General features: G+C 42.2%; 2 protein-coding genes and 3 pseudogenes across 4 annotated transcripts; 1 reads left to right on the top strand and 4 right to left on the bottom strand.

The window, feature by feature from the left end:
* The first annotated feature begins 26,300 nt into the window (after positions 1-26,300).
* On the top strand, positions 26,301-227,223 carry NHSL2 (NHS like 2). Of its 3 annotated transcripts, XM_075539689.1 has the most exons (7): positions 26,301-26,489; positions 217,702-217,829; positions 218,127-218,322; positions 220,133-220,264; positions 221,111-223,417; positions 224,883-225,015; positions 226,229-227,223. In XM_075539689.1, the coding sequence occupies exons 2-7, from the start codon at positions 217,827-217,829 to the stop codon at positions 226,548-226,550; spliced, it is 3,093 nt and encodes a 1,030-aa protein (XP_075395804.1). In that variant the 5' UTR covers positions 26,301-26,489; positions 217,702-217,826; the 3' UTR covers positions 226,551-227,223. The 3 variants fall into 3 exon arrangements, with proteins under 3 accessions (XP_075395804.1, XP_075395805.1, XP_075395806.1); XM_075539690.1 differs by lacking the exon at positions 220,133-220,264; XM_075539691.1 differs by lacking the exons at positions 217,702-217,829; positions 218,127-218,322; positions 220,133-220,264.
* Positions 152,368-152,890, bottom strand: LOC142434620 (transformer-2 protein homolog alpha pseudogene; annotated as a pseudogene).
* LOC142434785 (glyceraldehyde-3-phosphate dehydrogenase-like) lies at positions 157,654-158,614 on the bottom strand (annotated as a pseudogene).
* LOC142433448 (small ubiquitin-related modifier 1-like) lies at positions 168,023-168,397 on the bottom strand (annotated as a pseudogene).
* RTL5 (retrotransposon Gag like 5) lies at positions 210,162-216,290 on the bottom strand. The gene is given in 7 exon segments (XM_075538383.1): positions 210,162-210,240; positions 210,242-210,406; positions 210,408-210,512; positions 210,514-210,598; positions 210,601-210,684; positions 210,687-210,846; positions 216,213-216,290. Coding segments are annotated over 7 exon segments (756 nt in total).
* Positions 227,224-268,748: the final 41,525 nt, after the last annotated feature.

Here is a 268,748-nt window from a genome sequence, read left to right on the forward strand (position 1 = left end):
GAACTTGGTCCTTGGGTAAGTTCTACCTCCTCGATCACACATGGTGGATTATGTAAATTTCCGCATACCTCAATAGTGTTATTGTTCCCCTTATAGCCATGCCTATTGTTTGGCTGACAAACAGACCTGAATGTTGACTTAGGATCATATTCTTGGGGGTTCCACCAGTTTTTAGCCTATCAACATGCTTGACCTCTGAGTTAATTAGTTCATTGTGACAACCTGGCTGATAAACACATGTGGGATTAATTGAAGGGCGGAGGGATAAATGGCTAGGTGAGCCTAGCCTTTCCAGTTCTTTGGTCTCTTGCTTTGTGATGGTCACACCAGGTGCAACTGCCTTAGAAGTTCCCCATTTCAGCTTGCAAGGCTGACTTCCTGCAAGATATCCCTGAAGAGAAGCCACATGGACCTACTCTGATGCAGCCCTGGGTGCTGGAGCAGCCGTGTGGAGACCCTTGTCAGTGCTGAGATTCTTACACATTCACTGACTCGACTTTCCTCCTGCAGTTGTGAGGAGGAGGACTTTGTGGATTGGTGTTGGACATATGGGTTAATGGGTTAATGGTGGACTTGTAGACTTGGGCAGCACTGGTTTGGGATGTTTCCTTGATGCACACTTAACCTTTATGTTAAACTCTCTCCTATACATGAGTTTCTTTGGATTTGTTTTTCTTTTTTAATCATTTTATTAGGGGCTCATACACCTCTTATCACAATCCATGCATATACATACATCAATTGTGTAAAGCACATCTGTATGTTCTTTGCCCTAATCATTTTTTTTTACATTTTATTAGGGGCTCATACAACTCTTATCTCAATCCACACATATACATACATCAATTGTATAAAGCACATCCGTACATTCTTGGCCCTAATCACTCTCAAAGCATTTGCTCTCCACTTAAGCCCTCTGCATCAGGTCCTCTTTTTTTCCCCTCCCTCCCCGCTCCCCCCCTCATGAGCCCTTGATAATCCACAGATTGTTATTTTGTCATATCTTGCCCTATCCGGAGTCTCCCTTCCCCCACTTCTCTGCCATCCATCTCCCAGGGAGGAGGGCACATGTGGATCCTTTTAATCAGTTCCCCTTTCCAACCCACCCACCCTCCACTCTCTCAGCGGATTTGTTTTTCTAATGTACACATGTGCTTTACATAATTTATGTATGTATAGATTGTGATAAGAGTTGTATGAGCCCCCAATAAAATGATTTTAAAAATGACACTTGGGTTCTTTGATGCCTGATAACTGATCCCTTCGGAACCTCGTGATCACACAGGCTGGTGTGTTCTTCCATGTGGGCTTTGTTGCTTCTGAGCTAGATGGCCGCTTGTTTATCTTCAAGCCTTTAAGACCCCAGACACTATATCTTTTGATAGCCGGGCACCATCAGCTTTCTTCACTACATTTGCTTATGCACCCATTTTATCTTCAGCGATCGAGTTGGGAAGGTGAGCATCACAGAATGCTGGATTATTAGAACAAAGTGTTCTTGCATTGAGGAAGTACTTAAGTAGAAGCCCAATGTCTGTATGGTACCTTAATACTTGACATATAAATATTTGTTCATAGATCTATTTCCCTATCATTATATAGAAATATATTTATATATGTATATGTCGGTATGTAGACCTCTATAAATGTCCTTTGCCTCCTAGTTCTTTCCTCTATTTCCTTTCACTTTCCTCTTGTCCCACTATCATGTTTGGCCTTCATTCGGGTTTCAGTAATTCCTCTAGGCTATATTGTCCTTGATCAAGCACCACTAGGCATCCTATACCCTTCTCATCATTTATTTTAGATCACTTGTTGCTCCCTTGTCCCTAGGTTGGTGGGCATACTCCTTTCTTTCCCCCAACTTTCCCCTCTCCCATGTACCCCCCGCCCCAACTGTTGGTCCGTAGTTTTCTCCTCCGAATTGTTTATTCTATTTATCTTATATAGATAAGCATGCAGAGACAATAATAAGCACAAAAATAAGACAGAGCAAATAAAAACAACAAAAGAAACAACAAAAACAGCCACAACAAAAGAAAAGTCAATAAATAGTTCCAGGTATGCTTGTTGACCTTTAGGAGTATTTTCTGATGGGGTGTCACACCCTGGCCCCAAAGTCTATTTTTGGTATTCCTTGGTGACTTCATTGCTTTGCTCCCCTTGCTGCTCTGTTGCACACCCTTAGTGTTTCACCTAGTGTGTTGGTGTCAAATCGGGCACAGGTCCTGCACTGCGTCTCCCGTGCTATCCCCCATAGCACTATGGGTCAGTGAGGGACATTGTGACTCATGCTGTAGCCAGCCCTATGGTCCTCCCTGTGTATCGGCTGCTCTGAGCAGGAATATTATACTTGAGGCTTGGTGGGCCAGGAGGTGTTCCACTCTCTCTCCTTCCCTCTTCATTTGCCCCTATGTGCTCTGATCAGACATGTCCCTCTCCTTGAGTTGTAGCTTCAATGCTGTCCTCTGAAGTAAATTATTGGGAGGAGGGTGCAGGGGTGTCCATGTATTTGGGATTGGAGCTGGCCCCATAGACCTATCTATTAGTTTTCTGCTTCATGGCAGTATGTTGCATTCACGTCTTGGCACACTGGGTTGAAATCGGGTCCCTCTCACCCTCTCCTGTGGAGATAGATATAAACAATACCCTCCCCTTGGGTGGGTTAGTGCCCTGTTTTCCTGCTACCCATGTCTTTCCCCACCCCCATGTAATTATTTTGAAATTATGGCAAAAATATTCACAACAAAACATCCTTCAATTCCACCACTTGTACATGTATAAATCAGTGTCATTGATTATACTCTTCACATTATACAACCATTATTGATCTCCTTTTACAAATTATTCCACCACCATTAATATAAACTCCACGCCCCTTAAGCAAAAACTTCCTCCTTCACCCATGGCAATCATTGATCAAGATTGGTTTCTTTCTCTTTAAAAACATTTTTAGTAATTGTCTTGGTATAGTATTCACACTTCCATAGTTTACTTTTTAAAAAGTTGTATATATCATAACACTCAGTTCTCATACTCCTGTCCCCCTTCTACATTTATTATTTGCTCCCCAAATTCCCTTGATTTACCTCCCTGCCCCACGTCCTCATAAACTACTGCATCAGTTATTGTCTCTATGCATGCACTCCTTCTGTGCTTCACAAACTGTGAAACCCAACAGAACCTATTTTTAATGGCAAAAAGAAAATAATAAAATAAAGAAAAAAACATCATCTTTGGATCACACAAGTTGGTGTGCTTATTCCATCTGAATTTAGTTGATGTCTAACTTATATGGCTGCTTGTTTGACTACGAGCCTTTATGACCCCTGACACTATTCCAATTGATAGCCAGGTACCATCTGCTTTCTTCACCACACTTTGCTATAGCACCCTTATCTTCAGTGATCTCTTCATGAAGGTGAGTATCCAGCAGGATCATGTTATAAGAACTAACTATTCTTGCATTGTGGCTACAATCAAGTGGGAGCCCAGAATCCATCTGTTTGTCCATGGGTTATGAATGGCTCTGGTTTACTTTAGTGGTCATACTACAACAAAGACAAAAACCAACAAGAACAAAAAGAAACAATCAAACATAAGGCAGAAAAACAAACAAAAACAAAGAAACAATAAAGAAAAATATTGTTAATCATCCTCCTATGGTATAAGTCAATTGTATTGATAACATCAATAATTTTCCAGTGACATGGAATTTAAGATACTGTTGTTACAAGAGGTTTATGTGAATATAGTTCAACTATGAGCTGCAATCCATGAGTTGTTGCTTTGTACAAATTGATTTCTTAATTAATTGAGCTCTGTTTACACTGGGCTAGTACTAGGGGAATATATCCTGTATAGTTTCTTACAAGTGAAAATTCTTACCTATCAGATTAAAACCTGTCATATTAATGCAAGGAGAGCATTGAGGTATTAAATATATGGTGGATCTGGCTGAACTGAGTTTATTCTCCATTTAGGTTGTATACAATTATTGTTGGGCATTCCTTCCCAATGTGAGGCTGCTCCTCTCCATTTACCCACCAACAAAAATCTCAGTGCCTCCTCTGAAATGTGGTGCTCGTCTCTCCTAGTCTGAACTTGATTTCCAAGTAAGGTTCCCTTCCCATTCCTGTGGAGGGCCTGTTGATTTGTCATATACTTGTCTTGATGTTGTAAAGCAGCAAGTCTTTTCCCTTTCCCCCTTCTTGAAGGAGTGACCCCAGCCAAAGTGAGGTCTCCTCTTTCAAGATGATTCTTATGAAGTGCACATAAGGGATGGTGTATAGCCTTTCTATCCTTTTCTTTGGGAATTAGTCTCTAAGGTTTTTTAAATTGTTGTCTCTCTCTGTAGTAGTAGACTCATACAGTATTTGTCCTTTTGTGATTGATTACCTTCACTGAGTATAATGGGTTCCAGGTCCTTCCAGGTCATGTGGTCTTTCATTCCTGTCTTTTTAAGGGGTGTATAGTATGTCATTGTATGTACCAGAGGTTTTTTATCCATACTTATACTAATGGGCCTTTAGGTTGTTTCCATCTTCTTACTATTTTGAACAGTGTTGCAATGAATATATCTGCTTATGTTATGAATCATCTACTTTGGATATGTCATCAAGAGGGACAAATGCACTCAACTCCTGTTTGGTAAAGTAGAAGGTCAATGAAAAAGAGGAAGACTCTCCATGATAAGGATTGACACAGTGACTGCCCACACAGGGCTTCCTTCTATTGTACGGAGGGTCTGTACGAGTCAGAGCCACCTTGATGGCACCTAGCATGTCTTCCCAAGGAATTCTTCACTCTTCAATTTACACCACATCAAAATGGCAGTTTGCGCATACTTGAGGGACTTTTAAAATGTTCTTTGAGATTTAGAAGCATAAAGAATTTTGAAGAGGCAAAATAAGGGTAGGCGTGTGGATGAGGTAAGGTTCCCCAATGAAATTCTCATGGGAGAGACTTTGCTACTCTCTAACAATGAGCAGGTAGATTATTCTGGTAGAAAATCATTCCTTGGAAAACCTTTTCTCCGTTGTATTTTATTTTAATTGGTACAATAATACAATATACTTTTTGCAGTAGATGAAAAAGATAAGTAGGTTATTTCAGCACCAATGTAAGGTGGTTGAGGGGTGCCAGATACCAAATCAGTCTAATTTTAAGCAAGCAGGCTTTATTAGGGAGAAAACCCCAGCCCAGGCAAGGTCCCACAGTCCACAGCGTCCAGGCTGAGGGAGTCATGCTTGGGGGCAAAATGGCTGCGTTTATATGGCTTGGGGTTCCATAGGCAGGGGTTTCGTGTCCTTTTAAGGTCAGGTAATCAGGGATTGGAGGTTGCAGGCATGTCCAGTTCCTGACGAAAGCACTGGTGACTTCCTGGTTCTGGGTGTATGGGCACAGGGTGCTGAGCGGCTGTGAGCAAAGCAGGCGCAGGCGGTGTGGAAAGGACTTGCAAGGTCACTGAGGGGTTGCAGCAGCCAGATGTCTGAGCCGCGTGGCGGGAGGAGGGGCTAGGCCCATAGGCCTGTGCAGGCCGGCCTAACAGGTTAATTTTTTTTGGAACTATCTAGTGGGTTTTTTTTTTTAATTTTTTAAAATCTTTTATTAGGGACTAATACAAGTCTTATCACAATCCATACATGTACATACATCAATTGTATAAAGCACATCTGTACATTCTTTGCCCTAATCATTTTCAAAGCATTTGCTCTCCACTTAAGCCCTTTGAATCAGCTCCTCATTTTCCCCTCCCTCCCCGTTCCCCCCTCCCTCATGAGCCCTTGATAATTTATAGATTATTATTTTGTCATATCTTGCCCTATCCGGCATCTCCCTTCACCCCCGTCTCTGTTGTCCGTCCCCCAGGGAGGAGGTCACATGTAGATCCTTGTAATCGGTTCCCCCTTTCCAACCCACTCACCCTCTACTCTCCTAGTATCGCCCCTCACACCCCTGGTCCTGAAGGTATCATCCACCCTGGATTCCATGTGCCTCCAGCTCCTATATGCACCAGTGTACAACCTCTGCTCTATCCAGACTTGCAAGGTAGAATTCGGATCATGATGGGGGGGTGGGGGTGGGAGGAAGCATTTAGGAACTGGAGGAAATCTGTATTCATCGGTGCTACGTCCCGTCCTGACTGACTCATCTCCTCCTCTAGACCCCTCTGTGAGGGGATCTCCAGTGGCCGACAAATGGGCTTTGAGTCTCCACTCTGCACTTCCCCCTTCATTCACTATAGTAAGATTTTTTTTTTTTGACGATGATGCCTTATACCTGATCCCTTCGACACCTCGTGATCGCACAGGCTGGTGTGTTCTTCCATGTGGGCTTTGTTGCTTCTGAGCTAGATGGCTGTTTGTTCACTTTCAAGCCTTTAAGACCCCAGACACTATCTCTTTTGATAGCCGATATCAAAACAGGTTAATTTCTATGTACAGACTAGAATGTATCTTTAAAATCTGTTGATCAATAAACAAAACATATAGTTTGATACCATTTATATCAAATATATGAACTACAAACATATGAATGTAAATGTACTGAAAAAGACTAGAACCATGGACCTCTATCTGATAATAGCGATAATTTCTAAGGAACTGACTATGATATAATGATCTGACTATGATATAACTCATCTAATTAAAAATAAACAAAAAAAATTGTGTTCTGTATTCCCTTCCTGAGCGCAAGCGTTGAGCTGGGCCATGATGTAAGAACTAATTGTTCTTAATTTAGAACTAGAATTTAGTGAGTGTTCAAACCCCATTTCTGGATTTATGCCTTTTTTCTTTTAATTTGTTGTTACTTGGGAGTTAACACATATGTCATATAATTCTATTATTCATCCTGTCAAGATGAATTGTACAATTGTTTCCATAATCAGTGTTCAAACATACTTCTCCTACCTGAACTCCTTGACATCGCCTCCCTTTTATCTCTCCCGTCCCTCGTGTGCACCCCACCAAAAAAAAAACCCCTCATTCTATTTGCTGCCCCTATAGGCTCATAAATCCTGGTGTTCATTTACCAAAAATCAGCAAAACAACTAACACAGCTTCAAGAGGGTGACCCTCAATGACATAGCACCTCTGAGATACATCTTAATATGAACAAGCATAAGCAAAATAAACAGAATGTCCATTACAGTATTGCTGGAAAAATACATATTTTAATACAGCATATGGGGCATTGGTATCTTAATCTAGATTCAAATGTATCAATCATACCTTCCGGGCTTTTTTTCCTGTGTGCATATGTGTGTGTTGCTTCAAAGGACTTTCTCTTTTATGTCATATAGTCATAAACATATACATGTATACTTTTGTCAACATGATGACGGTTGTGTTAGTGCAGGTAGACATCCCAGCCCAGTCCGGTTCAAAGCTCTAAGTCTGATATTAACCCATATATCCGATACCAATCTGTAAATTCCTCTTCAGACTCACACAACACATGCAATGACACCGAATGCAGGAAGGTCACAGGCCAGTGGGTGGAAAGTATTGTGGATCCAATGGCAGAGGAAGCATCTTAGCACTGGCAAGGGTCTCCACATGGCTCCTCCAGTTCCAGGGCTCTAGTGTAGCTCCATGTGTCTTCTCAACAGGAATGCCTTGCAGGGAGTGAATGTATCTATGTCCTCCCTTCAGCAAATTACTTCTCTCCTTAGCGCCTCCAAATGAGGTCGTCAAGCTGAGACCTGACTGACTGGCTAAACTCCACACCTTCAATCTTAAGTCTCAAATTGACAAGAGATTATGTAACTACCACAATGGTTTATTTTAATTTTTTTTTACATTTAGTTGTTTGTACTATCTGGAATGCAGGCATGTACCTGTGAGAAAGAGAGAGAGAAAAAAAAAAGAAAAGAGAGAAGGAGAGTTTGTATATTTATAGTAGGGAGTAGAGATCTGATTTACTTTTTAGAAATGGGAAGTCAGTTTTTCCAATGTTATTATTAAATAGTTCATCCTTCACTACTGACTTGTGAATATCTTTATGATTTATTCAGCATGCTTTCCTGGACTGTTTAAAAATCTTTTTTTTATTTCATTTCTTTACTTGCCTAATTCAATGCTAATACTACACCCTGTTAATTATTGCAAATTTGACAACTTGTATAACAAGTCAACCCTTATTTTTCATTTGCCCCAAATTATTTTAGCTTTTCTTATAAGTATTTTCTTCTATCCACCACTGACCTGTCAGTTTGTCACCCTGTGGTTGCTTGCGTGTTGCTGTGATGCTGAAGGCTATGTCACTGATATTTCAAACATCATCATGGTCACCCAAAGTGAACAAGTTTTAGCAGACCTTCAAGACTAAGAACAGACTAGGAAAAAGAAATAGGCTGTCCACTTCTGAGGAATTAGCCACTGAAAGCCTCATAACTAGCAGCAGAACATTGTCAGACATAATTCCAGAATATTACTTAGGTTGGAAGGTACTCAAAATATGACTAAGGAAGAGCTGCTTTCTCAAAGTAGAGTCGGTCATAATGATGTGGATGGAGTAAACCCATTGGGACCTTTATTTGCTGATGGGGCACAACTCAAAAGGAGTTTTGAAGTAGCCATTAATAATTGTGACTATAAATAGATAAAGCATGAATCTAGGAGAATTGGAAATGGTCAAAAATTAAGTTGAACACATGAAGATCTATACCCTAAGCATTGATGAGCTGAAATGAACTGGTAATGGCCATTTTGCATCAGAAAATCATATGGTTTACTACGTCAGGAGGGAAAAATTCAAAAGAGAAGCCATTCATCCTCAAAAAGGACATTTCCTGTAATCAGGAAAGAATTGTAAAATGCACATAAAACTTCCCAGCTAGAGGCTGTCTATAGGAATGGCTAAGTGTAGTTACTAGTAGTACTATATGGAATTAGCAGTGTGTGTAGAAAAAAAAAGGGCATTTCAATATCTATCTTGAAGCACAATACTGTCTGTGATAGGATAATAAGTATATGCATACAAGAAAATGCAGTCGATACAATTATTATCCAAATTTATGCGTCCACCACTAAAGATAATGATGAAAAAATGGAAGAATTCTACCAATGTCTTCAGTCTGAAATTGATCAAACTTGCAGCCAAGATACATTGATAATTGTTGGCAATTGGCACGCAAAAGTTGGGGGTGGAGGAGAAAGGAACAGTAGTTGGAAAATGTAGCTTTGGTGATAGAACTGAAGCTGGAGATCAGAATTTTGCAAGACCAATTTTGCAAACATCCTTTTTTCAACAACACAAAAGGTGACTACACATATGGGCTTCTCCAGGTAAAATACACAGAAAGAAAATGGAGTACATTTGTGAGAAAAGGGAATGGAGAAGCTTAATATCAGCAGCTAAAACAAGGCTAGAGGCTGATTGTGGAACAAAAAACTAGTTGCTCATATGTAAATTCAAATTGAAGCTGAAGACAATTTTAAAAAATCCACAATAGCCAAAATACAATATTAAATGTATCCTACCTGAATTTAGAGAACATCTCAAAAACAGATCGAATGCATTGAACATTAATGACAGAACACCCCATGAGCTGTGGGGAGACATCAAATATGAAGAAAGCAAGAGGTCATTAAAAAACAGTAAAGAAAGAAAAGATCAAAGTGGATATCAGAAGAGATTTTGAAACTTGTTCTTAATGATACAGTAGCAAAGGCAAATGGAGGAAATGATGAAGTCAAAGAGCAAAGGAGTTTGGACAGTTAGAGACACACCTTCGACAGCCCATGACAGTGACTTGCAGGATACGCTTAGAAAGCACTTTTTCAGATGCAAGTGTGAAAGCTTGAGCTATGTAGCAATCTCATCAACACTCCATGCTTATTCTTTCCACTGCAAGCCGCCCTCTACTGTAATCATCATCCTTTGTTTCCTTGTCCCCATCTCTACTTCCAGTGCCCAAACCACCAGGAAGACTATGGCCTAGCAGAAAACTAAGACCACCAGGTCAGTTCTACCCTTGCATGGGGGGTCCTCGGGCTCAGACCCACCTAAGGACACCCAACAAGAAGCACCTGACCCCAAACTAAAGCAGCTGCTCCCCTAGCTGTGGAGCAGTTATTGGGGGGTCCTCTCAGAGCCGAGTGGGTGCATAGAGAGGGAGGGGGAAGCTGTGGTGAGTAACTCAGTTCTATGAGTTAGCATTAACTCCAACACAGTGGGTTTGTTTCCAGCTCTTTATACATTGATACATAATCTCAGGTTTGCATGTTGATCACCTCTGTCTGAAAGCACAGGTCATCAGGACAGTTGGCTGTAGTAAATAACATTATGCTCGGGAATTAATTGCAAAGCTTGGCAAATTCCACGTGTTGAACAGCATGAGTATTCCATAATCGAGTAGTCCCACCTGGATTAAATAAAAATTTCAAATGTTTCAGAAAAAGACATTTGGAAGACAGCTACTTGGCCAAATGACTGAAAGAGATCCATACCTATACCCATTCAAAAGAAAGGTGACCCAACAGAGCACTCAAATTTTAGAAAAAAGTCATTGATATCACATTGAAGTTTTTTTCTGAAGGTCATCCAACAACGATTGTAGCAGTACAAGGACAGGGAACTGCCAGAGGTTCAGACCAGATTCCGAAGAGGACATGGAACAAGAGATGTCATTGCTGATGTCAGATGGATCTTGGCTGAAAGCAGAGAACACCAGAACAATGTTTACTTGTGTTTCATTGACAATTCAAAGGCATTTCTCTGAGTGGATCACAACAAACGATGGATAGCCTTGAGAAGATGGGGAATTACAAAACACTGAATTGTGCTTCTGGGGACCCTGCACATGAATCAAGAGGTAGTGGTATAAACAGAACAAGTGAATAGTGCCTGGTTTAAAATCAGGAAAGGTGTGTGTCAGGCTTGTATCCTCTCATGATCTTTATTCAATCTGCGTGCTGAGCAAATGATCCGAGAAGTTGGCCTCTGTGAAGAAGAACGTGGGTCGGGATCAGAGAAAGGCTAATTAACACTTTTCAGTATGTAAATGACACAGCGTTGCTTGCTGAAAGCGAGGTGGGCTTGATGCACTTGCTTAGGAGGATCAAAGATTGCAGCCTTAAATATGGATTGTAATTCAGTGGAAAGAAAACGCAATTCTTTACAACATTAATGTAGAAAAGATTGATGCGGTCAAAGATTTCATCTTGCTTGGATCCACAATCAACACTGAAGCAGCAGTCAAGAGATCAAATGGCCCCTTGCATTGGGTCAATTTGCTGAACAAGATCTCTTTCAAGTGTTAAAAAACAAGAATGTTATGTTGAGGACTAAGGTGCACCTATGCCAAGCCATGGTATGTTAGTTGTTTCACATGCATGTGGCCGTTGGACATTGACTAAGGAAGCGTGATGGACAATCGATGTATTTTATTCATGATGTTGGTTAAGAGTATTGAAAGGGCCAACTCTATCTTGGAAGATGTACAGGCAGAATGCTCCTTCGAAGCAATGATGGCAAGACTTTGTAGCAAGTATTCTGGTCATGTTACCAAGAGAGACCAGTCCCTGGAAAAGGACCTCATGGTTGGTTGAGTAGAAGGGCAGCAAAAAAGAAGAATCCTCAAGGGGATGGATTGGAACAGTGGCTTCAACATTCCAATTGTGAGGCTGCAGCCCACCAGCAATGCTTTATTCTGTTGTGCACAGGGTCGCTATGAGTCAGAGATGACAGGCCAACATTTAACCACAACATTCTCTTCTACATAGACTTCAGAACCAGCTTATGAGGTTTTATGAAAATGTCCTATGAAGATTTTATTAGAATGGCAATGAATTCATAAATTTAGAGATCATTGATATTTGTTCTTTTTCCACCTTTACCAAGAACACCGTGGCACTTCTGAAAGATGCTTAAAAGCTAAAAATAACCCCCACATAATCCCTCTCCCCAACTCCAACCCCCACATCTACAGCTTTATTTCTGTGTATTTGTGAAGGCCTGTACTTCAGGATCCAAGGGTAAATATGTATTAGAAATATTGTGGGTACCAGGTCTGTTGTTCAGTGGTACTTTCAAAGTGGGATCAACTCTACTTTCTAATCAGAAAGAAACAAAACTAGAAATCTGGCTACATAATGTACTTTACTGGATTACAATGAAGGGAGAGGTGCGGTTGGGGGGGGTGGCTATATGGTAACATTAGGAGACAATGGGGCCATGCTTTTCTATCCTGAAGAGTCCCAGGATGACAAGACATATGAATGGTGGAAGATGGGAAGTACCAAGAATTAGTGCTGTTCCATGCTGGTGAAACAGAGGACAGAGTTAGGAAGGTAGATTAGAAGAGTGCCACTTGAAGAAGTCTAGCTCAGAAGAGTCTAAATTTAGTCGTGACATGAGAAAAAAGAGAGTATAGGCCCAGAAGACATTTGAGATGTGAAAAGAATTAAACAGACACACACACACACACACACACACACACACACACACACCACTAAGGGAGCAGGTACTGCAACACACATTTCTCTAGACACAGACACACACACACACACACACACTGCTGCCCTTCCTGTTCTTGTGCTGAGCAGCCTCTGGCGCATCTCCAAATGCAGGAGGCGGTGAGGCTGAGGAGGCAGCAGGTGCTGGCTGGTGCAGCTGGTGAGATGAGTCATCCATCTCTCAAGAACAGGAGGCAACTTGGAAGTTGCCTGGCTCCCACCTCCCCCATCCGCCCTAGCCCCACCCTGTTTTGAAAAGCAGTGAAGCCAGCCCCAAAGCCCAGCAGGGGGTGCTGCAGTACAGCTGCAGAACCTCGGCCTCCGCAGCAGAGGTGGGTGGGCCAGCCCATGCTGGGTCTCAAAGGGAAAAGTTCCCTGGGCCTAGAGGAGGGAGTGCAAGGCATGTGGTTTTGTTTTCAACTCAGTAATAACATGTATATCTCAGGATTGTCAGCCCCTCTACAAGAGGGAACGCTGTGGCCGTCACGGCTCCTACTGGAGCGTGCCACTTTTGCTTGCCCCAAGCTTTGCAACAGGTATGACTGAAATAGACTGCAGCTTCTCTATCCTTCCTAGAGAGACCCCCTCATGGAATGGGTCTCCCCTGTCTAAATATGATCTGATTAGGGGACCTAACCCTTGACCCTACCTTCTGACCTCTGTCACCTGAGAGAATGGAGGTTACCAAAAATGGGGCCAATGGCAACAGAAAGCAAGAGAGAGCCTTTTGGGATATCAAGTGAAGAGGATTTCAGTACTAGATCTATTTTGAGGTTGCTATTTGACATTCATCATTTTATTATTCATTCATTCGGAAAACATTCACAGACTCAGGTACTCACAATGAGGGAAAGTGGGGAGACCAAACATGTGAACAAACATTTATGTCAATATAAGACAGTTTGTGATTAAACAGTGCCCCATATATAGGCGATCTCTAGTTAGGTGCTAAAAGAATGCATTCTATGATTTAATGACTGCACATTGGGGTAGGGACTTTTATTCACTGATGTGTCCTAAGTGTCTAAAACAATGCCTAATACACAATAAAAACACCACACTTTGCCAAATGGACGGCAGAAAGATGCATTGGCAGCTTGGTGAGCACAGAGAATAGCACGTAACCCATAAACATGTGCTACCATTGAACCAAGTCTTAAAGGAGAAGTGGTTATTAGCTAAACAGACAAGTGCCACAGGGGAGCGTGCAAAGGTAGAGTCTGGAGTCTTCACCTCTCTGGGCTTCAAGCCCTTCCTGGGTAAATAGGATTGATTCTATCACCACTCAGATTTTTCTAGTTCTAAAATTCGTTGGGTTTTAGAAATGAATCCAGTTACCCAGGCTAAAGCCTAACCATTGATGTGCAAATTTGCAGTCCAAAGGATACCTGTTTTGATGGACCCAGCCCTCTTCAGAATAGAGACAGCAATCTTAGGCACCCTTTCTCTATCATCCTGCTCTCTTACCTTAGAAATCTCTCTCAAATCTCCATAGGAGAAGTTATTTTAAACACAAACCCCCAAACCAAACTCACTGCCAAGCACTCAATTCCAACTCATAGGCGCCTTCTAGAATAGGGCAGAACTACCTTATGGGTTTCCGAGACCATAAATCTTTATGGAAATAGAAAGCTTCATCCTTCTCCCGAGGTGAAGCTGGTGGCTTCAAACTGCTAATGTTGCACTTAGGAGACAAATGATAACCGCATCAGTGACCAAGCCAGACACACGAGACACTTACCTAGTGCTGGCAAAGCAAAAACCATTATTAAAAAAGGAACGTGTCCCCTTTCCCAAATTACCATCGTCCATTCTTATCTCTCTGTGCAAGAGTGCCATGGTTCAGACCAGATGTCAGTTGATGTTTTCCTATCACCTCTTCCTCTAGCTACCTAGCTACCACCTATTTGCTCCCAAAGTTTCTGCAGCTACTGGTCCTTGCTCACCTCTGCCACAGATTCCGGCCACTCTCCCTGGGTTAAGGTATCTGTTTTGCTACCACATTGCCCAGGCCTCTGCTGCATGGGGCACACTCATGTCTCTCTTGCCTGGCACAAACAAATGTCACAGCTCTTTTAGCTCTTCTGGCAAGTCACCTGCCCCGAAGCATCAGCCTCTGCCCTGCTGTAGGAGGGAGGACTCCTGCGCAAGATCTTCCAAGGCAACCCCTGCATGGGGCACGCTCAGTCCAAGGCAACCCCTGCGTGGAGCACGCTCAGGTGTCTACCTTCATGAGCAAATGTCACAGCTCCTTTAGTTCAACTGACGGGTGGCCTGCTTCCCCTCCATGAGCCAGCGAGCCCAATACCACTGTATCTCACCATTTTGTCCCATCTTCAGTGTTACAGATCATTCTTCTGGGTCTAGGCGTTTCTTAGCACAGGGATCCTGGGTAATTGATCTAAACAACCAAAATGCTCCACTCCATACACTTCTTTGTCTCCCCTTTTACAACATTTTATTACACCTTCTAAAGGTAGCAAAATAAATACATTTATTAACTTAAGTGAAAGATATAGCCTCGATTTATCAGTTTTTTATTTGTAATACTCCATTTTGTTCCACTGAACATGGGTCATAACTGGGTATTTCCCTCCGATAGTTCAAAGTACTCATCCATGCCCCTAAATGTTCTACCCCACTCCTCATATTCTATTTTCTTCTTTGCTCTCTTGTGGACCTCCATTCTCTCCACCAAAGTCAACATCTCTCAGTTTTCTGCTGCTTCATCTTCCTTTCCTTACTCCCACCCCCCAACCCCCAGAACCCTCCAAAGATTGTTCCCTTTGAGATATAAGTCTATGTCTTGGTCTTTATAGTAGTGGTCTCATACAGTGTTTATTCTTTTGTGATTGACTAATTTCACTCAGCATAATGTTCTCCAGATATATGCATGTCATTATTTGTTTTGTGCTTTGTTTTTCAATAATGCATAATGTTCCACTGCATGTATGTGGCAGTTTCTTTATCTATTCTTCTGGGTGTACTGATAGGTATTTGGGCTGTTGCCCACTTCTTGCTATTGTGAACAGTGCCACAGTGAACATAGGCGTGCATTTGTTTGTCTGTTTGTGCTATGACTCGTACTTTAGGCTACACATCCAGCAGAAGTATTACTGGATCATATGGAATTTATATTTGCAGTTGTTTGAGATAGCGCCATATCACTTCCCATAACGTTTATACAAATTTACAGACCCACCAGCAGTGGACGAGGGTTCCAATCTCTCCACAGTCTCTCCAGTATTTGCTGGTTTCTGTTGTTTGTTTGGTTTTTTTTAACGGGGCAGTCCTTGTTGGCGTAAGACTGTGTCATCATTGCTTTGATTTGCATCTCTAGGAGGACAACTGCTCATAAACATTTCTTCATATATTTGCTGCCCATTTGGATGTCTCCTTTAGTGACCTGTCTGTTCATGTCCTTTGCCCAATTCTTAATTGGGTTATTCATCTTTTTTCTTATTGCGGTGTTACCATTTCCTATAAATTTTAGAAATTATTCTCGTGTCCCTTGTGTCATTGTCAAAGGTGGGTTTTGGTTTTGTTTGTTTTTTTCCCCCACTCTGTGGATTCTTTTTACTCTTATGGTAAAGATTGTTTTGCTGCACATAGTGTCATTTTTAGTAGAGCCCAGTCTTCTATTTTATCATCTACTGTATGTGTTTCCTTCACTGTATTTGACAGTGCATCTGTGACTTTTAATAAGCCAAACCAAGCTCATGTCATTGAGTCAATACTGACTTATAACAACTCTTATAGGACAGTGTCGAGCTGCCTGTGTGGATTTCTGAGACCGTACCTGCTTACTGGAGTAGAAAGTCCTGTATTTCTCCCTTGAGCAGCTGGTGGTTTTGAACTGCTGACCTTGCAGATCTCTGTAACCACTACACCACCAGGGTTCCTACGACTTTCAATAGAGTCCTCAAATGTTTTCTCATTAATGACCCATTTAGTTCTGTGATTTACATTTAGATCTCTGAGCCATCTTCAGTTTGCTTTTGTACATAGAATGAGGTATAGGTCCAATTTCGCACTTTTTGCAAATGGAAATCCAATTCTGCCAGCACCCTTTATTGGAGACTATTGTCTGTCCCATTTAATTCTTTGTTGGTCCTTTGTTGGTCAGTTGTTTGTAGGTGGAGAAATATATGATCTTTGTGTCAATACCACATTATTTTACTTGCTGCAGCTGTGTAATAGGGTTTGAGGTTGAGAAGTGAGAGGCCTCCTACTTTGATTTTCTCCTTGAGAAGTTCTTTGCTTATCCTGGCTCTCTTCCTTCTCCATATGGAATTAGCAATTAGCTTTTCCATTTCTTTAAAAAATGAAGTTGGGATCTGGATTGGAATTGCATTTTATTTATAGATTACTTTGGATAGTATTTACATGTTCACACTATTAAGTCCTTCCTATCCATAGCATGAAATACTATTCCACTTATGTATTTTTTAGTTTCTTATAGTAGTGTTGTATAGTTTTCTTTGTGTAGGTCTTTTGATTCTCTGATTAGGTTAATTCCTAAGTATTTCATTTTTTGTATGGTTATCGTAAATGGTATTTTTTTCTTGATTCTCTTTTCAGTGTTCTCTTCATTAGTATACAGAAATACAATTTATTTTTGTATGTTAATCTTGTATCCTGCCATGTTGCCAACTCTTTCTATTGTTTCCAACAAGTTTTTGCCTAATCTTTGGGGTTTGCTATCTAAAAATCACGTCACCTTGGGCTTCAATTCAGATGGTCTGCAGTTCAAAACCACCAGGCACACCTCAAGAGAGACAGGGATTTCTACTCCTGTGAACAGTTACAGTCTCAGAAACTCAGAAAGGCAGTTCTACCCTGTCCTATAGACTCACTATGAGTCAGCATCAATGAGTTTGGTTTTGTTTGGCTGAGCCCTGGTGAGGATAGGGGACAAAGGTGGCATAGGGGGTGTACATTAATCTGCTAACCACAAGATCAGTGGTTTGAACCCACCAACCACTTATAGGAGAAAGATGAGACTGTTCACTCCTATTAAGATTTAAAATCTCAGAAACCCAAAGGGGCAGTTCTACTCTGTCCTAAAGGGTCAACTTGAGTCTGAGTTGGCTCTATGGCAGTGGGTTTGGTGGGCTAGCATGGTACATTACTAATTGGGCTGCTAACCTCAAGGTCAAAAGTTTGAAGCCACCGGCTCCAAGGGAGAAAAACGAAGTTTTCTATTCCTGTAAAGATTTACACTCTCGGAAACTCATAGGGGCAGTTCTACCCTGTTCTATAGCGTGGTTTTGAATCAGATTGGACTTAATGGCAGTGCATTTGGTGCCTCATCTCTACTGTCTTTCCGCTTTTATTTTCCAGCCTCAAATGCTCTGCCACTCTAACTCTACCTCTCAGAATCGTTCCCACGCTTCAGGAGTCAACGTGAATTCTGACTCCTCCAGAGTCCTCCCCTCCCTTGTGCCCTTATGACCTCAAGGTCTGAGTTCATCTGAGTTTGTCTCTTATCGGTGCTGCATACTAGGGGTGCCCTGAAGAGCTCTTGCCACATCTACAAGTGTAGCTAGTAAATGTGCTATAAAAAGCCTCCGCAGCTACAAGCCAGCACCCAAGAAAGTATTTCCAGCATCTTTTTTTTTTTTTCAACTCTGGACCTGCTTTTACTACCTTGGTATCCCAGGTTCCAGGAAACGATCTCTACTAGCCTCAGCTGTTGCCAGCCCTGTTAGTGTAACAGTAATTTGCTTCCAGCTTTAATTCTCGATCTAATCTCAGTTCTCCTCAACTCTAAGCCATGATCTTCCCCCACTTTGTATTCAGCTGCTTTCTGCATCCCAGCTGGGTCGTGACCCCCCAGAACCCTGCTTCTTCTGAGGGGCTCTTCAAGCCTGACTGCCTGGTTATTTGTCTATCCTTTGCAACACCAGTATTGTCATTCCTTCATTTCTCAAACCTGGTGCTCATCCTGTGCCTGTGAGTCGACCCTGGGGCAACGGAAGGGAAGTAGACATAGCATAGTATTAGTGAAAATGGCCTGGGGCTATCAATTGACCTCTCTAACTTTACAAAACCAAAACTAAATTCACTGCCATCTCGTCGATTCCAACTCACAGTGATCCTATAGGACAAGGTTGAACTGCCCCTGTGAGTTTCTGAGACTGTAACTCTTTATAGGAGTCAACAGCTTCCTCTTTCTCCCTAACTTCACAAGGAGAAGGACATCAATAGCAACAGTTCGAGGCTGATTCCTATGAGGCAGAAGTAAGACATTCCTCCAACCTCCAACCTTTTTATGAATTCTGACACCAGCAGTCTATCCTATGGCACTCTACTTCTCTGCTAAATTTGATCATTTATTTCAATGCCACATCAAATTCAACTGAAAATACTCATGACTGTGGTTAATTAGGGAAGTAACAAGTTAAAATTCAGGATCATAAATGACTCAGGATACAATTCTTCAGTCAGGACCGGTTCTTCTCAGCCATGTCAGTAGTCACCGCTCTTGCTAGCCCTTAACCTATTGGCCCCTTGACCCCTCAAACTTTGTCAGTGCTATATATAAAGCTCTTTAGCTCTGCCAGTAGGTACCTGGAGGCACCCTGCTCTGCCAGCAAGACTTGCTTTCTTGCTTCACTCCATGGACCAAGAACCCTACCTTGCCATCTCCTGCCAGTTCTGCTGTCTCTGCTGCTGCTCTTTTTTTTTGTCATTGCTCCTCATTGTCTCACTCTCTATCCTTTTATTAAGTATAATTTACATACAAGAAATGCTAGTGGTGCAACAGTTAAGAGCTCAGTTGCTAACCAAAAGATCAGTGGTTTGAACACCACCCGCAGCTTTGCGGGAGAACAATAGGCTATCTGCGCCCCGTAAAGATTTCGTTTTGGAAACCCTATGGAGCAGTTCTGCTTTGTCCTATAAGATCAGCATGAGTCAGAATTAACTAAATGGTAATGGGTTTGGTCTTTGTTATTGTTACTAATTACTAAAGCTATCACTCATCTGTCAATGTGTTGGACTATTGTGGCCTGCATGTTGCTGTGATACTGGAAGCTATGTCGCCAGTATTTCAAATACCAGCAGAGTCACTCAGGTTTGGCAGGTTTCAGTGGAGCTTCCAAGCTTGGACAGGCTAGGAAGAAAGACCTGGCAACCTACTTCCAAAAATCAGTCTATGAAAACTTTATAGATCACAATAGAGCATTCATTGTCTGAAATAGGGCTAGAGCTGAGTCCCCTAAGTTGGAAGACACTTAGACTACACATTGCTTGCAACAATGCATTTAGGCATACCAACGATCATGAAGATGATGCAGGACCAGGCAACATTTTGTTCTCTTGTTTGTGGAGTTGCTGTGAGTCAACAGCAACTCAACCATAATGACTAGACGAAACTAGCTGACATTAGACAAGTATGAGATCAGGCCAATTTCCTTGTATAGAACAATTATTTTATTTTATTAAGCACATTTTTATGTACAAATAATTTACTGTCAAATTCTTTTAAGCATAAATACTCTCTAGCGCAAGAAACTTGCAGCTTTAGTAAACTCCTTGGGTGATAATTCTGATGCACCACAAGGTTTGCATATCACAGCTCTGATGCATGTATACTAAAACTGAAAAATTTACTTTCCTGTGGGATAAACACTGGGTTGCTAACCACAAAGTTGGTAATTCAAAACCACCAGCCAGTCTCCTGGAGGAAAAAAAAAAAAGTCGTCTTCTCCCATAAAGATTTGCAGTCTCAGAAACACCTACAGGGTCATTAAGAGTAGGAATGGACTCGATGGAAGTGGGTTGACATTGTTACCAGTTATATACATGAGTTCATCACTAGCCAATGAAAACACTTTGGTAAGATCAGCATCATAATTATTTCAAACCTGCAGTAACCAGTAGTAGCATATCTCATCAGCTATGTGTGGTTTAAGTTGGGGCCCAGAGATTTGCACTGCTTGGTTGTTTCCATAAAACATTTGTGTTGTTCTTGTTGTTTTTCTCCTGTCTCCATCATTTTCCCGAATATCTTTCTTATTGTGCCTTGCCTTTTCCTTCACCCAAATTATAAGTGGTCTACCCTATAGCCCATGATGACCATTAATAATGCTTTAGGGTGAAAACCTATTCGTGACTTTTTATAATAGTGTTATCATACAATATTTGTTCTCACTGTCTCTTCTTGTCTTTGGTGTTACAGTTCTCTGCGTCTGTCTGTCTTTCTGTCTGTCTGTCTCCTGGGCCTAGGAGGTTTTCAACGCAGGAATCCTTAGTCCAGAGGAGGTGCTCCATTTCTGGCTTTTCATTCTCTGGAGTCACCAGGTTCTCTCTTGCTACCTCTGAAATGAATCATTTTAAACCTAGTGGAATGGTGAAACTAATCAATCCCCTCATGGAAGTTCTATATGCCTTATTTGCATGGTTCCATGCCCACAAGGGTGATATGCACCTTATTAGCAAGCTATTGAAGCCCCATTTGTGGGTCTCATCATTTGCATAGTTCCACTCAGTCATTTGGTGAGAGTTCCACAGACTGTGTCACTGCACAAGATCATGTAGAATCGTGTTTCCCAAAGTGGGTGCTACTTCCCCCTGGGGAGTACTAGAAAAATCCAGGAGGTCTGTAACAGCAGATACCTATACTTTATCTTGTATGCTGAGCTGTAATACAAAAGTTTTTAACTGCCAGAAGGATGCTGAGTAATTTTCCCCCCAAAAGGGGCAGCAGGCTAAATAAGTTTGGGTACTTCTGATCTAGAATATTAAAGGCAACCCAGAAGTCTAATAACATGAGATTGAAAAATTGATCCTGGGCTCAGGCCAGTGGAAGTATTTGTGGTTGGTGAGCAAGCAGGGTCACGCTGAGCCTCTAACAGATAAGAAGCAAATTGATGCTGAAGGATGCCAGAAGTCTACTTTGTCCGCCTTGAGAAGTGGGAGATGGAGATGGAGTATTGTCTAGTTTTTCCAAATGAGCACACAGACGGAGAGGCAGCAATTATAGACGGACAAAAACAGTATTTCCCGAAACAATAGGATTTGGGGTGTAACTCTTAAGAGGCAAGCGATCTAATGGGAATAGCACTAAAATAAACTTCCTGGCACTTCTCCTTGATCCTTGTTTTTGTCACAGTTCTACCTCTTGCTTACCCTCAGACCTTAGCTGACTCCCTTCACCTCACCAGGCCTCAGTATCTCCCTCTTTGATGTGACACAGGATTGGGCTTGGGGTGGTGCATGACCTCATGGTCTCTAAGCTTCTTCCTAGTCACCAGCACTCTTGACATGTGATAGGAAGCGAAGAATCGATTAGGAAGGTTCTACTTAAATTTGAGAACAGAGTCAGAGAAAGCAATGAGTCAAGCGAGGCAGCAGTAGCCGTGGGATGGTGGAAGAGGACCTGATCTAGGGCAGGCACTGAGAAGATGGGGGAGAGATGACCGAGAAGTGAAATATTTGGAGGAAATGGACTTAACAGAAACTTCCAGCTGACAAGATGATAAGATTGAACAGGAAGAAGGCAGGGTTAAAGAGGATGGAAATTTTGTTCCAACCCAGGAGGACTGAATGGCAGGAATCCTGGATCCTAGGCCCAGCATTGCCAAAAAACTGCCAAGTGGTCTCAGACAAGTCTTTGACTCCTTCTGGATTTTTGTTGCCATATCTACACAGTAAATGGATAGTTTTGATGATCTTTAACCCCTCTTTCTGACCTGTGACAAATGTAATAAGTTCTAAACCAAAAACCAAACTCACTGCCATTTAGTGGCTTCTGATTCATAGTGACCCTATAAGACAGGGTAGAAATGCTCCGGTGGGTTTCTGAGATTGTAACTCTTTCTGGGAGTAGAGATACTCATTTTACTTCTCAGAACAGCTGGTGGTTTCGAACTGCTGACCTTGAAGCCCAGTGTGTAATCACTACACCACCAGGGATCCTAATGTCATAAGTGAGGGTTTAAAAATTAGCCTTTAGTTTAAACTTTACTTAAAAGTTTGTACACTAATTCTAGGCTCTTAAATGGCCTGACAGAGTCTCTGACTGCGGCAGCTATTAAGCAGCTGGGGAGGGCAGTCAGTGGGAACACAGTTGGACCTACCAGGAGAGACCTTGGAAACTCTTCTGAGCTTGCTTTTTGACCTGGAGAGATCTGGCTTTTGCAGCTTAGAAGGAGATATTTTAAAGGCCCCTAGTCACAAAGGAATACAAATGACAAAACATCCTGCTTGGTTGCGGTGTCACTTTTGCATAGTAAGAGAACTAAATTGGAGGCAGAACTTTGTCCTGAGGTTTGGAAAAATGAACTCTGAACCCTGATCTAGAGAAGTCAATTTGTATACACCAATAAGAACTAACACTTAAAGAGTATCTTCTATGGCCCAACCCTTTATGTTTATGTCCTAGGCCTTAAGCGCTTTATTTGTACATTAACTCACAGCATTTCATCCTCAAAGCATCTCCCATTTTACAGATAAGAAAATGAGTACACAAAGTTTTTGTAGGTTGTCCCAGATCACACAAATAATGAGTGAAGACACCAGACAAATCTGTCTCTCGAGCCATAAACCACGAGGTGTGGTAGTTAGATAATCTGTTGTCATGTTTGAGAGGATTATGAGTGAAGGGGTGGAGTCTGGCTTGTCAATCATTGTTTAGCCAACAAGGGCTCTGTGTGGGTATGGCCTTCCCCTGAGGATTCTGGGAATTCCTGAATTTCTTCCTTGGTGGAGGGAGACACTCTCTCTCTGCTCACTCCCTGAGAGATGCTCTACTGACAAGACACATGGCGCTACGCTGACAGACCATGAGCCCTGGGAACTGGAAGAGCCACATGGAGACCCCTGCCAGCACTGAGATGCTTCTACTGCCACTGGATCCACAGGACTTTGCACCCACAGGCCTGTGATCTTCCTGCATTTGGTGTCATTGTATGTGGTTCATGAGTCTGAAGAGGACTTTATAGATTGGTATTGGACATATGGGCTAATATCAGATTCATGGACTTGATCTGGACTGGGCTGGGATGTTTTCTCAATATTGAATTGCTCTTGTATATAAAGCTTTTACTTATACACATATGAGTGTCTATGGATTTGTTTCTCTAGTCTACCCGGACTAACACACAAGGTCTGGTGGGACTGTCACCAATAGAACCATTGCTATTTTCATATTACATTACAGTTGTAGTTTCTCAAGAAATTATTTATGCTCATCACTACTTCAAACTCATAGCAGTCATCAGACCTACTGACTGTGTTCATCAAGAAGCCAATATCACTATGTTGTGAAATACATTTCAGAATACAGTAAGCTGTTTCTTTTGTAGTCCTAAGTAGCTTGCACAATGCATTGAAAATCCTTTTGTGTTGCTGTTCACAAAAAGGGTCCATAAGCAGCACCAACTTACCAAAGAGGTCTACAGCATGCCCAAGAAGGTCCTTCCGCTGGTGGATGGGGGCTAAGGACTTGTGGAAAATCAGTACTGAGCATCTCTCTGTGCCAGGCACTTCACCTATTATGCTCACTCTGCCCTCAAAGCCCCAGAAATGATTTATAATTATATCATGACCCACAGAGAGCCCAAGAGAGGAGGGGTACATTGTCCACAGTCACTACTGAGTGAATGGCAGAGTTGGAACGTGCATGCAGGTTTGTCAGAGCATAGTGTGAATTCTTGTAACTGCTATAGCTCTGTTATTCCTGGAAGAGGAGTGCAAGCCCTTAAAGGCAGTGCCCTCAAGTGACCTACTTAGGACAAGTAATACCCGAATGGACATTAGGTAACACCTAATGGGAAGTTTTAGGGAGAAAGGGGGAATTGGATCCTGCTGTAAGAGTCATGGGGGAGCTACCAGGGCTGGAACCTGGCTCAGACCTTGGTAGGCTGATAACCCAAGTGATTTTCCCCGAGGCGGAAACGAAAATATGGGGTGAGTGGGAGATATGTTTATAACGCATTATGGGCCTTCTAATGGCAGGTCTGGATGGGTTGTCAACACCTTGTAAGGAACAGAAGACTGTCTGAACCTCCTTTTCCCTTGGCACATGCACAAAATGGGCCCCCTATACCCACCCATATCCTGATCTCCTCCTTCATCCAATTCAATAAGTCTCACTTACGATCCATGTAAACACCTGGAAACTGGATCAGGGTTCAGGCACCAGTTCCCCAGGAGTGCTGCCCCTTATTGTAACGGAATACTGAAGCAACCTGTGAGCTTAGCAGGGCTTTGATTATTGTTCACTGGTCAAGAATGTAAACTGAGCTGAAGAAGAGGAAAGTGGCTTGCTCAGGTGACACAAGCAGTAGTTGTGGAGTCAGGCCACTGACACCCGTGTACTTGTTTCACGGGAACTAGAGAAAACAAGAGTGGGTTGGCTGGTCTGAAGTTCATGACCAAGCACAAGGGACTCGGGTTGTTGAGAATTTGTGATGGGGCCATCGTCTAAGGCAACCAGTGGGTACCCTGTGGAGGCTGAGTGAGGCAGCCCACATTGAGGTGATCAGAACTCAACCAGATGAAGCGATTTTTGAGCCTGTGAGTTGTTGACTTTATGGATGGCCTATCCTGATTTGACTCTGCTTATGGATGTGGATTTCACAAGGTTCCAACTGGAATGAAGATTCTTCATGTCAAAGAATATTATTGTTTCCTCAGAGCACTGGGCTAATGTAAGTGGGCAATATATAATTTGGATACTCAAAATGGGGGAATGAAGTGATTGACTTACAAACTTTCATAGGTAGGGGAATATATCTTCATAGGATTATAGGATTAAGGTGTAGGTGTTACTTAATTGCAATTGTTAGGCATAGGATATTTTTTGTTTTGTTCACTTATAGAATGTTATGTTTAAATGAGGGTGGCACCTATTGGATTGCATGCTTTTTAGTTTTATCCTGTTAGATACAGATGTAATTTTATGATTGTTTGAAAATTATATATGGCTAAAGAGTTGTGTGAAAGTGTCAAATTGACAAGGGGTGGTCTGTGGTAGTCACCTACTCTGGTGTCAATTTAAGGATTAAGAGTGTAGGGGTGGAGTCTAGACTATCAATCTGGAAGTAGCCAATGAGACTTCAGTGTGGGCATGGCCTTCTGAGAATTCTGAGAAATCTGGTACTTCCTCCTCGAAGGCAGAAGACACCCCTCTCTCTCTCTCCCTGCGACTCCCTGGGAGACATTGCAGAAGACAAGCCACATGGATGCAACCAGACCACTGAAGCCAGAGAAGCCACAGAGAGACCCCTGCCAGCGCTGAGATGCTTACAATGCCACTGGATCCAAAGACTTTCTACCCACTGCCTTGTGATAGGCCTGCACTTGGCTTCATTGCATGTGTTTCGTCAGTCTGAAGAAGACTTTGCAGACTGGTATCAGACATATGGGCTAATATCGGACTTATGGGCTTGATCTGGACTGGGCTGGGATGTTTTCTCCATGTTCAATCGCTCTTGTCTATAAGCCTCTTTCTTATACACACATGTGTGCCCATGGACTTGTTTCTCTAGTCCACCCAAACTGACACAGCCTTGCAGCTTTAACAGGAATTTCCTAACTTGAATCAGTGGCTCTGGGAGAATATCAAATAAACCTCTAACTCTGAATTGGAATCAAGAGGGGAGGTGTGGAACATGTTTTTGTTTTTGTGTTTGTGTTGCCTTCCATCCATCTTTTCCCGTAGGGCATATTTCGGCCAGGTGCGAGTCCCCCTCCCTTCCCCCTCAAAAAATGGAGACTATGTCTTTAAGAAAAGAGGAGTCAGAGCCCAAGGATCCATTTCAAGCGACACTCAAAAGGCAAATCTGGATTGAGTTTAGGAAGAAAAAAGAAGGGGTTGGCTTCGGTCCTGCCTCTTTTCTGTTCTTTCCCTTGCTCTTCCCTCCTCCAGCCTTAGTCTGGAATTTTGGTTAATTTGGCCAGGAGGTTAAGGAGCCCTGGGCTTTCCCCAGCAGCCTAGTTCTCTCACTTTGTCCCTCCTCCAGCACCCAAGCACACAATTTGAAGAACTGCTGGGCAAGTCTCTGGAACAATTAGGTATGTAATCTGAACATTTTAACCTTTCAGCCTGTCAGTGAGGTCTGGGGAGTGTCTGGAGGTGGGAGGGTGTTCCCAAGAGCTCTAAGAACCTTGAAAACAGAAGGAAACGATGCGTGGGCTTTGGCCACACGCCTCTCAGTGACTCTGCCAGAGACTGTGCTTAGAAATCCATAGGTTCAAAGAGTGACACAGGAGACTTCCTGGTCAACTTCCACCCTTGTGAAGCACCTACCCAAACCCCGATGTGAGTTTGGGAGTGTGAAGTGTTGCATTCTCTGCTAGTGCTTTGCTCTTGCTGTTGGAATGGAGGCCTAAGGGATACTAGGAACTCCACAAGAAGGACAGATGGGAATATGTCCAGCCCTCGTCATCCATCTGTTTGTCCATGACACTCTACTGGTTTGGATGGGATGAATGAGATGCAGTCTGCTCGAGCAGCATGTGTGGTGGGCTAGCAGCTACACAGCGTCTTCTCAGACTTGCTTCCAACTTTGCCAGATGATTGCAAGCAAGGCTCTTAGTTTTTAAGGATCTTGCTTTTTACTTCAGAAAAATAGACAAAATGCTACTTAGCTTGAAGGCCGGGAGAAATGCAAAGAAAGAGGCAGAGGAGGCAAACTGAGTTGGTGATATGGATTCAAGGAGCACTCATGATTTCTGTGACGTCAAGAATTGCTTTCCTTATATTTCAGGATTAATTTGTTACTTGCTTGTTTAAATAGACAGTTAAATGCCTATTGGTACCCATTGCTGAAGTCGGGGGATCAGCAACACAATATGGCAGCTGACCCCTTCACCCTGCTACCCTTCCCTTCCACTGCCCCCACCCCCACCCCCATCTGAGAGGGGAAAGGGCTCCAACGTCTCGTGTGCTGAGGTGACCTTATCAGAGCATAACTGACTTCAATGTTGGCATGAGGGGAGTACATCTCAACTGAAAGAGAATTGGGCCTAAGCCTCCAACAGGACCTTAATTCCTGGGAAGGACTGTGGAGGTTAGAAACCAGCAGGAACCCAGTCTAACCCTTTCTAGTTGGAAGGAACAGAATGGACCTTCCTTAGACTTTGGGGATAGATCTGAGACATTGATTAGGTCTTCACTGTCATATGGTCCAAGCATTGGTAGTATCTGCCAAAAAAATCTGAGGACTTTATTCTTTATGACATAAGCAAATTGTGATAACTTGGGCAGGAGGTATGTTGGGAACTCAGCTATCTAAGTTGTTCAGAAAGGGGTGAGGCTAGAAATATTAACTCTTGAGTGGTCTTTTTTTTTCTTTAAGGTATGGGGGTAAGTGCAGAGGATAACCCTGGAGGGGGTGCAAATTGTTTGGGTTTAAAGTCTAGGGTAGAAGTTTAGAGAGATATTCAGAGCAGAACCACCTTTAAACCCTGTATTGGGTATTCATAGCTTATACATAGCTCAAGAGACTTGTGTGTATGTATGTGTATGATGTAAGAAACTGGTCCAGGAATAAAGGCCTGGCAGAATCAAAATAGGGAATCTAACCCACCGACATATACTAGGTAGGAATTCAAAACTAGACTCTTATAACTGGGAGGTTGTGCATGGCCCAATAAATAGAGTGAATGAGCAGTGAGACCAGCGCCAGGGTTTGCTCACCCTGCTCAGAGCAGAAAGGGGAGCAGAATGAGCTTATGGGGGATCTTCATGACTGTGACCGATAGGACCTGAGTCAGAATGGCAGGAACTGCTACCACCTTGTTTCGGCATCAATTCTCATAATATATATCTACATCTATACATTGGACATTTGGACATGAGGTGCATTTATCTGAGAGATTATTTCTTGGCCTGGGAGGAGATAAGGAATGTCCTCACACTATAACAATGAACCATGTCTACCCTTCAAATCCCGCTGTGACTGTTCCTGTCTCCTCATGAACGAACGTTTCCTAGCTAGACCTTCCTGTTCCTGCTTATGGGCCCATCTGCCCTCTCAGATGCTCTGCCTGCTTCCTGGATTGCTGCCTTAGTCTGTCAACCCTCAGGGTTACTTGATTCAATAACAACATCACAAATTATTCCTACCACTCATTTTCAGAATACAGCATTTAACCCAAGCAAGTTGTTCAGCTGGATGACTCATGGGGAGGTGCAGGGAAAGTAGGACTATGTTTGGAAGATTGAATGCCTGGCAGCATGCTAGAGATAAAATGTGGAGGTTGGCCTTCCCATCTAGGATAACTTAATGGAAGAGGCTGTTTTGTTTTTTCAAACTTTTTATTGTGAATTAGATGAGGGTTTCCATTTCAGATCATTTTTGTCGTCAACAACTTTAACAACTTCTCAAACCTCCCAGTTGCCTTGCTCTGTTTCTACCCTCCTTGCCTCCGACTCCATATCGCTCCTGTAGGATATATTATCTTCCTTCACCCAAGTTAACAGCTGTCTACCCTCTAGCCTACTGCTTCCCCTCCTTTCCCTTTCCCTCCTACCCCTGTCAAACAGCAAAGTCACTTTCTTTTCGTTGAAAACCTTTTCTTTATTTTTTAAAATAACAATGGTCTCCTATAATATTTATTCTTTTCTATTTGTCTAACTTCATTCAGCATAATGTCCTCCAAATCCATCCATATCTTGAGGTGTTTCACAGCTTCATCATTAGTCACTCCTTCATGATGGGTAATGGTCTATTACGTGTGTATGCCAAAGTGTATCCATCCGTCAACTGATCAGCATTGATGCTGTTTTCATCTTCTTGCTGTTGTGAATTGTGCTTTGATGAACATGGGCGTGCATTTTTGAGAAGCCCTTTGTACCCCCCTCCATGTTTTCTGCAAGTCATATTGCTTGAGGAGAGCTAAATATTCTATGTACTGTGTTGAAACTGGAGAAAATCACCCCTTACATGTAAAACAGGAATTTCCATAAGAAGATCCAAGTGAACAAGGCTTCTTCCCAAGTATGGGAAAATATCCGCTCATCTCTCCACTTAATTAGAAAAATGAACTGCCGAGTGGTGAGTCATAGTACCTATCAACAAACAGTACCATCCCTAGTCACAGAGTAAAGAATAACACGGGTGAGAGATGACAGTAGTCATGAGGAAGAAAAGATGTGAAGAGATTCAGATTCATGATGCCAGTAGATGTTTGGGAGGGCATTTTTCCCTCCTGCAAAATAGATAATGTACCAGACTGGGTTACTTCCTTTGTAATGCTTATTAATATGCCTAGGGCTTGTCTGGGCATTCTGATAAATAGTGTTTCTTCAGGGGATCATTTGGAATCAATCCAGAGCTCTTTTATAATCTAGAGATTCTTTTTTATGGAGAAAAACATTCAAAGAAAGTAAAATACTCTAATTGTACATGTATAGCTCAATTAATTTCTACACGTGAATCTATGTATTTTACATCCGTGCGGAGTCCTGGTGGAGTAGTGGTTTAAGTGTTGGGCTGCTAATCACAAAGCCAGGAGTTCGAAACCACTGTATCTTCAGTAGAAAAATGAGGTAGTCTGCTCCCATAAAGATTTACCCAAACCCAAACCCCAAACTCACTGCCATCAACTCCATGCCCACTCATAGCAACCCAGCATAGGGTAGAACTGCTCCTGTGAGTTTCTGCGACTGGAACTGTTTATAGGAGTAGAACGCCCTGTCTTTCTCCCGCAGAATGGCTGGTGGTTTCGAACTGTGGACCTTGCAGATCACCGCCTCACTCGGAACTACTACACTGCCAGGGAATCCCTTAAAGATTTATAGCCTCAGAAATCTTATTGAGCAGTTCAATTCTGTCCCACAAGGTCACTATGAGTTCAAAGGAAAGTTACAGCAGTGGGTTTGGGGCATAATCTGTGTAACCACCACCCACATCAAAATACAGGCTATTTACAGTGCTCCAGAAGGCTCCCTTTGGTCCTCCTCTATCTGGGGATTCTTTATTTACAAAGTGCTGCAACCAAATGTTTGTAATCAGTGGCATGTTGGTAAATGTTTAACAACCAGTTTGGGGTATATGTAAGGGTTTTGGGGTGGGGGGCGGTGCCCTGTTTTGTGTCATTTTTTTTTTTTGGTGTGCATGCTTCCACCATGGCTAATTTCAAACTACAAACAGTTTAACAACTAGCTCAAAAAATGCTGTACTCTGGCTCCAGCACATCCCTGGTTGTGAGAAGAGACAAGAGAGCTATCTACCCATCAATGTTAGCCTTGCCTGGTAGGGTTTGGGTAGGGATCAGCTCTCAAATAAGTATCCTTCATAAAGAGAGAAATCTTTACAAGATTAAGCGTAATCTCCCACTTCCTTTATCCATACACTAGCCAAGGACTTTACACAATCTAACACTTGGAGGGAGAGGTAGACGTAAAGTGTTCTAGGAGTTGTTGTAGGAGACTGCAGGGAGCTTGTTGAGGGCACCAAAGAACACTCATATTTGAAGGAACTTGAATAATCAGAATATTTCTTACTCGATTTTATTCCTGGGATTGAGGAAATGAACACTTGATTCAGACATATCCTAGCTTGGACTCTACTTCTACCTCTTCCATGCTGTGTGACCTTGGAGAAGTCATGACTTCTCTGAGCCTCAGATCCCTCGTCCATAAAGTGAAGTTAATTGCAGTACCTACTTTATGCAATCATTATATTTTTACAAGAAATAATTCACAGGAAACACTTAACATACTACTTAATAGCTTCAATTAGGAATTCTTAATTACTAACTTGGACATCTTGAACCTCTCTAAGACTCATTTTCTTCATTTATGAAATGGGAGCACAATGCCAACTTTGTCAAAGTTACAACATCATGAATTGTCTGGCCGAAGGCAGGTTCCCAGCATCTCTGGCTGCCCTCCCTTTCCCAATATACCGCTTTTGGTCTCTCCTGAACAAAAGCCCAGGAAAGATACCTTTAGGAAAATAAATGTATCAAGTAAATACAATGACCTTTTTGAAACTTTTTATTTTAAAGTAATTATAGATTCACAAGCACTTGTAACACATAGCCAGGAGGTCCCATGACCCTTCATCCAGCTTCCCCCAATATTAACATAAGGCTGACAATTGTGCAATCGCCAAACCAGGAAACTGGCATTGGCATAAATGACAGAGGTTACTCAGTATGATCAACAGAGCTTATTAAGACTTTAACAGTTTTACAATACTCTGTGTACTTGTAGCTAGACAAGTTTTATCACATGTGTAGATTTGAGTCACTAGCACCACAATCAAAATTTAGCATGGTGTTATCTGTCTGTATTTTCCCCCAGTCCTCATTGCACTAACTTTGGCAACCCAGAACCTATTGTTCTATTGTATATACATTGATTTTAAATCTCAACAAAGCTATATTTAAGAATTCTTACTTTATATTCTATATGCTATATTTAAGAATTCTTACCTTTAAAGATGGGAGTTTTTTTCATTCAGTATAAATTCTCTTGAGACCCAGGCAAGTTACTGCATCTATCAAGAGTTTATTCCTTCTTATTGATGAGTAGTCCATAGTCCACCTTAGGAATCTATCAGTTTATTTAACCATTCACTTGTTGAGAGACTTCTCAGCTACTTCCAGCTTGGAACTATTGGGAAGAAGCCTTCTAGGAATACTTATGAACAGGTTTGTATGTGAAAATGTTTTCATTTCTCTGTGATAAATTCCCAAGAGGGTAATTGCTGAGTCATATGAAATTGTAAGACAGATTTTTAAAGAACCTTTCCAATTGTTTTCCACAGGGGATTTACTATTTTACATTCCTACCTATAAATATGAGGGATCTAGTTTCTCTACATTCTCCCCTGCTTTGGGTTGTGTGTGTTAGGCTGGGTTGGCTAGAGAAACAAATCCAGGGACTCTCATATATGTTTATGAAAGAGCTTTATATCAAGAAGTAGTTATATATCAGGAAAATGGCCCAGCCCAGTCCAGCTCAAGTCCATAAGACTTTACCAGTTACTGCCAATACTAGTCCTTAAGTTCCCCTTCAGACTCACGTAGCCACATGCAATGGTGCAGAACACAGGAAGATCACAAACTGGTGGGTGCAAAGTCGTGTGGATCCAATGGTGATGGAGGCATCACAGGGCTCTGACAGGTCTCAGAGTGGCTCACCAGCAAAAAGGTGAAGGCAGAGTGAGAGAGGGGAGGTTCCCAGCATCCTCCTTATGATAAGGCTACGCGACAAGGAGGTACCATCAGGCTGATTGACAGGCTAGACTCCATCCGCCCACTTCTATATAACAATTTGACATGAAATTTCGTAACTACCACAGTGGTGTTACTTTTTAAATTTTAGCTATTCTATTAGGTATGAAGTGATGTCTCATTTTGGTCCTAACTTACATTGTTTGAATGGCTAATGAGGAAATCTGATGTCCAGTAGTTAAGCACTTGACTGCTAGTGGAAAGTTGGCAGTTCAACCCCACCAGGCATTCCATGGGAGAACAGACCTGGTGATCTGCTTCCATAAAGATCACTGCCTAGGAAATCCTATGGGAAAGTTCTACTCTGTCCTACAGGCTTTGAACTGGAATGAACTCAACAACAAACAATAATAGTAAATAATATTCAACTTCTTTTCATATGTTTATTTATCCTCATACCCTTTTTAGTGCTATATCTGTTCCTTTTGTCCATTTTTTCTTTTCCTTCTTAGGTTTTATGGTAGTTTGTGTGTAAATTTACAGAGAAGATTCGTTTTCCATTCAACAATTCATACATATTTTGTTCTTGACATTGATTGCAATCCCCTCAATGTGACAGCACTCTACCCACTTCTTCTCTAAGTTCTTCCATTTCCATTCATCCTACTTTCTTGTCCCTTCCTGCCTTTTGAGTTTTGTTTTGGGGCAAAAGTTGCCCACAGTCTCATGTGGTTGATTGTCCTGAGAAATTATTATTCACTTTATAGACCTATATATTTTTTGGCTGAAAGTTGATCCCTGGGGATAGCTTCAAATCCAGGCTTGAAGGGTGTTTAAGGACTACATATTGAGAGTTCTACCGGTCTCTATTAGACCAGAAAGTTTGGTCTTTTTATGATTATGAATTTTCTTGTACATTTTTTCTCCCGCTCTGTCCAGGACCCTCTGTTGCAATCCTAATCAGAGTGGTTAGCACTGGTAGCTAGGTCTCATATAGTTCTCCTGGTCTCCGTGTTTATGATTATGGCTAAGACATTTTCAGAATTTTGCTCCCTATCCATTCTACAATATCCTTGGACATAATTCTAGTACATACAAATACATACGAAGAAATATCCTCTGCAAAACCTATATATGCTTGTGAATGGACTCCCATTTGCCTTCCCATGTGTGTTCAGCTTGCATGACAATATATGTATGTACTCATAGATGTTGTCTGTTACTGCTACCATTTTGAAATTCTCTATTTACCTTTGTTAACTTTAACTTGTGTGTACTTCCTTTGCCCTAGGTCATAATGTGTTGTATATTGTATATTGCCTTTCCCTTCACCCCAATAAAGGGAAGTGCAGGAACCATATGTCTCTTCTCTAGGTGGTGATTTACCCTTCCTCCTCTCCCACCCTGTAGAGTAGTGAGGACTTAGAATGGACTCCATGGCAGTGGGTTTGTATTTTGGGTTTGTTCCCCTCCCATTATTAGTAACCATCAAAGAGTTTTTCGTTCTGTGTGTAGACCTTGTTTTGACTTCTTATAATAGAAGCCTCATAAAAGATTTGTCCTTTTGGGTTTGGATTGTTTCACTCAAAATAAGGTACTCCAGTTTCATCCATGTTATGAGGTGTTTCATGAATTCTTCATTGTCCTTTAATGTTGCATAGGATTTCATTCGGTGTATGCACCACATTTTGTTTATCTACTCATCTAATGATGGGCACTTAGGCTGTTTCCATTTGTTTGCTCTTGTGAGTAATATTGTGATGAATTCTGAGTGTCCATATATCTGTATCAAGACCCTTATTTTTCTAGGACATATATCTAGTGATGGAGTTGCTAGATCATATGGCTTTTCTGTTTGCATTTTTTAAGGAAGCCCCATATTGTTTTCAACTTTATACAATTTTATAGTCCCACCAGTCATGGAAGAGAGTTCCAGTCTCTCCACACTCTCACTACCATTTGCTGTTTTCAGTTACTTTGGACTTTGCTGCTAATTCTGGTGACAGATAATATTGCATTGTTATTTCGATGGGGCATCTCTCTAATGGGTAATGATCATGAGTATTTCTTCCTGTGTTTGTTGGCTACCTGTAAAATGTCTATTCATGTCCCTTGCCTAATTTTGTATTGGGTTGTCTTTTTGTTGTTGAGATATTGACATTTTCTAGGCACTTTAGAGTTTAGTCTCTTGTCAGATATGTCATTGCCAATTTTTTCTAGTTTATAGGTCCTCTTTTGGAGAAGTCTTTTGATATGCATAAGTGTTTCATTGTTAGGGGATCCTAGTTATATTATCTTCTGGTGTTTATGAGTTTTTGTTATGTTTTATAATATTTTTCTACCATAATTTAGAGCCCCTACGTTTGTTCCAATGAGTTCTGGTGGTGCTGCGGAATAAGCACTGGGCTGCTACCACAAGGTCAATGGTCCAAAACCCAGCAACTGCTCTGCAGGAGGATGATGAGGCTGTCAGTAACAGCTTCTGTAAAGATTTACAATCTCAGAAACCATATGGAGCGATTTTGATTTGTCCTACAGGTTGCTCTGAGTTGGAATTGACTCAATGACAGTGTTTTTTAACTTTTCCCCTATTTTTATTTAATATTCTTATAATTTGCGGGTTTACATTTAGGTCTTTAATTCGTCTTGAGTTCATTTTGTATATGGTGTTAAGTATGGATCTGCTATATTTTTCTGCAAATAGACATATAGCTTTGTCAACATCATTGGATAAAGAGATATGCCTTTAATGATTTGGGCCCTTTTCTTTAAGATCAGCTACATTCTAGGTGGATTGATTTACTTTTTGAGTTCTCAGTTCTAGTCGCCATGCCTGTTGGTCTACAGTGGCATGTTGCTTTGACTACTCTGTGTCGGAGGTTTTGAGACTAGAAATGTGAGACCCCATGCTTCATTCTTCTTTGACAGTGCTTTCCTCATCTAGGGTGCTTTACTTTCCATAAAAAGTTGGTGATTAATTTTTCCATCTCTTTAAAGAGTAATAGAAGCTGACAGCACTCTTTTAGCACGGCTTAGAAATGCCCCAAAGGTCACTTCACTCAGCAGCCCAAAGGCACTCAGTTCTGGTTGTGTGGTCAGGGAACCTAGCTTCCTAATTAAATGTCTCCAGGCAAGCTGATCAATTTTGCAAGCAAGCTTCCTACCCAAAGGCTTTCCTCACTCCCAAGACCAGGAAGCCCGCCACTCATGCTCTGGCTCTTGTTTCTGTTGCTGCCGCTCTTCTGCCATCCCACTACCATTTCTCTCGTGCCACCGCTTTATGGTCTGGGTCAAGGAAATTTAATGCACAGGGATCTCTGGGTCCAGAGGGTATACTCTACTTTGGACTCTTTTTTCTTTTTCTTTTTGTCTCTTTTTTTTTCTTGATGGTAGTGAGATTCCCCCTTCTGCTGCTAAGATGGCTCAATTTATACCTAGCAGAATGGCAAAATTAACCCATCACATGTCGGAGTTCCAAGTGTTTACCATTACAATTCGCTCTATTAACAATCACTCACAACTGAATCATATCATCTTATCAGCATCATTCCCCACCTTTTTAACCCAGACTCATCAAGTAAAAGTCATTTGGTGGAAGTTATAAAGATAATGATTAAAATAGTTATATTGAATACTTAGTCGTGGTAAGGATTCATAAATTTTATTTTTTAAACAGCTTTTTAAAATAATTGTTTTTTTTAATTGCTCTCCTACTTCCAATTTTATTGACTGCTGCTCTTATTTTATTATTTCATTCTTCCAGCTTTGGCTCTATTTTGTTCTTTTAATTTATTGCATAAGAATTGGTAGTATAGATTTGAGGCCTTTCTTCTTTTCTAGAGTAATTGCTTGCATTAAACTGCATCCTACAAATTCTTGAAGTTGTATTTTAATTTAAATTCAGTTCAATGTAGTTTTTTTCCTTTGAGATTTCTTTTGACCCATGCATTATTTAAAAGTGTGCTGTTTGAAATCATACTGAATATATTCTCTTGCCGTAATGGAATTAAGCTAAAAATCAGTAGTAAAAAGACAACAGGTAATCATATTCAGTATGATTTCAAAGTTTTTTTCAATACCATTTTATTGGGAGTTAATAGTTACCTATCATACTATAGTTCAATCACACCAAGCCACGATCAGTTTCCACACATTCTTTTCCTTCCTGGACTCCTTGACATTGTCTCTCTTTTAGGCCCAATTCCTACCACCACTGTAACCCACCCTGAAACCCTAATTCTACTTACTATCCCTATAGCTTCATCAATCCTGGGCTTAATATATGGAAAACATATAAGAAAAATGCAAGAGTCGACTCCAAATGACATAACAATCTGAGTTAAAGCCCAATATGAACAAACAAAATATACAGAAAATGTTGGTAATCAGATCAGTCCTAACATGCATCACAGAGGGATCAAATGATCAACTGACAAGGTTTGAAAAGTGTGTTAAGGTTTGTATAATGACCTAAGGTACAGTGTACCTCAGTAAATGTTCCCTGGGTTCTTGGGGGTGGGGTGTATTGTACAATTGTTGATAGAGTAGTCTATGTATTTAAATTAGATACCGTGGGTATTGAAGTCTTCACATATAATTGTGGATTTGTTTATTTTTCTTTTCAGCTCTATCAGCTTTGCTTCATATATTTTGGGGCTCTGGTATTTGATGCATACACATTTAGGATTGTCTTTTGGTTAATTAATTCTTTTATCATAATGCATTGTCCTTCCTTTTCCTTAGTAAATATGTTTGCTCTTAAAACTATCTAGTAATTATATGATCTCTCCTTTTTAAATCATTTTTGCATGATATTTGTTCAATAGCTTTACCTTCAACTAACTCCTTTCTTATTTTTAAGTGAGTGACGTAGAACACATAGTTGGAACATGTTCATAAATCTACCCTGCCAGTCTCTATCTTTTCATTGACGTATATACAGCATTTGCATTCAATATAATTAGTGACATATTAGGGCTTCAGTATGCTATTTTATGTTTGTTTTCTGTCTGTTGTTCTTAGGCGTTATTAGTTGCGTAGGTTCAGACTCAGAGCGACCCTTTGTGCAACAGAACGGAACACCGCCCGGTCCGGCGCCATCCTCACAGCTGCTCTTCTGTTGGAGCCCAGGGCTGCAGCCACTGGGCCAGTCCATCTTGTCGAGGGGCTTGCTCTTTCGCACAAATTTATCAAGCATGATGTCCTTTTGCAGACTGGTCTCTCCTGATAGCATGTCAAAAATACACGCGCAAGCTCTCGCCATCTTGCTTCTAAGGGGTATTTTGGTCACACTTCTTCCGAGACAGGTCTGCTTGTCCTTTGGCAGTCCGGAGTACGTTCAATGTTCATCACCACGACCATAATCCAGAGGCATCGATTTTCCTTCAGTTGTCCTTATTCCTTATTTGCTTCGACTTTCACATGGATATGAGGCAATTGAGAATACCATGGCTTGGGCCAGGGACTCCTTAAACCACAAAATCGCATCCTTGCTTTTCAACACTTTAAAGAGGTCTTGTGCAGCAGATTTACCCAATGCAATACGCCGTTTGAGCTCTGGACTGTTGCTTCCATGAGCACTGAGTGTGGATCCAAGCAAGGCGACAGCCTTGGCAACTTCGAGCTTTTTTCCGTTTCTCACGGTTGGTCCAGCTGTGAGGATTTTTGTTTTCTTTACCTTAAGTTGTAATCTATACTGAAGGTTGCAATCCTTGATTTTCATCAGCAAGTGCGCCAAATCTTCCTCACAAGGTTGTGTCGTCTGCACATTGTAGGCATATTATACGCCTTTATGTTATAAGTCGGCATGTTAATTAGCCTTCCTCCAATTCTGGCGCCAAGTCCTCATACAGTCCGGCTTCGATGGGAAGAGGACACGATGCTGTTGCACACCTTTGCGGATTTGAAACCCTGCGGTGTTCTCGTTTTCCAATTGCACAACTTCCTCTCGATCCATGTAGACAGGGTCTGCATGAGTACACTGTAGTGTGCTGGGATTCCCATTCTTCTCAAGGCTTCTCAGAGTTTGTCATGGTCCACACAGTCAAATGCCTTGGCAGAGTCAATGAATCACAAGTAAGCATCTTTCTGGTGTGCTCTGCTTTCAGCCAAGCTCCATCTGACAGCAACAATGACCTCTCTTGTTCCACATCCTCTTCTGAATCCAGCTTGAACCTCTGGCAGCTCCCTCCATATACTGCTGCAACCAACTATTATTGAATGATCTTCAGCAAGTTTCACTTACATACGGTAGCACTGATATTGTTCTGTAATTTGAGCATTCTGTTGGGTCACCTTTCTTGGGAATGGGTACAAATATAGATCTCTTCCAGTCAGTTGACCAGGTAGCTACCCTCCAAATTTCTTGGCAAAAACGAGTGAGTGCTTCCAGGGCTAAATCAAGTTGTTGAAAATTTCTATTGGATCTCCATAAATTCCTGGAGCCTTGTTTTTTGGCTAATGCTTTCATTGCAGCTTGGATTTCTTCCTTCGGCACCATTGGCTCTTGATCATATGCTACCTCTTGAAAGGATTGAATGTCGTAGACTTGTTCTTTTTGATACAGTGACTGTGTATTCTTTCCATCTTCTTCTGTTACTTCCCACATCGTTCAATATTTTACCCATAGACGTTTTCAATATTCCAATTGGGGCTTGAATTTTGCATGATTCCTTTCAGTTTAAGATATGCTGAGCCTGTTCTTCCTTCTTGGTTTTCTAACCCTAGGTATTTGCATATTTCATTATAATGCTTTACTTTGTCTTCCCACACTGCCCTTTGAAATGTTCTGTTCAGCTTTTTTACCTCATCCTGTCTTCCATTTGCCTTAGCTACTGTACAATCAAGAACAAGTTTCAGAGTCTCTTCTGACAGCCATTTTATATTTTCTTTCCTGATTTTTAAGGACCTTTTGCTTTTTTCATGTTTGATGTTCTTGATGTCTTCCCACAGCTCATCAGGTCTTCTGTCATTAGTGTTCAATGCAGCTAATGTATTCTTGAGATGTACTCCACATTCAGGTAGGATATACTCAGGGTTGTATTTGGGGGTCTAGTGGATTTCTTTTCATTTTCTTCAGCTTCAATCTTAACTTACATAAGAGCAATTGTTGGTTGGTTCCACAGTCGGCCCTGGCCTGGTTTTAGCCCTGATTCTACATCATCTCTTCCCACAGATGTAGTCAATTTGATTTCTGTGTATTCCATCTGGAGAAGTCCATATGTATCTTTATGTTGTTGAGAAAGGGTATTTGCTACAAATAAATCATTGGTCTTGCAAAATTCTATCATACATTCTCCAGCTTCATTTCTATCACCAAGGCCAATTTTTCCAAATACTGTTCCTTCCTCTGTGTTTCCAACCTTTGCATTCCAATTGTCAATAATTATTCGTGCACTTTGGCTGCATGTTTGATCAATTTCAGACTGAAGACAATGTTAGAATTCTTCGATTTCTTCATCATTAGCTTTAGTGGTTGGTTCATAAATTTGAATAATAATTGTATTGGCTATATTTCCTTGTATCCATATAGACAGTATACTATCACAGACAGCATTTTACTGCACGATAGATCTTGAAATGTCCTTTTGGATGATAAATATGATGCTATTCCTCTTTAATTTGTCATTCCTTGCATAGTCAGCCAAGTGATTGTCTGATTTAAAATGGCCAATACCAGTCCATTTCACCTCACTAATGCCCTGGATATTGATCTTTATGTGCTTCATTTAATTTTTGACAATTCCTAGTTTTCCTAGATTGTTAGTTCGCCCAGTCCAAGTTCCAATCATTAACAGATGTTTGCATCGGTCTCTTCTCATTTTGAGCTGTGTCCCATCAGCCAAGGAAGGTCCCGAAGGCCCCATCATTATAGTCCACTCTGTATTTGGAGTGCCTTCAGTTCTGAGGGGCTACTCTTCTGGTACTCTAACAGTGCTCTGTGGCTACTCCTAAGGTTTTTTGTGGCTAAATCCTTAAAAGAGGACCACCCATTCCTTCTTCATAGTCGGTTTAGTCTGGAAGCTCGGCTGAAACCTGTGACCATGCTCATATTTGAAATACCAGTGACATAGCTTTCAGCATCGCAGCCACACACAAGCCACCACAGTATGACAAACTGACAGACAAGTGGTGGCTCGTGGTTTTCTCTGATTTTTACGTGTTTGTTTTTTATATTTTTAACCCATCTTCCCTTTGTGGTACTTGAACACTGTTTTTATTTATTTGGAATTCCATTTTGAATATCTCATAGGGTCTAAGTATATGTCTTTGTATACAAAATTAAGTCAAAACGTATACTATAAAAATCACAGAAACCTTTACACCTTTAAGAAACAAAGCTATCACAATGTGAAGGTATTATTTCCCGTCATATCTTCCTTCTAGCTCTATACGCTTCTAAAGGATGTATTTCCATCTGTATCGCCAACCTCTGAAGAATTCTGCCCTCTGTGATTTGCCCCACGTTGAAATGGCAGTTTAGGTATCCTTAAAGGAACTCAAATAGTGTTACTTTCACAAAAAAGAAAGAAATCTTAAGGGGCAAGATACGAATTGTAGGGTGCATAGGATAGGTTCCCCAATGAAATTCTCACAGAACAGACCCCGACGACTGAGCAGGTACATTGTCACAACAGGAGGGATTCCTTGGCATAAATTCCCTGCCCTTTTTCTCTCCATGCAGCTTTCAGTTTTCTTAAAACTTCTTCATAATAAGCCCTCAAGCTCATTGCATCACCTTCAAGAAAACCTGTCAAGATTATTCCCTTGGCGATCCCAAAAAGCATTCACAATAACAGGCAGTCCCTTTGATGGTCTTGATTGGACCCTGCTCTCTGGATCATGTTGGTAAATCCAAGACTCATGTCCAGTTACGAATCTTCCATAAAACCATCTTTGTTATCTCTAATCTTGCTTAAAGTTCTGGTGGAAAAATCTGCCCTTTGAGTTAGCTGAGCTTCACTCAATGCTTCTGATACCCATCAAGCTGCAAGATTGTTAGGGCCGCTATGGTTCATTAAAATTGAAAATCTGAATCATGTGCCATCTCCATTTCAGAAGCTATTTATCAAGCTCTACTTGGTAAATTATATGGACTAATTATACGGGTCTTTTACCACCGGGTGATGGACTTCAGTCACACTTCTTTCATTTGTTAAGCCTGGTAGTCTCAAGGTTAGGAGGTCTTACCAACCTCCCTTAAAATGTTCGATCCTACTCTATCCATCAACAACCCCTTTTATGTGGGGGTAGCAGTCCTGTAAACTTGTTGCGAAATGTCTGTGATTTCGGGAGATGTCCACTTGGTTTTGGGGGATATAATTTTATTTTAGTGCCAACCTCATAAATAATAAGCTATTTCACAAAAGATCTTGTTCTAAAGGCACTCTAACAAGATAAAGGCTAGTATATTACTGAGAGAACTTGGCTGATTCCATCTACTGATTGCAGAGAGACGTTTGAGCATGTTTGCTTTGAAATAAACTCATGAATGTATGAACTAGAACTGTTCTAGCAATATTTTTTTACCTACCCTCATGGCTGTTTTAGGAGCCCCAGTAGCATAAGGATTATGAATTGGGCTGCTAGCTTCAAGGTCAGCAGTTCGAAACCACCAGTCTTGGGAGACAGAGCTTTCTATTCCTGTAAAGAGTTACAGTCTCAGAAAATCACAGGGGCAGTATTAACATAGTGGTCACTATGAGTCCACATCAACTTGATGGCAGTGAGATAGACAATACATTACACCCGCATACATATAATGGTTGGTATTGTCATTTTACTGGTACAAGTGAAGTATAAAAACGTTGCCTCATTTTTGTTCCCTTGCTTATAATTGTCCTAGATAACTTCTCTGCATACATTAAAAGCAGGGGTAGGGAACATCCAGCCCTCGAGCCATATAAGGCCAGAGAAATTTCAATTAACAGCTAATGTCACATGCTTCACCAAAGAGAAGCAGTTCCAGCATTAGGGATGAGCTTATTAAATGTTTGACCAGTATGACCTGAGACTAATATGATTAATGTCCAAATAGTCCTTGGCAGTAAAAAGGACTCCCCAACCCCGAGTCAGTATTGTGATTTTACTTCCAGTGTCAAACATAATTTAGAAAACTGAAATGGAAGGGTTTTTGTTTTGTTTGTGCTACCTGTATTCTTCCATTCTGCTGTTCCAAGCTTTCTTCATTTGTGCTTTCTTTCTGTTGTGTAAAGAACGCCCTCTGTTCGTTTAGAGTCCGTGTGCTGCTGACAAAATCCGTCATCGGATAACGTCGCAGGTTCCCTTCCTTCCTGCAAGTTATTTTTACAGGATGTAGCAGTTGGGGTTGACATTTCCCTTCTTACAGCATTAGAAAAATGTTATGCCACTTTGTCCTGGCCTGGGTGATTGTTCGGAAATTCTTATTGTTCTTTGAATTGCTTTTCTTTGGTAGGTGATGGCTTGTTCCTCTTTAACTGCTTTCAAGACCTCTTTCTTTGCCTTTAGCTTTAAAATAGTTGTCAGTGGGTGATTTGGTGTGTATGTCTTTGTTTTTCTTCTGTTTGGGTTTTGTGGTGAAATACATATGACAATTTTTTTTGTCATTTTAGAAAGTAAGTATAAAATTTAGTGACACGATTCTATTCTGCATACCATGTAACCACCACCACCTTCAACATGACAGTTCATTCCTTAAGCTGGAACTTCCCATCCCTCAGCAGCCTTTGGTGAGCACTGCTGACATTTTGTCTCAGTGGCTTTCGACCTCACAGGCAGGGAAGAACTGCCCCTGTGCGTTTCTGAGACCATAAATCTTTACAGGACTGTAATTGTACTGCGGGCGGCTGGTGGTTTCAAACTGCTGATCTTTCGGGTTAGCAGCCTCCTGCCTAACAACTACCCTACCAGGGCTCTTCTCACCATGACTGGTTAAAATTCTTCCTGTACCTTTCACCTTTGTGCCTACCCTCTTCAGTACTTTGCACACCCTCAGTGTCCCTCCCTCTGCCACTCCGCATCTGTCAGTCTGCAGCCCTGTGTTCTCAAAGACAAAAGGACTGACTAATAGTTATTGAGCATCTACTGTATACCATGTTAAGTGCTTTGACATACCCCGTCTCATTGGTGGTCCCAACCATACACGCCCAAGGAGTTTTCATTTCCATTTTCAATGAGGAAACTACACGCTAAATGAGTGGAAACAACTCTCGTGCCTTGGACACGGTGATCCTTGCGCAATGGGGAAGAGTTCAGCTAGCCACTAGCAGCCTTTGATGGGAGAATGGGCTTGCTCTTCGTTTTGAGACTGTTGACTACTCTATAACGAGAGTCACTCCTTTTTGATTGATGTGCCCGACTCCTCCCTTGAGTGGGTAGCCTACATTTCCCCGGTTCATCCTGGAGTCTTGGATAAGAGCCAATGGGTGCTACCCCCAAGTCAGAAGAGGGAAATGGTACGGATCCTGACTCCAGACCTTTATTTCAATTCTTAATAAAAAATCTTAGTAAGAATGCTTCCAATTGTTCCCAAGAAATACTATTGGGAGTTCAGGAGCGCGGGAGGGGGGGGGGGAGGCACGGTTAATTATCATCCCAAACCTTACCAGAATCGTCCCTTTTTCTAGCTACCTATTTTCCAAGATTATAGTATACATTTGGGTCCCTTCATGAGGTTGCTGCTGGGAAACATGTTATCTTCTCTTTTTGATAAAAAGCAAACAAACCTCACCATCAGAATTTTAGATAAATTTGGTACATTCCTACAGTAGCTTACTACACAGTAGTAAAAATGAATAAACCAACATAGTTAAATCTCACAAACATAATAGGAAGCGAAGGAAGGAAGTTGTAGAAGGATGTTATATGATACACAAAGTTTAAAGATATGTTAAATGATCTCTACACATATTACGAACACATGTATTCATAGTCAAAGTATAAAGACCAAGTGTGGGATCGTGGGTACTTGTGAAGGGGAAACATGTGATTGAGAATATACAGAAGGTCTCATGTATCTTGTGATGTTTTATTTCTTTTGGTTACATGGTGGTCACACAAATCTTTTGTGCATGCCTGAAATATTTTATTTATTTTTAAAGAGATCTAAAAAATACAACAATATAGAAAAGACACGGACAAAGGACTAATGACTTAGGTTGCCACTGTTCTCTATGTGACCTCAAGCAATTTTGATTCATCAATCATCCTGGGAGCTCTGCAAGGCAGGGGTCTGGATCTGCTCTGCCTCTAGCCTCTCCCCGCACCCCCAAGTGTTCTAACCTGGGACAAAGCACACTAAGGATGTTGGAAAGAACTTAGTAATTTTGAGAATGACGAATGCAACGAATGTATAAGGGTGCTTTGCTCAATTGATGTATGTACGGATTGTGATAAGAGTTGTATGAGCCCCAATAAAAAGATTTGTTAATAAAAAAATTTTTTTAAGAACTTAGTTCCTGAGAAAATAAATGGATTGGCTGATTTGGCTTGGGTGGCCAGGCTGAGTTTGTCTCAATCCAGTGTCTTCTGTTGGTCTTTGTTATGATAGCTGCTTGAGGAGATATGCCCCAACAACATACTCAGCAATGAACTCCGAGAATTAGCGCTGACTGGGCACACAGGTTATATCTGTACTTTTGGATTCATTTAACAGACATGTTTACTGCCATGAACAAACATTCTCTCAAGGCCCAGATGCTTATTAACCATGTCACCTGACCTGAAGGCATTACCTTGTTTAATCCTCATTCCCACTCTAGAATTTGAACCTCAAACGACTTGCGAATGAAGGACTCAGAGCCAGAAAGTGCTGGAGGTAACACTGTAAAACATGGAATAGCCTCCAATCCTAAACTATCCTTGGTCAAGTGGCTCCGTTTTTGAAGTGACCCTCTCCTAAGTAGCTAGAGTATACCAGGCTCTGCACTAAGCACTCAGTCCTGTATGAGACTGACTTCACAGTTGGTTTAGGAAATTAGAACTGCTCCAGTGCCTTCCTAATTGCTCTTCTTTAAGCTAAAACACTCACTTCTACAGAGTTGCTATTGACTCCTAGCAACCCTACAGGACAAGCTAGAACTGCTCCCTAGGGGGTTCTCTTTATGGGAGTAGAAAGCCCCCTCTTTCAAAATTAATACAAGGGACGGAACCAATTAGATCTAAGAAGATTTAGAAGGAAAACATGTGAGGAAAATGTTCTACTTTTTACAATCATTTATATAAAATTGTAATAAGTGAAAATGAAGTCACAAGGACAAAGTATAGATCCGTGGTTGCTTGGGGATGAGAGGAGAGGAAAGAGGGAGACAGGACCAAGGGAAACAAGGAATCTTTGGAGTAGATGGATAGGTCTACTATTTTGAAATCGGTGATGGTTTTCTAAGGAGTTCCCCAGCTGCCACTGAGTTGTTCCTATCTGACAGGGTGCCCGTGGGCGTCAGAGGAGAACTATGCACCACAGGCTGCTCAGTGGCGCAGTTTCCACAAGTCTATTATTTGTCCTTTCTTTCTTTTAAAAAAAATCATTTTATTGGGGGCTCATACAACTCATCACAATCCATACATACATTCATTGTGTCGGGCATATTTGTACATTTGTTGCCACCATCATTTTCAAAATATTTCTTTCTACTTGAGCCCTTGGGATCAGCTCCTCATTCCCCCTCTCCCACCCACCCTGTCCCTCACGAATGCTTGATAATTTATAAATTATTTTTTCATGTCTTACACTGTTCGATGTCTCCCTTCACCCACTTTTCTGTTGTCCGTCCCCCAGGGAGGGGGTTATATGTAGATCTTTGTAACAGGATCCTCCTTTCTACTTCCACCTCCCCCTTACCCCCCTGGCATCTCTACCTTCCTTATTGGTCCTGAAGGGTTTATCTGTTCTGGATTCCCTGTGTTTCCAGCTTTTATCTGTACCAGTGTTCCTGCTCTGGTCTAGCTGGTTTTTTTGAGGTAGAATTGGGGCCATCATAGTGTGTGTGTGGGGGGGGGGGGAAAGCATTAAAGAACGAGAGGAAAGTTGTGTATTTCATCAGTGCTATACTGCACCCTGACTGGCTCATCTCTTCCTGTGACCTTACTGTAAGGGGATGTCCAAATTGTCTACAGATGGGCTTTGGGTCTCCACTGCACATCCCCCTCATTCACATTGACAGGGTTTTTTGTTCCGGGTCTTTGAGTAAGAAAATTTTATGGCACCTTCTTCTTTCTCTTTCTGTGCCCACGAATTTAGTGTCTGGTTTATGTGTTTCTCTGAATCTGGTCCTCAGCTATTGCTGCCCAGCAAACTAGTGGTGCCTGTGGGATGAAACAAAAGGAGTGTAAGAAGGGAGTAGTAAGGAAATTCTTGCAGAATGCCTCTTGCCTTATCTCTTTCCCCTTATATCTCAGTTCCAAGCTTCCCCACAAGGCTTGTCAGTCCTGACAGAAGAGCTGCCACAGTGCTTTCATTTAAGTCAGTGGTTCTCAACCTTCCTAATGCCGCGACCCTTTAATACAGTTCTTCATGTTGTGGTGACCCCCCTCCCAACCATAAAATTATTTTTGTTACTACTTCATAACTGTCATTTTGGTACTGTTATTAATCGGGCGACACCTATGAAAGGGTCGTTTGACTCCCCAAAGGGGTCACGACCCACAGGTTGAGATCCTCTGATTTAAATAAAAAGAGGTAGACTGTCCTGGGGTAGAGGCAGAAGGAGTCTTGTCTGAGGACTAGGACGTTGCAGGCATTGTTGATGAACTCTCCCCCCAGACTTTGCCACCCTAACCCTCCCCCCAGTGTTCTCTCCTTTCCCTATCTCTCTTTCAATTCTTCAACTCAAACTCATTGCCTTAGACTGGATTGCAATGTATAGCGACCTGCCCTTGAGGGGTTATGGAGTAGAAAGTTTTGTCTTTCCTTCTCAGAGTGGCTGGTGGTTTGGAACTACTTGTTTTGCGATGCAGCCCAACATGTAACCATTATGCCACCAAGACTCATGTCCCTAAGCCCCTGTGATTTCATCAGTAAAACTCCTAGAATGTGTTCAGGCCACAGGGTCAGGCAGAGTGAGCTAATCTTTGAGACAAAAGCCGTGAAGCTCTGCTCACTGGGCTGCAGGCTCCAAGCTCATGTGCTAATGCCGTGGCCTCTGTGGGAAATTGGCAGTTCTAGTTATTAAAATAATTAAAACTCAACAAAATTTGAACATAATATTTATTCTGAGTTGTTATTCTATTTGCACATAGGAAGTTCATTTTGATTCCAGAGAAAGAAAATAGTTTGAAGAAGCTAGGTACAGTGCAATTTATGAAGAGAAGGGAGAAGTACACGCGCTTATAGAAAATCAGCCATTTGCTAACCTTAGCATGATATATTGAACTCTGCCCTCTCTCCACTTCCCTTTACTGCGGTGGTTCTCCACCTTCCTAAGGCTGCGACCCTTTAATACAGATCCTCATGTGGTGGTGACCCCCCAACCATAAAATTACATTTGTTGCTACTTCATAACTGTCATTTTGCTACTGTTATAAATCATCATGTAAATATCTGGTACACAGGATATATTTTCATTGTTACCAATTAAACATACCGTCTATACTTGAATATAAGCCGACCCAAGTATAAGCCGAGGTACCTAATTATTACCTGGGAAACCAGAAAAACTGATTGACTCAAGTATAAGCCTAGGGTGGAAAATGCAGAAGCTGTTGGTGAGTTTCAATAATCAAAACAAATGAAAATAAAATTACTAAAAATTGACATATCAGTGGGGTAATGTATTTAAATATTCATTTTAAATAAAAAACATAAATAAAAGGACAAGTCATTTAACTTAGTAAACCAGCACAGTAAGTGGAAATTAGGTTCAATAAAAACAATAAGGTATCAACAATGATACCTTAAGAGTACTATTCTCTGAGCTCAATCAGCAAACAAGCTAAAATGTAAAGAGTTAAAATCCTTCAAAACTGGATTCCTCATCATCATCCGTATCCCAATGCAGAGTTTCAGCTGGTGTGAGGTCATCATAGACGCTGTCCTCACTGAGATCACCGTCATCACCATCACTGCTGTCATTTTCATACAGAGCGCAGTCTTCACTGCCATCCATAGCATTACTAATACTACCACTGACCCGTGTATAAGCCAAACCCCAGTTTTTCAGCACATTTTTTGTACTGAAAAACTCGGCTTATACACGAGTATATACAGTAATTAAAGCATAGTGATTAATCCCCAAAACAATATGTAGTTATATATTGTGAACTATTTATTTCTTTTTTTTATTACCCCCCTCCCACGCCCGGTCCCCGACCTCGAACTATTTATTTCTAATGACAAATAAATGAAATGTCTTGAAGCATGGTGTAGCATGGGTAAGTCTTCATGCTGGTATCTGCATGTGGGCGGACCTGCCTGGAGATGAATAGAGGAGCGGTGTCTTGGTTCCTAAGACCATCGGAAATACGTATTTTTCGATGGTCTTAAGCAACCCTTGTGAAAGGGTCGGGCAACCCCCAAAGGGGTCGCGACCCACAGGTTGAGAAGCGCTGCTTTACTGGGATCAAGCTGACATCAGAAGAGGTCACATGATGACCTCTGCCTCTCCACTAGTCATATATTTCAAAGTTAAGTTTGGTTATCCTGGCTTCAAAAGAGTAAGAAAAAATTAACTTTAGGTGAAAGATAAGCACTGGCAGAATTAATGATTGCCAGGGATTTCTTTGCAGTGAATATTTGGTCTCTTGGGTAAGGAAACCTTACAGTCAAAGTAAGATGTATGTTCCCAATTTTCCTCTTTGACATAGTTCACTCCCAGGAGAGGTCTGTCTAGGATAGGACTGTGACCTGCTGACTCCTTGGCCTTTTCTGCCTCCTATAGCCACCTCCTCCCTGAGGACAAGGTTAAACTATTACTTTCTTTATCCATGAGCTTTGTCAGGCAAGTCAGAGCCCTAAGTGTTTAGGGTAGACTAGGTTCAGGTGTGCTGGGGCTAGAGGTGAAAAAACATTCAGTGCCATCAATTCTGCATGGCGACCCTATGGGACATGAGAGAACTGCCTTTTGGATTGCACTTCAATGCCTAACCACTAGGAACTGGACAAGACCCCAACTATTGGTAGGCCGTAATGGAGGGGGAAAGGACCCGTGGAAATGTGGTGATTTACACAAGGTCAGCAGATGGAAATCACCAGCAGCTCCACTGGAGAAAGACGAGGCTTTCGACACGTGTAAAGAATTACAGCCTCAGAAACCCACAGGGGTGGTTCTGCACTTCTACCCTGTCCTGTAGGGTCACTGTGAGTCCGAATGGACTTGACCACAGTGAGCTGTTTTTAGTTCGAAGGGTGGGTTAAAAGTCGGGCTGCTAGCAACAAGGTCCGCCACCTGAAATCATCAGCAGCTCTACAAGAGAAAGCTGAAGATGTCTGCTCTTATAGAGGTTTACTCCTGGCAAGAATTATATTGTCGGAAACATGCAGGGGCAGTTCTACTCTGTCCTATAGGGTTGCTATGAGTTGGCATCAACTCCACGGCAGTGAGTTAGTTCATTTAGTTCGAGATGTACAGCCTTGGAAACCCAAAGGGGCAGTTCGACCCTGTCTTATAGGGTTCATCTGAGCCGAAATCACCTGAAGTGAATTTGGAATTTTGGTAATGGAGAGCCTGGGTGAAGGAGACAGTTTGTTCCCAGCTAGGTTTTAAAGTACAAAAGAGACCCCATCTCAAATACACTTTAAAGAGAACTTTTATTAAGTCATATATAAAAGAGACAAAGATGACACAAAAATACAGACACATCATCTGAATGAGGGAGGCCACTAACAGGAGGTTAAAATGGTGTCCCAGGATTCCCAATTGGAAAGCAAGAAAACTGGGTTGGGGGTGGGGGTAGGGGTGGGGGTGGACGGGCTAAAGAAACTGTCACGAGAGCGTGATTACTGGCAGATCAGTACATCAGTCACAGGTGGGACTGCAGAAGCAGGGATGGGACCGTGACAGGGAGACTTGCACAGTTAGATAAAAGGGCTTATCAGATTGGTCTAGGGCAGCGGTTCTGAAGCTGTGGGCCACAACCCCTCTGGGGGCCCAATGACCTTTTCACAGGGGTTACCTAAGACACATATTTCCGATGCTGGGTTCAATAATTTGCAAAGGCCACACAGAACTCACAGACAATATTCTTAATTAAGGGGGTTTATTGGGGATGTGAACCGGTTGCCATAAGTCAGGATCAGTAAACAGTCATTGGTTCACAGCAACACCTCTCCTCAGGCAGTGGGGGGCCAAGTGTCTCTCGAGTCCTCAGCCCCGCAGCCACGTATGGTCCCCTTGGCCTCTGCCTTTAGGGGTCAGGAAGCCAGTCCACTGCTGTGCTGGACAGTTCTAGAGTCTCAGCATTGCTTCACCATTCTGTCTCATGGTCTCCCTTCCTCATCCCGATCTTGGCCTAGTTCCCTTGTTCGGCCTCGTGGTCTCCATGCCGCAGTCTCTGGTGCCTCTGGTCTCAGCCATCACCACTTCAGATAGAGATCTCAAGCATGTTCCACTGGGGGCTCTTCTTCTGATGGTCATGGGATATTTTTCTATGTCCATGATGGCTCTTACACACAGAGGCATGACTCTGTTGGAGGTGTGGTTTTTGTCTTTCAGGAGCTCATGCCCCTAAGCCCAGGAGGCAAAAGGTGGTGACTTGGTTCACCTGTTCCACTAACTCACTCTCTCCCATCAAGGCGATGCTGACCAGGGGCCCTATTGCTGTACGGGACAGGGTAGAGCTGCCCCTGTAAGTTTCTGCGACTGTAACTCTTTATGGGAGTAGAAAGCTCCATCTGCCCTCCTAGGAGCAGCTGGTGGTTTCGAACTGCTGGCCTTGCAGATCACAGCGAAACCCATAGCCACTATACCGCCAAGGCTCCTTCCCTCTACTAAGGTAGAAATTCAATCCCACCTGTATGCTGTCCATTAGCATAGCAGAGAACTCCCTCCAAAATGGGATTATAACCACAGCCATACAGGCTAGAGTTGATAATATATCACATAAGTGATTGTGGTTCACTCAGAATCCATGCCATTGGGTAGATTCCAACTCATAGTGAGCCTATAGGGCAGGTTATAACTGCCCTTGTGGGTTTCTGAGCCAATAGCTCTTTATGGGAGTAGAAAGCCTTCTCTTTCTCCCGAGAAGCAGCTGATAGTCTCCAACTGCTGCCCTTGTGGTTAGCAACCAAACATGTAACCACTGTGCCACCAGGATTTCTCTGGGATTATGGCTCAAAGGTAAGGTGACCAGATTTTAACATTGGTAAAGCGGGACACCGACAAAACTCATATCATGGCGAAATAGCCACATGGCAGCCGAAAACCGTATACCCTAGCTCGTCGTGCATTCTTTCCAAAAATCAGGACTTTTTTAAAACACCAGGATGCGGGAAAATTTGTTAAAAATCAGAACTGTCCCGCCAAAAATGGGACGTCTGGTCACTTTAAAAGGGCCATATTGATTGATTACATCTCACTGAGACGGGTGTGGGAGAGGCAAAGATGACATAAATAGCTTTTCCTTCACTCAGGGGTTTAAAAGGGCTAGGTGAGCCATTTCATACTGGGTACAAACCTCACGCGTGTGGCCTGCACAATTGTCATTTGGGTAGAGACCTGGCAAAAGCGAAACTCTGCCAAATTGCTTCAATTTTCCTGATGTGATAGAATTGACTGGTTCCACGGGCCTGAAAGAGAGCTCCCCCAGGTTTCTGAAATGCTCTTCATTGACACCTAAATCAGGCGGCCCCCCTCGCCCCTCCTTTCCCAGTTCGCAGAGCCAGTTTTAGACACATGGCCAATGAAAATCATGGCTGCCTCATAGAAACAGAAGAGGTCACCTCACATTGGTCCTTGGATGTTGCTAAGTGTTTTGATTCGTTGCTTTCCCCTAACTCCCTCAGCCCTGCATTCCTAACCTTTTAAGGGTTGGAATTTCTTTGCTCCTAGGCCTGCCCGCTGCTTCATATGAAGGTAAAAAGCGGTCTCATAGAGATCACTAAGCAGGCTGTTTTTCTGGAAAGCCAGCAGCAATAAGACTCTAACATGCCATTCCTAAAATGCCAACAGCAATAAGGCAACTCCATATACATCGAAAAGGAATTTGGCCACACAACGTTTTGAAATGGCAAAAAATAATGTTTGCCAATTACCACAACTTTAAAACAGGGCAAAAAATACTCCCTGTATCTCTGGAGGACTAACGTGAGAACAAATCAATCCGAGATCCTGGTGCCCTTTGCCAAAGTAAACCTGAGCTGCCAGCGCTCCTTATCACTAAGGAATCGGGTCCAGCTCCTCCTCTTCCTGTGATTACAAATGCAGAAAGCGTGTTAATGGTGATAAATAGGTCATGCCATGTGGATTCTGGCACCTCAATCCTGGACTGAAGGTTGTACCCTCTTCTTCGGAAACAGTTTGTGGTCAGACAAAGGATTCAGGGATCACCTGTGCCCTGTGTCTCTTCTCTGGATCTCTAATGCAGAGGCAAAAATGACTGAGTGCCCATTTGTCACGTAGTGGACTGGTTTCTCCTGTGTATCTTTTCTCATTTAACTTCTAAAACTACTCTGCAGTTGGCGATGTTGTTATTGGCATGGTTGGACAGATAGAGGGAGATTCAGAGAGGTTAAGTCGCAAAACTAATAAGTAACATTGCAGGTATTCAAACCCCAGATTTGTTTAATTGAAAATGCAGTGTGTTGTACATACAAAATAAATGCCATTGAATTTGAAGGTGGTTGTGCACTTACTTCCCCAGTCACCCACACAACTCACCTCATCATCCTCTTCACTCACCTTCCTGAAGCTACCCGGCATCTAGGGTATTCATACCTTTCCCAATGAGGCTCCATAACTGTGCTTCCCTTACCTGCTTGGGGAATTACTCTAAATGGTGGAAGTTTAGGCAACAGCCATTGGACTTGAGGGGATTTCTCTTGCTCTTCAAACGCTATCTGCTTACAGAAAGCATGGCCTTGACTGCAATTTTTTAAAATCTCAATAGATGTCTCCCCAAATTGCCTTCCAGAGAGTTCTTTCAAGTGTCTCAAGATGAAAATCACCTTATAGCTTTCACCCAGTGTGTCTGAATTTCACTCTGACAGTGTAGGGGCTGCTAAGTCAGTTCAGATAAGATGACTAAATATGGCAGAGGAGGCAAAATAGGAAACCAAGTTTGTCAGAAGGAGAGGGTTGCCCACTCTGCTACACAGGAATGGACCCTGAGACTACAGGATCCCATCTGGCAATGGCCAGAAACCTTTTTTGGTCTCCATTCAGAGTCCCTGGCTTCATAGATAACCCAGACCTGGCTTTCCATACATTAATAGTTCATTGCCCTTTAACTGTGCCCGTCACACTCATGATTACGGTAGTAGTAGTAGTAATAATAATAATCCACATTTATTGACTACTGTATTGTGAACATTAAACCAATCTTTTTTATGGATTAATCTTCATCATAAATCTATGAGAGAGATATTATTTTCTCCTCATAATACAGATAGGAAGCTGAGGCAGGGAAAGGTAGTTATTAGAGTTGGCATGGATCCAGAGTAGGGGTGGGCAAGAGTATCCCTTAGGAAGGATGAAGGGCCCACACTCCTGAGAAGGAAGGAGATCGCAAAGGAGTAGACGAAGCTAATGTTGATGGCCAGAGAGGCAGAGCAACAGGATCCTTTTCAGATAGCAACCTCTTTCTCAGAATTAATAGGTTACATTCTTTGTCTGCATAAGGGTGACATGATGCCATCAGGGTCTTGAGGAGAGTGTTGACTCCACCCCCTCTTTACAATGGCCTAAGGAGCACTGGTGGTGCAGTAGTTAGCTATCAGCTGCTAATTGAAAGGTGGGTGGTTCAAAACCACCAACTCTTCCATGGAAGAAAGATGTACCAGTGCGCGTCAGTAAATAGTTACAGCCTTAGAAATCTCATAGAGCAATTCTACTCTGTCCTATAGGATCACTTTGAGTTGAAATCAGCTCAATGGCAACGGATTATCTTGACCTACTTGAAAATTCACCCAAGGAGAAAAGGCATGTTCCCATGGATGTTACCAGAAATGGTACTGCAATGGAGAGAGGCTGTGGTTCAGGGCAACAGTTAGTAGGGTCTCTGAGGCAGAAATAGTGACCAATGTGGTAGCAGTGTCCCGGGCATATGGTCATGGACTTCAGAATGATGGACAACTGGAAAGAGTCTGGTATCCAAGAATGTTCATGGTGCCTCAGGGTCTCAGTATATGCTTTTACAAGTTGTGCTTTGTGCAAGGGCATTGAGTGGGAACTGAAATCCAGTCTGAGCTGAAATAGCCAAGTCCTATGTCCTGGGGCCATAGTTTCCAACTTCTCCCACATGCCTCGCGGCTCTCCCAGCTGTGCATCCAGCAGTAGTAGATCGCTTTCTCAAATTTGCACAGAGCTGCCTTATGGCTACAGTGCACAGTGAGGGGGAGACCCTCCTTTCAGTTTGATTTTCTCTGGTATCCATGCCATTTTTTAAAAACACCCTCCCCATATTTGTCTCTACTCACACAGATTTTCAGCTCTTAGGGACTTTCTTGCCTGAGCCTCCTGACTAACCTCTCTATATCTTCGTCACCCTTTCTTCGACTGTATATCTTTGTCACCCTTTCTTCAACTAGATGCCTCAGTTCCTGTATTCAGCACCTGCGTCAGGCAGCAGTGTCAATTCACCAGAAACATTACAAGTTCCTGCTTTGGCACATCTGAATTTTGGGCACCCGAGTGATCAAAATAAGAGAGAGCTGGGTACTCCTAAGGCTCTTCCTTTCTCCCCTGCTCCACTCACCGCTCCCCTTTCACTTATTCAGTATATATTTATTGAACATTACGTGTTGGACTGCGATCTGCATTTGAAACCACCAGCTGCTCCACAGGAGAAAAACAGGGCTTTCTACTCCTGTAAAGAGTTACAGTCTCAGACTCTCATAAGGACAGTTCTACCCTGTCCTGTGTGATCGCTACGAGTCGGCATCAATTCGATGGCAGTGAGTGTCTATGTGTCAGGCATTTTTCTGGGCGCTGGGAACATAGCAGTGAATCAAACAATTCTCTCTGAGCTTATGGTATGGTATGGTATGGTATGGTATGGTATGGTATGGTATGGAATGGTATGGTATGGTATGGTACGGTACGGTATGATATGTTAGTTCTAGGGATGCTATATTCCCATTGGTTTCACCATCTTTCTTTCTTGGTCTGGTGCCCTGAAAACCTCCAAGAGGAACCTTCACCTATAGAAAGGCTGGACCTGCCACTTTGGGGCTCTTGGACACCCAATATGAATGGACTGTTACTCATAGGGAGAATGTATATATATATATAAATGTTGCTCTCTATGTGCCTTTCCATCTGGCCTCGAAAGGCTTCAAATCATTTTTCTCCACCTTGGATCACTCTCAAGCACTTTGTTTATTTTTTAACAGACAGCCAATGAAGCTGGGTAGGGGCAAAGATGGCACTGGGCCCAGATTGCAATACAGTCTGCGTTAGAGTCGGTTGGGTTCTATTTGTTACAGGCGATCGGAGCCTCCGTTGTCACTTTTAGCACTCGTCATGTTTTTCTTTTTTTAAAAATGGTTAAGAAAAAAACTTTGAAAGATTAGGATGGGTGAGTCTATAGAGACAGTCACTAGATTAAGGTTCCTGGAGGATATGGTAGGGGCTGTGTTGGGGTAATGGGGAGCTAATATCAAAGAGTATAAGTAGAAGGAACATGTTTTGAAACTGATTGTGGTTGCGATTGTACCACACTTCTTGATAAGACTCACTATTGAATGGTAATGATGTCTAGGTTCTGTCCCAATAAAATGATTTGGGGAAAGATAAGATAATATAAAATGGCTGCTATATCGTTCACCTATGTTAACAAGCGTAATATTTGTGGCATGTTTATTGTTGTTAAGTGCCATGAAGTCAGTTCTGATTCAGGGCAAGCCTGCGTGCAGCAGAACGAGACACAGCCCAATCCCGTGCAATCCCCACAGTCTTTGTTGTTGGAGCCCCTCTGTCGGTGTGCCTCCTTGAGGGCCTTCCTCCTTTCCATTGACCCAGGACGATGTCCTTCCTGAGGGATTGATCCCTCCTGATAAGCTGTCCAAAACGTGTGAGACGAAGTCTTGTTGTCCTTGCTTCCAGGGATATTCTGACTGTATACTCTCCAAGACAGAGTAATTTGTTCTTCTGAAAGTCCACGGTATATTCAATATTATTCCCTAACACCGTAATTCAAAATTAGCAATTCTTGTTCAGTCTTCCTTATTCATTGTCCTTTCGTATACATATGAGGCAATTTTAAATACCAAGACTTGCAATGGACATTTTTGCTTTTTAACACTTTAAAGGGTGTTTTGCAGCAGAATTGCTCAATGATTTCTTAACTAATGCTTCCACTGACATTGATTGTGGAACCCAGTAAAATGAAATCCTTGACAACATTCTCCTTTTATTATGATTTTGCTGATTAGTCCAGTTGTGAGGATTTTTGCTCTTTATATTGTGGCATAATCCATACTGAAGACAATAGTGTCTATCTTTATCAAGAAGTGTTTCAAGTCTTCTGCACTTTCAGCAAGCAACATTTTTTCATGTGTATATCATATGTTAATAAGTCTTCCTCTCATTCTGATTCCACATTCTACCTCATTGAGTCCAGCTTCTGGATTTGCATGCTTAGTATATGCAGTGAAATAGGAGCCCTAGTCACACAATGGCTATACATTAGACTGCAAGGTCAGCGGTTAGAAACTACCCGCTGCTCCACAGGAGAAAGAAGAGGCTTTCTACTCCCATAAACAGGTATAGCCTTAGAATCCCACATAGGTAGTTGTATCCTGTCCTATAGGGTTACTGCGAGGAAGTATCTACTGGCTGGCAGTGAGTTTGTGGTTTGTACAGACTTAATCAGTATGGTGAATGACACAACCCTTACACATACCTCCCCTTGTTCTCTTTAAACTATTACCTCTTGGATCTTTGTACAGGCTCCACATAAGCACAATTAAGTGTTCTGGAACTTCTATGTATTATGAGCCACACAATTGATTGCTTTTGCATAGTCAATAAAATGTAGGCAAACATCTTTCTGGTATTCACTGCTAGAAGGCAAGATCCAGCTAACATCTGCAATAATATTTATTCCATGATTTTTTCTGAATCCAGTTTGAATTTAGGGCAGTCCCCATGGATGTGCTCATGCAACTTTTTTCCCATTATCATCACTAAAATCTTATTTAAATGTAACATTACTGATATTGTTTGATAATTTGCACTTCTGTTGGTCGCCGTTCTTTGAAATGGGCATAAATGTGGATCTCTCCCAGTCAGTTGCCAAGTAGTCTACCAAATTTCTTGGCATAGATGAATAAACACTTTGGGCATTTCCTTCATTTGTTGAAGCATATCAAATGGTATTCCGTCAGTTCCTGGAGCCTTGTTTTCTGCCAATGCCTCCGGTGCAGCTTGGAATTGTTCTTTCAAAATGATCAGTTCTGATTTTTTTAGATTGATTTTAATCAGTTTTATTGGCATATAGTTTACATATCACACAATTCAAGAGTTGAATCACATGAATAAGTTATATAATCATCTCCACAACCAACTTTAGAATATTTACTCTCAGTTCTTCACAACCTTCCTCACTCTGCCCCTCCAAGAAACCATGAGTGCAATCACTGTCACTCTAGCCCTACCCATCCTGCACTCGATATAGCGAAAAGTAGACAACAAAATGCAAAATAAACAAAACAAAGCAAAAATCACTGCACTATGCATGACAGCATCGTGGTCTGTGGTGAGAGGGAATTCACTGGAGGTTTAATCCATTTGTGGACCCTACGGATGGTTTGGGGGTTCCCACTATCACACATAGCTTTCTTCAAACTGGGTGTTCACAATTTAAGTTCTGATGTGTCCTTCAGGTTTGGACTCTATTATTCACAATCCTTGGATCAGACAGACTGGTGTGCTTCTTCCATGTGGGCCCAGTTGACACTTCACTCAGATATGCTAGTTTAAAAACAAGTCTTTAAGACCCCAGATGCTATTCTTTTTAATAGCCAGGCACCATCTATTTTCTTTACCACACCTTGCTGTAGCACTCATATCTTCGATCTCTTCATGAAGGTGAGCATCAAGCAGGGCCATGTCATAAGAACTAATTGCTCTCAGATTGGGGCTAAAATTAATGGGAGTCCAGAATTCACTCATATATCTATGATTTATATATACCTCTAGTTCAATTTAGAGACATCATTATCATGTTATGTTAGAGAATATTATCGATCATCCTCCTGGGGCATAAAATAATTATATTGACAGTGTCATTAATTTGGCAAGTACTGTAGAATTTCAAACACTGTTGAGAAGGGGGCATTATACAATTGTAGGCTGATTATGAACCTCAGTACACGAATTGGTGACTTGTACAGATTAAACTACTTTTTTAATGAATCCTTTTATTGGGAGCTCTTGCAGCTCTTATAACAATCCATACATCAAACGTATCAAACACATTTGTACATATGCTGCCATCATCATTTCCAAAGCATTTTCTTTCTACTTGAGCCCTTTGTATCAGCTCCTCTTTTTTCCCTCCCTCCACCATCCTCCCACCCTCATGACCCCTTGATAAATTATAAATTATTATTATTTTCATATCTTACACCATACGCTGTCTCCCTCCACCAAGATTTCTGTTGTTCATCCCCCTCATGGGTAGGTGGTGGGGGGTGGTTATACGTGAATCACTGTGATCCTTTCTCCCCTTCTCCCCCCACCTTCCCCTTACCCTCATGGTATCGCTACTCCCATTTTTTGTTCCTGAGAGGTTTATCTGTCCTGGATTCCGTGTGCCAAGTGCTCTTATCTGTACCAGTGTACATGCACTAGGCTAGCAGGATTTGTAAAGTAGAACTGGGGTTATGATAGTGGGGGGAGGGAAGCATTAAAGAACTAGAAGAAAGTTGTATGTTTCCTTGGTGCTGTACAGCACCCTGGCTTGCGCGTCCCTTCCTTGTGACCCTTTTGTGAAGGGGTGTCCAATTGTTTACAAATGGGCTTTGGGTCTCCACTCCGACCTCCCTCATTTGCATCGACATGATTGTTTGTTTTGGGTCTTCTGATGCCTGATCCTGTCAACACCTCATGATCACACAGGCTGGTGTGCGTCTTCCATGTGGGCTTTGCTGCTTTCTTACTAGATGGCCGCTTGTTTAGCTTCAAGTCTTTAAGACCCCAGACACTATTATCTTCTATTACCATCAGCATTCTTCACCACATTAGCTTATGCACCCATTTTGACTTCAGGATCCAGATTTAACTCTTAAGTGACTGGATACTATTTACACAAATAATGGGAGTTGGTGATAGAGCAAATCTTCCAATAACATTCACTCGCACAGCAGAACCATACCAACCGATTAATACATCACAATAAAACAAGGAGAGGATGTTAACTAGTTCTTTTTTATAGGGATCACTTTACTAGTTGCTTTATGTATTTATTTTTATTTCAAAAGAATCCAGTCATCATACTACTCCATAGTGAAATCATATTAATGTTGTACAGTCACTAGTACAACCCGTTTCAGAACATTTTCTTCCTTCTTGTATTCTTTGACACCAGCTTCCCATTACTTCCAACCTCTCCCTGCTGTACTATCCCACCACCACCAGCCAGGAGTCCTTATTTAAGTTATTGTCTCTATAGATCCACCCATCATGGTTTCAGATACTGAAAGACTATTTATTCATTTTTTTCTTTTGGTGCTTCCTGCATTTTTCAATATTTTGCTTATAATATCCTTCAGTATTACTTAACTCGCGGCTTGACTTTTTCTTCAGTTCTTTTCAAGCTTCTTAAATACTGAGTGTGTTCTTTTCTTTTGGTTTTCTGTCTCTAGGTCTTTACACATTTCATTACAGTACTTTACTTTGTCTTCTTCAGCCACCCTTTGAAATCGATCTTTTCTTCCATTTGCTTTGCCACTCTACAACAAAAGCAAACCTCAGAGTCTACGCTGACATCCATTACAGTCTTTCTTTTTTTTGTATATTTTAAAGACCTTCTGCTTTTTTCAGATATTATGTCCTTAATGTCATTCCACAACTCATCTGTTCATTAGTAGTCAGTGCATCAAATCTGTTCTTGAGGTGGTCTCTGCATTCAGGTAGGATATACTCAAGGTCATACTTTTGCTATATTGCACTTATTTTAATTTTCTTCAGCTTCAAATTGAACTTGTTTTGCAAGTTCATCTGTTTTGCAGTCAAGCCTCTAGTCTTGTTTTGACTGATGATGTTCAGATTCTCCTTTGTCTCTTTCCACAGATGTAGTCAATTTGATTCCTGTGTGTTCCATTTGGCAAGGTCTATGGATATGTTTTCTGTTTATGTTGTTAAAAAAGGTATTTAGAACAAATAAGTGTTGGATCTTACAAAAATTCTACTATGCGATCCCGTGCATCATTTTTGTCATCATGGCCATGTTTTCCAGTTGCTGATCCTTCTTCTTTATTTTCAGTTTGTGCCTGCCAGTCACTAGTAATTATCAGTACAACTTGATTGCAATTTTGGTTAATGTCAGACTGCAGAAGTTGGTAGGAAAAAAACCTTTTAATTTATTCATATTTGGCAATAACAGCTGGTGTGTACATTTGAATAGTCATATTAACTGATCTTTCTTATAGAAATATGGATATTATCCTATCACTGAAAATGTTGTACTTCAGATTGATATTAAAATGAATGTGATACTGTTCCTTATCAATTTGTCATGCTCATCACAGTAAATCATGTGTGATTCAAAACAGTTAATTCTAATCAATTTCAAGTGTTCCATTTAATTCTTCACAAAATCTACTTTCCTAGATTCTCTCTGTCGTTTGACCATTACAAATGATGCTAAAATGAGCTTTCTTTGATCAATTTCCCCATGCACATGTGGAAGTTTGCAACTATATGTACCTAGAAGTTACCTTGCTGGGTTGAGGAATATGTGTAGGTATTGCAAAACTCTTCTTCAAGATGACTTCACTCGTTTACAGTCCCACCGGTACTGCTTGAAAGAGCTCATTTCCCGATGTCATAATCAACAGTTCACATTTTATTTCCTTCCCCTGCCTCACCCCCTTCTCATAGCTATCACATGTCCTGGACACTCTCATATCACATGATCACCTCCTTGCTCTTGCTTTTCTCATATCACTACTAGGTCCACCTTATTTGAGATTCCCTTTTCTACAACATTTTCCTAATTTCCTCCATCTAAAGTTTAAGGCATATCACAGGATGGGCCCAGGCAACCTTTCCAACATCATTCCTGCAATCTGCCTTCAGCAGCCACTTTGAAGCCTTTGGAACATGTGGTCATACACCTGAAAGATGATGACTTTGGAAAGACCAATCTGTTGGTCGCACACCTTTGGCCATGCTATCATTCCCTACTCCTCTCCTTGATGATCTGTTCTACCTGGGAAAGCCTCACTTATGCCTCAACGTTTACTTCAATTACCTTCAAGCAAAGCCCTCTCTCTTGGTTCCCAGTGTACTTCATACAGCATTTATTCCGTTATTACAATATTTATCCTAGTAGCTTGAAAGACTCAGACAAAAAACCCTTTGACTGTTAGGAGGCAGGGGGTGCAGCAGAGAGTGAGGGGAAGAAATGAGAAGCTGATACCAAGGGCTCAAGTAGAAAGAAAATGTTTTGACTATGATGATGGCAACAAATGTACTTGACACAATGGATGGATGGATGGATGGATTGTGATAAGAGTTGTATGAGCCCCCAATAAAATGATTTTTTTAAAGTTACACTTTATTTTTTTAAAAGCCCCGTTGACTTTCTAGCTTATAAAATAAGTTTGGCCAACATGGATCTTGTTTTACATTGCTGCAGGATTTCTCCGCAAATTAATCAAATATGTATTGCACGCCTACTCTCCATGATGTATGAGCCAGTTGAGTCTTCTGCCTTGTGTGAAAATATAATTGGATGAAAAGCCACATGCATGGCTATCATCCACTGAGAAAGTTCACCCCTTTGGTTCTCTGATACAAGCCTGACTGACTGTCCACTTCACTGCTTCTGTCCCCAGGCAAGATTGCTTGTATGAAAAGTCAGACACTGGAAGATTTGATTAGTTGAGGGAAAGAACCAGATTTAAGTTGGGTCACAGTGCTGGCCCTGTATCTGTGACCTCCAAGTCAATTTCCATAGATCTGGGAGACCACCTGATTTCTGGAACAAGGCTAGGGTCCTCACCTGAAGGAAGCCAGCTTGGGGATGAGCAAGGTGGGTGGGGCAAAGGCCTGGCTACTCTTTGGTCCTCCGTTCCGCTTCCCTCCTGGTCCAGCTTCCATTATGTTATTCGGTCATTCCTCTGGGATGACAGGGCACTTTCATAGGCCCTACCTTACTTGGGCGGATTGCCCTGCTGCTTAAAGACCTGACATATTTCTTTGTGAGGAAAGACAGTCCCCTTACAGGTTGCAGATGGAAAGTCAATTGGGGACCTCTCTGAACCGCCCCTCAATTTCAGTTTTCATTCTACACTTCGTCCCCAGTAGAGTTGAGAATGTGTCCCTTAGCTCACTCCTCCCGGTTCTTCTGTAGACATTGTATTACTATGCTGCTAACAGAAAAGACGATTTTTTTTCTTATTAACGCCTGTTGAAGTTGCTTCTGTGACCCAGTCCTCATTCCTCCACAGTAGCAGTCTTGATTTCCATTTGCAATAGGCAGCAGCAATCTGATGAGAGCCTTTCTTGTGTGGTTAACAACATTTCCTGCTATTGCCCAGTAAGATTGGCACGTTGATTACATAGCCATAACAACATGTCACAAATCAAGGCGGGAAATGAAAACAATTCCCCTCCAGGGGGAGAGAATGATAAGAACATAGTGGTGAGAATTGAAAGGGAGCTCCGTCTTATGAGGATTTAAAAGAAAGCCTATTTCATTGTGCTTTAGTGAATGTTTACACAGCAAATTAGGTTCTCCTTTAACAATTTCTACACAAATTGTTCAGTGATATTAGTTATATTTTTCATAATAGGTCAACATTCTCTTTAATTTCATTCTGGTTATTCTGTTTCCAGTACTCTAGTTTCCCTGCCCCCTTATCTTCTCATTATTTGCTTTAGAGGAATTTTTCACATTTTGGTCTCATATGGATGGTTTTTGAATATGTGTATTCAAGATTAATATTCTTTATTTTGTGTACCAATCTGTTATTTCATTAAAAGATGATTTCATAGCATAGTTTCGATTCAAAGTTTTAAGAGTGGCATATAGTGTGACAGAGTTCTCTAATCTCAACAGATCCAGAAGATCTAGACTTATTTTAAAAATTGGGCTTTGTTGCCTGTTGTACTCCCATTCTATCAGGGTCCATCTATTGTGTCTGCGACCAGAGTGGTCAGTAATGATAGCCAGGCATCATCTAGTTGTTCCCATCTCAGGGGAGATGAGACTGCCCTGAAATTTTGGTTTCCTTCTAACTGTTTTATTCCTACTGAGTAGAGACCAACAGTAATATCTTAGATGGATTTGAGAGTCACAATCCAAGAATTAGGACCCCGTTCTTTAATCCAGTCAGCCATTTCTCTCTACCACCAGCCTTCTGAGTCCTTTCTTTTAAGTCAAGGTCCCCACCCTTTATCACCGAATTCTTGCCATATCTTACCTACCAGTTTGCCTGCCTCTTAATCCTGAGTATAGAGACTTTGGTGGCTCCTTGTTACCTTTAATACTTACTGCCATCAAGTCCATGCTGACCCATCGCGACCTCCTGGAGGTTGCTGAGACTGTAACTGTTGATGGGAGCAGAAAGCCCAGTCTCTCTCCCTCTGAGCTGCTGGGGGTTTCCGGCTGCCGACCATTCGGATAGCAGCCCAATGCATAACCACAACACCACCAGTTTCCCAAAGCAAGGTAGACATCAGCATTAATTGAGATACTTGCACAACATATGGACAAACTTTTCTTTATGTTTAATTGATTGTATATTTATTTTCTTACTGATGAATACCAAAGACTACAGTTTTCAGTATCGATTGCAACTCAATGTAAGGCAAGCCAAAGTCATCCCAACTGGACCAATAAAAAAGCATCATGATAAATGGAGAAAAGATTGAGGTTGTCAAGGATTTTATAATCTCCCATGGAGTGGCTGATGGGTTTGGATTATTGGCCTTGCAGGTAGCAATCCAATGCTTAGCTGGAAGTACCACCAGCGTTTCTTACAGTGACCCCTATGTAAAAGTCTGACGATGAATAAGAAAGGCCAAAGAAGAATTGATACATTTGAAGTATGTTGTTGATGAAAATTTTGAAAGTACCATGCATTGCCTGAAGAACAAACAAATCCGTCTTGGAAAAAGTACAGCCAGAATGTACACTCCTTAGAAGTGACCATAAACAAGCTTCATCTCACACACTTTGGACATGTTCTCAGGAGGGGCCAGTTCCTAGAAAAGGACATCATGCTCAATAGAGGTCAGTGAAAACGAAGATCTTCAATGAGCTAGAGTAGCCGCCACCAGAGACTCAAACAGCAATTTCAGGAATGGGAGCTAGTGTTTCATTCTGTGAGTCAGAACTACGTACAGTGCATCTAAGAAACGAATAGTTATTTTCTCTATACAGGGGGTACTCTCCCAAAAACAGAATATATAAATTTTCAAGGATATCTATTTAACTTATTTTATAAAACAACCTTATCACCTTCAAAGCACTCTCTATTACACTGAATACATTTGTCGAATCTGCAATTCATTCTTAGAAACATTTTTCAAACTCATCTGTTTGGATGACTGACAACACCTCCATCATTTTTTTCTTCACCTCTTCTGTGTGGTCAAATTACTGTCCTCTTCTGTCCCTCTGTATTCATGGAAACAAAAAGAAGTCGCACAGAGTGAGACCAGGTGAATAAGGTGCGTGGGGCAAGAGAGGCGTGCTGTTTTATTTTTTGTTTTTTGCCAAAAGCTGATGCACTGAGATGACTGCGTGAACAGGTTCATTGTCATGGTGGCAAAACCAGTCCCCTGTCTGCTACAAATCAATCTTTTCAGACCCTCTAAATGGAAAGCTTGATTAACAGAACCTGGTGGAATGAAATCCAAATGGACTATGAGTCAACATTTTCAGGAAGTTGACAGATATCTAAAATGTGGTTTGTCATCAATCGATATTTCATCGTTTTTGAAATGAGAAAGCTACTGTACACTTGATTTTTTTCCCCCATACCGCTGTCCTTGTAAGCTTTGTTAAACTGTTTCTGCAGCAGTTTTCCTGGGCAGGAACCAGAATGTCACAGCTGCACGCTGTTCTCGTAAATCAGTCATCACAAAAAACCGAGGTTTGAGAGAAACTGCTTTTACAAAAAAAAAATTCACTGTGACCAGTGAGAACCTTCCCAGGCAACGCCACTGGGTGTATTAACTCCAAACTAGTTGCACAGTGCTCACCTAGCAGGAAAATGCATATTAGCCAAGCTCTGCTCTGCCCAGCGCAATTACAGTGTTTTGCAGGGTACCCTCTCAGGTTAGAGAAAAGTAAATCCAGTACATGAAATCTGTCATTTCAGAGGTGTGGTTGTTTGGGATGAGGTTAAAGTAGACTCATACGCTGGCAGAGCTGAAAAGGGCCGAGAGGTTATTCTTTTGCTTTCACTTCCCCTTTGAACACCCTCCCTGCCTATGTCTCTGTTTTCCGCTGTCACAAATTGTATGTTATTTTCGCCAATAGAGAACTACTTGTAATAAGCCTCTCATTTGGGGTCCCATTCCTCCACTCCCATCTCCTGCCCAGCATATAATAGGGCTCAAGAAAAAAATTGCGGAAAAATGAATAATTCTGGCATCTACAACAATACAGAATATGTCTGCATCCCCTCTTAGAAACTGAGCATGGGATAGTTATTCACAGTAGGCTTCTGGGAAGGTCGTTGAGAGGCTAGTTGAGTTCCTTGAAGACTACGTTGGAGCAAGGATCCCACCCAAGTCATTATGAATTTTTAAAAAACTCACTGCCATCAGAGTCAATGCCAACTCATAGCAACCCTATAGGACAGGGCGGAGCGGCTGTTGGTTTCGAATTGCTGAGCTTGCAATTAGCAACCTGATACATAATAACTGCTACCAGGACTCCTCGTCCTCATGAAAGGACCATATACATTCTTCAGCAAGCCCTCACTGAGCACCTACTTAGTGTGTGCCGGACTCTGTAGTCGGAGCTGGCGATAGCCATCGCCCTCTTCCCAAGGCAGCGCCAGAAGTGCTGCAGCGAGTTCTTTGTAAAGCAAGGAATAGTGTTCCCCTGCTTGCACGTGCCAGGCAGGAATTCCAATACCACTTTAATTTTAATAGTTTGTTTTAAACTAATTGATTTTAGATTGGTCCAATAAGCTTCATGAGACCCCCATACCCATCCTGAGGAAGCATGGTGGTTTACTGGTTACACCTCGGGCTGCCACCTGAGAGAAAGGTGAGACTTCTACTCTCACAAAGAGACAGAGTCTCAGACACTTACAGGAGCAGTTCAGTGAGTTGGGTTTTTTTATGCGCACTTTTGCCATTGTCTGAGTTCATCTATATTCTTTGTGTTAAATAGCTTCCCTTTGAGAAAATGACGTTCTCCCCCCGCCCATAATTTAATGAGAGTATTTGTTAAGCTTTAAACAGGATAAAGACGAGACACATCATCCTAATGAGGGAGACCATTAGTCATAATGATGTCCAAGTCACAGATCATGTTTGGCAGCAGATGAACACATCACAGTTACAGGTGGGACTACAGAAATGAGAAGGGGACATGTACATTATGTTAAACAGAAGAGCTCACAAGATTGATCCAGGGCTTTCTGGCCAAAACAGAATGACATGATCTTGTCTTCTCTCTTTTATTTTCAAAATAGAGTTTGGTTTATTTTCTCTGATTATGGAAGTAAAATATGCAAGTATCTTTTACTAAATGCTTTTTACATAGTAAATTTATTAACAATTTTCTGTCTCATGCCACATGTATATCTTTTTATTTCCATGTTTGCCTTTTAAAAAAAAATATGTGTCCACACATATCATGTGCATAGTGTGTACAGGCAATTAATGATTGAATGGGTTCTGTGCTTGAAAAGAACCTTTTAAAGCATGTGTTATTTGTGAAAAAATACAGTACTGATTGATCTTTGATTTTGATATATTGCTCTATGGGATGTATTAACATTTATAAAAACTATGCTGACAAATACATTGACATTTTCTTTTGTGATTTTTATGCTTTAAGTCTTCCCTCCTCTCAGATCAAGTAAGCAATCAACTATAGTCTTGTCTAGCAAGTGCGGCTAACATTCATTGACATCCCCATTGTAGTCTTTTGGGCTTTCCTTTTCTAGTCTCTGTGTAGTCTCTTACAACTTTTTTTTTTTAGTGGCCATACAAAGCAATAAGATTAGAGCTTAAAATATGCTAAAGAAACCAACCCTTCCCAAATCCATATCCCAGTTTCTCTCTGAACCTTTTTGAAAAAGGGCAGTTTGGCGTGGTACCTCCCTCATTGATGTTCTGTCTACTGCTTCCCAATCTTCTTAGCCGGGAGGAGAGAGAGGAAAAGAAAAGTGACAACTAACTTAGTATTATTGTAACACTGCTTCTCTGTCACTCCATTTCCGATGAACACTTTTAACCTCTCCTGGGCAAGTATATCTTCAATTAGGTTCCAAACCAAAGCTTCCAGTTGTTAATGGAAAGTTCCCAAGCATTTAAACGCCCAGACTTAAGAAAAATCACAGAGCCAGCAGCTGGAGTTGCCCCACCCCCAACCATTAGGCCAGTTTGCTACATCTATTTACTCAGCCCTGCACAGTTACCATGGTAACACAGGACTAAATTGCTTTGCATGTTTGGAAGCTGAAGACCTCAGCTTTGAGATGTGTAGCCTAGAAACCAATCGACCTCCAGTTATCTTTATGTTGTTTTCTTAAGGTATCTTTCTGTTTGTGCCTTGCTATCCTTTTTTAAAGAATAATACTTTATTGTGTTTTCCATTAAAGTTTGCATAGCAAATTAGGTTTTCATTTAACAATTTCTTCACAAATTGCTCTTTCATATTGGTTATATTTTCCACAAAGTGTCACTATTCTTCCCCCCACCCCCACCCCTCCCACCCCATTCTGGTGGTTCCAGTCCTACCCCTGGATTGGGAAAGAACCCCATTTTGTTTTAAAAAAAATTATTTATACCTTTACTTATTTCATAAAGAATTTAAGGTGACTTACAAAGATACAAAGAGCCCTAGGGGTACATTAAATTCAGTCCTTGTTAATCCCATTAACTCTTCCTTGGGAGAAAAGTGATTTAGTCTCAGAAACACTATGGAGCAGTTCTGCTCTGGGTTGCTGAGTGAGATGGCAGTGAGCAGTGAGTTACCAAGATACATCGAACTCCTGGAGTCTAAGTTAGATCTGGGGGTACAAGATGCGGTGCAGGGAAAATCAAAGTAGGCCATGAAGAAGTGGTAATGGATAGTGAATGTCAGGAAGTCCGTTTTTCATAGCTATGGCTCCTAAATTTAGTGTTAAGCTTGCTGGAAGATAAAATAGGATGCATGATAAGTTCTAAGGTTCCCAGATAAAACCAAATCAATTGTTTAACAGACACATTAATGTCTCAATCATTAAGATGAAACTTCAGATTTTTGTTGAGGACCCTGTGATGGAGTGAAATTTAGTAGTATGGCTCTTCTCCCCAACTCTCTGTAGCTCTCACTAAATGATTAGGTGGTACGATGCAAGTAGGGCATTTGTAAAACAGAGAGAGAGCACTTGGTCAGTTTTCATTATCAATCTCTGACTATAAAGGTGGGTGGGGGTGGGAGGGTGAGCCAACTTTGATGAGCCATCTTTGGAGCAGCAGTAGAGAAAAGAGATACCTCCAATGACCTTGGAAGATCATGTCAAGATCCCTATTTGAAGGGCGAGGCCACTGAGAACAGATGCACGAGAGACTTTGGCACAGAGACTCAAGGAGCAGTGTGAAGATTAAGGGATACCTTTCCCTCATCTGGCCAAAGAGTGTGGAACTGTGGGACAAAGCAACAGGCCAGCCGGCTTCCTGGCCCATGGAGGCAAAGGCCAAGGGACCATCCGTCTGACAGACTGAGGACTGGAGAGAGACTTAGCTGATGACTGAGACCAGTGACTATATCCTTATTGTTTGCTGATCCTGACTTGTGGTAACATATTGACTTCCCTAATTAACACCCTTCATTGTGAATTTTGTCTGTGAGTTCTGTGTGGCCATTTCAACAAATTATCGAACCCAGCAGAGATATAGAGTGGCTTGGGAGGAAGCCAGAGGAGGTCAGATATGCCTGCCTCCATTGTCTCAGAGGGTTTGCAGATATAATCTTTATAGAAGCTGGATCTTTCTCGCACAGAGCCACTGAGTAAGCTCAAACTGCCAACATTTAAAGCGATAGCCGAGTGCTTCACAATTGTGCCACCAGGGATCCTTAGTATAATACTACCATCTAATATAACTTCTACATGCACACATCTTTGTAGGATGATCGCGAAATTGCAAACAGTGGTTGCCTCCATGGTGGGAAACTGGGAAACTAGAGATCAAGGAGACACCTTTTTCTGGACTCCCATGTTCACTCCTTGAAATTTATACCACATGTGTGTATTAATGATTTAAATATATATATATATTTTTAAATACTTTTATTGGGGGCTCTTATATCGCTTATCACAATCCATACATTCATCCAGTGTGTCAAGCACATTTGCACCTATGCCACCATCATCATTCTCAAAGAATCCACTCCACTTTAGTGTGTGTGTGTTTTACCTATTCGAAAACCTTTAAATAGGTAAAACGCACACACTAAAGTAGAGTGGAAACAATTAAATATAGAAAATGCAGAAAGGGATAAAAACATTTTACAAAATTTTCCTCACCCACATCTGATCACTGTGAACCTTTTTACTTCGGTAGACTTTTCTTTCCCCCCATAGATTCGTACCGCCTTTCTGGAAGGCTGTTTGGCGGTATGTTTCAAAAGACTTAAAAATGCCTCTCTCCTTTGATCTGGTCATTCTAATTTGAAAAATGTATGCTAAAAAATAAGTAAGTATAAAAAGATATACAACAAAACATTGGTTATAGTGTGGAGGAAAAAGAAAGAAAACTAAATATCCTACAATAGGGGAGTAGCTAAGTAATTTATGGGGTGTCCATGATGTACAATGAAACTGTTGTAAGCGAGGATAGAAATTTATAGTTACCAACCAGTTTCCCAGACTGCATCAAGCCAACCAGTATACATCCCCAGCACCTTGCACCCTTCCTTCATTGTAGTCGGCAGGATGGTAATTCTAGATAAGTGTGTGTGCTTATTTAAAGGCCAGCCCCTTACACGTGCACACATAACCACGAGATTGGCAGACCCATGAGGATGGGCAGTCTGCCTGCTTTTCCTCATCATATCCCAAGCATCTTTCAAGGTCCTTGGCACATAATAGACACTCCATAAGTATTTTGAGTTGCATGGGAGGGAAAATGAAGGAAGGAATGACTGATAGCCTTGATTTTCCAGTGATTCATTAATTAGTTTAGTTAAAAAAAAAACTTCCCTCTAGCTCCAGTTGAGCCTCCTGAACCTCCAGTGCTACCTACAAAGACTTTTACTTCTCTCTAATCTCTGTGAAAATGGCTCCAGACCTTTCTTGGCTCTTCAAACCCCAATTGAATGCCACATCCTACTTTGGGTAATGATCTCATTTCCTACTTCCCAGAGAAAATGGGAGTCGGCAAGTGGGAGTTTCTCTGGTGCCCTCCTCACCTTTCTGGCCTTTAAAAACAAACAAACAAAACTTTAGAAACCTGGGAGCCAATGACATCCAGGTTAGAGCATGGTGGGTAGACTAATAAACTCACTGTCATCCAGTTAATGCTGACTCGTAGTGACATCCTGTAGGTTTCTGAGACTATAACTATACACAGGAGTAGAAAGCCCAGTCTTTCTCCCGTGGAGCTGCTGGTGGTTTTGAACTGCCAACCATGTGAATTGCAACGTAACTCATAACCACTATACCATCAGAGTTCCACTGGATAGACCAATAGGAACCGAAAATTCAGATATCCTTGTCCACTGCTTTCCCTGGACCTCTCTCCAGCAATCTGTTCCTCTTTTACCCATCAGACCTTCTGAAAGAGTAGACTATTTTTACCTCCCATTCAGTTTGTCCTTATTTTCATTCAGGAGCACAATTAACTGCGCTGCTCAGCATCAATGCAAGGCCCTAAAAACTATCAGTTAAAAGTTTTCTTTTCATCTCCAATCCCCACTCATCCTTCCATGGCCACCTGTCTGTTGAGCTGGTGTGTGTTCATGGAAATACAGATGTCTTCTAAAAATACGTAGTGTTCTATGTATGTGTGCACTTTGAATTTACATAAGTGGTATTGGTCTATAGATCATGCTGTGGGATTCCCCCCTCTCCCCCCAATACTCAAGGTTTGGGGAAATAAGTTATTTTTTATGTTGTTCAAAATATACTAAGTAGAGCATACACCAATTCAACAATTTCTATATGTACAATTCGATGACATCGATTATACTCTCCAAGTTATTCACTCATTCTCATTCTTCTTTTCCAAATAATTCTTTAGTTAGGGTCCCTGGTGGCATAGTGGTTACACAGTGGGCTGCAATCCTCAAGGTCAGCAGTTCGAAATCACCAGCCAGTCCTTGAAAGAAAGATGGGGATTTCTACTCCTGAAAAACAGTTACAGTCTCTGAAACTCCCTGGGGCAGTTCTACCCTGTCCTATAGGGCAGTCGCTCACAACCTGTGGGTGGCAACCCTTTTGGGGGTCGAACGACCCTTTCACAGGAGTCGCCCGATTCATTACATTACCAAATAGTTCTTTAACATAATTTATTAATAGATACACTCTCTTTTAAAATCTCTCTGTGGTGTTGTGCTTGTGAATATGTAGTTTATTACTTCTTACACAGCATGTTTAAGGACATTTTATTTATCCATTTCACTAAGACCGGGCAACTTAGTCCCTACAACCCTCTATGACAACCAATACCAGTGCAATGAAACCTTTAACTTGCCCTCGGGGAGCTGTGCAAAACTTTCTCCGGAGCTGGCACGCCTCAACGTGTGGCCTGCAAGATTCCAGGGGTCACTCTGATCTTTTTGTGGGCTCTTTAAGGTCCAAACTATTTTTCAAATAGTATTATAATGTTGTTTGCCTTTTTCTGATCATTCCTTAACTGCAGAAATGACATTGGCCATTCCATCTCCACATTACCACGCTGTCTATTCTTCCTTTCTTTGCAAATTCCTTTCTGACAAAGAAACTTATCTGAGGGAATTTTTCCTCACTCCCACCCCCACATCGCCACTTCTCATCATTTCTCAACTGACCCCTTCCATAGCCTCATGACTGGTCTCACAGGTTCTCTCCACTCATCCTTCCTCATTGCTGCCGCCCTTCCCTGAAAGTTCCTTTGGCTCCCTGTCTCTTTCAAGATAAAATCCACACTCCTTCTCATTTAAGGCCTCCATAGTCTACGGCCATGCCGATATGAAAGTACTCTGTCTTTTCTTTCACTTTTCTTCGAATGTCCTCAATCCAAGCCTCATTTTACTGTCAAACATTGCCTCGCTCTTCAAGGACTATAACGAATCACCCTTAAAAAAAAAAAGTAATTCCCTTCCTCTGGCAAAGGGAATTGAACCCTGAATGGTGGCAACTCTCAGGTGCCTGGGAAATTAAACGGAATTGCATCAAATGAGGGCTGGGGTAGTTGAAGTAGCAGAATTTGAGCCAGTCCCTCAAGGGAGTAATCTTAATATTAACGAACATTTATTAAGTACGAACTGTGTACCAGACTTTCCTACATACTTTTTATGTATTCCCATTTCATCCTTACAGCTATCCTAAGCCAGTATTAGCCTCTCTTTAAAAATGAATACAAAGAGGCCCAGAGATGCATATCAATGGCAGCTGATTTGGTGGTTGAGTGGCAGATTTTGGGTAGGCCACAAAAACACTTTTTAAAGTGGAAGTACAAGACCAGCAACTAAAATTATTTACAATTGTATTTCTCATTCACAGAAAGGGAACAAAGGAATGCATTTGATATCCCAAGTGTACGGTCATATGATAGTTTGCAGAGAGAGCAATCTTTGAATTCTAATGCTGTGTGAACTTAAGCCAATCCCGTAACTTCTCTGAGCTTCAGTTTCTTAATACGTGAAAGGGGGGTCATAATAGCTCCCTCAAGGTTTGTTGTGCTAACGAGCTATGAGGAATGCAAAAGAACCCAGCAAAAGTCAAATATAGGACTAAAAAACTCAAATATAGAACTACCATATGCCCTAGTAATTCCATTCCTCACTACAAAGGTAAATCCAAAAGTATTGCTACAAAATAATAGAAATCTTTAATAAATAAGAACATTAAAATATCAACTCATTTTCTTGACATATTCTCCATCTAGACTTATACTTTTCTGAACGCATATTTCCATTCCTTCTAACCCTTCTCCATAGAATTCTAGACACCTTGATTTAAGGCATGTTAAAATGACAAGTGGGGCATTCTCAAGGGCTTCAAGTCTTGTTCCTCGGAAATGTTCTTTGAGGTTGCGGAGGCAAAAAGAAGCCTGAAGGGGCCAAGGTCAGAGTCGTAGGGTGGATGGGGCAAGATTTCCCGATGAGCTTTCTGTAGGAGAGTCCTAGATATCCTTGGAGAATGAGTAAGTATGTTGTCGTGATGGAAATAACATTCCTCAGTGCAACTTCCCTGGCCTCTTTTCACCCATGCAGCTTTCGATTTTCTCAATTTTTTTCCTTAAAAGCCCTTGTGATCAACCTGTGTCCTTTGGAAAAAAAATCTATCAAGTTTACCTCTTTGGAATGTCCCCCAAAGCAGTCACCATAATCTTCTGAGCGGCTTTGAATTTAATTTGTCCAACAGATCCCCTTGATGGTCTTGATTGGACCCTGTTCTCTAGATCTTATTTGTAATGTCAACGCTTGAGTTTGGTTAAAAATCTTCATTAAAATCACCTTCATTAGATTTGATCTTCCTTAGAAGACTGGTAGAAAGATAAGTTCTTTGAGCTAGTTGATCTTCACCCAATGCTCTTGGTACCCATCAAGCCAAAAGCTTGCGGAAGTCAAGACATTTGCTTAAAATTGAAAATTCTGAATGAACCATGTGAGATCTCAATTTTAGGAGCTATTGAGTCAATGGTAATTATATGGTCTTCTACCAGTTTCAGAATGTCCGCCACAGTTTCTCTGTTACGATTGACAGTCTTTCTCTGCTAGCTCATCTCTGAGGTCTTTAAAATGTTCGATCCATCTAAAAGCTTGCTTTATGTGAGCCAGCATTCCTGTAAACTTGCAAATCATCAATGATTAAGGAAGATGTCTACTTGAGGTTTGTTAATAATCTGATAGTAACCCTGTCTTCAAAATTATTTGTTCCCCGAAGAAACACACAGCATTCCTCTGGTTCTTTAATGCGTCCTCCCCTCCAATATCATGACCCCAGTTGTACCTCACAAATCCTGCTAAACCAGAGTGTGTACATTGGTACCGATAAGAGCTTTCAGCACATGGAAGCTAGGACAGATAAACCCCTCAGAAACAGTAATGGGAATAGCGAGACCATGAGAGAAGGGTGATGGAGGAGGAGAAAGGGTGAACCGATAGCAACGATGGATGTATAACCCCACCACCACCGCCACCACCACCACCAGGGGAGATGAACAACGGAAACGTGGGGGAAAGGGATACAGCAGACAGTGTAAGATACGAAAATAATAACATACAATTTATTAAGGATTCATAAGGGTGGTGGGGGCAGGGGGGAAAGAGGAGCTGATAATACGGACTCAAGTAGAAAGATAATGGATTTTTTAAAATCATTTTATTGGGGGCTCATACAACTCATCACAATCCATACATCAAGAAAGATAATGCTTTTAAAATGTCAATGACAATATGTACAAATTTGCTTGATTTGTTGGTTTATGGCTTGTGATAATATTTGTAAGAGCCCCGAATAAAATGATTTAAATTAAAAATAATAAAATAATTTGTTTCCATGGCACAAAAAGGTCCTTTGTTTTCAAGTTACTTTAATGAGACTAAGACAAATGTACTACTGAAAGAACTTATCTGCAGCCATTCACTCATGGCACAGATATGTTTTAACATGTTTTGTTTAGAATAAATTCATGCAGGTATGAACTGGAATGCTAGTAGTAATACTTTTTGACTTACACTTATTTATACCCCAAGGAATTAAAAAACAGGAATTCAAATATACTTTTTCATCAATGTTCACTGCAGCATTATTTACAGTAGCCAAAAGATAGAAACAGCCCAAGCGCGCATCAATCAATGAATGGATAAACAAAATATACATACTACGGAATATTATTCAGCCATAAAGAAAAATGAAGTTATGATACATGCTGTGATATATGACATAAAAATATCATGCAGAGCGAAATAAATCAGATGAAAAATGAGACACATTTATGATCCCACATATATGAAATGTCTTGAATAGGAAAATGCAGAGACCAAAGTTTATTAAGTGGCTACTAAGAGCCAGTGGGACAGGGAAGTGGGATTGTATTTTTCAAGGGGTACTGAGTTTCTGTTAAGGGTGATGACATTTTTCTGAAATGGACAATAGTGATTTTGCACAACATTGAAAGCAAAATTAATGTCACTGGTTGTATATGTAAAATATAATTTAAATGACAAATAACTTGTTGTATCCATTCTATCACAGTAAAAATGCCCCCTCCGAGGTTAGATGTTAGAGAGGCTCCATGTTTCCTCATGATCTAGCCATTCAAAAAAGAAAAGTGGGAACATCCACCATGGTAGAGCCAGGAAAAAAGTGTCATACCAACCTGAGGTGCTGTGCTTTCTGGAAGCTAAGCTTATGCGCCAATAGGAAATATTTCCTGAAGACAAACTCTGGACCCTAGTTACCTGGGCAGGAGCACGAGGCTCCTCATGAATATAAGCAAAAGCAACCTCCCTAGTTCCCCTCTCCTTGCCACCCAGTCCCAGGGAGATACCCCCAGAGCTCCCTTCTCTGGTGAGGCCCTGTGCTGATTTAGGCACCCAGCTGTCCATTGCCATGGCAACTTTCTCACACATGCGCTTTCCTTGGTTACAGGCTTTGCTAGCAAAGTGCTCTGTAAAGGACTTCACATCTTTGGCATGGACAATTCCACTGTCTTTTTCATACAAATAACTTTGGGAGCGTAAAGAGGGATTTGGCAAGTCATTCCCAAATCTTGGCTTGTGCCACTGGACTTTCCTTGAAGGCACAAGTTGGCAGCTTTTAATTTTTCTCTTGTTAAATATACCACCACCACTCTCCTCCAGTCCACTCCCCACTCCAAAAGAAAGAATGGTTTTTCCCTTACTCAGAGCGCTGGTGAACTCAGCATGTTTATGAAAATAGGAGAGATGGACTGCTTTAATCATTCATATACCCTCGGTGGATTGCTGGGTCAAATAGTCCTCAATCCCTTTGCTTTGTTCATCATGTCCAGTAATTTTCAAGATCGAAACAGGAGAACCTGCATTGTATTGGTGAGTGCTTCCCAGGAGCAGGAAACCTGATTAGAATTAGAATGCTGCGCGTGTTGGCAATGAGGCCAGGCCATCCTGGGGGAATCGTCCTTCATCACAAGCCATGTGGTTTGAAACAAATCATTTAACTTCCTTTGGCCTCGGTTTTCTCCTATGTACAATGGGAATAATAACAGTCTTACAAAGACATCATTGTAGGATTATTAAAAGGTTTAATTATACCTTAAGGTTGCCTGATCCTCGCCAATTCTATTGCCCTGATCCATGATCTCTTGATTTGGCCAATACAGTAGTCTCCTGACTTCCCTATTACTACTTGAACTCCCTCCAGTCCATTGTCCACAAACCAGACATAACTATCTTCAAATAAGTCCCTGTCAGTTGCTTGCTTATAACTCTGTAGTGGTACAGGAGCAAACAAAGATGGAAGGGGAGAGAGTGGAACACATCCTGGCCCACAAAGCCAAAGGACAATAGTTCTTCTCAGAGCAGCCAGTGCACAGAGAAGACCACAGGGCCAGGCCCACCACGAAACACAACATCCCTCACTGACCCATAGCACTATGGGAGATAACACCGGAGACACAGAACCCAATTTGACCCTACCACACTGGGGCTAAACACGAAGGGCATGCAACAGAGAAGAAATACTAGGGGAGCAAAGCAAGGAAGTTTCCAGGGAATACCAAAAGTAGACTTTAGGGCCAAAGGGTGGCACTCCATCAGACTCGACCGAAAACACTCCTAAAGGTGAACAAACAGACCTAGAGCTATTTGTAGGCTTTCTTTTTTTTGTCTATGTTTTTTTTTGTTGTGGTGGTGGTAGTTGTTTTGTTTTGGGGATTTTGTTGTCTTGTTTTGTTTTACTCTCTCTTGTTTTTGTGCTTATTATTGTCTCTGCATGTCTCTCTAGATAAGATAGATGGGATAAACAATCTGGAGGAGAGAACAACGGGACCAATCGTTCTGGGGAGACATGAGAGAGGGGCAGGCGGGGGAAAGGAAAGAGGGTGTCAATAAACTTAGGGACAAGGAACAACAAGTGATCTAAATTGATGGTGAGGAGAGCATAGGATGCCTGGTGGGGCTTGATCAGGGGCAATGTAACAGAGGAATTACTGAAACCTGAATGAAGGCTGAACATGATAGTGGGACAATCATGGAAAAATAAAAGGAAAAAGCAGAAAGAACTAGGAGGCAAAGGGCATATATAGAGGTCTAATACCAGCATGTACACATGTAAATATATTTTTATATAATGATAGGGAAATAGATCTATGTACATATATTTATATGTTAAGTATTAAGGTACCAAATGAATATGGGGCCTCTACTCAAGTACTCCCTCAACACAAGAACACTTTGTTCTAGTAACTTGGCATTCTATGATGCTCACCTTCCACGATTGCTGAAGACAAAATGGGTGCATAAGCAAGTGTGGTGAAGACAACTGATGGTGCCCAACTATCAAAAGATATAGCATCTGGGGTCTTAAAGGCTTGAAGATAAACAAGCGGCCATCTAGATGAGAAGCAACAAAGCCCACATGGAGGAAGCACACCAGCCTGTGTGATCATGAGGTATCGATGGGATCAGGTATCAGGCATCGAAGACCCAGAACAAAAAATCATATCGATGTGAATGAGGGGAGTGTGGAGTGGAGACCCAAAGTCCATTTGTAGACAATTGGACAACCCCGTACAGAAGGATCACAAGGAAGAGATGAGCCAGTCAGGGTGCAGTGTAGCACCGATGAAACATATAACTTTCCTCTAGTTCTTTAATGCTTCCCCCACCCCCACCCACTATCATGACCCCAATTCTACCTTACAAATCCAGCTAGACCAGAGCATGTACACTGGTACAGATAAGAACTGGAAACACAGGGAATCCAGCACAGATAAACCGCTCAGGACCAATAATGAGAATAGAGATACCAGGAGGGGAAGAGGAAGGTGGGGTTATATGGTCTACATATAACCCCCTTCCAGGGGGACGGACAACAGAAAAATGGATGAAGAGAGACAGTGGTTTGTATAAGACATGAAAAATATATAACTTTTCAAGGGTTTATGAGGGAGGGAGGGAGAGAAGGTGGGGGAGGGGAGAAATGAGCTGCTACCAAGGGTTCAAGTAGACAGAAAGTGTTTTGAAAACGATGATGGCAACATATGTACAAATGTGCTTGACACAGTGGATCTATGTATGGATTTTGATAAGAGCACAAGACCTCAATAAAATGATTTTTTAAAAAACCACCTCTAATGGTTTTCCATTGCACTTTGAATCAAATCCTCCACCCCTAGGCATACTAACCTCCTTTCTATTGCTCAAAAGCAATAAGTACATTCCCACCTATGGCACTTTCTGTTCTTTCTGTTGCCGTCTTTTCTTCCTCGGTTCTTAGCTCAGCCAAACCACTTCTTGCTATTTATCTATTTATCGACATTGTATCACCGTGTTGATTTCCTTCATAGCACCTTTTACAAACTAGCCTTACCTTGGCTTTGTGTATTTTGGTTCTAATCTATGCCCTCTGACAAGATTGAAAATTCTTGAAGTCTGTCTTGCTCATTATTCTGTCTCCCAGTGTGGGTATATAGTAGGCTGAATAAAAATCTATTGAATAAATAAATGCATGATCAAGGGATGAATACTGAGATCAAGAACGTAAAGAAAAAGGAAAACAATCCATGTTTATCTTCTTTTTTTTGCCTTCTTCCATCATCAGATTGTAGCAAGTGTGTTGCTAGACCTGTGCCTTCTAAAATGGAGCACTACAATCTGAGGGGCAGGTAGAAAATATTGAAATTTCTATTGACCTTTATTGTATCACATATTAGTTTTCATGTTTATGTATGTTTATAATGTATAAAAGTGATAAGCAATATATATGTGCTAAAAATCTCACTTATGGGGTACAATAAAAATTTTGGATATTACAGCTGATGAGAAATAAACTCGTGAATTTTTGGATGGAATGTAGACTACAAATATGTTTGGTTGGGTCAGCAAAAATGTTCTCAAGATTTTATGTTAAATGTCTTTGGGGTGGGGAATGGATTGAGCATCTTGCATGTTCTAGTTCTCCACCATTCCTTCTTGCTTACCTTGGCCCACTTCACAAATGCCCTTCCAGACCTTTAGAGGCATATACATTTCTAACTCCTTCCAAGGTTTCCTTTGCAAATCTCTAGGGATTCTTCTACTCTGGAGCTTGGTGCTGGTCCATCAATGCCGAGGGGCAAGTACAGAAGAAGAACTGAGGCTTGGGACTATTCTTAGGGCACAAACAAGGGTTTCTCACTCCTGGGTCCCCTGTAACCAGCAAAGTGCCTAGAAGAGAGTGGGTGCCATACCGTTTCAGAATGTACTCATTGACTTACATGAGTACATGTAAGGCAACACGTCTTCAAAGAGTCTGAGCCTAGAGAGCCCGCAGGCAGCAATTTTTGTTGCTTTTGTTTTTCTTAGGTGCCATCAAGTAGGTTTGAACTTATAGTGCCCGTATGCACAACAGAAGGAAACACGGCCGGGGCCTGCACCATCCTCACAACTGTTCCTGTGCTTGAGCCCATTGTTGCAGCCATTGTGTCAATCCATTTTGTTGAGGACCTTCCTCTTTTTTTGCTGTCCCTCTACTTACCAAGCATGATGTTCTTCTCCAGAGAACCGGAAGCTCCTGACAACGTGTCCAAAGTAGGAGATGAAGTCTTCCCGTCCTTGCCTCTAAGAAACATTCTGGCTGTACTTCTTCCAAAACAGCTTTATTTGTTCTTTTGGCAGTCCATGGTACTTTCAATCGTCTTTGCCAGTGCCATAATTCAAACACATCACTTCTTCTTTGGTCTTCCCAAGGAACAATGAGGTCCATCTATTTCACTACCCAGATGGGAAATGAGTCTCAGAGATACAGCCCATGGTACTGCCATGTGGAGCATCCGGACCACATTCTTTCTCCTCTCACTGCCCCTCCACCTAGTCTCAGGGATGTATGGTTGAATTTATGATCTAGACCTCAGTTGGTTCCATTCCTTTGGCTTGAGACTCATCAACACTGCCTCTCAGAAGGTATTCTACGAACGAGTCTCAGGGATGTATGATTGAGTTTGTGATCTGGACAATGGGTGCCAAACTGGTGGTCTGTGGACTGCATGCAGCCCCCGGGTGTTTTTTGTGTGTGTGGCCACGATGCTCGAAAATAAAATGAAAATAGAAAGAATTCTTATGAAGAAAATGGTGCTTAGGGGAAATGGAGGCAATACCTACCGTCCACACAATTCCCTCGTTAACCCTTTAACTACTGAAGATGAGTAAACACGTGGCCAAGTGCCTTTCCTGGGGGCCTGTGGACGTGTATATACACGTTGACTCAGTTATTGGCGACGTTTGGGGGCGATATGTCTGCCACTCTCAGTGTCACCCAATGTAAATAGATCCCAAAAGCAAAAAGGTTAAAAAGAGCACTCTGAGTTGTGCTGTTATGAATCATTCCTAGCAGCAGTGCTAATTAACCTTTTTAGAGGGAAGCCATTACAATTGTGTATCACATTTGTCAGCTGTCCAACATTTTGTGTTTTTTATTAGTTATTATGTTATGTTTTCTGGCCACAACATAAGAGGTAAGTGAAAACTAGTAGGAGGAAAGTGCTAGCAAGTTTCAGGTAAAAAAGAATAATTTTCATTTTATAAATGCATTAAAGAAAATAAATGTTTAAGTTAAAGCAATTATATAGTGTTTTAGTTATCCTATATCCATATTCCTGTATCCTTGCTTCAAAATTTAAACTTAACGAAATTTGTCAATGTGCTGTGGCCTGTGTGAATGTTGCCTGCTGCACCAAATGACATGCGTTTTCATTGAATTTGGCAGCCCTGATCGAGACCTCAGCTGGTTCCATTCCTTTGGCTTGAGATTCATCAACACTGCCCCTCAGAAGGCATTCTAGATTTCTCAAAGGGACAAAGGACAAAAAGGAAACCATGTCCCATATCACAATATTGTAGCCTTCTGCAAACCCAATTTCTACACACTTCCTCACATACAGCTCTTATAACAATCCATACATCAATTGTATCAAGCACATTTATACATCTGTTGCCATCATCATTTTCAAAACATTTTTTTCAACTTGAGCCCTTGGTATCAGCTCCTATTTTTTCCCTTCCTCAGCCACCCTCCCACCCTCATGAACCCTTGATAATTTATAAATTGTTTTTATTGCTGTCTCCCTTTCCCCATGAGTAACATCAGTTCTTAATTCTAAATAATTGAATGTTTAAAAAGTCTTTTTAGTGAAGCGATGATGTTTTCCAAGAATTGTCAGAACATCAATTGATGTCCATCATAGATTGAATTGTACCCCTCCAACTAGCTTCCAAATTGTTGACTGGACCATGATTTTCAGTGGTTTGGCAATTATGTCATAAAGTAATTTGACACTTTTGTGATAACATAATCATCCTGTGTGATGTGATCTCATGATCAGTCAATTGATTGAAAGCCATTTAGGATGAGATTTAACACCTTTACTCAGGTGACAGTCCTGATTTAATGTAAGGAGAGTTTGCCTATGTTGTGGCTGCACTACCTTTTCTCTTGATGAAAGGAGAGAGAGAAGGGCGGAACTCCCTCCATAACACCAAGAAAGAATAGCCGGGAGCGAAGCACAGGGTCCATAGGATGTGCTGAGAAACTCCTAAACCCAGGGGAAGATTGATGCCGAGACACATGGGAAATGTCCAATGGACACAGAGCCTACAGTTGTTAAAAGAAGGCAAGGGCCATCTCCTAGTGCCAATAGAGAGAAAAAGCCTTCCCCTAGAGCAAATGCTCTGAATTTGAACTTCTAGCCTCCTCTCTGTTAGAATAAATTTTTGTTTACTAAAGCCATCCACCAGTGGGTTTTGTAGCCACTCTAGATAATTAAGACAATATGTTTCAATGAACATGCAATGCTACCTAGTCTTCTATACTAAGAATTTTGGAAGAGAAGCCAACTGACTAGAAAAGATCCAGATTTGCACCCATGCAAAAAAAAGTGATCCAACAGAATGTAGGAAACATTTAATAAGATTGTTAATCACACATTGGTAAGGTTTTTTTATGAAAATTATTTTTAAATGGCTGTAGCATAACACTGACAGAGAACTGCCAGAAACTGAAGCTAAGTTCAGAAGAGGGCATGAAATGAGGCACATCATTGCTGATTTTAGATAGCTCTTGACTGAAAACAGAAAATATCAGAAAAAATATTTACCTGTGTTTTGTTGCTTACACAAAGGCATTTGGTTGTGTAGACCAACACAAATTATGGCTAACATTGCAAAGAATGGGCATTCCAGAACACTTAATTGTACTCATAAGGAACATGGTCATAGAACAAGAGGCAATTGTTCCAGCAGAACTAGGGGCAAGTGCATGGGTTCAAATCAGAAGAGATGTGCATCAATGTTATATCTGTTCACTATATTGTTCAATTTGTATGCTGAGCAAATGATCTGATAAACTGGACTACATTAAGAAAACTATGGCAACAGGATTGGAGCAAGACATTAAGAACGTGTGATGTGCAGGCGACACAACCTTGATTGCTCTTACTGATAAAGTTCAAAGAATACAGGCTTCAATGTGGACTACATCATAACACAAAGAAAAATAAATTCCTCACAAGTGGACCAATAAGTAACTTCATGATAAACAGAGAAAAAAATGAAGTTTTCATTTCATTTTACTTGGATCCACAATCAATGCCCAAAGAAGCAGTGGGTCAAGAAATCAAATGATATATTTACAGGGATAGTGAATTATTTAATGTGGCTTGTCCAGCGAAAGTCTCAAACTCCTAACAAATGACTTTTCCCTGTTAAGTCTGTTAAGAAGGTGGGGGAAGATACTGATAGGATTCACCTGTGAGTAGTTTCAATCAGGATCCCCAGGAGTGTCATCCTGCTGTGTGAAAATGAGCTCTGTGAGCAGCTGGAGGAAGAATCTCATTACCAGCAGGAGCCAAGAGGGGAGGACATCCTCTGAATTCTGAGCAGTGAACCTCCTGGATCCAGATGACAGCTAGCAGCAGCAGAACCAGGAGGCAGAGCATGTAAGAGAGGTGGATTTCCCAACATGTGGAGCAAAGTTAGGATGTTTGCTTTTAGGTGTTGCCCGACTATCAATTGGGATAGTGTCTGGGCTCAACTTAAAGGCTTGTATCCAAACAAGCAGCCAACAAAATGAGGTGTCAATTAAGTCCACATGAAAGAAGGATATCGGGGTTTGGGGGGGGGAAGAAAGAAGGATATCAGCCTGTGTGATATAAAGATGATGACAGATAACAAATCCCAAATATGATGAAGAGAAAGGTATCAGAGCTTTAAAAGTGAATACCCAATTTATAGAAGGCTATGGAAGACAGCAGGAGCCCAAAATCCATCTGCAGAGTACCTACTCAAACCAAGCCCCTGGCCACAGTCGAGGGACTCTAACAGCTTAAATATCAGACAGAGAATATTGTACACTTGATAATTATGGTGGTTGGAGCCATGGTGGAATAGGATACCTGGTCAATTGACCTCCCTTTTGACACATCCTGCATTTGTTCTAGGTTTAACTCTCTGGCTTGTTCAATGACAATTTTCGCCCCCTTTGGCTTATCTTAATATTGCCAGTAGTCTTTTTATCTCCATTTCCCCCCTTTTTGTTGGTTTTTGTTTGTGCTATGCTTCCCAGTTAAGTTAGCACAGAAAGAGCGAATGTATACAGACAATGACTGATGTAATCATTTCTCAGAGATGGTGGGGGCGGGGATGGAGGGTGAGGGGAATTGAGGAGCAAACAATGAATATGAGGGAGGATAAGGAGCACTAGAACTATAGGAGTATATGATGTGTGAATTTAAATCAATAAAACTATTTTTTAAAAGATGAGTGCATTGTGCAAGAGACTGGTTTGTGGAGTGGAGGGCCTCTGGGCACTTAACTGGGGGAGTTGGACTTGCTGACACACAGAAATGGAGCTGAATGCCTTCAGGCTGAGGCTTACTGGAGTGGGGTGCCTCTGGCAACCTAATTCAGGAAGCTGGATTTGCGGACCTACAAAGCTAGAGCTAAACACTTTCAGATTGAGGTTTACAACAGAACGGTATGCCCTTTGGGGCACTTATTAGCAGATCTGAAACTTTGTAACATGTCCTGGTAAACAGCCACTCCACGCAATTCTCACTGGCATGACTACTTGTTAACTTCTTTAATAAACCCTTTAATTGTGGATTTTGTCTTTAAGTTTCTGTGTAGCCTTTGCAATGGATATTAGCACCATTGAGCTCATCTAGAGAAGTAGAAAATATTAAGGCAGCTCAGAATTGCATCGGTCAGTCTGTTACAAAAGACCTGTTTCAAGTGTTAAAAAATCAAAAATTTCACTTTAAGGATTAAAGTGACAGAAATCATGGTATTTTTAATAGCCTGTATTCATGAAAAATCTGGACAATAAATATGGGAGACTACAGAAGAATTGATGCATTTTAATTATGGTATTGGTAAATAATATTGAAAGTACTATGGACTGCCAGAAGAATAAACAAATCTGCTTTGCAAGAAGGACAGCCAGAAATTATCTTAGATGTGAGCACAAGACTACGTCTTATGTACTTTGGACATGTTATCAAGAGAGGCTAATCCTTGGAGAAGGACATCATGCTTGGTAAAATAGAGAGACAGCAATAGAAAGATGTACTGACACAGTGACTGCAACAATGAGCTCAAATATAGCAAAGATTTTTGAGGATGGTGCAGGAGCAAACAATGTTTCATTTTATTGTATATACGAGTTAATATGAGTCAGAACTGACTCAACAGCACCTAACAACAATGTATACCTAAAATCCCCCTCATACCATCTCCTAAAGTGTGCTCTGCAGGGTTTTCAGTGGCTGAGTTTTCAGAAATAGAATGCCAGGCCTTTCTTCTGAGGTGCCTCTGTTAGACTCAAACTGCCAACATTTTAGTTAACACCCAAATTTATTAAGCTTTTGCACTACCAGAGACCTCATATACCACAGTAAAATATGCCTAACACATGGAGGAAAATTGTACTATGGATATAAACACAAGGGAAAGGTGGCTTCATTTGCAAAGATCAGCTAAAGCTCCAAGGAGGTGTATATAATGGACCCGAAATGCATTTAGAGAATATGGTCTTATAAAGGTGATTTAGTTTCTGGCTGTACGACTCCGAGAAAACTTTATGAAGATGGAGATATTTGAGCTGGGTCTTGAGAGATGGGTATAACTTTCACAAGGGTAGAAAGAGGGGGAAGGAAAGCATTCTAGGAAGAAGGAATATAAAATAGAGAGTACTTCATTTTTGCAGGAATAGAAGATTGTGTTTCAGGCTTGAGACACTGTGATTGAAGTGCAGTTGTAAAGTGTCTCCAGAGACCAGCGTCGAGAGCTGCCAAGGGCAAGCTTTTCTTAGGCTATCGCTAACTGGAGTCAGAGTTAGACAGTGCATTAGAATGTATTTTTCTTTGTGGAACTTTTGCCTAGATAGAATGTATTCAGGTCATGACAGAAACAGACAGGCTAACAGAGTGACAAAGAACCGGGTTTTAAGTCAGCTTAATTTGTATACTAATCCTAACCAGGCTCTTTTCTTAATATCTGTTTCTCATCGGTAAAATGGAACCAAGTAGTTCTCATATCCTGAGGTCATTAAAGATTAAATGAGAGTACAACAAAGGAACACACGGATTTTTTTAAAAGTATGTAATAGTTTTTTTTTTTTACATTTTCACTGACATGCAAATCACATAACATGCATTGCACTAGTCCAATCACATCCCGAAGAGTAGTGCAACCATCACCACCATCAATTCCAGTGCATTTCTGCTTCCTGTACTTGTTGTTTTTAACTCCCCATTTCCTGCCAGACTCCCTGCCGTGTCCCTTTGAATCTATTGATCCAGATGTTGTCCCTACAGGTTTACCTAATCTGGGTTTCATATGCAGAAAATCACACAAAATCAAGGCAGAATATAAACAAATAGCCAAACAACGACACGGTGAAACAAAAACCTCAGTTGATAACAAAGCATAAAATAGTAAAAACTTAAGCACTTAAACATTGCCTCAAGACCACAGGGTGTCACATTTTGACCTAACTGCAATTGCAGTCATCCACCTACAATGTACTCTGTCTGGTAACAAGTTCTTTCCCATCTCTGGTTCAGACAGAGGGAAGTCACCAGTGGCTTAATCCTCATGGGACCCTTCAAGTGGATTTTGAGATTTCATTATCATCCACAGCCTTCTGCAAACTGAGTGTTCAGAATTTAAGCTCCAATATACTTCCCTCCTCCAGATTTGGATTTTATTGTTTATAATTATTGGATGACACATGTTGCTATTCTTCTCAGTAGACTTAGATGACATCTCCTTTTGATGGCTGTTTGTTTTAAGACAAGCCTTAAGACTGCAGATGGTGTTTCTTTTTGATAGCCAGACACCATCTGCTTTCTTCACCACACTTTGCTACAGCATCTATATCTTCAGTGATCACTTCATGGGGGTAGATATTGAGCAGGGCCATGTCATAAGAATTCATTATACTTAGCTTGGGGCTCTTACTAAGTGTAAGCTCAAAATGCTTTCCTATATCTACGGTTTATATATTTCCCTGGTTCACTATAAAGACATTATTATTATTTATTGAAGGACATCATAAATTATCTCCATGTAGCAAATGATAGTTCTATTGGTATTACCATTAATGTAGCCACAGGTATAGAGTTTAAAACATTGTCCAAAGAAAGAAAGTGCAATGTTGCTGATTGATCTAAATTAACAGCAATTTTCAACCTCTTTGATGGTCTCAGTTCATTGTTTTGTGATGAACAATTGCGCGCTCTTTGCTAATTAGTCACTTTAATCATTTTTTTCATCAAAAAGGTGATAATGTCAACTTAGCCATGTTGTATTTCGCCGCCAAATCAAAGTGTGACCTGATTCAGATTTTGCAATGATTTCTTTAACTATGTGGCTCTCGGTTTGCTCCTTAGCTTTACTAGTGGTATCAGCAACTGTCTTTGACGCCCTGGTTATGATATTTTATTTTATGCAAATAAATGGCAAACAAAGAAAAAAGACGCATGTTTTAATGCAATAACACAGCACTCTATTCTCACTGTACAGATGAGGGAAATCAACACTGGAGAAAATAAGTAATTTGCCCAAGTTAACATAGAAAGAAATGGCCTACTGAGGGTTTGAATCCAGGTTTCTTTGATTATAAAACCTTTTCCAGGTTGTCTTAACATGGAGAAATAAGTCTGAGGGTCAAAATTATACAGGAAGTACAGAAAGTAGCTCTGATTGGAGCAACAAGGGGAGCAAAGTCCCCGAGGAATTCTGAAAATAGACTTCGGACCCGGGGGACATGACTTGGCACTGCATCAGACCGGATAAGAAAACATTCATAATGGTCAGCAGAAATACCTGGAACTATTCATAGGCTATTTTTTTCTTTCTTTCTTTTTTTCCATGTCTATCTATATAAGATAGGCAGGATAAACAATCTTGAGGAGAAAATAATGGGACCAACAGTTCTGGGGAACAGGGGAAGAAGGGAGAAGCCAACAAACCCAAGGACAAGGGAACAACAAGAGATCTGAGATCAATGACCAGCAGGGCATAGAATGCCTGGTAGGGTTCAGTCAAGTTCAATGTAGCTGAGAGGAAGTAAAGAGAGCTGAATGAAAGTTGAACGTGATAGTGGAACAGGACTAAAGTAAGAGGAAATAGAGGAAAGAACTAGGAGGCACAAGACTTTTTTTTTTAAATCATTTTATTGGGGGCTCGTACAACTCTTATCACAATCCATACAGACATTCATTGTGTCAAGCACATTTGTACATTTGTTGCCATCATCATTCTCAAAACATTTCCTTTCTACTTGAACCCTTGGTATCAGCTTTTTCCCCCTCCCTCCGCCACCCTCCTTCCCTCATGAACCCTTGTAATTTATAAATTATTATTATTTTGTCATGTCTTACACAGACTGACACCATTCACCCACTTTTCTGTTGTCCGACCCCCAGGGAGGGGCTTATATGTAGATCATTGTGGTCAGTTCCGCCTTTCTTCCCCACCTTCCCCTTCCCCTCTTAGTATCACTACTCTCATTATTGGTCCTGAGGGGTTTATCTGTCCTGGATTCCCCGTGTTTCCAGCTCTTATCTGTACCACTTCACGTCCTCTGGTCTAGCCAGATTGTAAGGTGGAATTGGGATCATGATAGTGGTGGGGGGGAACATTAAAGAACTAGAGGAAAGTTGTATGTTTCATTGGTGCTACACTGCACTCTGACTGGCTCGTCTCCTCCCCAGACCCTTCTGTAAGGGGATGTCCTATTGCCCACAGATGGGCTTTGGGTCTCTACTCCTCACACTCCTTTATTTACAGTGATTTGATTTTTCGTTCTTTGATGCCTGATACCTGATCCCATCAACACTTCGTGATCACACAGGCTGGTGTGCTTCTTCCATGTGGGCTTTGTTGCTTCTCAGCTAGATGTCTGCTTGTTTATCTTCATACCTTTAAGACCCCAGATGCTATATCTTTTGAGAGCAGGGCACCATCAGCTTTCTTCACCACATTTGCTTATGCACCTGCTTTGTCTTCAGCAATCATGTCGGGAAGGTGAGCATCATGAAATGCCAGTTTAAAAGAACAAAGTGTTCTTGCATTGAGGGAGTGCTTGAGTGGAAACCCAATGTCCATCTGCTGCCTTAATATTAAACCCTTAAAAATTTGCACATAGATCTATTTCCCCATCCTCATATGTAAATATATTTACATATGTACATGCCTGTATTTAGACCTCTATAAATGCCCTTTGCCTCCTAGTTTTTTCTACTATTTCCTTTTACTTTTCTCTTGTCCCACTATCATGTTCTGCCTTCATTTAGGTTTCAGTAATTCCTCTTAGTTACATTGCCCTTGATCAAACCCTCGCAGGCCTCCTATACCTCCTGGGGATCGATTTTGGATCACTTATTGTTCCCTTGTCCATGAGTTTGTTAACATCCACTTCCTTTCCCCTGCCACCCCCTCTCCCATGCCCCCCTGAATTGTTGGTCCTGTTGTTTTCTCCTCTAGATTGTTTATCCCACCTATCTTATCTAGATAGACCTGCAGAGATAATAAATAATATGTACAAAAAACAAGGCAAAACAAAACAAAACAACAACAACCAACTACCAGAAAAGTCTGCAAATAGTTCAAGGCCTGTTTGTTGACCTTTACGAGTGTTTTCTGGTCCAGTTTGATGGGGTGCCACGCCCTGGTCCCAAAGTCTATTTGTGGTATTCCCTGGGGACTTCGTTGCTCTGCTCCCCTTGCTGTTTTGTTTCACACCCGTAGTGTTCCGCCTCAGTGTGACAGAGTTAGATCAGGCACAATTTCCATACTGTCTTCCAGTGTTGTCCCCCGTAATGCTATGCATCAGTGAGGGACGTTGTGACTCCTAGTGGTGCTGGTTCTATGGTCCTCTCTGTGCTTTGGCTGCTCTGAACAAGAATATCATTCTCAGGGCTTGGTCGGCCAGAATGTGTTCTACTCTCTCTTCCTCCTCCTTCATTTGCTTCTGCATGCTCTGATCAGATGTGCCCCTTTCCCTGAGCTATAGCTTCAGTGCTGCCCTCTGAAGTGAATTCTTCTGCGGTGAAGGTGGGCTGTCCACGTGGTTGGGATAGGAGCCGGCCCTGCAGACCTGATTCATGGTGGTATGTTGCATTCACATCTTGGGAGGCAAAAGACATTTATAGGGGTATATACATATGCATGTACATATCAGCATGTGGGGTCTTAAAGGCTTGAAGTTAAACAAGTGTCCATCTAGCAGGGAAGCAACAAAACCCACATGGAAGAAGCATATCAAGTCATGGGATCACGAGGTGTCGATGGGATCAGCTGTCAGAGGACTCTAAACAAGCAAGCATTTCATTTTGAATGAGGGGAGTCGGAATGGAGACCCAAAGCCCATCTGTAGATAATTGTACATCCTCTAATAGAAAGGTCACAGGAAAGGACCGAGCCAGCCAAAGTGCAGTATAGTACTGAGGAAACACACAATTCTCTAGTTCTTTAATGCTTCCCACTATCATGACCCCAGTTCTATCTTACAAATCTGGCTAGACCAGAGCATGTACACTGGTACAGATAAGAGCTCTCAACACGTAGAAACAGAATGCAGGACAGATAAACCCTTCAGGACCAATAATGAGAGTAGCAATACCATGAGGGTGAGGAAGGTAGTGGGAGAAAGAGGGAAGGGGATGAGCAGCAGAAATTTAGGTGAAGAAAGAGAGCAGAATGGTGTAAAATATAAACATTAAAATAATTTATAAATTATTAAGTGTTCACAAGGGTGGGAGGGTGAGGGAGAGAGTTGGGAAAGAGGAGCTGCTACCAAGGGCTCAAATAGAAAGAAAATGTTTTTAAAATGCTGATGGCAACATATGTACAAATGTGCTTGATACGATTAATGTATGAATTGTTATAAAAGCTGTAAGAGCCCCCAACAAAATGATTTATTAAAGAAGAAAGAAAGTAGCTCTGGCTGAATGGACAATAAGTTTTGTTTCCAAGAAAGAAGAGAGTTGAAGATGTCAGATGAGGCCAGTTCTGAGGGTAGATGAGAGACCACGGACTTGATACTAGAGACAGCAGATAATTGCAAGTTGCAAAGCAGTGGATCGACATGATTTGGTGTATGTTTATAAAAGCTCGCTCTGTGGTTATGTAGGACATGGCTGTTGTTAGGTGCCGTGGATTGATTCCAACTCATAGCGATCCTATGTACAACAGAACGAAGCACTACCCAGTCCTGTGCCATCATCACAATTGTCCTTAAACTTGAGCCCATTATTGCAGTCACTGAATCAATCCATCTTGTTGAGGACCTTCCTCTTTTTCGCTGTCCCTATACTTTACCAATCATGTAGTCCTTCTCCAGAGACTGGTCTCTCCTGACAACATGTCCAAAGTACATGAGACAACGTCTCACCATCCTTATCTCTAAGGTGCATACTGCCTGCACTTCTTCCAAGACAGAGCTGTCTGTCTTTTTGGCAGAGCTGTTTGTCTTTCTATCAGTCCATGCTGCTTTCGATACTCTTCGCCAGCACCACAATTCAAACGCATTACTTCTTCCTCAATCTTGCTTATTCATTGTTCAACTTTCACATGGATAAGTTGTGGTTATTGTTAGTTGCCATCAAGTTGGTTCCGACCCACGGCAACCCTATGCACAAACGAATGAAACACTGGCCCATCCTGCGCAATGCGCACAATTGTTTCAGCCACTGTGGGAATCCATCTCCTTGAGGGCCTTCCTCTTTTACACTGCTCCTCCACTTTACCAAGCATGATGTCTGTCTCCAAGGACCGGTCTTTCCTGACATGTCCAAAGCTATCGTTGACTCTTAAAGACACCCCCCCCCCCGGCCATACTTCTTCCAAGATAAATTGGTTTATTCTTTTGCAGTTCATGGTACTTTCAATCTTCTTCTCCAGTACCACAATTCTAATGCATTGAGTTTTCTTCAATGTTCCTTATTCAATGTTCAACCTTCACATGCATAGGAAGCTATTGAAAATACCATGGCTAGGGTCAGGGACACCTTAGTTTCCAAAGTGACATCCTTACTTTACAACATTTTAACGAGGTCGCGTGCAGCAGATTTACGCAGTGCAATGTGTGATTTGATCTCTTGACTGCAGCTTCCACGACCCTGTCTGTGGGCCCAAGCAAGACAAAATTCTTGACAACTTCAATCTTTTCTTCATATATCATGATTTTACCTATTAGTCAACTTGGAGGATTTTTGTCTTCTTTACCGTTAGTTGCCATCCATACTGAAGGCTACAATCCTGGATCTTCATTCGACAAGTGCTCCAAGTCCTCCTCACTTTCAGCAAGCAAGGCTGTGTCATCTGCAAGGTTGTTAACAAGCCTTCCTCCCATCCTGATGCCACATTCTTCTTCATATAATCCAGCTTCTCTGAGGATTTCCTCTGCATACAGATGGAATAAGTATGGTGAGAGACAGCAACTCTGACACATATTTTTCTTGATTTCAAACCATGTATTCCCTTGTTCTATTCTCACATATGCCTCTTGATTCGTGTACAAATTCTGAATGAGCATAATGAATTGTTTTGGAAATTCCATTCTTCTCAAGACTATCCATAGTTTGCTACATTTCAGAGTCAAATGTCTTTGCCTGGTCAATAAACCACATATAAACATCTTTCTGGTATTCTCTCCTTTGAGCCAATATCCATCTAACAGCAGCAATGATATCCCTCTTCTAAAACCAGCTTAATCCTCTAGTAGCTCCCTTTCAATGTACTGCTGCAACCTTTGCTTGATAATGATCTTCAGCAAAATTTTACTTGCATATGCTATCAGTGATAATGTTCTATAAGATGAGCATTTGATGGGTCACCTTTCTTTGGAATGGGTACAAATATGGATCTCTTTCAGTCAGTTTGCCAGGTAGCTGTCTTCTAAATTTCCTAGCATAGACAAGTGAGTGCTTCCAGTGCTTCATCAGCTTGTTGAAACATTTCAATCGGTATTCCATCAATTCCTGGAGTCTTGTTCTTGGTAAGGCTTTCAGTGCAGCTTGGACTTTGATTCTTGCTCATAAGCTACCTCTTGAAATGGTTGAATATTGACTAGTTCTTTTTGCCATAGTGACTTTGTTTCTTCTTTCCATCTTCTTTTGATGCTTACTGCACCTTTCAATATTTTGCTCATAGAATCTTTCGATATTGCAATTTGTAGCTTGAATTTTTTTCTTGAGTTATTTCAGTTTACAATATGCTAAGCATGTTCCTCCTTTAAGGTTTACTAACTCCAGGTCTTGCACGTTTCATTATACTACTTTGCTTTTTCTTCTTGCACTGCCCTTTGGAATTTTGTGTTCAACTCTTTTACTTTATAATTTCTTCCATTTGCCTTAGCTACTGTATGAGTAAGAACAAGTCTCAGTCTCTTCTGACATCCAATTTACCTTTCTTGCCTGTCCTCTTAATGACTTTTTGCTTTTATCACGGTTGATATTCTTGATGTCTTCCCACAGCTCGTCAGGTCATTCATGTTCAATATAGTTAATCTGTTCTTGATATGTTCTCAAAATTCAGGTAGGATATACTCAAGGTAATATTTTGGCTCTTGTGTTTAATTTTCTTCAGCTTCAATCTGAAGTCACATATGAGCAATTGATGGTTTGATTCACAGTTGGCCCCTGACCTCATTTTAGCTGTTGATATGGAGCTTCTTCATTGTCTCTTCCCACAAATGTAGTCAATTTGATTTCTCTGTATTCCATCTGGAGAATTCCATGTATATTGTCACTATTTGTATCATTGAAATTATTTTTTGCAATGAAGAAGTCATTATCTTGCAAAATGCTATCATGTTATTTCCAGCGTCATTTCTTTCGCCAGCACCTTATTTTTCAACTACTGTTCTTTCTTCTTTGTTTCCAACTTTTGCATTCCAATAACCAATAATTACTAATGAGTCTTGATTGCATGTTTGATCAATTTCAGACTGATATTGATAAAATTCTTCAATTTCTTTATCACTAGCTTTCGTGGATGATGTGAAAATTGGAATACTAGTTGTATTGATTGGATTTCCTTGTATTCAGATAGACAGTATCACAGACACTATTGTAGTTGAGGTTGATCTTGAAATGTCCTTTTCTATGATGAATATAGTGTCATTTCTCTTGAATCTGTCATTCCCGGCCAAGAAAACCATTTGATTTTCTGACTCAAAATGGCTCATACCCGTCCATTTCAGCTCATGAACACCTAGAATATCGATCTTTATATGTTCCATTTTGTTTTTTTCAGCTTCCATTTTCTCTAAGTTCATGCTTCATATATTCTAAGTCCAGATAATTAATTGATGTTTGCAGTTGTTCCTTCTCATTTTGAGTCATGCCCCCTCGGCGAATGAAGGCCTTGAAAGCTTTGCTCCCACAAGCTTTACTCCATCTAAATCATTATGGCCAACTCTACTTTGAAAAGGTAGCTCTTCCTCAGTCATAACTTGGATGCCTTTTGACCTGAGGGGTTCACCTTGGAGCATTATCTCTCAATGTTTTGCTGCTATTTATGAGGTTTTCCATAGTCAACATTGTTTCAATACTATCTGCGGTAGTCACCTAATCTGGTGTCAATTTAAGGATTAAGAGTGTAGGGATGGAGTCTAAACTGTTAATCTGGATATAGCCAATGAGACCTCTGTGTGGGCATGGCCTTCTCCTGAGAATTCTGGGAAATCTGGCACTCCTTCCTTGGAGGCAGAGAACACTTTCTCTCTCTCTCTCTCTCTCTCTCTCTCTCTCTCTCTCTCTGTCTCTGTCTCTGTCTCTGTCTCTGTCTCTGTCTCTGTCTCTCTCCTATTCCCTGGGAGACATAGCAGAAGACAAGCCACATGGATGCAACCAGATCTCAGAAGCCAGAGAAGCCACAGAGAGACCTCTGCCAGCACTGAGATGCTTACAAGGCCACTGGACCCAAAGGCTTTCTACCCACTGACTGGTGACCCTCCTGCATTTGGCTTCATTGCATATGTTTCGTGAGTCTGAACAGAACTTTACAGACTGGCATTGGACATATGGGCCAATATCAGACTTATGTCCTTGAACTGGACTGGGTTTGGATGTTTTCTCAATGTTCGATTCCTCTTGTATATAAACCTCTCCCTTATATACATATGCATGTTTATGAATTTGTTTCTCTACTCTACACAGAAAATACACTATCCATAAGATTTCCAGTGGTTAATCTCTCCAAAGTTGGCAATCTATTCATTCTTCATAGTCTGTTCTTAGTCTGGAAGCTTTTTTGAAAGCTGTTCACTTTGAGTAACCCTGGTGGTATTTGAAACACCAGTGATATATCTTCCAGCATTACAGTAACACACAAGTCACCACAGTACAACAAATGGACAAGTGGTCAATAAGATAAAGGGTTGATGCAAGGAGCCCAGTGAAGATGTTCATTGTAGTGGTCAAAGGGAGGGATGAGGATGGCTGGAACCAGGGGGAGGGAAATGAAGGTGATGCGAATAAGTGCATGGTTTTGAGACTGTTTTGAGTAACAACAGGACTAAGTGAATAAACAGAATAGAGAGAAAAAAGTGTTAAAGATGTCTAAAAGTGTATCCCATCCACTTTCAATGATAAAGAGAGATACTGTAGAGAAAGTACCAAATTTGAAGGTGGACAGGGGTACAAATCCTGGCTGTCTCATGTTCATTTAGTCAGGAAAGTGTAATTTCTAGTGGCAAACAATGAGAAAATATATTAATATTTTAAATATATTAAAGCATCTACTATTTTGGTCCATAGAGATAGCAGTACCAAGACAAGAAAAGCGCTAGTAGCAGAGTTCAGGGAAGTTCAGAGGGTAGTAGGGCTAATAGGACTTGGAAAGGATATGAGACACAGAGTGTAGGCTCCTCATGAGAACCTCAGATTAACAGAAAGAAAGATGGTATGATGAGGTTGAAGGAACACAGGGAGAAGGGATATATTCAATGTCTGCTTTTCCCTTTTATTATTTCTTTGCTTTGTGAACAACTTGACCAAGTATATAGGCTTAACAGACGAAATCAATGGCAACCTTGGTCAAGTTGTCTCTCCTCTCTTGACCTCGGTATAAGTATCTGCAACATGGGTTTAATTAATTATAACTTCCTCGCAGGGCTGTTTTGAGAGAGCTATTCAATGATTTTTTAAAACCTGTTTTGAGAAAGGTTTCTGCAGTCCTGGTAATATTCAACTCCTTGACCTGGATGGAAGACACAGGGATGGGTACATTTGAGATAACTCACTCATTCCACAGTCCTAGCCTCCCGGCCTAACATTTCCAATTCATGTTCTTTAGAAATGAGGATGAAGAAACTTCATTTCCTGTGATTTGGACATGTTTTAAGTAGGGATCGGGCTTTGGAAAAGAACACCATGCTTAGTAAGTCAGAGGGTCTGCACAAAAGAGGAAGATTCTCTACGAGACAGAGTGACAGAATGGATACAACAATGGTCTGGAGCCCAGAGAGGATTGTGAAGATGGTGCAGGGTTGGGTAGGGTTCCATTTGGTTGTACATCGAGTCACTATGAGTTGGAGGCAACTTGGTGGCATCTAATAACACTAAAGTTTCCTTGCCTTGTCCCTGGGGATATAATCTGGGGTTCTCAAGGGCACAACCCAATTGAGCTCAATTCTTTTTTACTATGGTGAAAATATATGCAATAAAGCATTCACCAATTCAAAAATGCCTACATGTATAGTTCTGTGACATCCATTCTATTGATTTTCAAACTGTCCCATTAATTTTAGCATCATCTCAAGATATCACAGTTCTGATCTTCCAGTCTAAGTTATTTTCCAGTACATGTTTACAACTTTATACCTACCAAGACTCATATCTAAGACTCATTATAATTGATAAGAAGGCAGGGAATAAAATTTCCCAAATTTTAGTGATTTACTTAAATAATAACAACCTTCAAGATATTTATCATATTCATAAATCTGTTCTCCTGAGATAATTCATTCCAGATCTTTTACCCTTGCCCTAGGACCTCTATTTCCCCAGCTCTCTTTTCTGACTTGGGCCCAGTTTGGTCCTCTCAGAGACCACCCAGCACATTCGACAGGGCGCTGAGAAGCTCATGCCAGATCATCCTGTCCCACCCACTATCTGTCTCTCTCTCACCGGGCTGTGAACTTCTAAGCAGTGGCTGCCGTCCTCTAGCACAAAGGAAGAGCTTGAAGAACATTGATGAAAATGGTGAAGAACTAAAGAGGCCCTTGAAATCCAGGACCTGATTGGAAACTGTTCTTAGCATGGATAATAATAGAAATATTTAACAATAGTATGACTTTCCTCATTTTGTTTCTGGCCACCAGTTCGTCGTCCTTCCTGGTTCAATCCAACCATCAGTTCCTCTGGGACCAAAAACATTTCTTTTTAGTGGCTCCTCAATAAATTGACCCTCCGTGGTATATGAGTGATCACCCTATTGTCATGATCTGTCATGGCCACCTCTCCTGGGCTGTGGCCTCCAAAAAACACAGACAATGTACATTTCTGTACATTGCAACATAGCGTCGAGAAAGCAGGTCCTTTGGGGACTGTTGTAAGAATGACTAAGACGTGGGTGAGTGAGTGGATGAATCCACTTCAGATCTCTTGTCCCATATTCTGACCATAACCCTGTGGCTAGGTGGTATCGCACAGTTCTGCTTTCAGGGTGGCACAGTAACCCAGATCTTCAAAACTGAGGCTCGAATTAGGTTCTCCCCAGCGTGTCCTATGACCCTATTGTTATGACAACCCCGACACCCTGATGGCGTCGGTACTGGATAGTAGCACAGCTCAGCAACGTAGGTGAAATCACTCAAGGCTGTACAGGTCTGACAGAGTTGACTCCAGGAGCCATGACCCTTCCTCACTACCCAAGGTTTAGGACTGGAACAGGCTGCTTAGCCAGCACAACTTGTTTCTCATCACTTAACCCTCAGGGCTGCAGCACTCAGTGGACAATGGCTGCGTGCATGTTCAGTATGTGAGACTAGGAGAGGAGAGGAGAGGGGAGGACAGGGGAGGACAGGAGAGAGAGAGAGAGAGAGAGAGAGAGAGAGAGAGAGAGAGAGAGAGAGAGAGAGAGAGAGAGAGAGAGAATGTATCTACATTTGGACTCATGGAAGGAGTCCTCTCATTGGCTGCTAAGGGTCCCAGCTGCAGTCTGTGAATGCTTATGCTGCCAGCTCTGCCCTCTCTTGGGAATGCAAAGCAGGCAAGGGAGGGGAGGCTTCAGGTGTGTCTGGCAAGGAGGCAGGTACATATGGTAGTCATATTGGGCATGCAAGAGGCATCTGGCTGTGCTATATACAAGTCTGTAGCCTGGCAGCCTTGTTCTCTGCCCCAATTTCCCCAGATCTCTGCCAGGGCGGGAGCCCATAGCCCATTGGCAGCTGTCACTTACAGAACTGGATCCATCCCCCAGGGGAACAGGGAGCTGTGTCACTTAGAATTCCTGGGTAGCATTTCACTGGTCCCTGTCACACTCCCAGATTAGGCTTTGTTATTGGCCCCTCGCTCCTGCGAGCTTCTGCAGACGGAGGAGCAGCAGCAGCAGCAGCAGCAGCAGCAGCAATGACAGCACTGAGAACACAGGCAGCCAGGGACAGTGAGGGTGTGCGACTCAGAGCCTGAGCGTTCCCATGCTGGCCCCGTCTGCAAAGGCAGATGAAGTGGGGGTCCTACCCAATGCTTCCTAGAATTCCTCCTGAAGCCCAGGCTGCTAGACCTGACTGAGTGGAGCACTGAACCAGGGGAGGGGGGAGGAGGAAGGGGGGGGAAGACCGACAGAGAGAGAGAGAGAGAGAGAGAGAGAGAGAGAGAGAGAGAGAGAGAGAGAGAGAGAGAGAGAGAGAGAGAGAGACTGACTAAGAAGCTCCTAGTCGGCTCTGGTCCAAGTAAGAGGGTCAGGTCTAGACAATCCTGTGCTAGGGGCACAAGTCGGATTTGGATGAGCCATATGTATGAGAAGCAAGGCTGAGGTGATGTAAGCACCTGGGGAGGAGCACAGGCAAGGAGGAGGAGGAGGAGGAGGAGGCAAAGAAGGAGGAGGGAGAGACACGGCAGCCGCAGCAGCTGCCAGTCCAGAACAGAATGATGGGCAACTCTCACCACAAGCAACCGAGGAATAAGAGGCAAAGCAGGATGCATTCAGCAACAGGTACTCTCTTCCTTCCCTGCTTTTTCTGGGGCTTCTATCGCCAGGGCTTCCCCAGCTTTTCCCATGCGGGGGTCCCTGACCCTTAGTGTGACTTGCAGGGGCTGGTAGGGGGCGGGGAGAGAGATGTGCTGAACTCCCAGCTCCCCTGCTCCCACACCAGGCTGAATTGCATAAGTCAGAGCTCCCTGAGCGAGCAGAGAACAGCCCCTTCATCAGCAACCCCATGGAGCCTCTGGAGGGCAGCTGGAATGTCAGGGAAGTTAGCAACATTCCATTGGCTGAAGTTTATTGCTAGGACTGTGCTTTCTCTCCGGAGCCAGTAGGCAGAGTTTGGGAACCATGCTTGGCTTTTCCTTCAGGAGCTTCCTTTGTTATTCAAACCTTCATCTCCCTAAGCCCCCAGTCCCCCACCTCCGCCCAGCACACATACACCTACCTCTCCTGGTTCTACATCAGGTTGGGTGCAAGGAAAGATGCAGGCGAATGGGTTTCTTGCTGTGCAATGTCCTGCCCCCGACCTCCTGTCCCTGCCCTGGCAGGGAGGTCTCCTCACTGCACTGACCAGAGGAGCATTTGCTAGCCTTGAGTTCATTGCCTTAACCCTGGGTCTGTCCTGCTTTGCCCCTTGCCAAACATAGGCTCCCAGCTTCTAGCTCAGATTTTTCCAACAAGTCTTTCTTGGATACGGCGAGCATGGAAATTAGGGTCTGGAGACAACTTTTCGTAGGTGTCTCCCTGGTTCAGGCATTGCAAAAGCAACGTGGAAGCACTTTTATCCAGCCCACCACTCACCATTTTTTAGCCACTCCCCTTCCCTTGCCCCGTTGCAAACACCTTCCACTACTGCCTCCATCAGTGTGCTGCAGAAGCCTCGGGACTTGCTCTAGCCGGCTTTCTCCCTTCATCTTGATGACCCCGCCCCCCCTCCCCCACCCCACTTCTCCCTTCTTAGTGCTCCTTCCTCACACCGAGTCCTGGAGAAGCCCACGTTTCTCTCTGCCCCGCCTGACGAAGTCTTCTTCATCCACCACTCAGGGTGGTTGCCAAGGGAAAGCTTTTGTCAAGTTTAATTCAAATAAGAAGCTTACCAAAAGAAACCGGCATCTTACCAGAAGGATGCTATGCTCAGGCCCTAAAAGTTGTCTCCGCCCTTTCCTGAGGACTCACATGGCTGTGTAGTTAAGGATAGTTGTTCAGGACCAGTCCGTTCGTGGGGCAATCCTCGAATGGGGGGTCTTACAAGGTTTAATGACGTGGGAAGCGACATTGAGTCTACTTGGCAGCTGCTGGCAGGCAGGGCACCTCCCATAGCTGGACCTTGTTTGGCTTCCTGGGTGGGCTGAAAATTTTAGAAGTCTTCCAAGACACTCTTGTAAGACAGCCTTTAATAAGTGCATGGTCAAACTATCACTTCATAGCATCCTGCTTCTCTGCCATGGGGCTGGGGGCTCAGGATGCCCCTGTTGCTGATCCAGAACTCTCTCGGTCCATATCAATACGGAGGCTTGACGATAACCTTATGTATGCCTGCTGGTGCTACAGTTTGGGGCAGTTACAGACTGCCATTTTCTTCATCCAGTGTTCCTCTGCGTCTTCAATGCCAGGGTCAGCCTAGAGGCGGGAACAATTGAGCCAGCTTCTGGCCACATGAGCTGACCAGTAATGCCCACTCTCCCTCTCTCTCATTTGAACTCCTGGCCCTCAACTTCCCTCCGCACAGCATCTGTTCACTCGAATCCCCTAGGCGATCCCAGACACTCTGATTGAGCAAAGCACTCCCACTAGGTTAAATCAGAAAAAGACCAGAGTTAACCCCATCTGCTCCAGGCTGGTCAAAGACTGGTAAAGGAGAGCCAATAAGCCCAGAAATAAATCAGCTAGTTCACTAAGGAAGCCTTGGTGGCATAGTGGATACGTGTCGGACTGCTAACTACAAGGTCAGTAGCTCCACCACCAGCTGCTGCCCAGGAGACAGACGGGGCTTTCTACTCCCATAAAGACTTACATCCATGGAAACTCACAGGGGCAGTTCTAGCCTGCCCTCTAGGGTCACTATGAGTTGGCATTGGCCCAATGGCAGTGAGCTTGGACTGGTGTAATCCTCTATGGTAGAAGGTAGAAAAGACCCTGGCTGCGGGAGGGAGGGTTGTCGTGATGTAACTAGAAATGACTTCATGAAGGAGAGCATCTTTCCCTCGGCTCATCTTTAAAGGTTTAAGTATTGTTCTGTTTTATGTCTGCCTCTCCTAGCCCTCTATTCCTTCATCCTTGGCAGGGAAGGCTCTACCCAAGGAGGCCACCTCCATATCTCCATGTCCAGCTTAAGTTGCAATGGTCTCTCTCCATCCGAATGTCCTATGAGTACCTTATATTCAACTAAGTACATCTTGTACTACTCTCCACTCCTGCAGGGAAGCTCCTCCTGGTCCTTTCCAGTTTCTCTTAATGACACGATCAACTCTTCAGTAATCCAAACTAGAAAATGGGAAGGCATAACTCATTCCTCTCTCTTTTCCTCACCTTACACATACAATGGTTCATTCATTCATTCATCAAAATATTTGTTATTGATGCTTCCTCTGATTCATGGCAGTCATTCTTATTATCGCACTGTCAATGTCCGGGTCCAGCCCTTTGTTAATTCCTTCCTATTCCAGAACTGCCTTCTCCTGACCTTGCCTGACACAGCCACCAAAGTGAGCTGACTCTACACTCAAGACTACTTACTAAGTTGGGAAAGGAGAATCAAGAATTGCTTTCCAAAAGGTGTTCTACTTGTCCTGGGTGATGCTGGAGATTACAATAGGTGATGCAGAGAAACCTTTTTTGCCTTTCAGAGTTCTGCATAAAATTTAATGTGTGAGAGAAAAATAACTAATACATCAAACACATGATGTGTCATATATAATTTTCTTAGAGTAAGTTCAGGTTTTTTTAAGTTGGTCTTTTTGAATACAATGATTAATGAAGTAAATACTCATACAGATGATATGTGTAAATGGCAACAGTTTGGAATGGGAGACACCAGTGCCTGAAGTTTGTTCCTTAGCACAGCATGGGCACTTTGCGTGATCAGGCTGCCACCTGCTTCTCCAGCCTCACTTTCTGTCACTTCTCATTATGAACTTGACTTTGCAGCCTTCCCACATAATATACCCGTTTAACACTTCCATGCTTTCACAAAATTGTTTCCTCTCTCTGGGATCTCTCTCCCCATACCCATTTTTTTCCTGGAGACTTCATATTCATTCTTTAAAACCCTATTCAATTGTCACCTCTTCGCTGAAGCCTTCCCTGACTGACCTCCTTCCTCCATAAAAAGTAATTGTCAGAGTTCATCATTCCCTTCTCTGTACTAATGTGGCACCTTATACTTAATTATATTGTTGTTTGTATTCTAATGTTTGTGGTTGTTATTGCATGTTTATCTTTTGGTAAAATGTGAGATTTTTGAAAGCAGAAACTGTGACTTACTTACCAAATGTTGAGAAAGAGCTGTTGATCAGGAGTCAGAAGTATATATTCTGGTCTCTCTTGTCTATGAACCTTTGGAGTGATCTGACTGAAGTCATTCACCTCAGTTATCTCCTACACCTTCAGCTATGGAATAGGGAAGGCTACCAACACCTAATGTATACCCTAGGGTGTGTGGAAATATGCTATTTGGGATTATATAAACATTGGAATGACTTTTCAAATAGATGGAATATGGTTATGATTGCATGTAGAAAGCCATGGATCTTTGGTTTGAACTTGGAAGCATTAGTGACCCCAGCATGTCTGAGGGATTATGGGTTGCCCCTTGGCTGAATGTATTCAAGAAGTCAGTGGGCAGGGCTGAGGGAAACCAGTTGTGAAGTGGAGGAGAAGCAGTCATAGCATGTGTAAGCTAAACATGAACTTCAAGACTAAGTTATGCTGCTACTAGAAGACTGTGTCTGCCACCCTCACATTGGAATTTACTTCTCACCAACTCTCATACTCCCTTTCACGTCTTAAATAAGTGTAGGCCTCATGCTCTATGAATTTCTGTGTGTAGTAAGGTATGTGCTAGCTCCACCACGACTACACATCATGCAGTGTGTATATACAATTTCTGTGTGTATATTTACTATGTAATTGGAGTAGAATTCCACAAAGAAAGGAAAGAGAACCAATAGTCATCATGTACCTATTATATACCAGAAGCCAATGATCTTACTTAACTCTCAGAGCAACCAACCTCCAGGTAGGTGTTATTGATACCATTTGACAGATGAGAAAACTGAGACTTTTAGAGGCAGAATTGTCCATGGTCTGTTAGGAAGGAAATTGCTGATTCCAGATTTGAGCTTCAATCTGTCTTGACTCGCAAGCTGGTGCCTATTGCACCATATCAATATCTTCGCATCTGTGTCAGTAGTTGGTAGCCCTGGAGACCGGGTGTAATGAAAGTAAGTAATGAATCAGTTTGATAGGTCTAACAAATCTCTATAGCAACAAGGACGGCAATACCCAGCCTTGTAGAAATCTCACCATATGTCTGCTTGATGGCACATTTGTATTTTTTGAATATTTTAATTCATTGGAGGCTACAAGTTGAGTCTAGAAGTTAAAAGCTGATGAATTCTCAAATTTATGCCTAAACCAGGCATTGAAAGGGGATTCTGACCTCGTAAACATACTACTATTTTGAGCAAAATAACCTATGCTTTAAGATGAAAACCAGTCCACAGATGTTTTCTCTGTACTGAAACAAAGTACAGAGATCATCTCATTACATTTGTAAGGGATTGTTATAGTTTCCCAGCCCTTTCATATTTATAAACGTATTGAATTTTCCTGAGCCTTGATGGAAGCTAAGGTAACAGAGACTTTTAAGGGAGGCAAATAGTCCCTATTAGCCTGGGGAAATCTTTCCTACCAACCAACCAACCCACCAACCAACCAACCAACCAACCAACCAACCAACCAACCAACCAACCAACTGCTCTCAATTCAATTCCAAATCATAGCAACCCAATATGCAACTTCTGAAACTGTAATGCCTTATGGGAGCAGACAGCCTCAACTTTCTCCTTCAGAACAGCTGGAAGGTTTGAACCACCAGCCTTGTGCTTAGCAGTTCAACACTTACCTTATAGCCCCACTAGGATTCCTTACACATTTCCTAGCCAGACTTGATTAGTCTATTGAAAGGAATGGAATAACTTGAGATGCTAGACCACTAGACAAAGTACTTCTTGGTACTCCTCACCTCTCATAATTGCAAGATGTGTTGGAGGCAGAGGCATGGGCCCTGGGGTTTGGGATCAATCAAAATATTCCCACTTTTGCTGGGCCAGAACTAGAAGGATGCAAAAACTGATGTAAGAAGGGACAGGGACCACCCTAATGTCAAATACATGAAACATTCAACCTCACTGAAATATTGTAGAACACTAAAATGGCATGTTGTGACCATTAATGAGTAACATGAACAGTGATTATAAAAAAGTATAACACAAAAAACACATTAAAGTACTGCATCTATACTGAGCTTTAAAACCCCTGTAAAATTATGTTTATGCCTGCTCAAGGAAAACTATCAAAACTTGATTTATGGAGGGTAACAGGCTTGTTGGTAAATTTTTCTTTCTTTAGATCAACATTAATGTTTTACAATGTTATTTTGTGTAAAGAACAATACACTATTAATATAGAGAACAATTATAATGGTAAACCATTCTGTCAAACTGAATCATATGTCAAACCAGATACCACAAACACACTTGAGAGACATAAATGCAAAATCAGGTACCTTTGTTTAGCTGTAGCAGGTTACATGTAGACACAGTGGGTTACATGTTGGACTGCTAACCATAAGGGCAGCAGTTTGAAACCACCAGCCATTCCACAGGAGAAAGATGAGGCTTTCTACTCCCATAAAAAGTTACAGCTCAGAAACCCACAGGGGGCGATTTGACTCTGTTCTATAGGGCAGCTATGGATCAGAATCCACTTGATGGCAATGAGCTTGAGTTTGCTCTAGCTATGCACTTTTATGGGAAGAGACAGCCAGAGAAAATAGAGAAATGTAGTGGACTTGGTGTGGGAAGCCATAAATTTGAGTCCAAGTTCAGATTCTTAAAGTGAGTGACTCTTTTATTTATTTTTAACTTTTTATTGTGACTTGGGTGAAAGTTTACAGAGGAAATTAGCTTTTCATTCAATAACACACACATATTTTGATGTGACAGGGACTGCAATCCCCATAATGCAACAACATTCTTCCTCTCTGTGTTTACAGTTTCCATGTGTCCTTCTTTCCTATCCCTTCCTTTTGAGCCTTATGCCTAGGCACATTCTGTTCTTTTGTTCTCAGGAGTGTATGCCTCCTTGGTGTTATTGTTCACATTATTGGCCTATCATTTGACTGAAAATGAAGCCAGAGTGGTGAATTCATTTCCAGGCCTCAGAGGTATCTAAAGACCATGGTTTAGGGGGTTTACCCAGGCTCTATCAGGTCTAGAGTCCTGGGCATTTTTTATTATTTTGAGTTTTGCTCCACATTTTCCTCCCACTCTATTTAAGCCTACTATTGTGATCCATTTCAGAGTGGTCAATAGTGGTAGCTGGGTACCGTCTACTTTCTCTGGTCTTGGGGTGTGCACCAGGGTTATATCCTCTCGTCACACTAACTCACTCTGTATTCTGAGCAAATCATTAGAGAAACTGGATTATATGAAAAAGAATGCAGCATCAGGTTTGGTGGAAGGCTTATTAAATTGAGATATGCAGATGACACAGCCTTGCTTGCTAAAGGTGTGGAGGATTTGAAGCACTTGCTGAGGAAGATCAAGAATTGTAGCCTTCAGTATGGATCACAACTCAATGTAAGGAAGACCCAAATCCTCACTACTGGACCAATGGGAACATCATGAAAGATGGAGAAAAGACTGAAGTTGTCCAGGGTTTTGTCTTGTTTGGATCTACAGACAATGCTCATGGAAGCAGCAGTCAAGAAATCAAATGATGCACTGCATTTGATAAATCTGCTGTACAACATCTCTTTAGTGTGTTGAGAAGTAAGGAGAGTGCTTTGAAGACTAAGGTGCACCTGACCCAAGTCACAGTTAATTGCCTCATATGTATGTATGTGAGGGTTGAACATTGAATAAGGAAGACTGAAGAATAATTGATGCCTTTGAATTATATATAGTACTGGTGATGAATACTGAAAGTACCGTGGACTGCCAAAAGAACAAATAAATCTCTCTTGGAAGAAGTACAACCAGAATGCTCCTTAGAAACAAGGAAGACAAGACTTTGTCTCATGTACTTGTTGTCAACAGAGACCAGTCCCTCGAGGAGGACATCATGGGCGGTAAAGCAGAGGGGCAGTGAAAAAGGGGTAGACCGTCAACAAGACGAATTGGCACAGTGGTTGCAGCTTAAACAATTGTAAGGCTGGCACAGGGCCATGCAGTGTTTCATTCTACTGTACATAATGTCTCTATGGGTCCGAATGGACTCAATGGCACCTACCAACCACAACATTAGTCCTCTGGTTTAAGTGCTGCCTTTTGCTGAATTGTTTCACTCTTCTTTACTCCAGATGGGAAGAGATCAGTCATTGCACGTTAGATGGGTACTCACAAGTTGCTAAGATCCCAATCAATCGAATGTAGAATATTCTTTGTGGCTCGTGCTATGCCAGTTGACTTCAGTGTCCCCTGAGAATATGGTCTTGAACCCCCAGGTCAAGGGACTCATTCCCTCAAGATACTAAGGAGCTTTCATTACTTTGCATGTAGTATGAACCTACTTAAAGTATGCTGTGCTATAATTATGGTTACATGTGCAGCACACATATAAATACACGTTGAAATACCCTCTGTTGATATTAAATACTTGTATTCATGGGTTTAGTCACATTTGCTTTCCCACCTTTGTTCAATTTGTGTGTCTATATATCCACTCAATTGCTGTTACTACACTGCGTATAAACTGTATATGTTATTTGCCTTTATTACTTTTAACTCTTGTGCTCCTCTCTTTGTCTTACTTTGCCTTAATCATTTTGGGCTGATCTTCCTTTGGTATGTTACCTTTCCTTGCACCCAAGTTAATATGTGTCTGCCTTCAAGCTAGTGCTTCATCCTCCTTTTCCCTCCCACCCCTGGGAAATTTTAAAGAACATTTCTTTTTTAAGCTGGAGAAGTTACTTTTATGCTTGCAATTTTGTACTAGGAATTCAACATTTAGTAATAAATTTTTCACAATTAGTCCTTAAATTGCACATCAATATCCTATGACTCCAAATCTTATTTTCCACCCTCCTACAAGTCTGAAGGAAATGATTAATTTATTAAGTTCCATGGACAGCAAGTTCAATTGACATAACATTTAGCCTGAATTCCTATACTCATATCCGAATTAAGAATAGCCAGTATCACTAGAAACACAAGGAATCCAGGGCCAATGATCCCTTTAGGACCAGTGGTGAGAATGGCGATACTGGGAGGGTGGGGTGGAAAGGGGGAACCGATTACAGGGATCTACGTATAACCTCCTCCCTGGGGGATGGACAAGTAGGTGAAGGGAGACATCAGACAGTGCAAGATATGACAAAATAATAATTTATAAATTATCAAGGGTTCATGAGAGAGGGGGGAGTGGGGAGGGAGGGGAAAAATTAGGAACTGATGCCAGGGGCTTAAATGGAGAGCAAATGTTTTGAGAATGATGAGGACAACGAATGTACAAATGTGCCCTACACAATTGATGTATGTATGGATTGTGATAAGAGTTGTATGCGCCCCTAATAAAATAATTTTAAAAAAGAAATAAACATGATCACATACTTTAAAAAAAAAGAGTAGCCAGTATCAAACTGACCTGAAATGAAATCTGATTGTGTTCCTGGCTCAGGATACCTGTAGTAAATTTGTAAAGCGACACTAAAACAAAAAATAATAATAATAAAGTAAGGTGTATATGTCTTATAAAATTTATTTTCACAGTACAGTAAAAACATTAAATGTTAACAAAATTTCAACCACAATATGGTGTTTTACCCATATTTTACCCATTGTCTGATTAATGGTGTCCCAGTTGCAAATAACTTCATGTACGATTTAAAAAATTTTTCTCATCATTTCAAAATATTTACAGAATTAATGTAACTTTTAAAATGTCAGAGTATGCTACACACATTGCATTTTTCTGCTAGACTGCGTAGCGTCTTCCCTGGCAAGACACCAAAACTATTGAATAAAATACCCTTTTAAATCAATCGATACTTGATTATTTTCTCTGAAACTATCAACATTGTTACCAAAATCTTCCAAGACTCTGTCAGATTTGATTCCTTAAACACAGCTTTAACTTTAACTTGAGGAGGGAAAACAGCCCTCAGATGTTTGACTTTGATTGACCTTGTTTGGGCCTGTTGGTGACCATGGAGAATTTGAAACAAATTATGCTTCCTGTTTCCTGGCTTCAGAAAAAGCTACAAATCTAAATTCTAAAAATTATATTATTCAAATGAAAAATTATACTAATAAAAGAGCTATAAACCTTGACATGTCTATGTCTGTCTGTCTGTCTGCAGGTTCCTTAGAACTTTAACACATTTTTTCATTAAGAGCTTTTAATCAATGATGAACTAAAATCAAACCAAAAAAGGAAAATTATTTTACAAAAATAAAACCACTTCCCAAGGTGCTTGACAGAAACAAGCTATTCGTTTTCATTGGTGATCCATTGAAGACATTATTGAAATCTGTACAGTGGTTGATTTCCAAGTAGTCCACTATGGAAGTCTTTGGAATGTTTACCATTGGCTGGAGTTAGAGTTTGGGCTTGCATTTGAACCCTGCTCTCCTTCACTGTGTGGAGGTGGTTTGGGTTTTGGCATCTTACTAAGAATCGTCGCCATCTCCTTTCTCTCATCAAAATTCTTCCACTGTTCATATAACTTCTAAATGACCCGGGTTATTTCCAAAATCTTCTCCATATCCACAGAAAGCTCAGCAAACCATTGCCTGGCACCTTTCTGTTGTACAACACAGGATACATGTAGGCAAGCTGACACTATCATGAAGAGGATCCAGTAGGCAAGGGTCCATTCTGTACGCAGCACTCAGTAGCCTCCACACAAGGGGAGGCAACATGTCTTGTTGGTCTATGTCCTGTACATACTGGATCATAGATCTATCTATAAGGATGACGACACACTATCAAGCAACAACCCATTAGTTTTAAAACATAAAATTCACATTCTAATTGTTATAATCTTATAGATGATGCACCCTATCAGGAAACTCCTGTGGGAAAGCATATGAAAATCTAGTTTTGAATACAGTAATAGCAGAAATCAATCTTGTTTTTGAGACTGCTCCAAACTCCTCTATTTTGGATACCTCAAACACACAAGTAGGAGCCATTAATATAGGTTCTATACTTTTCACAGAGTACCTGGCATAGATTCTCTTGAAATAGACCCTAGCAGTGGCAATAACTTGCTCTCTTAATTTAAGATGGCCACCTAATGCTTGGATAACATTTGTAAAAAATGTCTGTACTTTCCAGTACTTTCTTCTGAGAGAAAATTTAAGTCCTTTTGGCGCTCCTTCAAAGTCTTGTTTATCCCAAATCCATTGCAAACAGTGGGAGCCCTGCCAGAAGTTCCTGCCATGGAACAGAGCTGGCCCTCATAGAGAAGCACCAGCTGGCAGAGCCACCTGCAGAGTGACCATAGACCCAGCCAGGTAACCGAGCTCCGCGAGTATCAAGAATGTTCCTTTTCATGTGCAAACTTTTTCTTGACTTTTACAGTAGTGATTTTATTCAATATTTGCCCTTCTATTATTCAGTAATTTCACCCAGCATCCTCTAGGTCCACCCAGATTGTGAGACATTTCACCAATTTGTCATTATTCTTTAACATTGTGTGTATGTGTTTTAATTATTAATTCATCCACTGTTGGGCATTTAGTTTGTTTCTGTACTTCTTCTTTTGTGACTAATGTTGCAATGGACCTGGGTATGCACATATCTGTTCATGTCATGCCTCATTCTTTATAATATATACCTAGTAGTAAGTATTGCTGCTATATCTTAATTCCATTTTTTTCATAAGCTTTTGGAAGCCATCTCGTATTTCTATTTCCAGCTTCTTAAGGACGTGCCTTGCATTTCCCCCACAGTGAGTGATTGCATCATTTTCTAGTCCCAGCTGCAGTGTGTGAGGATTTCAATCTCTCTACACTCTGACTAGCATTTGTTGTTTTTTAATATTTTTAACTTTCTATTAATGCTGGGTTGATTGTTTGGATTTGCATTTCTCTAATGATTTATAAGCGAGTCATGGTGGCATAGTGGGTTACCCCTCGGGCTGTTAGCAATTAAAAACCAACAGGAGCTCCATAGAGAAAGAGATTTTCTACTCCTGTAAAGAGTTAGTCTTTAAAACCCGTAAGGACTGTTCTACCCTGTCCTATTGGGTCGCTACAAATCAGAATTGACTCAATGGCAGTGAGCAAATCTAATGGCTAATGATTGTGAGCAATTCTTCATGTTTGTGGATCACCTGAATGTCATCTTTGGTGAATGGTCTTTTCATGTCTTCTGACCTTTTTTATACCGAATGGTTTGGGTTTTTACTGATGTACTGACATTTTCTGTGAATTATAGAGGGTAGTCTTCCTCTGCAGTGAATTATTGAATATGACTCTTCTAGTCATAGTCTGTTACTTCTACCAAATGTCTTTTTCCTGATTGGTCTGGGTAAGGGAAGGTGGGGGACGATATTGATAGGATTTGGTTGTGAGTGACTGATAACAGGGTTAGTTGTGATTTCCATCCTGCTGGATATAAAATAAACCATCCAGGTGCAGTGTAGCACTGATGAAATGTGTAACTTTCCTCTAGTTCCTTAATGCTCTCCCACCCCTCAGGAACAGAAATGGGATTAGCGATACCTGGAGGGAAGGGGGAAGGTGGGGAGAGAAGGGGGTAAGAAATCATAGGGGTAGGGAAACAGTGGTCTGTATAAGAAAGGAAAATAATAATTTATGATTTATTCATGAAGGTGGGGAGGATGGAAGGAGGGGGAAAAAGAGGAGCAGATACCAAGGGCTGAAATAGAAAGCAAATGTTTAGAAAATGATAATGGCAGCATATGTACAAATATGCTTGATACAATTGATGTATGGATTTTAAAAAATACTTTTATTGGGGGCTCTTACATCTCTTATCACAATCCATACATTCGTCCAGTGTATCAAGCACATTTACACATATGCCGCCATCACATCATCATTTTCAAAGCATTTTCTTCCCACTTGAGCCCCAGATATCAGTTACCCATTTCTTCCCCCTCCCTCCTCCACCCACCTTCCCTCACAAACCCTTGATAAGTTATAGATTATTATTTTCCATCCTCTGTTGCTCCTCGCCCACCTTTATATTATTCATCCCCCTGGGAAGGGGTTATAGAGTCTGATGGGGTGCCACCCTCTGCCTCCCAAGTCTATTTTTGGTATTCCCTGGGGGTTTCATCACTCTGCTCCCCCTGCTGCTCTGCTGCATGCCCTCAGTGCCTCACCCCAGCGTGATGGGGCCAGACATATGGATTGTTTTAAGAGCTGTAAAAACCCACAATAAAATTATTTTAAAATAAATAAATAAACCATCCAATAGTTTTATGGACATATAACAATAGTTAGGTCATATGAAAAAGAGTAGTACAATCATCACCACAATCAATTCCAGAGCATTTATTCCTTGCTAATAGCACCCCAATTCTTTCTTATTTACCCTTGAAAAATATTGAATAGGGGTGGTGAGAGGCATTCCCTGTCTGATTTCCTTTTCACAATTGGAAAGCTTTCAGTCTCTCTCTATTGAAAATAATGTTGGCCATTGGTTTTGTTGAATAAGCCTTTAATTATGTTGAGAGATTTCGTTCTATTCCTATTTTGTTGAATGTTTTTTATCAAGAGTGGGTGTTGGATTTTATCAAATGCCCTTTCTGCATTGATTACTATAATCACATGATTCTTATCTTGTGCTTTATTTATGTGGTGTATTTGACTGATTGTGTTTCAAATGTCCAACCATGAATCCCAGATGTTCATGACATGTTGTTGTTGTTAGATGACATTGAGTTGTTTCTGCCCCATAGCAAGCCTATGCATAACGGAATGAAACACTGCGCATGCCATGTTCTTTTTAATATATGTTGTTGGGATTCTATTAGCTAAGATTTTGTTGGGAATTTTTGGATTAATATTCATGTGGGGTTCTTTTTTGGTGGCATCTGTGCCCGGTATTGTTAGAAGGGATATGCTTGCTTCAAAAACGAAATTCAGGAGTTTCCCCTTCCTCTTTCTACTTTGAAACAGTTGGAGTAGAATTGGCTTAAGCTCTGTACATAGGTGCTCGAATTTTCCAGTGAAGCTGTTTGGTTTAGGACTTTTTTCCACTTGGAAATTGTTTCATTATATGTTCTATTACTTCTTATGTAATGGGTATCTTAAATTTTCTACCTCAGATTGTGTTAATTTGGGCAAGTAATATGCTTCTAGAAACTTGTCCATTTTTCTAAGTTTTCAAATTTGTGGGAGCACAATTCTTCACGGCACTCTGTTCTTATCCTTTTATTTCAGTTGGTTCTGTTGTGAATCACCTATTTACTTTCTTGGGTTTGTTGTTTATTATTTGCATTGTCTCCTTTCTTTTGTAAATTTTCAAGTGGTTTGTGAATTTTATTACTCCTTTCAAAAAACCAACTTCTATTCTGGTTGATGCTATTGTGGTTTCATTTATTTCTACTTGAATCTTTATTCTTTCCATTCTTTAATAACTGTACACTATTTTTGCTGTTCTTTCTCTAATTGTTAGAGCTGCCTTCTTTTTTATATTGCAGTTGATTTTTGTCTAAGTGCTGTTTTACTGCGTCCCAAAGATTGTGGTACATTATGTTTTAATTCTCCTTTGATTTGAGGAATTCCTTTAATTTCAGTTTTTATTTATTCTATTATTCATTGATTTTAACAGAATACTATTCTATTTCCATTGATTTGATTTTTTTCATGGTCTTTGTGTTATTGACTTCTAATTGTATTGTATTATTATCTGAGAAGATGCTTTGTGTTACTTCAATGATTTGTTTAATTATTGAGACTGTCTTTGAAGTCTAACATGTGGTTCATTCAGTAGTCCATGTATGCTGAAAAAGAATGTATATTGTGCTGTTGTTACATGGGGTGTTCTGTATACATCTATGAAGTCCAATTGCTTGATTTTGTTCTTTAAGTCATCTGTGTGTTTGTTGAGTTTCTTTCCAATTTTTCTGTCCTTCATTGAAAATGGTGTATAAATCCTTCCTGCTATTATTGTGAAGCTGTCAATTTCTCTTCTTAATTCTCTTGAAGTTTGATTATTTATTTTGTGGCTCTTTCGTTGGATGTGAAGCTATTCCTCGTAGTTATATTCTCCTCTTTGTTTGACTTTTTAATCATATACTATCATTCCTTGTCTCTTTATGCTCATTTTTGCCTTATAATCTACTTTATCAGCGTTAATATTGCCAGTCCTGTTTTTTTGTCGCTTTTTCCATTTGCTTGACATATGTTTCATCTTTGGTTTCTAACTGACTTTTGTGTTTTTGTCTAAAGTATTTTCCATATAGATAGGATATTTATGGGTCTTGTTTTCTTTTTCTGGCAATTGATTTATGTGTATATATTTTTTCTTACTTTTATTGGGGGCTCTTACATCTCTTATCACAATTCATACATTCATCCAGTGTGTGCAGCACATTTGCACATATGCCACCATCATCATTTTCAAAGCATTCTGTTCCCACTTGAGCCCTGATATCAGCTCACGGATGATGTATGATATGAAAATAATAATCTCTAACTTATCAAGGATTCATGAGGGAGGGTGGGCAAAGAAATGGGTCCCGCTTTCTTTTTTTAAATCATTTTATTGAGGGCTCATGTAACTCTTATTACAATACATACATACATTGTGTCAAGCATATTTGTACGTTTGTTGTCATCATTATTCTCAAAATATTTGCTTTCTACGTGAGCCCTTGGTATCAGCTCCTCATTTTGTCCCCTCCCTCCTTGCACCCCCTCCCTCTTGAACCCTCCCTCATGAACCCTTTATAAATTATTACTATTTTGCCTGTCTTACACTGTCTGACGCCTACCTTCACCCACTTTTCTGCTGTCCATCCCCCAGTGAGGGGGGTATACGTAGATCTTGTGATCAGTTCCCCCTTTCTACCCCATCTTCCCCTTACCCTCCTGGTATTGCTACTCTCATTATTGGTCCTGAGAGGTTTATCTGTCCTGGATTCCCTGTGTTTCCAGTTCTTATCTGTACCACTGTACATCCTCTGGTCTAGCTTGATTTGTAAGGTACAGCTGGGATCATGATAGTGGGTGGGAGGAAGAAGCATTAAAGAACTAGAGGAAAGTTGTATGTTTCATCGGTGCTATACTGCACCCTGACTGGCTCGTCTCCTCCCTGAGACCCTTCTGTGAGGAGATAGCCAGTTGCCTACAGATGGGCTTTGGGTCTCCACTCTGCATACTCCCTCATTCACAATGATATGATATGATTGTCCTTTGATGCCTGACACTTGATACCTTTGATACCTTTGATACCTCGTGATCACACAGGCTGGTGTGCTTCTTCTATGTGGGCTTTGTTGCTTCTCAGTTAGATGACCATTTGTTTATCTTCAAGCCTTTAAGACCCCAGATGCTATATCTTTTGATAGCCAGGCACCATCCGCTTTCTTCACTACATTTGCTTATGTACCCGTTTTATCTTCAGGGATCGTGTAAGGGAAGGTGAGCATCATGGAATGCTGGGTTATTAGAACAAAGTGTTCTTGTGTTGAGGGAGTACTTGAGTAGAGGCCCAATATCCGTCTGCTACCTTAATACTAAACCTATAAATGTATATACATAGATCTATTTACTTATTGTTATATAGAAATATATTTACATATGTACATGCCTGTATTTAGACCTCTATAAATGTCCTTTGCTCCCTAGTTCTTTCCTCTATTTCCTTTTACTTTCCTGTTGTCCCACTATCATGTTTGGTCTTCATTCGGATTTCAGTAATTCCTCTTGGTTACATTGACCTTGATCAAGCCCTACCAGGCATCCTACGCTTTCCTCGCCATCGATATTAGATCCTTGTCGTTCCCTTGTCCCTAGATTTGTTAACATCCACTTTCTTTCCCCCGACTCCCCCTCTCCTGTGTCCTCCAGGAACCGTCAGTCCCATTGTTTTCTTCTCCGAATTGTTTATTCTGCCTATCTTATTTAGATAGACATGCAGAGACAACAGTAAGCACAAAAATAAGACAGAATAAAACAAAACAACAACAACAAAAAAAGTCCATAAATAGTTCAAGATCTGTTTGTTGACCTTTAGGAGTGTTTTCCAGTCGAGTCTGATGGGATGTTACACCCTGGCCCCAAAATCTATTTTTGGTATTCCCCAGGGACTTCAATTCTTTGCTCCCCTTGCTGCTCTGTCGCACGTCCATAGTGTTTCACTCCGGAGTGGTGGGGTCAGAGCAGTCACAGTTCCTGCATTGTGCCTCCAGTGTTGTCCCTTGAAGCGCTATGGGTCAGTGAGGGGCATTGTGTCTCATGGTGGGTTCGGCCTTTGTTTTAGTGTTTAGTAAGGTTTTTTCGGTTCTTTTTTTGTGTGTGTTGGTGAGGTTTATTCATTTTATCTGGGGCTGCCTTATAATTTATTATTATCTTCCAAAATTTCAACAGTCCATTCTATCTTAAGATTGTTTCCTTTTCCTGTCTATTTTCAAAGTTCTGTATCTAATTTATTTCCTCTTTTTGCATTTTAGTTTTCATCATTTACCACGTGATATCTCTGGGTGTTTATTTTCAGTCTTGTAGGTTTGGTTTACTTTTGATGCATATATCTTGGTTGATTTCTGGGTGATGTTTTCATATGCCTTAACCTCCAGGTGTCTGCCATTATTGGTTTCTTGTCTCAAGGACTCCTTTGGCACTTGGTGTAAGGTTAGTCTGGTTTTACAAATTCCTTTCATATATGTTTATCTGGGAATGCCTGTACTTGACTATCATATTTGAGAGATAATTTTGCTGAGCATATGATTCTTGGTAGGCAACATTTTTTCTTTCAGGATTTTATATATGGCATCCTACTGCCATAAACCCTGCATGGTTTCTGCTGAGAAATTGGTTCTCTTTTGTTGCTAGGTTTTCTTTTCCTCTAGCTGCTTTCAAGATTTTCTTTGTCTTTAGTAGAAAGTTGATAATGGAAATTTTTTAACTCTTGGTGAATTTCTTTTGGAGTCTATCCTATTTGGAATTGATTGAGTATCTTTCAAGATATTAGGGAACTTTTCTTCTGACACATCTCTGGTAATTTTCTCTAGCTTTGTTTTTTAATCTTTTTCTGTTCCAGAATTATAGTTATATATAAATCATTCCTCTTGATATTTTCCCACATAATGTTCTGTCTTTCTTAATTTTTTCCCTAAGTGTTCCTCCTACAGATTAATATTGAACGATTTGTTTTCCATTTTGTTAAGTCTAGCTTCCATTGATTCCATTCTTCTCCTTTGTCCTTCTATTGCATTTTACATTTCTGAAATTTATTATTTATCTTCTGGATTTCTGTTTGCTGCTTTAATGTGGCTTCTAATTTTCCATTTCTTTATTTTTTGTACTGTTTTCCTGAATTATTCTATATTTTTGTCTGTGATTTCCTTTATCTCTGTCTTTTTTTAACTGTTAAAAATAACCTAAGTATAAATCTTCTAAATTCCTTATCAGGTAATTTTAATAGTATTTCCTCCTCTGGAATATTGTCTGGCCCTATAGTTTAGGCATTTATTTGAGTTATCATGTGTGTGCACGCGCATATGTGTGTGTTTGATTTGAAATTGACTTCTGTATCTGAAACATTGTTATAGTATTATATTACCTTATTGATTGTGTCTTAGTTTTCTTTGCCCTGCTTTTAATATATATATATATATATATATATATATATGCAATAGGGTGGGCACGCTACTCTGTCACTAGTTTTACAACACTGAAACACTTACCACCTGTCGTTGAGTGGATTTAGTAGCAAGTGGTAGTGGAGGCATGAATCTCTGATTGCTGGTAATGCAGAGCAGATAGATTAGAACAGGCCAGGTGAGTGTTAGCTGCTGGCCAACCTTTATCCAGTGGTACTGGAGCAGTTGGTGTCATTCTCCCAATGGGTGGGATGGCAGACATTGTCATTATGGCTGGGTAGGGTTGCTAGCCTCTGACTTCTTGGAGAAAAAATGAGGGGGGGGGAGAGAGAAAAAATAGGAAAAGAAGAGAAAAAACGAGAGAGAGAAGAGAAACCTAAAATGAAAGAAGAAGAAAAAAATAGGAGGGGGCAAGACAAAAGCAGCATAGTATTTGTATAAGCACTAGCCACCAAACAGCTGTCACAGGAATGCGGCACTCTCACTGCAGGAACGACGAGTGCCTGATATGATATGGAGAGTTAGGGTAAGTATTACTGGATGCAGAGGTTATAGGAGAGGGGCATTTGCAGAGGCAGGAAGAAAGAAAACAAATGGAAATAATAGAGAAAAACAAAGTGGGGAGAAGGAGGAACTAAGGAGGAAAAAAGAAACAGAAAAGGAAAAGCAGCCTAGTATTGGCAAAAGTGTTGGCTGTCCAACAGTGCTGTGTCACAAATGCAGAGTTCACCTCATGGGAGTACACACCAATGACCATGGATAGGCACTGCTACTCAAGAAGGCAGCCAAAACACATGTACAAATGTGCTTGACACAATGGATGAATGCATGGATTGTGATAAGAGCTGTGCGAGCCCCCAATAAAATGATTTAAATAAAAAGAACAAAGAGCCTGTCTTAGAAGAAGTGTAGGCAGGATGTTCCTTAGGAGTGATGATGGTAAGAATTCATCTCTCTTACTTTGGGCGTGTCATCAGGAGAGACTAGTCTCTGGAGAAGGAGAGAATCTTTACCAACCACAGTAAAGTTGAGAGTCACCAAAAAAAAAAAAAGAAGAAGACCATCATGAGATGGATGGACACATTGCCTGCAACAATGAGCCCCAATATAACAATTTTGAGGAAAATGCAAGGCTGGGCAGTGTTTTGTTCTGTTGTACACAGGGTCACTCTGAGTTGGAACCAACTCAACAGCACTGTGGTAGTTACATAATGTTGTCCATTTGAGACTTAAGAGTGAAGGGGTGGAGTTGAGCCTGTCAAACAGGTCACAGCTTATTGACCTCATTTGGAGGAACTAAGGAGAAACATAGCTGATTGAGGAGGGATATAGGCTCACTCCCTGCAAGAAATTCCTGCATTCAAGGTACCGCTACGTTAGAGCCTTGGAGTTGAAGGTGCCATGTGAAGACCCCTGCCAGCGCTGAGATGCTTCCACTGCTTCTGGGTCCACAAGACTTTCCACCCACTGGCCTGTGATCTCCCTGCATTTGGTGTCATTGCATGTGTTGCCTGAGTCTGAAGAGAAATTTACAGATTGGTATTGGACATAGGGGCTAATATCAGGCTTATGGTCCTGATCTGGGCTGAACTGGGATGTTTCCTCAATATTTAATTGCTATTGTGTATAAAGCTCTTTCTTATATACATTAAAAGAAAAGAAGAAGAAGAAGACGACGGCCAAGGCACTTCATGAGACTAAAAAGGGGGCATGGGTAAAGATGAGGAAGAGGTGGGGGCCAGACTTAATAAAAATATAATTTTTTTAATGAGGAAGAAAAGCAAGAGGGGGGATGAAAGGGAATAATTAAGAAGATAAAAAAGTGGGGGTGGGGCAGTAGCACAACGCTGGCAGTGTGTGAAGTGTGGAGGTTCCACCAACTATTGGGTGAGTGAGTGGGTGAGGGTGCTGTATCTCTTGGTCACCAGGAGATTATTCTAGGTAAGGGGGGAGTTCACCCCTCTTGGGCTGTTGATCAGCACTGTGGGTGCTGGTGAAGTCCTAAACAAGTGGAACTGGCAGTCTGTTTCCTGCTTGAGTCAGAATGCTGCTTGCAATTGACAGTTTACTGCTCTTTATTCGCTGTTTTTGTCCCATCTCTTCCTCTCTCTTTAGAAAAAAAATCTACTTCTTTTCCCTTCCCCCCAAAGCTTTGGGCTCCAGGGCTCTCATCTGCGATCATTTCATTCTTTTCTTTGAGGAAGGTGTGGATGGTGTGCTGTCTAGTTCTCAGCTTGCATCCAGACCCTCTTCCTGTGGGTCTTGAGGGCAAGTTATTTTACCTCAGTTTCTGGAAAGTAGGAGTAATAACAACAACCACTGCTACCTTCGAGGGCAAAGCGAGGATCCAAAGTATAAAGCTTTGTCATGGCATGCACACAGATACTTTAAAACAAAAATGTTAGGTCCTCTTCTCTACCGTCCCACCTCAGTTGACAGCAAAGCCAGGCTACACCTATATTGGTGGGTGGTTTTAGATGGCTTCCATTGAAGTTTAATTAAACAAATGAAGCTCTCGAGTTTTACCTTTGGGTGAGGAATCATCACGAAAATGCTATAAGCTTTTTGCCTTCTCTAAAATGCTGATGCTTCCTGGAGACTGAATTACTGTAATTAATTTTGAAAGTGAACATTTCTACAACTACTCAAGAGAGAGCCTGTCTAAGTTCTCACACAGACTTGACCACTTCCTAGTGGTGTGCCTTTAAGAAAGTAACCAAACTCGTGACGTTTCTATTGGCCCCTGGTCAAATGGAATTCATGGTACCTAACTCATACACTGATTGTGAGGATGAAACAAGATGCTGCATTTAGAGCACCTGGCCTATAATAAGCAAGAAGCCCACAGGTAGGACTTCAGACCACCTAATCCAGGGCTCCTCATCGGATGGTGAGAGTAGTCTGGAGAGAGTCTTGGGGGCACACAGTGTGTATATATCACTATGACTGTTATTAGTTTTACTTGTACACATTTAAATGTTTTCCATGGAAAGAACAGAGCAGACTGTGTCTCTATGATGGTGAGATACACGCACCTCAATAAACACGAGAAACGTGCTTGGAAACTGCTCATCCTTGCATTCTATAAATGCAGAGGTGAGATGATGTGCCCAAGGCCACCCAGATACAGAGAATAATTTGGTCAGCAGTCCATCTACTCCCCATATCACTGCCACCACCACTGTGCCACCTAGCCATACACACAAAAAATTAAGACTTTGATGTTTGGAAGAGGCCAAATTGATGCGTGAGATGACAAGGGAAAACAGCCCTGGTAGAATTCCCTGCACACTGGCAGCTCGGTTTGCTGTCATCCTGAGGCAGTACTTCCAAGCATTCCTGGCTGGCACAAAGTCTCCTAACTGCCATCTGCATTTCTGTGGAATAAACTGTCTTTTATTGAAATCTTCATCAATCTCAACAGCAGATTTTCTATTTTAAAAGTCAATATCTTATCAAATTCTACAGAAACACAGATGGAGGGATATGTGATCCCCAGAGTAACAGTAAGCTTTCAGTTGTTCCCAGCCATTTAGGTGGCGTGTGTTCGCTGAGTCTTGTGTCTAGCATTGAAGAAAGAGGTGTGGGGAGGAGATGGCCAGTCAGGGTGCAGTGTAGCAATGATAAAACATACAACTTTACTCTAGTTCTTGAATTTTTCTTTCCTCGTTCCTCCCCCCCCCCCCCCTTCTTCTATCATGATGCCAGTTCTACCTTACAAATCTGGCTAGATTAGAGAATATACACTGGTACAGATAGGAACTGGAAACACAGGGAATCCAGGGCCGATGGTGAGAGTGGCCTTACCAGGAGGGTGATAGGAGGGTGGGGTGGAAAGGGAGAACTGATTACAAGGATTTACATGTAGCTCCCTCCCTGGAGGAATGGACAACAAAAAAGTGGGTGAAAGGAGATGTCAGGCAGTGTAAGATATGACAAAATAATAATAATTTATAAATTATCAAGGGTTAAGTTATCAAGGATTCATGAAGGAGTGGGGAATGGGGAGGGGGGGTAAATGAGGAGCTGATACCAAGGGCTCAAGTAGAAAGCAAGTGTTTTGAGAATGATGAGGGCAACAAATGTACAAATGTGCTTGACACAATGGATGTATATATGGATTGTGATAAGAGTTGTAAGAGCCCCCAATAAAATGATTTTTAAGAAATAAAATTTTAAAAAGACAGCGAGAGGTGCAGAGTCAGTTCTATGAATTCCCTTTTTGTAGAGTGTAGGATGGGGAGAGCTCTGTTTAGGACCTTTAGGCTTACCTCTAAGAAGATGTACACACACCCACATGTTACATGGCAGTAAAAACCACACATCATCTCTAGAAAATGACCCTTTTGAAATATTATGACCTATCTGGTAGTGTGAGACCTTGATTTTGCTTGTAAGCGCTGGTTTCCAGGGTTTCGAGTGTCTCTGACTAACACAATACACTGTCTCACTGTCGTTGCTGCATGTGACTGCTTCTGCCCTCTCCATTCCCAGACCCTTAACCACCCATATCCTTGCACCCTCACAGTCTTGCTGAATGTGCGCCCGGCTCTGCCTCTGCACAATCCCCTCCTATACTCTGGGTGCTACTGCTTCTGGCTTGGGGGATGTAAGCAGTCTGTTCAAGGTAAAATACAGCAGTCTGTTCAAGGTGGCACTACAGGCACCGGAGAACCATCAGTGGGGGAAAAGAAAGAAAAAAAAGAAAAAGGCACTCTTGTTAGAGAACTCACCCTCTAGAGGGGCTCTCAAGTCTCGCTGCCATCGAGTTGATGCCACCTCATAGCAACCCTATAGGACAGGGTAGCATTGCCCCTGGAAGTCTCCAAGACTGTAACTTTTAAAAGGAGTAGCAAGTCACATATTTCTCCCATGGAGCAGCTGGGGGTTTCAAACTGCGCACCTTGTGTATCACAGCACTTGTATGGTAACAGTATGAGACCACTATGCCACCAAGGTGCCTTTCCAGTGGGGCCAAACCAAATGAAACTAACTGCCAGTGAGTCCATGCTGACTCATAGAGACTTCCTGTGGGTTTCAAAGAACGTAACGATTTACAGGAGTAGAAAGCCCTGTCTTTCCCCCTTCTAGTGGGGCAGTCATGCATTTAACCATACGGATAAGTGAAAGGTACAGTATATAAGATGATTTTAAGTACTATGGAGAAAGGCAGCATATGTTCTATGTAAAGCCAATAAAACTGAACACTGAGAACACTGTAAATGCATTTTTGTTGTTATTTGCAGTGAGGTGGCCTGGGCTGTCATCCTTCTTGCCTAGATCACCCCGTGTACAACACAATCAAATGTTACACAGTTCTGCACTGTCTTCTCAATCACTGGCATCCACTGTTGCAGAGACTGTAGCATCTTCCAACCAAGGGGACTCACCTCCCAGCACTGCCTCAGATAGTAGTGTTGGGATCCATAGGAATTTCATTGAGTGGTCCTCAGAAGTACACCACCAGACCTTTGCTCCTAAGGTGCCTTAATCTGGAAGTTCTGCTGAAACCTGTCCACCATGGGCCACCCTGTTGGTATTTGATATACCGGGGGCATGAGTTCCAGCATCATAGCAAGAAACAAGCCTCTACAATACAGCAAACTGACAGATGGGTTAGCAGATACATTTATCTAGCTTTGATTAGTGTTCCTCAGTTATTGTGCTTCTCACTAATTCCATCTTCTGGGACCTACAGAACTCGCCCATTCCCCTTATCTCTGTTAATCTCTGCTCCCTCATGGAACCATGCTCCACAGTCAGCCCATCCGCAAATCCTGTAGGTGAGATCTCCAAAATATCTCAGAATTTGAGCATCATGTGTAACTTTCAGCGTGACCCTGAACCATCATCCCTCTTGCCTGGATCACTAAACTGGCCGCTAATTGGTGTCGCAGTTTCCCTCCTTGTCCCCTACATTCTGCGTTCAATTCAGTAGCCAGAGGAATCTAGTTAAAATGTTCAAGCGGGTCATGGCACTCCCCTGCCCCGAAACTTTACAGTGTGAGATGTAGTAAATTACTTACAATTTCCCTTCTGGCCATGATTCCTTTTGTTCTGTACTAGAAGTTCTAAGGTGTGTGCTTCTTTTGGAGGGAGCTCTCTGGTACACCAATGGACAGGGCTGCAGAAGGGTGTATTCTGCGTTTCCACCTTAGAGGGCATGGCTTCTGCCTCTTTGGAGGTGTGATGAACTAAAAGAAAAGGGAAAAAAAACCACCTCCACATAAAAATGAGTCAGCTCAGAAGCAGAAGCACAGCAAATTTCCAGGACCATCGAAAGAAGAGTCAGCAGTGGAATGGTATTTGAGTTCTCTGTCTGAAGTGGCAAAAGCCAAAACCAGAGACACCAGAAATTGTAGCACAGAGACTATGAGATAGAGCCAGTGAACCAGGCTGAGACCGAAGGCCAAAGCAAGGAGACTGGGAGACAGAACAGAGGAGCAGTGCTTAGACTATGAGACTGTGAAGGAGAGCAACAGGCTGGCTTCCTGACCCCTGGAAGCAGAGGCCAAGGATCCATGTGTCTGAGAGGCTGAAGACTAGAGAGAAACTGGCTTCTGCCTGAGAAAAGGTGTTACTGTAGACCAACGGTTATGTCCTTAATGTTTTCTGGCCATGGCCTTTGGTAACTTGGTAACTTCCCCAATAAGCCTCCTTAATCATGACTATTATTACTCACAGTGGCTCCCATTTCAATCTGTGCTCTATATGGCCCACAAGGCAACTCCATCATATATCCCTCATGACCTCTCTGGCCCATTTTCCCATTACTCTCCCCTCACTCAACCCACACCAGCTACAATGGTCTCTTCACTGTTCTTCAAACACTCCAAGCATCCTCCCTCCTTGGGCCACTTTCCTTTGTCTAAAATGCCTGTTCTCACTGCCTTCCGGTCTGTTCTGAACTAAACATGTGCTCCGTGAGGTCTTTCCCAGCCACCCGAGAAAGAACGCAGCAGCTTAACAGTCCCCTGCCCTGTGTTGGTTGGTATGTTTGGTTCTTTGCTCTGACTCCAGTGCCCTGATCAGTGCCCATTAGAGGTTTGAAAGCAAACCAAACCATTCGCCTTCGAGTATGGTGACCCATGTACGTCAGAGTAGAAGAGTGACCTGCAGGAGCTTTTCTTGGCTGATCATTCAGAAGTAGATCACCACGGGTTTCCTCTGAGGAGCTTCGAGGTAGGCTCAACCCTTCCGTCCTTCAAATGAGCATATTAACTGTGTGCAACACCCACAGACTTCTAAACCAAGCCAATGGCCTTTGAGTTGATCCAACTCATAGCAACGCCTTGTGTCTGAGGAAAACAGGGCTCCCTGAAGTGTTCAATGGCTGATTTTTCAGAAGCAGATGGTCAGCCCTTTTTTCCAAGATGTTTCTGGGAAGAGTTGAAATGCCAAACCACCAACCAAAAAGAGAAGCCTTTAACTATACTTACCATCCAGGGACTCCTGGTACTTTGTAGATTCTCTATCGCAATATGGGGGTGGAGTTGGGGAGGAAGTCAGGAATCCTAAACAAAAGGAGCCAATCTCAACTCTAAGCAGAAACAGTCCAAGTCTCAAGAGCTATTGATTGTAGGGTCAGCAATCTCAACCTTGTCCAACAATTTATCACATTTCTATGGCATGATATTAAACAAAACAATCTTAAATGACTGAAGTGATGTATAAAGATGATGTTCTGCATGCTACTTTGGTGAATAGTGATTGGGGTTGTAAAAGCATGTGAGCAGACATCTAAACTATTGGTGTCTTCCCGTCCAGAATAAAGAAGAGTGAAAAAAAAACCAAAGAATCAAGGAAACAATTAGTCCAAAGGACTAATGGACCCCACGAACCACAGCCTCCACTAGACTGAAATTTGAAGAACTAGATGGTGCCTGGCTATCACTACCAACCATTCTGATCAGGATCACAATAGAAGGTCCTGGACAGAGTAGGATAAAATATAGAACAAAATTCAAAATTATAAACACCAAACTTGCTGATCTGATCCTTGAAACTATGGCCCTTCGACACCCTTCACACCTTGGACCTATACTCCCAGGGATTGATCACCTTTCAGCCAAATGATAACCAGGCCTATAAAATGAACAGTAGAACAATCAACCATGTAAGACCAAAAGGATAGCATTTGCCCCAAAACAAATTTTAGAAGGCAGACAGGGAAAGAAAGATGACAAGTGAAAATGGAGAATCCAGGGGGGAAGTGCACGAAATGAAATGTGTTTAAATTGTGAAATGGGAAAGTAATTTGCTCTGTAAATGCTCATCCAAACACAATACAATGTCATTTAGGAAGTCCAGTAAGCTGAGGCCCAAGAAGTGATTGCTAGCCATCGCAATAACTGATAGTGTTGACTGTGGCAAGGGTGGTTTCTTCGAGACTAGACTGCAGCGGATTAAAAAGGGAAATGGAAGACGACATAGCGATATCTCTCCAGAAATCTGGCTGTCATTGGAGATGAAAAAGAGAGAGTCATATCTAGAGGCAGAGGCAGAGCTACAGATGGGAATTAGATTCCTGTTAAGATGAGAGAGATGCTGTGTGTGCATAAGTTAAGAGGGAATCACCATGGAGACTGCCACTCGTTCCTACCCTCTAACTCTCTGCAGGCTGGATTTCATCCCCGACCAATTAAATAAAAAATACTCAGGGGTAAAGCCTGGGCATTTATAATATTTTAAATTTCTCCAAATTGAGAACCATTACACTAATTCTTCATAGAGACTGGAGTCCAGGCTGAAAACCCAACAAGTAGGCAGAGGACCAAGGGCAGTCTGACTCTTACTACCCTCTCGTAGGTACATTAGCTGATAGTGGTTAAGAAGACAGGTGTGAGAGCCCTGCTGTGTAAGTTCAAATCGCAGTCTCACTGTGTACTACACTACCTCTATGCCCTTGACCGAGCGATCGAACCTCTCTGAATCTCAGTTTGTATGCCATAGATCAGTTATATGATTTACAGTTTTGTATAAGGAGTCCTGAAGGTGCAGTGGTTAGATGCTCACGAGCTAACTGAAAAAGTCGGTGGTTCTAACTGCTATAGGGCAGTTCTACTCTGTTCAGTAGGGTTACTCATCAACCCCACAGCAAAAGATTTGGGTTTGGTCTATCAATTCCCACCCCTCCTCCACCTTTTTTGGTCAATTCTGATACAAATCAACCCTACTGGACCAAGAAGACCTGCCCCATATGGTTTCCTAGGCTGTAATCTTTATGAGAGCTGATCAACCGGCATTTTCTCCTGCTGAGAAACTGATGGGTTCAAACCACGTACTTTAAAAAAAAATAATTTTATTGGGGGCTCGTACAACTCTTATCACAATTTATACATACATCTATTTTGTCAAGCACAGTGGTACATTTTGTTAACAGCCAAGTGCTTAACCATCACACCATCAAGGATCCATAGATGCCCGTTAAACTCACTGCCATCCAGTTGATTGCGACTCAGAGTGATCCTGCAGGACAGAGTCGGACTGCCCTTGTGTGTTTCCAAGATGGTAACTGTTCATGGGAGTAGAAATCCTCATCTTTCTCCCTCGGAGCGGCTGGTGGGTTTGCCGTTAGCAGCCCAACGCATAGTCCACTATGTCACCAGGGCTCCTAGACCTCCATCACGGGATCTATTAAAAGTCACTATCTTCTAATTGCTTAGAATTCTGCCTGGCTCCATAGAAGCTCTGCTGGGGGTGGTGTGTGTTTTCTATTGCCCCAGTGACTGATTCAGTGGGCCGCCACAGAAAACTCAGAAGTGCCTCCCTTCTAAAATGTTGTTAACCCTACCCTCTCTCTGGGCATCCTATTGGTTATTCTCCTTGATGTGCATTGAGCAAGCCTCAATGTGTCCTATTCCTCCTCAGCCACTTCTTATGCTGAATCCCTCTCGGCTCAAGAAGGCCGCTGTTACTATGATAGGCGCTGTCATCCCAGGTAGTTGGGGGCACATTGTTTGAGATGAGAAGACTTCACACATTAGAGTCCCGGCTGATTTAGTCTTTCACTCTTTTGGTGCCTTGGCTGAAGTCAGGGAAACTTATTCCTAGGTGGGTAAATGGTTTGTGTTTATAAATTTCAGTAACACCCACCCCAAAAGGTGATATCTCCATTCAAGGACACTTTGTCAGTCTCTCAAGTGACCCTCAAAATGACACTTTGGGGGTGCGAGCCAGAAGATCTGCCTTGACCTATTCATCCCACCTCTCAGTAAACTTGTGTTACTTCCTCTTACTCTCGCCCCGCTTTTGGCTTCAGAATTCTGGACAATGCCTTGAATTGCCATTTACTGAGCAACATGATATGAGTATCCAGATGTTGGCAAGAACTTTTTTAGTTCTGAATGTGGGGCTTGCAGACATTCCGTGCAGAGGTTGACCATGATGTCAATACAGGTGCTCAGTTGTCACAGTTAACTAGGTGGCAGGCTTTAAGTGCTCTGCTTCCCTGTCTCACTGCCTCTCTGCAAAAACAGAAAAGAGAAAAGGCTCATGCTAAGTCTCTTTCTGCTTGAGGCACTGATGCCTCTCTTCCAATTAGGAAACAGTTGCTGGGACAGGAGTTCTGCCCACCCACCTATTCGCATCTTTCTAGTATAGCTGCTCAGTACCTAGTAACAAAGGCTCCCCTTTAATAGCAAGCTCTTGGCATGCATTCATGGCTTGTTCCCAGATCTTTGTCCTTCTGAACACATAGAAACAAATACGAACAAAAGATGTGTTAAAACCAGCCGTTTTCTCATGCGCTGTGCCCTGGGAAGCAGGCTTTGCTAGAATCTATGATATGCTGGTAGGTGACGAGGAGAAAAGCAACAAGGAAGGTTGGCTTATCTCCCTAATACTAGGAAGAGTAAGATTGGACTCCAATCCTCATTATTTTCCAGCTGTTGTACTTGGGGAAATCATTTCTCCTCTCGAATCCTGAATTCCTTCACCTATGAAATGGGAGTGTGCATTACTAGCTCCTCCGTGTGTAGTGAAGATGCAATGAGATGACCTCACCCTATATGCATGTATGCAACCCACCACTTACAGAGGCCACTCATTAGACGTTGGGGAAATTGGACTGAATTGCACTCAGCCATAGTTTATCGACTGAGTCCGGGCCACAAGAGAATCTGTGAGCATGCATGAGAGAGACGTGCAAGAAACAAGGCCTATCCCTGTGTACGGCTCCCCTCAGGGAAGGAAGGGGCCTTCCCAGTGACAATAGACCAGGGGCGCTGACTCAGACAGCCAGTTCCTGTTCATTTCCCCTCACCACATGACAGCAGCTGAGTGTGCGGCCAGCCCTCGCTGGGCCTTTGGCTGAGAACCTTACCTAGAAAAAGACAAAACCAACTCACCACTCCCCGCACTGTGACTGGACCAACTGGACCAATGTGTGTGTAAGGGGGTTGTGCAGGGGTTGGCTGGGAAACGTGGGAAAGAAGAGCAAAGAAGCGGGCTTCTTGACTTGAATCCTGGGTTGCTTTTTCCCCTGGGTGTGACTGCCCAGGAACAAATTCACAGGGCAAAGGAGCATGTGATCCATGAGGCCAGACTGACCCAGCCACAGTGCTGGGAAACAGAGTTCAGAAAGAGTGCCTGGGAGGAGCCTGGGGACCGACTTTAGAACAACGTGGAGTCCCTTGGCTCCCCGGCCCTTGTGTGCGCCCATCATACCCGACTCTCTTGCATGAGGAATTGTTGGATGTGGATTCTCGGCCATCTGCATTTCTAGGATGGAGAGAGTCGGGACTATCACCCTCTTCTGGAGCCGGGGAGGTGAGTCGTAAGAGCATCATATGTTCAGCAGAGGGAAGAAGAGAAGGGATTGGCACGCATTGCAAAGGAGGAGCTTTCTGTAGTCCGGGAGATGTCCTGAAGTAGCCTAGGTCATCTTGGGAGGGAGGGAGGGAGTTCCCTTATTACTAGAAGTGGGGGGAGGGGTGGGACAGACACTTGGCAGGGATGCTTTAAAGGGAATCCTATGCTGAGAGGCTCTGGGGGAGGAGAGGGTGGATCACAGCCTACCCCTGATATTCTGTGATCCTAAAGGGATAATGAAAATGGTTGAGGAAGTGTGTGTGTATGTGTGTGTGTGTGTGTGTGTGTGTGTGTAAATAAATATTGTCCCTCATATTCTCTCTAACTCAACATCTCTCTGGCAGTGGCAAACACCATCTGCCCCAGGTGCCTATTAAATGTCAAATATTTCTACATTATCAAGGCGTAGGGAGGGCCAGGAAGAGGTGTATGCAATGTTCAGCTGTCCACACAGATTACTACCAAGGGATTGAGCATTTTTCCATTTTAATTCAAGGCAGACTTTCTGTCCATAGGGTAGAAACAAACTCAGGATCTTTTGCCACACCACGGCCTGCCTCTGGCTGCTTGGCAAAAGATTCATCTGGATGAGTAGATGCGACACGACAGTTACATGCTCTTGAATGTTTATGGGAAGCTGTTGTTGTTGAGGTGGCTGGCAGGAGAGACTGTGAGAACACCCCGTATCTCTTCGGTTCGAGTTGGTTCCTTACAGCAGGAATATGTCCTGAGGAATAAGGGGTTTGAACTAAGGAGTTTGAAAATCAGAGTGATGGGTCTGAAAACTAAGTCCTGTGAGCACCACATGCTGGTTGGCTTGGAGAAGAATTGAAGGAAAGCCATCTCCCGTCTTCAGATTTTTAAGGGACAATCTCAGGATAAAGCGAGTAGATGGCATCTGAGTAGCCTCAGAGTAGAAGCAAGGACTGTGGACAGGGAGAAACAGCCATTCCCTGAATGGAATGGGCTACCCTGAATCCCTTTTAGCTTTGGGAGGTCTTATTATCGGGAAAGTCTTATTATTGGGTAGTTCTTATTTTCGGGCAGGGCTTACTTTCAGGGGGTGCCTTATATTTCAGCCAGAGGCAAGACTGTAAGTAGGTCTTATTTTCGGGGGCTGTCTTACTTTCGGGGAAACACGGTACAAGTTTTGCACGTGTGGCCTCTGACTATTCTCACAATAATCCTACCGAAATCCAAACCAAACCGAACAAACGCTGCTGTTGAGTCCATTTGGACTCCTAGAGACTACCAGGAGGACTGCCCCTTTGGGTTTCTGAGAGTGCAAATATTTATATCGAGAGGCTGATGGTTGTTCCTTAGCAGCCCAACTCAGACTCTGCGCTCCCACCCGGGATCTTCAGAGAAGGGTTTTTAGACTCCACAGCCTGCTCAATAAGATTTACCCATGGTCATTCCGAACTGGAAAGTAGAAGAACCAGCATTTGAACCCTCGTCTGTCAGACTTCAAAGCCCCGTGGTTTTGCACGTTCCCAGGAGTTCTTTTCCTGAGTTGGCACTGCCCTTGGAGCCGTTTTGATGTGCTGGCCTCCCTTGCTTTCTGGAGCATTTTTTGAAAACAATGGAGCCCCCGGTAGAGTCTTTCTAATGCTGCCCAACACACAGGCCTGTCTCTAGCCCTAGTCAGAGTCCAATCAAAGCCTAATGGACTGGCTTCTCCCCATCAAGTGCTCTCACACTTGATGTTCTTGTGCCTTCCAGATAAAAAGCCTAAACCGATAAGCTATACCATTCATTTATCCTGTGTTTTCCCCTAAGCTGTAATGACTAATACCCTGTGTGACCTTGACCAAACATGTCCTTAGCCGGTTCCAGTTCCCACATCTCTAAAGTAGGCATATAGGGCTCTTGGAGACTTGCTCCTGCCCTTCCTCCCACCATTGCTTGGGGTAAAGATCATCACAGCCACCGATTTGGAAGCATTTACTGAGCATGGCAACTACATCAAAAAAGATTATTCTAAAGTCAATGAGTGAAAGCAAAAGAGTGAAAGCAGTGTGGTGGGGCACTTGATGGATTACCAAATGCTTTTACAATCAGCGAGTTCACAGGTCAGAGACTTCCAAGATTCTCTGAATGATACACGGTACAGCTTTAAGAACATTCGTTTACATGGTTAAAAAATATTCTCATTTCCTCCCACCCTTTTTATTTCATTAAGTAGAAAGTCTCTGTGCTAAGCTTCAACCTCTATATTGCTTGCTAATTTTTTTAAACAAAGCTACATCAAATCTTAAGCCCAAAGACATTGACAGGCAGCAGTATATAGATAGAATTTAATTACTCTGCTTCCATTGTATTTATTTTTGAAGTTACTTTCAAGTGATATTTCTTTTGCTTTGGTTTTTGGTTGTTACATAAAACTTCTCTTAACAAATTTATGTAAGAAAATGGATTTCATTTGGAGCAAAAAACAAAATTAAATGAATAAAACAAACAGAACCAGAAGAGCCCAGATATGGTGAAGCTTGTGGAGGTGGGGCCGAAATGACTTCAGCTTGGCAACGTTGGACTGTGACATTTGTCCAGCGGACATTTCCGGAGCACTGACTTCCTCGGTGTGGCTTGCCGGGCCCTGCTAGCGTCTCACACCTATTTCTTCCTACACACCCTACGCTCTTGCACATGCCACCCTTTGTTTGGAATACCTCTTCCATAATCAGAGCTCCCATCAACTCCCCACTCATCCACCAAGCCTTAGTTTAAACAGCACCTTCCCGAGGAAGCCTTTCTTTGAGCCCACGGGCTGAATTCAGCTGAAACCATTCCTTTATTGTAACCTTGCTGCAATTATTTGTTTCAGAGTCTATCTTTTTCACGTATTTTCATCCACATTTATGTTATACAAAAACCTTGGAGAAAAAGAGATGGAGAGCAATAAAAATGGAACTGCGAGTGAGGCCTATGCACTGTGACTGGGCTGTGGAGACTGTAGCAGTTCCTGAAATCCCTTGAAATTGAGGTTTCCCAGATGTTGAATCAAAGCTTCTCCTGGGGACTGCTCTGCGGTGGGAGGCTGCAGCAGTTCAGCAGGAAGGCATTGGCTGATAGTGCCTTTGGGATGGACACCTGAGGTCTAAGGGAAGGAAGCAGATTGGTTGGAGGGAGAAGTCTGGCTGCGGGACAGTCCTAATGCCAACCCCAGCTGACCCTGTGGGGGAGCGCTGGAGCTCAGATGACCCTTCAGCGTTGTCTTCAGACACCAAGCATTGATGCCACAAAGCCCCAAGCGGTCATTAGGTGCATGTTACCTCCAATGGACCCACTGCCGTCGAGTCAATGATGATTCATAGTAGCCCTGTGGGATAAAGTAGAACTGCTCCTTAGGGTTTCGGAGAGTGTAAATATTCACCGGAACAGCCGGTACCTATCTTTCTTCCTCAGAGTGATTGGTGTGTGTGTGTCCATGTGGTTGACACACCCATGCTACCTCCAGGGAGGGAGCATGAGCTTGAGGGAGGTGTCTCTGTAGCCTTAGGTGAGACAGTTTCCATGTGAGGAGGTGGCTAGGAAATTCCAAATAGGGATATCAGCCAGCAGCACTGTCAGTGGCAGAGTGGCAATGTCTTAAAAGTATCTCTGGATGGTACAGCACTGTATCCATCGCAGGGCTCTTCCCAGATTCCCACAGGGAATCAATGAGACACAAATGAATAGTATTTGATATGGCAGCATGTGGCTATCAAGAGTTGGTGGCTAGAAGAGCCTAGTAAGTGTTTCAAGAATGAATGGTGACTTGGTGGATGCTTATATTTTCAAGAACAAAATGAATTACTGGGTAGGAGCAGGAATTCATTCTTTTAAAAAAAGAAGAAGAAAGGAAGGAGAAAACTAAACCCCTCACAACTGGACAAATAAGTACCATCATGATAAGCCGAGAAAAGGTAGAAGGTGTCAAGGATTTTGTCCTGCTCGAATTCCCAGACAATGCCCATGGAAGCAGCAATCAAGTGATCAATAGGCGTGATGCATTAGGTAAATCTGCTGCACAACACTTTAAAGCAGCGGTTCTCAACCTGTGGGGTGCGGCCCCTTTGGGGGTCAGATGACCCTTTCACAGGGGTTGCCTGGTTCATAGCAGGAGCAAAAGTATAGTTATGGAGTAGCAAAGAAAATAATTTTACGGTTGGGGGGGGTCACCACAACATGAGGAACTGTATGAAAGGTTCGCGGCATTCGGAAGGTTGAGAACCACTGCTCTAAAGTGTTGAAAAGCAAGCATGTTACTTTGAGGACTAAGGTGCACCTGACCCAAGCCATGGTAATTTTAATTGCTTCATATACATGGGAAAATTGAACATTGAATAAGGAAGACTGAAGAAGAATTGATGCATTTGAATTGTGGTGCTGGGGAAGAATGTTGAAAGTACCATGGACTGCTAAAAGGACAAACAAGTCTGTCTTGGAAGAAGTACGACCAGAGTGCTCCTTAGAGACAAGGATGATGAGACTTCATCTTACCTACTTTGCAGATGTCAGGAGAGACCAGTCCCTGGAGAAGGGCATCATGCTTGGTAAAGTAGAGGGGCAGCGAAAAAGAGAAAGCACTTCAATGAGTTGGGTTGACACAGTGGCTGCAACGATGGGCTTAGGCATAAGAATAAGTGAGAGGATGGCACAGGCTGGGCACTGTTGTGCATAGAATTCCTATAAGTCGGATCTGACTCAATGGCACCTGGTAACAATGACTGAGTATGCCGTTCCAAGCATTTTACTTAGTTAGAAGCAGGGGTGGATAGACTAGCAATGCACAGGCAACCCTTGGCATGATTGGAGCAACAGGTATGTAGAGACTGTTCCAGAGCAATCTTCTACAAGTTAAGCCTGTGTTGTGTATCAAAGACTCCACTTCCACAGTGCTTTGGTCCTGCTTCTCTTGGATGCTTTAACCGATGACTTTCTCAGTGACCTTCTAAGAGATGACTTTTTGTACTTATTCTACTACATATATGAAAACTGAGATTGAGAAGTTCACATTCAACCACACTACAAGCCATACACAAGAATGGACCAGTTCCCAAGACTGTCTGCTTCCATAGTCACAGTATTTCTTTTATATCATATAATCCCTCACCCTCTGAAAGACCTTTATGCCATCTTTTATGGTTTACAATGTGCTCATTACATATATTTCATCTTAACACAGCCTAGAGAAGTAGGACAATAAGGGTGTCAGAAGAAAATACATTTTCATTTTCTTCACCTGATTGGTTGTGCTTTCAGAAATAGTTATGTTTGAATCATATTTATAGCAGTGGTATTTTTTGTTCTGGTTTTCTTTTCCCTACACATTCTGTTACCTGTGAAATTCTTCCATCACACTCATATGTTCTTCCATATTGTTGTTGTTAGGTGACAGGCAGTTGGTTCTGGTTCATAGCAATCCTGTGAGCAAATGAGCGAAACCCTGACCTGTCTTGTGGCGTCCTCATGAGTGTTCTTCTATTTGAGCCCATTGGCGCAGCCACTGTCTCAGTCCATCTTGCCAAGGGCCTTCCTCTTTCTCACTGCCCCTCTACTTTACCGAGTGTGTTCGTCTGGGTGGAATAGAGAAACAAATCCATGGACACACATATGTGTATAAGAAAGAGATTTGTATACAAGAGCAATTGAGCATTGAATAAACATCCCAGCCCAGTCCAGATCAAGTCCACAAGTCTGATACTAGCCCATATGTCCGATACCAATCTATAAAGTTCTCTTCAGACTCATGAAACATATGCAATGATGCCAAATGTAGAAGATCACAGGCCAGTGGGTAGAAAGTCCTTGAATCCAGTGTCATTGGAAACATCTCAGCGCTGACAGGAGTCTCTGCATCAGGGTGGGGCCATGTGTCTTGTAAGCTGCTATGTGTCCCAGGGTGTGAGCAGAGAGTCTCCCACCTCCAAGTAGGAAATGCCAGATTTCCCAGAATTCTCAGGAGACGGTCATGCCCAAACAGTAGCCTTATTGGCTATGATCTGATTGACAAACTAGACTCCACCCCTTCATGCATAATCCTCTCAAATTGACAATTATATAACTACCACACCAAGTGTAATGTCCTTCTCCAGGGACCAATATCTCCTAATAATATGTCCAAAGTACATGAGATAACATCTTTCCATCCTCAGCTCTGAGGAGCATTCTGGTTGTATTTCTTCCAAGACAGAGTTGTTGTTTCTGTTAGCAGACCACAGTATTTTCAAAATTCTTCACAAGCGCCATGGTTCAAATTCATGTATTCTTCTTCAGTCTTCTTTATTCAATGTCAAAATTTCATATGCAAAAGGGTAGTGGGGGCATGGGGCACTAATCCACCCAAGGGGAGGGTATTGTTTATATAAAAAAAAGAAAAAAATTTTCATATGCATAGGAGGCAATTGAAAAAACCATGCCTTGGGTCAGGTTCACCTGAGTCCTCAAAGAAACATGCTAGCTTTTCAACAGTTTAAATAGGTCTTATGCAGCAGACTTACCCATCTTTTGCATGAACTCTTCAACAACTTCAATATTTTATCCATTTACTCTGGGTCCAGGTGGGAGGATTTTTGTCTTCATTGTATTGAGTTGGAATCCACACTTAAGGCTGCATTTGTTGAGCGGCAGCAGCAGCAAGTGCTTTAACTCCTTCACTTTTAGCAATTAAGGTTGGGTCATTTGCATATCACAGGTTGTTAATCCTGATGCCAAATTCGTCTTCCTATAATCCAGCTTCTCTGGTTATTTGCTCAGTGTACAGAGTGAATAAGTATGGGGAGAATATACAACCCTGACACAGACCTTTCTTGATTTTAAACTATACAATATTCCCTTGTTCTGTTCTCATAAGTGCCTCTTGATCCAGGTACAAGTTCCTCATGAGCACAATCACGTTTTCTAGAACTCCCATGCTTCTCAAACCACCCGTAGCTTGTTGTGATCCACACAGTGAGACACCTTTGTACAGTCAATGCAACACAATGAACATCTTTCTGGTACTCTCTGGTTTCAGCCAAGAGCCATCTGACATCGGCAATAATATCCCTTGTTCCACTTCATCTTCTGAATCGGGCCTGAATTTATCACAGATATTACTTGAGTGTGATAGCAATGATATTTTTCTATAGTTTGGGCATTCAGTTGGGTCACCTTTCTTTGGAATGGGTACAAAGATGGATCTCTTTCAGCCAGTTGGCCTAGTAGCTATCTAACAAATTTCCTGCCATAGAAGACTGAGTGCTTCTAGTGCTTTATTAGCTTGTTGAAATAGTCCAATTGGTGTTCCATCAATTCCTGAAGCTAATGCTTCCAGTGAAGCTTCGACTTCCTCCTTCAGTACCATTGATTCTTATTAATATGCTACTTCCTGAAATGGTGGAATGTCAACTACCATATATACTCATGTATAAGCCGAGTTTTTCAGCACAAAAATGTGCTGAAAACTGGGGTTCGGCTTATACAAGGGTCAGTGGTACCCCAGCGAGGTGTGACATCTCGCTGCCCACACCCCACCCTAAACCCCGAGGTAACGGCATGAGTGCCCGCTATCTCGCAGGTGATTGCCATTTCTCTGCTGTTCATTCAAAGCCCCGCTGACACTGCAGGGCTTTGAATGTTTGTTTACTCACATCTAACCAATCAGAGCCATCCTATGACATGTATCTTTGAATAAGCCTTTCAAAGACCGTGTGCAAAGGATGTGGCATGAATGGATGTCATCTGGTCAAGCCCAACTAACAAAAGGAGGAAATCTTATGAAGCCTGACATAGAGTTAATAGCAAAGTGGGTTCGAGATGCATGGGAGGACATTCCAGAAGACATGGTGCGACGTGCCTTACAGAAATGTAGTATTAGTAATGCTATGGATGGCAGTGAAGACTACGCTTTGTATTAAAATGACAGCAGTGATAGTGATGACGGCAATCTCAGTGAGGACAGCGTCTATGATGACCTCACACCAGCTGAAGCTCTGCATTGGGATACGGATGATGATGATGAATCCAGTATTGAAGGATTTTAACTCTTTACATTTTAGCTTGGTTGCTGATTGAGCTCAGGGAATAGTACTCTTAAGGTATCAATACCTTATTGTTTTTGTTGAACCTATTTTCCACTTACTGTGCTGGTTTACTAATGTTAAATGACTTGTCCTTTTATTTATGTTTTTTAATTAAAATAAATATTTAAATACATTACCCCACTGATGTGTCAATTTTAGTAATTTTATTTTCATTTGTTTTGATTATTGAAACTCACCAATAACTTCTACATTTTCCACCCTAGGCTTATACTCGAGCCAATCAGTTTTTCTGGTTTCCCAGGTAATAATTAGGTGCTTCGGCTTATACTCGGGTTGGCTTATATTCGAGTATATACAGTAGTTCTTTTAGGTACAGTGGCTGTATATTCTTACCATCTTCTTTTGATGCTTTCTGCATCATTCAATATTTTGCCCATAGAACCTTTCAACATTTCCACTCAGGCTTCAGTTTTTTTCTTGGTATATTTTTTTAAGTTTAAGATATACTGAAAGTGTTCTTCCTTTTTGGTTTTCTAACTCAAGATGTTTGCACATTTTAATGTAATATTTTACTTTGTCTTCTTGAGCTGCCCTTTGAAATGTTCTGTTCAGCTATTTGGCTTCACCATTTCTACCACTTGCATTAGCAACTCTAGATTTATTCTGAGGACTAAGGTGTGCCTGACCCAAGTCATGGTATTTTCCACTGCCTCATATGCATGTGAAAGTTGGACACTGAATAAAGGAGACCAAAAAAAGAACAGATGCATTTGAATGGTGCTGGAGAAGAATATTGAAAGTACCATGGACTGCTGAAAGAACACACCGATGTGTCTTGGAAGAAGTACGGGGCCAGAATGCTCCTTAAAGATATAGATGGTTACACTGCATCTTATATACTTTGAATATGTTTCAGAGGAGCCCAGTCCCTGGAGGAGGACATCATTTTTGGTAGAGTAGAAGGGCAGCAAAAAGGAGGAAGGCCCTCAAGGAGATGGATTGACATTGTGGCTGCAACAATGGACTCAGAACAGGAACAATTGTGAGGATGGTGTAGGACCAGGGAGTGGTTTCGTTCAGTTGCTATGAGTCAGAACTGACTTGCGGGCACCTCACAACCACAATAACACTCTAGATTTAGCACACATTTCAATGTCTCTTCTCATATCCACTTTGATTTTTCTTCAATTGTCTTTTAATGATCTTTTGCTTTCTTCGTGTATGATGTTCTCGGTGTCTCCCATGAGGTAATCAGATCTGCTGTCATCGGTGTCCAATGCAGCTAATCTCTTCCTAAGACATTCTTGGAATTCAGATGGGATATACTCAAGCACATATTTTGGCTCTCATATTTCATTTTCTTCAGCTTCAACCTGACTTTACATATGAGCAATTGGTAATATCTTCCACAATCACTGGTCTGGTTTTAGCTGCTGATATTGAGCTTCTTCGTTGTCTCTTCCCATAGGTATAGTTAGTTTGATTTCTGTGTATTCCATCTGGAGAAGTCCACATGTATATCCCCCTTTTGTGTGGTTGAAAAAAGGCATTTGCTATGTACAATTAGCATTGGTCTTGCAAAATTCTATCATTCAATCACCAACTTTGTTTCTATCACCAACACTGTATTTTCCAACTACTGTTCCATCTTCTTTGTTTCCAACTTTTACATTCTGATCACCAATAGATTGGTGCATCATGATTATATGTTTGGTCAATTTCAGACAATTCTATCTATGAAGACATTGGTAGAATTCTCCTATTTCTTCATGACTAGTTTTAGTGGTCTGTGCATGCATCTGAGTAATAGTTGTATTGCCTGAATTTCCTTGCATGTAAATAGATATAATCTTATCACTGACAGCATTGTACTTCAACATAGATCTTTAAATGTCCTTTTTCACAATGAATGCAAGACTCTGCCTCTTAGTTGTCTCCTTCCAGACATAGTAAACCAGACGATTTTCTGATTTCAGCTTGCTAACACCTAGGATATCAATCTTTTTATGTGTTTCATTTTATTTTTGACAACTTCCAACTTTCCTAGATTCATACATTACAAGTTCTTATTAGTAGTAGATTTTTGCAGCTGTTTTTTTCTCATTTCGAGTCATGTTCATCAACAAATGAAGGTCCCAAAGGCTTTATTCTCATAGGCTTGCCTCCATTCACATCATTATGGTTGACTTTGAAAAGGCAATTCTACCTCAGTTGTATTTTGAGTGCCTTCTGACCTGAGGGGTTCATCTTCTGGCACTGTCTAAAGAGTTCTGCTTCTATTCATTAGTCCTTCTGTATCGGACAGTCTTTAGATGCTGTGCATAACATTTTCAGCATCTAATTTTCCCAAAGTGTGCAGCCCATTCTTTATAGTCTGTTCTTAGTCTGGAAGCTCCACTGAAAACTGTTCACTTTAAGTGACCCTGCTGGCATGTGAAATATCATTTACATAGCATCCAGCATCACAGCAACACATAAACCAACACAATATGACAAACTGACAGACAAGTGATGTCTAAAAGGTCAGAAAAATATGATCAAGGGCTAATTAATTCTCTGAACAACTTGTATAGAAATTGTTGAATTGGAACCTAAACTGCTATGTAAACCATCGCAGAAAACACAAATGAATGGTTGCTTATTCTGAGATGTCAATCCCTCAGTAGTATTGTTGCTCACCTTAATTTAAAACAACAAAAAAACCCTGCCATCTAGTCAATCATGACTCATTGTGTACCAATAAATTGTTACACGACCAGACAGCCTCATGTTTCTCATTCAGAGTACCTGGTGAATTTGAACAACTGACCTTGAAGTTACCAGGCCAATGCTTACCTGATAATGCCACCAGACCTGTCTAATGTTTTGCTGAAAATTGAGCATGAGGCTGAATTTGGTTCCAGACCTCCAGGGTGACTAAAGATCATAGTCTCGAGGGTTACACTAATCTCTGTCTGACCAGTAAACCTGGTATGTTTTTAGAATTTTGCGTCTTGTCCCACATTTCTCTTCCACTCTGTCTAGGACCTTCCAATGTGATCCCCTTCAGAGCAGCCAGGATACCATCTGGTTCTTCTGATCTTAGGGTCAGGATATACCTATGGTCCATTAGTTCATTGGACTCTTTCCATGCCTCTTTGATTTTCAGATCAAAGGGGTAGCATTTACTCATGGACAAAGTTCAAAAGTATTATGTAAGGAGAAATAGAAACAGGAAATACTGTGGAATATTAGTTCCTTTGTTACGTACTGGTGTTAGTTACTTTGTGGGAACAGCAACCAACAGCATAAAAAAAGATGTATGACTTACTGAATGGGAAAAATATCTGCTCTATAAACGTTCACCCAACAATATATGTTTTAAAAAGGACAAAGATACTGTTATTTCCTTTTGAGCTGTTAGTAGAGAAATGTATTTGGTTGTGTTTTAATTTTAGTCTTATTCAAGAAGGCAACACTGTCTTTTGCTTTTTTATAAACCATTTTATTAGGAGCAAATCCAGACATCATATCATTCCAATTTCAATCACATCAAGCAGTGCTGTACAAGCACTACCATAATCCGTTTCCAAAAATGTCTTCCTTCTTGTACTGCTTGATATTAGCTCCCTCTTACCCATCCACCCCCATCTCCCCTGCCAGAGCCCCTTAATCTATTTATTGTCTTTATAAGTTCACCTATTCTGGGTTTCATATACTAGAAAGAAAGAGAGAGAGGAGAGGGAGAGAGAGAAGAAATATACATAACAGAGAGTCAAAAGGCTGAGCACAATGACAAAATACAACAGAGATAAACCCAATATGAAAGAAACAGAAAATATTAAAAAACCAGATCAAGCAAAAAGTGTACCCAAAGGGAGATCAAATGACAAAATTTTAGCCATTCAAGTCAGATCTATCATTTTAATCCACTATAGTTAGCTCTCTAATATTCTCTGCCTGGTAACCAGGTTATTCCCATCCTTCAATTATGGTTGGAGGGAAATCACCGGAGGGTTATCCCCTGTGTAGATGTTGCACATGTATTTGGGGCTTCCACTGTCACCCATAGCCTTCCGCACACCAGAATCTCACAATTTAAGCTATGATCCTATTCCCTCCTTCCGATTGAGATTATATAATTTACAATCATTGGATCACGGGTGTTGGTGTACTTCGTCCATGTGGGCTTAATTGACATGTCACTTAGATGGCTGCCTGTTTGAAAGCAAGCCTTTAAGGCCCCAGACACTATTCCTTCTGATAAGCAGGCACCATCTAATTTCTTTGCCACACTTCGCTATAGTGCTCATATCTTCCAAAGGCAACACTTTGTTGGTTTGAAACATTAAAAGGGTACACAAGCAAGAATATTCCTGGCTTTGTGTGTGATTAATAACCTGGGGGGGTATTTGGTAGGGGGAGGGAGTGGGATGTGGTGTAGTTTGGAGAAAAGTCCATTTCAATGCAACTAAACACTCCTTTTGAGAATTCTCCTCCGACTCCAGGCTGAGTCCCGTTTTATCTTCATTCCCTGCCTACAAGGTTTCCCAGGGGAGGCAGAGACCTTATTGCCTATCAAATGCAGTCGAAAGCAAGTTTTGTGACCTGTACAAAGAGAATCCCAGCATCTTTCCCAGTGAGCTCTCCTGTGATGTGCCTGGTCCTAGAGTTCACCTAAAGAAGAAAAGTTGTTCTCTGGAGTTTGCTTTCTTTTTTCTTTTAATTTTAAAAAATCATTTTATTGGGGGCTCTTACAGCTTTTATAACAATCCATATGTCAATTGTGTCAAGCACATTTGTGAATATGTTGCCATCATCATTTCCAAAACATCTTCTTTCTACTTGAGCCCTTTGTATCAGCTCCATTTTTGTCCCCCACCCTCCCACCCTCGTGAACCCTTGATCATTTGTAAGTCATTTTATTTTCATATTTTACACCATCGCTGTCTCCCTCACCCATGTTTCTGTTGTTCATCCTTCTGTCAGTGGGATGATGGGGTTGTATATCGATCATTGTCATCAGTTCCCTCTTTCTCCCCCTTCTCCCCCCATCTTTCCCCTATCCTCATGGTATCACTATTCTCATTATTGGTCCTGAGGGGTTTATCTGTCCTGGATTCCGTGTGTCAAGAGCTCTTATCTGTACCAGTGGACATGCTCTGGTCTAGCCAGATTTGTAAGGTAGAACTGGGGCCATGATAGTGGGGTTGGGGGATCATTAAATAACTAGAAGAATGTTGTGTGCTTCTCTGGTGCTATACCGCACCCTAGCTGGCTCGTCCCTTCCTTATGACCCTTCTGTGAGGGGACGTCCAACTGTCTACAGATGGGCTTTGGGTCTCTGTTCCAACCCTCATCGTTCACATCGAAATGGTTGCTTGTTTTGGGTCTTTTGAAGCCTGATCCCTGATCCCATGGACACCTTGTGATCGCACAGGCTGGTGCACTTCGTCCATGTGGGCTTTGTTGCTTCCCTGCTAGATGGTCACTTGTTTAACTTCAAGCCTTTCAGACCATTTCTGGCATTTTATGAACAGAAGCTGTCAAACATTATAAACCCAGAAATTGTTCAATGCTCCAAAGCAGGAAAGTCTCTGTATGTTCCCAACCAAAACAAAAATGCACATGCTGTGTCTATGTCTCTGCCTCCTGTGACTTCATCTGCTATCCCTGTCACAGGAACATAAATAAAATGTCCTCTCTCTTTGACAAAATAGCATGCTGGCCTCATCAATTAAACAAGGTGACTCTTATTTCTACTCATTTCTTTTACTTCCTTCAAAGGAGCTTGCACTAAGCAATGGGATCAAATCAGGGTGCTGCTTTATGCTTTAAAATTTTTGAAAAATAAATAAATCACTCTATCAAAGTGTAAATTGAAAAGGTTGAAAACTGATGTTCATTCAAATGCCTATTGAACATGTGTCAAAGATTTAATAAACTCAGGGTAGCAATACCAGGAGGGGAAGGGGAGTGGAGGGAGAAAGGGCAAACTGATCACAATGATCGACATATAACCCCCTTCCAGGGGAACAAGCAATAGTAAAGTTGGTAAAAGGGAGACAGCGGTCAGTGTAAGATATTAAAAAAATTATAAATTATCAAGGGTTCAAGAGGAAAGGAAGGTGGGGGAAGGGGGAAATGAACCGATACCAAGGGCACAAGTAGAGAGAAAATGTTTTGAAAATGATGATGGCAGTATATGTACAAATGTGCTTGACACAATGATTGTGATAAGAGCTGTAAGAGCCCCCAATGAAAAGGATTTTTTTTAAGCATCTGAGAGCTCAAAAGACAACAACCTGAAAGAAAGAATGCTGGGATAACGTGGGGAAATCGGATCCGAAACTGGTTAGTTCTGTAGGGAGTAAAGCTGCAGCCTCGGGTTCTCTTTTCTACTGGCCAGAAGTCATTTTTGTTTCCACTAGACAAATTTCATACACATCTTATCAGTCTTCTACGAGTGAACTTAGTAGAAAAATTGTTTTGTTTTTATGGCAGTATACACAGCCAACCATCCATCTCTACACCCATCCATCCACAATTTCTAAATGGAGACATACTAAGTTCTGGGTCACTCTTCTCACGATCTCTGCCCATATTGTTTCATCGCCATCAATGTAGGTCCTCTGCCTCTTCAAGCTTTTGATCTGTGCTTTCTTCTTCTTTTTTTTTTTTGGATGCTGCGTCTCAGGAAAACTTTATTTATGAACATCGAAATTTGAATTTCATGTAATTTTCACATATCGCAAAGTGGTATTTATTTGTCAACCCTTTAGAATTCTAAAAGCCGTTCTTAGCTCTAGAGCCATGCAAAAGCAGGCAGTGGGCCAGGCTCGACAAGAGGGACCAGAGTTTGCTAGCCCTGGTCTGAAACACAGCTGTGATATCTTGTGTCAGGATCCGTAACTGCAGCCACATCACACGTGGTGGCTCCACACGTGGAAGGGCTCTGCTCTCCCTTTAATACTCTCCCACTGGAAAAAAAAATTTTTAAATGAGGGGTTCTGAACGGTTTTGCATCAGACAAAAACAAAAACAAGCCCTCACTGCCGTTGAGTCTGTTTCAACTCATAGTGATCCCATAAGACAGGGTCAAGCTACCCCTATGGGGTTCTGAGACTATGACATTTTAGGAGAGCAGAAAGCCTCATCTTTCTCCCACAGAGCTGCTGGGGGTTTCTAACTGCTAACCTTTGGGGTAGCAGCCCAACCTGCAACCCACAACACTGCTAGGGCTCCTTTGCTTTGCACCAGGACATGCACATTATAAAGCCAGTCAGACCTGATCTCTGTTGGCATGCTTCATAGAGACTCGGAGAATGAGCTCCCAACAGTGGGCAACTTTCTCCTCCCTGTGATGGCTCAGAGACAAGAAAGCGAGTGGAGAAATCTCAGCCCTGTCACCTCTGTCCACATTCTGCGGTCACATGGGGAAATAGATACAGCCCATTCCATTACTGGGAAAGGCTCCACAATCACATGGCAAAGGGCTTGGATATAGGGAGACGGGAAGAATTGGGATGAAACAATCTATCACAGGACCTGTGGCAGTTACATCATCTCCTGTCAACTTGAGCGAAGGGCTGGAGTCTAGTCTGTCAATCAGGTCATAGCCAATGAGGCCTCTGTGTGGGCATGACCTTCTCTTGAGGATTCTGGGAACTCCTGTTTGCCTCCCTGGAGGCGGGACACACACCCTTTCTCTGGTTGACATTCCTGTTGACAGGCCACATGGAGCCATGATGCCTGCAGCCAGTACCCTGGAGGTGGAGGAACCGCATGGAGAGCCATGCCAGAGCTGAGATGCTTCCATAAGACTTTATCCTCTGGCTTGTGATCCTCTTGCTCTCAGCATCATTGTATGCACTGTGTGAGTCTGTAGAAGAAGTTATGGACTAGTGTCAGCCATATGGGCTAATATCAGATTTATGGGTTAATATCAAACTTATAAACTTGATCTGGACTGGGTCGGGTGTTTTCCTAATATACAATTAGTGTTGGGTACAAAATTCTTATACGCATGTGAGTGTCCCTGGATTTGTTTCTCTCGTCAACCTGGACTAACACACTCCCTCTATTGGCTGTTGTTAGCTGCCATGGACTCAGCCAACAACACAGGGTGACCCTCAGCGCAACTGAATGAAAGGGCCCAGTCCTGCATTATCCTCATGAGCTTGCTTGAGAAGTAGCCTGATGGGATGGGTAGGGTTTACATGAACTGATTTGTGGGCGGAGATCTTCAGACCTTTTCTTCTAGCTTAGCTGAGGAGCTACCTCGGTTTTGATCTGTGCTTTCAATGAACTGTTGTCAGTTTACACTCATGTGAATAATTCTTTATGAGAATTCTAAGATCAAGGCAAACACTTTTTATTAATAGGCTGTTGTTTAGTTTAGCAACAGCCTAGTATTGGCATTCGATTCAGGGGATCCCCCAGTGTCAGTGAACCTAGTAAATCTATTTTTCATATGATTTTGAAGTTCTGTTCCATGTTTTCCTCGTTTTGATCAAGACTCATCTTTTGGGTCCTTGATCAAAGCATTCAGCAATGGTAGCTGGCATCATTCATTTCTTTGTGTCTCGTGAAATAGAAGTAGTAGTTTAATTTAACTACAATTAAACCTGTAGTACACTTCCTTCTGAATGCTTCTTCCCACCCTCCACCCCACCCCAACCCCCCATGACCCAGTTCTACCTTACAAATCTGGCTAGAGTGGAGAATACACATTGGTACAGATAAGCGCCCTTGACACATGGAATTCAGGACAGATAAACCCCTCAGGAACAGTAGTGGGAGTAGTGATATCATCAGGATAGGGGGATTGATGGTCAGGGAGGGGGCAGGGGGAGAAAGGGGGAACCCATCACAAGGTTGGATATATAGCCCCCTGCCCCGAAGGGGATGAATAACAAATGTGGGTGAGGGAGACAACAGACAGTATAAGATATGAAATAATAATAACAATATATAATTGATCGAGGATTCATGAGGATGGGAGGGCGGGGAGGGAGGGGAAAAAATTGGAGCTTATACCAAGGGTTTACGTAGAAAATGTTTTGGAAATGATGGCAACATATGTACAAATATGCTTGATATAATTGATGTATGGAATGTTATAAGAGCTGTAAGAGCCCCCAGTAAAGTGATGTAAAAATAAATTAAATTAAATCACTTTCAGATTAAAAAATAATTTTAAATGATCCTTGTAACCCAGCTCATAATTCCTAAATGAGCTCATAGAAACCTTTGGAATCCAGCCTGACTAGGGATTTGGAAAGGAGCTGTCAAAGCACATTGCCCTCAGTCCCACTCAGGGTCATTTTGGATGATTCATGTTTGTAAACCCCTGCAAATACACAAGTCAGAAGCCTCTAGGTTATATCTGACTCATGGACTTGAACTGGACCAGACTTACTTCTACACCTGTGTGAGCTATTTCTTGATATGAATCTCCTTCTATATGCATACATATATAAACATCACTGGTTTTGCTTCTTTTTTTAAAACATTTTATCAGAGACTCATACAACTCTTATCACAATCCATATATATATATATCAATTGTGTAAAGCACATCTGTACATTCTCTGCCCTCATCAATTTCAAAGCATTTGCTCTCCACGTAAGCCCTTTGCTTCTTTAGAGACCCCAGCCTAACAAACACAGAGGCGTACCGTTGATACAATTTATACAAAGTTTGTTTTAGTGAGATGTTCTTCGGTTAGTTTCAGACCCATGGTGATCCCATGCACAACCATACTAGATCATTGTGGTCTTTAGGGTTTTCACTGCTGATTTTCCCCCCTTTACTGAAATTGGGTTAAGATTTACAGAGCTGATCAGTTTTCCATTCAACAATTCATGCATATTTTGCTTCATCTCGTTTATTGAAACCTCACAATGTAATATCACTTACCCCAATTCCTCCCCGTGTTTCCTGTTTGCATTCCTCCTTTCCTAACGCTTTTGATTTTCTCCTTGGGTAAATGTTGCTTTTGTATCTCAAATGGTTTATTATTCTGTGTGTTGTGTATACCTTACTAGTATTATTGTGCTCTTATAGATCTATTGTGTGACTGAAAATTGAGCCATGGTGGTGAGCATACCTTCAGACCTGAAGGGTAACTAAGGGCCATGGTTTCTGTATAACAAGCAGCCTGGCCTTTTTTATGACTTTAATTTTGTTTTATAATTTTTTACCACTCTATTCAGGACATTTTAGTGTGATCCCTTTCAGCGCAATTAGTCATGGTATCGACCCCTGAGTTGTGAACTCAAGGTCATGGAGACTTATGTAATGTGACCCCCTTCATCTACTTGACTCATTGGTTCCCTGAGTCTTTGATTTTCTTCATTCTTCTTTCCTCCAGATCAAGAGAGATCAATATTTGCAGCGTAGATGGCTGCTTCCAAGCTTTTAAGACTCCAGTTAACACTAACCAATGTAGGATGTGGAACATTGTCTTTGTGGACTTTGTTGTGTTGGCTGATCTTGGTGTCCTCCACAGTGTTTTGTTATGTCTAAAATATTTTCATAACACCCCCCCCGCTGTGTGTTCCATCACATTCATGGGTATATTTGCAGCAAATCTAAATACCCACGTACAAATCTCTTTTGTCAGACTTAGATTTATTTGTGGGTATAGTCCCACTCTCCCTCCTACACCTGTGCAGCCTATATATCTACCCATAGATCACGGTTACTGCAGAATTGTGTATACAGTAGTGTTTTTACCTCTGTTGCCTTTAACTCTTGCACTCCTGTTGTCTTCTTCTGATTCCATCATTTTTTGCCCACTTCCTTCACATTTCCTAACATTTGTCTACCTCTAACCAATAATTTACTCTCTCTTCCCCTTCCATGCCTTGTAAACATCACAGAATGTTTCTTTTTGTATGAAAACTTTTTCTTGACTTTTTAAAGTAGTCTCAAACAATATTTGTTCTTTTGTGACTGATTAATTTCACTCAGCATAATGTCTGACAGATCAATCTGTTATGAGGGATTCCATGGATTCATCGTTCTTTTTTAATATTGCATAGTATTCCATTATGTGTATGTAACAGTTTGTTTAACCTATTCTTACATTTAAGGTGTTTCTTTGTTGTTGCTGTTATTGTAAATAGTGCTGCAAGGAACATGGGTGTGTATTCCTTTAAGATTTATACCAAGTAGAAGGATTTCTGGGTCCTACCATATTCCTATTCTCATCTTTTGAAGGAAGTTCCAACCTGCTTTCCATGGTAATTGTACCATTTTACAGTGCTACCAACAAAATCTGAGGGTTCCAGTCTCCCTGAACACTTTGTTGTTTTCTGTTGTTCTGGGCTTTTTGTTTGTTTGTTCTTAACCTGGTTATTAATGCTGTGTGTCGTGATATCTCGTTGTTATTTTGAGTTGCATCCTGCTAATGACTAAAGAAGGAGCCCTGTTGATGTAGTGGTTCACGCATCGGGCTGTTAACCACAAAGTTGGCAGTTCAAACCTACCAGCCACTCTACAGAAGAAAATGAGGCTTTTGCTTCCATAAAGATTTCCAGCTTCAGAAACCCACAAGGGCAATTCTATTCTGTCCTAGAGGGTTGCTGTAAGTCAAAAGCAATCGACTTCATGGGAGTGAGTGAACAAAGGACTAAAGATTGAACCTTTTTCATATACTTGCTGGCTGACTGACTGTCTTCTTTGGTGAAATGTCTGTTCATGTCCTGTGCCCATTTTTAAATTGTATTACTTGTTTTTTCTTGGTGAAGTGTTGAAGTTTTCTGTAGTTTTAGAAGTTTTTGTTTTAAAAAAAAGAAGTTTTAGAAATTAGCCCTTTTTCTGATATGTTATTGCCAAATACATTTTTTCCCATCTGTGGATTCCTTTTTCAGTATTTTGGTAAAGTTTTTTATGTACATTAAACTTTCTAATTTTTAGCAAGTCCCTGTTATCTAGTCTGTCTTCTACAGTTTGTGTGGTTTCCTTTATGTTTGATGATGTATTTATGTCATGTCTTAGGACCCCTAAGTTTGTCCCTGTTTTTTTCACTGATGATCTTTAAAGTCCTAGGCTTTACATTTAAGTCTTTGATACATCGGGAGTTGATTTTTCTATATTTTGTATGATGTGGTTCCTGTTCCATTTTTCTGAAAATGGATATCCAGTCTTGTGTGGGGTGATTTTTTTAGAAATAGGTTGTCAAGCCTTTATTCCTGGTCAGTCTGGGTCTGGGAAACAGCTGAAACCTAGTCTACATCATGGCAGCAGGCAAGCCTCCACTGGCAGGCGGGAGCTGCACAGGAGGTGCCCTGGCTGAGAGCTGAACCTGGACTTCCACCACTGAGCAGCCACTGCCTTCAGAGAAAGCATAAGCTCCATGATGGACAATGTGTTCTTAAAACTGCCTTCAAATATGTTCTTCAATATCTCAAAATATTATATATTTTTGTACATAGTGTGTTTTAGAACATGCATGCAAATTATAGACCCCAAATTCAGGAGAATAGTTACCTTTAGGGGAGAAGAATGTGATTGTGGAGGTACATAGGGAGCTTCAACTAAAACTAATGTTTTATTTTTTTTCAAAGAACTTAAGTTTTAATTGGAAGATTATTTTCCCCACACGTATCTTCTAAGAACTATACAATGACCATTGTTCCAATACCAAAATTTTTAGCAGCAAATTACACAATTGCTCTACCTAATAAATAGGGATGCCCTTCGCTAATTAAGGGCATATTTAAACTTCAATAACTTGAACACACACACACAAATCACATTTAAGTTGGTAAGGTTTAACAGGTACAAATGTATTTCAAATACAACACGTTATGTAGGAGTCCACAAGTGTTTCGTCTCTAACAAAAATTAGTTTTCAGGGTTCAAAATTACATTCTTCAAAAGAAAGAGCCAAGTAAGGATTGTCTTCCATATCTTCAAATTGTCGACACTCAGCTCATTGACAGCTCCATGCTGCCCCAGACACCCTTGACATGGCTGAGCTACTTTATGTCACCATTTTACCCAAAACAATTTTCAAAGAAAAGTTTATCTTTTAATACAATCTTGTAATACATGAGTCTCTTAATACCATGCCTACCACAAATAAAGTTTTTAAAAGGTCCATTTCTATCCTCATTTGATTAGCTACAAGTTAATTTTCTGTAAAGCAAGAAAAATAATTTGCTAAGGGCAGCACCGGGTTCCTTTTTTACTTAAGATGTTTCCCTACACAATAACCATTCCATCTTTAAGAGTATAGTGACATCTTCCCCTCCCCCCCCCTTTCCAGGGAGACAAACAACAGAAACCATGGAGGAAGGGAGGGAGGGAGGCAGAGGTCAATGTAAGATATGAAAATAATAATCATTCATAATTTATCAAGGGGTCACGAGAGTGGGGGAAGGGGGGGGGAAGAACTGACAGCCAGGACTTAATAGAAAATAATGATGGCAACATATGTACAGATGTGCTTGCTACAATTGATGTGTGGATTGTTAGAAGAGCTGTAAGAGCCCTCAATAAAATGTTCAAAGAGAGAGAGAGAGAGAGAGAATAGTGACCAGTGGAAAACAGCAATGCAACCAGCAAAATGTAGCTATTATGTAAACCAAAGTTGTTGTAAAAAGGTTCTTTATAATAAACAAGCGGTCATCTAGCTCAGAAGCAACAAAGCCCACATGGAAGAAGCACACCAACCTGTGTGACCAAGAGCTGTGAAGGGATCAGGTATCAGGCACCAAAGAACAAAAAAATCCTATCATTGTAAATAAGAGTGAGTGCAGAGTGGAGACTCAAATCCCATCTGTAGTCAACTGCACACCCCCTTACTGAAGGGTTGTGGGGAGGAGATGAGCCAGTCAGGGTGCAAGGTAGCAACAATGAAACATATAACTTTCCTCTGGTTCTTAACTGCTTCTTCCCCCCACTATCATGATCGCAATTCTACCTTAAAAATCTGGCTAGACACTGCCTAGACACTACACTGGTAAAGATCGGAACTGGAAACACAGGGAATCCAGGAAGGATGATCCCTTCAGGACCAGTCGTGAGAGTTGCAATACCTGGAGGGTGGAGGGAAGGTAGGGTAGAAAGGAGAAACCGATTCAAGGATATACATATAACCCCCTCCCTGGGGGACAGACACCAGAAAAGTGGGTGAAGGGAGACGTCGGACAGTGTAAGACATGACAAAATAATAATTTATAAATTATAAAGGGTTCATGAGGGAGGGGGGACAGGGAGGGAGGGTAAAATGAGGAGCTGATACCAAGGGCTCAAGTAGAAAGCACATGTTTTGAGAATGATGAGGACAACTAGTATGCAAATGTGTATGATACAATAGATGGATGTATGGATTGTGATGAGTTGTATAAGCCCCCAATAAAATGATTTTTTAAATGTCCTCAGCTGCAACCATTCAATTTCTCAATAGCGTCTTGGGCTGGAGGAACCAGATCTTGATGGTGATCGATGTCCACTATAGTAAGGAGAAGGTGATCTTCTGTACCGGTAATCATAGGCTTCGTATGTGTCGTAGCCACAATCATATCCTCTACCACTTTAGGAAACTCGATGTCTGCCACCCCCGCCACCTCCTCCTCGACCACTGTGAGTTGGTGTGCCCATGGCCATGCCTGGTGCAGGTGTGTGTGCTCTCTTGATGATAGAGGGATCCACATGAATTCGTCTACCGTCTAGCGCCATTCCGTTTGCCCTTTCCATAGCCTCCTTTGAGCCATCTATTTCTTACAGAATCAGCAAAAGCAAATCCTTGAGACCGTCCAGCTCACTGATCATAAACCACATTCATGCCACTCAATGGTCCATATCAAGAGAATACTGCATGAAGATCTGTCTCCATTGTGTACAAACTGAGGCCAGAAAAGCCAAGGGGAGTGTTGGGATTCGGATTTGCACTGCTGTCTGTGTGTCTTCTCGGGCTGCGCATTGGAGAGTGAGTTCCACGTGGCCCCTGCGGCATCGGTAGGTAGTTTGGTGTGTGTGAGCTACTTCAAGACCGTCTCCCATGAGAAGTGGGATATAGATCGAGTATAGTGTCGATGAGAATGCCTCCTAGGTCTCGACCTGGGTTTGGATCTGGATGCAGTATGGGATTCGGAGTGGCTGGACCCCTGGGAAGGACTACAAGAGCCTGACCTACTCTCGAGACTCTGCCCTTGAAGCTGCGCTCCTCTGCCTCACCCATGCTGGCCAGGCGTTCTGCAGGACTAAATAGGAGACAAGCCTCAGCTCAAGGGCCGATGGCCAAGTCTCCCCGCCGCCTGCTCCACTCCCACTGGCTCCCAAACTCCTGCCAAATGGCACTGACCCTGCCCTCCCCTCCCCTATATTATTTCTTTAGACAAAAGGTTCTGAGGCAAATATGGGGGAAATGTATTTGTTCCTACTGCTTTTCAGTACACTTGAAAGAATCCACTTAAATGAAAGACGTGGAGAAACACAGAGCAGAGCATACTACCACTCCCTTTTACTGAATAGGAAACTGAGACTCAAGGTCACAGCCCTTTCAAAGCTCACCCTTTTGAGCAGAGAGATGATAATGGGGAAAGATCTTGGACCTCAATCCATTGGGAACCTTTTCTCTGCCAGGCAGCAGTATAAATCCTTCCAGTGGACTGCTTAGTCCTTGGCTCTCAGGATGGAAAGGAATTAATAGCCAACTGAATTTTTACTCTGGTCACCTTCACACTGGAGCCCTGAGTATACTGCATGGACTCAAAGGGAGTGTGGAGCGTGCTAGAGCAAAGCTTCCCTCCTAGCCAGGATTTGACAGACAACTGTCTACCATGAGCTCCCCCTTGCAACGCGGGTGCACTGAAGCAACCGCTTTGCAGAGCTCCTCGGGACCCAAAGTTTGCCACAAAGCCTCATGTGAACAGAATCGTCCTGATTACATCGTGACATGAGGGGACCATCAGGCCTGGTCAACTCTACTTGGCCTAAAACAGAAATCAGGAGGGTTGGAAAGAACTGTCTCTCTGCTTGGTCCCCGTTGCCATGGCCTCTGTTGCCATGGTCCCCAGGCTGTTTATTACTTTCAACCATTTATAGCAGCCATCAACAAACAAGCCATCAAAGTGCTTTCAGGCAACCTAGGGGAAAGCAGTTAGCAGACAAGATAAGAAAGAGCTGATACAGGAACTAAATGAGAAAGAGAGGGAAGAAGAAATATGGTATTTAAAACATAGGCCCAGAAAGCAAAATTCTGCTTTTTCAAGGAATCTTCTTGAAATGTGGTTAGACCAAGGTGACTGGGTGCTAATTAGCTGAGAAATAGCCATTATGCAGCTGCCAGGTACAACAACTCTCTACCCTGGATTTTTCCAGAAAAGTCCCAAGTTACAAGTACTCCGTTCTGTTTGTTAGACCCCAAACTCTGGATTTGACACTCATAAACTAGGTAACTGTAGTTACAGTAAGTTTCTAAGTTGTCAGGAAAGCCTAATTTAGAATTCACTTCCTACTCCCTGACCGGTCAGGAGAAACTCCTCAGGGTGCCTCCCCTGCATGCTAAAGACCTGAGTAGTACACTCTATTGTTTGGCTCTGACTAAGAACACTGCCTGTAGAAACCCTCCTCCACCCACCTGCAGCTTTCCAGCCAGAAACCACATAGCGTTTGACTCCACCCACCTGAATTTCAGTATGTTCTGCATTAACTCCATCACCACAAATAAAACTCTGCACCTCAATTTCCTCCTTTGAGAAATGGAAATAATAATACCTAGCATGTAGACTCCTTCTGAACATCAAGTGAACTGTTGATTACCTTTAAAGCGCTAGATAGATGTTACTTGTTACAATTCATTCCTTGATTTAACAAGCCTTTAATTAGTACCTACTATATGCCAGGCTACAGGGCAGGCATTGGGAAAACAGGTAAGCAAAGATTCTGCTGGCACAGGACACTCAAGCCAGAAGGGCAGGCAGATATTAGCCCAAGAATCACCCCCATCAAACATCTAAGCATAGGAGAGATATGGTAGAATTGATAGCTCTTTGAATAAACGGACGCGGGTTGTTATTGTGTGGAACAAAAGAGAGGGCTGGGAGACCACTTACAAGACTTCTGCCAAGGAAGGGGGACGGAGTGGGGTGGCATAAGAGCCAGTGGTAAGAAATAGCTGGATTCTAGTTTGTTTTGGAGATAGTCACAATAGAACTTTGGAATGGAGTGACTTTGGGGACTGAGAGAGAGGGAAAGCAGTGTCTCAGCCCCTGGAGTCACAATAACAGCGCCAAGGCTTCAGAAGACACCGAGGTTGAATTGCTCTTATTGTCCCTTCTGTGGAGTCCTTTGGACTATGAATCACTTTGCGAAATTCGACCATAAATAAGTGTTCACTATTTTCAAATTCGCTTTTATGTAGAATCATAAAACTAAATATATGTCATACAGCTTTATGATGAATGCAGAGTCCTCTTAAAAGTAAATCTTGGCTCTCAAATTTTTCATGGAATATTGCTTTAAAAACATAAGCCATTTAAGCTAACTTAGGGTGCTACTAAAACGCTTCAGTCAAGGTGATATCCTCAGGGACCAGTTCTCTTCTGAACGCAGTCTGAACCTCTGGAAGCTCCTGGTCAATGTACTGCTGCAACCATTGTTGGATTATCTTCAGCAAAATTTTACTTCCATGTGATATCAGTGATGTTGTTCTATAAGTAGATCATTCTGTTGACTCTTCTAAGACAGCCAGCTTCCTTTAGTCTTTCAAATTTCTTGGCATAAACAAGTGAGTGCTCCCATGCTTCCACAGCTGGGCGAAACACTCTGTTTTGGGCTAATGCTTTCAGTGCAGCTTGGACTTCTCCCTTCAGTACCGTTCCGTTGGTTTTTGCTTATGTGCTACCTCCTGAAATGGTGGAATGTCAACTAGTTCTTTTTGGTAGAGTGACTCGGTGTAGTTTTTCCATCTTCTTTGAATAGTTCTTGCATCATTCAACATTTTGCTCATAGACTCTTTCACTATTACAACTCCAAGCTTGAATTGTTTCTTCAGTTCTTTTAGTGTAAGATATGCTGCGTGTGTTCTTCCTTTTTGGTTTTCTAACGCAAGGCCTTTGTATATTTCATTATATTTTACTTTGTCTTCTCGAGCTATCCTCTGAAAATTTCTGTTCAGTTCTTTGACTTCATCATTTCTTCCATTTGTCTTAGCTACTCTAGATTAAGAGCATGTTCCAGAGCCTCTTCTGACATCCACTTTGATTTTTTCTTTCCTTCCTGTCTTTTTAATGACCTTTTGCTTTCTTCATAAATGATGGTCTTGATGTCCCCCCACAACTCATCAGATCTTCTGTCACCAGTTTTTAGTGCAGCTAATGTGTTCTAGAGATGTTCTCAAAAGTCAGGTGGGATATACTTAAGGTCATCACTTGGCTTCTGTGGAATTGTTTTAATTTTCTTTGCCTCCAACCTGAACTTATGTATGAGCAATTGGTGGTCTCTTCCATAGTCACCCCCTGACCTGATTTTAGCTGCTAATATTGAACTTCTCCATGAGCTCTTCCCACAGATGTAATCACGTTGATTTCTGTGTATTCCATCTGTGTATAGCTGCCTTTTGTGTTGTTTAAAGAAGATATTTACTTATGAATAAGTAATTGCAAACTTCTATCATGCCATCTTCAACTTCATTTCTATCACCAAGACCTTTTTTCCAACTACTGTTCCTTTTTCTTTATTTTCAACTTTTGCATTCTAATCATCAATAATTATCGGTGCATCTTGATTACATGTTTGATCAATTTTAGACTGAAGATGGTAAAATTCTTCAACATCTTCATTACTAGCTTTAATGGTTGGTGCATAAATTTAAATAATAGTTGTATTGATAGAATTTCCTTTAATAAGGATAGGTATAATCCTACCACAGACAGCACTGGACTTCGAGGAAGATCTTCAAATGTCCTTTTTGATGATGAACACGACACCATTTCTCTTGATTGTGTCATTTCCAGCATAGTAAACCATATGATTTCCTGATTCGAAATGGCAAATTCCAGGCTATTTCAGCTCACTAATTCCTAGGATATCAATCTTTATGGGTTCCATTTTATTTCGGATGACTTCAAATTTTCCTAGATTAATATTTCATACATTCCAAGTTCTGATTATTAATAAATTTTTGCAGTTGCTCCTTTCTTTTGAGTCATGCCTCATCAGCAAGTGATGGTCTTGAAGGCCTTCCTCCCCAAGGTTTTACACCATTCACGTCATTATGGTCAACTTTACTTTGAAAAGACAGCTCTCCCTTGATTGGTGTCTCTGATCTGAAGGGCTCGTCTTCTGGCACTATATGTAACAATGTTCTGTTGCTATTCTTAAAGTTTCCAGTGATCAATTCCTCTGAATTGTACAGCTGATTCATTTTTCATAGCATGCTCCCTCTTGAAGCCCTTATCTGCTTGACAATTCGCTGAAACTTCTTGATTTGTCTTTTTGGGGGGGGGGCAGTGGGGGACCAGGGAACAGGACTGGATACAGTGTACGTTATTGATGGTGCATGACAGAGTTGAGCTCTCTAAGTCCCTCCCCTTCTTCAGGGGGTCTGGATGTAAACTCTAGATGATTGATGATGGGATATTCTCAGCGTGTTGGGGGATTGAGTTGGGGGCAGAGATTCCTCAGGGCTGAGGGCCTCTCTTCCTCTAGCGCTGTTGCTGGGGATGGTGGCCTGGGGCGCTCTTACTCCTTGAAGGTCATGTGGACCATAAGGTCCACCACTCTTGGCTGTAGCCAAATTCATTGTCATACCAGGAAATGAGCTTGACAAAGTGGTTGTTGCAGACAATGCCAACCCCAGCATCAAAGATGGAATGGTGCTGTCACTGTTGACATCACAGGAGACAACCTGGTCCTCAGTGTAGCCCAAGATGTCCTTTAGGGGACAATATGATACCTGCTTCACCACCTTCTTGATGTCCTCGTACTTGGCAGCTTTTTCCAGATGGCAGGTGAGATCCACGACCAACACATTGGAGGTGGAGACACAGAAGGCCATGCCAGTCAGTTTCCCATTTAATTCCGGGATAGCCTTGCCCACAGCCTTGGCAGTGCCAGTAAATGTGGGGATGATGTTCTGGGCAGCCCCACGACCATCACTCCAGAATTTCCCATAGGGGCTGTCCACAATGGTCATGGGTCCCTCCATGGTACCAAAGTTGTCATGGATGACCTTGGCCAGAGGAACTAAGCAGTTGGTGGTGCAGGAGGCATTGCTGAAAATCTTGAGGGAGTTGTCGTACTTCTCGTGGTTCGCACCCATCACAAACATGGAGGCATCAGCAGAAGGGACAGAGATGACCACCCTTTTGGCACCGCCCTGCAAGTGAGCCCCATCTTCACTACGATTGTGAAGACACCAGTCGACTCTCCGATATACACGGCACCAGTCTCACCCCCACATAATGTTGGCAGGCTCTCAATCCTGGAAGATTGAGCTGGACACCCCATTAATGACAAGCTTCCCGTTCTCAGCCTTGATGGTGCTATTGAATTTGTCCTGGGTGGACTCATACTGGAACATGTAGGCCGTGCAATTCAGGTCAATGAAGGGATTATCGATGTCAACAGTATTGACTTTGCCAGAGTTGAAATCACCCTTGGGGACCTGGCAGCCAAATCCATTTACTCAGACCTTTACCATGGTGTCTCTGGGATGTGGCTGGGACTGCATGGGATTGGAGAGAGGTGGCTGCCTGTCGATGAAGAGGAGCAAAGAGCCTTGATTTGTCTTTTTGCCTCAGAACACACAAATTTCTTTTTATACCTGTTTCCAAGAAAATCAAGAAGTTAATCCCTTGCTCCAACCTCTATAGTTCTCTTGAAAAACCTTGGCTTTGATCCCCTTAGTGATATTTAACTACAGGTGGCAATTAAACTTGTTTCCCAAACTTGGATTGAGCCTTTTCTCCAATACCCACTGCTTTTGTCTCACTTAGCCCACACATTTATCTCTCTTGAACAAAGGGAGAGAGGAATCACACATACTCTTACATAAATTACATTTCACTTTCTGAGTAGACCGCTGGTAGCATGACCATGTAAGGTTGTTGGCAAGGAGAAACCTCAGGCCAGATTTCCACTGAGTAGGTCTCAAAGACTTAGCATTCTCTGCACAGTCGGTAAGGCTAACACAATGTGAAAACAATCAAGAGAATAATAGGAACTCGAATTTTTATGGAAAAATATTTCAAATGGTGTGTTATTACTACATAAGTGATAATCTATTATATGTAAACAAAAATAGTAATATACTTGTTGTAAAATACTATGTATATTATTAAAGCTTCAAAGAGTACTGAAGAGTTTAAAGTGAAAATTATAGGTAAAGTCTTTCCCTCATCCTCTAAGAGCCCTCACCATATACCCCAGAAAAAAGTGGTGACGTCATTTTCTTGAATATCTCTGTGGACTTGTTCTGCACATATATATGCAAATATAGCTTTTTATGCACAAGTAAGATCATGTCTATACACCCATTCCTTGACCACCACTCCCCTTCATTTTTCAGTTCAAAATGACGGAATTTTTTCCATTTCTACTCATAGAGATTTACTTCATTCATCCTAATGGCTGCAAATCACCCCATTGTATGGCTGGCTTGTGATGCATGGAATCTCCTGTTGATGAACATTTAGATAAACTAAGAAATCTAGCCCAATGATGCACTATTTAATAGAAATATAGCAACCATTTCTCCTACCCTTAATTGCTTATTAAGTACCTAATTACTTTATTGGGCTCTAAGTTCCCATCTGGTTGAGAGTAAACCATTTCAAGAGGTAGCATATGATCAAGAACCAATGGTATTGAAAGAAATTCAGACTATACTGAAAGGATTAGCCAAAAACAAGACTCCAGAAATTGATAGGATACCAATTGAAAATTTCAATAAGCATTGTAAGGATTGTGCCAAGAAATTAGGAAGACAGGTACCTGGTCAACAGACTGGAAAAAATCCAAACTCCAAAGAAAGGCGACCAAACAGCATGTAGAACTTATCATGCAATTGTATTAATATTACATGCAATTAAAATCTTTCTGAAAATAATTCAAACCCACTTTCAGCAGTGTACCAATATGGAGCTGCCTGAAATTCTAGCCAGATTCAGAAGAGGCCATGAAGCACAGGATGTCATTGCTGATGTCAGATGGATCTTGGTTGAAAGCAGAAAATTCCAGAAAGATGTTTGCTTGTGTTTTATTGACTATGCAAGTATATTTGACTATATAGAGTATAACAAACTATGGATAACATTGTGGAGAATAGAGATTCCAGAACACTTAATTGTGCTCTATTGGAACCTATACACAGACCAAGAGGCAGTCATTGGAACATAGCCTACTGCATGGTTTGGAATCAGGAAAGGTGTGTGTGAGGGTTGTATCCTTTCACTATACTTATTCAATCTGTAGGCTGAGAAAAAAAAATCTGAGAAGCTAGACTATATAAAGTCTTGGCATCAGGATTGGTAAAGGTCATTAACTACTTGCGATCTGCAAATGGCACAACCTGGCTTGCTAAAAACCAATAGGACTTGAAGCACTTACTGATACAAATCAAAGAGGACAGCCTTCCTGGAAGATGGCACAGGGTTGAGTAGTGCTGTGTTCTGTTGTACAAAGGGTCGTTATGAGTAAGAGCCAACTCGCCTCCACCTAACAACAAAATGCCCATATATGCATGGGTTGGTTCGAGAATATCTCTCTTAGTTTATTGAGCTATTGGCTAATTTCTGCTCTAGCATCCCTATTTCTACAAAATAAAAAAAATGCGTTGCTGTTTAGTTGATACCTACTCAAAGAGACACTTTAAGCTAAGAGGAAAATGGCCCATTGAGTTTCCAAGACTATAAATCGTTTCAGAAACAGATTGCCTCATCTTTCTCCTAAGGAATACATGGCGGGTTCAAGCTGCTGACCTTAAAGTAAGTAGTCTAGTGCTTTCACCACTGTACCACCAGAGATCCTTCCTATTTCTAGTAGTCACATTTTATAAAGTAGAAAGAAACAGGTGCCATTTATTTTGATAATTTTATTAAATCCAATATATCAAAATATTGATCATAATCATCAATATTGAAAATATCAATGAGATATTTTACGTTCTTTGTTTTGTGCCAACTCTTTGGAACCCAGGGTGTACTATTTACATATGATGGTGGGGAAATAGATCTATGTGCATATATTTATAGGTTTAGCATTTAGTTAGCAGATGGACATTGGGCCTCCACTCAAGTACTCCCTCAATGCAAGAACACTTTGTTCGATTAAATTGGCATACCAAGATACTCACCTTCCCAACACGATCACTGAAGATAAAGCAAGTGTATATATTTATAGGGCTAGTATTAAGGTACCAGATAGACAATGGGTCTCTACTGAAGTATTCCCTCAATGCAAGAATACTTTGTTCTATTAAACTGGCATTCCATGATGCTCACCTTCCCGACACAATCACTGAAGACAAAGCAGGTGCACAAGCAAATGTGGTTAAGAAAGCTGATGGTGATATAGCTGATATAGCATCTGGGGTTTTAAGGGCTTGAAGATAAACAAGCAGCCATCTAGGTGAGAAACAACAAAGGCCACATGGAAGAAGCACACTGTGAGGAAGAAGCACACTGTGATCACAAGGTGTCGAAGGGATCAGGTACCAGGCATCAAGGAACAAAAAAATCATATCATTGTGAATGAGGGGGAGTGCGGAGTGGAGACCCAAACCCATCTGTAGGTAACTGGACATCCCCTTACAGAAGGGTCTCAGGGAGGAGTGAAGCAATGTTGAAACATACAACTTTCGTATAGTTCTTTAATGCCTCCTCTCCCCAACTATCATGATTCCAATTCTACCTTACAAATCTGGCTAGACCAGAGGATGTACACTGGTACAGATAAGAACTGGAAACACAGGGAATCCAGGACAGATGAACCCCTCAGGACCAGTGGTGAGAGTGGCAATACTGGGAAGGTAGAGGGAAGGTGGGGTAGAAAGGGGAAACCAATTACAAGAATCTATCTATAACCTCCTCCCTGGGGGAAGGACAACAGCAAAGTGGGTAAAGGGAGATGTTGGACAGTGTAAGACATGACAAAATAATAATAATTTATAAATTATCAAGGATTCGGGGGGCAGGAAGGGAGGAGGGAAATGAGGAGCTGATGCCAAGGGCTCAAGTAGAAAGCAAAAGTTTTGAAAATGATGATGGCAACAAAGGTACAAAAAATGTGCTTGACACAATGGATGTTTGTGTGGATTGTGATAAGAGTAGTATGAGCCCCCAATAAAATGGTGTTTAAAAAAAAAAAGCTAAGAGCAAACACTTCCACTTTATGAGCCTGGGCAAATCCTGAGACCTCTTAGTGTCTTGGTATATAGGTGGCAATAAACTTACCAGCTCTACTGACCCTAGTGCAGGGCAGAACAGCCACCCCAGTCCATACGGCCTCTTCTCTGCTGGGCAAAGAGATAAGGAAAGGCCCCTGGTGCTCAGGAAGTGAAGAGCTGTCACAGGTTCCTCTTTCTTTGCTTTCAGAGGCACCTCTTTGCATAGCTTCCCAATCTGCACAGCAGAGTGATGTGGTAATGTGGCTCTGGGGAAAGCCCTGGTGCTGGGAGTGTGTGGTGGGAGGAGCTCACATTGCAGCTTACTCAACTAAGAGATTTTAACCCAGTGGTCCCAGAGTAGCTGTGATCCTGGTTGACAGTGGTGGCAGCGGTGGCAGCTTGGAATGGTGAGCATGAGCACAACTGAATATACTATGTGGGGATTCATATGGGGGGGGGTCTAGGTTTTGGATTTGACTTTTGGTCCTGGAAGTATAGGAGAAAGCAGGTATCTTAGTTATCTACAGTTATGGCAGTTAACTACTGGTATAACAGAAATATCACAAGTGGGTGGCATCAAGAAAGAGAAGTTTAAAGGTGGAACTGATCACAATGATTAATGTATAACACACATACACGGGGATGAATAACAGATAAGTGGGTGAAGGGAGACAATGGTCGGTGAAAGACATGAAAAAAATTGATAAATTATCAAGGGTTCATGAGAAAGGGAGGGGAGGGGAGGGGAGGGAGGGGAAAATGAGGACCTGATAGCAAGGGCTCAAATAGAAATAAAATGTTTCAAAAATGGTGGTGACAATATATGTACAAATGTGCTTGACGTAATGGATATATGAATGGATTGTGATAAGAGCAGTGAGAGCCCCCAATAAAATGATTTCAAAAAAGAGAGAAAGAAACAGAAGTTTATCTTCTCATAGTTTATGAGGCTGAAAGGCCAAATTTACGGTACTAAGTAGAGGGGGATAGCGTGTTCTCTTTGTCCACTCTGGGGTCCTTGGCTCTTTTGAGCTTCTATTCCTAGGTTCCTCAGTGATCATATGCTATGTAGCTTTCCTTCTGGGTTGTGCTTGGTTAATCTGCTCTTTAATATCTTAAAAGGGATTGACTTTAAACACACTACATAATTAATATGACAAAGAAAATCTGTTCTCAAATGGGTTATAACTTCAGGTATAGGGACTGAGATTTCTGACACATATTTTGTGGGGGTCACAAGGCAATCCATCACAGCAGGTAACTGGACAGCACTGAACAGTCTGGCCTGAGCTGGGCTGGTTTGGGAAGTGTTTGGATGCCACAGCAGGCTTGAATGTTGGTCCATCCCCCCTCCTACCTCCATCTCCAACTGAAAAATGTGTCTGTTATCTGTAGAGCAACACACTATCCCTGGACAAAGGTGATGACTTAGCTCCTATGCTCACTGCCTACCTGACTGGATTCCAAACAGCCCTACCCCAGCCTATCATACCTAGCTGATTTGCTCAACCCCGGGGAGTGGGCTGAGCCAATGGTTTAAAGTGAACTTGGCTTCAAGAGAAACTAATGCCTCTCTGCAGCAGCCTGGGGGGGGGGAGTTCTTTTTAGACCAATCCCATTCTCCAGTTTCCCAACTTCTGTTTGCTTAGGGGAGAATCCCTTCTTCACTCCTACTGCTGCTTCCTCCAATCATGCAGCCCAGAACCATAGTACTTCTGAGGCACTCAGGAATCCAACTCAGCTTCTTTCTGTCTGGTCAATCAAAATATGCTTCCCGATAAATCAGGCCTGGACCAGAGGAATGGGAATAGCAAAACAGGAACTTCACAACAAATCAAAATCCCTCGCACATGGTGGCCTTCCCCAAGTTTCTACTGTTCCCTCTCCCTTCCCCAGCTGGCCAAAGGGTAGAAGTCCTGCTGATTAAGACTCCTAAATGTTGATAGTTCAGCATCTAGTACAGAACCTCCCTCATACATGGTAGCAAGCCAGCAGAGTTCTCTCAGGTGGAAGCATGGATGGATGGATGGATGGATGGATGGATGGATGGATGGATGGATGGATGGATGGATTTAAGAAGGATGAGTGGATAAAGATAGATTAATATGCTCTAGATAATGTCTCTTAATCATGGAGTAGTTAAGGCAAATGGAAGAAATGATGAAGTAAAAAATGCTGAACAGAAACTTTCAAAGGGAAGGCTCAGGAAGACAAAGGAAAATGTTATGATGAAATATACAACGACCTTTTTGGTTAGAAAACCAAAAAGGAGAAACATGCTCAGCATATCTTAACCTGAAAGAACTAAAGATAAAACTCAAGCCTGAAGTCACAATGTTGAAAGATTTCATCAGTAAAATATTAAGTGATGCAGGAAACATCAAAAGAAGATGGAAAGAATACACAAAGTCACTTTACAAAAAATGATCTGATCAACAATCAACCATTTCAAGAGGTGGAACATGAGTATGAAATAGTACTGGAGGAAGAGGTTCAAGCTGCATTGAAATTGAAATGTTTCAACAACTTTATGAAGCACTGAAAGCTTTCACTTGTCAGGCCAAGAATTTGGAAGACAGCTACTTGGCCAGCTAACTGGAAGAGATCCATATTTGTACCCATTCCAAAGACAGGTGACCCAACAGAATGCTCAAATTAAAGAACATATCATTAATATGCAAATAAAATTTTGCTAAAGATTTTCCAATCCGGTTGTAGCAGTACATTGACAGGGAGCTGCTAGAGATGCAGGCTGGATTCAGAGAGGAAGTGGGATATCATTGCTGATGTCAGATGGATATTGGTCAAAAGGAGAAAACACCAGAAAGATACTTGTGTTTTATTGACTCTACAAAGGCATTTGATTGTATGGATCATAACCAAGAATGGATCGCCTTGAGACGAATGGGAATTCCAGAACACTTCATTGTGCTCATTTGGAACTTATACATGAATCAAGAGGCAGCTGTAAAAACAAAGCAAGGGGACACTTCAGGGTTTAAAATCAAGAAAGTTGTGTATCAGAGTTGGAAAAGTTTTTTCTTTTTTAAATTAAAATATCATTTTATTGGGGGCTCTTACAACTCTTTTTTTCTTCATATTTAAATCATTTTATTGGGAGCGTATACAACTCTTATCACAATTCACACATCAATTGATTATTTGTAATATGTTGCCTTCATTCTTTTCTAGACATTTACCTTCTATTGACTCCTTGGTATCAGCTCTTTCCTCCCCCTCTGCCCCTCATAACCCGCTGATAGTTTGTACATGGTTATTAGTTTCTTTTAAAAAAAAAACGTTTTATTGGGGGCTCATACAACTCTTATGACAATCCATACATACATCAATTGTGTAAAGCACATCCACACATTCCTTGCTCTCATCATTTTCTTTTTTTTTTATTTGAACATTTTATTAGGGGCTCATACAACTCTTATCACAATCCACACATATACATACATCAATTGTATAAAGCACATCCGTACATTCTTTGCCCTAATCACTCTCAAAGCATTTGCTCTCTCCTTAAGCCCTCTGCATCAGGTCCTCTTTTTTTCCCTCCCTCCCCACTCCCCCCTCCCTCATGAGGCCTTGATAATCCATGGATTGCTATTTTGTCATATCTTTCCCTATCCGGAGTCTCCCTTCCCCCCTTCTCTGCCGTCCATCTCTCAGGGAGGAGGTCACATGTGGATCCTTTTAATCAGTTCCCCCTTTCCAACCCACTCATCCTCCACTCTTGCAGCCTCGCCCCTCACACCCCTGGTCCTGAAGGTATCATCCACCCTGGATTCCCTGTGCCTACAGCTCCCATATGCACCAGTGTACAATCTCTGCCCTATCGAGTCCTGCAAGGTAGAATTCGGATCATGGTAGTTGAGGGGAGGAAGCATCCAGGATCTGGGGAAAAGCTGTGTTCTTCATAGGTATTACATCGCACCCTGACTGACCCGTCTCCTTTCCTAAACCCCTCTGTGAGGGGATCTCCACTGGTCGACACTTGGGCCTCGGGTCTCCACTCTGCACTGTCCCCTTCATTCACTATGGTGTGTATATACACACACACACACACACACATATATACATATTCTTTTTTTTGCATGATGCCTTATACCTGGTCCCTTTGGCACCTCGTGATCGCACCGGCTGGTGTGCTTCTTCCATGTGGGCTTTATTGCTTCTGAGCTAGATGGCCACTTGTTCACCTTCAATCCTTTAAGACCCCAGGCACTATCTCTTTCGATAGCCGGGCACCATCAGCTTTCTTCGCCACATTTGCTTATGCACTCGTTTGTCTTCGGCGATCCTATCATGGAGGTGTGCAGCCAATGATATGATTTTTTGTTCTTTGATGCCTGATAACTGATCCCTTCGGGACCATGCGATCACACAGGTTGGTGTGTTCTTCCATTTGGGCTTTGTTGCTTCTGAGCTAGATGGCTGCTTGTTCACCTTCAAGCCTTTAAGACCCCAGTCACTATCTCTTTTGATAGCCCGGCACCATCAGTTTTCTTCACCACATTTACTTGTTCACCCGCTTTGGCTTCAGCAGTTGTGTCGGAAGAGTGAGCAATCCAGACATCAACTGTATCAGGCATATTTGTACATATGTTGCCATCATTCTTTTCTAGATGCTTACTCTCTATTGAGCTCTGATACCATCAGTTCATCTTTTGCCCCTCCCTACACCCCCCAACCTCGTGACCCCTTGATAGATTATAATTATTATTTTCATATCTCACACCGACCGCTGTTATCTCACACTGGCCGCTGTCTACCTTCCCCCATGGTTTCTGTTGTTCATCCCCCCTAGAGGGGTGTGTGTGTGTGTGTGTGTGTGTGTGGTTATGTGTCGATCATTATGACCAATTGCCCTTTCCTCCCTTTCTCTCCCCTCCTTCCCCTTCCCCTTCTAGAATCATTATTCCCATTCCTGTTCCTGAATTCTGCATGTCATGCACTCTTATCAGTACCTGTGCACATGCTCCAGTCTAGACCGCAGTGAAAGGCAGGATTTGGGGTCATGATAGTGGGGGTGTGGAAGCCTCAAGGAACCAGAGGAATATTGTGTGTTTCAATGGTGCTTTACTGTGCCCTGGTTGAGTCATCCTTTCCTGTGACCCCTTTGTGGGTGGATGTCCCATTGTCTACAAATGGATTTTGGTTCTCTGCTCTGACACCCACCCCCCTTGTTCTCAACAATATGATGTTTGTTTGTATGTTTGTTTGTTTGTTTTGTGTCTTCTGATGCCTCAAAACAGCTTCATTAGTTGCTACTGAAATTTAGAACCTTGCTGGGATCTTCTGAAAAGATTTTCGTCTTCATCTTAAAGTGCTTTGTCTCTTCAGTGAAGCGATCTTTGGAGTTAGTCATTGCTCTCATCCTTTGTCACCATGACCCCAACTGGAGATGCCTCTTCTTTTGCTCCAGATGCTCAGATTTTTCACAGTAGTTTCAAAAGTTCAGGAAAGGCCCTTTTCCCACAGTTCAGTTCCCTGAAAAACTTCCCTCTCCACTAAAAGTCATAGTTCAGGAGTAAGGCAATCAAATGCTAGAACTTCAGGGTCAATTGGAAAGTCATTGTGAACACTTGCAACGGTTGGTCTTCTTTATACCACAAGCCTGAAAATGCAGATGTTTTCGAGAGGGGCTCCAGCTTTCAATTCCAAACAAACAAAAGTAACAAAGATTAAGGAAAAAGAGAAAAATGAAAAGACTATCTAAAGTGTTGAATGACCTCCTCTTTGATCATGATAAGCTTCAATCACATCTTCCTCCGTTCGCAGTTCTTTTGGAGTGTGATTATCAGAACTTCCGTGACCTGAGTGAATGCACTGGAACTCCCTGTCTTTGACAGTAGGTTCTTAGAGTTTCTTGAGATATGTTGTCTTTTTCTCTTTGAAGTATATCTCAGCGCTATCCTGTCCAATGACTTCGAGTTTGATGTATTCTCCTTCCTTCTTTTCCCTCAAGTCTTCAGTTGAAGGTTTTGCCACATGGTGACTGTGGCTTTGCCCCAGGGGTCTCCACACTGCAGCAACCTCGGCCAGGCAGAATCTCACTGTGGACTTTAGAACCCCATTAGTTGTCCCCATAGCACAACACCACAGCTAGAGGGACTTCCCTCCATGATCTTTATTGTTTTCATATATATATATATATATATATATATATATATATATATATATATATCTTTGATCCATTTATTAATTGTGGGTCTGTTTCATTTTTTTATAGATAGACATCCAGTTTCACAGTTCCATTTGTTAATGAGACCATCTCTTCCCCATTTAATGGACTTCGGCCCATTATCAAAGATCAGCTGTCCATAGGTAGATGGATTTATGCTAATTAACTTCAAAAACTATAATCAATCTCTTGAAACACGGGCTTCATTCAGGGTGGCTATGGGGTTCCTCATTTCAACTCAGGTCCCATTTAGTCTGCTTCTCTCAGTGTTACTTGCCTAGGCCCTGTGTTCGTTAGTCCTAAAGTAAACTAAGATGGATCTTAGGGCTATGCTAGTGGACAATGTTCTCATTTTGTTCACAGAGCTAGCTGTATGAGCTGCCTTCATAGGGCTTACCATCTAGTTTTTTACATAGACCTGAGAAGTGTGGTATTACAGATGTAGATACAGGAAAGAGTTCAGTGGGGTCCTTGAAGAAAGAGTGACGAATTTGTTCAAGAGAGGTTGAGAAAACTTTACAAAGTTTCTAGGAGGGTAGACTTCTACTTGATGGAAAAGACGGGTTGGGAGACAGGGGTATTCCAGAACAAATGAGCAATATGTATGGGGGGAATGGTACCACGAAAGGAAGTATCATGTATAAAGTTGAGAGAGCGGCTTTGTCTGGCTGGCTGAGGAACTGGAATTTTATCCCTGTGGTAATTGATGGTCCACAGAGGTTGGAGGACAGAGGAGTATGCCTGGAAAATGACACTCGTGGCTTCCTTATAGGCTAGATTATAGGCAGACAGGAACTGAGGCTTGAAGACACTAGAAAGTTCTTGTAGTTATTTAGATGAGAACTGATGGGACCCTGATTTAGGGAGGTACCAATAAGACTTGGAGGAAGGCCCAGATTTGAGAGGGGTTTACAGGGGTAGATGGACAGATCTTAGTGGTTGGTTACTGTAGAAGAGGAAACTGGACACAGTGGCTCAGTGGTGTAGTCCATGGTCCAGGTCATGTCAGTGCTGGCCTTTGCTCAGAGTTCTGTAACATTTGGAGCACTTATTCGTTCACTCACTCAGCCAATCTCAAAGCCAAAGGCAGACAGTCTACCATCTGTCCACAAGGCAACTGGGTCCTTGAGGTGCTCTCTACCTTTCACCCTGACATTATAGCCCTAATCACAGGACAATTCGTCTTTACAGAACTTTTGTTCTTTGCCCCCTCGCTCACTACCCTCCAGATACTCTAGTCACTTCCTTCTGTATTCTTTCCCACCTTTGTTCCTTTTCCTTGCCCATTCCCCCTGAAGACAAGCTCCTGCTATCAACAAGAGACCTAAAACTGATGGTGAGGAGGACTGGTGGAGTTTGATCAAGTGCAATGTATCCAAGAGGAATTGACTGAGAGCCAGGTGGAGGGTGAGCACAATAGTGGGACAGGAGAAAGGTGAAAGGAAATAGAGGAAAGAAGTAGAAAGCAAAAGCTATTTATAGAGGTTAAAGCTATAGGCATGCATATATGTAAATATATTAATTTATAATGAAAAGGATAGAGGCCAATGTACATATATTTATATGTTAAGTATTAAGATAACAAATGGACTTTGGGCCTCTATGCAAGACCTCCCTAAACACAAGAACACTTTGTTCTGATAACCTGGCACTCGTAACCTGCTAAGCTGATACTCACCTTCTCGACACAATCACTGAAGACAAAATGGGTGCATAAGCAAATGTGGTAAAAAAAAAGTGGATGGTGCTCAGCTATCAAAAAATATATAGCATATGGGGTCTTAAAAGCTTGAAGTTAAACAAGCAGCCATCTAACAGGGAAGCAAATAAGCCCACGTGGAAGAAGCACACCAACCTATGTGATCATGAGGTGTCGACAGGATCAGGTATCAAATGATCCAAAACAAGCAATTATATCAATGTGAATGAGAAGGTTGGAGTGGAGGCCCAAAGCGCATCTGTAGACAAATGGAAACCCCCCTTCTGCCCCCCACAGAAGGGTTACAAGGAAGGGACAATTTAACCAGAGTGCAGTATAGCACCGAGGAAGCACACATCATTCCTCTAGTTCCTGAATGCTTCCTCCCCCACTACCATGACCCAGTTCTACCTTACAAATCCAGCTAGACTGGAGTACACACTTTGGTACAGATAAGAGCTCTTGATACGTGGAATTCAGAAAAGATAAAGCCCTCAGGAATATTAGCAATATCAGGATTGTGGGAGATGGGGTAAGGGGGAGAAAAAGGGAACCCATCACAAGGTTGAATATATAGCCCCCTCAGGGGGAGGAATAACAGAAAGGTGGGTGAAGGGGACAATGGACAGTATAAGACACGAAGGAACAATAATAATATACAACTGATCAAGGTTTCACGAGGGTGGGATGGAGGGGAAAAAAGAAGATACCAAGCTGATACCAAGGCTCACGTAGAAAGAAATTGTTTTGGAAATGTTGATGGAAGCATAGTTACACGTGTGCTTAATTGATATCACTGAATGGTGGATTGTTATAAGATTTGTAAGATCTCCCCAATAAAATGATTAATAATAATAAAAAAGACAAGCTCCTTCTTCCACTCTTTGCTTTAGCTGTCTTCTGAGTTCACGTCTCCTGCACTTAGACGTGAACTCCCCGATCGCAGTCCCCAGCTTCAGGGAGTTCACATTGAAGTGGCCGGGAGCTCACCGTTGTGCCCTCCGATGGCTGTATGTCAAGGACACAGAAAGGCTCAGTGAGTCTCCGTTGAACAAATGAACTAATAATTTTGGAACCTTCCGTATGTGTGTCAAGCACATTCCAATGAACAATTTATTTAATCTTTAAAACACCCATATGTTTGTATTATCCCCATTTTTTAAGATGAGGAAAATGAGTCACAGAGAGGCGAAGTGACTTGTCCAGGGTCACAGGGCTTAGGAAAAAACAAGAGCTGGAATTTGATGCCTGCTGACTTCCTAATAGCTTATTGTTCCAAAGTGCAAATTCAAGCAGGACATCAATTGTGAAGGTCCAGGGCTTGTCCCTCCATATAGTGTTGCAGGAAATGACTGACTTGAACTTCCCCAGGAAGGAATTGAAGTGATTCTGGTGACCTCTCTTCTGGGAATGGCAACTACCCAGGGCTGTCCCTCATTTAATTCTTGTTTGTTTTAAAGCTGCAGGCTTAGAGAATTCCCTCAGGAAGTAAAGCCAAGCTCTGCCTCAGTTAGAAAGCCTCCTGGCCAGTGGGAGATAGAGGGGCTAAACATCACCGGAGTATGCCAGGATGGAGAGGTGACTGCTTCCCTCTGTCCACAGCATGTTTTCTCCAGCAAGGTGTATTTGGTAATCCTTGCTATTCAAAGTGTGATCTGATCACCAACAACATCAGCATCCTCTGGGAGTTTGTTAGAAATAGAGACTCCTGGCACCTAACCCACTCCCCACCTGTTGAATCAGGTCCTGCAGTTTAACAAAATCCCCAGTTGGTTCAAATGCACATCCAGTTTGAGGATAATGACTTTGATCTTCTTGTGTCCCCAGGGCCCCTCCCCATTGCTAGGCACATAATAGGTACGCACCAATGTCTGGTGAGTAAGTGAGTAAATTTGTAAAGGCATCTAATCACATTGGTGAGTTAGGGCACAAATAGAATCATATACTAGGCACAACGTGCAGCCATGCCTCCTCAGAGGTCCAGCCCAGAGATGCCCTTCATGGCCTGTGGTCACAGGGAGAGAGGCTTAGCAGCAGAGAGTTATCTATAGAACTTAGGCCCTAGACAAGATACTAAACAAGCTTGGCCCATTTCCCAACCTTCTACCCGTCCACCCTGACAAACCTAATTAGGATCTTTTGAAGTGCCTCAGCTGTATTTTTGCTCTCATGACTGAGCACATGGCCTCCTCGACACAAATGGCCACCAAAATACTTGTACCACTTCCCCAAATTGCTCCCTGAAAATTCATGTCCCTTCCCAAGAGCAGAAGGGACTGCCAGGTGCTGCCTATCAAGACTCCATTGTGTAGGAAACCTAAAGAATCTCCAGCTGGTATGGAAACAGGTCAAATTATTGTAAGAAAAAAACTTTGCTTCTTCACTAAGTCTCACTGTTATGGCAATTGGAATTAGCAATTAACTTGGCTGAGCAGACGACCATGCATTACAGGAGAGTTCAGAATAGTGGAAAATAACTGTAAGCAGATCTCCCCATCCTCGAGCTCTGCTTGGAGAAAGCAGGGGTAAAGGCTACTTGAAAACAAGTGTGGCCATCTGGGGAGGATGAACTTGTGCAAAGTGGCTAGGGGCCTCAGCGGCTCTGCTGCATGGGCCCAACTGCCTGTGGTGATGCAAGTTGAGGTCACAAAGGCTATGTGCAAAAGGAAGCTAGCAGGGAGGTGGAGGTCCAGACCAGAGTTTCTGCATCATCTGGGTATGTAAGTAGGCTTTCCACTCAGCTCAATGGTAGTGGCTCAACTTCCTGGCATTAATGGAGGGTTACGTAGAAATAGCAATGACTCGGTTGTGACACTGTGAGCGAAGTATTAGACTGCTAACCACCAGATTAAACCCAGCAATTACTCCAAAGGAGAAAAAGGAGACTTGCTGCTCCTGTAAAGCTTTACGGAGTCTTGTAAACGCTGTAGAGGGTCACTGTGAAGCAGAATGAACTCAATGGCTTTGGGGCTGTTGGGTCTTTACTGTGTGCCAGTTACTGGGCTTTTTCAAGGTCACCCAGTAAGTATAGAGCTGGGATTGGAATTTGGGGCTACACTATGGCTCCTGCTACAAAATTGAGGAACTATTCAGCTGAAACATGGAACCAGATCTTATGTTCCTGTAAACTGGCAATAATTTGTAGCCTGGCTTAGCAGAGCCAATTCACTAACTCCAAGTTAGAAAAAGAGAAGTTTGATTTAGAATGTATAATCATCAGGAAGACTGACGGCAGTGCAGGTTGTCTTAATGGTGTGACATTTGAAACAGAATACATAGAGAATATACACTTTTTACTCGGGAATCCATAGCCTGGGGGAGTCAGATACAGATGTTTCTATAGTAACTCAGGTTTCAGGATAACTGTGAGAAACAGTTGTTGACCGTGAACAAGCAAAGAGAACATTAAGTTCTTTACATCTTGGGCCGCTCTCAGGATTTCCCTGCTGACTAACCAGATAGCAGAACTTAGCCCTAACAGACAGGGAAATAAAAGAAGATGCTCGGCATTATCTGAAGGCTCTTCCACGTGGCATCTGAACCGAACCTGCTTGCCTCTGAGCAATGTAGAAAGTTATAAAAAGTCCATAGAGACTGCATTAAATAGTGTGGGCTACACTAACATCCATTCACTGAAAAATCTTATTGAGTACCTGTTTTGTACCAGGCCGTAAGAAGAATGCAGACATAGTACACTTGCTTTTTGCCTTCAGGGAGTCCACGAATGAGTGGAGGAACAAAACTGCAGTAAGATGGATAAAAATACAGACTGGCCGAGGCATGTTGCTGGGCAGCAGGAGTGCTCAAGTGGACCCAGAGCATGTATGTGAAGTAGATTCCTACGTTAGGCCCCACTCCTTTCATAGAGTTCTCTTCCTTTCTGGTATTCAGAAGGGCTCTTCGCACTCAGGATACACTGGTGTTTGGAGTGGCAAGCAGAGGAATTTAAGGGGTCACGGGTTGGAGTGCTCGGACTCCAAGGGATAGGATGTTGGTTAGAGCAGTGATTCTCAACCTTCCTAATGCTACGACCCTTTCATACAGTTCCTCATGTTGTGACCCCCACAACCATAAATTTATTTTCATTGCTACTTCATCACTGTCATTTTGCTACTGTTAGTTTTGTTGCTACTTCAAAACTGTCATTTTGTTACTCTTATGAATCAGGCGACCCCTGTGAAAGGGTCATTCGATCCCCAAAGGGGTCATGACCCACGGGTTAAGAACGGATGTTTTAGAGGAAGGCAGGAAGAGGGGAGAGCCTAAGTCAATGTTTTTTCTTCTTACTCTAAAAAAATTCACTACCATCAAGTCAATTCTGACTACAGGGTTGCTATCCGTCTTACCTTCAAATATGGGCAATTCTCATGAAGCCTTGGCCGTTTCAGAGCTTTAGAAGATTGCGGCCAGTTGTCAGGGCTCACTAGAAAGTATAGGGTCCATCTCTCAAAGCTAGCAGGGAGGAGCATGTCCAGACCAAGGGTTCTGTGCTATATGGATGTGCAAGTAGGTCTTCTACTCAGCTCGTGTTCTGGGCATTTCTTAATACACAGCAACCTGTTGTTTCTCTTTAAATCTCCAGTTAGCATTCAATGAATAACCCTGAAGTCTCTCTTTCTAGCAAGGAATAGGTTCATGTTGTAAGATCATCATCAACCTGTCATTTGCTGGATTGCTGGGTTTTATGCGGCTATCAGCATGGCTAACAAGGGGCTCAAAAAGAGCCCCCATCCCAAGCGAAGCCTTCAGAACTTGCCTGGTGGATCACCAAACCGGGCCAGACCATAGGATGCACTCTCACAAGTGAGCACAAAATGAGACTCCAACCCGTCTGCACTTCAGGAGACACAAGCAGAATCAATCAATCAATCTCACGCACACACACCCCACATATCCCACACCACCCCACCCAAGTCTTCTGCAGTTTGGTATACCAAATCAACAACCTAACTCACTGCCATTGAGTCCATTCTGATCCTTGGCAACCCTGTTTAGCATTTCTGAGACCGTAAATCATTACAAGAACCAGCAGCCTCATCGCTGTCTTATGGAGAAGCTGGTGGCTTGGAACCACTGACCTTTCAGTTAGCAGTCCAGTGCCTAACTCACAGTGCCACAGGCTCCTTGAAGTTTTGAATAGGGCAGCAAAATTTGAACAGTCCTGTTGCATAGACGATAAAGCAGAGGCTCGTGGAGGTGGTGATATGTCCAAGGTCAAACAGCTAGCCAGTCCCACAGCTGGGATGGAAAACCACAGAGATTTCTCAAGTGGGAGCTTTTTCACCCCTTACTACTTACTGGGCCAGAAGAACCAACCAGAAAATTAATTTATGCCTCAGCAGCACCAAGCACTACTTATATTTAGCCCAGTGTTATCAATCCTACTACCCATTGAAATCACCTGGGGATATGCTAAGAAATTATATTGATTTTTTTGCAGACTAGGTTAGGAAAATAATCATTTTTTAAAAACCCTCAGTGCCATCAAGACAATACTGATTCACAGCGACCCCATAGGACAGGGTACAACTGCCCCTGTGGATTTCAGCAACTGGCACAGTTCACAAGAGCAGTCATCACAGAGACGTAAATATAGAGGCAGTACTGTGTGTTTCTAGTTATGTGACCTGGCAATCCACAGAGTCTCTCTCTCTCTCTCTCTCTCTCTCTCTCTCTCTCTCTCTCTCTCTCTCTCTCTCTCATATTTTAAATGAAAGTTTGTTGTAAGAACTCGAGATAAAAGATGCACAGGATTTTCTCAGTATCTGACATATAATAAAAACTCAATGGAGAGTTAAAAAGAAGAAAGGAAGGAAAGGAGGAACATAAAAATCTGAGAGCTTTAAAAACTACCTCTGTGGGAGCAGGGAGGGAGGGGTGGAAAGAGGAGCTGATACCAAGGGCTCAAGTAGAAAGCAAATGTTTTGAGAATGATGGTGGCAACAAATGTACAAATGTGCTTGACACAATGGATGCAGGTATGGATTGTGATAAGGGTTGTACAAGGGCCAAATAAAATGAGTTAAAAAAAACTACCTATGTTGGCAGCCATCTAAGTTATGTGTCAATTAAGACCACATGGAAGAAGCACACAGCTTTGTGATCTAAGGATTGTAGATAATCCAAATTTAAAGGAGGAAATGGTTTAAGAGCTAAAATTGTGAACACTTGGCTTGCAGCAGGCTATGCATGGTTCTTGCTTCAGCAGCACATATACTAAAATTGCAGAAGCCTATGGATGACTGTGGAAGTCCATAACCCATTTGCAGGGTCCACACATAGATTAAGCCTCTGGTGAATCCCCTCTGGCCATTGACCAGGCATGTGAATAGCCTCGCTATCAGACAGAGAGCATTGTAGAGACAGTTATAGCAGACATAGAATAAAACGTAATATCCTATTTGATCTAAAAGTTCTTTCAGTTTTTAAAAAAGTGAAGGGGGATTTGCATGTGGATTAAGCCTCTGGTGAATCCTCTTTGACCAGAGACCAGGGATTGTGAATACCCTTATCATCCAGAGTGCACTGGAAAGCGGCTTATTGCAGAGGGAGTTAGGTTAAATTTAATACCTTATCATTTGATCTCTTTTGACCCATTTTAAAGTTGCAGAAGTTTTTGAATTTTTTGCTTTCTTTTCAATTGAGGTTTTTCTCTATTTTATTTTGTTACAATTGGTAGCCTTTTTTTGTTTCTTTGTTTTGTATGGTTTTTCTGTATATGAAATCCAGGATGAATGAATGTGTAGAGAAAGTAACTGGATGAACGGTTTCTTGGGGGTATGTCAGTTGGGTTAAAATGGGGAGCTAATTACAATGAGTTATTAAAAAGAAGAAAATGGTCTAAATTGATTATGACAATGATTGTGCAACTCTTCCTGATATGATCGGACTATTGAATTGTGTGATATGTGGATTATGTGCCAATTAAACTATTTTAAAATAAATATATAAGCTTCTGTCTTCAAAACCCACAGGGGTAGTTCCACTCTGTCCTATAGGATTGCTATGAGTCAAAATCATTGAGTTTGATTTTTTTGTTTTTGTTTTGAAGACTGTAAATCTTTACAAGAGAAGATAGCCTCATCTTTTGCCTGCAGCTCTATTAATGAGCTTGAACCATCGACCTCATGCTTAGCAGCCCAAGCCTAATCCACAATGCCGCCAACTCTTGAATGTTACTTTAGGATAGCACTGTCAGTGTAGGGACATTGATTTGTTTCTAGGTGACTGACACATTGTGATTCTCAAATATTTGTCAAGTAAATTAATATTTTTTTATTTTAAGGGGGAAAAAACTACCTATATTGGAGTCCCACTCTAGACCAGGGAAACCAATATCATTAAGGGTGGAGACCAAGCAGCTGTATTTTTAAATTCCCTGGATGATTCTGAAGTGCAGGCAGGGATTGAAAAACCCGGTCCACTAATAATCACATATCCACCCTGGGTATCCATTTGCAAAAGACAGGAGGGAGACACACTTGTAGTGGAAATGATATTGTGTGTTCAACCTGCTACAAATATTCCTGTGCATGCCATGGTATTCCAGAAATAATTCCTCTGGCCCTGCCCTCAAGGAGCTCTCAACCAGCGAGGGAGGAAAATAGGTCAATAGGCCATCACAGCACACTACTGCCAAGGCTACAGCTGGAGTGCTGGGTCCATACCAGGCAGCAGCTAACAAATAGTGGTAAATTCCATCAAGCACTAAATCAAGAAGGCATTTCAGCAGCCGCAGTACTTTCAGTATAGTATTGTAGTGGTGGGGAAATGGTACACTGAATCTTCACACACTCACAATCAGTTTCACCTCAGAATCAGAAGGAGATATTTGCAAAGACAGTTGGCTGAAGTTAAGATTCACTTATTTATTCATTCACTGTATTTTTACCAAGCACCAACACTGTGGATATCCTTATGACTAAGATTGATAAGGCCTCTAACCTCCTGGAGTTTATGGTTCCGTTAGGGCTAACAGACAGTAAACAATGAAACAGATGAACAAGGAAGTGTTCGGTCATGGAAAGAGAAGCATGTGGAGTAATGTGACGAGGTCAAGGCAACATAGAGTCACATACATAATTAGAAAAGACCTATCTGAGGACATGATCTTTGAACAGAGACCAAAAAAATTTTATGGCTCTTGCAGGAGATCCAATATGAGGATCTGAAGGAAGGGGAAGCCCAACTTGGTGTGTTGTGGTGTGGTGTGCTCTTGTGTGTTTAGGTGCCATTGAGTCAATTTCCACTACTAAAGATTCCACGTGACAGAGTAAAACTGCTTCATAAAGTCTTTATTCTTTGTTATTTTAATATTTTCTTTTGATTTGGATGAAAGTTGACAGTAAATTGATTTTCCACTCACCAATATAGACACATTTTGTTTTGTGACTTTGATTGCAATTCCCACAATGTAACAGCCCTCTTTCCACTTCGTGGTGTTTACCATTTCCATCATCCTTCTTTCCTGTCTCCTGGTCTGTGTCCCTGGGCAGATGCTACCCTTTGAATGCCTATGATTCATGGTTCAAGGAGTGCTTACCTCCCTAGTATTATGGTTCACCTTACAGGATTATCTATTGTATAGCTGAAAGTTGAGCCTTGGGGTGGTTTAAAGAACTAAACGGTGACTGAAGTTTATAATCTTGAGATTTCCACCAGCCTCTATCAGATCAGTAAGCCTTATCTTGTAAAAATTGTTTTGAATTTTATTCCACATCTTTCTTCCACGCTATTCTAGCTGTGATCTCTTTTTGAGCATGTGGCAGTGATATCCAGTTCCTCTAGACTCAGGGTTGGGGACCGTTGAGTTCATTAGTCATTCGGACTAATTGTTTCCATGCATCTTTGATTTTTCTTCACTCTTTTTGTCTCCTGGCAAGGAGATGTAAACACTAATATGACAGTGCCCTTGAGAAACAAAACCAATTTACTAACTTGAAGTAAAAGAAAAAAAAGAGAAGCATATTAGAAGGTGACACGGTGAGGAACCTGACTGCAGCACAGGCTGTCTTGATGGTTTCCTGCTTGAAATCAGAATATATAGAGAATATAGATGTTTCACTTTGGAATTCATACCCTGGGGGAGTCACATACAGATGTTTTACAGTAACTCAAGTTTCAGAATAACCTTGGGAAACAATTGTTGACTATGAGTAAGCAAACAGAACAATAAGGTTCTTTAAATCTTAAGCCAGTCTCAGGATGTCTCTGTTGACTAATCAAATAGCAGGGCCCAGCCTTTTGATTCCTACTCACTGCCACCAAGTCAATGCTTACTCATAGCGACTCTATAGAGCAGAGTAGAAGTTTCCAAGCCCAGTAAGTTTCCAAGACTCGAGTACCCCCTCAAGGCAAGAACACTTTGTTCTAATATCCCCACATTCTGTGATGCTCACCTTCCCTGACAGGATTGCTGAAGGCAAAGCGGATGCATGACTAAATGTGGTGAAGAAAGCTGATGGTGCCCGGCTATCAAAAGATGTAGCACCTGGGGTCCTAAAGTCTTGAAGATGGGCAAGCGCCCAGTTAGCTGAGACGCAACAAAGCCCACATGGAAGAACTACACCAGTCTGTATGCTCGTGAGGTGCCTATGGTATCAGGTATCAGGCATCAAAGACCCAGAACGAAAAGTCATATCAATGTGAATGAGGGGGAGTACAGAGTGGAGACCCAAACCCCATCTGTAGACAATTGGACATCCCCTCACAGAAACGTCACAAGGAAGAGATGAGCCAGTCAGAATGCAGTATAGCACCAATGAAACATACAACTTTCCTCTAGTTCTTTAAGGCTTCCTCCCACCCCACTATCATGACCCCAATTTCACTTTACAAATCAGGCTAGATTCAGAGCATGTACACTGGTACAGATAAAAGCTCACAACAAAGGGAATCCAGGACAGAGTAACCCCTCAGGACCATTAATGAGAGTAGTGATACCAGGAGGGTAAGGGGAAGATAGGGAGAGAAAGGGGGAATTGATCACAATGATCGACATATAATCTCCTCCCAGGGGGATGGAAAATGGGAAAGTGGGTGAAAGGAGATAGCAGTCGGTTTAAGACATGAAAAAAACAATGATTTATAAAGTATCAAGGGTTCATGAGGGAGGTAGGGTTGAGAAGGGGGGAAATTAGCTGATACCAAGGGCTCAGGTAGAAAGAAAATATTTTGAAAATGATGTGTTTGACACCATGGATGGAACTGTGGATTGTGATAAGAGCTGTAAGAGCTCCCAATAAAATGATTTTTTAAAAATGTTTCTGGTCTTTGATGCCTGGTACCTGATCCCTTCGACACCTCGTGATCTCACAGGCTGGTGTGCTTCTTCCAAGTGGGCTTCGTTGCTTCTGAGCTAGATGGCTGCTTGTTTATCTTCAGTCCTTTAAGACCCCAGATGCTATATCTTTTGATAGCTGGGCACCATCAGCTTTCTTCACCATCCTTGTGAGACCTGAGAAGAGGCTCTGGTGCTTTATGAACCCCAGTTTCCCTGTGTATTCTTAATTATTTTTAGTACTCATTTGTGTGTATGTAAAAAAGTTTATTTACCCATTCATCCTTTTATGGGCACTTAGAATCTTTTCATCTTTTTTGTTACTGTGATGAACATGGATGTGCATTATATCTGTTCCTGGTATAGCTGAGTTCTCTAGATATAGGCCTAGAGTGGGTTTGTTGAAACCCTTGGTATTTGTTTTTCCAAATTTTAAAGGACACGGCATACTGTTTTCCATAGCGTTTGTAACATTTTACAGTCCCACAAGCAGTGTAGGAGGATTCCAGTCTCTCCATCTCTCACCAGCATGCGTTGCTTTCTTTTCATTTTGTTTAAGTTCGTTAATAATGCTGGGGTGAGGACTATTTTGAGTTACATCTCTCTAATGGCTAATGTATTTCTTTATATGTTCCTCAGGTGTCTCTTAGCCATTTGACTATGAAGTGTCTATTTATGTCCTCTGTCCATTTAAAAATTAGATTGTCCTTTTATTGTCCATACACTGAATTTTTCTATTAGTTTTAAAGATATGCCCTTTGTCATTGATAGAAACGGTTTCCTGGTCAGTAGGTTCTCCTTTTTACTCTTCTGGTGAAGTCTTTTTTGTACATACATGTTTTAATTTTTAGGAGGTCTCAATTGTCCAGTTATTCTGTGGTTATGCTGCCAGCAAACAAAGGGGCCTGGAATATCTCAGCCCAGAGACCAGATTGATTAGAGAAGCTCTTATGTTTATTTCTGGAAGTGCTAGACTGAAGGAAGCTGTGAGGTTTACTCCCTTCAAACTGCTTCACTAATTCAGTGAAAATCAAACAGGTTACAAACCTTAGACTAAGTGACAGGTTCAGGGAAAATAATTAACAGGTTTTGAAAATGATCAGGGGTCTTCAATATAATGTGACAAAGGAAGCAGGGGGCACGGGCAAACTATAGATTTCCCAAAGGGATAATCAGACCATCAATGTCAGAATAGCACCCACCGAGGCCCTACGCTCCATTCTGTGTCTAAATGGCCTAGCTTGCTTCCTTCCTGAGTTAGAACAGTCTTACTGATTATGTTTGAAAGGAATTGTTTCTGCCAGGGAGGTGCTGTTACATTCTGGATGTTTAACAAACATACAAACATCTTAAATTACAGTTTATTTCTAGTATTTTTATTAGCAGTAGACTAACTCTCACCTCCTCTATCAGTTTGTGAATTTGGGGGATATATTTTATATTTAGATATTTGATATATTTATGTCATGTATTAGGGTCCCTACATTTCCCCACCCTTATTTCTTATTCTTCTTTATAGTTTTGGGTTTTTCATTTAGGCCTTTGTTCTGTCCTTAGTTTCTGTATGTAGTTAGAGAGATGGGATCCTATCTTGTTTTTCTGCCCCTTAAGTTAGAAAACAGCCTTTTCTCTTTCCCAACCCCCTAATATCGGTATATGACCTGGCCCTTTAGAGAGGTTCCCCTTCCAGATTATCAATGCGTAGTAGATGCTGTGATGAGCCATTCAGTTCCCACCAAAAGAATAAACCAAAATGATGTCATTTTGCTTTCTCTTGTTTGTACATCTTTAAAGCCACTTCAATAGAGGAGGCTTCACCTCAACTGGGGTCAGTTTTCTGTGTTGGGGAGAGGATATTACCAACCAGTTCTTGCCATATAAATTATTCTACAGTTTCCCCAAATCAACAGACATTCCTATAAAGGGGCCTACTAAACCTTAATGGAAATTCAAGTCCAGGGGTGAGGTAGAGGCATCTTTGAGAGAGTAATTCTTCCTCTGTTGGTGGCAAGCAGATGGGACAAGCTGCACAAGGAAAAAATGTCTTACATTACTTATATAGACCAAAAAAAGGGAGATTATACTTGATATTAGGTTCCTTTGTCCTAGTTTCTATCCAGCCCTAGGTAGCCCAGGCTATGTGCAATAGACAATCAGACCTTCAAACTTTTTCTTTTTGGGGTACATATCATCCTTCATAGGCCACACCAGAAGGCTCCAATTTGGAAACCCCAATAAGTGAACTGAACGGTACCTTAAATTCACCTGTAGCAGATTTAAGGAACTGAAATATTCTCTTAAACTTAAGGCTGAAAAACCCTAGTGTGAGAAGAAGCAGATCACTGCTGTCCCAAGGTTGGGGTTGGAAGTCATTGGACTTTGGTTCCAATTTTTTGCTTTGAGGCTGCCCAACAAACAGCAGCTCAGGGCTATGATATTTTTGCTATTCGCATGCTCTCTTTGCTATTTTAGGACTTATCTTGGTCTAGCAGGGCTGATTCTGCCTTTGTGAATGAGTATTACTGAAAGTTTTTCCCTTTTTTCAACCCTCATTATTTGTGTAACTTGTGTCCAGTCACTTGCTTTTGATCTGTACAGGTCAACAATCATTGTACTTTTGGTCTAAAATGCTGCCCTATACAAATATAACCTCCTTTTCTAAACTGTATTTGAAATTCTATAACATTAGCTAAATTAAGTATACTATCAAAGGAATTACCCCATGGGCATGGTTTATAATGTTCTCCCATGAAAGGATAATGATGTCTCTAAAGTAGACCAGGAACATATAGAAACCATATGCACTTAAATGAATTTTGAGCTTGCGCTTACACATAGCCTATACTAAAAACAATTAGTTCTTATGACATAGACATAGCCCTACACGATACTTGTCCTTAAGAAGATATGGGTACTATAGCAAAATGTGGTGAAGAAAACAGATGATGCCCAGCTAGTACAAAGTATAGCACTTGGAGTCCTAAAGGCCTGTCTTTTTTAAAAAGGCTTGTCTTAAAATAAGCAGCCATCTAAGTAACGTGACTGCTAAGTCCTCCTTGAAGAAGTGCACCAGCCTGTGTGATCCAAGGATTGTAAACAATAAAAAGCAAGACAAGAGGAGGAGACGGTATTAGAGGGTAAATTCTGAGTACCCAGTTTACAGAAGGCTCTGGCTAAAAGGGAAAGTACAAAATCCATTTACAGGGTTCTCACTTGGAATGAGTCTCTAGTGAATCCCCTCTATTGACCAGGCATGTGAGGAGCCTTGCCATCAGAGAGTGCATTGAAAAGGGAATATAGAACTAGGGGAGGGAGATGTCGGATGGTGTAAGATATGATAAAATAATAATTATTTATAAATTATCAAGGGTTCTGGGGAAGTAGGGAGCGGAGAGGGAGGGGAAAAATGAGGCGCTGATACCAAGGGTTCAAGTAGAAAGCAGGTATTTTGAGAATGATGATGGCAACATACGTATGAATGTGCTGGACACAAATGATGTATGTATGGATTGTGAAAATAGTTGTATGAGTCCCTAATAAAATGATTTTTAAAAAGAACAGGGAATGTAGATGTAGTTATGCTAAAATGTAACAACTTATCATTTGTTCTCCCTTTTGACCCATTTTAAATTTGTTTAGTTTTTATTACTGTCTGTTATCTTTTCAACTAAGGTTTTTCAATGTTTTATTATTGTTGTTGGGTAGTCTTTTATTTGTTTGGTTTGGGTTTTGTGTGTTTTTCTGTATTTGAAATCAAGGATACGTAAATCTACTGAGATAGAAACTGGCTTAATAGTTTCTTGGGGCCAATGCAGAGAGGATCGTAGGGTCAGCCCCACCACAAGACATGATGTTCCCTCACTGACCCACAGCGCTATGGGGGGCAGCACCAGAGACACAGTGAAGGAATTGTGCCCAGTCTGCCCCACACAAGGGCATAACACAAAGGGAGTGCAACAGAGCAACAAGGGGAGCAAAGCAACAAAGTTCCCAAGGAATTCTGAAAATAAACTTCAGAATCAGGGGGCAGGGCTTGGTAATGCATCCGGCCCAATCAGAAAACATTCATAAGGGGCAGCAGACAGACCTGGAACTATTCATAGGCTATTTTTGTTTTGTTTTGTTTTCATGTCTATCTATATAAGATGGGCAGGATAAACAATCCCGAGGAGAAAACAACAGGACCGATGGTTCCGAGGGAACAGTGAAGAAGAAGAGGAGGGAGAAAGGGAGGGGGGGAGCCAACAAACCCAATGACAAGGGAACAAGAAGAGAGATAAAATTGGTGGTGAGGAAGGCATAGAATGCATGGTGGGGTTTGATCAAGTCCAATGTAGCCAAGAGGAAATACAGAGAGCCAAATGAAGGTCTCACATGATAATAGGACAGGAGGAAAGTAAAAGAAAATAGAGGAAAGAATTAGGAGGCAAAAGACATTTATAGAGGTATAAACATAGCCATGTACATATGTAAATATATTAATATATAACGATAGGAATATAGGTCTATGTACATTTATTTATAAATTAAGTATTAAGGTAGCAGTTGGATATTGGGCCTCTACTCAAGTCCTCCCTCAATGCAAGAACACTTTGTTCTAATAACTTGGCATTCTGTGATGCTCATCCTCCTGACAAAATGGGTGCATAAGTTAATATGGTGAAGAAAACTGATGGTGCCCAGCTATTACAAGATATAGCACCCGGGGTCTTAAAGGCTTGACGTTAAACAAGTGACCATCTAGCTGAGAAGCAACAAAGCACACATAGAAGAAGCACACCAATCCATCTGATCACCAGATGTCGATGGGATCAGGTATCAGGCATCAGAAGACCCCAAACAAACAACCATTTTGGTGCAAATGAGGGGGGTTCGAATGGAGACCCAAAGTCCATCTGTAGACAATTGGACATCTTTTCACAGAAGGTTCACAAGGAAGGGATGAGCCAGCCAGGGTACAGTATAGCACCGATGAAACATACAACTTTCTTCTAGTAACTAGAGTCTAGTTCTTTAATGCTTCCTCGCCCCCACTACCATGACCCCAGTTCTATCTTTCAAATTTGGCTAAACCAGAGCATGTAGACTGGTCGAGATAAGAGCTCTCAACACACAGAATCCAGGATAGATAAACCCCTCAGGACCAATAATGAGAGTAGCAATACCATGAGGGTAGGGGGAAGGCGGGGGGGGGGGATAAGGGGGTGAAAGGGAAACCAATCGCAATGACCAATGTAGCCTGACACCCCAGGAGACAAACAACAGAGACATGAGTGAAGAGAGACAGCAGATGGTGTAAAATATGAACATTTTTAAAATTTATAAATTATCAAAGATTCATTGGGGGGGGGGTGAAGGGAAAAAAGAAGAGCTGTTACCAAGGGCTCCAATAGAAAGAAAATGTTGTGGAAATGATGATGGCAACATATGTACAAGTATGCTTGATAGAACTGATGTATGGATTGATATAAGCGCAGTAAGTGTCCCCAATAAAATGATTTATTAAAATAAATAAAAATAAAGAATAGTTTCTTGGGTTTATGGCAGAGGAGGTTGGTAGGAAATGGGGAGCTAATAATAATGCATCCAAGAAAAGAGAAAATATTCTAAAATTGATTGTGGTCATGATTGCACAGCTTTTTAAATATGTGTAAACTATTCAGTTGTATGATATGTGAATTATATGTCAATACAAGTGTTTAAAAATCTATTAAAAGAAGGAAAATGAACAGAATTTCAAATTCTCATGTACTCTCAACTTTCTGAACCCAAGGAGGCTGGACAAATCCTGAAATTATTGTTCTGAGGCAATTTTTAAACCTTAAACCAAAAACATCCCCTGAAGTCTATAATACCCTATCATCTGATCTGTCTTTTGACTCATTTTAAAGTGATTCCAGTGTTTAGTATTTTCTTCTTTCTCCTTGACCGAGGTTTCGCTGTTTTGTCCAGTCATGTTTGTTGGAGGCTTTTTGTTTGCTTTATATGGTTTTGTTCTGTATTATTTTCCATATATGAAATTGAAAATAGGTAGATCTATAAACACGGTAACTGATAGGATCTTGGCAGGGAGGATGGGGGAAGTAGGTATCTAAAAATAAAGAGTATGAGAAGAAAATGTTCTGAAATTTATTATGGTGATGATTGTACAAACCTCTTTAATATGATTGAGTGATTAAATCACATAATATGTGGAATATATGACAATAAAACCATTAAAAAGCCATCAATAGTTTAGTTTAACTCACAAAGAAGGTCTGCCTTGAGCACTGTGATCTTTTAAAAATGAGATGGGATAAAATTGACAGGTAGCTGCTCATGGAAATACATAGGTGCCTTGGGGTCACAGAGTCTACGTTAGTAAAGGAGGCGGAGAGCGGCTGCACAGATGGATAAGTGCAATCCATGTCACGGATTGTCCACGTAGACATCACTGGACTGGTGTATGTTCTGCTGTGTGCATTCTTAATGACAACACCCAAAACGAACCAACTTCTACAAAGAAGAAAAAGAACGCCTCCTTGTGCTGCAGAGTAACAGGCAAGGAGAGGAATGGCAGTTGCTCTGAGAGTTCGCTGTGAGAAATCTGAAGAAGATTCCACAGAGGATTCAATAAAGAGCCACGGTGTCCAGACTGAGGGCTAGAATGTGAGCCCTACAAACTGGCCCCAAACCAGGCAAAAACGCTGACATGCTGTCCTCATTTTCCAGCATGTTATAAATGCAGATGCCATGCCCCGCTCTTCTGATTTGAACCTGCTTGCACAACTCAGATACTGGCAGACACGGGGCTCAGCGTCAGGGCAGAAGATAATCTGGGTGGCCTGCAAAGGACGCCGTGTCATTTCACATCCTTGTGAGACCTGAGAAGGGGCTCTGCTGCTGTATGAACCTCAGTGTCCCTGTCTCTGTTCCCTGAGAGGGATAGAGGAAGCTCTTTGGCTGCCCCACAGGCTCTGAGTCTTCGTGTACGCATTCCCACTCTCACAGAGTGACTAAATATGGCCAAGAGAGAATCCATATTATGATAGCAAGCCAGCAAGGATCAGTTTAAGCACACCCAATTGGCTAACTCACTGCTGTCAAGTCAACTGTAACTTATAGCGACCCTATGGGTCCTGGTGCTGTAAATCTTTACAGAAGCAGAAAGCCCCCTCCTTCTCTGGAGGAGCAGCTAGTAGATTCAAATTGCTGACCTTGTAGGTAGCGGCCCAACATGTAACCCATTAAGTACACCAGAAAACAGTAGTTACCGCACGATCCCATGTTTGTTTGGCATAGGAAAGACACAGCCAAAAGTCACAGCACTGATGGTCTCTGGTGTATACAATTATGAGTTTTATTTCTTTCTTTAGATTTGTTTATATGTTCAGATTTTTAACTGCAATAAACAGGTTTTGTAATAAGAAAGGGGGGAGAAAAGTTTAGAATGACCTATTGAATTCATTACAACCCCGTTATGTCCCTTTTTGATTATAATAAAAGTGTTCAGTAAACTTCTCCCCAAAAAGATTAACAGAAAGAAGTTAAAGTTGGCAGTTTTTAAAAGCGAGATTAGCAGGAAAGAGAATGAAAGGTTTTTTTCACAGCACACATCTACTGCAGGCCTATGCACTATCCCAGAACCAATGGGGAAAAGTCAATCAACCCATGATTCAAAGAAACTGCAAAGAGTGTGTGTCCCAGGAAGCTGGCTCTGAGATGGAGGTGAGTGTGCAGGATATTTATCAGAGAGCTTCTGGAAATCAGCATCTGTAGAAGGGTTAAAGAAGAGGACCTAGTGGCAGAGGGGAGCAAGTAAACTACAATACAGTTCCTACAGAGATACCATTTGATCAGGGAGGGGGGATGCTCCTCCACCAGGACAGAGTTGTGACATTATATGGGGCAATTTCTTCAGATGATGCAATCCTCAAACAAGGGACAGCAAAATGCCAGCATTTTGGTTTATTCCCTTGGTGGGTACTGGATGGCACATCACAGCATCTACTATGGGTTGACAATCTGGAAGGGGAGCTTCGCTAAAGGGCCAGGTCATAGATATTAGGGGGTTGGGAAAAAGAAAAGGCTGTTACATTGCCCTTGATCAAGTCCTACCAGGCTTCTTAAACCCTTCTTGCCACTGATTTTGGATCACTTGTTTCCTTGTCACCGGGTTTGCCAACACCACCTTCTTTCCCCCACCTCCCCTCTCCCATGTCCCCCAGGTGCCATAGGTCCCCTTGCTTTCTCCTCCAGATTGTTTATCCAGGTCTAAATAGACCTGCAGAGATGATAATAATATGCACAAAAACAAGGCAGAGAAAACAAAGCAACAAAACAACAACTGGGGGGGTTTGTTTTATGGTGTGTGCTTTTGGTGTCATATCCAAGAAAATGTTGCCTGGTCCAAGTTCATGAAGATTCATGCCTATGTTTCCTTTAAAGAGGTTTATAATTTTAGCTGTTACATTTAGGTCTTTGATTCAGTTAGAGTGAGGTTTTTTTATTATTGTGAGGTATGGATCCAAACTTCTTTTTTCTTTTGTATGTGAAGATTCAATTGACCCAGCACTACTTGTTGAGAAGATAACAACTCCCATTAAGTTGTCTTGGTAGCTTTTTGAAAATCAATTGACTTTAAATGTGGACGCTTATTTCTGAATTCTCAATTCTGCTTTCTAGGTCTATAGCTTAGTTACCTGGTGCTGCTGTAATAGAAATACCACAAATGGGTGACTTTAAGCAACAGAAATATATTCTCTCCCAGTTTGAGAGGGTAAAAGTCCAAATTCAAGGCACCAATTCAAGGGGCAAGCTTTCTCTCTCTGTCAGCTCACAGTTTACGAGGCAAGCCCTTGTCTCTTTTCAACACATGTGGTCCCAGTGTTGCTTTGAGATGTTCCTTTGTCTCGATATCCCATTGGGTCTGGGAGCTGCTCAGGGCAGGGACTCCAGGTCCAAAGGATTTGCTCTGTTCCTGACTCTTGTTTCTTGATGATACTAAGGTTGCTACTCTCTACTCACTTCTCTCTCTCCTTTTATCTCTTAGGAGATCAAATATGTGGTAGGTCACATCTCAGGGAACTTCCCCTTATAGAATCTGATAAAGGGTATTGCGTCCTACCCTAATTTCCTTCCACCAGGATCAGCTGATCACAGCTTGGGGAAGGATTACTTCATTACACAACAAAGTACATCGTTACATAATTTCCAATGAGAATCATAGACTAGCCAAGTAGACAGGTCCTGGGAGGTGGGGTGGGTATTATGCAATCCATGACAGTGTGTACCATGCTGTGTGGATTGCTCTTGCTTTGTACTAAGTCTTGAGATTGGGAAATGTGAGGCTCTCAACTATGTTCTTCAGCAGCACTGTGTGTGGTGTGTTGGGGCCCTTGGGTTTTGCACCATGGCTAAGCACTCGGCTGCTGGTTAAAACTCACCAGTTGTTCCACTGGGGGTGGGGGGGGGGCTATCTGCTTTGGTAAAGGGATAGCCTTGAAAACTATGGGGTCCTTCTTTATGCAACAGGGTTCCTCTGAGTCACAATGGACTGGATGGCAATATGAGTGTGGTTTGGGGTTTTAGGTTTCCATACACATTTTAGAATCTGCTTGTCGATTTCTGTGAAGAAGCCAGCTGGGATTCTGATAGTGATTGCTGTAAATATGTAGATTAATTTGGGAACTGTTGTCATCACAACATTATTAAGTGCCCCAGCCAAGGAACATGGGGTGACTTTGCTATATATATACACACCACATCATACACCAATTCAGCAGTTTCTACATGTGCAGACAGTGACAATTGCATTCTACATATTGTAACACCGTTCTCATCTTCCTTTTCCAATTTATTCCTTCCCTCTTGACATAAACTCTCTGCCATTAGTGCTTCCTGTGTAACTTTTGAGACGCTGTTATCAGCATGATCACATATAGTACGTTCTTACAAAGAACAATGATCGTGCCAGACTGTTATTAGGTCTCAGAAGGTTTCAGGGTATATATGTGACATGGTTTCAGGGTTAAAGATTATCTCAGGGCAGTAGTTCCAGGGAGCGGGTGGGGGTGGGGGGTGGTATGCAGTCTCCATTGCTTCCGAATGTTTAGATTCCATGATCACTAAAATGCTGTTCTGTATTTTTTCCTATTGTCACTAGGATCCTTCTTTAGCATCTTTGATAAAAGTGTTCAGTATTGGTAACCAGGCACCATCCAGTTCTTTGTTCTCATGCCATGGAGACAATCAACACCACATTTCTTCTTCCTGCTTCTAACTCTTCTCCCTCTATGCTCTAAAAGAATAGAGACCAATTGCTGTACCTTACCTTGGCTGGCCATTTGCTATCTGTTAAAGCCCAGACACACTCCAATGAATTAGGACATAGAACAGAAGTGATAACATGATACTGGGCTCTTTAACTGTAAAATCCATGATGCTAAATAAACCCTATTGTGAGTAATGCTGCAAGAAACATAGGTGTTCATATGTTAGTATCTGTTTTATTATATCTCTAGGGTATATGCCAAGGAACCATGTTGGACTGCTAAAGTCAGCAGTTCAAACCCGCCAGACACTCCTCAAGAGAAGGACGAGACTTTCCTGTAAAAGTCTCTCCTTTTACAGAGACACTCCTGTAAAGATTCACTCTTTCAAGAATTCAAAGGGGCAATTCTTCCCTGTCCTATAGGGTTGCTATGAGTTGGAATAGACTCAATGGCAGTCAATTTTTAGTTAGAGCACACTAAAGAATTTACCATATATATTTGGCAAAATTACCAAAAAATAAATGTATGGTCACATATGTATGTATATGATTGATATGAGAATACTGATGCTAGTCTGCATGCAAAGATAGAACTATATATAAGTGCAGGTGAGTGTATGCAGTCACATATAGTCATAAGAGACACTATTACAAATACTTCTCAGATATCATCAAATAGATGGAAATTTTTGCATTGTTTTGGGTAATATTAGCATCTTAACAATGTTAAATTTTCCAATCCATGAACAATGAGCATCTTTCTATTTATTTCAGTCTTCCATATTTTTCTTTCCACGTTTCACAATTTGCAGAGTATATACTTCTCTTTTTTAATAAATCATTTTATTAGGGGCACATACAACTCTTATCACAATCCATGTATTCATCAATTGTGTAAAGCATATTTGTACATTCATTGCCCTCATCATTCTCAAAACATTTGCTCTCCAGGTAAGCCCCTGGCATCAGCTTCTCATTTTCCCCCTCCCCCCTCCCCATGCCCTCATGAACCCTTGATAATTTATAAATAATTATTTTGTCATATCTTACACTGTCCGTCTCCCTTCACCCACTTTACTGTTGTCCATCCCCCAGGGAGGAGGTTATACGTAGATCCTTGTAATCGGTTCCCTCTCTCCACCCCACTCTCCCTCTACCCTCCCGGCATCGCCACTCTCACCATGGTCCTGAAGGGATCATCTGACCTGGATTCCCGGTGTTTCCAGTTCCTATCTGTACCAGTGTCCATCCCCTGGTCAAACCAGATTTGTAAGGTAGAATTGGGATCATGATAGTGGGGGTGGGGGAGGAGGAAGCATTTAGGTACTAGAGGAAAGTTGTATGCTTTATCGTTGGTACACTGCACCCTGACTGGCTCATCTCTTCCCTGTGACCCTTCTGTAAGGGAATCACTTCTCTTGATAAATTTATCCTTAATTCATTCCTAGCTATGTTATTGTTTTTGATGCTATTGTAAATGGAATTGTTTTAATTCCATATTCATATTTGTCATCGTTAAGTGTATATTAGTTCTAATACTTTTTAGTGGATACCTTAAAATCTTTCATATTCAAGATCATGTCATCTGCAAATTGATAGTTTTACTTTTATTTCTCCAATTTGGATATCCTGCCTAATTTCCCTAACTAGAACCTCCAGTACTGTGTTGAATAGAAGCAGTGGGACTGACATTCTTGCCTTGCTCCTGATCTTAGAGGGCAAGCATCAGTGCTTCCACATTCAATTTGTTGGTAGCTCTACATGCCCACTAATAGGTCAAGGAACCCCTTATGTTCTAAATTCATTGAGTGTCTTCCTCAGCGAAGGGTATTCGGTTTAGCCAAGTGCTTTTATCAGTGTCTCATAAGGTGCTCATGTGGTTTTTCAAATCTTTTATTCTGTTAAAATGGTATATCACAATGATTGATTCGCATTCCTAAAATAAATTGCCCTTGGTCATGGAGAATCATTCTTTCTATATGTTGCCACATTTGTCAATAATAATGTCCCTTCTCTCCTGTATGGTTTTAGTAATTGAAGTGTTCTGTCTTTGTTCCCCTTGGTCAGTCTAGCTAACCAACGTTCTTTTGAATTCTCTATTGGCACTCAGATTCTGCCTATGTTTGGGAGCCCTGGCCAACCTAAAGGCACACATGTATTTATTTTATAATCAGGGAAATAAGCCTTCTCTACGTTCCAGCAAGTGGAGGGCTCTGCCTGAACCCCCGAAAGCTTACTGTTCTGTACCTCTGACTAACTGAGGCATATTCATGGTCACCCTGCTTTGTCAGCTAACTATGGTACGTAAGGCTGTCACAGACCCACCTTCTCCTTTTGGAAATGAAACTGCTGGCTTCATTTCTTTTTTAAGCACATTACATCAGCCAAGTGTTCTTCATTTCTGGGTAAATATGAGGGTCTTTCCAAGCCAAACCAAATTCACTGCCATCGAGTCAATGCTGACTCTTAATGAGCTGCCCCTGTGAATTTCTGAGACTGTAACTATTTACAGGAGTAGAAAGACGCATCTTTCTCCCATGGAGCAGCCGATGGTTTTGAACTGCTGACCTTGAGGATCACAGCCGCCCTGTGCCACCGAGGCTCCTGAACCCCAAGCCAGAACTTCTAATCTGCTAGCCGCTCTGTGAGGCTTCCCACCCCAGGAATCAGCTCCACGCAGTGAGCGATGAGGAGCTAGGAAAGAGTGCACCGCAGTGGGCTCTGCCGAGCTGAGGCCTCCAAGGGGGGCATCGTGGCCAGGCCTGACGCTGCTCTGTCTGAGCCGTGCTCACTTTGAGGGCTGACACTGACAATGGCCACAAGTTAGAAAGGCTCACACCTCCTGCTGTTTCCACCATATGTCTCTGTGGTCAGAGAACCCAGGACTGTATTGTCCTGCTTGGCACGGTACCGGTTGACAGGTGTTACAGTCAGGAAGTCAGGAAAAAGCATTCGGTATTTTTAGAAAATGCCAACCTGACTGATCTCCTGGAGTGCCTGGCCCAGCGTGTCATCTTTCCCCTTCTCGCTACCTTAAGCCTGCCTGTAATGTGGGGTGGAAGTGTTCACTAGCTCAGAAAATATCCTAGTCAACGAGATATCCACTTACAGATTGCCATCGTGATCTAGTGCTGCTATAACAGAAATACCATAAATGGGTGACTTTAGCAAATTTATTTTCTCACACTTTAGGAGGCTAGAAGTCCAAATTCCAGATGTCAGCTCAGAGGGAAGGCTTTCTTTTATAATCGTCTCTGGAGAAAGGTCCTTGTCTCTTCTGAGCTTCTGCTCCTGGGCAATCTTTATGGGTTTGACATCTCTCTTCCCAAATGTAGGATGTTCTTAACACAAGGAGCCTGAGTCCAAAGGAGAAGCTCCCATTCCATCTTCTTTCTTTTATTTATTTATTTATTTTGGTGGTAGGCAAGTCTGTTCCTCTCTGCTGGTTTCTCCTTTTATCTGTTGACTGATAAAAGGTAATGCAGGTCACACCCCAAGGAACTGTCTCTTACATTAGATCAGGGCTGTGACCTGAGTAAGGGTGTTGAAACTCACCCTAAGCCCCTTATAATCAATTAGCTGATCACATCATATCACATAATGGTGGATGATTGCATAGTTATATAACCGACCATTGAGAACCATGGCCCAGCCAAGTTGACACACATTTGGGAGGAATACAATTTAATCCCAACACTTGTCTGTCAATTTCTCATACTGTGGTGACTTGTATGTTGCTGTGATGCTGGAAGCTATGCCACTGGTAGTTGACATGCCAGCAGGATCACCCAAGGTGAACAAGTTTCAGCAGAACTTACAGACTAAGAACAGGCTACAAAGAAGCTACAGGCTTCTGAAGAGTTCTGAAGAGTTTGCCATGGAAACCCTCCAGAATAGAAGGGCATCATCACATACTGGAAACCTCATGCGTTACACTGGAGCATTGTCAGATGAAGTGTCGAGTACTGCTTCCAGGACCTTTAGTTCCTGGCGAAGCCTAACCCCAAAGGAGAAAGGTAAAGGGTGGGAAAAAGAGGAAGACCCTCAATGGGATCTAGTGGCATCGTACCTGTAACAATGGTCTCAAGCTTAGCAACCATTATGGGAACAGAAACAGGCCAGGCAGTGTTCCGTTCTGTCATACACAGATAGGGTCGCTATGAGTAGGAACCAACTCTATGGCACCTAACAACAACAATCCAATCCATGACACAAATGCTTTCCAAGTAATGGGAAATCTGAGTGTGTGAGCAGGTCTGAATTTTAAAATGAGTCAAAACCCAGCAAGATTCCACTGGTAAGGGAGTGCTAACAAAGATTTTAAATATCAACTCTTAGGGATGAACTTGAAATTCAAAACATGTGTAACAGTCTTGGCCCCACCCTGGGCTGCTGACTCAGGAAAAAGAGGAAGAGAAAGCTGTCGGACTTTATGATTTCTGTAAACAGTTCTTGAAACAGAAACCACACACTTGTCTTTGCGCCAGCCCCCAAATTCTCCCTGTAGCTCACAGTGTGACCATTGTCTTTTCTCTGGCCTCCGAGAGCAGGCCTTCTTAACTTGAGCTGCCTGGACCTCCAAAGGATGTATGGATAGAGTCCAGGGGGATCTGTGATTTTAAATGAGGAGCCCTGGTGCCATAGTGGAGTACACATTGGGATACTAAACACAATGTCAGCAGTTTGAACCCACCAGGCACTCTGAAGGATAACGATGAGGCTTTCTGCTCCTGTAAAGATTTACAGCCTCAGAAACCCAAAGGGGCAGTTCTACCTTTAGGGCTGCTATGAGTCAGAATTGACTTGACAGTAGTGAGTAATAAACTGAAATGGGAAAATTAATTTATTTTATGTCTTTTGACTAGGTTCTAACAGAAATTTATAATTCTCATTCATTAGCTGTGTAGACAACAAACCATAATAATATTAACATTATCTATGATTTTATCACTTATAGAAATCACAAATACTTTTTCTCATTTCAGGGTTGTTGCAAATATCCCCCCAAAGCATTTATTTTGAAATAAATACACTTCTTTGAAACTACTAAACTCTATCCAAAGCTAAACCCACTGCTTTCAAGTCAATTCCAGCTTACATTGACCCTACAGGATTTCATTCTGATTGGTTTTCTTTGTAATGTTCTCGAATTTGTTTTATGCATCTGGAAACATTACTTGGAAAAGGAGTCTGAAGATTTCAGCAGACTCCCAGAGGGATGAAGACTCCCACTTGGGGCACTAGCCTGTTTTACTGACAGGCTTCAAGGCACTTGTATGCGAGTACTATTGAGCAAGGAGGCATTTTCTCATGTGCAAAATGAGGAACAATAGACTACTTACCTGATAAGGTACTCGTGATGATTCTCTGAGTTAAACAGTGTGAAACATCTAGTGTAGTAGCTATTTTTATTGTTATTGTACCACCCTGGGAGTGCATTGGTTCATGAATTGGGCTGCTAACTGCAAGGTCAGCGCTTCAAACCCACCAGCTGCCCCTTGGGAGAAAAATACATCTGTCTGCTCCTTTCAAGATTTACAGCCTCAGAAGCCCCAAGTAGTAGTTCTACTCCACCCTATTGGTTCAATATGAGTTGGAATCAACTTGTTGGCAGTGGGTTTAGTTTGGGTTTGGGGATCATTACTAGGTTGGTTCACATTAATTTTCTCATTTAATACATATATTAATATATTAATATCTACAGAAGCCCTGGTGGCAACGTGGTTTAAATGTTTCCAGAGAACTAGGAAAGCCTTGGAGGGATCTTGTGTACGACCAGGTCTGTATGTTCAAAGGAGAGCCTCCTTCTCCCTCGCTAGCAGCCACACAACAGGTGTGTTCATTCAGCCATCATTAAGGGTACTGCAGGCGGTCCAGGTGAGAAAGGAAGAGAGCTGATCAGTGAAAAGAAGCCCGACACTTCTCAACACTCTCTCGGCCTTGCCTCAACCTCCCTACAGACCCTACCTACGGAAAGGGTGAGCGGAGCAGGGAGAGCTCTCATTGCTGAGACTGTTTGCCTCCAAGTCCCCCCACCCCATCCCCACCCCCCAGGCCAGGCTTGCATAGGCCAGCGGCTGGCTCCATGAATTCGCAGGCTGACATCATTCATATTCCTATTAACACCCACTGCAAGATCAGGAGGAAAAAGCCAGGGAGCCACATTATGATACCCCTCCCTACACAGGAGAGTTGTTGGGGTGAGGGGCACAGCTCTGTCCCAATGGGTGGAAGGCAGGAAAGGAAAGGAAAAGAGGGCTCAGGGAGCAGGTCAGCGCCTGCTCTCTGTTAAAGGAACTAGCTACCCAAGCTTTTAAGAGCCACGTGAGCTCCATTTGTTACCAGGGCAACTGAAAACCCTGGGCTTTGTATTTCTTGTCTGTTCAGTCCCTAGAGAGAAGGGGCCTGCTGAGCTTTCCTTGTCTGGACAGGATGCAGGAAGGGCTAGCCAGAGGTGGACTCCTGTCGTCTTCCAAGTTAGAGTACTCTCTCACCTTGCTGCTGTCCATCCTTCTCCACTGGCGAGCAGCTAAGACCCTGCGGGACTCCTTTCAGGCAGATACGGGTATATAGAGCCTTAGACTGGTGGACCTGGTTCCTCAGAGCCAGCACTTCTGTACTCACCCTATAACATAGCCCCCTCTGGAGGGCACAATGGTTATCTCAGCCAGTGTCCAGGAGGGATGACCTCACACCAGACTATGGTGCATGCTGAGCTATTGTTACACTTATATTTCTTGATCATTTACTACATGCCAGTACTGGGCCTCAGGCACCACATAACCCAATCTCCTCCTGTCACCGAGGAGGAAATTGCTAGACCTAGAAGCAAGAGAGTCTCTGGGTAGAGCAAACAGTTAAGTGTTGGGCTACTGAAAGGTTGGTTGTTCAATTCCACCCAGAAGCACCTCCGAAGAAAGGTCTCTGGCAATCTGCTTCTGATTGATCCAAGCCAAAGCACCAAACTCACTGCTAGCTAGTAAATTCTGACACCCAGCTACCATATACAATAGAGTAGAACTTTCTCTGTGGGTTTTTGAACCTGGATATCTTAATGGAAGCAGAGAGGCTCATTTTTGGCCCGAAGAGAGGCTGGTGGCTTCCAACTGCAAACTGCATGGCTAGTAGTGTGATACACAATCTACTATGCCGGCAGAGCTCTTCTCTGCCAGGAAAAAACTACAGAGCACAGTTCTACTCTGAAACCATGGAGCTGCCATGGGTCAGAATCAACTTGTCATTTGTTTGGTCATTTTGCTTTTGTTTTTAGGGTCAAGGTCATGTGGTTAATTTTGGGGGGGGGGTCTGTATCTTATCCTTTTTAAAGAATTCATTTGCACCATGATGGGCTGATAAGATTTTTTTTAAGCATAGTTTGAGCTCCAAGAGAGTTCTGTGTGGGACACCTCAATACCAAACAGGTCTTCAGATGTCACCAGGGCACATTCGCTTCCAACGTTCTTTTCTGCACTGGGCTGGGTTAGGCTAGGTGTTGAAACTGCTTAGGGAGTTTTTTAGAAAGAGAGATTCCTGGAGATTCTGTGGGTGCAGTAAATGGAGGATCCTGAATGTCGAATTGGTAGATTCAATCAAATGTGGCAAATGATCGTGAGCCAGGTACTCAACCTCTCAGCTGCCAGTTTCCCCACGTAGAGAATGGATGAGGAAAAGAGTGGGACCTACTTCACAGCTAAAGAGACTTTCCCTGGATTTTTATAAGCGCATAGCCACATAGCCATCTGTTCTTCACATGTCCTTAGCAGGCTATCTCAAGGTCTCCATCCGTGCAGCCCATTTATTCACTACTGTGTACCCAGCTGTGTGCTGGCCCCTGGGGATGCAACAGTGCCTGGACAGATGTGGCCCAAGTGGGGGCGAGATTCACTCAACCTTTCAGAGCATGTCAGGAGCAGGGCTCCATCGCAATCCAGGGTTCCTTTCTCTCCAGGGCTTCCAGGGGCAGGGTTGAAGCAGGGCCGACCCTATGTAGCAATCTTTCCCCTACCTGCTCTGATTGGCCATCCCTACCTGTCATGTTATGAGGAATCCCAGGGATGATAGAGACCACCTCTGAACCCTGAAGCATAATTCAAAGCCTTAGTGCTCACGGAGACAGCCCATGGCCCCAGAGCCTTGGGCTCTACAGAAAGGGCAGTTGGCCCAACGTGATCACCACATACTCAGTGAGCTGCCACTGGCTTGCCTTGCTTTTCAGAGCCTTCCCTATGGGGGCAGAACAGTTACGTGACTACTTCTCCCCAAGCCCCCAGAGAGTACATCTAATGCACGAACGAATGCTTTGAGGGAAGCTAGAAGGCAGGTAGGTTGAAGCTAGAGCGTGTTAGGGGCTTTACTAGGAGGCAGCATGGTGGATGAGTGGACAGAGTGTAGGTTTGCGTGTCGCAGAGCTCTAAACTGGATGAAATGGGATTTTCGTGGAACTGGTTGTCTCTGAGATCTCGGTCTCTCGGCTCAGATACCATTACCTGCCTCACTGAGTTGTTCCAGCAATGAAACTGGATTATATGGGTGACGTGCAGGTAATTAAAAACACACTGATTTCCTTCCTTCTTCTCTACCTTCCTTTCTTCCCATCTTTCCCCCTTTCTTTCCCTTCCCTTAAAAAAGCAAAGACAATGTCTCTGAAACCAGAGTTTGTTTCTCCACTGGAATCCTGTGTTCTGAGGGGTGGTAAACAGGACAAAGAACCAGGAGGCCAACCTAGCCCCTAAGGCAGTAGGGCCAGAAGAGTGGACGCAGACCCTTAGCCACCGTGACTAGGTGTTCCAGAAGCTGACGAATGGGCAGACGCAGGGTTGTGAATCAGCTGTGAGCCTCAGCTTCCTCATCAGTAAGAATAATATCCAGAACTTTTATCAGAAAGAAATCCGAGAATGTCTGTAAAGTAATTGGAGAGGCCCCTCACTTATTTTCCCCTGGAGGGGCAGGGGCGATGTTTGCAATTTATTGCTGAAGAAGCTTGGTCAAATCCATAGTGAGATTCCGTTTCTTCTTGCTCCATATTCTATGGGGAGCTGTGCAGTCTTGCAGAAGAGTCTGGGGACTGCATCTCCAGCTGGTGTTGGTGTCCTATAGCGCCACCTAGTGCCAAAAATTGAAAGGCCTGGCATATTTACCTGTCAGGCCTCCCTTTCGTGAAAAAGCTGAGGGAGCGGGTGAGTGGGGTGGGGAGGCAGTTCTCTTTTTTTCTCCTCTCTCTCTTCTTGCTGGAGGGTACAGATAGGCCACCTGCCCTTTTATACTCCCACAAATATGTTGGGAGGACTAACGCCCAGTCCCTCCCAACAACTGCCATCCACAAATGCATGAGACTGTAGGCAGGTCCCTTGGGCCGCTGTGGTCTTGGTTCCCCTATCTAACGATTTCAAAGGTTCAGGCAGGGAAATTAGAAAATTCCTGGTGCCTAATGAGTGCCCGTCTATACTTGTTCAATAACTCAGAAAGACCATATCTACCCGCCCACTATTCTTTATTGAGGAGAGAAAACTTTGAAAGACACAATTTCTTATCTTCACAATACAGTAATACATTAATACCACACAATTATGTCAACCGGGTTTCCTCCTAAGCCTCTGGGAATCCTTGGGCTGGGGCTTCCTTCTTATTCCTGAATGCATTCCCTCTTTCAACCCAAGGAAGCACTCAAAGCCCATCGTTCCTCCTACAGCTACTTTATCACAACAAACATGAAGATCCGGGAAAGGAGGGAAAATAAGTCAAGAGAAACCCGAATCGTCCTGCCAGTAGGGGCACACCAACGCCGTGCTCCCATGCTCCTTCCCTGGCCGAGGTGATGAGTCCAGAGTCTGTGCTGAAGGGCCCCTGGAAGTGGGGGTGCAAGGCGCCTGTCCTTTGCATGCCTCCCACAGGGACCCAGGCAGCAGGAGGAGTGGAGCAGACAAGGTCCACAACTTCGAAGAACAGCAGTTGCCCCTCTGGAACTCTCTCCTAAGGAACTAAGCTGAAAAGCTGATGCAGTTTCTTCATTGTGTGCTCTTGCTTGTTGCGGGGTAGGGGAAAACTAGACACGTGTCCAGCAGATTCGGAGAGCAGCCGCTTTCATCAATTGTTCTGCATGTGGGGCCGCGCTGGTGGCTTGTGTCTTTAACCGCCATCGAGCCAATGCCAACCATGTGTGCAGGCTAGAACTAGGCCACCAAACTGGGGGCAGATCACCAAGCCATCTTCCCAGACAACTTCAGGTGTTCAGAGCACCAACCTTTGGCCTGGTAGTCAGACACTTACCCATTGGTGCCCCCCAGGTACTCCTGCATGGGGATCAGCCATTGGAAAGCCTAGGGATCAAGAGCTTGCAGAATTAGCTCAGCTCTGCAAATATGGGGGGGGGGCATGAGAAAGAAAGGCAGCAACGTGTACAGTGGGATGCTGAATATCTTGAAGATTTTGTTTAATTCTTATTATGTTCTCTATTTCCCAACCTTGCCATACTGACTATGTGTTACTTGTGCCTTCGGAGGGAGGAAGCTCTGTAAAAGGTTCCAGGAAGCCAGCTTCACTGACCCCCAGACTTTTTGGCAAAAACAAAAAAGGCTTCTTACCTCCCACGGATGGCTTTACCAGAAACTAGCCAGGGGACTAGGTTCCTCTGTGATTCCTCTTCTTCCAGCTCTTTCCTTTTTGCCTTTGGACTCAAAAGCCAGAGACTGGGCTGAGGTTTATCTGTCAGACTTAATTTACTGTTGGCTTCCCTCTGGTCACAACACTTAGGCTACACTTGTCCTGCTGCCAGTCACTACAAGTTCAGTGTTGAAGGGCGATTAAACCAGTTGATTTAGCTGGCATTTTGTGGTGAGAACTGACATAGTAAATGTGTGTTTCACCACTGTTAAAAAGTATTCCCTGGACTAAAGGCAAGCAGTGGGTCTCCTTATAAGGGCCCCTATGTTTATATCTCTGGAGCCGTGTTGGTGTAGTGGTTACATGTTGGACTGCAATCTGTGTGGTCGGAAGTTCAAAACCGTTAGCAGCTCTGAGGGAGAAAGACTGGGCTTTCTACTCTAAAAAGCTATAGTCTCAGAAACACGCAGGAGGTCACTATGAGTCATCATTGACTCAGTGGCAGCATGTTTATACCTAGAAGTCCCAGGGTTAATCGTGGGTAGACTTAAGCCTGTTTAATTGCAGGACAGCCAAAAGGAATGGGTTGCCCACCATGTGAGAGGCATGAAGATGCCCCAGCCTGGAGGTTGCAGCAGCTGCAGTCTATAGAATGAAACGTCCTTGCTCCTTTTCAACTAAGAAATCCTTAAGCTGAAGGATGAGTTCAAGAGCAGGCATCGGGTCCTCTCTGACTGCTTGGGAAGGAAAGACCAGTTCGGCTCTCTCCGGCAAAGACCACTGGCGAGGAGCTGGAGTCCAACGGTTACCCTGGGGCGCAAACTGCAGTCTAGAAGGAGTCTCTCTTTACTGTAGAAAACTTCTTCCTCCTCCTCCTCCTCCTCCTCCTCCCACCCTCGCCCAACCCTCGATCAACCCTCGATCCTTGAGGCAATATTAAGAAAAGGAGCAGAGCCGGCAACATTGCGCTGTATCCATCAGGGATGCCCAGGAGGGCAAGATGGTGAGAGGAGAGGGCTCAGATTTGGCAAGCAGGTCCAAGGGCACTGGGAACATTTTGGTACCTCCAATGTGAGACTTGTTTCTAGGTATTTGACGTACTGATTCCAACAGCTGGCACCTGTTTTCTTCTATCAGCGGTCGTTTTTGAGATACAGAACATACACCATTCTCACTCGGCTCATCCGTAAACAATTGGGGTTTTCTTATACTAGCACTGCATTGTGGTAGCGAGCCTGAGCTAGCGGAAGTGCACAGGGGCTTTAGTCAAGGTAGCTGTGTGGTACTAAATAGTGAGATCAAGTTAGGTTTCACTTGTTTCCTTTGATCCGAAGATACAATTGAGCAGTGCAAATTACATGAACTTGAAATTTCCCCCCAAATATCACTTCACCTTAATTAGGGACTGAATAGCAAGCAGTCCCAACTTGTTATCTTTAAAAGGGGTCACAAATAAGAGTTCCTGTACAATAACTAAGCCCTATCGGCCTAGGGAATTATGCGTTTGACTTGCTAATCACAAGGTCAACTATTCAAGCCCACTAGCCACCCTGCAAGAGAAAGATGAGACTTTCTGCCCCCATAAAGGTTTACAGCCTCAGAATCTCATAGGAGAAGTTCAACTCTGTCCTGTAGGATCACTATGAGTCATTATCAACTAACTGGCTGGTAGTTAACTTGGTACAGTAAATAGAGATTCAAATGTTCTGAAACAGAGAAGGAATCTGTCAGAGTTCAAACTACTTTATTAAAATTAAAATGTTTCACTTTAGTTATAAGATAGCACAACATCTCCACCTGTGCACAAAGCTCATACAAGTTAGCATTTTTCTTAGAAAGAAGCTTGGAATCAACCTCACCTCTGAAACATTTAACATGAATTTTCCATTGACTTCTATATAATCAAATGTGTTCTGAAACATTTACTGCATAATTTGAAGAAAATTTAGATCTTCAAAATATTTATGAAAATTTCTGTGAAGTTTTACATTTTTGACACTCTAAATTAGCCTCACACCTTCCATTTATGTGCCCTTTCAATATTCTTCTTTATGTTCCACTCATCTCCAGCTGTGTTCTGGCTTTGCAGTAGTCAGCTTATAGTCTCTGTAGAGATTGCATGGCCTCCCCAACCAAACAGAAGAATCTGCTGCCGTCTAGTTGATTCTAACTCATAGGCGCCCTATAGGACGGAGAAGAACTGCCCCTTTGGGTTTCCAAACATTTTAATTTTTTAAATGCTGCAGAGTGACTAGTGGGGTTCAAGCCACTGACCTTATGATTAGCACTTCATTGTGTAACCAACTAGCCACCATGGGTCCATATATGGCTTCCCTTGGAAGTCCCTTAATACCTAATTCTTTTTTTTCTTCCCCAAACTTTTCTATTAGGAGATCATCCAAACATCATATGATTCCATAGTTCAATCGCATCAATCAGTTCTATACAGCTGTTACCACAATCAGTTTCAAAGCTCTTCCTCTTGAACTCCTGATACCACCTCCCCTTCCTCCTACGCCACCCCACTCCCACTCTGCCCGCTAAGGAACCCCTATTCTAGTTGTTTGCTCCATAGGTTCATCAATCCTGGGTTTCATATGCAAAAAAAAAAACAACCAGAAAAACGCATGAAAAAAAATTTAAGACAGCTACCCATAATGATGTATCTGATGTATATTGATGTATCAGAGATAAACCCTATTATGTAAAAAAAAGACAAAAAATATTGAAAACCAGATCTCGCCCAAAGCGAATGAGAGGGGAAATGAAGTGACAGGGTTTTAACCCTTCAAGTCAGGTTTATTGTTTTGATCTACTATCGTTTTCTCTAATACACTCGCTTTGGTAACCAGTTTATTTCCATCCCTCATTTATGGTTAGAGGGAAATCAGCAAAGGCTTATTTCCTGTGTAGATCTCACAAATGTATTTTGGAATTCCACTGTCATTCATAGGCTTTTGAAATCCAGAATCTCACGTTTTTAGCTCCGATACTATTCCTCCTTTCATCTTTGGATTATATCATTTACAATCCTTGAGTCAGGGATGTTGGTGTGCTTCTTCCATGTGAATTTAGTTGACATCCCACATAAATGGCTGCTTGTTTGAATCACTTGTTGGGAAGAGTTAGGGGTCCAGTGTGCCACAGAGCCCAGCTGGCTGCTTGTTTGGAAACAAATCTTTAAGATCCCAGATGCTATTCTGACAGCCATGCACCATCTAATTTCTTCACCACACTTTGTTCTAGCACATATATCTTCAGTGCTTCCTTCATGGGGGCTAGTACCAGGCAGGGGCATGTCACAAGAACTAATTGTTCTTAGATTTTAGCCAGGATTAAATGCAGCCAAAAATCCATGCCTGGCTTGGGCTCTCCTTAGAGACTTCCTTGTAAATTTATGGTAGAGAATCTTATTATTCAACTCCCTGGTACACAGGATCTTCTGTTAATAGTGTCATTGATTAGCCTATGGTAATAATTTTTAAAAATCATTTCATTGGGGGCTCATACAGCTCTTATCACAATCCATGCATCCATCCATTGTGTCAAGCACATTTGTACATTTATTGCCCTCATCATTCTCAAAACATTTGCTTTCTACTTGAGCCCTTGGTATCAGCTCCTCATTTTTCCTCTCCCTTCCCGGACCCCTCCCTCATAAACCCTTGATAATTTATAAATTATTTTTATTTTGTCATGTCTTACAATGTCCGATGTCTCCCTTCACCCACTTGTATGTTGTCCATCCCCCAGGGAGGGGGTTATATGTAGATCCTTGTGATCGGTTCCCCCTTTCCATCCCACTTTCCCTCCACCCTCCCAGTATCACCACTCTCACCACTGGTCCTGAAAGGTTCATCTGGTCCTGGATTCCCTATTTCCAATTCCTGTCTGTACCAGTGTACATTCTCTGGTCTTGCCAGATTTGTAAGGTAGAATTGGGATCATGAGAGTGGGGGAGAGAAAGCATTAAAGAACTACAAGAAAGTTGTATGTTTCATCTTTGCTACACTGCACCCAGACTGGCTCGTCTCTTCCCCAAGGCCCTTCTGGAAAAGGATGTCCAGTTGCCTACAGATGGGCTTTGGGTCTCCACTCCACACTCCCCCTCATTCACAATAACATGATGTTTTGTTCTCTGATGCCTGATACCTGATCCCTTTCACACCTCGTGATCACACAGGTTGGTGTGTTTCTTCCATGTGGGCTTTTGTTGCCTTGTGGGCATCTGAACTAGATGGCTGCTTCTTTCCCTTCAAGCCTCTAAGACCCCAGATGCTATCTCTTTTGATAGCCAGGCACCATCTGCTTTCTTCACCACATTTGTTTATGCACCCACTGGTCTTCAGCGATCATGTCAGGAAGGTGAGCATCATGGAATGCCAGTTTAATAAAACAAAGTGTTCTTGCATTGAGGGAGTACTTGAGTGGAGGCCCAATGTCCATCTGCTACCTTAATACGAAACCTATAAATATATGCACATAGATCTATTTCCCCATCATCATATATAAATATATTTACATATGTACATGCCTGTATCTAGACCTCTATAAATGCCCTTTGCCTCCTAGTGCTTTCCTCTTGTCCCACTTCATGCTCAGCCTTCATTTGGGTTTTAATAACTCCTCTCAGTTACATTACCCTTGATCAAGCCCTATCAGGCATCTTATACCCTCCTTGCCACTGATATTGGATCACTTGTTCTCTCATCCCTAGGTTTGCTAACACCACTTACTTTCCCCCACCTTCCCTTCTCCTATGTCCCCCAAGAAATATCAGTCCCATTGTTTTCTCCAGATTGTTTATCCAGCCTATCTTATTTAGATAGACCTGCATAGATAATAATATGCACAAAAACAAGATAGAGCAAAACAAAGCAACAAAAGAAAACAACAAAAAATAATGACATACACAAAAAGAAAAGTCTGTAAATAGTTCAAAGTCTATTTGTTGACATTGAGGAGTGTTTTCCAGTCGAGTCTGATGGGGTGCCATGCCCTGGCCCCAAAGTCTATTTTTGTTACTCCCTCGGAACTTCCTTGCTCTGCTCCTTTTGCTGTTCTGTTGCATGCCCTTAGTGTTTTGCCTCGGTGTGGTGGGGTTAGATAGGGTGCAATTCTCACACTCTGTCCCTAGTGTTGTCCCCTGTAGGGCTGTGGGTCAGTGAGGGATGTCGTGTCTCATAGTGGAGCCGGCCATATGGTCCTCTCTGTGCATTGGCTGCTCTAGTGGGGATATCCTCCTCAAGGCTTGGTGGGCCAGGATGTGCTCCATTCTCTCTTCCTCCCCCTTCATTTCCTTCCATGTGCTCTGATCTGACATATCCCTCTCCCTGAGCTGCAGCTTCAGTGCTGTCCTCTGAAGTAAATTCTTCTGGGGGGAGGGGCAGCTGTCCACGTAGTTGGGATTGGGGCCAGCCCCTCAAACCTCTCTACTGGTTCCCTACTCCACGCCCGCCTGTTGCATTCACATCTTAGAGCACCAGGTTGAAGTCTGGTTTCTCTTTCCCGGTGGAGATATAAATAATACTCTCCCCTTGGGTGGGTTAGTGCCGTGTTCCACCACTACCCATTTTTTTTTCTGCCCCTCTTTTTTAGTTGGCTCACCTATGTATCCCTGGATTTGATCTGGCCCCTGCCATACTACCTGGACCTCACCCCAGGAATGTTTGTAAGCCCCTTTTGTATTTTTTTAAGCTTACCTCAGCGGACTCATGTTATACTGTCCTTTTGTGCTTGGCTCACTTCACTTAGTATAATTTCCTCCAGTTCTTCCCATGCGGTGATGTGCTTCATGTGTTCATCACTGCTTTTTAGCATTGCATAGTACTCCACTGTATCTATGTACCACAGTTTTTTAATCCATTTGCCTGTTGATGGAATTTGGGTTGTTTCCAATTCTTTGAAATTGTGAACTGTGCTGCGATAAACATTGGAATACAGATGTCTGGTGGTGGTTTGTTTCTTGCCTCTTCTGGTTATATGGCCAGTAGGGGGATTGCTGGGTCATATGGTAGCTCCATTTCCATCGGTTTTAGATATCACCAAATCCATTTCCATAGTGGCTGTACATAACTACAGGCCCACCAGCAGTGGATGAGAGTTCCTATCTCACCACAGCCCCTCCAACACTTGTTACTTTCTGACTTTTTGAATTGGGCTATCTTTGAGGGTGTCAGGTGATATCTTGTTCTTGTTTTATTTTGCATTTCTCTTATGGCTAATGATTGGGAACATTTTCTCATATGTTTGTTGGCCATTCAGATTTATGCCCTTGGGAAGCTTCTGTTCAGGTCTTTTGCCTACCTCCTCAGTGGGCAATTAGTTTTTTTTCTTTTTGGAAGCTAAAAAAATATTGTAGATTTTAGTAATTAGGTCTTTGTCTGATGTGTCATTGCTAAAGATGTTTTCCCAGTCCGTGGGCTCTTTTCGTACTCTCTTGGTGAATTCTTTCAATGTTCACTGGTGTCTTATCTTCAGTATGTCCCACTTGTCAATTTGTGACTCATCTGTATTTGTGTCTTTCCCTATTTCTGATAGCCTATGTAGTCCCTGCAGCAAAGTCGAGATCTGTGATCCACCTTCAGTTTATTCTTGTGCATGGGGTGAGATAAGTGTCTTGCTTCATTTTTCTGCAGGTAGACATCCATTTTTTCCAGCACATGGTACTAATATTTAAAACACTGTTGAGAGAGGGATGTTGAACAAGTGTAGGCTAATTACATGTCACAATATCTGAATTATTTGTACAAATAAATCCTTATGTTGCTGAACGCTATTCACACAAACAACGGGAGTTGGTTGTCAGGCAAAATTTACATTAATATCCACTGACAATATCAATCACAGATCTGCCAGAATAATACATATCTTAACACAGCAAGTAGGGCCTTGATGTGCTGGGACAATGTTTGTCTGCCTGCCAACAATTCAATACTTTTGGTTTAGCTGTCTTTTGTTTCTTCAAACACCATGTAATTTCAGTCTTAAGTCCTCAGTTTACAACTGTGTTCGAGGTACAGTCTAGTTCACCTACTGGAGTTTCCACAATGGATCCCTCTGGTATGGCCTTTGGAGCGTGTTGTGCGCCTTGAAGATTCATGATTCAATGCCCCAGTCTATGGCACTTGGCATGGGTCCCCAGGATGTGTACAGAAACTAGGGCCAATGTGGTTTATTAGGTGCATATTACCAGACATAGTCCCCCATTAAGGTCCTTAAAAGTATTGTTAGTCATTTTTCCCACACTTGGAAGTTGGTCCTCCCCACTTTTTCTATGAATACCTAATCCTTTTTCAAATATTTCTTACCTTTTTTGTATTATCCTACAATTTGTAGGTCTGAATTCTTCTCATATTTAAAAGTAGAATGATAAATCAATAGCTGTGATTAACTTAATAGCTAAAAAGATATAGCAGAATGCCATATCTAAGAAACTATAATTGATGCAGTCTATTCAATGCAATTTTCTGAATCAGCACCCCAAATAACTCCAGGAACAGGACTAAAAATCAAGACACCAAGAAAAAAATGTTTTTGTTTGGCTGTGTCAGGCAGGAGTATGTGTGAAGATAAAGTCAAGCATTGGAAGGGAATCCGTTTACACCAACGGTTCTCAACCTGTGGGTTGCAACCCCTTTGGGGGTCAAACGACCCTTTCACAGGGGTTGCCCGATTCATAGCAGTAGCAAAATGACAGTTATGAAGTAGCAACAAAAATAATTTTATGGTTGGGGGTCACTACAACATGAGGAACTGTATTATAGGGTCGCGGCATTAGGAAGGTCGGGAAGCACTGGCTTACACAGTGACCTAAGGGCAAATCTCAGCCATGTTGTCCATTTGACATGTGGCTTTGTACAGGTTCGCTCACTAGACTGGATGGAGGGTCTCCTTCAAGGCCTTTCAGCCAGAGGTATCGCTTGAGACCGGTGGAGGCTTCCAAGTATGTTTCTTGATAATCTCTCTAGTAACTGGCCTCCGTGGCTTTAGTTGTTCAGTGTAGCCTGTCCTTTATATCACTGGGACAGACCAAGGAAGCAGTGAGGGAGGTTCTGGTAAGCTAGTCAGAGGCTAGAACTATGTAGCACAGGGTGAACTAAACATAAGAGAAGTTAAGGGTTAAAAACAACTGGAAGTGAAGCACAGAGGGGATCCAGTTCAATCATGACAGCAGGCCTGGAAACCTGCTCTCTGGCTTGTGTCTGGGCTAAGGAGAGTGTACACCCAGGTGACAGCCAATGCTGACACCTCCTTTCCATGTGACCTAGGTTGAGGGCGTGCCACTCCTTAGTCATGCTTGCCAGCTGATATAGCGCGCCACAGGTTTCTGATTTGCATGTCTTCTCCAGGGTCTGTAAGTCTGGACAAACTCTGGAGTGGACGGGGCAGGGGATGCAGGAAAGGGGGCTGAATGGTTCTGAGGTGGCATCTTGCCCCAGCACTCACGTGTGAATTTGGCTGCATACAACACATGACCCCTGTCTCAGGGTAAAGTGAATAAATACTGAGCTGTACCTTCTCATTTGGCATTGCCCAAGTGACATGCTCAGTAAATCGGTGGTGAGCTGGAGAATGGTGACTTGGTACCAGGACGCATCTCCAGAAGTGGAATGCAATTCTGCTTCCTCCATCTACCAGGTTGTATTATGGGCAGCAAAACATTGAGGACATTTTTTGGCATGGTTGTCACTTTCATAGTCAGGATCCTGGGATAAAGTATGGGACAATAGACTCTTTATAATGTCCATTTGCTGGTCTAGGTCCTCTCAGACAGCTCCATCTCTTATTCTGGTTCTGGTTCCTTATCCCCATCCTCATATTTTTTTCTTATCCTTATTCTCATCTTTGTGCTGCTTTCTTCCTCGTCTCTTCATCCTCCTCTTTCTGTTTTATCTCCTCCTCTCTCATCTTTTCCTTCTTCCTCCTCCTTCCTCATCTCTTTCACCTCCTCCTCCCCCCTCATTTCTTGCCAAAATGACTTTATGTACTTGCACTGGTCTTCAGGTAAAGCTTCGTGTTCATCCTCATGGTCATAACCATGATTTTTCCTTTCTTCATCATTAAAGTGAGCAGCAAAAGCATCAGAGATCGTGAGCCTCAGGGAGCGGGTTTGGCTTGGGGATACATCTTTGATTTTCTTGATCCACACATTGAAGAATCAAGTCATCCAAGTTGACCATTTGGGGTGACACACGAGCTCTTTGCAGACAAATCCGCCTGATCTTTAATGAGTTGGTGTTGGAGACAGCAGTTATACCAAGACCAGAATTGGAGCGGAATTGGGAAGCATCTGCATGGCTGCAGGGGGTGCAGTGTCCTTGCTTGAGCTAATCAATGACCTTTTTAGCCACACGTGGGGAGATGGGCCATGGAATTTCTTACAGGTTTCATACAAGAAGCACAGGAAACTGGCATGCTGGGGCTTCTCTCCGAGGTGACAGAAATGGACCAGTAGAAAGGAAATCAGAAAGGCCACCTGCGCGGTGCCTCCAGGGACGTGATGCCCAGAGTTGACAATGGAAGTCTCTCATTGTATCAGAAATACAGGCAGGGAGATGCGGTCGTCTGACAAGGACTCCATAGCTGGCAGTGGGTGCTAGAGGGGTGGCAACGGCAGGCGCAGGTTGGGCAGATGTGAGGGGTCTTTGGGCCTTCAGAGGCACCATAATCCTGGATTATGCTAATTTGAAATGCATCTGGGAGAGACTCCGACTCCAGGTGCACCGGAAGCCTGCTTAAGAAGGGTAATTATCAAATGTTGCCCCCACCTGGGTATCCGCTAGCTAGCAGATAGAATTCAAGAAGGTAACAAGGAGTTAACTTCTGGTAGGGCTCTTAGAAGCTGAAGGCCCCAGTTGGCATCCTCCCCCCACCCCACCCCCACTCTCCATGCCACCCCTGTAATTATTCTCTTATTTTCGCGGGGCTACATGTGTGGGCTCATGGAGATTTCCGGAGGCCTCAGATAGGTACAGGGGCTATGTTCCCAGGGCCTTTGGAGCCTTTGATGCCAAAGTGCAGGAAGGGCCACATCCAGACGCAAGAGCAGGCAGCGGGCTGAGCTGCAAATCCCACGTGGCTCCCGTGGGCAGTGTGTGCATGGGGCCCTTGAGAAACTCCTGCTCAGGTCCTTTGCCCACCTCCTGAGTGGACAATTGGTTTTTTTTTCTTGTTGTAGTTTAGCAGTGTATTGTAGATTTTAGTAATAAGGCCTTTGTCTGATGTGTCATTGCTAAAGATGTTTTCCCCCATTCTGTAGTCTCTCTTATTACTCTCATGGTGAATTCTTTCGATGTACATAAGTGTTTTATTTTTAGTATGTCCCATTTGCCTCCTCCGTGTTGGTGTCCTTCCCAATTTCTGATAGCCTATGTATTCCCTGTGCCAAGTTTCTCAGGTTTGTCCCAATACCCTCATTGATGGCCCTAATAGTTTGGGGTTTTACCTCAAGATCTGTGATCCACCTTGAGTTTATTCTTGTGCAGGGAGTGAGATAAAGGTCTTGCTTCATTTTTCTGCAGCTATGATCCATATTTTCCAGCACCATGAATTGAAGAGGGCATCTGCTTCCCATTTGATACTTTTGGGCCCCTTATCAAAGATCAGTTGTCTGTATACCAGTGATTTTATTTCTGGGTTTTCAATCCTTTTCCGTTGGTCTGAATATCTATCATTATACCAGCGCCATGCTGTTTTGACCACTGTGGCTGTGTAGTAGGTGCTAAAGTCGGGTACAGCAAGCCCTCTGACTTGGTCCTTCTTCTTGAGGAGTTCTCTGCTAATTCTCGGTTTATTCCCTCTCCATATGAAGTTGGTAATCTGTTTTTTCCAACTCTTTGAAGAAAGTTGCTGGAATTTGGATTGGGATAGCATTGAACTTCTATATCTTGTGATATAGTACATAGCATGTCTACCTGGAAGGGATAGGTGGAATAAACAAACTAGAAGAGAGAACAACAGGAGGACAGTTCCAGGGGGACATGGGGATAGGGGAGGCAGGGGGAAAGGAAGAGGATGTTTACAAGCACAGGGACAAGGGAATAACAAGTGATCCAAAATCAGTCTCAAGGAGGGTGTGGGAGGTCTGGCAGGGCTGGATCAAGGACAATGTAACCGAGAGGAATTCCTAAAACCCAAACGAAGGCAGAACATGATAGTGGGACAAGAGGAAAGTACAAAAAAACAGAGGAAAGAATTAGGAGGCAAAGGGAGGTCATAGAGATTTAAATACAGACATATAAAGATGTAAATATATTTATATACGACGAGGGGGGAATAGATCTATGTACATATATTTATAGGTTTAGTATTAAGGAAACAGATGGACACTGGGCCCCTGCCCAAGTACTCCCTCAACATAAGAACACTTTGTTCTAACAATTCGGCAGTGTGAGATGCTCACCTGCCTGGCACGATCGCTGATGACAATGGGTACACAGGCAAATGTGGTGAAGAAAGCTGATGATGCCCGGCTACCAAAAGATATAGCACCTGCATTTGCTGTAGACAATGCGTGCACAAGCAAATGTGGTGAAAAAGCTGATAGTGTCCAACTACCAAAAGATATAGCACCTGAAGTCTTAAAGACCTGAAGATAAACAAGCAGCCATCTAGCTGAGAGACAACAAAACCCACATGGAAGAAGCACACTGGCCTGTCCTGACTAGATCACTGAGGACAAAGTGGGTGCACAAGCAAAAGTTGTGAACAAAGCTGATGATGCCTGGCTATCAAATGATGTAGCATCAGGGGTCTAAAAGGCTTGAAGACAATCAGGCGGCCATCTAGCTAAGAAACAACAAAGCCCACATGAAAGAAGCACACCAGCCTACCCCGACACGAACACTGAAGACAAAGCGGATGCATGGGCAAGTGAGGTAAAGAAAGCTGATGGTGCCCAGTTTTCAAAATATATAGAATCTGGGGTTCCATAGGCTGTAAGATAAACAAGGGGCCATCAACTGAAGAACAACAAAGCCCACATGGAAAATGCACACCAGCCTGTGAGATGACAAGGCATCGAAGGGATCAGGTATCAGGCATCAAAGACAAAAAAAAATCATAGCATTGTGAATGACGGGGAGTGCAGAGTGGGGACCCAGGGCCCATCTGGGGGAAATTGGACATCCCCTTGCAGAAGGCTGTGGGAAGGTGACGAACCAGTCAGAGTGTACTGTAGCAACGATGAAACATACAATTTTCCTCTAGTTCTTGAATGCTTCCTCACTCCCCCCCCACTATCATGATCTCTATTCTACCTTACATAACCGGCTGGACTGGGAGATGTACACTGGCACGGATAGGAACTGGAAATATGGGGAATCCAGGACAGATGAGCCCCTCAGGAACAGTGGTGAGAGTGGCGATATCAGGAAGGTGGAGGGAGGGTGACGGAGAGAGGGGAAACAGATGACAAGGTCTACATGTTACCTCCTCCCTGGAGGATGAACAGCTGAGAACTGGGTGAGGGAGGTGTTGGATTGTGTAAGATATGATAAAATAATAATTATTTATAAATTATCAAGGGTTCGGGTGGAGGGGGAGCGGGGAGGGAGGAGAAAATGAATAGCTGATGCCAGGGACTCAGGTGGAGAGTGGGTGTTTTGAGAATGATGATGGCAACATATGTACAAATGTGCTGGACACAAATGATGTATGTACGGATTGTAAAAAGAGCTGTATGAGCCCCTAATAAAATGATTTTTTTAAAAGAAATGCCACCTTGCCTTCCTGCCCCACCCCAGTGCCACCCCAGGCGGGCCCCGCGGGGAGGGGGGCGAAATCCCACTGACCGCCTCCTACTGATTCAATGAGAAGGCGCCTGCCCACTCAAGGTTACCGTGGCAACCGCCAGGGGACCGGCTCCTCTCTTCAGGCTGGCCCCAAAGTGGGAAGACCTGCTTGGCAGCACTCTGCAGAGCCTGGTGAAAGGTTCTGAGAGGGAAGGCCCCGCCCACCAGAAGGAGCCTGAGCTGCTGTGGACAAAGGGAGGCAGCCAAGAGGGAGAACAAGTAGGAACTGTTACACAGTGACAAGCAAAGCACATGTGTCCCGCCTGCCACTTGGAAGATTCTGTTTCCACCAGTGGGCACTACTCCTGCCTGGCTCTGGGCTACTACCAAAAAGGTCCAGGGTTGGAAACTACCAAGTGCCCAGGAGGCAGATGTGGAGGTCTCTGCTTCTGTAAAGATTGATAGCCTTGGAAGCCCGTATCTAGTTCACCCTCTCGTGTCTCAGAGCCAGAATCCACTTCACAATAACAGGTCAGTTCAGCAGGCCAAGGGGGAAAGGCGACGGAGGCTGAAGCAGGTCAGTGGGTCAGGCCATTCACGAAGAAAGTGAGATCAAAGATGCCCTCAAAATGTGAGAATATATATATATATCATAGTGAATGAAGGGGGAAGTGCAGAGTGGAGACCCGAGGCCCAAATGTCGACCACTGGAGATCCTCTCATAGAGGGGTTTAGGAGAGGAGATGGGTCAGTCAGGGTGCGATGTAGTACCGATGAAGAACACAGCTTTCCCCCAGATCCTGGATGCTTTGTCCCCCCAACTACCATGATCCGAATTCTACCTTGCAGGACTGGATAGGGCAGAGGTTGTACACTGGTACATATGAGGGCTGGAGGTACAGGGAATCCAGGGTGGACGATACATTCAGGACCAGGGGTGTGAGGGGCGATGCTGGGAGAGTGGAGGGTGAGTGGGTTGGAAAGGGGTAACTGATTACAAGGATCCACATGTGACCTCCTCCCTGGGAGAGGGACGACAGAGAAGGCGGGGGAAGGGAGACTCCGGATAGGGCAATATATGACAAAATAACGATGTATAAATTACCAAGGGCTCATGAGGGAGTGGGGAGCGGGGAGGGAGGAGGAAAAAAAGAGGACCTGATGCAGAGGGCTTAAGTGGAGAGCAAATGCTTTGAAAATGATGAGGGTAAAGAATGTACGGATGTGCTTTATACAATTGATGTATGTATATGTGTGGATTGTGATAAGAGTTGTATGAGCGCCTAATAAAATGTAAAAAAAGAAAAACTGAAACCAACCCCTGCGCCCAACCTCCTCTTTGAATGTGGTTCATGCCTTTGAGCTCCCGGAGTTGGACTGCATTCACTCTGCTCTTGCAGGAAACTTGACCCCGTGCTTCCCGGATGGCTAACACCACCACAAAGACACAGCCCCCAGCATTCCCTTCATTCCCATGCAGCAGCTCCAGCCATTTTGCCCACGCACTCAGATGGCGTACAGCAGGCAGGGTGGAGAAAGTCCAGACTGGAATCAGACAGAAATGGAATCAAATGCAAATGCCGCAACGAACTAGCTGTGTCACATTATGCTGATGGCCCAAATGCCCCCAGCCTCGGATTAATCGGCCACCTTGAAAATGAAGCTTCTAATTCCTTACCGTACGGCTTTGCAAGGATTAGCGGTAGAACGCGTACAAACCGCTTAGCGAGAGTAACTTGGAGCTGGAGAAACCCCTGTTAGCGGATAATACCAGTTCCCATGACATGTCCATTGGACGTGGGCAGAGATGAATACAATGTGATTCCTTATGATATGAAAGGCAGACACACCGAGGAGAAAGGCGCCGTGAGGAGGACGACTAGGCTGCTGCAACTATGAGGACGCGACCGCAGGAGGTCTGGGTACATACAACTCACTGCACAGAACGCTTCCCCCTTGTGAAATGTCCTCTTTGTAAGCAGTGCCTTGATAAAAAGATACAGATGAACCCTCGGTAACAGTCAGAAGCTCGATAGGCATGCATTGACATGACTACCATTTACGCATGTCCACTTCAGGAAACTTGTTCAAGCCTAGAAGCCCTTCCTCCCTTCTCTTCATTCGCACACTTACACTTTCTTCAAAGTTACAGCCTTACCTCGACAACACCAACAAATTGTCGGACATTAATTCTATGTTTCGCATTCCCTCCGTAGCGTAACATGACACTTTGCATCATCCAGGTTGAGAGGATGTATATAGTTCTGAAGTGCCTGTTCTTTCACTGATTCATTCAATTAGTCAGTCATGTACTCCTCCTGGGTATATATTTGGTGAACCTCACCAGACTTGAATTTCTCAATGGAAAGAATCACATTTTAGTAGCCTTGTATTACCAGAAGCACAGAGCCGGATCGCCAAGAGGTGCTTAGAAAACATTTGTGTGAATGCTGTGTGAAAAAAAATTTTTTTAAGGCCATAACAGCTCTCATTTAAGCATCCCAGCAAAGGTTAACTCATTTGGACGGCAGAAAATCCCCAAAGGGCCATAGCTCCCTACCACAGCCACAGCGACCGTAGAGAAGCAAGCTTCCAAGGAACTCGGTGAGTCTTGCGTTCCCAGAACAGAGTTGCTGTCATGCAGGGAAGATGTAAAGTCAATGTGTTCTCTGGGGCCAGCAAGAGCAGAACTTGAACTAGGATAGAAACCTTAGAGAGGCTTCACCTCAAGACAGGGAGAACTTCATGACACACCTGACAGCCTCAGCTGTCCATGGATGGTATGAGACGCCTTTGGAAGGAACAGTGTCCCCTCATGCAGGTGTGTGCACAGGCTAAACAGCACCTTAGAGGGCTGCTGAGGGGGCAGGTCTAGCACAGAACAGTGAACCTTGGAGGTCCTGCCAAACCTCAAGTTCCTGTGACTCTAAGAGTCTGTGTCCAGATGTAAATAGATGCACGCCTGCTTATTCTCTGCTTTACTCTGGCTCTCTTCATTCACTCATCTAATTCACGGAAATCAAGCCCACTGTACTCGCACTGGATCCTTCTCATCCCCTGACTCTGCTCCCAAACTTCTCCTCCCCCCTGTGGCACTACCTCCTTTCTTTCCTTCAGTATCCCTCTCCTACACCTGACACTACCCAAATTGGAACTAAGGTGCAGGAAACCAGGCCAGAAAGGGGAGGGAGGGAGGACGTTCAAATCAGAACTCAACATCAAAGAGAGATCTCCAGGTTGGACTTCCAAATGCAAATTTCTTCTGGCTTAACACAGGTCACTTCTCTGGTAGGGTTGCAGAAACTCTGAAGAAGGACTTCACAAAAAATGACTCTTGCGATAAAAAGTAGCCAAAGATTTTGGTGCCCTGAGCCCTCTCTCTGCATGCAGCACGTCTTCGAGTGGGGCTCAGAGACAATGGTCTGGTCCCTGAACCAGCGCAGATTGGATTTCTTGCCTTCCCTTTCTGCTCAGCCCTCTGAGCCCTGGGTAGAAGAATGATCTTCTTTCAGATACCAGATAATATCCTACAGAAACAGTGTAAGTTCGGCCTTGCGGTTAGAGCAGGAGTCCTGGCTCACGGCCCTTCCCCAGCCCAGCGTGTGGCTATGGCCCCTAGAGTGTGTATCCACTATGCTATTTTTCAGAAGAATATGAGGAACAGGACTCAGAGGCCAGATTCCTGGGGCAGACCTTCCGCCCTTCTGAGGAGCCCCCTGAGCCTACTCTCAATCCAAGGCCCCAGCCTCCCAGGCATCTGGAGTTAGTGTCCATGGTGAGTTGCCTCCTCCCTGACCCGAGAAAGCCGGCGTGTAGCATTCACCCTGTGCCCACTGACAGGGGACCACCACCTGCTGACATGGCCCACTGGCAGCTGCAGTTGACCTTCATGTGTCAGCAGAGCTACTCTGCGGCCCCGCCTGGATGGGCCCTGCACAGGCAAGTACCTGACCAGGCAGCCTCTTCTGGCTCCCAAATGATGACTCTACCCCCCTAGCTAAACAGCCAACCGTGGGTACTAACTCATCGCCAGTGGGGAATACACCCTTTCCATCACCTTCTTTCCCAACAGCCTACAAAATGGCAGCTGAGCGAGGAGGAGACCACCACCCCGGGTGTCAGGACCCCTGAGGCCTCACTGAGCCAGTCTACCACAACCAGCAATCAAACAGCCTGGAAAAGCCTTTCCCCTCTGCCCATCCTAGAGGAGAGGCGGTGGCCTCCGCCTGGCTCCACGCACTCGGGCATTGTGCCCATCGACATCTCTGGTAGAGTTGCTGAACACACCCTCTGCTCGCTTGCATCCATTCCCACAGCGGACCATCCTCTCTGCTCCTAGCTCATCCTGCTCTGTCTTCATCACGGCCCTGTTCACGGGACCGAGGCATGCAGAAGAGGGGGGCCTCTGGTGCTGTTTCTCCACTGCCTATTGGCACTACCATGCCATCTGATAGTAAACAACTTTTTTACAAACACAAACTCTAAAACTTTATGAACCTGTGTGCTCTTTCAAGCGTGTACAGAAACTTACAGTTTGTCCATTCTTTTTTGTTTGGGGAAAGGCAACCTCTTTTGCCAAGATCCAGGGTTGGTTCGCACAGAGAGCAATTGAAGGAGCCGTGGGCGAGTCTTCGTGCTGGTGGGAGAGGGAAAGGAGCATACTAGAGCACAGGCCAGAGGCTTTGTGGCCCTTTAAGGACACGATAGGTCTTCTAGCTACGTGGGCTTCTCAACTTGCTTGGCAAGGTCTTCAAGAAGGACAGTAACAGAAAGGCACTGAGACAAAATTTATCAGTAGGGAATCCAGAGCTACCTGCCCGTAACAGTGGAAACGGTGGCATATGTAGCCCACTTTGTAGTAGTGGCTTTGAGGACATAGGTCACACATACCATGCCCGTTGTTAGTTATTAGTTTGTGCCCTACATTCCATCAACTGTAAGTGGAAGAAAAGGAGAATGGTCAGTTATGGAGGGGGTGGGGCAGATAGGGCCAGTGACCTGAGGAAATCCAGACTTAAGTTGCCCCAAAGGGCCAGAGGGATCCAAGGGCCTAGCACCAATCCATGGTACCCTAGACAAAGTCGATACAGACAATGAGGATGGACAGGTCCATATAGAGTGATGCTCTCTAGGAAGGTGGCGGCATCTCTGGAACTCAGAGGTCCAGAACAGAGCCCACAGCCTCGGAACATGTACTGAGAGCAGAAAGAGGAGGTGAGCGGAGATTCAGAAAGTGATGCTTCGTGCTTTGTTTCTAAATGTTGCTATTATGCTGGAGAAGACTGTCCCTGGATTTCTTTCACTGAGCCACTTGCTGAAGTATGGGTATGCATATGCAGCCACGGGCCAAGAGGAAAGGGCTGTAGTTCGCTAGCTGCTGAACAAGAGAGGGTAAGGGGAACTTACAACTTCCCTGGTCCAGCCCCAACAACTTCACAGGAGCTGATGACCGACCCAACACCTTGAGAGAGAACTACTCCCTTGCCTTAATTACTATGTGGGGGTGGAGTCAGGGTGGGGGGGGGGGGGTGACAGTGGGGTCATATTATAGAATAGAATATCCGGTGGTGGCTTGGTTGGTGGGAGACCGTGGGACAGCTTCTCGGAAACATGAACCTGGCTTTCCCTTAAAGAGGATTCCAATTCAGCGACTAGTCTCAACTTGTCGGTCTACGCCACTGGCTCGCTCACCCTGGATGTACATCAGACTCATCCAAGATGCTTCTTATACTTGAGCCTACTCCCAGAGATTTAAATGTTTATGAGGTGGGGGTCCAGGTATTAGAGTTTCAAATGCTCTGGTTTATTTCAATACACAGCCAAGGTTGAAAACCACTGTTTTAGTCCATCTGAAACCCATGAGTGAACCTGGAGATGGTCTATGAAGCCCAGCGTGTGTCCCTTGGGGCTGTGGGTGTCCAGGGCCAAATTGGGAGGGAAGGGAAGGACGTTCCACCTGCTTAAACGCTACTCATATCCATTGCTGCTGCCATCAGCTCTTCGCTTTACCTGGGCCAATTTCCACTGTACTTTCAGCAGAAGCCAGGATGCACCCAAGTGTCTTTATTTTGGCTACAGGACAGCAGTTTGATAAGCATGCACGTTTGCGACACTCATTGTTTAACACGGAGACAGCCGTGAACCCCAAGTCCACCCTGAGGCGGAGGCGGACCATTATTGGATTCTCTAACTATTCCCAGCGAGACCAAGGTGACCCCACCACCACCACTGATTTCACATCCACATTCCATGGTTGACTCCCACCAATCTTGCCCCAGGTGGTATTGAGGTGATAGCGAACAGGGCTAGTTGGGGATAAAATAGGCTTTGGATTTCCTAAAAAAAAAAAAAAAAAAAAAAGCCAGTGTGGTAATTATGACTACCAATATGTCTTTTGCCAAGAGCAGCAATCGAACAAGGAGAGCAATTGAATATTGTCTCTCAGGCTACTAACTTCATTATACTATTGTCTCCCATGCTATAGGCCAAAATTAGGCAAAGAGTTAAAGGGGAAAGGGATGGTCTCTAAATTCACCATCTTAACGGAATCATTGCTACCATTAAATAAGTGTCCTCCAAAGAGCCGGATGTAAATCCTAGCCCCTTCACTTACTTACTCAGAGGCTTTGACCAAGTTACATGACCTTTCTGTGCCTCGGTGTCGTCATCTACTAATTGGGGATAATAATGTTGACACAACTTTGAGCATTAGAGTTATTTCGTGTGCTTTGGCTACCATGTACCTTCTGCCTAGTAGGTGTTCAAAAATGGCGAGTGTTCTTATAAATCATTAAAGTTAGAGTATTAATAACGCAGCAATCATAATTGATGTGTGGATGAGAATTCAGAGCACCCTGTCACTGACTCACTGTGTGATAATGAGCAAGGTCCCAAATTCCCCAGCATCCCCAGCTATGGAACGGACAAACCAAGGAATTCTGATCAAGCTGTTGGCAAGAGCTTCTTGGAAAAACCTTGGTGCTTGGGTTTCTAGATAACCAATGGGGGGGGGGGTCTCCTTCTGCATCACTAAACTTCTGTGTTTGCCTCCTCCAGGTCATAGCAACATCCCAGCAGACAGTGTGGCCCACTCAACCACTTCAGAGAGCAGGTCCAACCATTCGGTTCCAGAAGGTGTTCACGGAAGAATTGCACTTAGTCAGGAAGCTCAGTTCCAAAGTCTCACCTCATCAGTACGCAGAAATCCTTCTAGCCATCGGGAAGAAGCTCACCAAGAACATAGTGGTGCAAACCCTCCAGGCATGGAGAGGATGGGAATGTTGTACAGTGTCCCCAATTCTTGCAATGGAACAACAGAATCTACATTCTCCACTTCCTGGCAGGGAGATACTTTCACCTACATGATTCCAAGTGCCGCCAGCCAGAGCGATCAAGTCAATGAACATGAAAAGAATCCTTCCGGGAAGTCTTGGGTCTCTTTAAACACACCCCCGCCTCTGATGCCAAAGGAGACTGCCACCCTCTTTGTCGCTCGTGCTAACCCAGCAGGATGCAGTGGGTTAGCTAGCTACTCAGAGCACCCTCCTCAACGAAGGCAAGTCCCAGAACAAACTGCCAAGATTGGCCTTCTGACCAGTGGTACCTCAAGACTGGAGAGAGGCCCAGGTGGGACCAGCAAATTCCGTGAACGTTCCCTGTCTGTGCCCACAGACTCGGGCATCATAGATATGGACTATGATGAAAGGCAGAAGGTCAGCGAAACCTGTGCCCTGCCTTACGCTAGTACAAGTTGTGAGGGAAGCAACAGTGCTGACAACATTGCCTCCTTTGGTGCCGAGCAGGAGGCCCAGCACAGAAGGCAAAGGTCCAAGAGTATCTCGCTCAAGAAGGCCAAAAAGAAACCTCCTCCACCAATGCGCAGCGTCTCACTGGTCAAAGATGAGCCAGTCCTCTTGCCAGAAGAGGGACGAACGTGCCCCAAGGACCAGAGACCCAAGAGTCTCTGTCTCTCCTTGGAACAACACGGACATAATTCGGCCCACCCAGATGCTCAGGGCCAGCCACCTATGTCAACCCTCAACGATGCCGAAGGTACACAATCCTCCCACCACTGGGATCTTACTGACTGGAAGTCTGGTGACACCTACCAGTCCTTGTCCAGCTCTAGTACTGCCACTGGGACCACAGTCATTGAGTGCACCCAAGTTCAAGGCAGCTCAGAGTCTCTTGCTTCCCCTTCCACCTCCAGAGCCACTACGCCTTCCCAACTCTCCATTGAGATGGAGGCCCGGGAGATAACCTCGCCAGGAAGGCCCACTGGACTAATGTCACCCTCCAGTGGATACTCCAGTCAGTCAGAGACACCAACGCCCACTGTCTCCATGTCTTTGACTCTTGGCCACTTTGCCCCTCCTAGCAGCGGCATTCGGGTACGTCCAGTGGTACCCGAAAGGAAATCATCACTACCCCCGACATCACCAATGGAGAAAAGTTCCAAGTCAAGGCTATCATTTGACTTACCCTTGACCTCTTCCACCAACCTGGATATGTCTTGTATGAGTATCTCCATCCAAAGCAAAACCAAGGTGAGCCGGCATCACTCAGATACAAATTTTGGGGCCAAACTGGCCCAGAAAGCTAGTCCCAACCAGCCAATCATGCCCATGGTTACTCAATCTGACCTACGTTCTGTACGCCTGAGGTCAGTCAGCAAGTCTGAGCCAGAAGATGACGCCGACAGTCCTGACTATGCTGAAGAGCCTGGAACAGAAGTCTTCACCTTGTCTGAGAGAAAAATGAAGCCCCCTGTAGCTGAGAAGCCTCCATTGGCCCAGAGGCCTTTGAGCTTGGTCCACAGAACCCCATCAGCCCCCAGGGGTTACCCACTAACTTCACCTACTCTGGCTATGACCACCAAGAGCTCAATTCAGCACATGAAGCCACTCCCTCCAGACATCTACACAGTGGTGCGGAAACCAAAGTCTTCCAGCTCCTCTGATGGCAAGAGCCCAGGGGAATCTGTAGCACGCTTACCACTAGTTTTCACCCCTTTTGCCAGTTCCTCTGGTGCTTTCTTCTCAGGACCACACCCACCTCCTCTGGGAACCGTGGAAGATGAGAGCCTCAAAGGAAGAGCCTTGCCTGAAAGAATTAGCCTCCAGAGTCAGGAAGAAGCTGAGCAAAAGAAAGGCAAGATTCCACCTCCTGTACCAAAAAAGCCCAGCGTGCTGTACCTGCCTCTCACCTCCCCCACAGCTCAGGTGGACGTTTATGTGGCAGAGCCGAGGCTGCCTCTCAGTCCCATCATCACCCTGGAGGAAGATGCCAAGTGTCCACCTACCTGTGAGGATCTGCAAGCGCCTGGAAACAAGATGACGTCAACTCCACAGGCAAACCTCCTGGGTCAGTAAGCTGTCTTTTGTCTTTTTCTTCCAATCACAGGAGATGTGAGGGTGAGAAGGGAATACCAAATGCAGAATCAAACACCCCAAAATAATTCATCCAGGCCCCAAGATGACCACTCCTCATAAGAGTTGGGGTTACTCTAAACGCCCTACTGCTCTTAGGATCAGGAGTAACCTCGGGTTGAATCTTCCTGGTCCACGTTGGGCCCAGTCTACCCTTGGGCCCTTAGTGATCAAATGAAAGCAAAGTAGGTTCCAGGATGCTAGGACTTTAGGACGCCATCACCTAGTCAGACATGCAGACCTTGCCATAGGAACTCTTTGCCGTCCTTCATTTGTGGAGCACAGTTCGTTAGCTACATTGAACTCATGCTGAGTTCTAGCGCCAGCGCACGACTTGTAGGCTTCTGAAGCCATCGGATCTGTGACCAGCAGATCCTTGGTTGGTGCCTTTTAAAGGAAAGGGGGCTCGGTTTCTTTCTCTCCTCATTTTCCTCCTCGGCCTCCTTCTCTCCCCCTCTCAAAATTATTCTTTCTTTTTCTTGTGAATTGGGTCAAAGTTTACAGAACAGATCGGTTTTCCATTCAATGATCCATATACATTTTGTTTCATATCATTGATCACAATCCCCGCAGTGTAACATCACTTATCTCACTTCTTCCCTTGGTTTTCCATCCCATTCCTTCTTCCCCAACCCCACTGAACTTTGTCCTTGGGTAAATGCTGCCCTTTTGATCTCAAATGGTTGATTGTTCTAAGGTATGCATACCTTCCTAGTGTTATTGTTCCTCCTATAGACTTGTCCACTGTTTGGCTGAAAATTGAGCCATGAGACTGAATTCATTTCCTGGTCTGAAGGGTAACTAAGGGCCACAGTCTCAGGGATTTCACCAGTCTCTATCCACCCAGTAAGCCTCATCAATTTTATTGTTTTTTATTTTGTTCCACATTTTTCTCCCACTCTATTCAGGGTCTTCTATTGTGATCCCTTTCCAAGCAATCGGTAGTGGTAGCCAGGCACAATCTCGTTATTCTGGACTCACTGTCATGGAACCTGATGTTCATGTGATCTATTAGTCCAGTGGTTCTCAACCTTCCTCGTGCCGCGACCCTTTAATATAGTTCCTCATGTTGCGGTGACCACCCAACCATAAAATTATTTTCGTTGCTACTTCATAACTGTAATTTTGCTACTGTTATGAATCGGGCCACCCCTGTGAAAGGGTCATTTAGCCCCCAAAGGGGTCGCGACCCACAGGCTGAGAACCACTGCATTAGTCCATTGGGTTCATTGTTTCTTTTATCACTCTACTGTGGCTCATGTTCCTCCTCTGCAAAATTAAAGCATTGAAAATTCACTTGCTGCCCTCCGATAGTTTCTTTGAACATAAAGTAACAAAAAAGAGTATGCACTGTCATAGATATTGTGTTTAAAGTCATCCCTTCTGGTTCTTATGTCTAGGGAGTTCTATGGATCCAAGCATGGAAGAAAAAAGCTTAATCAGTGATAAAACAGCTGAATCGATTGCAGAAGATGATGATGATGTATTTATGGCTTCCCGCACAACTGAAGATTTATTTACTGTGATACACAGGTCTGGTCCTATTTCCTTAATTCATATTGCAATTGCCTTCCCACTTTATCCTGAGAGAAAACCTGCTCCCTCCAAGCAGCCATTAGAATCGAACCGGAAGACTAATCCAAATATCGACATAGGTGAGCACAATGCAGGGCCTCCGATCTCAAAACGCACTGACTCCTTTGAGTGGAGCAGCGGCCCTCCTTGTCCCCTAACTGCTTGGCTTTCCTGTAACTCTCTCTTTTCTCTCAACATTCTGTCTACCCAAAAAACCAACAAATAAGCCGAACAAAACCCACCCGCGGCTTTTGAGTCGATTCTGATTCATTGCAATGCTATATAACAAACTCTAACTGCTCCATCGAGTTGTAGAGGCTGGAAACGCTAACGGGGGTAGATGTCCACATTTTTGTCATGTAGGGTGGCTGCTGGGTTCAAGTTGGCAAACGTGTGGTAAGCAGCCCCACACTCAAGCCACCGTGCTACCAGGGCTCTGCTCTGTCGGCCGTAGAGACCTTCAACCCTCACAGGATTCAACAGTCAGAGAATGTCTTATACCAAAATTTCTCCAAAGGGTGAGACACCAGGCAGAGTGTCAAAGAAGGAACTCAGGCAAAGGGGAACCAGATGGGGACCAGTTATTCACAAGGAAATTTGAAAGAACCAAGTTATGGGAACTAAGGCACCAGTTCAGAACAGAGTCTGCCCCCAGGCTGATTTGATCCAGAGACTATGAGCTAATAGCCTTGACGCTTATATCCATGTTTCTCAACCTGTGGGTCGCGACCCCTCTGGGGTCCAAACGACCTTTTCACAGGGGTGGCCCGATTCATAACAGTAGCAAAATTACAGTGATGAAGTAGCAACGAAAATAATTTTATGGTTGGGGGTGGTCACCACGACATGAGGATCTGTAGGAAAGGGTTGCGTCATTAGGAAGGTCAAGAACCACTACCTTAGATCTTTCCTTGGCCCCAGAACCTGGGCAAGACTAAACGTGCAGACACAGGCCAAGAAACTCCAGCTGAGAGCATTCAAAGATATTTGGAAGCAGGAAGTGGGCCAACAAGGGGCTCTAGAGGACTTCACTGAGCAAGCTGGTAGATATTACCGCACAAAATTACTGCATAGAAGGTCTCCGGTTATATCACCGGCATTTATGAAATTATATGAAGCATTACTAAATAACTGCTGCATGATTTCACTTAAACCAAACTCTCTTATTTAGGTCCAAAAGAAAGCTCCTTGGCTGGAAGGAGCCTGGTGAGGCTTTTGGAGGCAGCCGACCCAGCGCCCACTCACCAACAAAGAACACAGCTGATTCTACAATCAGTGAGGCTGCTGCCTCTGCAGGCTCAGGCAGCAGTGCCCCCCTGGATGCCGGCAGAAATGATGATTTCAAGGCCCTGCTGCAGAAGAAAGGAAGTAAGGTAACTCCAAGGTCCCGCCCTTCAGCAGCCGAGCTACTAAAGACCACCAACCCACTGGCTCGGAGAATTATAGCACAGTTTTCAAAAGACTATGAAACCACTGATAACTCCAGCACCTAAGCCCTGGGTTCTACAAGCATGGTTTGATTGCTAAACTTAAGTAGAGAGAGGAAGAGAAGACAGGCTTTTTTAAAAAGGACCACAAGATCCTACGTTTCCTGTTAATGGACTCACAGTCTGGATAGCAGAAGAGAGACTACTTCAGCCACAGCTAAAGTCATAAGGCACACTGATCATCTTCAAATATTTTGCTTTCTCATTCTTACAGTTTTTGCCATCACTATCAATTTTCTCTTAATAATGTACACGGAAGAAATGTCCAGACTCAAGAGTATGAATGCTACCTTTTCCATCAAAGCCCAGGTTAATCTATGCCTGGCTGTTGTCATGGAGGGGGACCCCGTGTGAGAGGAGATGGAAGCCTACCAAACCTTGGGGGGAGGAATGGCTGGGGGACCCTCGATGGTTATTCACTTTCTTGGAGAGGCCTTATGGCCCTGGTTAGAGCTACAGAATGATCCCAATGCCTCGACCACAATCGAACTCTCCCACGGGAGAAGTTTGCACGTGTGCACTTAGTTCAGCCTAAGGTTGATTGAATGTGACTGTTCTGAAACGTTATGCCTTTTGCAGTTTGACTGTCTACACGGAAGTCAGGGTGATGAGTGTCAAGAAATGTACAGAACCACCACCACTACCCCACCCAACCCACTCCCCCGCATGCACACACTCCTCACTCCACCTCCATTAGCTAGGAAAGGTCAAGACTGGATTGTTTTGAATGAACAAGCTCAGCCAACAACCAGAGCAGCCATTTGTTCACTCAGCTGTCTGTCCAAGGTAACTGGCATATGTGCCTTGAGCACCTGCATATGTCTCTCAACAGTGAAAGCTGGATTCGTTGCAGGAAGGAATTAGTCGAAGGATAGAAAGCAAGTGGAACTTGACTACCACCATTCAGTTCAGAATGTAGTTTGTGGTGGCTTTTGTATTTGTTTAAAGGAAAGCTTATTCTTCTGATCAGAACATCAGGAGCATATAGACCGAAAGAACAGATCCAAAATCTGAAAGGCAGCCTCACAAATGGGTGTGACTCATAACACACTTTCTGCCATTTCAATTCTGCTCTTTGATCAACTTTCGATTAACCACTCAGAGAGGGCTGGGACTAGGGGGTCAATGGGATGTGGCAAAGTGCCAGAGCCATGGTTTCTACCTCTCCCCTCCCCACAGAGTTGATTGGCATGAACTGTCGTTTGCTAGTTTTCTAAGCTGGGAAAGGGCAGTGACTTGTTTGAGTTTTACACGCCTGGTTTCTAGCATGTTAGGAGGAAATAAACAAAGCTCTGACACACAAACCCCACTAGACCAGTCATGAAGAGTTCATGGTCTATCCTTCTCAAGAGAGAAGAAGAAATTGCCATTGAAAATGTAGATTGCTTCACAAAGAGGAACCCCATCTTTTCTCCTCACTCCAAAAGTTCATTAGTTAACCTCCAGGGGGTGCAGTAATAGCCCCAGGACAAAAGAAGGTCTCTTCACTGTAATAGGTTATGTTGCTCACTAGTGAAAAGCAAGCTCTCAGCTCAGTCATCTACACTCCAGCAGGGCCCAGCAACTGAAAAACATCCCATTTGGAGAAGACTTAGGGTTCTCACGGGAGAAGCCCTAGGGCCTAGGCCCTTGGCTGATATAGTGCTGAATTCCCGACTTCTTGGCAGAGGCGATTAGCACACCACCCCCTACTCCTCCACTCCCCAATTTAGAAAGAAGCCATTCAAAATAAGCATCTTAAAAATAAAATAAGACATAGCTAAGGAAAAATTCGACTGATTTTTGAAAGTATTTGAACTATTTTTATTGACGAGTTTAATTAGGTTTTGGGGTGGGGGTTGTTTTGCTGGAAATAAGACAGATTCACTCCTGGCTTGAATTTATATCTGAATACCACACTTGTTTGCCCCAGACTCAGAATTGTCAATGGCTGAAGCATTAAGGAAAAGAAAGAAGGTGTGTGCTTTCACCTAATCCAAGTTAAAGTCTATCAGAGCTTTGCTTCTTATAAACAGTTATGAATAATTGAACTCTAAAACCGAGAGAGGACTCCTGGTGGTGCACTGAGTTAAGCATCTGGCTACTAACCACAAGGTCAGCTGTTCAAACCCACCAGCTACAACAAGGGGGAAAGATTAGGCTGTCTGCTCCTTTAAAGATTTATAGTCTCAGAAACCCTATGGAATTCTACTCTGTCCTACAGGATCACTATGAGTCAGGAACCAACTCAGTAGCAATGGGGTAAAGCTGAGTGTGAAATTAATACAGCATAGGACTTTTACTGTTTTTCTCGAGGCTTCATGCTTGCTATTTCTAGTGGGTTTTCTTCTCCCCTCATCTTACCACCTCTGGTAGTTTTTGCAAAAGATTCCAAAATTGAATGTCCAGACACCTCTACACTTCTCTGTTATGTTGGTCCTTGCTTTCCTGGAATACCTGAAATCTTTGAGATCATCTCCCCCATCACCACCATGGCTTGCAAACACCAAGTGTCTTTCCCATTAGCACAAGAGGATTGGGGCCAGAAGCCTAGTCCCACTTGACACTCTGAACTAGAAATATCCACTTTATTTTGTATCAGGTGGACCTCAACCCAAACAACTGAACTGTAAACTTTCTGCCAATATTGATTCACCTAACACCAAACATCTTTCCCACTTCTAATCCTCAACCTTCTCCGACCCTCTCTGTCTCCCACCCCAAAATTTACTACAGTGTGTTTGTTGCCTTCTAAACCTACTCTACTAAGAAGAGAGGCTGGAAGTCCCTTTCAGGAAGGCTTCCCGAGAACAGAATAATAATGATAACTTTAAAGTGGAATGTAGAAGCTATTTGAGTGAAATACAGTTGACCCTGGTAGGTCAACTTCCACTTCAAGTTGTTTCTGTAACTTTTTACCCTCTGGTTCCAACCATTAGCACCAAGTGGCTCTGCTAGACTGACTTCAATTCCATCAAAAATAGAGAAGCCGTCCCTAGAAGAGGAGGTTAATTAGTAACAGAGTGTTTTTTACTTGATGGATATTCATTACATCTTTGTAGACTAAGTGATGAGGATGGGGGAGCACGATATTCTCAGGAAAATAGTAAGCTTTGCTGGTGCGTCCTCTCCTTTGCCTAGTTTGCCTACCTCAACTTGTCCCTCGGCCTCAGCCCCCATGACTAGCATCCCTAGCAAACAGCCCACCCATAAAAGAGGCTGACAGTAGGCAGAAAAAGAGTTCGTGTTAGCTTAATGACCATAAATTGACCAATTTATCTGGATGAATTCCATTGAACGTGCTCTTACAACAAGCATTCCACCTGACATCCACTTAAAGTGTCTCGCCAGCATAGATGTATTAGTCAGCGCCGCCTACCCACACAACTGCCTGCTTTCTCATAAATGAACCCTTCAATTAAAAAAAAAAGTTTCATGGTCAGTGATCTGTTCCCTCGCTGGATCAGCCTTCTGTTATCGCTAAGTCTGTAACACAATGATGACCTTTCACTTTATTATGATTTTTCAGGACTAAGGTAAGGTGAGTGAGCCTCCTGGAGCACATTTAAGAAGACAGCCACTGTAAGGGTTGTGCAAGTGCCTTACCCTAGTCCTGGCCCCAGTGCGCATTCGATGAAATGATGTTAGTTGACCCCCCACCCCACCCCGTGAACAAATAGGGGTCTGCAGATTTTTTTTGGTAATTCCCTCGCAATGCTTTATTGCTATCTATTTTTTCATTGTTATAAATTTATGTAGACCTATAAAGATATAAAGAATCTTCAATGTTATCAGAAAGCATGGTTTATTTATAGGTAACCTGCTGAAAGCAGCAAGGTAACACCAATTTCAGTAGGAAGCAGATCACAACAACCCTTAAGCAAAATAGTGAATGAACTGGAGGTCTGTCATTGGGATCCTCACTGTCCTCTTTCTGCTCCATTCTCCCCCGATCCTTGCTTCCCAGCACCATCGCTCCTCAATGCCCCCTCATTTGTTCTCCTCTCTAGGAAATACATGCTCTCAGGAAAAGGATAAGTTCATTTGTTACAAGGCTTAATCATATTGCTTTTGAGGGCCATTTGCGTTTGAACAGGGGAAAGCCTTAAACCAAAGGAATGAAGTTCTACTTATAGAATTTTAGGTATCACCTAGTTATAGAAATGTAAATTTTGGCCAAATTTCCTGATGAAAAACTCCAGAAAATACCTTAAACTACTTGAGTTATTTTGGTGAACTGCTGATAGTCGATTAAATAGTTCTGATACTCAGTGCTATTCCAATGATTACTATCAAAGGGCTCTCACAATGTACTAAAACCACTGAGAAACCCTAGTTAATTATTAGTGTACATTAAGCCTTTTATGTTCATGGAATTATTCTCACTTGCCATTTGAGTAAAAGAATGAAAGTCCTTAAGGATTTTGTGAGGCCATATCCTGTTTTGGAAAAGTGAAACTCCAATCAATGTCCTGACTCAGTTGTCTAGTATCGGTGGGGATTATTGTACTTAATAAAGACAAACCTCTGCCCCACCCCCCACCCCATCTGTACTACGTGAAGTCACTTCAGCTTGGCGTGAAAATGAGGCCATACCTGGACATACCCAGTTCCTCCAAAGCCTTGGCATGTGTTTCATATATAAGTGACTAATATATTTGGGGACTTAGAAAGACAAGAGGGTGGGAAAGAAATACAAAGAGCTGCCTTGTCAAAGGATAGCAAAGTATAATGATTTAAACAGAGAGATGAAATAAAGTTTTGAACAACTTTGAAACATATTTACAGATGAATACAATAGTAAATGATTATAGACACATTTGGGCACTTTTAGGATGTTTAGCAAAAAATGTGTAAAAGTCCTGGGTTATGTGAAATAGATATATACTTCTGTTCAGTAAAGCCCAAAGTCTAGGCCAGTGGTTCTCAAAATGTCCCACAGTCATTAACAGCAACATTCCTCTGTGTGTGTGTGTGTGTGTGTGTGTGTGTGTGTTGGGAGGGGATATGTTCCAGTGATATTATAACTACTTCAAGCCCTTGAATAACGATAGTCATGACTCCCCAACTGACTTTGCCCATTGTTTCTGCCATTATTATAGTGATTAGTCTCTGGAAAAATGATGTATATTGTCATTTTTGGTCAGAAATAAGTTTGGTGTTTAAAAAATGATCAGATTGAATCAACTACTTAATCAACCTGGAAAACCTTGATTTGACTTGTTCAATACATCTTGCCTCATTTGGTTTGAACATGTTGAACTCACAAATAGAAAAACAGGAAAAAGATGTTCGATTTGTTCATATCGCCATCCCTTAGTTAGCCGTCCTCACCACGGCAGCTGTTGGCTGGGAGGGCCCTGGCAGGAACATATTTGCTTTGACGCTTTTGCGTGATAGTGGCATTTGATAGCACCAAATCTCCACTCAATGACTGTAGAAGAGCCTGCTAAACTGCTCAACTAGGTCCATAAAGATGACAGCCAAGAAAGCCCTATGGGAGAGTTCTGTCCTGTAGCACATGGAATAGCTACAGCAATACCTTTAAAATGGAAACGACACCTAGTCAATAGCAGAACATCCAGAAACAAAATCTGAACTGCAACAACCAGTCGGCACCTGTCATACTATGTGTAATGCCCAGCGTTACAGAACTTGATGCTGCACATGGTCTTGAGCTCTTTTTAACTGTCCAATGTTGTCAAATGCTCTGCATGCGGACACAGCATGGCGCTCAGTATGTAAGTCCCTTCAAACTCCTTCCTCCCTTGCGTGTGTGATGCTGTAGAAATATCAACATGTGCGTTCTTAAACCTCCTTTATCAAGCATAAATTATAAATCTTTTCATTCATTTTTAAATGAAATGTACTTACTCTGGCTAGTTGATAAGATTGTATTCTTTTTATTATAGTTCGTTGCTACTTTTTTCTACTTGACTCCAAAGCTCTCTTTGGGGAATATTCCTTATTTCTAGATCGTTGTATTTACCTTATTTCTATATTTATCTGCAGTCATGGAATGTTAGAACTGAAAGGGACCAACCTCTCACTTATAGATAAAGAAACTGAGGCCCCAAAAGGACAATCAACTTACCTAAGGTCCCACAGAGTGTCACTGACAGAGGCCAGCTAGTTCCTGCCTCTGACCTCAGAGGGGTTTTCTTATATAAAGTACCATATGTACAGAAGCCCCACAAATGGCTTCTACTTTAATGACACATACATTTTCTTTGAACATTTTCATGTACATGCTTTACAGAAAAATGTTCAAATGGTTCTTTAGTTTGTGAATCCAAAGACTTTTCCATTTAGAAACATTCCTTGTTTCCCTCAAAATGCCATTTATTATGGGGCTTCAAAATATTGTGGGAAGATGGATTTAAAAGATAAATGAATTTTCCCTTACACTTTTTGAAGTCCTCTTATACATGTCCTGCTTTATACAGTGGATGTTTTCTCTAGAAGTTGTATAAAAATGGATTTTCATAGATCATATTACATTTTTTAAATGTAGAAGCTTATATATAAGCTTCCTATCTATGTAGTATCCCTACTTTACTTTTTTTTTAGTGTGAACTTTTATATTTGGTGTTTATTTAAAATAGAGCAAACCAATATACTTTCCCAGAATCTACTTTACCCTTCCCTGGTGGTGGAGTGGGTTCCACATGGACTTGCTAAGCACAAAGTCAGCAGTTCAATACCACCAGTTACTCCTAAGGACAAAGATGAGACTACACTCACATAGATTTACAGTCTTGGAAACCCATAAAGGTAGTTCTACTCTGTCCAATAGGGCCTCTATGAATCAGGATCACCTCGGTGGCAGTGAGTTTTCTTAATTTTAATGTGAGAATGTCAGGTGTCCATGTGATACCCAGCTGCATTCTAGAAATATTATCTAACTTGGCATCTTGTTAATCCCTGGGCTCAAACTCTTCTCTCCATTTTATCAAACAATAACAAAAATTCCCTAATCAGTACTAAGCTCTGTCTCTTCCTGCAGTGTCTCTTTGAAAACATTCTTTGCCTAGCATTCATTAGTTCTCTGTAGCTATTCTTGGATTTCCTGCTATAGTCCATTCATATATTAATATTCTATGTAGTTTCAGGCCCATGCATCTTGAAAGGCATGCTTTTCATATTGAGTGGTGTTTCCTGGTGTTTCTATTATTCCATTGTTTCTTTTAAACCTCCTCTAGTTTGCCTTTTCAGGAATGCTCAGCAAGCTTCTTACCAGAGATTGGTGGGATTTCTCCCATCATATAAACCAATAGTTAATAAATTTATTCTGTAAAGGGCTAAATGTTAACTATTTTAGGCTTTGTGGACCACATACAATCTCTGTAGGTAATCTTTTTCGTGTGTTTGTTTGTTTACTATCAAGCCCTTTTAAAGTGTAAACAAAATATTCCTAGCTCATGCCAAACAAAGATAAAGATCAGATTTGGCCTGTTTGCCATAGTTTGCTGACCCTTGATCCAGACCATCTTTAGGGGTAGGCATTTCTATGTCCTGCCCCTTTTAATACGTAGGTTGTGTGCTAGGCCATGTGGCTCACTGCTCTCCCATCTACTGCATGGTTACACCAGTCTGTTAGACACAGAGATGAGTGAAGAGGGACTATATATGCCAGCAATTACTCTTAAATAGGGTCTCCTCTTCTCCCTTTTCTTCTTCTTCTTCTTCTTCTTCTTCTTCTTCTTCTTCTTCTTCTTCTCCTCCTCCTCCTCCTCCTTCTTCTTCTTCTTCTCCTTTTTCTTCCTCCTCCTCCTCCTCCTCCTCCTCCTCCTCCTCCTCCTCCTCCTCCTCTCTCTCCTCTCATTACTGACTACCTCAGTCTATTAATCCTTATTCTTTTCTCTGGAGCTTCCCTAGTTTTCGTAGGTGCTTCTTCTTTTTTAGATTTAGGATAGGCTGGTGTGAAGAATGGATTTCTGGGTTTTCTTATTTCTTGTGTCCCACCATTAGCTCTCCAAAACTGTGATTAGGGACCCACAAACTGCCTTATACTGTCATCACAATTTTAGAGTTGTCACAGTGAAATCTGGTGGCCCAGGCCATGAGATTCCGTTCAGGCTATGATTTCCCAGGGAAATCACCAACTTTTAAAACGCACGTGTACCTTTTCTGATGAGGTTTGGACAAGTTCAAGACAGAACATTCAGTTCCAGCAAGAAAACCAATGAGGTAGAAAAGAAATACTGTGCCCACATATTTTCCCCACCAAAACCCTCTACCTTCCGGACTCCAGCCTCTAGGATTGGATCCCTGGGATGCTCCATGCAACACACAGCCAACAGGCATTTAGCACACTGCCTCCTCCTGTTTTCTGACCATCGGAAATGTCTTCAAATCTCTCTACATTATCCTCCTCCACTCCCTGTTTGGAGGTGTAAAGTTTAGACTTTCAGTTTTACATTATCTTATATAAATCCTGGGACATGGAATAAATGAGAAGGTGTGTGCAAATGTGGCTTCTCCACCTGTGAGTACCACATTTAATAATGAATTGTGCACACACACACACACACACTTCATCCCAATGCTGTCATAGCCCCTTGGTTTAAGTTGAGATCTCATAGGACTGCTCAAGGAGATAGCGGTGATGGCAGTGACTGGGGCATTTTATCCATCTTGTCTTTTTAGACTTAGTTATTCCTATCATCTTCTCCCGACTAGCTTCTTCCCAGTGCGCTATTTGAAAGCATTCCCCTGTGGCAGCTCTGGACAGTCCAATATAGCAGATAGCTACGGCTTTAAGTAGACATGGATCCAGTTACTCGGATAAGGCACCTGCGCTTTTCCTACGTAAGCAAATTGCTTCTTTGAAACATTAGCTCAATTTCTGTCATTTGAGCCCAGGGATGTACCCAATTTCTGAAATCTAAAATTTGAAAAGTAAGAGACACAAGTAACTGTCAGGATTTTCCCCATTTAAAAGTACAAACCCATTTCTTTCTACTTTTTGTTGGGGATTTCCAGAATGAGGAAGGGAAAACAGGCTTTTGTGCCTTGAACACCAAAGCAACTAAAGTACTAACACTTACCAAAAGCAAAATGAGGAATGGTAGGCTAGTCTGCTATGCACCATCAGGAGTTGGGCTTTTGTTAAATTGCTCCTATAATTTGATGCTTACTGAGTACCAACAAAGCACTTAGGCAGACAGGAATTTACAGGCCAATAGCATACCCTGAAGGGCCCCTGGTGTTGCATGAGTTAAGTGCTGAACTGCTAATTGAAAGATTGGCAGTTCAAAACTACCAGCCACTCGACAAGAAAAAGGGGGTATGCTTCTGTAAAGATTTATAGACTCAGAAACCCTATGGAGCATTTATACTCTATCCTGTATGGTTGCGAATGAGTCACAACTGACGCACTAGCAATGGTTTGGGGGTTTATCAAAAACTGGAAGAGAGAGAAAATAATTCTGCTACTAATGAGAATGTGTCCCTGGATACAAATTTCAAGGAGCAAATTCAGGAGAGATTTATGGTTTTTGTTTTTTGGGTTATTGTTTTCTTTTGGAATTCCAACACAAAATGGAAAGGGGTCCTCTGAGGGGTAATATTACAAAGGGTTTTTCTTATCTTTCTTTAAAAAACAAAAAATAACAAAAAGAAGCATTCTTTACTGGTTTGCTACTAGCAACTGAACTGTATTCTTTATGTAGCTAGAGTTGTTTGTGTCTTCTTAAAATAAACTTTTTTCTTTTAAAAATTTTCTGTTTCACCCTCTGCTTTTTATTTTATTACTTATGCCTTTATTCAAGCACTAAACTCAGGTGAGGAGCATGTTATCCTCACCACACATGTGATTCTCACAAATCCCTGATTGCTCAAAACATATAAAACATGTGGGACCAAGGTCTTGCAGAAACTGACCAACCAAGTTGTAACCCTAAGACATATGGACAGGTAACTAAAATTGAAGGACTTGATTTCAAAGATTCTAGTTGAGCTCCCCTGGAGCCAACAAGGGAGTGCCGACTGAAAAGAAATACTAGGCTTCTGAGGAAGAAAAATAGGCCTCTCAGAATTCCTCACTTCTGAGAAATTAACCATTGAAATACTTATGAAAAGCAGAGGAACATTGGTAGGTATCCTGAAAACATTATGTGTAGCATCAGAACATTATCAGATACACTGCCTGATTATGAGGCCCACAGGTCAAAGGGCACTCAAAATATGACTGAAGAAGGACTGCTTCCTCAAAGTAGAGTCAACCATAATGTTGACAATGGAGTGAAGCGTCATTTGGTGATAGGACATGACTCAAAATAAGAAACGGCTGCATACATCTATTAGCAAGCATAATGTGGAATGTACAAAGTATGAACCTAGGAAAATTGGAAGTCATCAAAAATGGAAAGGAATACATAAAGATTAATATCCTATTAGTGAGCTGAAATGGACTGGTGTTGGCCATTTGGGATCAGAAATATCATGTGGTTTACTACGATGGGAATGACAAATTTAAGACGAATGGCAAAGCATTCATCATAAAAAGGATCTTCAATATCTAGCTTGAAGTGCAATGTCATAGGATACTATCTCTACTTATTCTGTTGTCCATCCCCCTTGGAGGAGGTTATATGTAGATCATTGTGATCGGTTCCCCTTTTCTCCCCCCACCTAAGGGGAAGGGGGGAGCAAATACCTTTTTCAGACAACACAAAAAGTGGACTTCACCAGATGAAATACACAGCAATCAAACTGACTGCTTCTGTAGGAAGAGATGATACAGAAACTCACTATTAGTAGCTAAAATGAAGCCAGGGTCTGAATGTGGAACAGACCATCAATTGCTTATATATAAGCGAGGTACATGAGAGCCAAAATATGACCTTGAATAGACCCCACCTGAATTTAGAAAATATCTCAAGAGTATATTTGACTAGCTGAATACTAACGGCAGAAGACTTGATGAGCTCTGGGATGATGCTGTTGCTAAGAACAACGATTCAGAATTGCCTGCCATTGCTTCAGCCAAAAACAGAGAGCAGATTGACTTGAGAAACTGAAGCTTACTCTGCAGGTACAGGAGAGAAGGAAACAATGGGGTTTGCTACCTTTAAACTATTTCTAAGTATCCAGTGAAAATCAAGCAAGTAATATACCCCAAACTATGTGACAAAAAAGAAAGTTTGTGATGACCACAGGAAACAATGATCTATACATGCATTCTCCAGAAGTTACCAGGCCATCATCCCCCAAAGCATCATCCTCCATGATACTTACATGAATGGGGCATGCTTCTTGCCTGGCTGCTTATTTAAATAGCCTTGTGTGCTGCTTTCCTGAGTTAGAAGACTATCTCTACTGATTAAACCTAAAAGGAACATTTTTACTACAATGATGGGAACTTATGCACACTGCTACAGAAAACTTCATTTTGGATTTCTAACTAACTGAACGTTAAATTATGTTGTAGTTCTAGTATCTTGATTAACAGCAAGCTAATTATTTCATCTCCTTTTATCATCATCAAAAAAACATTGTACTTAAAACAAAAGGTCATTTAAAAGACAGGAAAGAAGTGAGGGAAACTTAAAAGTATAAAAGGGGCATAGGGGAAAAGCTACTATATACATACATTCCTGAGATGAGGTCCAGGTACTATGGCAGGGGCCAGACCCAATCCAGGGATACATATGGCAGCCAACTGAAAAGGAAGGGGAAAGAAAGACAAAAGACATCGGTAGCAGGGGAACCGCGCACAGATCCACCCAAGGGGAAGGTATTGTTTATATCCCCACAGGAGAGAGAGACGAACCGGACTTCAAGCCGGTGCAATAAGACATGAATGCAACATACCGGCAGGAAGCAGAGAACCAACAGAAGTCAGCAGGGCCAGCCCTAATCCCAATTACATGGACACCCTCTGTGCCCCACCCCCCTGAAGAATGCACTTCAGAGGACACCACTGAAGCTACAGCTCAGGGAGAGGGGCGCATCTGGGCAGAGCACACAGGAGCAAATGAAGAGGAAAAGAGAAAGAGTGGAACACATGCTGGCCCACCAAACCCCAAGACAATATTACTGCTCAGAGCACCCAATCCATAGAGAGTACCATGGGGCTGGCCCTACCATAAGACATGACATCCCTCACTGACCCATAGTGCTACAGGGGACAACACTGGAGACACAGTGCAAGAATTGTGACCTATCTGACCCAACAACACCAGGGCGAAACACTAAAGGCGTGCAACAGAGCAGCCAGGGGAGGACAACAATGAAGTTCCCTAGGAATACTAGAAATAGACTGGGGCCAGGACATGGCACCCCATCAGATTCGACCAGAAAACACACCTAAAGGTCAACAAACAGACCTAGAACTATTTATAGGCTTTTCATTTGTTTATTGTTGGTTTTGTTGTTGTTGTAGTTGCTGTTTGAGTTTTTGTTTTCTTTTGTTGTTTTGTCTTGCACTGCCATGTTTTTGTGCTTATTATTGTCTCTGCATGTCTATCTAGATAATATAGGCAAGATAAACGATCCGGAGGAGAAAATAACGGGACCAGCGGTGCTGGGGGTACATGGGAGAGGGGAGGCGGGGAAAGGTGGATGGTGTTAACAAACCCAGTGACAAAGGAACAACAAATGATCTAAAATCAATGGCAAGGAGGGTGTAGGATGCCTGGTAGGGTTTCATCAAGGGCAATGTAGCCAAGAGGAATTACTGGAACCCAAATGAAGGCCAAACATGATAGTGGGACAAGAGAAAAATAAAAGGAAAGAACTGGGAGACACAGTACATTTACAGAGGTCTAAATACAGGTATGACATATGTAAATATATTTTTATATAACAATGGGGAAATAGATCTATGTACATATATTTATTTGTTAAGTATTAAGGCAGCAGATGAACATTGGCCTCCATTCAAGTACCCCCCTCAATGCAAGAACACTGTGATCTAATAAACCAGTGATGCTCACTTTCCCTGACACGATCGCTAAAGACAAAATTGTATAAGCAAGTATGGTGTATAGCAAGTATGGTGAAGAAGCTGATGGTGCCCAGCTATTAAAAGATACGGCATTTGGGCTCTTAAAGGCCTGAAGATAAACTAGTGACCAGGTAGCTGAGAAGCAACAAAGCCCACATGGAAGAAGCACACCAGTTTGTGAGGTCATGAGGTGTTGATGGGATCAGGTATTAGGCATCAAAGTCTCAAAATAAAACAAAAATAATGCCAATGTGAATGAGGGGGAGGGCAGAATGGAGACCCAAGCCCATCTGTAGACAATTAGACATCCCCTTACAGAAGGGTCACAATGAAGAAATGAGCCAGTCAGCGTGCACTATAGCACTAACGAAACATACAATTTTCCTCTAGTTCTTTAATGCCCCCCCACTATCATGACCCCAATTCTACCTTATAAATAGGGGTAGATCAGAGTATGTACACTGGTACAGATAAGAGCTCACAATACAGGAAATCCAGGACAGATAAACCTCTCAGGACCAACAATAAGAGTAGCGAACCAGGAGGGGACGGGAAAGGTGGGGGGAGAAAGGGAACCAAGCACAATGATCTACATATAAACTCTCCCAAGGGGATGAACAACAGAAAAGTGGGTGAAGAGAGACAATGGTCAGTGTAAGACACGAAAAATTATTATTTATAAATTATCAAACGCTCAGGAGGGTGAGGGAGGGGGGGAAATGACCTGATAACAAGCGCTCATATAGAAAGAACATATTTTGAAAATGAAGACAGCAACAAATGTATAAATGTACTTGACACAATGGATAGATGGATGGATTGTGATAAGAGTTGTAATGTGCCCCCAATAAAACAACTTATTAAAAATAATAATACTAGAAAAATGTCCAAGAGCAGCTGAAGAAAACAAAATAATGAAATGTGTAAAGACAAGAGTTAGAAAACCAAAAAGGAAGAATACACTGAGCATATCTCAAGCTGAAATATGAAAGATTATATGGCAAAATATTGAATGATGCAGGACACATCAAAAGAAGATGTAGAGAATACACAGTTACTATGCCAAAAAGAACTGGTTGACATTCAACTACTTCAAGAGATAACATATGATTAAGAACCAATGGTGTGTTAGTCTAGGTACATTAGAGAAACAAATCCACAGAGACTCGTGTATAAGTGAGAGTTTTATATAAAGGGTAAGTGCACATCAAGAAAATATCCCAACCCCGTGCTGCCCAAGCCCAGAAATCCAACATTAACCCATATGTCTGACACCAATCCACAAAGTCCTCCTCCATCTCACAAAACACACACTATGACACTGACTGCAGGAGGAAAGCCGAATCAGTGAATGTGTAAGCATCTCAGCACTGGCAGGGGTCTCTACAGGATGCTCCAACATCCAGGGCTGCATCAGGGTAGGTCCATGTGGCTTCTCCTTGGGGATGTCTTGCAGGAAGTGAGCTTTGCCAGCTGAAGCAGGGAACTGGCTAAGGCAGCCGCACCCTGGTCCGATCGTCAAAAAGCAAGAGACCCGAGAACTTGAAAGGCGAGGCTCACCAAGCCATTTATCTCTCCGCCTTTCAATTAACCCCACGTGTTTACCGGCCAGGTTGGCACAATAAACTTTAACTATATCAAATGGTAATGAAGGAAGTAGTCCAAGCTGTACTGAAAGCATTAACCAAAAACAAGGCTCCAGGAATGAATGCAATACTAATAGAAATGTTGCAACAAACTAATGAGACCTGGAAGCACTTACATGCCTACCAACTGGAAAAGATCCACATGTGCATTCATTCCAAAGGAGGATGGCCCAACAGAATGTGGGAACAATATAAGTGATATCACATGCAAGGAAAATTTTGCTGAAGATCATTCAACAGTGGTTTCAGTAGTATAGCAGATGTTTCCAGAAATTTAATCCGATTCAGATGAGGATGTTGCATAAGGGATATCATTGCTGACATCAGATCGATCTTGGCAGTAGCAGGGTATACATGAAAAATTCTCACTTGTTTTTTATTAATTATGCAAAGGCATTCAACTGTGTGGATCACAACCAACTATGGCAACACTGTGAAGAATGGGAATTTAAGAACACTGTATTGTGCTCAGGCAAAACCCATACATGGATAAAGATGCAGTTATTTAAACAGAACAAGGGACTAAGGTACAGTTTAAAATCAGGAAAATTTTACGTCAGAGTTGTATCTTTTTTACCATATTTCTTCAAACTATCTGTTAGTAAAATAATCCAAGAAGCTGGATGATATGAATCAGAACGTGGCATCAGGATCTCAGGAAAGCTAGTTAAAACCCTGTAATATGGAGATGACACAATCTTGCTTGCTGAAAGTGGGAAAGACTTGAAGTACCTGCCAGTGACGATCAAGGACTGCAGCCTTCAGTATGGATTACAAATCCATGTAACAAAAAGTTCACTGCCACTGAGTCGTTTCCAATGCATAGCGACCCTATAGGGCAAGCTAAAACTGCCCTTATGGGTTTCTGAGGCAATACCTCTTTATGGGAATAGAAAGCCCCTCTTTCTCCTTTGGAGCTGCTAGTGGTTTCAAACTGCTGACATTGTAGTTAGAAGCCCAACACATAACCACTACACTACCAGGGCACCTACTGCAGTGGAAAGAAAGCAATAATCCTCAAACCTACACTAACAGATGACATAATGATAAGCTGAGAAAAGCTCTTGCTTGGATCCACGGTCATTGCTCATGGAAGCTGGTGTCAGAAAACCAAATGCTGTATTTCATTGGACAAATCTGCTGCACCAGATCTTTTTAAAGTGCTGATCAATGTTGTCACTTGGCGATCCAAGCCAAGGTATTTTCAATCACCTCATGTGCATGTTAAAGTTGGACATTAAATAAGGCAGACCAAAGAAGAATCAATACATTTGAATTAGGTGCTGGTGAAGAATGTAGAAAGTACCATGGACTGCCAGAGGAGCAAGCAAATCTGTCTTGGACGAAGTACAGCCAGAATGCTCCTTAGAAGTGATATTGGGGAGACTGTCTTTTGGACATGTTATCAGTGTGAGGTTCATAAACCATAAATCATTGTATTGTAATTCAGCCCTCCTCAGGCTGACATGTTCTTCACTCTTTTAGAAGAGCAGAGTTAAGAGTCTTCAGACGCTAATAAAGCCATGGCCTTTGGAGGTGCAGACAATAGAAGGTAACCATTGATGTGTTGTCATATGGGTGATACATTTCCCCGATTGCATTTTTGTGTTACTTCTGCCTATGTGAAACCCCACCTGTATGCTATCTATAGTTAGCATTAGTACAAGAATAACTGAGTATAAAAACTCTAGCTTCTTCTCTGAAAAAAAAAAAAAAACACCAAATGGAGGATGACGCCGGTGCAGCAGGAGGGTCTGGAGGCCCCGGGGCCCGAGAGCGGAAGCTCATGGTGGCTTCCGCGGAGACGTCAGCAGCAGCCTAAGAAGACAGGATCACCTCTGTGGTTGGGACCTGGACAAGGCCGCGAAGCTCTCAGAGGCAAAGCCAAGGACAAGGAGTGGCTCCCCATCACCAGGCTGGGTTTTCTGGTGAAGGACAGAAAGATCAAGTCCCTGTAGGAGATCTAGCTGTTCCCCCTGCCCATCAAGGACTTCTCCCTGGGGATGGCCCTCAAGAACGAGACCCTAAAGGTCATGCCTGTGCAAAAGCAGACCTGAATCAGCCAGAGGACCAGGCTCAAGGCCTGTGTTGCCATCGGGGATTACAACAGCCACGTAGGACTGGGTTTCAAGTGCTCCAAGGAAGTCGCCACCGCCATCCACAGGGCCATCATCCTGGCCAAGTTGTACATTGTCCCCATGCGGCAAGGCTACTGAAAGAACAAGATCGTCAAACCTCACATGGTTCCTTGCAAGGTGACTGGCCACGTGGGTCTGTACTGGAGCGTCTTATCCCCACTCCCAGGGGCACTGGCACCATCTCAGCCCCTGTGCCCAAGAAGCTGCTGCTGATGGCAGGGATTGATGACTGCTACACCTCAGCCGGGGCTGCAAAGCCACCTAGACGACCTTTGATTCCACCTTCAAGACCTACTGGAAAGAAGCAATGTGAGCCAAGTCTCCCTACCAGGCATTCACCAACCATCTCATGAAGACCCACCCCAGAGTCTCCGTGCAGAGGACCCAGGCTCCAGCCATGGCCACCACATAGTCAATTATATATATAAAGAAAATGAAGTGAATTGAGTCTGTCCAAAAAAATAAAAACCAACCTATAAATCTTTAAATGGATTAAGTACTCATATACAATTCTGGTTACCATCAGACTGATCTATGACCCTTTCCAGGACTTACCGGATTGTGCTGAATTGTGATCTCCAACCATGTACTATTTAGGAAAAACACTACATGAGGCCTACATGGAAAAAGGGACCTAAAACCCGTCCTGTGGTGGATGCAGCAAAAGAATACAGTAAACCAACTTACAGCTCTTCTGCTTCAGCTCCCATGACTGGATCTCCCAAAACCTTCACAAAAATCCCCCCTATATTCCCAGGAGAGAAAGGGAGTAGCCCTAGGAGTGGGAATCCAAAAACTAGGCCCCCAGCCTCAACCAGCCGAATACTTATCAAAAAGATCTCAGCCAGACGGCCACTTTGCCTGCGTGTAGTCACTGCTGTGACACTTTTGGTCCAAGAAGCAGTTACATTTACCTTGGAATGAAGGTGGAGGTGGGAGACTTTAGAGGTCCTAACTGATTACAGTATGATCCCACAGGCCAAACAATCTTGTTATAGAAAATCCTGATGTCACAGTTCAATCTTGCAGCAACCTTAACCCAGCTATATTACTCCCTTACCCTGAGGCCATATCCAAGCCCCTTCACTCTTGCTTAGAATGACTTTCTATTAACTACCTGCCTTGGCCAGACTTTAAAGACCTACCACTTTCTCTAGTTAGATTGTGCCGAGTTCTTAGATGGCACAACTCTGTAACTGATGGAGTGAATAGAGCTGGGTATGCCATAGTTGCCCTCCACCAAGTCATCAAGGCCAACCCTCTGTCACCAGGGCCTTCACTCAACTAGCTGAACTCACAGTATTGACCTGTGGCCTTGACCTAGCTGAAGGGAAAAAAAAAAAAAGCTAACCCTGTACACAAAATCTTATGGTTTCTAGTTCTTCATGTGCATTCCTCAATCTAGGAAGAGAAGGGGTATTTAACCACTCAGGGGTGCCCCATTAAGCATAGGTGTCAAATCAAGGTACTCTTAGAGGTGTCCAAAGCTTACTGAAATAGCAGTAGTGCATTGCCATGTACACCACAAAGGAGACCCCGAAGTTGCCTAGTCAGTTGAGCAGCTGACAGAGCAGTCGACAGATGGTACTCAGCAAAAACCCCTGCTCTCCATAAATGCTTTGGTTCTCCAGAAGTAGCTGCCCCTCCCAGATTACCCCCCCCCCCCCGCAAGGAAGTAGAGCAGGCTAAGACCCAGAAATTCTGCCTTTGCCCTAATGGTTGGTGGGAGAAGAATGAGTGGCAACTCCTGTTGCCACAAAGGTTGCAGGGAAAAGTAGTAAGAGCTTTTCATAACACCACACATCTCAGCTACAAACCTTATTTAACTGTATCACTCAAGAGCCTGTCCCCAGCTATTAAGTTATTAGCCTCTCAGCAGTCCCCAAGGGACAGTTAAAAGTCATCTTGCCCAACCTGCTCAACACAAGGGATCATAGCCTGGGTGTATAAGTCTGGGTAGACTAGAGAAACAAAATCATGGACACTCATATGTGTATAAGAAAGAGCTTTATATACAAGAGTAATTGAATATTGAGAAAAGATCCCAGCCCAGTTCAGATCAAGTCCATAAATCTGATATTAACCCATATGTCTGATACCAATCTATAAAATCCTCGTCAGACTAATGAAACACAGGCTATAATGCCAAATGGAGGAAGATCACAGGCCAGTGGGCATATAAAGTCTTGTGGATCTAGTGGTGGTAGAAGCATCTCAGTGATGGCAGGGGTCTCCACGTACCTCCTCCAGCTCCCAGGGAACGGGGTTTATCAGTGTAGTGCCACGTGTCTTTTCAGCAAAGCTTCTCTGAGGGAGTGAGTCTTGAGTCTTGTCAGTAGAGAATCTCCAAGGGAGTGAGCAGAGAGAGAGTGTTTCCCACCTCCAAGGAGGAAATAGCAGAATTCTCAGGAGGAGGCCATGCCCACACAGAGGCCTAATTGACTATACAATGATTGATAGGATAGACTCCAGCCCTTCACTGTTAATCCTCAAAGTGACACCAGATTATGTAACGATCACATTGGGGATGACTGGCAAGTGGACGTTACTTAAGACTCAGTCATCTAAGGGTTCAAATATCTTTTCTTATTCTTACACGCCTTCACCTACCTACCCTGAAATGGTCCAGGAAGTGACTAACTAAGAGGTTACTTCAAGAAAGAATCCCTTGATTTGGACTTCCCAAAACACTACAAAGTGACAATGGGCCTGCTTTCATTTCCCAAGTCCCCTGAACAGTATGTCAACACTTAGGTTTAACTTAGCTCCACTGTTCTTGCAGATCACAATCCACAGGGCAAGTTGAGAGAATTAATCAACATTTCAAACTGGCCCTTTGTTCCCCACAAAGATTAATCCCCTCTAACCATACTTCAGGGATGTGACTAGCCCTATCAGACAGCGAACACTGTAAGGTCCATTAGGCCAGGGGTAGTTGCATTAAACTGTAATACCTTATCATCTGATCTCCATTTTGACCCATTTTATAATTGTTTCCGTTTTTAACCCATATAGGTTATTTTCTGCTTTCTTTTCTATTTGAGTTTTTCTGTTTTGTCTAGCCATTATTGTTGTGGTTTGTTTTTGCTCTTGTTTTATCGCTTTTGCATCTGGTTTGTGTTTTGTGTGATTTACTGTATATGAAATCCAGGATAGATGAATCTATAGAGGGGGTAACTGGATTAATCTTACCTAGGGGCATGGCAGGGGGGTTGGGATGAAATGAGGAGCTAACAATGAGCACAAGAAGAAAATGGTCTGAAATTGATTGTGATAATGATTGCACAACTCTTCTTAATAGATTAAATGATTAAATTGTATGATATATGAAATATATGCTAATACAACTATTTGAAAAACAGAGATGGTGTTGGGGGATCGAAGTTTGCATTGATCAAGTAAGACTCCAGCAATAAAACATATTTTTGAGCCCTAAATTTTGTGTAAAGAGTTGTGAATCCTCGTCAATCTTGTAAAATATTCTGCCTCTGTTGCTGCTTCTTCATGGAAGGGCTTGTATATATATTACAGCTAGATATCTGGAGCAAATAAAATGCTCTTGAAATATTTTTTAAGCTGGTCCTTAGGAAATTAACACAAGGAAGCCAAATGAACTGGAAGGACGTGCTACAAGGAACTCTCCTCCATTCCAGAATTGCCCATGTCACCCTACATGTTTAAGCCCTTATCAAACTTTATAGGGGTAACCCTTCCCTGTAATAGAACTGGCTATAGATTCCAACGTGTCCTTAGTACAGCAAGATGCTGTAGGAATAGCCCGATCCAAGAGACATTCCATCAGTATGGCTGTACCCATACCCAAAGAGAAACGAAGCTGCCTCCCTTGTGCCTTCCTGGAGACCTAGTTCACATAAAAATGTAGAAGGATAAGCCCCCAAAATCCAACCCAACCAGCCTGGAAGGGTTCTGTCCTGGGAGTAGTATCTACTCCTACTGCTGTTAAAGTCCTCAGACAAAGTATATGGATCTATCATAAACTGTGGAAGCCGTAAGTATCAGCAGCCATGGACTCAGACCAAATTAATCAAGATAAATACACATGTGAACCATCGGACAGTCTTAAGATGGAGTTTTGTCAGCACCCTAATACAGATAAGAGCTTCTCAGAGGACTATACCTCAATCCCCAGTGGTCTTTGAGCTATTGAATACCAGCCCCATAGTTCTTAAGTTTAAAGCAGGCTGTGTCTGTCAATCCAAAGTTAGGGATCTATCCAACTCATAAGCCCTGAGCAATGGATAAATCCCTCCACAAACTTTACCCAACAAGTCTCTGTCTCCTCTTCATGGATGCTCTAGCTCAAAAAAGGTTAGAGGTACTTTTCCTTAAACCTACACCCCATAGTGGCCCATCTCCCCCTACTCGGGCCCATTTTCTCTTACTTGATTAATAGGCCTCCCAAAAAAATATCGTTTTGCATAGTGAAGAACACTTCTAAGAACCCAAAGTAGGAAACATTCCTTCCTCTCAATGCCAGCACCTCTCTATTGTACCAAATTATCCTTTTAAGAATACTTCTGGTGCAGGGGGTGGGGGAAGGGATTTCCTTTAGGATTTCCCAGTGTGGGACTGCCCCATTTGATGTAAAACATTTTCATTTTAATCAAATTTCTCCCACCAGCTAAGGCACAGTTAAATACTTCAGTAACTTTAGCCTATGGCCAAAAGAGAAATAAATACCTTCCTAGGAAAGGTCTTCTGGACCTCCAGGTGTCCCGTCATAATCAGGACACATCAGCGGCCATTATCATCCTCATAGCTTTTGACCCAGCTTTACTTAAACTGTTCTCATACTTAGCCTTTTCCAGAATTGAAGTCATCAGATTACAAATGCTATTAATCCAAGGCCATCATCCTCAAAGATACCAGTACCTGAATCCTACTTCAACCTCCATTTACCATGGGCCCCTGGAAGTATAACCCCTTCAAGAAAAGCAGGAAAGAGTGGATCCAAATCCCCCTTGTTGCCCACATTCAGCAGGAAGTAACCAGAATGATGCCCCTTTCCCAATGATTTGGATAGCAATAGCTATCCAAGCCCATAAGGAAAAGGGACCTTCCTAAGAAATCAGGCATGTGCTAGAAGGTTGGGGGAGGGGGACAAACATGCACAGTAAGGGCTAGTTATGTCACAGACACATTTATGCACACCCACTCAAAGTCTTCATGTGTGCAATAGGGATCAATCACGTCACATGCACATATATGCTCACTAATACACACAATCATGCCCTCCAAGTGGATATGGGAGGAGATCAGCCAGGGTGGGAAGATATATAGTGTTAAAGCACAGCCACACGAACTTCTTTCCACCCCATCCATTCTCTGGAGATAGTCTATTCTTGTCTGTGAAAAAATGCAATATCAAAAAACTTTTTTTTTACCCTCCAGGCATGATTGCTGAAGACAAAGCAGGTGCACAAGCAAATGTGGTGAAGAAAGCTGATGGCAGCCTGTTATCAAAAGATGCAGCATCTGGGGTCTTAAAGGCTTCAAATTAAACAAGCAGCCATCTAGCAGCGAAGCAACAAGCCCACATGGAAGAAGTGCACCAGCCTGTGCGATCATGAGGTGTCTACAGGGTCAGGTAACAGGAATCAGAAGATCCTCCACACACACAAATATATATATATATATATACAGTTGGGAATGAGGGGTGGCAGAGCGGAGACCCAAAACCCATCTGTAGACCATGCAACATCCCCTCACAGGAGGGTCGCAAGAAAGGCAGGGTGAAGTATACCACTGATGAAACAAACTATTACTCTGGTTCATTGAGGCTTTCGCATCCCCCACGATCATGACCCCAATCACGCCTTTCACTTCAAGCTAGACAAGACCTTACACAGTTACAGATAAGAGCTAAGGACACACTGGATGCCGGTCAGATAAACCCCTCTGAAACAGAAATGAGAGTAGTGATACCAGGAGGGTAGGGGAAAGGTGGGGAAAGAAGGGAGGAAGAAACCGAGAGGAAAGGGAGACAATGGTCAGTATAAGATATAAAATTGATTGTAATTTATCAAGGGGTCATGAGGATGGGGGGAGGGTAAAAAGAGGAGTTGATGCCAAGGGCTCAAATTGAATGTAAATGTTTAGAAAATAATGATGGCAACATATGTACAAATATGCTTGATACAGTCGATGTATGGATTGTTATAAGAGCCGTAAGAGCCCCCAATAAAATGATCTTTAAAAAAACAACTTTGGTGAAGAAAGCTGATGGTGCCTGACTATCAAAAGATATAGCATCTGGGATCTTAAAGGCTTGAAGATAAGCAAGCAGTCATCTAGCTTAGAAGCAACAAAGCCCACATGGAAGAAGCACACCGCCTGTGTGACTACAAGGTGTAGAAAGGATCAGGCATCAAAGAACAAAAAATCATATCACTGTAAATGAGGGTGAGTGCAGAGCAGAGACCCAAAGCCCATCTGTAGGCAACTGGACAAACCCTTACAGAAGGGTCGTGGGGAGGAGACAAGCCAGTCAGGGTGCAGCGAATCAACGATGAAACATACAACTTTCTTCTAGTTCTTAAATGTTTCCTCCCCCCTTCCCCCCGCCCACTTTACCTTACAAATCTGGTTAGACCAGAGGATGTACACTGGTACAGATAGGAATTGGAAACAAAGAATCCAGGACAGATGATCCCTTCAGGTCCAGTGGTGAGAGTGGTGATACCTGGAGGGTGGAGGGAAGGTGGATCTACATATAACCTCCTCCATGGGGGATAGACAACAGAAAAGTGGGTGAAGGGAGACATCGGACAGTGTAAGGTATGACAAAATAATTTATAAATTATCAAGGGTTCATGAGGGAGCGGGGAGGGAGGGGAAAAATGAGGAGCTGATACCAAGGACTCAAGTAGAAAGAAAACGTTTTTAGAATGATGAAGGCAAAAAATGTACAAATGTGCTTGACCCAATGGGTGGATGTATGGATTGTAATCAGAATTGTATGAGCCCCCAATAAAATGATTTTTTAAAAAACAACTTTGTTTTAAATCATCAAGACTTATTTTCATATACTATTGTTTAACATACCATTAATACTACTGTGCTTCTGCTGTGTGTATGGTTTCTTTGCCAAGAAGCAAGAAGCAAGGAAAAGTATCCCAGAACCTAACAGATCCAGATCCACCTTTAAAGAAAGACCATAACAAAAATACTGATACAGGGCGTCAAAGAGTTCACCTGTTAATAATCAAAATACATAATTTAAGATTAGGTTTGTTGGACATCCAAAATCTAACAGCCCCTTCCATTTCAGAAGAATTTCCTTTTAATCTTAATCAATAGGGATGTTCTGACTCAAGAAGATGGTAAAGCTAGGCAATTAAGATAAATGGCCAGGTACAAAGGATACCCCATATAGTTAAGGAGCAGCTTGGGGGTAGCAAACCTCATACTTTCTGTCTTTCACGTGTAGAAAATTTAAGAGTTTCCTGAATCAACCTGGTCTCTGTCTTTGGCTGAAACAATGACAGGTAGTCCCAGACCCTTGTTCATGGCAACATATTTGATGACCACTGTGGTAGTTACATAATCTGGTGTCAACTTGTGGAGGGGTGGAGTTTTGTCTGTCAATCAGGTTGCAGCTTGATGGCCTCATTTGGAGGCACCAGAGAGATAAATAGCTTGCTCGAGGCGGGACACACAGACACTCCCTGTGAGACATTCCTGTTGAGAAGACACATGGAGCTACACTAGAGCCCTGGAGCTGAAGGAGCCAAGTGGAGACCCCTGCCAGCATTGAGATGCTTCCACTGCCACTGAATCCACAAGACTTTCCACCTGTGATCTTCCCACATTCGACGTCACTGCACATGCTACGTGCATCTGAAGAGGAATTTATAGATTGGTATCAGACATATGGCTTAATATTGGACTTATGGACTTGATCTAGACTGAGCTGGGATGGTTTCTCAATATGCAATTGCTCTTATATGTAAAGCTCTTTCTTATCCACACATGAGTGTCCAGGAATTTGTTTCTCTAGTCTACCCAGACTAACACAACCACATTCTGGAACTCAACAAGAACTTCTGGTAAGCTGGAAACCCCCTTTGGGGAAATCTTTGCGGGGAGGGATTGCCTGGACTGGCAACTTGAGTGGATATACCAAAGACCTCTAGTGATCACAGAAGGTCCTTTACCTTCCAGAGCTCTTGGGCTGCCATTTGCTGACTTCCCTCACTTTCATTGAGATTTGAAAACTCTGACCCATAGCGACCTTAAGCACAATAGACAGAAACACTGCATGGTCCTGCACCATCCTCACCATTGTTCCTATGCCTGAGCCCATTGATTCAGTCATTGTGTCAATCCATCTCTTAGGGCGTTTCTCTTTTTCACTGCCACTCCCTTTTTCCAGGTACTGGTTTCTCCTGACAACATGTCAAAAGATGAAGTCTCCCATTCTTGCCTCTAAGGAGCACTCTGACAGTATTTCTTCCAAGACAGATCAATTTGTCCTTTTAGCAGTCCATGGTACTTTCAATATTCTTCTCCAGCACCACAATTCAAATGCATCTATTCTTCTTTAGTCTTCCTTATTCAGTATCCCACTTTCACATGCATAAGAGGCCATGGCTTAGGTCAGGTGCACCTCAGTCCTCAAAGAAGCATCCTTGCTCTACAATACAATAAAGAGGCCTTGTGCAGCAGATTTATCTAATATAATACATATTTTGATCTCTTGGCCGCTGCTTCCATGAGCATTGGCTATAGATCCAAGTAAGACAAAATCTTGACAACTTCACCCTTTTCTCCATTTATCATGATGTTACCTACTGATCTCGGTCTGGGTGGTTTGGTCTTCCTTACGTTGCATTTTAATCCATTAATTGTTTGCTCAGCATACAGACTGAATAGCTATAGTGAGAGGATACCACTCTGACACACACCTTTCCACATTGTAAACTATGCAATATTCACTTATTCTGTTTACACAACTGCCTCTTGTTCTGAATGAGCACAATAAAGGGTTCTGAAATCACCATTCTTCTCAAGGGTATCCATACTTTGGTATGATCCACACAATCGAATGCCTTTGCATAGTCAAGGAAGCACAAATAAATGTCTTTCTGCTAGTCTCGGCTTTCAACCAAGATCCATCTGACATCAGCACTGCTATCCCTTGTTCCATGATCTCTTTTGAATCTGATCTAAAACTCTGGCAGCTCCCTGTCAATGTACTGCTACAACCTTTGTTGGATGATCTTCAACCAAATTTTATTTGCATGTGATAGCAATAATATTGTTCTATAGTTTGAGCATTCCTTTGGATCACCTTTCTTCTGGATGAGTACAAATATTGATCTCTTTCAGTCAGTTGGCCAAGTAGCTGTTCTAAGTCTTTGCATTTCATTATAATACTATGATGTCTTCTCTAGTTGCCCTTTGAAATATTCTGTTCAGCTCTTCGACTTCATCATTTCTTCTATTTGCTTTCTCTACTCTACAATCAAGAACAAGTTTCAGAGTATCTTCTGATCTTTTCTATCTTTTTAATGACCTTTTACTTTCTTCTTGTATGATGTTCTTGATGTACTTCTATAGCTCCTCAGGTCTTCTGTCATGAATGTTCACACAGTCATGAATCATGCCCTATCAGTCATGCCCTGACTGCCTTTGATCTGAAGAGCCATGCCAAAAATCAGCAACACTATTTTCATCTCAGATATGACAGTTATGAGATAATTTCAATAAGCAGTGAGAAATGATAGAGGAGGTGACTGAGTTAGCCTGCTGTTAATCAAAATACTATAAATATAACATAATTTAGTTCGAAAAGTAGTTCTAGTAATGGTTGCTAGAGCCCTTCTGTGAATCCCAGAGAACCCAGCAGAAAAGGAGGCCTTGCTTCTTAAACGCAGGCACTCAACCTGAAAGCCAAGCGCACCGAGTTTTTGTTTGTTTGCTTGCTTTTATGTTTGATTCCACACCCCCGCCCTTTCTTCTTTTTCTTTCGGAGAAATCACAGTTCAGCAACACAGACTGAGCCTTTCTGATTCGCCCCCACTATCAGCAGTGGTCAGTGCCTCAGGCTATGCTCCAGACAGAGCCCCAGGTGACATATCAATGTGCATAATTGGGCTAATGCCCCCAAGTGTGTGGGGAGACAATGGTTTACTGAAAGTTGATTAATCTCTTTAAATGGGAATGGTGGTTCTAGTGACTGAAGTTGTTGGATTTTCCGGATTATTGGCCCATATATCCCCATCCTGAGTTTCAGGGTCCCATTTTTTCCCAGTCACTTTACTTTGACACCTTTCTATGCTGATATTAATCTGGTGTTGAAACTCAACTACTCATATGAAAGGCTCTGGGCTTGTTTTTCAGCAGTATCCATTCTGTTACTAAAAGAGACAAGGCTTTCTTTCATGGCATAAGCAGAAGCTTTGAAGTCACTATGTGGGATTTGAGTCAATCTTCTGAAGCTCTCAGTTCATCTCTTTACTAATTTGCCTACTGCATGAAGTACCAAACACCTAGCTTCCCTACACTTTTCATCCTGACAAAATTGTAGAAAGATATCACACGAATACCCAGAGCTTCACGTCTCACCGACATCTATTGGTGGTGCTATTTTGGATGGCTTTGCCACTTCACACCATGGTCATGGATCAACAGTGCCCTCTTTACTAATAGTGACAGACTTATCCGTACTTATAAGGTAGAGTTCTCAGTGCCTTCAGGCCTAATTAGAGCTGAGAATCAATTTAGAAAACTCATCTTTATGATTTTGCATCTCTAAAACCACTCCTGGTACCAAGTGTGTTAAATTGGGTGCTCCAGAGACGCAAAATTCGTGACTCACTGTGATACTCCTGTAGATGTTACCATGGTTTTAAAGCTGAATTGGCATCCTCTGTGCTCCGCCTGCCTTCTCTTCAGTTAATTTGTCACATAATTCTATACACATATTCCTCCACAGTCTACCTCCACAGACTGGTACAGATTTAACCCTGTATGGAAGCTGCATTTTTGGATGTTTGTTTTTCATGTAACATTTATTGACGCTTTCTTTTTTTTATTAAAAGATCATTTTATTGGGGGCTCATATGACTCTTTCTTGAATATAAAGATTAGTACATTTTAACTGATATCAACAGATTATAGTATAATCAGAAGAAAATGAAAGTATATTCCAAAGATACCTATATTCCAAAGATAATACTTAAATTTTTATATTCCTCTCTCATCTTTTGTAATGCACACACATGCACACTGTGTAATTGTGATGGTAATTAATTTGTATCTACCTAAAAGTAGTTTTGAAATTGATAACCCAGAGGATCGATGCCCATCCTTTTTTCTCTGGAGCTGAAGGCCTTGGGAACTACCAGAAAAATTCAGCCACTTACACAACTTGCTTATTCTTTTTGCTGCTGCTGCTATTATTTGTTGGAATATATTGAGCTCTCACAATGTGCATCAGTCCTTTGTCAAAGATTAATTATAGGTAGGTGGATGCATTTATTTTTGGATTCTCTATCTTGTTTCCTTGGTCCATATAGCTATTGTTGTACTAGTACCAGGCTGTTTTGACTACTGTAGCTATGTAGTAGATTTTGATGTTGGAAAGTGATAGGATACTTTGTTCTTCTTTAGTAGTACTTGGTTTATCTTGGGTCTCTTTCCGGTCTATATAAAGTTGCTGATTAGTTTTTCCATCTTTTTAAAGAATGATGTTTGGATCTGGATTGGAATTGCATCATGTCTATAAATTACCTTGAATAGTATTAACATTTTCATAATATTAAGTCTTACTATCCATGAACATGGTAAATTCTTCCATTTATGGAGGTCTCTTTTGGTATCTTGTGGTAGTGTTTTGTAACTTTTCTTTATATAATTCTTCCATTTTTCTGGTTACATTTATTCTTAAGTTTGTCATCTTAGGCGTGACTATTGTGAATAGTGTTTTTTATTTCCTTTTTAGAGCTATCTTCATTAGTACACAGGAATCTGATTTCTATGTGCTGATCTTATACCTTGCCATGGTGCCATATGTGCCAACAATTTTCTTATTGAGTCTTTGTGGTTTTCTACATATGGTTTCATATTACCTGAAACTAGATAGAGTTTTACCTCTTAATTGTCATTTGAATACCTTTGATTTATTTTTTCTAGTAGCTCTTGCTAAAACTTTCTGTACAACATTGAATAAGAGTGGTGATATAAGGCATTTTATTTCGTTTCTGCTCACAAGAAAGATGTTTTCAGTTTCTCTCTAGTGAGCAAGACGTTGGCTGTTGGTTTTGTATACGTGGTCTTTATTATATTGAGCAATTCCCTGCTATTATTGTATAGTGGAGTATTTCTCTGAGTAACGGATATTGGAGTTTGGACGTTGGATCATGGAGTTGTACTTTTTATTTATTTATATAGAGGATTACATTGATTGTTTTTTTAAATGTTGAACCATCTTTGGAAACATGGGATAAACCCCATTTGGTCATGATGTATTATATATTCTTGTGTGTAATATTTTTCTGGGTTCTACTGGCTACAATTCTATTGATGAATTTGAATCTATGTTAATATGGGATATTGGTTCATAATTTTCTATTATAGTGATGTGTTAGCCTGGTTTGTGTATGAGGGTTATGAGAGATTCGTAAAATAAATTCAGGAGTTTGCTATCCTTTCTATATTCTGGAATAGTTTGAGTAAAATTGGTGTCAGCTTTCCTCTGAATGGTTGGTATAATACCCTGGTGAAGTTGACTGGTCCTGTATTTTTTGTAGTATTGGGAGCCTTTATTTTAAACATATAATTCACATATCATACTATTCATTAGTTCAATCATATTAAAAAGAGTTGCACAATCAATGTTAGATCATATTCTTCTTTCATTGTTATTAGCTATCCATTTTCCCCCAAATGTCCCTTGCCATATTCCAAGAAACCATTAATCTGATTACTGTCTCTATAGATTTACCTACCCTGGATTTCATATGCAGAAAATCATAAAAACAAATAAACAAACAAAAAGCAATAGAGTAAAACATAGGAAAAAACCTCAATTGAAAAGAAATCAGAAATATTAAAAATTAGAACAAACTTTAAAATGCATCAAAAGGGAGATAACTGATAGAGTATTATATTTTAACCTAACTATATCTGCCATAATCAACTTTAAAATGCTCTCTGATAACAAGGTTATTCACCTCCCTCAAATATGGCCAAAAAGAATTTACTGAGACAATTCATGTGTAGACCCTACAAATAGATCTTGGGTTTCCACTGTCATCCATGTTGTTTTTGGTGTTAGAGTCCATTGAGAAGGCTCCAACCCATACCCACCCTATGCACTACAGAACGAAGCACTGCACGGTTCTGTGCCATTCTTGCCATTGTTCCTATGCCTGAGCCCATTGTTGCGGCCTGTGGTATCAATCCATCTCATTGAGGGCCTTCTTCTTTTTCTCTGCCCCATCACTTTACCAAGCATGATGTCCTTCTCCAGGGACTGGTCTCTCCCGATAACATATCCAAATAGGTAAGACGAAGTCTTGCCATCCTTGTCTCTAAACTTTAGAGTCTAAAGAGTACTCTGACTCCACTTCTTCCAAGACAGATTGATCTGTCCTTTTAGAAGTTCATAGTTCTTTCATCAGTCCTCTCCATAACTTCATAATTCAATTGCATCAAGTCTTCCTCAGTCTTCCCTGTTCAATATCTAACTTTCACATGCATGTAAGGGAAGTGAAAATAACATGGCTTGGGTCAGGCGCACCTTAGTCCTCAACATAACATCTTGCTTTTCAATACTCTAAAGAGGTCTTCATTAGGTTAAAAACAAGGATCCAGGAATTGATGGAATACTATTAAACTGTTTCAGCAAGCTGAAAAATTACTGAAAGCACTCATTCATCTATGCCAGATAATTTGTTAGACAGCTACTTGGCCAACTGACTGGAAGAGATCCATATTTGTGCCCACTCCAAAGAAAGGTGACCAAACAGAATGCTTAAACTATACAATGATACCATTGATATCACATGCAAGTAAGATTTTGCAAAAATATTTTCAGCAGTACATTGACAGGGAACTGTCAGAAGTTGAGGCCTGATTCAGAAGAGGCCATGGAACAAGGGATATCATTGCTGTGTTAGTCTGGGTTGACTCGAGAAACGAATCCAGAGACACTCATATGTGTGTAGGGGAGAGTTTTATATCCAAGAGTAATTGTATATTAAGAAAACATCCCAGCCCAGACTAGATCAAGTTTATGAATTCTATATTAGCCCATTAAGCCCAATATTAGCCCATATGTCTGATACTAGTCCATAAATTCCTCTACAGACTCACATAGCACATGCAATGATGCCGAAAGCAGGAAGATCACAGGCCAGTGTGTGAAAAGTCTTGTGGAAGCATCTCAGCGCTGGTATGGCTCTTCATGTGGCTCCTCCAGGTCCAGGGCTCTGGCTGCCATCAGCATAGCTTCATGTGGCATGTCAACAGAATGTGAAGCAGAGAGAATGTGTGTCCCACCTCTAGGGAGGAAGACAGGAGTTTCCAGAATCCTCAAGGGAAGACCATGCTCACACAGGCACATCACTGGCTATGACCTGATTGACAGGCTAGACTCCACCCTTTCACTCAAGTTGACAGGAGATTATGTACCTGCCACAATTGCTGATGTCAGATGGCTCTTGACTCAAAGCAAAGAATACCAGAAAGATATTTACTTCTGCTTCCTTGACAATGCTAAGACATTAGACTGTGTGGACCATAATAAACTGCGGATCACCTTTAGAAGAATGTGAATTCCAGAACACTTCGTTGTGCTCATTCAGAACTTCTACATGGATCAAGAGGCAGTTATGTGAATAGAACTGCATGATTTAAAATCAAGAAAGGTGTGTGTGTCAGGATCGTATCTTCTCACCATACTTATTCAATCTCTATGCTGAGCAAATCATCAGAGAAGCTGGATTATATGAAGAGGAATATGGCATCAGGATTGGAGAAAGGATTATTAACAACCTGTGATATGCAGATGACACAACCTTTCTTGCTGAAAGTGAGGACTTGAAACACTTGTTGATGAAAATCAAGGATTGCAACCTTCAGTGTGGATTACAACTCAATGTAAGGCAGACCAAAATCATCACATCTGGTATCAGAGCTTTAATAAGCCAACCTCTCTAATTGTTTGCTCACCAAATAGATGGAACAAGTAGTGTTGTCCATAACCTCTGCAAACCTAGGGTTCGCAATTTAAGCTCTGATACCATTCCTTCTTTCGGATTTGGATTTTATTATTTACAATCCTTGGATCACTCAGGCTTACATGCTTCTTCTACATGGACTTGGTTGTTGCCTCACTTAGCTGAGAGACCCTTTTAATTACCTTATCTATTTCTTCTTTTGTTATGGGTCTGTTCAATATTTTTACATCAGTCTGTGTTAACTTAGTGTATTCCTATAAATTTGCTCATTTCTTTTAGGTTTCAAATTTTTTTTGGAGTACTGTCCTTCGTAGTATCGTGTTATTATCTTTTTATATTTCACATACTTCTGTTGTGATGTTACCAATTTAATTTCGTATTCATATTTGTATCTTGTCTTTTTTCCCCCTTTTTAAGTTTGCTGGTGGTTTATAAATTTTGTTAATCCTCTCAACTTCTTGTCTTGTTGATTCTATTGTTTTTCTGTTTCCTCACTTATCTTTTATGCTCTGATTGTTGTTAGGTGCTGGTGAGTTATGCTGACTCATAGCAACCTCATGTACAACAGAATGAAACACTGCCCAGCCCTGCACCAACTTCACAGATGTTATGTTGGAGTCCATTGATGCAGCCACTGAATCAATTTATCTCATTAAGGGGCATTTCTTGTTTTCACTTCCTTTCCACTTTACCAAGTAGAATGTCCTTTTCCAAGGACTGGTCTCTCCTGATAACATGTCCAAAGTATGTGAGATGATGTCTCACCGTCCTCACTCCTAAGGAGCAAGCTGGCTGTATTTCTTCCAATACAGATTTATTTGTTCGTTTGGCAATCCATGGTACTTTTGATATTCCTTGCCATCACCATAATTCAAAATTCATTTATTCTTCTTTGGATTTTTTTATTGGATGTTCAACTTTCACATGCATATGAGGTGATTAAAAATACCATGACTTTAAATAAATATATATATATATATATATATATATATATCATGGCTTGAGCAAGGCACACCTTGGTTCTGAAAGACATATGCTTGCTCTTCGGTGCTTTAAAGAGATCTTGTGCAGAATACTTACCCAATGCAATGTGTTGTTTGATTCATTGACTGCTACCTCCGTGAGCATTGAGTGTGGTTTCAAGGAAGATAAAATCTTTAACAAGTTTAATCTTCCCTCTGTTTGCAATGATGTATCTGTTGGTCCAGTTGTAAGGATTTTGGTCTTTACATTGAGTTATAATGTATACTGAAGTCTTTAATCCTTGATCTTCATCAGCAAGTGCTTAAACTCCTCCTCACTTTCAGTAAGCAAGGTTGTATCATCAGAATATCAAAGGTTAATAAACCTTCCTCCAATATGTGTGACTCATTCATCATATAGATGCCGCATTCTTGGATTATTTACCAGCATACAGACTGAATAAGTATGGTGAGAGAATACAACCCTGATACACATCTTTCCTGATTTTAAACCATGCACTATTCCCTTGTTCTGTTTGAACAACTATTAAACAATATAAAGGTTCCACATGAGCACAATTAAATGTTCTAGAATTTCCATTCTTTTCAATGCTATCTATAGTTTATTACCCATACAGTCAAATGCTTTGGCATAGTCAGTAAAACACAGTAAACCTTTTTTCTAGTTTTCTTTGCTCTCATCTCAGATGCATCCAATGTTTATTTATTACCTTGCTGTTTACAGATTACATCAAACTTAATAGATTATTTTTAATAGATTATTTCTCTCTTCAAAACTGTAAGAATTTGATTAATGTATTTTGAAGGTCTTTTGGGTGTGTATTATAGTGATGGCTTCTTGTTCAATTTTCCTTTTGTTAATTATGTAGTTTATGCTCTAATATTTATTATTTCTTTTCTTCTGGTTCCTGAAGATTTATTGGACTGCTTTTGGCATAGTTGTTGGAAATATTGGTTTATCTTTCCTCATCTTAATGGGATCTGAGTACCACTTTAGCTGCGTCCCATAGGTTTTAATATGTTGTGTTTTCATTTTCATTGTGTCAAGAAATTTAAATTTTTCATTCCTTACTTATTCAATTACTCAGTAGTTTTCAAGCAGGGTATTGTTTCATTTTCATGCATTATTTCTCTTGATCTTTCTATTGCTGATAACGAATTTTAGTGTTTGATATCAAAATATTATTTTTAATGTCTCATAGCTTTTAAATGTATTGTTTTTTCTGTGACGTGACATATGGTCTATTGTGGACAATGTTCTGTGGGCACTGGAAAAGAATGTATATCATGCTATTGTTGGAAAGTGTTCTATGTCTAAGAAGACAAGTTGATTCATTATGTTGTTTAGTTGTTTTTGTTGAGAATTTTTTTCTAGTTTTCACCTTTTTTTGAGAGTGGTGTATTGATGTCTCCTATTATTGTTGTAGTGTTATTTCTCTCTTTCAATCTACATGAGTTTGACTAATAGATTTTGAAGGTGCATAAATATTCTTTATAGTTATGCCTTTTATTCAATTGGTCCTTTGATCATTATGTTTTGTCCTTCTTTGTCTCTCAGGATGGATTTTGATTGAAGTCTATTTTATCAGAGCTAACTATTGTCACTCCTGCTTTAATTGTCATAGCTTGATTTTTTCCCATTCTTTGATTTTTTTGGTCTATTTTTGTTGTGTCTAAGGTGTATTTCTTAATGGACCCATTCTTATTGATGGATCCTATTATGCAATTTGCTATTATGTCTCTTTGCTGGTACATTTAATCCATTTACATTGTGTTATTGACAGTTATGAATTTATTACTATTATTTTGCTGTGTGTTTTTGAATGTGTGTTATTAGTTTCCTTGTAATTTTCTGTGCTGAGTTTATTTTATGGGTTTCCGTCTTTTATTCCTTTGCTGTTGTTTCACTATTGACTATGTCTTTGTGATTTTTTCTTTTTTCTTTTTAGAAGTTTACCAATTTTCTTTGAGGTTGCCTTTGTTATTTATTACATTCTTGCCTCATTTAAAAGTCTAGTCTCTCTTAAAATCTACTTTCCATTGTAATGTTATCAAATATGCAGAAAGGAATTGATATCAATTCTATTTAAAATATTCAGGTCGGTGCAAATGCTTTGAAGATGATTAGGGCAAAGAATGTACGGATGTGCTTTGTACAATTGATGTATGTATATGTATGGATTGTGATCAGAGATGTATGAGCCCCTAATAAAATGTAATAAATAAATAAATAAATAAAAATGGGAGGTCAAATGAGGGAAAAAAATTTCAGGTCGGACTGGAGATCCCCTCACAGAGGGGTTTAGGAGAGGAGACGGGTCAGTTGGGGTGCGATGTAGTACCGATGAAGAACACAGCTTTCCCCCAGATCCTGGATGCTTCCTCCCACCACCTACCATGATCCGAATTCTACCTTGCAGGACTGGATAGGGCAGAGGCTGTACACTGGTACATATGGGAGCTGGAGGCACAGGGAACCCAGGGTGGACGATACCTTCAGGACCAGGGGTGTGAGGGGCGATGCTGGGAGAGTGTAGGGTGAGTGGGTTGGAAAGGGGGGAACTGATTACAAGGATCCACATGTGACCTCCTCCCTGGGAGAGGGACGGCAGAAAAGAGGGGGAAGGGAGACTCCGGATAGTGCAAGATATGACAAAATAACAATCTGTGGATTACCAAGGGCTCATGGGGGGAGGGGCGAGCGGGGAGGGAGGGGGAAAAAAGAGGACCTGATGCAGAGGGCTTAAGTAGAGAGCAAATGCTTTGCTCTGTTTTTTCATTACTAAGAGACTTTTTCCTCATCAAATATTTACTCACATGTAATTATACTTAGTCTCCCTCCCACAACTGCTCAACCCATATGTCTCCCCGAGCTTCTACTCATAGATCAGGCATTGCAGGATTGTGCATATAACAGTATTTATCTTTGTTGCCTTGATCTCTGATGCTTTCCCCGGTGTCCTTCTTTGCCACCATCATTCTTTGCTCCTTTGTCTCTTACTGCACACTGCCCTCCCCTTTACCCAGTTCTGTTCCTCTGCCACTCCCCAGATGCCAAAGCTATCTTCTGGATCAAGATTATAAGAGCCACATCAAATAATTCACACAGCCCTGTAGTAGGTGATTTTTTTTTGCAAGCTACACACAAGATTCTTTGTTTTGAATTTTGGACAATTTGATCATGATATCTCTTGGTAATTTGGGGGGGATTTCTCCTGTTTGTGGTTCATTCAGCTTCTTGAATATTTATTTTGTTTCCTGGTATGAGGGAAATTTTCTTTTGATAGCCCTTTGTCAATTTTCTTTTTGCTTTTTTTTCTCTTCCTATTCTGGAATTCTGTTTACATGCAAGTTATTCTTCAACCTGGAGACTTTTATGCTATCTTTAGTTATGGCAATCTCAGACTGGGTGAGAATGAGCAAAAAAAGAGTTCATATTTGAATGAAGAATCAAGATTAAGTATCTGAATTCTGGTAAAGATGATGACTTAAGCAGACATACTACACAGATCCCTCTTTAATATAGGCATGATAAAACAGATACAGAGGGAAAACCTAGCATCCTGAGAAAGGGGGGGCAAATTAAGTGAGCTGAACACCAACAGCATGCTACCCTTCTACTTTATCAAGATGATGCCCTTCTCCAGGGACTGCTCTCTTCTGATAAGATGTTCAAAGTGCATGCGACCAAGTCTCAACATCTTGGCCTCTAAGGAGCATTTTGGCTGTGCTTTTTCCAAGACAGGTTTGTTTGTTCTTTTGGCAGTCCACAGTACTTTTGATATTCTTTGGCAGCACCATAATTCAAATACATTAATTCATCTTTTGTTTGATATCTTCCTTGTTTGATGTCCTCATATTCATAAGATGCAATGGAAAATACCATGGCTTGGGTCAGGCATAACTCAGTCCTAAAGTAATATTCTTCTTTTCACCACTTTAATGAGTTCTTCTTCAGCAGATTTACCCAGTGCAACACATCTTTTGATCTTTGACTACTGCTTTTATTGTGGATCCAAGCAAACCAAAATCCTTGACAACTTCAATCTTTTCTCAGTTTGCAATGATGATTACCTATTGGTCCAGTTGTGAGGATATTGGTGTTATTTCCATTGAGTTGTAACCCACACTGAAGACTGAAATCCTTGTAGTTCATCAGCAAGTGCTTCAAGTCCTCCTTACTTTCAGCAAGTAAGGTTGTGTCATCTGCATATCACAAGTTGTTAAAAAGCTTTCCTCCAATCCAGATGCTACATTCTTCATATAATCCAGCTTCTCTGCTTATTTGATCAGCATACAGATTAAGTAAGTATGGTGACAGGATAGGACCCTGATACACACCTCTCCTGATTTTAAATCATGCAGTATTCCCGTGTTCTATTCAAACAACTGCATCTTGATCCATGTACAGATTCTGCAAGAACATAATTAAGTGTTCTGGAATTCCCATTCTTCTCAAGACTAACCATAAATATGATGCACAGAGTTGAATATCTTCACATAGACAAAAAATCATAAGCAAATGCCTTTCTGCTAGTCTCTTCTTTGAGCCAAGATTCATCTGATTTCAGCCTGATACACCTTGATCCACAGCCTTTTTTGAATCTGGCCTGAACCTCTGGCACCTCCGTCAAATGGTACTAATGCAACCATTGTTGGAAGATCTTCAGCAAAATTTTACTTGGATGTTGTGTTAGGCAGGGTTTACTAGAGAAACCAATCCAGAGACACTCAATTGAGAAAACACCCCAGCCCAGTCCAGATCAAGTCCATAATTCTGGTATTAGCCCATATGCCTGACACTAATCCATAAATTTCTCTTCAGACTCACACAGCACATGCAATGGTACCAAATTCAGGAAGATCACAGGCTGGTAGATGAAAAGTCTTGTGGATTCAATGCTGGTGGAAGAGTCTCAGCACTGGTGTGGATCTTCATGTGGCTCCTCCAGCTCTCTAAGTGTGGCTCTTCAAAAAGAAGATGAAATAAATAGTGTGTGGCCCACCTCCAGGGAGAAAGAGAGGCAGCTCCCAGAGTCCTCATGAGAAGACCACATCCAGAAGGAGGCATCATCAGGCTGAGAGTAGTCAACAACTACTCTCAAGCAAATTGAGGCATCATAAGGCTGTGTGTCAACACATATGGTCAAATATATGTGTGTATAGGTATATAGGTAGACAAATAGGGAAAAGAATATACATATGTGTGCACACATAGAAGTAAGAGCAAGAGTAAGTAAAAAATATTGCTTATAGGATTCCAATTTTTATAAGTGTACAAGTTTATTCAAAACAGAATGTGAAAGAAAAAATGATTAGGGCAAAGACTGTACAGATGTGCTTTATACAATTGATGTATGTATATGTATGAACTGTGAAAAGAATTGTATCAGCCCCAATAAATTGTTAAAATAAAAAAAAACAGAATGTGTTTAAATATGTCTCTGTGTTCAGCAGATGGTTGCTGACAGTCCCTCAGTTAGATACTTGTCTTAGTCTTGTTAGGGTGCCTCCAAAATAAAGTATACTTTTTGTGCCATGGGGACAGCAGGGAAAATCTTGAGGTCAGAGCTAATAGAAAAATGTTAACCAAACTCTAGTGGATATCCTCCCAAATCATTGCAACTTTGTCCTAACTTTCCAGGAATGCTGCCCTCTATAAAATAACAGATTTTCAACGGATGCAGCATTTTAAGGAAGGTCAGGAAGACCTCAAAAATAAGCCATGAGAGGGAAAACTATCAACTTCAATGAATGAATGAAGTGTAGCTGCAAGTCAGAAACTAGTAGACGATGACAACTGCAGAATCGCCATTTATACAGTACCTACTGCAGTTGGATCACACATGCCTTTGCATTTTCAATTTTCAACAAATAACGTGGCCTTAGCAAGTTCTCTGTTCAATTGGGTGGCATTGTATGAAAATCAGATAGTTCAAAAGAGCTGATCTTTCCAGCAGTCTTTTAAGTAATCTCAACGCAAATTAATGATTTTACAGAACAAACTATAACTAAGGACAAGTCTTACCAATGCTATCCACAAAACAAGGTTCAATTAAAACAGTGGCTTTTAAGAGGATCAGCTCAGAAGGTTATTGTGACTGGGGCTTCCAAAGGGATGACCTTGATAGATTTTCTTGAACAACACAAGACCATCACAGATGCTTCTTATGCAGAAGTTTTCAGAAAATTGAAATCTGTGTGAGGGAAAAAAGTCAGGAAATGTGCCAAGAAATGTGTTTCCACCATGACGGTGAATCTGGTCGTACTTCAAGGATAGCAAAGACTGTCCTATGAGAATTTCAATGGAAAACCTTACCCTATCCGCCCTAAAAGTTGATCTTGCCTCTTCTGGCATTTTTGTTCCCCAAACTCAAAGAATATTTCAACAGAATATGATTTGTGTTCTTCAAGGAGGCCCAAACTGTGGTTTTGAGGTGGTAATCACGTGAATACCACAGAATTCTGCAGGGAAGAGTTTTCTAAAATCCACTGCCATTGAGTCAATTCCAACTAGCTGCAATCTTTTTGGAAAGAGTGAGACTGTCCCTTTGGGTTTCCAACGCTATAACGCTATAAAGCTTTACAAGAGCAGAAAGTCCCAGCTTTCTCCAGGGAAGTGACTGATGGGTTTCAACTACTGACCTTGTGGTTAGCAATATAAGATGCAACCCACTACACCACCATGACTCCTATCCGAGAAGTGTAAGAAAAATGGAAACATCACTTTCAGAAGTATGATAGAAAATAGAAGATGTCAAGAAGTAACAGCCTCACATTTTGAATATTTTTGCTTAGAAATACTTATATTCATATAATACACAATTATACATACTTCTCAGAGATATAGCCAAATATTTTGGAAGAACTGGTTTTCTAAGTCTGAAGGTTTGGGAATTTTATCCCCTGAGACAACTGGGTTGATTGGCCTAACATAGCTCACAAAGTTCATTCTAGTGAAATGAGGTGTTAAAAGCTTGAGAGTAGCCATCTGAGAAGAAACTCATCTACATGTCAAAGAGCCTAGACTATCCATGGCCTCATCTACCCTGAGAGTAGAAAACCTAGATGGTGCCCAACTGCCACTACCAGTCATTCTGATCAGAGTCTCAAAAAATCAAATGAACAGGACACAAATGTGGACTAGAACCAAAAATTCTTTACAAGTACAGACTTATTGCACCAGTTGAGACAAGAGGGTGGACGTCCTAAGACAATGATTCTGAAATGCTCTTTAAACCTTGAACTGAAACTATCCCTGAGATCACCTTTAGGCAAAACACCAGAGTGGCATACAAAACAAAGGATATTATCCAATGAGTATGGGTGTACCATTAAAGAATCATCTAGAAGTAGTCAACAACTACTCTCAAGCAAATTGAGGAGAGGCAAGGGAAACTAGATGATTGGAAATGGAACAACTGCAATGGAAATAAAGTGAATGTTGATATATTAAAAATGCAATTGTCATTGCAGAACTAGTAGAAACTATCATATGGGAACCTAATTTGCTGTGTAAACTTTCACCAAAAACATTATATATATATATATATATATATATATATATATATATATATATATATATATCCCTAAGAGGCAGTTATATTCTTGCCATATGGGGTTATGGGGTCACTATGAGTCAAAATTGACTGAAGACTCTCAACAAGTATGTTCTAGTCAATGTTTTACAAATATAAGCTTGTTTATATTTGCAAACATCATGTAAACAAATAAACAAACAAAACTCACTGTCATTAAGTAAATTCCAATTCATAGGAACCCTATTACAAGAACAGATAGCTTCATCATTCTCCTGAGGAGTAGCTGGGTGTTTCAAACTGCTGACCTTGGGGTTAGCAGGCCAATGCATAATCCACTACACCACCAGAGCTCCCCGAACACCTGTAAGTAGATGCAGTTATTATCAACTCCATTTTATAAATGAAACTGAGCCAGTTGAGGTGAGGGAACTTCCCCAAGGTGACAGAGATAGTAGATGGTAGAGAAGTATGGCAGTTAAAAAATAATACATGTCTATAATTTCTATATTATGCTGCAACATCATAGAAACTTTTGAAAACAAATGGAAGCATACACCATAATCTTTACTTGCACCACTGCTCACATTTTGCTACAAAGAGTCCTTGTCCTTTATATGTGTACCCATACACACACCTATATATAACACTCTATATACTTTTTTAAAGAATTGAATAATATTCTCCACTTTCATCTGGAACCTTCCTTAAGATTATCTGTACAAAGAACCTTACAATGTTCTTTTTTAAAAAATCATTTTATTAGGGGTTCTTACAGCTTATAGCATTCCATACATCCATTGTGTCAAGCACATTGTATATATGTTGCCATCATTTTCAAAAAATTTTCTTTCTGCTTGAGTCCTTGGTATCAGCTCATTCTTTTTCCTCACTCCCCCACCTTCCTTCCCTCATGGACCCTTGATAGTTTCTAAATTATTATTATTTTCCTATCTTACACCAACTGCTGTCTCCCTTCCCCCACATTTCTGTTGCTCTTTCCTGGGGTGGGGGTGGGGGCAATGTTATACATCGATTGTTGTACAGTGCTCTTTTACATGACTGAAACATTTATCTGAAAATGTTTATGATTTACATCGTTGAAGTAGATATACACATTTTGTTTCAATTTATCCATTCCAATCTCTCAATGCATCAGCACTTAGCCCAATTCCTCAGTGTTTGCAGTTACCATCCCTCCTTCTTTCCTGGTTCTCTGAAGTTTTCCTTGGGGAAATGCTGCTCTTTTGATCTTAAATGGCTTGTGATTCTAACCCAGAGGTCAGCTCCATGTCAGAGCTGAGGGGTCTTAGTCTTGAGGATTCCACTGGTCTCTATCGGATGATAAAGTCTGGACATGACAGGGACAGGATAGGGGCTTTTGCTTGCTAAGGAAATAATCCTTTTGCTTGTTAATAATGAACATTCTGTTTGCTAAGGGAGTGGACAGTCTGCCTGCTCAGAGAATGAACAATGAGCCCTAAGATAACAAGCCTGGTCTGGTAAACGTCTCAACCACCAGGCTGGGTGGACACCTCCAAACCAGTCATAGTCTGAGATAAAACTTGAAACCTCCTGACACAGAACCGTAGCTCAAGAAAAATTAGAGATGGCATAAGGCCCAAGGATGAACTTAGCAATTAATTAGAAAGCGGCTTGCCCATCTGTGGAGCGGCAACTCCCACTCTTTTTGGCCTTCAAAAACTAGAAGCCTTTCCCTAGCTCGGGGCCTTCTCGCCAGACCCGTTTCATTCCTTGT

Source organism: Tenrec ecaudatus, chromosome X, assembly GCF_050624435.1.
Source record: "Tenrec ecaudatus isolate mTenEca1 chromosome X, mTenEca1.hap1, whole genome shotgun sequence".
In the NCBI taxonomy this organism is placed as follows: Eukaryota; Metazoa; Chordata; class Mammalia; order Afrosoricida; family Tenrecidae; genus Tenrec; species Tenrec ecaudatus.

Excerpts from the sequence above, each read along its gene's own strand:
- NHSL2 (XM_075539689.1), top strand. Across the intron at positions 218,323-220,132 it reads TGTGCCCATCGACATCTCTG|GACAGCAGTTTGATAAGCAT; the intron begins GTAGAGTTGCTG and ends TTTTGGCTACAG. Across the intron at positions 223,418-224,882 it reads TCCACAGGCAAACCTCCTGG|GGAGTTCTATGGATCCAAGC; the intron begins GTCAGTAAGCTG and ends TCTTATGTCTAG.